This window comes from Megalobrama amblycephala, linkage group LG2 (assembly GCF_018812025.1).
Source record: "Megalobrama amblycephala isolate DHTTF-2021 linkage group LG2, ASM1881202v1, whole genome shotgun sequence".
Classification (NCBI taxonomy): Eukaryota; Metazoa; Chordata; class Actinopteri; order Cypriniformes; family Xenocyprididae; genus Megalobrama; species Megalobrama amblycephala.
The window spans coordinates 58,720,206-59,008,563 of record NC_063045.1 but is presented as its reverse complement, the minus strand read 5'-3'; the positions used below and the strand labels follow the sequence as shown (position 1 = coordinate 59,008,563).

Genomic DNA, 288,358 nt, shown 5'->3' with positions numbered 1-288,358 from the left:
AGCAAGAGGTTTTTTAGGCTTCTGTCACTTTAAGACAGAATGCACGGATCCAATATACTAATACACATCCGGTTTACACCCAAATGCTCTCTTTTTATTGTCTCATTCATGCATTTCATCACTTTAAAGTGTCAATAGTGCTGTGCTACACTATTTATTTACATACCGCAATATACAAGATATAACGATTTTACCATTTTACAGTCACCACGATATATCGTCATACCGCCCATCCCTAATTGCAGCCTGAAAATAACGAAAATAAAGCCTATTTTTAGACTTTCATGATATTATTTTAATGACAATTAAGCACATTTCTCCCCCTTCTAAAAATAGGCTTCATTTGCATTTAAAAAATACACATTTCTTATGATTTCAAATGTGACCCAAGCATGTTCTTGACAGATTTCGTGAGATTCGCTCTAATAGAAATTGAGATCAGTATTTTTAAACTGTATTTGATGGAAGTTCTGCAGCGATTGCGCAAACTTTCTTTATATAAGCCTTAAAGTCACATATCCTGTGGCGTTCGACAAGGTTTTAATAGATTAGAGATGCATCCGGTTGCAAGTGCATGAACAGTATTTGTGGCGATGTTAACCAAACCCAAGACACTAGAGCACCAGCGGTTTGGTGTAGTTACTGATGCTAACATAGTTCTTTAGGCCAATTAGGTGTATCATACGGACACGGCTTGATTGTGAATTTCATGAATTGTGTGTGTGTGTGTGTGTGTGTGTGTGTGTGTGTGTGAGTAAAGGTTCTATGCAGTAGTGTACCGACATGATCAAAAATGGCATTGAATTTATAAGTAAAAAAATTTCATGTTGAGTAACGTGGGCGTTTAAAATCACAATATTGCAGTATTGCTTAAAATTTTACATTGGTATAAGTGAAATTTTACCTTCATTTTTACTTTCAAGAAAAGCATTGGCATTGCGCATTTGTTGAGCTATTGTACTCAACGATATTTATATATTTCCTTTTACTAAAATGAAAGGATAATTCGTATTTATTAAAAATCAGCCAACATCTACGTACCAGCTACCTCATTTTTGGAGGTTTTGATGATTTTGTGGAACGAGGTGAGATTCGATCTGAATATATTTTTTATCTGTATTTTTTTTGTATAGCCATATTCCATATTCGATATGGGATTTTGGATTTTTTCCAAGATCATTCCATCAGAATGATAGAAGAATCTCATTAATTTGTTCATGAATTCCATATTTTCTTATACAGTGGAGATGCTTTACATTTCCCAGAGGCCTCTTGTCTGTTTCGTGTGAAGAACACTGTGGAGCATCTCAGTTTGAGGTCATCATTAGACTGACCTGTTCCACATGCGCATCATTTCCTTCACTTCCAGCATTCCGTACAAATACAACCCCTTGGGTGACCTGTGAATCAGACAAACCATGAACAGAATCTGAATCTTTGCTTTCCTAGAATTTATTCTCCACCCTTGACCCTTTTCCATGTGTTTTGCATCATTTCAGCCATATTTATCATGCAGTGAAACGACGTGAAACTTTCTTTGTAGAGCTTGAAATTGCGCTGATGTGTTTTTATAAAAAAGGTAATTGCGACTTTTTATATCACAATTCGGACTATTTTTTCCTCGCAATTCCGTGATAGGCCTATCTCACAATTCTGACTTTTTTGAGTCTATATCTCACAATTCTTAGAAAAAAGTCAAAATAAAGTCAGTTGCAATATATAAACTCAATTCAGAGGAAAAAGTCAGAATTGTGAGTTTAAAAAAAGTTGCAATTACATTTTTTATTCTGTGGGAAACGAGCTTCCACAAGTTCCCGCGCTTTTGGGTTTCGTATGTACAATGAGTTTGTGCACAGCTTGTAACGGCAGTTTTAAAATGTAATATAACGACGGTCATATTCATTATTTTAGGATTGTAAAGTATTGTATATGTACTGAATAGTATTACAGATAAACTTTGACATGTTGCCAGACCCGCAATATTTTTTGGAACAACGTGCAGCTCCAAATAACGCCAACCATTTTTTTGGCTCGTCAGGAGCGAAGCACGTGTTCACACACGTTTTGCTTTCCCTTTTTGAACATGTCAAGTATTTGTGTGTCTTTCAACAGGATACACAAGGTGCCTGGAGTAACATGTTTGTTTGTAGATTGAGTCTTACTGTAAATACAGAGTACATTGAGCAGCTGATCAAGATGAAATGTACAGGGATCCTTATGTATTTATTGTCATGTATTGTGGGAATATTTAAATAGGTGCAATTTAAATGAATAAAGAACACCAAGAGTAATTTAGTGATTCCAGTTTCTTTCTGCATTGTTTCTCTTCGGCCATTAGATGGCGCTGTTGCGCTACTTGCGTTTTGGGATTTCTGAACACCCTAAACATAAAAATGACTGGCATTACCTTGTTTTTAACTTGTACCTTGGTAATATGATGATGTGGATATGGTAATCTGTACCATGAAATATCTAAAAGGACCAAGGTATAGCCTAATTTTGATTTTATTATCACAATTAGCGCCATATAAAGAACTAGTTTGCAGTCTTTAACATTAAAACTTTCAACATATATGTGCAAATGTTACTGCTACTGTGTGTGGCATCGTGCATGGAAATACTTTCATACCTAATATTCTAAATGCTCGATTATTCACTGTAAATCAGATTGGACGTTCATCTCAAGTCCCTTTGGATAAAAGTGTCATAAATGCATAAATGTATATTTCACATTTTCAACCAATTAATATGCAATACATCCCTGCCCAATAAAAAAATATCAATGTAATCTAACAGATGCAAAGCCATCAAATAGTGTTTTAATGCATATGAATTACTCTCAGTCTCAGATGTGTCCCGTTGTCTCCTCTGGATGGCAGTGTTGATGTATCTCATGATGTCTGGCTGATGCTGAACCCTTGAGATCTCATCATCATAACCTCAGCTCAGTATCTAAACGCCCCAACTAAGTGTTTCAGATGCAGTTCAGTTCAGTGATGCCACAAAACTTTCCTTCTGTGTAAACGCTGCTGTCTACAATGGAATAAAAGAAAAGGTGAAAACCAACATACAACATTTCTTTTCACTTCACTGGAAAATACCAGTAAGACTATATGATTTCATTTTCACATTGGTACATGATTAGCACTACCATTAACAGTGCACACACAAATGCAACATGCACATGCAACTTTCCAAATCCATTGTTTCTTCATGGACCACCTGAGATGTTTAGCAGCATATGCAAAAAAAATAAATAAATAAATAAATAAAAAATAGTAATTATCCCCATTCAATGACAGCGAACAGGAACTGTTAAGTTTCAAAAATGTAAATAAAACTTCATAAAAATATATTATAACGGCTGTCCATATGTATATTGCATATACTGGTAATTTTCTGTTACGGTTAAAGACATTTCCTATAAGCCAAAACACCACAAATTTGAGTAAATAAATAAATATATGTGGAAATCAATATAGAAAAGTCATATTAACACAGTACATTGGGTCCAATCTTAAAGGGATAGTTCACCCAAAAATGAAAATTATCCCATGATTTACTCACCCTCGAACCATCGTAGGTGTACAGTTGTGGTCAGAATTATTGGCACCCTTCATAAATATGATCAAAGTTGACTATAAAAATAAATCTGCATTGTTTATCATTTTGATCTTTAATTCATAAAATTAGCAAAAATCTAACATTTCACTGAAGGAAAAGAATTGAAAGTGGGGGGAAAAAAAAAAAAAAAAAAAAAAAATCACATTATGAAATAAATGTTTTTCTCCAAAACACGTTGGCTACAATTATTGGCACCCCTAGAATTTTTTAATAGTAATATAGACTGCTTTCTGAAGCAATAGGTTTAATTCAGAAAGCCTTAATAAATGTAACGCGGTCCTACTAGCGTGTAGCACTCTTCTAACAAACTCTAGGTCACTGCATAAAACACTTGTGGAACCACGCTAACCACTGGGGATTCCTTTGGACCAGAATCAGAAGATAAGGATCGTCTCACAGGAGCAAAGGTAAGTAATAAGTAGTGATGGGCAGATCGAGGCTTCGTGAAACACTGAAACAGTTGAAGCAAATGTGCCGTAATGATTCGAGGCTTCGAAACAATCTGACACCCGTCTCCACAGTGACCCCTAGTGGTCAGAACAGTGGAAATGCAACAAAACTCAGGCCAAACATGCATTAAAAATAGGCCTACCCTTTAACAAATGTATTGCAAAAGTTTTATTGAAAGTAAAATCAATCAAATGGAATTAACTTATCATCTAATAAGATTAAATATAGAGTGTCTGTATAATATGTGTTCTTTTATAAATTTTAAAGGCTTGTTTCTTTGTTCCATGGCTCAAGCTAAACAGGCCAATAAGAGATTAATAACTACCATTATTAATTTTAATTATTCTAATGTATAATTAAAACATCTACAAATGTATAAAACTGATCGGAGATCAGACAAAACCATAGGGTAAAGCCCTAGACACTTGTTCAATAGTTCTCAGTGAATCTGCATGATTCATGGGCTCACTTTATCATCGCCCTCTACCGGTGAACCATTGAAATTTCGAACTGTTTCGAAACAGTGATGACGTAATGAAGCCTCGTTTACTAAAATCACGTGACTTTAGCAGTTTGATACACGCTCCGAATCACTGATTCGAAACAAAAGATTCATGAAGCTTCGGAGCTTCATGAAGCAGTGTTTCGAAATCGGCCATCACTAGTAATAAGTATAATAGTATAATCTAGTAATAGTCTCTAAGCAATTAATTACACAGAATAAAGTAGAATAAAGAATAAAGTCAATCTTTAAAAAAAGGGAAAAGAATGTAGTACTTTGTTTTGATTGATTATTTTTAGTCTTCAATCCTTCTCTTTTAAATTGGCAATGAAATAACAAGTGAATTGAATAATAAAACCCAAAATAAAAGGGTATAAAAATTCAAAACCCAAATCAAGGTTCAGATTCAGAATAAAAATAAACAAAACAGTAAAATAATAATACATTTCACACACAATTTCAAAATCAGTGTCTCAGTTTTGAAATCAGTTCCTCAAAGACATTCAGATTTTAAATTCTTTTAAAATCTGTTTCACAATGAGCTTCAGTTTTTGCGTTCAACTCAGTCTTAATGTCCAGTTGAGTTTAAGTTCAGTGTCTCAATTTCAAGTTCAAGAGTATAAAGCAATGTTCATCAAAAAGTGGAAGAAAAAATTAAATCCAGGAGAGAGAAAAAACAATGTTTTATCCACTTAAGATCCAGGTAGAAAAAACTCGGAAAAAATCAAAAAAATCAAAGCATAAAAATAGTTTGATCCTACCAGTTCGGCAGACTTACACGCTCTTTTCTCTGTTTCCAGGTACGAGAGGATGGAATGGCTCGCCAGTCCCGACCGGAATACGAATATTCAGCAAGGACAGGATTCAGGAACACAATTCTCACAAAGAAAAAAAAACCCAGTCTTGTAACAACAAAGCCACAATGAAACATTAATGTCATTGTCCAAATAAATCATTTCAAATTAAATCAAACTCTCTGTATAAATCATTTGCACATACATGAGAACATACATGCTAATTCACCATGTGCTCAATCCAACACTAGGGCCTATGCACAGTGTTAGCAAACTAGCACCGCATGGCGCGCATTTCACATTAAAGGTGCCCAAGAATGCTTTTTCACAAGATGTAATATAAGTCTAAGGTGTCTCCTGAATGTGTCTGTGAAGTTTCAGCTCAAAATACCCCATAGATTTTTTTTAATTAATTTTTTTAACTGCCTATTTTGGGGCATCATTAACTATACACTAATTTTGGCAGGGCCGCCCCTTTAAATCGCGTGCTCCCTGCCACACGAGCTCTCGACTATATTACAGTGCATTTACAAAGTTCACACAGCTAATATAACCCTCAAATGGATCTTTACAAGATGTTCGTCATGCATGCTGTATGCATGATTCGGAATTCATGTGAATATAGTATTTATTTTGATGTTTACGTTTGATTCTGTATGAGTTTGAGGCCATATGCTCTGTGGCTAACGGCTAATGCTACACTGTTGGAGAGATTTATAAATAATGAAGTTGTGTTTATGCATTATACAGACATTATGCATTATCCGCTTACATATATTTATATATAATCTATTTTTAATCTCTATAATAAAAATGTATAATTCAGATTTTGATCTCCATATCCATTTACATATATTATATATATCTTCCAAGGGGTTTTTTCCCTCCTAGGACTTTTTTCCCAGTGTTAGCACGCTGGGTTTTTCTCCTAGGGGGTTTTTTCCACCCCTGGGAGTCAGCCGACATTGGCTTAATGTAGCACCATCTTGTATATGTTACATATTACCACGCTTGCTTGTACAGCTTATTTTTAACCACTTCTCTTTTTTCTGTGCTTCTAATATGTAAAGCTGCTTTGAAACAATTACCAATTGTAAAAAGCGCTATATAAATAAATTTGACTTGACTTGACTTGACTTGACAGACTGCACGTTTAAAAATGAAAATAGCGACGGCTCTTGTCTCCGTGAATACAGTAAGAAACGATGGTAACTTTAACCTCATTTAACAGTACATTAGTAACATGCTAACGAAACATTTAGAAAGACAATTTACAAATATCACTAAAAATATCATGCTATCATGGATCATGTCAGTTATTAATGCTCCATCTGCCATTTTTCGCTGTTGTTCTTGCTGGCTTACCTTGTCTGTGCACAGATCCAGCCATTAATCCTGCCTTTCCTTGTCTAATGCCTTGAACATGGGCTGGCATATATGCAAATATTGGGGTCATACATATTAATGATCCCGACTGTTACGTAACAGTCGGTGTTATGTTGAGATCCGTGTGTTTTCCGGAAGTCTTTTAAACAAATGAGATTTATATAAGGAGGAAGCAATGGGCTTTGAAACTCAATGTATGTCTTTTCCATGTACTGAACTCTTGTTATTTAACTATGCCAATATAAATTCAATATTTAATTCTAGGGCACCTTTAAGAAATTCCTTCCGTCTAACACGTAAAACATCTTATAAACCTTTAAACACGACTATATACAATCATATATCATATTGATACACTTTTAAAGCATTTTTGAAAACTTTTACATCACTTATTACCCGTTAAAAATCCTTTTAAAAATCACATTACAATTCACAGTATTCACAAGTCAAAATAAATAAATACACTTTTTTATAACGAAGTTTGTACTCACCAAGGAGAAGTATAAATCAGAAAACAAAAATAAAGTTGTTTCTCCCCGGAAAAGATGTATATTATATCTTATTGCGTCAGTCTCGTCATGTCCGGTTCAAACGTCGCCACACAATACTATTCTCAAACAGTCGAGTTTCTAAAAGTTATATAATCACAGATATAAATTCAATTTGTTAATAATCTATCGCTGGATTATTAAACAAAGGATTCTAATCACAATTTGTGCAACTGCGTCTTCTCACGTTCTGCCTGCTTGTCCGCTAACTTTCGGACAAGGGGCGGAACTAACTTTTCACCTCACCAATGAGCAATCGGCTCAAGAGCATTTCTAAATTTAATTTATAAAGCAATTTTACTGCATTTTTCTTCTTTCTTTTTTATATATTTATATATTTTATAACAATAATAGTTATATAAAATTGCAAATAAATGCTAGTGACCTAGGTTAATGACCTGGGTTACATAAAGGCTTTCTGAAGCAATGGTTTTTTTGAAAGAAAAATATCCATAATTAAAACTTTATTAACTATAACAACTAGCTTCTGGTAGACAGCGTATGCATCAATTTGCAGCAGAAGGCCTTTATTAAACCCTGGAGCCGTATGGATTATTTTTTATGATGGATGGATACATTTTTTTGGCCTTCAAAATCATGCTCCCCCATTCACTGCCATTATCATGCTTGGAAGAGCCAGGATATTTTTAAATATATCTGTGTTTTCGTCTGAAAGAATATATTCACATACACCTCGGATGGCTTGAGGGTGAGTATGGGATAATTTTAATTTTTGGGTGAACTATCCCTTTAATAGACTCTTTTGGAGTGGGAAGTCATGTTTTGATATTAAGTCATATATAAAGTCATTTATTTGAGGAACAGACTCAAATTTAAGTCATCATTTCTCTGGAAATCTTCCCGTCGGCCTTTGCACTTCCACATATACAAACTTGCTGCTCTTCCAATGTCTCTAGACCAATTATAGCATGGATAATTTGGTTTCAAAATGGTCAGTAAGGCTAAAGCGGTGCCAAAATACACAATATAGTGTAATGTGACACACCAGATACTTTTGATACCAATAAGGCACATTTTATTGTTAATGTGGTCAATATAATCAACATGGCAAGTACACATGAACACACAATACTTCACAGATTTATCAGTTAATACACTTCAATACCCTTCAATTAATTTAACATCTTTTGACACTGTCACACATCAGTGTAGTTCATACATATTAATGGTTGTAGTTTTGACACGCTCTCATGGGGGCAGTGAATGGATTTAATCATTCTGAATGAAGAGGGTTTTATGCATCAGCTGCATGTCTCCAATGCAAAGTGATTCTTGAGCCGGTTTATCAGTTCTGATGATGCAATTACACCTTCACAGCACCTTTATGATCCATCCAAAGCCTGAATCACCTCCTGTCCGAGTGTGGTTCTGGTTCCAGTGGTTTATCAGGGTCTTTTATGATGAGTCACACAATATATGAGCAGTTAAAAAGTTAGTACAGCCAAAAATGATCATTCTGACATCATTTACTTTCACTCGTGTCGTTCCAACCTGACATGACTTACTTTCTTCTGTGAAACACATAAAGAGAAGTTTAGCAGAATGTTCCTACTCTTTTGAATACATTGAAAATGAAAGAGGCTGACATTACCAATGTGAAAAAGCACCATAAAAGCACAGTAGCTGTACTATCAACACCTAAATGAATCTGCAACGGTCAGGTCATAAATTCCCAGCTTATTTTTGGGTGAACTATCCCTTTAATTGACTGTTTTGGAGTGGGAAGTCATGTTTTGATATTAAGTCATATATAAAGTCATTTATTTGAGGAACAGACTCAAATTTAAGTCATCATTTCTCTGGAAATCTTCCCATCCGCCGTCCCGTCGGTATAATTACGAGCTCTAAGAGGACGTGAATGCCTTTTACAAGTTGAAATCTCGTAATTATGGTAATTACAACATGGCGTGAAAACGAAAAAAAAAAATTTCTCAGAATTAAAAAAGAAGAAAAGAGTTTTTTCCCCTCACAATTGCACATTATAACCCACAATTGCGAGTTTATATCACGCAATTGCACATTATAACACGCAATTGAGTTTATATCACGCAATTCTGACTTTATATCACGCAATTCTGACTTTATCACACAATTCTGACTTTATATCTCGCAATTCTGACTTTATATCTCGCAATTCTGACTTTATATCTCGCAATTCTGACTTTATATCACACAATTCTGACTTTATATCACGCAATTCTGACTTTATATCACACAATTCTGACTTTATATCACGCAATTCTGACTTTATATCTCGCAATTCTGACTTTATATCTCGCAATTCTGACTTTATATCACACAATTCTGACTTTATATCACACAATTCTGACTTTATATCACGCAATTCTGACTTTATATCACACAATTCTGGCTTTATATCACGCAATTCTGACTTTATATCACACAATTCTGACTTTATATCACACAATTCTGACTTTATATCACGCAATTCTGACTTTATATCTCGCAATTCTGACTTTATATCACACAATTTTGACTTTATATCACGCAATTCTGACTTTATATCTCACAATTCTGACTTTATATCACACAATTTTGACTTTATATCACACAATTCTGACTCTATATCTCGCAATTCTGACTTTATATCACGCAATTCTGACTTTATATCTCGCAATTCTGACTTTATATCTCGCAATTCTGACTTTATATCTCGCAATTCTGACTTTATATCACACAATTCTGACTTTATATCACGCAATTCTGACTTTATATCTCACAATTCTGACTTTATATCACGCAATTCTGACTTTATATCACGCAATTCTGACTTTATATCTCGCAATTCTGACTTTATATCACACAATTCTGACTTTATATCTCGCAATTCTGACTTTATATCACGCAATTCTGACTTTATATCACGCAATTCTGACTTTATATCTCGCAATTCTGACTTTATATCACGCAATTTTGACTTTATATCACGCAATTCTGACTTTATATCTCGCAATTCTGGCTTTATATCACGCAATTCTGAGATTATATCTCGCAATTCTGACTTTATATCTCGCAATTCTGACTTTATATCACACAATTCTGACTTTATATCACACAATTTTGACTTTATATCACACAATTTTGACTTTATATCTTGCAATTCTGACTTTATATCACACAATTCTGACTTTATATCACACAATTCTGACTTATATCACACAATTCTGACTTTATATCACACAATTTTGACTTTATATCTCGCAATTCTGACTTTATATCACACAATTCTGACTTTATATCACGCAATTCTGACTTTATATCACACAATTCTGACTTTATATCACACAATTCTGGCTTTATATTACGCAATTCTGACTTTATATCACGCAATTCTCACTTTATAACTCACAATTCTGACTTTATATCTTGCAATTCTGACTTTATATCACACAATTCTGACTTATATCACACAACTCTTAGTTTATATCACACAATTCTGAGTTTATATCACACAATTCTGACTTTATATCACACAATTCTGACTTTATATCACAATTCTGAGAAAAAAAGTCAGAATTTTAAGATAAAACGTAATTACCTTTTTTATTTTTTATTTCATGGCGGAAACAAGCTTCAATACTTTATAGAAGCGGAAAGAGCAGTGAGAACACAATTAAGTCATGCACAATTGGAATGACAACAAACAGTAAAAGATGACAGAATGTTCATATCTGAACTTTCTTTAAGGACTGTGAAGGACAGTGAGAATCTGTACTATATTTGATAGTGTGTGCACTATCAGGACTGCTGCTCCTGAAGGCGTTTTGTTGGCGTTGTCTTAAAGCTGAGCAGATGAAGCCCTCTCACTGTTTCTTGAAAGCCTGTGCTCTTATCTGCTGTGTCAGATGATTTCAGCTGTGGAAACGGCAGCAGTCGGTTGCGTCTGTTGGCTCCAGGAATATACTGTACAGGCGCAGGACTGGCTTTAAAGCACAACCCTACAGAGGACATGCTGTGATGGCATGACAGAATATATACAGTATGTATTTAACGCAAAAATGTGTCAGTTTTGGAGCACCATTCATTTATTCCAATATAGTGAATATTAACTGTACCAGTGTTATTTCCAATTAAACAGCAGGAAATATTATCTACAGAAAAATTTCACATGGAATTTACACAGCACACTGCAAAACTCTAAAATGTACTGATTAAATTAAGAAAAAAAGCCAATATACAAAATGACTGAAAATATCAATGAATTCTTTAATCTAGTCAGATATTGTTACAGAGCCTCATGTTTCTGTCTGCCCCTGTGACCTAGTTTCCCCGTTCTGTTGATTAGTTCATTTGATCCACCTGTGTTTTGTTAATCATCCCATCACCTTGTTTAGTTCCTTTGTTAGTCCCTTGTATATATACCCTGTGTTTCTAGTCTTGTGTTGTCTGGTATTGTTTGTGCTATGGTGGTGTATGTTCCTTTGTATTCCAGTTTCTCTACAAGTAAAGACTTATATTCACTCTATCTCCTCGTCGTGTGCTTTGTATACCAGCCACCGTAACAGATATTGCTTGATTGCTATTTACTTAATTGTAAATATTTCTTTCAAGATTTAGTATTATTAATATTATCCTTGCTAGATATTTATGATGGTTTCAAGAATTTTTGAATTATTTTTTGTTTACCTCATTGGAAGTCTTTTTTGCTATTTTTATTTTGTTTAATTTGTCTATTATATATAATTATAATATAATTTCATGTTTAATATATTAAAATACATCATATAATATTCTATATATAGTTTCAAGAATTATTTTTTACCTCACTGGCAGAATTTTATTCGTTTAAAATATTTTGAATCAATACAAATTTTTGAATCATTTTTTTTGTTTACCTCATTGGAAGTCTTTTTTGCTATTTTTATTTTATATTTAATTTGTCAATTAATATAATTAATATTATAATTTAATTTAATATTTAATATATTAAAATATATCATATAATATATATACACACGCACACATTCACACACACACACACACACACACACATACATATATATATATATGATTATTAATATTATCCTTTCTAGATATTTATGGTAGTTTCAAGAATATTTTTTTACCTCACTGGCAGGATTTTATTCAATTAAAATATATAAAATATAATATTCAATATAGCATAAACTAAATGTTATATATAGTATAAAATATAATATTATATTTATTTTATATGATATTGAATCATTTCTGTCAAGATTGAGGATTATTAATATTAATATTATCCTTACTAGATATTTATGGTAGTTTCAAGATTATTATTATATTTTTTTTTTTACCTCATTGGCAGGATTTTATTTATTTAAAATATATCATGTATAATATTCATTAGCATATATTATATGTTATAGATAGTATAAAATATTTACTATGATGTGGAATCTTTTATGTCAAGCTTGAGGATTATTAATATTACAGTTTTTCTCCATTGGTTTGGCTCATTTTTTGAAACAGAAATGACATTCTCAAAACTCTAAGATCATTTGGCAAAACAGTCTTACAGTTCAGTACAACACTATAGCTCACTTGCAAAAGCTCATATCTCTCCAAAAACTGTTCACTCATGTTTAAATATTAAATTCCTTTACCAAATAAATAGTCAGTGCCACAGAAATGGCAAAGATCCCTCTCAATTGCTTGAAACAGACCGGACATTCTCAACACACTTGGTGCTTTTGTCAAAATAATGTGGATGGTTCGGCACAACACCATGGTTCACCTGCAAAAGCTCACACCTCTCCCAAAACAGTTCACTCATGTGTCAAAACTAAATTTCCTTCTCATTTAAGCAGTCAGTGCCTCCAAAATGCTTCGTCCCTTTGGCACTGTGTAAGCACTGCAAGTCAAAATGTTTAGATGTTTTGTCACTATGGCAGAGGACCATTGAAATATCCCTCATGTTCTCCTTTCAGTCTTAGCCCAGTCCTTCATTGACAATGGTTACTGTACTGTTTTTTGTCTAGCTAACATAATACATTAAAACTGTAATGGGTCATTGTATGGGACAATGTGAATTTCCACCGTGGCCCGCTCATCAGGGACTGGTTCACTACTCATTCAAGGATGGTTATGGTGTTCCTACCACCTTACTCTCCTTTCCTCAATCCTATTGAGAAGTTTTTCTCTGCTTGGAGATGGAGAGTGTATGAGCATCGGGCTCAAGATCAGAGTTCCCTGCTCCATGCAATGGACGCTGTGTGTGAGGATATTACAGAAGATCATTGTAGGGGATGGTTGTGACATGCACTGTGTATAAAGCTGAAAAAAAGAAATAGGATTTTAGGGTAAGACTATCCAAGGTTTGACATCACACATTGCACTCATACTGCCAAGGAAATTGTAACCATTATCATTCACACACATAAAGTAACTTCCATACATCAGAGTAAAAAGAAAATGTATACAGCATAATATACTGTAATATAAACTAACAAACAAAAAACAATGAAAATTATATGCAGCCTACAGTGCTGTCGCTGTCCTCACCCTCCCTCTCCTGGACATCGTCCTCACCCTCCTGGCCATCCACACACTGCTGTCTGTCTGGCCACAGATTCTCATCCACATCACAGCGTATATTCTCCCTTGCGATGCAACAAGGAAAGAAACGGCGTACATGTCGCAACCATCCCCTACAATGATCTCCTGTAATATCCTCACACGCAGCGTCCATTGCTTGGAGCAGGGACCTCTGTTCTTGAGCCTGATGCTCATACCCTCTCCACATCCAAGCGGAGAAAAACTCCTCAATAGGATTGAGAGTAAGGTGGTAGGAACACCATAACCATCCTTGGATGAGTAGTGAACCAGGTGAGCGGGCCACGGTGGAAATTCACATTGTCCCATAAAATGACATATTGTGGTACGTGAGGCCCTACGAGACCGCTCTCATTTTCAGGGTTCAAATCAAAATGAAGGCGGTCCAAGAAGATGAGAAGCTTCTGTGTATTGTATGGGCCAAGTCTGGGGATGTGAGTGACCACACCATTCTCAGATATGGCAGCACACATAGTTATATTGCCCCCTCGCCTCCTTCGTTAGTCGAGTTCTAGTTTCACCTTGTGACACTGTCACACAAAATGCATGTTTTACCGCTCTATTTATTACAATGATTTTATGTATAATGGAGTTTTAATTGGTTTACATGTTTTAGTCCATTTTATTCCTCTTAACATTTTAAGTGTGTATGTCTTTAAGAGATGAATGGTTGGCCTGTCATGTGACCAGTCACATGACAGGAAGCATGAAAAATATCTGTATAAAGAGAGCAGCATGGCAACAAACAGGGACTCACTAACAGTCATCTTAACTGGATTGTGGAGTTACCATTTGCGGACTTACCTCTCCAGACACAACTTTTGGACTATCACTACTTGGACATTTGTATATACACTGGTGGACACTCACATTGGGACTTTTATCAGCACACTAGGATTCTTGGACTGTTTTAGGGTATGGTACTTGGGACTGTATTGCTTGTAACAGACTGAGTTTTCCTGGTTTTATTGTGTTGTTTTAAAGTTCCTGTGAATATTGTAAATACACAATTCTTATTTAACTTTATCACCGTTTTATGTCTAATTCTTTTAACCACTAACAAACTCACACAGTAAAATCTTACCCCATTTTAAATCATGTGACTCAACCAATTTGGCTGATCGTTACAACCTGACTGTCAATTGCTGTAATAAATTTATCAAATGTTCCAAGGATTCATATATGGTATTCATGGTATTATGTTCTTGACTAATTTTGACAATTGAACAGACTATTGTGCACGTGATGACTTATACAATGAAATGACGCTGACACGTTTTGGAGCGAACGACCATTAGACTGAGAATCAACAATCAGTTTAGATCAACAAGATTAGGACTGGGCGATATATCGCATGCGATTCTCACGCGCATTTCGTCAGTAAAGCCGGTTCCCTGATTACCGCTAAATCGCCATCACCTGCTTTCAAATGAAGCGGCATTTAATAGACAGAGCCGTAGGTCACTGAAAAGCCACGCAATATCGCGTTCATATCGCAGATGAATCGCCTGCGATAATGAACGCGATATTGCGTGGCTTGTCCGTGAACTACGGCTCCGTCTATTAAAAGGCGCTCCGTTTAAAAACAGGTGATGGCGATTTAGCGGTAATCAGGGAACCGGCTTTACTGACGAAATGCGCGTGAGAATAGCATGCGATTAATCGTGCAGCCCTAAACAAGATCTATTCACTTGGAAATTGTGCTAAATGTAGGCTACCTGTACTTAATCATTTGCAAAGATGTACTGAGACATTGAGACATGTACTTAGACATTTACAATTTGATGAAATGAATGAGAAATTCAATTCTGTTGTGAACAATTGCCAAGGGGTTTGGAGATTTGTCCATGTTGTTTTGAGAATGTAATTTCTGTTTCAAGAAATGAGCCAAACCAATGGAGAAAAACTGTAATATTGTTCTTACTAGATAGTTTTGTGGACTTTTTTTTTTTATCATTTTTGTTCCTCCATTGCTAGATTTTTATCATTCATATTTAAAAGACACCATATATCATATTCAAAATCATATAAAATATTTTAGATTTAAAATGATATTCAATTTTATATAAGATCTGTTTTAATATACTAAACATAATATAAAATGTTATTTTTTAAATTTAATATACAATATAAATATTTGTATTTAATGTATAATATAAATTCTAATAAAGCCAGTCGTAACTCTAAAGGTCTTGATATTGAAACATCTAATATATCTAATAATAATTCAGCGAAGAGCTTTATGAAGAAAGTTATGAAACTCACTTTTTTTCATCCTGTGTGTGTCTTAGACGCCCATCATAGACCTTCACTGCTGGACCTTCAGTTTCAGAGACTCTAAATGAAGTAAGAATGACCAGAGATGTTAAAATATTCCATCTGGATCCTTTAAATTGCAATTTTAATGAGTGTAAGAATTGTACAACTTCGCACAACTTGAAATGAAGTGCTAGCGTGGCTTTACTTTTAACGGTACTAGCTTCCTGCTAAGCTGTGGAGTCAGTGTTTTATGAGGCTAATGTAGCCTGCATTCATTAGCGCTGTTCGTTTGTGAGGAACTAAATTAATTGCCGTGGGTCGAGTGAAGAGATCAGGGAGTTTCACCTTCATTCTCAGGATTTTACACCAGCTGTGCCGGAGCAAACACCATTTCTGCTCGTGATTTTATATCTATAAACTCCGTTTCGCTTGCAACAGCAAAAGTTCAGACTCTCGGGTACCATTGTATAGTTTTAGCCTTCACTTAGTTAATATAAATGTCTTTGTGGCTAGCATGTGCAAAAGTCAACATGAACGACTTGGATCAGAGCATTGCTAGAAAAGCAGACTGATGGGGTGCTAATCAAACGATAATCCTGAAGGACTTCAGACCCGAGAGACCCATTAACACCCACTTTCTTGATCCATCAAATGGTTTAATAAGATGTGAAGTGTCTCTATGCGCCTCTCGTGTGATCATGACCTTTCTGACAGTGTTTGACAGCGGATGCTCATATAATTGATTCTGTGACACATATGGTTCAAAGACCTTTTGGTATTTTTCTACACGGCTGACGTGTGTTTGTTAGCAGTGAATGAAATGACACTCTGGTGTATATTGAATTACGCAAAATGCAGTTTTAATATATTTGTTTGGGGAATGAATTAATTGAACATGCAAGAATGACATATAATGCCCCTGAGATTGCAAGTAAACAACTGGATTTTCATATTTTATGAAAATGTGAGTAAAGTTTCACTAATTAGAACAAACAAATGCTACAAATGTTACAGCGGTGGCTGTTTATTTAAGAAAGATTGTGTTTATTCTCATGCTTTCATTCTTAATAATTGCTCAGATATCTACAGATGCTGACCGCACACATTGGGTCAAGCTGTCTGTACTTGTGAACAGGATCAATAAATTGACCATCAAGCGATCAGTAAGTGGATAATCATTTGTTCAGACGAGAGCAGCTCTTGAAACATCTTCCTCTTTGAGTTGAGTGCAGGTTAAAGGCTGACTTTAATCCACCTACAGAAAACACATGGTGCCCAGGGTTATGAAGTGACACTTTCACAGCCTCATCAACGGAGTGAACGTTTTGTTCTTTCCGGATTTCACTGCTTCAACCTTAAATTGCACCTTAAGAGATGTTAACTTCATTTCATCGTCTAACAGGTGATTAGCTTTTCATGTTGCAGTTGCAATTTGAATTTGAATGCAAGGAAATAGAATGAATTGTAATTCAATGTCATTTTTAACTAGAAAAACTTATTTATTAAGAAAAACTTGTTTATTAAAAAGCTTCTTAAATGGTTACTTCAGGATTTAGCATTAAGCTTTGTATTAGTAGAATACCACTAGTATTTTCGAATTACTGTGCTTTCCCCCTTCATATCAGCCCGAGATGAGAGATTTATGCATTTTTATTCTGTAAAAAAGCCTCCGATGACGCAAAAATCGTCATTTTGCGTCATCGGAGGCTTTTTTGGCCAGAGGCTTAAAACTACAGCCAGTAATAGCAGGTAGTTCCGCATTTTTTCACCACGCCCATACATATGCGTGTTTGAGGTTACTCATGGACATAGATCAAAGATTTTATCAAAAGTTGGTTTCAATTATATTTTTAAGCTTACAGTAATTAACATTATTTTGTTATAGTCTGCACTACATCAGTGGTTCATCTCGCAAATTTATCAGTCTCTGCAGTCATCTCAACCAATACAGCAACAGGCTTTTGTGGTAACATTAGCATAAATAGATAAATAGACTAACTCAGTTTTACAGAACAGTGGCTTTACTTTGATAACAGTCAACTTATATGCAACTTATATGTAATTGTCTATCAGGCCTCTAGGCGAATATGCTTAGTACCAGATGCCCAGGCTGTTCGTCCTCTGGTAAAGTGAATATTGATGGTATCGCGGTGTCCTTCAGAATGGTTCTCTTCATCGCAAGGATATTTGGTTCGTAGTCCTCGTGCTTGAAATGGAGACTACATATTCTGCGTTTTTTTAGGTTTTCTATAACGGTGTCATCTCCAAACTTCGGGTGTTTGATGGCCCGCAGCCACTGTTTACATCGCTCCAAATCTTTAATCGGAAAATGATGGAAACTTACTTGTCCTTTCCTGGTTTTGGGTGTACATCCAGGTACAAAGCAATTTAGCACCATTTCGCTGTAAATGTATGAACTAACTCACAATTTATAGAATTAATATGTAACAAAGCAAGCCTAGTTGTTTGAATTTTCCTGGTAATGCCGCCTGTAACCGATAGGCGTGGTTTGGGCGTGGCCTTGCAAGGGCAGCAAAACAAGTGCATTCTGGGAGTTGTTGTCTTTCATCCACATTAGTCAAAAATACATTTTCTACCTTTTCTCAGTCTAGAAAGCTCCAAATTCAAAAATAATTTCACATTTCTACTACATAAATGACCAATTTTAAATACACATTCATCTTTCCAGGGGTGAAGTACCCCTTTAATAAAAATTTTGTTTGAATATTTTGAAATAAATGTAAAAGGCATTACATTTTGGTGATGGATGGAACGATGGATGGATGGAACGATACAATGATGGATGGATGGATGGATAAATGGATGGATGGATGGATGGATGGAAAGATAGATTGATGGGTGAATGGATGGAAAGATAAAATGATGGAAGGATGGATGGAACGATAGAATAATGGATGGAAAGATAGAATGACAGATAGAATGATGGAGGATGGAAAGAGAACAATAGATAAAACGATGGATAGAACAATAGATGATGGATGGAAAGATAGAACGATAAAAAAGATGATGATAGATGGAAAGATAGAACGATAGATAGAATGATGGATGGATGGATGGATGGAAAGAAAGAAAGATATAACGATAGATAGAACGATGGATGGATGGATGGATGGATGGATGGATGGAAAGATAGAACGATAAAATGATAGAACAATGGATGGATGGATGGAAAGATAGAACGATAAAACGATACATAGAACGACGGATAGATGGATGGATGGATGGATGGATGGAAAGATAGAACAATAGATAAAATGATAGATGGATGGATGGAACGATAGAACGATAGATAAAATGATAGATGGATGGATGGATGATGGAAAGATATAACGATAAAACGATAGATAGAACGATGGATGGATGGATGATGGATGGAAAGACAGAATGATAAAACAATAGATAGAATGATGGATGGATGGATGGATGGAACAATAGAGTGATGGATGGATGGATGGATGGATGATGGATGGATGGATGGATGGATGGATAGAACAATAGAACAATGGATGGAAAGATAGAATGACAGATAGAACGATAGATGGAAAGATTGAACGATAGATAGAATGAATGATGGATGGATGGATGGAACAATAGAGTGATGGATGGATGGATAGAACAATAGAAAAATGGATGGAAAGATAGAATGACAGATAGAACGATAGATGGAAAGATAGAACGATAGATAGAATGATGGATGGATGGATGGAAAGATATAACGATAAAACGATATATAGAACGATGGATGGATGGATGGATGGAAAGATAGAATGATAAAACAATAGATAGAACGATGGATGGATGGATGGATGATGGATGGAACAATAGAGTGATGGATGGATGGATGGATGGAACAATAGAATGATGGATGGAAAGAGAATGATAGAATGATGGATGGAAAGATAGAACAATAGAAAGATGATGATAGATGGAAAGATAGAACGATAGATAGAATGATGGATGGATGGATGGATGGATGGATGGAAAGATATAACGATAAAACGATAGAACGATGGATGGATGGAAAGATAGAATGATAAAACAATAGATAGAATGATGGATGGATGGATGGATGGATGGAACAATAGAGTGATGGATGGATGGATGGATGGAAAGATATAACGATAAAATGATAGATAGAACGATGGATGGATGGATGGATGGATAGAACAATAGAACAATGGATGGAAAGATAGAATGACAGATAGAACGATAGATGGAAAGATTGAACGATAGATAGAATAATGGATGATAGATAGATCACAATTAGTTATAATTAGATAATAAGTCTTATTTTTCATCTCAAATCAGACCAATCTAAGATATGATCAGTCTTAAGACAAAAATGAGATGACTAACTGACAATTCAGTCTCAGTAGTTTATGTAACAGGTCTACATCAGCAGCTCACTAGGTTTGGGAACATTTCTGCAGCCTTGAACGTACACACACTCAAACAAGCCATTAAATGTGCAGGACTGTAGTGATGTTTAAACTGTTGTGTTTGGGTACATTTACCTCCGCCACACGCAGACCTTTAACATCCCCTGTGTCTCTGACATTTACAGTGCTTGACGGAAGCGTCTGCAGAGGGGATTTGAGGGAAGCGATACAGTGGGCAACATCTCGGCTCTCAGACGGCGTGTGGCAGGAACGTGTTAAACGTACGCCGTTAATTACTCTCTCAGATGATGCGAAACACTTCCGTCTCTAATGAGGCTCCTGGGAACTTGGTTGTACACAAATCGCGTCGCGCCACAACTAAAAGAGACGAGAAAAAGAGGAAACAATGACACAAGGTACTGAACCTGAGGATGAGTAACTGAGGTTAAAGGAGGTAATGAAACACCATGTATTTTAGGAAAGTTGTACACATAAACATGGACCAAAAGTAACATGTGAACTTAGTGTTATTAATTAATGGTGTTTCCTTTAATTGTGTGTGTTGTTATTTTACCAATTGATCAGATGCACCAATTTGACCTGCTGGACCGGAAAACAGCTGAAAAAAGTTATATATATTTTTTTATTTTAATTCAGTTCATGTTTATTTTAGTGCATTATATATATGTTTAGTTAACTAAAATAACCCTGCTACTCACATTTTCTTCAAATAATGTAAAAACTGTTTCAATAGAGACATATATATATATATATATTTAAAAATCATTAATACAACCACTAGAGCAGCTGGTAATAAAAGATGACAAATGGGAGTTATTTTAACCCTCTGTTATTTAAATTCCTGTTTGGAATCTCATTTGCACCTTTCAAAACAAGAAACAACGCTGCCTTCTTTTAATCAAAATCGCAGGTGTTTACAAAGCGAGTCTTGATATAGGCTAACCAGCTGTCCAACTGTGAAATACATTTCCACCATGCCTGTCAAAAACAAATCAGCATTCACAACTGACAGACAAACAACACTGAACTAGCAGATGAAGTACAGGACACCTAAAAGAAAAACAGCACCTACAATAAAAAGAACAACACACCAAAATCAAGGTCACTGTTCACTGTCTGCATATTAAAATGAAAAAGCTTTCAAAATGGCTGTCTTGCATTTGTGTTGCCATGTTCGGGGTTTTCCCACTGAATTGAGCTACTTTAACACTGCTGTTTTTCATGTCCGCAGGTTAAAGCAAGCCCAAATATTTATTTACCACTGGAATGCGAATTTTACTGGGGACCCCCTGAAACAGGATTGGACTAGTGTTTAGCTAGTTTTAAGTGGCAATTAGGCAGGTTTGTTGTGAAAACCTGGCAACCCTTATGCAGCTTCTTTTCATATTAAGGGCCCTATTTTAACGATCTAAACGCAAAGTGTAAAGCGCACGGCGCAGGCGCACTCAGGGTGTGTCCAAATCCACTTTTGCTATTTTAACGACGGAAAAATGGTCCGTGCGCCGGGGCGCATTTTTGAAATGGGTTGTCCCTATTCTCTTAATAAGTAATGGGCGTAACGTTCAATAAACCAATCAGAGTGTCATCTCCCATTCCCTTTAAGAGCGAGATGTGCTCGCGCCATGGCGGATTGCTATTTACATTTGTTGGCGGAAAAGCTGAACGCTTTTCAAGCGAATTGAAAATAGGTAGCCTAATTCTAATACACGCAATGACTATTCATCATTACATTTTTATATTTATGTAGCCTACACAATAATATTCTTTTACACTGTAATCCTTTTGTTTTTAATATTTGGCATGTTTGTGTGATGCGCATCCCTGTGTGTAATAAGCAAAGTCAACGCGCACTGTGAACGCGCCCAGAGGCGCAGTTTCTACCAACGCGCTCTAACAAAAAAATATTGCGCCATTGACTTTAGACTTTAGACCAGGTTTGAGTTGGTCTATGGCGCAGTCTATTTTCAGCTCCTTAAAATAGCAATGCGCCGGCAATGCGCCTGAACACACCTCTTTTTAGACCAGCACGCCCATGGGCGCACTAACTGGCGCAAATGCATTTACTAATTTAAGGACGTGGTGCTGAACGGGAAAACGCGAACGGCGCCGGACGCAAACTAGCAAACACACTTGCGCTGCGCCTTGCGTCGCATTGCGCCGGGTGTATTATAGGGCCCTAAGTGAGGTGTTTGATGTTGGAGATTTTAATTGTAGACTAGTTAACGTCATCGACATACAAGTCAGTGCGTATTATAATAAAAAGAGATTGTAAATAACTAGGACTGAGTGGGTCAAAGGGCTTTATAATGTTTCCTGGGGTGCACTTATAATGTTAGTATGCTTTTTACATAAAAAACTGTCATAATTTAGAAATAAGGCATTTTTCCTACCCTGATTTTAGCCCTCTGATTTGAACGCTCTGTTTTAAGGGCCGTGTCTGCTGAGAGACTTCAGTGTGAACGCCCACTGCTGTGATTGGCTGACATCTTTGCATATGAAATAGCTAATTATCACTCTCTCGAAAACGTTTAGCGCGCTTTTGCTATTACAGTTCTCAAGGTTAATTATGAAAAGTGCTGCATTTCATTTAGATCTATGCCATTATATTTAGATCGTGGCATGAAAGGTTGCAGTGATGAAGATTGTAGCCGATCACAGACATGTTGTTGAGCTCATGAAAGCAGTGATCTCGTCACTGCAACTCAATTTCTGCACACTAATGAATGCTTTCATCATAACTAACAGTGCACATATGATGGAACTAAGAGATTTGTTGAATGAAACAGGAGTTTTGGTGCGAGGCACTGATAAACTCAGGCTGTTTGATTGACAGATCCAGCGTTCTTTGATTGCTTTCTATATATAATTTAATCACCGTTTAAATAACAGATTATTTTCATCCTACTAAGAGAAACAACATGAAGTTGAGCGTTTAGTCACTGGTTTGATTTACTGACACACAGACAAAGAACATCTGACTGTACATTTTATTTATTTTATTAGTTTATTTAACAGGGACAATGCAGTATAATATTGCTACAATTTCAAGCAGCCGATGCTCCACATACAGGCTTCTAGCCAAAGGCTAATTTGCAGCCCCAGTCCCTGGTTAGGCTTTTTTTAGCAACAGTTAAACAATAATCACACAAAAAATAAACAAAAAATAAAAAAATATAACAATAATAAAAAAGCTGAGACTGTGCATGACCATCAGTGTTCACAAACCTGCTGTTGTTTGAACCACTTTTTTTAAATTTCTTTGAAAAAAGTTTAACTCTGTTTGCATTTTCAGTTCAGCTGGCAGGCTGTTCCAAAGCAGTGTACCTTGAACTGTAAATGTGGATTGTGCAAATTTTGTTTTCCTTTTTGGTATTGTGCAATTTTGATTAGTTGCACCTCATGTAGTGATCCCCTTACTACTCTGTTTTGATATTAATTGGCATATCATTTCTGGAGCAAGATTATATACACATTTAAACACCATTTTAATAAGAGACAAAATTACAACATTTTCAAAACTAAGCAAACTATATTTTTGTAAAATATTACAATGATGCCATCTATTTAGTGTTTGTTTATATACATGAATCATTAATATCAGATCAGGCATTAGAATGAACACAGTTACTGACATGTTGTTGCATTACTGTCGAGTCCATATCGGAAAAGTCTGTTTATAAAGCCTGCGCTGAAATGCGATTGATTTACCAAAGAATCCACAGTGAAATGTACCGAATACTAATAAATAAAGCTCAACTGAGACATTCACATTGTTGAAAATAAATAACTATATTCCTAGCATTAGGATTCTTTGAAAGGTAATGTTATTTTAGTCCTGTATCGCTCTTCTCTCCTCTTCATCTCACTAACACAGCAGTGGGCGGGGCTAACACTGCAATGATGAAGTAGGCGTTGATTTCTTCTGTGGAGGCGGAGTTTCACCTATCTATGTCATAAATAGGCATATTCCAGGATCAGTCGTTCGATGGGCCTGGTGTCAATAAAAGCTTTTATTGGACTAACAAGGAAGTATGATTACCTCTATGTCAAAAGCTCAAGGAAAAGTTGATTTCTCAATTCATGACCCCTTTAAAATACTGTTTTCATGATTTTTATCGAATCTCATTTTGATGAACCGATATGGACTCTTTAATCCAATAAATCGATCTTTTAGTCTGTGCTGTTGAAGCGTGCTTCCCATCCAATAAATCGCAGTAAGTTTTGTGATTTGTTAGTTTTAATATGAAACAGAGCTCAGCTTTGAAATTATGTCAAATTTACAGTGAAATTCAAACAATAAATACCATTTTGGCGCTCTTTATTGTGACGTGACGGATCGCAGTAATGCCTCAGATCAAGCGGCACGTGAACCGCTTTACTAGTAGCTTGCTAGTTACACCTCGAAATAAACATGAATGAAAATCAGAAAGAGTTGAAAGATACAGAATAACTTACTGAAACCCACATCACGTCTCATGTAATCGCTTAATTGGCCTTTCAGCTGCGGAAAGACGTCAATGAAACAGCTTATGTCACGTGATGTTATATATTTACCTCAGAAAAGCCATTCAATAAACATAAACTCGATAATTAGCTAAAAAAATGATTCTAGAGAGGAGCATTTTGCTAAATATATGTGTATATATTTCATTCATTGTATTTTTACTCAACCTGTTTTTCAACATTTAATGTATGAATATGTCTGTCATGTTTTTATGACAGCCACTATTTAAATGTTTATATTTAAAAAAACGAATAGAAACATAATTGTCATTAAAAAATGTCTTAAATGTAATTTAAATGTATACAAATCAGTTCATTTTAACCTTTAATATTACAGTAATGTATCAATGGGGTTCTCTGTATCATTACTTGAGATATTTTTTTTTTTTCCTTGAAAACATTTGCCATACTGTACCTGATACATACCCCAATTAATCAATATTGAATTGAATAGAATGAAGTCATCACAAGCTTGTGAATCAAATTCAAATTGAATTGTGAAATGTAATCCCCAGCCCAAGTAATAACCCAGGAGTTTCAACACAACACAGCCTGACAGTCTAACAAACTGTTGAGAGAAACCTGGCAAAGACGATCCATGAGATTGAGTAAAGCATCGAGTCAAGTTAAACATCCTTTGATATCATCTGTGTGCTTTTAAAATTAATCATTCTCAAAGTCAAACCTCCAGAATCTGGAGTCTGTCCAAAGACATTCATTTTAAACCGAGTACAAATCTCAAACAGAAAGTAATTATTTTTCTCCTTTGAAAAGCTAATTATCAATTGAAGTCTTCTGCTGTCAGATCACCAATTATGCATAATTACATTAGCAAACCCGTCCAGGAGAGGAAGTCTGTGACACGCCGTATCTTATGAGCTTTTCATGTTACAGAATTTCAAAAATGTGAAAATTAAATCTGCGAGAAGAGAACCGAAGAGGGTAAAACAACCCTCGGATTCACTTCTATGTTAAGAGACCATCAAATTTGTCAATTGGCACTTTGACTCGGCACACTTATAACCTTTTTCGCTCTGGTATTTTGAGTGTAATTCTCAGATATGTAGAGATCATGAATTATGCATGGCCTCGTATGGCTCCATTAAGCTTTCTATATTCAACTTGAAGCCAGGCGGCATGAAATTGTACAGTTTAATGTGGCTTTAAAAGAGTATTTATCACGTGCAAATCGCAGATACGATTTACCTGGCAGTTATTATTTTTCACAGCAAGATAAGAAGCGAGGAATGCATTTACATGAAATGGATCTACAAAGGTCAACGTATGAGCTAGACCTCAATTGCAATTTTTTGATTTAAACAACCCAACACGAGCCTTATCAGCATTTTGCCATAATTCACATATTGTTAGGGTGTGAATACAGATATGCAGAAGCAAAGCACAAAAACAGACCCTAGAAGTTTCTGTATATATTTTATTTATGTGTTTTGGTTTCTTATGGATGAATATATTTATTTCCCCCCGTTGAACATTCACTGAATATTAGTAATTTAAAAGCATCTAAAAATTCTGCTCTTGAAATTTTTTTCATTTGAAGTGCCCCAATTATGCAATTTTAAAGGTTCCTAATTTTGTTTTGGAGTCTCCTACAATAAGTTTACATGCATCCAAGGTCAAAAAACACTTTAATATACTCCTAATATACATTCCAGCATCAGCTCAGTACCTGAAACAGTTCGTTCGAAGATTCGGTCACTCCAAACCCTGCCTTTCTGAGAGCCTACTCTGATTGGTCAGACGGCCCAGTCTGTTGTGATTGGTCAGCTGTGATTAAATCGGTTCTTATAAACTCCATTTATCTGCACTTTGATCTTCGAAACTTTGCAGATCTTTTACATTCACAAAAAGCTTTATTACACACTAAAAGATAATCACACACTAATATAATATATTACACGCTATGAAAGATAATATCTGAAAAAGCATGATAGGGGCACTTTAAAGCTCGTTTGGAAGCACCAATTAATCAAAAGAAATTGTACGTCAGCAGCCTGCTGTCTGTTTCTAACCAAGCTGATTCACTGTCCATCGAAGTGGAGTGTTTTCGTTGATAACTTAATGCCAGAGGAACAACAGCACATTCAGCTTTAGAGTAATTAATGATGATTACATGCTCATGTAGCTCGTGTTGTTGTGCCTCATGCCATTAATCATAATTGGGCTTCCAAAGAACAAGGCGAACACACAATGACACGTCAGTGGCCTCTGCGTTTCCTGTCAGGTCGAAACAGTCACTGACGAGATTAAAGTCACATCCGAACGTGATGAATGCACCTGCAGCACATCTGAACACCTTGAACACTAAAACAGAGAAACACGTCAGACCAGAGCACTCACTAAAGGTTACGAGTGGGAATATGGTTCAGTTTATGGTCCTATTACTTTATAAACTGATTCAAATTTTTGAATTCATTTCATCATTTATCAAATGAATCACTGAGAAAATCGGCCAAATTAAAATATTTAAAAGGCATTATTGTGGCAGATGAGTCAATCAGAAGCTTTAATTTTTGGGGAATAATTAACAAAATTTTATTGTTAAGAATTTATTAAAAAGGACAATTAAAATTGATTTAAAATGGCCATTATATTACATTTTTAAAAAAAAATTGTTTAACTTTTTTTTTTTTTTTTCAAAACGGATTAAAAATAAATTGATCAAATTAAATGCTGAGAATTTGCTAAAAACAAATCTGGTAAATTTAATTAAAATAAATTATGGTAACAGATGAGTATGTCATTGACTAATGTCTCATTTTTGGGTAAAAATAAAATCAACAAAATTCAATTATTAAGAATTTATTAAAAAAGTCAAGTAAACTGAAAATGACAATTTTTAATCTTTTAATTTTTTTTTTTTTTTTACATTTTTCAAAAAATGTAAAAAATGTTTATCAAATTAATTTCATGATATGATGATATGAAATGCTGAAAATTGCTGACAAAATCTGACAAGAGTCTTATTTTTTGGGTAGTGCAGGTTGAATAAAATAAAATAAAATAAAATAAAATAAAATAAAATAAAATAAAATAAAATAAAATAAACATCACCATTAAACTAAATAATTATTAATAAAAAATATTTTACTAAATTTGTATTTCTAAAAATACAGTGCAGGAACTTCTGGGAACACTATTAGGTGACTAATAAAATGGTTCAGTGATTTATTTATTATTATTTTTTTTTAAGCCAGGTCAAAATAATTAACCCGCAGTAATATGAAAACAAAGCAAAGCAAAGTTACGGTCATGCTGCTGGAAAATGTAGTTAAGTTAGTAGCGTCATTGCTGTCGCTCTCTAATTCAAATAGACAGCAGGGTTTAATTAGTAATCAAAATGATATTGTCGGATTTATGGAGAGAAACAGAAGGGCTAAAACTGCCATGAGATGAGATGAAATGACACCATGTGCACCATTGAACATGAAATGCCAGAGTATATGACGCTTTTAATTCCTGAAACCTCTCCATATTCAAATATAATTCACGTCTAATTGAAACGTGAAGGTGTCAAAAGCTCTCTGAGACTGAACGCTCTTCTCACAAATGCACCAGCGCAGATGTGGAGAAAATCGAAGAGCTGATATCTCATTTAACAACACGCACTTAAACTGCACGATGGACTCGAGCCCTGATGAACAGATGAGGAGATTCTTATCGATCTGCACGGCTGCCGACTAAGTGTCATTAAATCAGCCATGCAAATGAGCGATCCTGCCTGAGCGCTGTCGTCCCAATCCTTCCCCTCCCCGTCAAAACCTGAACCTCCTCGAACCTCTGAACGATTGCATTTGCTGAAAGAACTTTGAGGCTTGATCAGAAATCCTATAACTTGTTTTGTTTAGACTTCACCATCAGAATAAGCCAAGTGAATTAAATGTCACGAGTCACATTATTTAACCAACGTTGTTTTCATCATTGATAATAATCAGAAATGTTTCTTGAGCAGCAAATCAGCATATTAGAATGATTTCTGAAGGATCATGTGACACTGAAGACTGGAGTAATTATGCTGAAAATTCAGATTTGATCACAGGAATAAATTATATTTTACAATATATTACAATAGAAACAGTTATTTTAACTGGTAATAATATTTCACAATATTACAGTTTAATTTTTGATCAAATAAACGCAGCCTTGGTGAGCATCTTTCAAAAATATTTAAAAAAAAAACCCTTTATTATTACAAACTTTTGACCGTTAATCAGTTTTGGGTAAGTAATTATTAATTACTAGCTACTAATGTCATCTTCAACAGTGTAATTAGATTACTGTACTAATTACTCTCTCTAAAAGTATTGCACTACCTATTACTAATTACTTTCTAAATCCCATATCAACCTTGACCTGTTGAACAATACAAGGATAGACAATTTTTCAAATAAATAATATAAAATTGCATAAATTATTCTTGAACTGACCAAAGTATTTAAATGGAGAAGGTTACATTAAAAACACACATTTTTACATAGGCCTACATTAGACAGTAAATTTTGATGTTAATTATATTGTTTTATATAGAATTGTTCTATAGATTATACAGCAGGGCTCTTCAAGTAGTTTCATTCTAGGGCCTGGATTATCAAATCAAAAAGTTAAGGTGGGTGAATAAATTGAAAAGTATTCTCACAGTGAAGACTCAGGTAAAACCATACATGGCTACTCACTCACTACCACTATCAAATTATATTATATTATATGTTATATAGGCCTAAAAAAAACGCCTAAACACAGGTACAAACTACACCTTAACAAAGATATGAATTGTATATTCCCCTACCCACCTAATTAGAAATTGCAATATAAATGGCTATAACATATTCAATATAAATATTCCACATTTTCACAAACCATGGCAATTGTACTACAGTTTTAAATTGGCACAGGGATTTAAAAGTCTTCTATCTTCATTCATGGCACATTTCTTCTGTATTCCTCATCAGTCTTGTTGGGAATGTTGGCTGTTTCATCCGATAAAAACTATCTCATAAAACTAGTTTAATCATCGAGTGATTTGTAGCTACAGTATTTAAAGCAATTACATCATAAATAACTGTAATTAAATTGCAGAAAATTTAATTCCTTTACTTTTTCAAGGGAAAAGTAATTAAATTACTTAGTAATGAGTTATGCCAGTTTTCACAAGATGTAATATAAGTCTCTGGTGTCTCCAGAATGTGTCTGTGAAGTTTCAGCTCAAAATACCCCATAGATCATTTATTATAGCTTGTCAAATTTGTTTTTGTGTGTGTCCCTTTAAATGCAAATGAGCTGCTGCTCCCGGCCCACATTCCAGAAGAGGGCGGAGCTTTAAACAGCTCAACAACAACAAAGCTGGAGAATCTCACGCAGCCAAAATGAGGATTGTCAGTAAACGGTGTTCAAGCCTTACATTGTTCAAACCGGAGTCGACACTGATGGAGAGACTCAGGAAGAAGTTACAACTTTTAGGATGCAACTGGAAGTTATCCAAGTGGATAAATTTATGTAGTTGCTTTAAAGTTGATTCAACTCATCGACTAGCATGTGCCGTCATGTTAATCTTTTGTGCAAATATCATATGGACGCCCACTATTCATAAGCGTACCTGTTTGACAAACAGAGCCACACATACCAGGAAAACGTTTATGATTGCTATCAAATGCTGTGAATGGTCTAAAATTTTTCCCAAAGTATCACACAGACAGAAACGTTCCTTTTTTTAGCAATCGAGCTTGACAGGGTCAACTTGCAGGCTATCCAAGCTAATGAGACTCTAAATAGTGTTCAGTGCTTGTCTGTACAGCCAACGACAGAACAGTTAACATGCTTTGCTCAAACTTTTGCCATGGTGTTAGAACTGGTACACTGTTGTCACTTGCGAAAACAAAAGTGGGTGCTGTGGGTGGAAACGTGCAGATTAAGGGGTGGTAATATTATAAGTTCCCCTTCCTACATCCCTAGGGGCACGTCCTGATATTGCCGAGTTAGATGTGTTCCTGGGTCAACATATTTTGTTGATCCTGGAACAACATTCTAGTCTGAAAATTTAGTCTTAACCCTGTTCCTACCCCTAAACCTAACCCTACCCATAAATTATCCCAAAAATCAGAGAGAAATGACAAATAACTCTGATGTAGAAGCACCAATTCATGATTTTAAGCCTAAACTTGACATAATCTGTAAACTTGTTCCTCAAATCCTGATTGGTTTATTTGAATGTTGTTCCAGGATCAACAAAAATTTTGACCCAGGAACATGTTGAACTCAGCAAAATCAGGTTATGCATCACTAGGGGAGCGAAATCTGAGCAGCTCGTTTTTTCACATGCTTGCAGAGAAAGGCTTGCCAAAACAAAGTTACTAGCTTGTCCTGGGTTGATGGATGCAATGGGGACTCGATTATAGCACTTAAACACGGAAAAGCCAGATTTCCATGATATGTCCCTTTTAATGTATTTAAATGGTATTTTCCAGATAAAATAAAAAATTGCATAATGTATCGCTTTTTATATTCCAAAAAATGTCATTGGGTTTGGCACGAAACCTGCATGTGGTTGGGTCACATATCTCACCTCATCTCTTGAAGGCGGAGCCCACAGTATCCATCACCCCCATATCATTGCCACGGACGCTCCATGATGTCATTATTGGTGACATGACTCCTCCTTTATTGGCAATAGACAAAATATAGAGTCCCGGGCCAAGCGCAGATCCGTATGAATCTCAGGGCCGTTTCGGCAGCACCATTATTCAGATGCAGGGAGATTGTGTATCAGCAGCGCGGGCGTGTTTGTGTCTCCTGGATGGGAGCCGCATGCACACGGCAGATTTCATTTTCAGGATTTATGACTTATTGTGTGCTGGCGCGGGATCTTTTAAGGTTATAAACAGCAGGTTTGGTAACTGTTATTCTGCCTCTGAGAAATGTGGGAATTGCAAACGCATACACTTGTTTGTTGAAAGCATCCGAGACTGGTATCGGTCCTCTTATATACTGCAGTGGAATTGGCATTTAATGCATCATTCTGTACTGCGTGCAAATGCTCATGGGAGATCTGTGCACATCCACATATTCGAGAAGAAAAGCTTGGGTTTAGTTTACAGAGTTAGGAATATGTTATTGGAGTTATATCATTACAACACTGAAGCATCCTTCATTTCTTATTCCTATCTACAATGCACATCCTGGTATTAGGCCTATAAATATATATATACACTGATCAGGCATAACATTATGACCACCCCTAATATTGTGTTGGTCCCCTTTTTGCTGCCAAAACAGCCCTAGGCATGGACTCCACTAGACCCCTGAAGGTGTGCTGTGGTATCTGACACCAAGATGTTAGCAGCAGATCCTTTAAGTCCAAGGAGTCTGTAAGTTGTGAGGTGGAGCCTCCATTGATCGGACTTGTTTGTTCAGCACATCCCACAGATGCTTGATTGGATTGAGATCTGGGGAATTTGGAGGCCAAATCAACACCTCAAAATTGTTGTTGTGCTCCTCAAACCATTCCTGAACCATTTTCACTTTGTGACAGGACCCATTATCCTGCTGAAAGAGATCACAGCCACCAGGGAATACCATTTCCATGAAAGGGTGCACGTGGTCTGCAACAATGCTTAGGTAGGGTAGGTGGTACGTGTCAAAGTAACATCCACATGGATGGCAGGACCCAAGGTTTTCCAGCAGAACATTGCCCAAAGCATCACACTGCCTTCCGCCGGCTTGCCTTCTTCCCATAGTGCATCCTGGTGCCATGTGTTCCCCAGGTAAGCGACGCACACGCACCCGGCCATCCACGTGATGTAAAAGAAAACATGATTCATCAGACCAGGCCACCTTCTTCCATTGTTCTGTGGTCCAGTTCTGATGCTCACGTGTCCACTGTTGTCTCTTTCGGCGGTGGACAGGGGTCAGCATGAGCACCCTGACTGATCTGCAGCTATACAGCCCCATACGCAACAAACTGATGCACTGTGTATTCTGACACCTTTCTACCAGAACCAGCATTAACTTCTTGAGCAATTTGAGCTACAGTAGCTCGTCTGTTGGATCGGACCACACGGACCAGCCTTCAGTGAGTCTTGGCTGCCCATGACCCTGTTGCCGGTTCACCACTGTTCCTTACTTGGACCACTTTTGATAGATACTGACCACTGCAGACCGGGAACACCCCACAAGAGCTGCAGTTTTGGAGATGCTCTGATCCAGTCATCTAGCCATCACAATTTGGCCCTTGTCAAACTCACTCAAATCCTTATGCTTGCCCATTTTTCCTGCTTCTAACACATTAACTTTGAAGACAAAATGTTCACATGTTGCCTAATATATCCCACCCACATATATATATATATATATATATATATATATATATATATATATATATATATAGCATACATATACACATATTGCATTCACATTGTGTATGAATTCTACAATGCATCCCAGTGCATTTCCAATTCCAGTGTGACCAATGCATCTCTTCAACTGACCAAGGTGACCTTCCACAAACTTCATATTCAACTAGATTCTCACATTTTCTGAAAAAATAATGAGAGTTGTGCTTACCTGTGACTTTTGTGGATGGTTGCCAGGGTGCTATGTTGTTGCCAGGGTGGTCAAAAGAGTTTCTACTCTGTAGATATAGCTCAGGTCCCTCATTCAGTGTGCATCTGTGGTTTTTTTTTATCATCTAGCAGGTGAAAATGGTACATCTGGTCACAGTATAAAGTAACAGCACACTCTCCTCAACAATTGAAATCACTAAAACTAATAACTAATGGACCTCTAGCTATATAATAATTTAATAAATCTGATTCACTTTACAGCTCAATCTCATCCCTATTTTTGCTTTGCATATTTGGATTCATCTTTTGTTTTCTGCATGTTTTATCAATATGCATATTACTTCCATGTGACACTCAATAAATAAAGGCAGATGCTAAAGCCAGAGATGAATATTGTGCCTTCTGCTAGAAAGATACTGAGATCACCTGATGCATGGAGCATATTTGACTTTTCATTCTCAGAGATGTTCCGTCAGGATTGATTTGATATGAATCTGGCACAAACATCACAGATCACATCAGCACGGTAACAAAAGGGCGTTGTGAAGAATCACACAAATCGTGAATAACAAAAGGAAACAAACAAACAGACCGCCAGCCAGCGCCAATGTTGAGAATATATCAAAGGAAAAAGCTCTGGTCTTAATGAAGTCGAGGCTGAGAAACATGCATGGCACGAACAGAATCTTAATGGCATTGTTATCGATCGCATCTTAAAGTCCAGATCCAGCAAGCGCCTGATCTGAAAACAATGAGGTTATCTGAAATCAAAGCCATCTCCCCTGCTGAAGCACATCAGAGGGAACGTTTAACACCTCCCAAATGCCTCCGGAGAGGCCATCGCATCCAAGCCAGGAGGAAAAAACACTCTTCTTCTCGCTACAAACAAGCAGATCATGCAATCAGGGCCTTGGAGGTTTCCTGCTCTCACGTTTCCTATCGGTGCAAAACAGCTTGACAGATGAAGAACTCTACAAACACAAGTTCGGTATGTTTGTTTTACAAGAGAATAAGGATTTTTTTTTTTTTTTGATGCAGTGGTACTGAAGCGTTTAAATTATTTTTCACTGCTTTAATTTGGAAGATCAATAAATGAACAACCTCAGTGGGCCCACCAAAACAGAGAGCATTTCTTCATACCGACGTTACGCACCATTCAATTCATTGAATTTAGAATGACTTTACAATTCCAATTCAATTTCAGAATTGGAATTTTATTTGAATTAAGGTAGTACTCAAGATGCAGAATTGCAATTCTAATTTAAATGCAAGGAAGTGACATGTATTCATCTGACATCTGATACTTAAAAAGCTTTGATGTTTGAAGGTTTATAAGCAGAGAGAATGAAAGATTAGACAGATAGATAGATAGATAGATAGATAGATAGATAGATAGATAGATAGATAGATAGATAGATAGATAGATAGATAGATAGATAGATAGATAGATCTTTTGTTGCTCTTTCCTGCTCTACACAAAGTTCTTTCTGAAAGTTCAGGGGTAAACTATATAAGACATGGTGCTTTAATAAAAAGCCACTCATTTGCACTTCTTGCATGTCAAAGAGAGTTCTCTGAGTTGAGCTTGATTCTGAGGACTGGCTAGCACAAATTCATTTCATTTAAGGCCAGATTGTGAGTCGGCGCCCGTCTTATCATGTGCTTACATGAAACTTTTGATTGGCAGCCTCAGAGAGAGGTTAGACCCTGGCAGGAGCGCCCGAGGGTTGTTGGCATTATTGCCCGTTTTTGTCTGTCACCCGCACACGAGGCTGTCTGCCACTCACCTCTCACGGTAATCATCATTTATCATGCACAGCTCGCTTTGTCTTTTTGCCTCAATTCACATTGGTAAGAAAAATGGCATTTTGGCCGTCATAAAGTGAGATGGATTGAGCATGAGAAGACGTCCCACTGTTCGGACAATGAATCAACGGCAGGATAGATGGCCGAATAAGGAGCCGTGTGTAAAATCTGCTGGTCACAGATCAGACTGAAGCACATGCTCGTTTAATGAGTCATTTTTTTAAATCATTCATGACTTTGAGTTATTGATAGCAGACTGACGGGGTTGAGCCTGTAATAAATAAACGCTCAATCACAGGGAGAAGAAAGATCTGTTCCAAAACCTACTGAGCCATCTACATAGATAACATCATGTGTGCCGTTCAGAACTGAACTGGGAATAACTGAGGATGACAATTCAATTCCTGAATTTGAACTGAGGTAGAAAACATTGTGCTGAAAATTGAATTTAGGAATTTAATTCCACTGTAACTCTAATTAAATTCTAAGAAATTCTTAACTGTTATTTTAATTTCAATGAAAATACTTATTATTTACACAAATGTGAGCATACACTTAACATATGGAACATTATTATAAATATATAATTAATAATGATAATTAAATATATTACATTCAATAAATTAATTTTCATGTATAGACCATGATGTAAGAACACTTGCTGAAGTTTCACACAATGACTTCAAATGACAGTCAAATGACAAATAGTCAAAATTAATGATGTATTTGTGTTTTGTTGCAAAACATGGATTAATGAAATTCCTCTGGTGTATTACTGTGCAGAATTTCCTTGAATTGCAATTCGATAAATCCCTTTTCCAGTCATTCCAGTTCCAACTGCCTGTGTTTTGGCCAGGTGAATTCATACTAAAAGGGAGATAATTTTTTGATGATCATGATTTCCCCCCCCCCCCAACTTTTTCCAGACACCTTGTTTTGGCCAAATTTCAAAGCAGCACTGCATGTATCCTTCAGTGAAGGCAATCCCAGAATTGCTAAATTAAAACCTTTTACAATTATTAAAAAATAAAAATATATTTAATATTAATAATATATATTAGTTTATTTATTACTATTTATTTATTAAAATATTTATTTACATATTTTTAAATAATTAACTTTAAAATAACTTATTTAATTCCATTCTAAAATGTATTGATAAAAATCTAATTAGAAAAATGGTCAGAAAGTAGAAATTATTTTACAAACCCAATTCCAAAAAAGTTGGGACACTACTAATTGTGAATAAAAACAGAATGCAATGATATGGAAGTTTCAAATTTCAATATTTTATTCAGAATACAACATAGATGACATATCAAATGTTTAAACTGAGAAAATTGATCATTTTAAGGGAAAAATAAGTTGATTTTAAATTTCATGGCATCAACACATCTCAAAAAAGTTGGGACAAGGCCATGTTTACCACTGTGTGGCATCCCCTCTTCTTTTTATAACAGTCTGCAAACATCTGGGGACTGAGGAGACAAGTTGCTCAAGTTTAGGAATAGGAATGTTGTCCAATTCTTGTCTAATACAGGCTTCTAGTTGCTCAACTGTCTTAGATCTTCTTTGTCGCATCTTCCTCTTTATGATGCGGCAAATGTTTTCTATGGGTGAAAGATCTGGACTGCAGGCTGGCCATTTCAGTGCCTGGATCCTTCTTCTACGCAGCCATGATGTTGTCATTGATGCAGTATGTGGTCTGACATTGTCATGTTGGAAAATGCAAGGTCTTCCCTGAAAGAGACGACGTCTGGATGGGAGCATATGTTGTTCTAGAACTTGGATATACCTTTCAGCATTGATGGTGCCTTTCCAGATGTGTAAGCTGCCCATGCCACACACACTCATGCAACCCCATACCATCAGAGATGCAGGCTTCTGAACTGAGCGCTGATAACAACTTGGGTTGTCCTTGTCCTCTTTAGTCCGGATGACATGGCGTCCCAGTTTTCCAAAAGAACTTCAAATTTTGATTCGTCTGACCACAGAACAGTTTTCCACTTTGCCACAGTCCATTTTAAATGAGCCTTGGCCCAGAGAAAACACCTGCGCTTCTGGATCATGTTTAGATATGGCTTCTTTTTTGACCTATAGAGTTTTAGCCAGAAACGGTGAATGGCACGGTGGATTGTGTTCACCGACAATGTTTTCTGGAAGTATTCCTGAGCCCATGTTCCAGATTCTCTGAATTTTTGTATGATATTATGAACTGTAGATGATAATAACTTCAAACTCTTTGCAATTTTTCTCTGAGAAACTCCTTTCTAATATTGGTGAATTGGTGATCCTCTGCCCATCTTGACTTCTGAGAGATACTGCCACTCTGAGAGGCTCTTTTTAAACCCAATCATGTTGCCAATTGACCTAATAAGTTGCAAATTGGTCCTCCAGCTGTTCCTTATATGTACATTTAACTTTTCCGGCCTCTTATTGCTACCTGTCCCAACTTTTTTGGAATGTGTAGCTCTCATGAAATCCAGAATGAGCCAATATTTGGCATGACATTTCAAAATGTCTCACTTTGATATGTTATCTATATTCTATTGTGAATAAAATATAAGTTTACGAGATTTGTAAATTATTGCATTCCTTTTTTTATTCACAATTTGTACAATGTCCCAACTTTTTTGGAATCAGGTTTGTACATTTAATCACATTTTCATAATAATTATCTTTAAAATAACTTGATTCCATTCTAAAATGTATTGATAAAATGGTTTTACTCCATATATTTGTGTGTTGATGTATTTTTATACCACATTAAAGTATTGCTTAGCAACATGCTTAGGTCAAACTCCATTGGAATGGATGTGAGTCTCCACTCGCTTCATGTGGAGGAGCTGCTATGATCAGAGAGCAGCACAACAGGCTCTGAAACAGAGAGAAAGTCTATTTGTTATCACATGCTGTCCTTAAAAAACATCATTTATATTATAAATAAAAAGCATGATTTATATATAAATGAATATTAGTGCATGTAAACATGCTATCATAACATTATAAATTTGCAAGCTACATCATAGACAATGCAAAATATTAATTTGTTTGTTTTTGATACTGCATTGAATTGTTTCTGATCTTTTCCTCTGCAGTTTAAATGACACCAAATGAGAGTATTATGGGATATCCAAGCGGGATGCACCTCTTATTGGAGCTGTATTTTGTCTCATCGTTTGTCTTTACGTTTATTGGGAAGCTGTAAGAAGCTTCGTTTTTTACAACTAAAATTACTGCGTTAGTCATGTGATCTAATTTCCTGAACGCCGGAGGGAGTAATTCAGAGCAGATGTTTATGCATTCAGATCCTCGGTCTGGTGCTGTCTGTCCTGTAATCAGTGAAAAGGTGAGTCAACAAATGTATTTAAGCAGACCTGTGGTTATTCCATCACATACAGAGTTTGTGGATTAAGCATTGCCTGCAGATACAGATAGTGCAAACATTATCTATTTCAAACATGCATGGATTCGTCAAACAGAGCACACACATGTAGGAATTTCACCACATGTCATTTTGAATTCTTGAAGATATCAAGGCCAATAATGCTGCATATGCATATATATATATATATATATATATATATATATATATATATATATATATATATATATATATATATATATATATATATATATATATATATATATATTTATATGCATATAAAATTTCAATTGTTTTAGTTATGATTACATTATAAATCAATGTCATCTGAAGTTTTGAAAAACAAAGAAAAAATTCAAACAGGTAAAACATTTCAAAGAATTAAAGGATTTGTCTCCTGTTTCAAAGAATCTGTACACAAATCAGTTAAAAGAGTTGTGTAGATTGCAAATCAAAAACATTTAGAGATATGAAAACCAAGAAAAATGCCAAATAAAAATATAATCATAAGCAGTTTGATCAGTAACAGGGGTTATGAGAAGAACTCTTTCAACGTTACAGTTAAAGGTGCCCTAGAATTAAAAATTGAATTTACCTCGGCATAGTTAAATAACAAGAGTTCGGTACATGGAAATGACATACAGTGAGTCATACATATTGTTTCCTCCTTCTTATATAAATTTCATTTGTTTAAAGGACCTCCGAAAAAAAGGCGAATCTCAACATAACACTGACTGTTACGTAACAGTCGGGATCATTAATATGTACGCCCCCAATATTTGCATATGCCAGCCCATGTTCAAGGCATTAGACAAGGGCAGCCAGTATTAACGTCTGGAGCTGTGCACAGCTGAATCATCAGACTAGGTAAGCAAGCAAGAACAATAGTGAAAAATGGCAGATTGAGCAATAATAACTGACATGATCCATGATTACATGATATTTTTAGTGACATTTGTAAATTGTCTTTCTAAATGTTTCGTTAGCATGTTGCTAATGTACTGTTAAATGTGGTTAAAGTTACCATCATTTCTTACTGTATTCACGGAGACAAGAGCTGCCACTATTTTCATTTTTAAACACTTGCAGTCTGTATAATTCATAAACACAACTTCATTCTTTATAAATCTCTCCAACAGTTTGTAATGTTAGCCCGTTAGCCACGAAGCACAGCCTCAAAATCAAATGTAAACATCTAAATAAATACTATACTCACATGATGCATGCAACATCTTATAAAGATCCATTTGAGGGTTATATTAGCTCGGGGGGCAGGGAGCGCGTGATTTAAAGGGGCCGCAGCCTGAATCGGTGCATAGTTAATGATGCCCCAAAATAGGCAGTTAAAAAAATTTATTAAAAAAATATTTATGGGGTATTTTGAGCTGAAACTTCACAGACACATTCAGGGGACACCTTAGACTTATATTACATCTTGTAAAAACTGGTTCTAGGGCACCTTTAATAACAACTTGATAATGAAAGATCGAAATTGAAAGTTGCTGTTTTTAAAGACTTTCATACTCTTTTGGGATCTTGCGTGTCAAAATCCAGCTGTCAGTCACTGATTCCAAAAAGTGCACTATACTAAAGGGTATGTCAGTGCAGTGAGGGGCATGAAATATTGTAGACAATAGTGATAGCATGCACTTTCAACAATTGCTGAAAGAGAATGAATTTAACCAAAGTCAATGGCCCAAACAAAGTGCCCAAGTAAAGGGAACACTAATCACCATAATGGCAATTTCAAACACACTTCAACAACTTTTGTACATGTACCATATGATATGGTTCGTAATAAGTGTATATGGTAATGTTGTTTTTGAAGCATCCTTTGGTGAGATATCATTGATTTTATTTTCAGTTGATTCCATCTAGTGCTGTCTGCTCATCTAATCTCTTTTATCTGTTCTTGTTGTTCCTCTTATCTTCAGTGATTCTGCTTGTTAACAATAGGTGTCATCACGAATGCTCAACCATCACTTTTTATAATGTAACAGCATAATTCAAGATAAATGAGTCTAATTTGAAAAGGAATATCAGAATGCCAAATCCTGACGAAAGGAGGAGCTGGGGATGGAGGAGGGCAATTAGCTCCTCAACAACACGATAAAGCTGCTGATAATACTGAATGAACCTTACATTGGGATGCTGTGATAGACGCCATATTCCTATAAGTAGACGTGGATCAGCTGATGCGAGCTTGACTGAGGTGACCTGCCAGAATTTAAACTGAATTAACATATTATCCTAACCCTAAAACACAACGGTTGGTAACCCTCTTGAATATTTAACCTAATTTGTTTCAATATATGATGAGGCCCTATATATTTTTTATTTATTTTATTTTTTTTGATGGAAAGAAAGACCTTATTTTTCAACACAGACGCAAGATATTTTCTGTGTATGAACAACATGAGAACGCTGGTGTGTGGCCGACTTAAAGTGCAGCAAACGGATATAACATTTCACAACATCAATCACCATATTATTGCACAGATAAAAGCCTTGAGCATTCAAATTTAAAATGGCTGCGCCCGCTCTTTTACATTAAAAATAAGCTGGAAAGAGAATAAAAATGTAATCTTTTCCATGGTCTAGTCTTTGCATTTGTTTTCGTGTTTAATTCAGGTCTCCTCTGTTGGAGTAGAACTGGCTAGATGGCGCTGTCGCAAAAAAACGAGGGTTGCTAGAAATGCGATCCTGAAACTGCAGCCTCCGGTATTGCAGGAATATAGTATTTCGTCATTGGCAGGGAAAGAGTTAAGTTAGCAGCATATATAATAAAATCCACATCACCTCAAATTGACCCGCATCACCCGAACATCATCACAGTTGTGATTTTTCAGATCTTTCACCTGCATTTCCTGCTGGAAGCCACTCTGTGCTTTTCTTCCAATTTCCCTATTCTGAGGAACGCTTTCACACACCAGGGTAATGAATGAGAATCAGTGAACCGCTGAAGCTTGAAGGACCGAACCCAGATGCAGTCGACTGGCATCTGTCCAGCTCTGCAAGCTCGTCACTGACAGCAGGAAATCCAATTAGAGAAGCAAAAGTCATCTCCGACCTGTGCCAGTTCTCCAGCCAGTCCTGCTTCCCCTGCTATGCATCAACACAAGGATAAAAAGAAGCCGAAGTCAGTCATTCTTGGAAACAGAATGCTAATTGGTAGGGAAAGAACAAACAATTTAATGTCGAGTGTCGTCCAGTGGAGGCCTGATCCTGTTTGGACAGCTTCCTCCTCCCATTCTGCCATATGTAAACTAATTATTAAATCAGATTTACAGTATTTGAAGAGCGGGAATGAAATCTGGAGAGCAGTGAGAGAAATTTAATAGACAAACTGGGCATCTCTGAAGCTCTGAGGATTGTTTCCCTCTGCAGTAACACTAATTCTCTGCAGTGATCTTCCATCAGTCGCATGGCTTCTGTCGTCTTTTGTTAGCGATGCAAATTTGACCGCGGTAATTAGTTGCCTGGCGTCTCTATAACCGAGAATAAATGATTTCTGCATCAATAATTCATTCAGCACTGTCTGTAAGTGTTTGAATCCCATTAATTAGCTTCACCACACATTCCAGGGTACGCAGGTTTTCTGGGTTTTTCCTGTTCCGCAGAACCTTCTGAACTCTGTAACTTCAATGAATCTATTTGCGTTCTCATTTAAGTAAGTTTTTCTATGAGAAGATTTAGCAGTATTCAGAAATCTGTTCTGAAAAGACCAGACTGCTCTATTAATTAAAACAATTACTTACACAATGTCATTGAACAGGAAGGAAATAAAGAGCTCAAGTGAGTCATCATCTTGAAGTAAATTCAGTTTTTTTTAGAATACGTAGTCTACTCTGTGTACAAAAAATGCTGAGAATTCATTTAATCAAAGCCAATGGCCAAGTGCCCAACTCAAGGAACACTGATCACCATAATGGTGACTAAAAACAGACTTTAACATCTTTTGTACATGTACCATATGAAAGAAATAAAGCCAAACTGGTTTGTCATAAATGTAGATGGTAATGCTGTTTTTGGAGATGTTTAATCATCCTCTGGAGCTCGGCGTAGCACTCTAAAAAATGTCATTAAAAAATGTAACCCAATGGTTGGGTTTGTCCATATTTGACCCAAATTTGGGTTGAAACAACCCAGCATTTTTTAGTATATATGGACTGGTGGTACAGACCTCACATTTTACAAGATAATGATGCTCAGGATCTGTTGTGCACCAAATCGTCCGCCATCGTCCAGTCAGTCATGTGATGTGATAAGTGAAATCTGACTCCTGCTGCACTGTGATGCATGCAACTCTGCAGCTCGTGCTGTATATGGAGCAGAACATATGCTTTCAGTTTATTATTGTAGCGACCGTTGTCCAACCGAACTAAATGGTTTTTATTTCTATAAAAAAGCAAAACGCCAGTGGGGGTGATGCCGTGGTGGCCAGTAATATAATCGTGTATGGCCAAACCAAGTGTGGAAAAGTTTGATTGCCCCCTGGTGGCTGGCTGCAGTATAGGCCATAAACCCCACCCTCTCCATGTAGTTATTAGTTATTTGATGCTATAAAAACGGGGTGTAACATCATAATTGATAGTAAATGAGTCTGCAGGAGCCGGAATGTGATACCGCGACTCCACCTCAGGATCACTACTACGCAGACTCAGGCTCTGAATAACGTCATCAGAAATGACAATTACTGGGATATTTTGGCTTCATTTTTATACAGTGGAAGGAAGTGGAGACACGTCATCCATCTTTTTTTACAGTCTATGGGCCGAATACAGTGTAACACACTGGTAACACCAACTACTGACCGTTTCCTCCAGACATAACGCTTGGAACTGAGGTTCATCAGACCAGAGAATCTTGTTTCTCACAGTCTGAGAGTCCTTTAGGTGCCTTTAGGTGTTTTCATGTGTTTTCACTGAGGAGAGGATTGAGTCTGGCCATAAAGAGTATACATTTTTAATTACGTTCTCATAGATGTACTTCTCATGTGACTTTTGCCCCTTCAGTATTCATAAGGACACTTGTAATTGTAGAACATTTTGCTCATCATTATTAACAGTTCCTTGCTATAAAAAGGTAAGTAAAGAAAACATATTTAATAGTTTTGATCTATAAAGTTCTTGTAGTCCTTATTTCACTCAATTTTTCTGAAGTGAGAAGATGTGTTTTGTCCTGTTTGACATGACAGACACTCTGAGCAGGTTTATGGCGTGAAAAAGAAGACACGTTTGGCCAGTCCAGCTTGTTGCTGTAAAGATAAGACTGGAGTAGGTGATTCAAAAAACTTCAAAATGAGAAATGATATCTGGATGGTCTACCGCCAGATAAGCGCTTCATCGTTAGGGCATTTCATGCCTTTTCCACCCGTCTGCCATGATAGACAGGTGTGTCGCACCACCTGAAGGGATTATCCCATCCCGACCTCAACCACAAACCATCTTTAACATTCAGTTTTTCCATCCTAATCCTGAATTTGAGATGAAATGGCATTTATAGTGGATGATAGATGGTGGGAATTCTGTACCATCAAAGCTCCTGTAAAAGGAATGATTTGCAAGATGACATTCACTACAAAAAAAAAAAAAAAAAGAAAAAAGAAAAAAATTTCCGTAGTGAGTATTTTATCTTAATTTTACAAATATCTTAAAATCAAGCAAAATGACTAAAGATATTAAGTCTTGTTTTCTGAAAAATGTATCAAAATTAAGGGTATTTATGCTTAATTCAAAAGGAAAACAAGTTTGTTTATTACCTTGAAGGCAGATTTTTTTTTTCTTGTTTTAAACATAAACTCACTTAATTTTGATACATTAAATATTTTTTCAAATTGTTCTAGATTTAGAATGACAAAACATTTCTATTTTTACTTTTATTTATCAGAATTTTTAATCATTACTGCTGTATGCTTGTGTGTATATATGTGTGTGTGTGTGTGTATATATATATATATATATATATATATATGTTTCAAATCTTTTTCAAATTTGTTTGTCTTTTTTTTTTTTTTTACAAATCTCATAAACTTATATTTTATTCACAATAGAATATAGATAACATATCAAATGTTGAAAGTGAGACATTTTGAAATGCCAATGCCAAATATTGGCTCATTTTGGATTTCATGAGAGCTACACATTCCAAAAAAGTTGGGACAGGTAGCAATAAGAGGCCAGAAATGTTACAATGTACATATAAGGAACAGCTGGAGGACCAATTTTGACCAACTAATTAGGTCAATTGGCAACATGATTGGGTATAAAAAGAGCCTCTCAGAGTGGCAGTGTCTCTCAGAAGTCAAGATGGGCAGAGGATCACCAATTCCCCCAATGCTGCGGCGAAAAATAGTGGAGCAATATCAGAAAGGAGTTTCTCAGAGAAAAGAAAAATTGCAAAGAGTTTGAAGTTATCATCATCTACAGTGCATAATATCATCCAAGGATTCAGAGAATCTGGAACAATCTCTGTGCGTAAGGGTCAAGGCCAGAAAACCATACTGGATGCCCGTGATCTTCGGGCCCTTAGACGGCACTGCATCACATACAGGAATGCTACTGTAATGGAAATCACAACATGGGCTCAGGAATACGTCCAGAAAACATTGTCGGTGAACACAATCCACCATGCCATTCGCCGTTGCCGGCTAAAACTCTATAGGTCAAAAAAGAAGCCATATCTAAACATGATTCAGAAGCGCAGGCGTTTTCTCTGGGCCAAGGCTCATTTAAAATGGACTGTGGCAAAGTGGACAACTGTTCTGTGGTCAGACGAATCAAAATTTGAAGTTCTTTTTGGAAAACTGGGACGCCATGTCATCCGGACTAAAGAGGACAAGGACAACCCAAGTTGTTATCAGCGCTCAGTTCAGAAGCCTGCATCTCTGATGGTATGGGGTTGCATGAGTGTGTGTGGCATGGGCAGCTTACACATCTGGAAAGGCACCATCAATGCTGAAAGGTATATCCAAGTTCTAGAACAACATATGCTCCCATCCAGACGTCGTCTCTTTCAGGGAAGACCTTGCATTTGTCCAACATGACAATGCCAGACCGCATACTGCATCAATTACAACATCATGGCTGAGTAGAAGAAGGATCCGGGCACTGAAATGGCCAGCCTGCAGTCCAGATCTTTCACCCATAGAAAACATTTGCCGCATCATAAAGAGGAAGATGCGACAAAGAAGATCTAAGACAGTTGAGCAACTAGAAGCCTGTATTAGACAAGAATGGGACAACATTCCTATTCCTAAACTTGAGCAGCTTGTCTCCTCAGTCCCCAGACGTTTGCAGACTGTTATAAAAAGAAGAGGGGATGCCACACAGTGGTAAACATGGCCTTGTCCCAAATCTTTTGAGATGTGTTGATGCCATGAAATTTAAAATCAACTTATTTTTCCCTTAAAATGATACATTTTCTCAGTTTAAACATTTGATATGTCATCTATGTTGTATTCTGAATAAAATTTTGAAATTGGAAACTTCCACATCATTGCATTCTGTTTTTATTCACAATTTGTACAGTGTCCCAACTTTTTTGGAATCGGGTTTGTAAAAACAAAAGAAAAAAAAAAAAAAAAATTCTGTCAAAAATGACAGAAGAGCACCAGAGGGTTAATCATTATTGGTGTATGAATATGTATTACATATATATATGTATACACACACACACACACACACACACACACACACACACACACACACACACACACACACACACACATACATACATATATAAGCATAAACTCACTTAATTTTTATATTTTTCAGCAAACAAGACTTAATATGTTATCTCATTTTGCATCTCAAGTAAATCTATCTTGATTTAAGAATGTTTAGATATTTGTACTGGAAAACAAGACAAAAATCCTAAAAAAGGAAATCATTTTTTTGCGGTGTTGGTTTTGTGATTCTACCTTGGGAAATGTGAACTGGAACGAGATCATAATCGACGGAAAGGCCAGGACGGAAAACAGCTTGGATTTACACAGACACTAAATCAATGGTAAAATCTTACAATAGTTTGGAAAAATCCAATGAAGACAGTGAAGACCACCGGGACTCACACACATACCGGCAGAAAGCCAAGACGTCCCCAAGGAACAAAGAAGAAAGAAAATAAAGCAGCTCTATCATTTCACCTTGAATGCATTTCATCAAGCTGCTCTTATCCACGGTCTTTCTCGCTCCGGGCGGCTCTAGACCCCGTCACTCCAGGGACAATGTTGGCTGTCACGCCGTGAACGCTGCCCACTGAAGCCTGACTGCCGGATTGTCAAAGCCTTTGGAAAACAAGGACCTCCTTTTCCGTACACAAGCCTCAGAGACGTGCATGGTGCGGAGCGTGTATCCGGACTGTTAGAAACATGGAACTAAACGAAGTCCTGACAGTTTGACCAACTGACCGTGAGATTAAAAGATGAGGTGAGAAGTGAGACAATCGAGCAATAGAGCAGGAATGAACTAGTGAAAAGTGTTTAGCCGTAATGAAAATGTGTCACTGCAAAGCCTTTCTGCTGATAAACAGGGGACACTTTGTTTAAAAAAATCATCAATCTGCTCACTTCTTTCTACTGATTGACACGGTTCATGTTCATTTTCTCTCAGTCTTTGATTCTGGAAGTATTTTCCCTTTAATCTTATTTATTTCAAAACAATGAACCTGAGATAAATCAAACTACACTGAAAAAAAAAATGGTTGTAAAAATGATTTTCACTCTGAAATTGCAAGTGAATTTCACAAATAATTACAAAGAAATGCCAAGTAACACTGAATTAAACAAGAGATTTTGAAGTAGAAAGACTGAAATTGTAATTTCTTGTAAAAAAAAAAAATTCTTGTGAAATTTAGCAATTTCTAAGTGAAAAGTGTTACAAAGTAAATCGATTACGACATTTTTTAATGACTAAATAAACTACTTATTCTATGAAATGCAGCAGATGACAATCAAATCAGACAATCTTAACTATACAATAATAAAAATATCATATTTTTGCAAAGTATTTAAATATAAACACAGTAGTTTGAGAATATAAGGAGACCTGATTATGTCATCTGCAATGCTTCATGGGAGCAAGAGCTCTTTTCCTCTGAATTATGGGTAATGTAGTTCTTTACTGGGAGGTTTTTAAAAAGTTATTCCACAGAAACATATTTCACATAACATCCTTAGACCTCATAATAGGTTTTCTAGAAATTTCTGCAAATTTCTGTGTTAATTGTTTTTTTTTTTTTTTTTTTTAGAAAATTAGGTTGTAGTAACTTAATGAAATTGTCTTCAGAAATTCAGCAGTGGATTTCTAGTTCCCAGCATGCTTTGCAGGACTGGATAAGGAGAATAAATGTTAAAATTAAGTGTTATTTTATGTGTTTTAGTGAAGGGAAAGACCTGTTAGTGTTTAATGCTGTTGTGTTTGACATTTAAAAGAGTTTCTGTAATGTTGAAGTTTTTGTGGTAACTGTTGAAGGTAAACACTACATTGACTCTATAGCAATGACTGCACTAATGCCAGTGACAAGTAATATCTTACTTGTTAAAGGTCCCGTTTTTCGTGGTTTTTTGAAGCTTTGATTGTGTTTATAGTGTGCAATATAACATGTGTTCATGTTTCGCGTGTAAAAAAACACAGTATTTTTCACATAATTTACTTATCTGTATACCGCTGTTTCCACTGTCATAAAAACGGGCTGATGACTTCCTTGTTCTATGAAGTCCCTCCTTCAGAAATACGTAACGAGTTCTGATTGTGCCAGCGGTTCCTGTGTTGTGATTCGGCAGCTCTTAGCGCATCTTGCCCGGAAAGGTCACGCCTCTTACCATAACGTGGAGATGCACGCGCTCAGTGTTATTGTAAACATGTCTTTAATTTTACCCTATCAATTTGAGCCGGAATCAGACCCGGTGATTAGACTGCGGGATGAAAATAACAACGTTTCGGCGACATGGCGACAAACACACTCTACAAACGCAACTCTTGTGTATTCCTGTGGGCGGAGGTTAGTCAAAAAACTGTTTTAGTGACGTCATTAAAGAAGGAAGTAGAGGGATGTAGTCCAAACTGGCCGTTCGATGTAGGCGACTTCTGTTAAATAAAATATCTCGCTTGGCATTGAACTTTGAGCTTTAAAATTTTACAGATTTTATTTATACTCTAACAACAACATTACACACTAACTAAAGTTTGAAACATGGGATCACGAAGAACGGGACCTTTAATTAAATAGCATGTGCTATGATAGCTTTTTTTTTTTTTTTGAGTAATCAACTTAAAAAATTGTGTTTATGCTACAAATGATTAAGTTCCTCTAACCCAATGTAGCTTGTCGGTTGAACATAAATTCATGGCGTGGCGTGTCAAAAGATAATAGAACCCATTACAATCTGTGATATTTTCTACACTGGATGCAGCGCTGAAGACAGCTTCCAGAATCTACATGAGTTTAATGCTGGATTTGCACAAAGCTAGGCTTTTACTGAAAGATGGAGTAGTTCCCACTTTAAAAGCAGAAGCTGCTGTTTATTGGCTTCAAACTGTAAGTAGGTTTTATTGTTTGTACATGTCTTTTAAACGTATAGTTCTGTTGCTATTTTTTGGTTGCATCAAGGACATATACAAAGAGCAACTCGTTTTTGCTTCGCTAGCCAGTTAGCTGTATTATAGTGCATACTTCTCCAACACCAACAAACTTCTACAGGTGCTGGTCATATAATTAGAATATCGTGAAAAAGTAAAAAAAAAAATTATTGTAAATTATTTAAAAAAATGAAACTTTCATTTATACTAGAATCCCTACATGTAAAGTAAAACATTTCAAAAGTTTTTTTATTTTTTTTTATTTGTTGATTATAGCGTACAGCTAATGAAAGTCCAAAATCCAGTATCTCAAAATATTAGAATATTTACATCTGAGTTTCATTAAATGACCATCCCTACAGTATAAATTCCGGGTATCTCTTGTTCTTTGAAATCACACTATTGGGGAAGACTGCTGACTTGGCAATGGTCCAGGAGACAATCATTGACATCCTCCACAAAGAGAGTAAGTCACAGAAGGCCATTACTGAATGTGGTGGCTGTTTACAGAGTGATGCATCAAAGCATATTAAATGCAAAGTTGACTAGAAGGAAGAAATTGGGTAGGCAAAGGTGCACAAGCAACAGGGATGACCACAAGCTTGAGAATACTGTCAAGTAAAGCCGATTCAGACACTTGGGAGAGCTTCACAATGAGTCAAGCCGGAAGCCGGAAGCCGGAGTCAGTGCATCAAGAGCCACCACACTCAGACATCTTCAGGAAAAGGACTACCAAGCCACTTCTGAAACAGAAACAACGTCAGAAGCATCTTACCTGGGCTAAGGAGAAAAATAACTGGACAGTGAACAGTGGTCGAAAGTCCTCTTTTCAGATAAAAGTAAATTTTGCATTTCATGTTGAAATCATGGTCCCAGAGTCTGAAGGAAGACTGGAGAGGCACAGAATCCAAGCTGCTTGAAGTCTAGTGGGAAGTTTCTGAAGTTAGTAATGATTTGGGGGGCCGTGACATCTGCTGGTGTTGGTCCATTGTGTTTTATCAAGTGCAAAGTCAGTGCAGCCATCTTCCAGGAGATTTTGGAGCACTTTATGCTTCCATCTGCTGACAGGCTTTATGGAGATGCTGATTTCCTTTTCCAGCAGGATTTTAGCACCTGCCCACAGTGCAAAAACCACTTCCAAGTGGTTTGCTGACCATGATATTACTGTGTTTTATTGGCCAGCCAACATGCCTGACCCCTGAATCTATGGGATATTTTCAAGAGAAAGATGAGAAACAGTCAATCCAACAATATACAGATGATCTGAAGGCTCAATAGTGCCTCAGCAGTGCCACAGGCTGATCACTTCCATGACACACTTCACTGATGCTGTAATTTGTGCTAGGAACAAGTCATTTGCTGTAATATGTGCTGCTGACCAAGTATTGAGTGTACAAATGAACATACTTTAAAGAACTTGAACTTTTCTGTTTTGAAAATCCATTTTTTGATTGATCTTAGGAATATTCTAATATTTTGAGATACTGGATTTTGGACTTTCATGAGCTGTACGCTCTAATCATCAAAATTTAAAAAAAAAAAAAAAAACTTTTGAAATGTTTTACTTTACATGTAGGGAATCTAGAATATATGAAAGTTTCATTCTTAAAAATAATTTACAGTAAAAAAAATGAACTTTTTCACGATATTCTAATTATATGACCAGCACCTGTATGTTCATAGACAAAAAGTTGTTCATGCCGTAAATTAAACGCTACCTTTACAAAAATGCGACTACTCAGTCATGTATTCGGCTAGTAAAGCTTTAATCAGGATAAAACTGTATATTGAAAGCTAACAAACCGCAGTGACAGCATCTATACACTTTGACACAAATACTAAATGAAATACCATTCTTAAATGTCCTTTAAAATCCATGATTGCTGTTCATCTAGGTCTGATTCAGGCTCAATTTGATACAGCAATATAATCAAATTGAGCATACAATATAACCGAAGCCCACGTAACCGGTAACAAATGGTAAGGGGCATGGCGTTTCCGGACACTTCAGCGAATCACAATGTCTCTGGATTACACTGGGCCTGCTAACCAATCTGAGCACATTGCGTATTTCGGAGGGAGTGGCTTCATAGAAGCAGGAAGTCAAACGAGCCGTTCATATGACAGTGGAAACAGAGGTGTAGAATAAAGGTAAAATATATGAAAAATACAGCGTTTTCAAAAAAACAAAGCATTAAGACATGTTAAACTGCGCCCCAAAAACACAATCAAGCCAAGAAAAAAACACTGAACCACCCCTTTAACAAAACTAAAACTATTAAAATCATTTATGGTAATTGAAGCAGAAATTAAATATAAATATTACATGAAAAACAAATATATGAAAATTGTTGCCTTGGCAGCTAATGGAAATAAGCGACAAAATTATTAAAACTGAAATAAGAATAAAGGAAAGCTAAAGAGAAATATATAAAAAAAATCTATTTAAAATGACAAAAGCACATAACAAAATGGCTCAAACTTAAACTAATATACTAAAATATTCATATATATAATAGTATATAAATGATACTACACTCTAAAAAATGCTGGGTTAAAAATAACCCAAGTTAAGTTAAATATGAACAAACCCAGCGGTTGGGTTAAATGTTTGACCAACCTGCTGGGTAGTTTTATTTAACTCAACTATTGTTTAAAAATGACTACATTTCTCACCTAAAATGAACCAAAAAATATTAAATTACTTATTAATAAATGTTCACCTTTTGATTATTATTGTTGCCTCTAGTAATTATGTGTCTGATTTTTAATTTCCAACCTATTTTGGATTCACTTTAATTCAACCATATAGTCATTCTTAAACAATAGTTGGGTTAAATAAAACTGCACAGCACATTTAACCCAACTGCTGGGTCAGAACAACCCAATCGCTGGGTTTGTCCATATTTAACCCAACTTGGGTTGTTTTTAACCCAGCATTTTTTAGAGTGTAACATAACACTGATTTACAGCACCTAAGATACATATTTCATTACACACACATTGAGATTTGAATAGCTAAAGTTTGTCTGTGATGGAAATGAACAGGATTATTAACTCTGTCACTCTATTTTAACTAATAAAATAAACCAATTGACTTTAACTCAGAATGATTCTGTAACAACATTAATATGAGTTCAGTCTGGGGACACACGAATGAAAAAACAGCTTGAAATGACAATCGAAATGACTCATTTCCATCGGATCAACTAGCAGCTGTGCACAAACTCACACGTGAATTATGTTTCTGCAACACATGGAGGCGTAAATGAATCCCTGAAGATGCATCGCAAAACCACAGCTGACAAACAAAACGAGTACGGAGACGCGCGCGGAAGGAATCGGCAAACAAACACCTAAAACTGAGAGATGCAGCGGATGTCGAGACGGATGTCTGGGATTGGAGGCCGAAGCCTGCGAGCGGTGATGGGCGTCCTGGTTTAAAGATCATTATGCAGATTGCTCCGTGCTACAGCATCTCCATTCCCGAAATGTAATTTCACGTTCTTCGGGATGGAACGATCGGAAGTCCATTACATGTTTGAGAAGACTAATGTTGTCAGTGCTGTCAGCTAGTCAATAAATCACTGCGCCGGGCATATTTCAGCCTGCTCATTAAGTCTGTGTCAGTGGATTAAGAGTGTTTTTTAAAGCAGGATTAAAAATTGAATCAAACTGAAGGTGTTTATTAACACAGTCATCAAAACCCGTTCTGTTTGGCCACGCTAACAGCAAATGAAGGCCCTGAGGAGGAGATCTTTGAAAAGCAGTCGGTTAACAGCCACTTTACCTGCTGATTTCTGTATTGATTGTTGTAGGGAGAGAATATCTGCTGAACTAACCACTGTAATTAAAAATCCTGCTGGCAAACCCTGGCTGAGTCCGTCGTCAGTGCCGGGAAAGACGGCAGATTCATCAGGATACCCGAATGAAATGACAAAACGATTGCATCTGCAATGATTTGAAAAGTTTAGCAATTTTCTGTTATTAATTAGAGGTGTTTGATGAGTCAGCCATCACGAGGATTGCTTGCACAACGACATATGAAATTATTCATCTAAAAATCATCATTTATTGATCCTCGTGCTTTCAAGAAAATGTCTGAAGAATGTTTATGTCATAAAAGTTTAGAATGACCACATCTGAAATGTTGCTGTATGGAAAAAATGAATGAATGAAAATAAAATTTGAAATAATTAATAAAAACACTACATAAAAATAAATAAATAATTTAAAAAAGGTTAATCACACTATAAAATAATGAAAATCATACAAAATAATAAATAATTCAAAAGATTAATCTAATTAATAATGAAAATGACACCATAAATAAATAAATAAATAAATAAATAAATAAAATGTTTATTAATAAATAAATAAAAACATAAAAATAATAAATAAATGATTAAAACATATTACAAGTTCAATAAATAAAGAAAAAGACAAAAATATGAAACAAAGCTGAATTAATGAATCAATTAATTAGAAATTAAATGTTCAATAAATAAAAAATTTAAATGTCAAAATAATAAACAAAAATGATTATTAATAATAAAAACACATGATTAAAATATCACAAATTCAATATATAAAGAAAAAGACAAAATAATATATAAATAATAAAAATGATTAAATAAATCAATAAAACACTACATAAAAATAAGTGAATTATTAAATATAATAACTAAAATGACACAAAAAATAAATAAAAGCTGATTAACTAATTAATAAATTTGAAAATTAAATGTTCAATAAATAAATAATGAAAATGTCAAAAGTAATAAATAAACAAAAAGATTAATAATAAATAACAACACTACATAAAAATAATACATACATTATTAAAAATGACAAACCGACTGCATTCGCATTGATTTGGAAAGTTTCGCCATTTTCTGTTATTAATGGTGTTTGATAAGTCAGCCATCACTATATTGTTTACACTTTAAATAAACCCCAAACACTAACCTGATTGTGCTTGATTCTTCAGATCATCTGTGATGTTGAGGAGAGGTGTGCTGTTACTTCATAAAGTGATCCATTTTCACCAGCAAACAGCTGAAAAAATCTCATTGATTGAGGGACGTGACACCGTCTTGATGTTTCAGTCACTTTTGGACAAAATCATCTGTGGAGCAAATAAATGTAAATGATTTCATGTGTTAATATAATTAAAGTGATGCCAGTAAGTGCCAAATATTACACTTTTAAAATGCAAATGATAAACAAACAGCACTTCCTGAAGTCCTCTTGGAAATGCCAGGTGTTTAGGGCACACAAAAGGGTTTGAAATGCTGAATGAACACACCAACTGTGTCACAACAGTTGAACTGCGCTCATGCTTATTCATTAGTACACATTAGCATGTATTAATATAATAATATATTGTGATATTGGCAGAGAAACTAAAGCTCTCATTAATAAAAAAGCCGTGACATGGCAGATAATTCTCACAGCGATGCTGATTCCCAAATCTTTCAAGTTGCTGGTAATGTATGAGCAAATATTAGAGGTGATTATGTGCCCTTTTTAATAAGATTATGCTCGTCTTAAGGTATGACCTCATCTTATCCTTCAAGGTCCAATTAAACTGAAAATCTCTCAGCTCATTCATAATTCATTCATTGCTGCGTTAAAATAATTAGCATGCGCTGCATCTTAACTTGCATCGTTAAAAACAGCATCACTGAAACAACGACATATGAAATCATTCATTACACGGTATTAAAGTTCATCTAAAAAAATCATCATTTATTGACCCTCATGCTGTCCCAGAAAATGTCTGAAGAATGTTTACACCATTCATTTATTTTTAATAAAATAAAATAAAAATAAATAAAAATAAATAAATAAATAAAATAAATAAATAAAAAAAAATAAAAAAATAATAAACTGTTGTTGTCTGGAAAAAAAGTAGTATGAAGCTGAAATAAATAAATATCACAACATAAAAATAACAAGTAAATGATTAAAACAATTATAAATAAATAAACAAATAATAAAAATGGCAACAAAAAAAATACTATAATTAATTTATTAAATAAATAAATAAATGTTAAAAATGATAGGAAAATGATGTAATAAATAAATAAAAACAGATTACAAATAATAAATAAATAATATAGAGCAAAATAAAACAATTGAAAAATGACTTAAAAATGACAAATAAATAAATAAAAAATAGAAAATGCCACAAAAACATTAAATAAATAATAAAAATTATACGTAAAATGATGAATACATGATTAAAAAAGATATATAAAATAACTAAATAAAATCAGATTTGAACTGTTGCTGTAGGCTATGGAAAAAAAGTAGCATGAAGCTGAAATAAATAAATAAATAAATAAATAAATAAATATCACTACATAAAAATAACAAGTAAATTATTTTAAAAAATTATAAATAAATAAACAAATAATAAAAATGACACAAAAATAAATTAAAATAAAAATTACTATAATTAATTTATTAAATAAATGATAGGAAAATTATGAAATAAACAAAAAATATTACAAATAAATAAATAAATAACACAACAAAATATGTAAATGATTTAAAAATGACAAATAAAAAAATAAAAAATAATGAAAATGTCAATAAATAAATAAATAAATAATAAAAATGAAATGAATACATGATTAAAAATTCTATATTAGAAATGAACAAATAAAAAATATTACAAATAAAATTATAAATAATAAAATAAATAATAATAAATAAAATTAAACAGCATACAGTATTGCAATGATATGATGGTGATTAATAAGTAAGAAACTAAATTTTCATTGTTCTGAACTTATTCCTTTAACATTGATGCTTCATATTAGTTACATACAGAGCCTCCCCGTGCCTTCATCAAATTGACATTCACAGGAAGTTGTCAAACTCTCAGTAGACCACAAAAAAATCTCTCATTTTCTACCCTTTATGTTCAAAGCGTTTCGTTCTCTTCTAGTGGTCAAAGCCGTCTTTAATATCACAGTCCCTCCGCTGGCACGATTCAAAGCCTCCTCCTCGCGTGGCTCTTTTAGAGATAAGTTAAATTGACTTTCATGGCCTAATTCAAAACGTACATGTTAAATAATTAGCATTAAGACAGTTATATTCATAGCCAAACTCTCAGAACTCTTAAGCTCGGCCAAAGTGGCTCTTGATAAGTTTGTCTGCTTAACGGAGGAGTAATTACAGCATTAGCATTCTTCACGTGGCTCGACTGGAGGCCTTTAATGAGAATTCAATGAGCAGTGCCGCGGCCGGTCAACTCTGTATAATCACTGTACGATCATGACACTGCTGTTTACACAGAGACACCAGAAAATTAGCCCTCGACCGATGGGATCACGTCATGCCATCTGAGCCGTCAGCGCAATGTCAAAAACAACACAGTGTGTGCTCCTGACCGGCAGATTAAAGAGCTGTTATTCATTATGGACAAAATAAATCATGCATGGTACAGTGATTTCACCATGGTAAGGGTGTTTTTAATCTAGCAAAGTTGCCCTTATTCAAGGTAACGCACAACCTCCACGTGCCTTATTACTTTTATAAAATGGCAGAAACAATATTATTATAAAGACAACCCATTTATTAAATTATTACATTTTTATTAATAATTGTATATAGCTAATTAGACCAACTGAAGGCTGTTTGCAATGTAGATACTGTATATAGTGCATTAATACAGAATGAGCAGCAAAGAAAGAAACAATTAAATTTTACATTAGTTTTAGTATTATTCATATACTATTATTCTCTAAGTGCAAATAGCATATTTTCTTAGCGATAAATGCTCAATAGAAATGAAAACAGCAATATATTCTATTTACACTAAGTGTCAATAGCAGCACTTTCTTAGCGATATGCTGTTTACACTAGGTGAAAATAGCTATTCTATTTACACCATGTAAAAGTATCAGTTCTTTGCAATAAGAGTAAATAGTAATTATCTATACTTTATATTGGCAGTTACTATTTGCACCTCAATATTTTTGTACATTAACAGGATGCAATAATATCATAGAGTGTAAATTATTATACTTATTAAATTTATTAAATGGATGCTGCCTTACTGGGAGAATAAAAAAACCCTTCCTACATCATCCCCTAACCCTATCCAATAAACACTTTTAATATTAGTAAACACTCGTTCGCAGTTTATTTCCACTTTTGGAACATTATTTTCATTATTATTGAAAATAAACACCTTTCTGATGTGATATGTGATGAGAAAATGGAGAAGAGTGAGCTCTGCAAAAGGTGGATTCGAACCCAAGTCGATCACGTTAAAAGCCAGGTCTACTCGCTACTACTGCACCACTGAAGACATTGAATTCAATGTGTGTTTTTTAAAACTTGAGTGGCCCAACCAGACATTGGTGGGCGGAGCTAGTGTAAACTTAGTGTAAATAGACACTCTGATTTTTTAATACTTTGAATTAGTTGTTATTTTTTATGTTTTCATTTTTAATTTTAGTTAAAATTCTAGTCATTTTAATATATATATATATATATATATATATATATTTAATTTTTCTATTTAGCTTTCATTTATTTTTATTTCTGTTTTAGTTTTAGTAATCAAACTCAAACTTATTTTATTTCATTTAATTACCAAGGCAACAGTTTTTTAAGTTTGTCATTTAATTTATATACAATGGCATGAAATAGTATGTGAACCCCTTGCAGAATCTGTGAAAATGAGAATTATTTTAATAAAATAAGAGGGATAATAAAAAATGCATATTATTTTTTGTTTAGTACTGTCCTGAGTAAGATATTTTACATCCTACAGTCACTGCTGGAAAGGGTTCAAATATGCAAAAATGCTTGAAAACTGATGAATCTGCAGGAGCTGGAGGATTTTTCTGAAGAACAGAGCTCAGTTTAACTGCTCAGGACAAACAAGAGACTCATGAACAACCATCACAAAACACAAAAACAGTCGTGGATCATCAGGTGACCACACACAGTATTGAGAATCAATGGCTTCACATACTTATGAATGGGGTTATTTTAATAAATTCAGCTATTGTTTTGTCTTGTGAACTAAACGCAAACATCTTTTATGTAAAATATCTTACTCAGGACAGTACTAAACAAAAAAATGACATGCATTTTTTATCATCCCTCTTATTTTATTAAAATAATTCTCATTTTCACAGATTCTGCAAGGGGTTCACATACTTTTTCATGCCACTGTATTATTCAATCTTCATTTCAATTAAAGGATTAGTTCACTTTCACCTTTCTAACATGATTACATAATGCGTGGTGCATCACAGAGCAGTGCAAGATAAGAATTTGTGGTTAAAAACAGTCAACCGGACCGATCGTTCCACTAGATAAGACTCTTATTCCTCGTCTGGGATCATGTAGAGCTCTTTGAAGCTGCACTGAAACTGACATTTGGACCTTCAACCCGTTGAACCCCAGTGAAGTCCACTATATGGAGAAAAATCCTGGAATGTTTTCCTCAAAAACCTTCATTTCTTTTCGATTGAAGAAAGAAAGACATGAACATCTTGGATGACATGTCATGGGGGTGAATGAATGATCAGGAAATTCTGAAGTGAACTAATCCTTTAACAAAAGGATTTTTTTTTATAGTTTTAGTTTTAGTTAGCAATAACTGAAATGTGCATGCATAACTATGGACCAGCTTGACTGATTTGAAATATGTTAGTGAAATGTAAACTTAAAGAGTTTTAAGAAATGTAAGAGTTTTTGCTCTTTACCCATTCCAGCAGATGTCTATTTAAAAAAAAAATGCATTTACATAATAAATAATAAATAATAAATAAGATGGCCACCAATTGGACTAACTTGCCTTAAAGTTGAAGTGCACAACTAGTGGACTGGGCTGAACATAATAACAATGGCTCAACCAATCCGTTTGAGCCAGATCATCCTCTTTATCTAATCAATAGCAGATGGTGAAGTCATTATTTTTTGATTTTTTTAGAGGAGCAGATATGACACACAATATACCGTGTGGCTGTGGACAGTATGCATACACTTTACAGATGAAGTTTGAGGTCATTACAGAAGACACTCATGCATAACGGCTGTGCTGAATGAAACAGCTCTAGTCCACAAACACTTGCAAGGTTACTGGTTCAAATATGTGGCTGACGGCACCAGGGGTGTTAAATTAACCCTAGGGCTGCTGCTAGGATCTTCTGTGCCCTTGAGCAAGATGCTTAACATTCACATGTATCAGGTGACCTTTAGTGGCCCATTAGCAGTGGCCAATTGACATAAAACAAGTCAATTAAAATCTGGGGAAAAAACATAAATTATGAGAAAATGTTGCTTATATTCAGGAGCGTTTCTGCATGAAAAATGCAAATAATCAAGAAGTGTTTACACTTAGTACAATTATTTGGCTCCCGTTTTATTTTATAAACATGATATCTGTTCCAATAAGAATTTATTTATACTTATATCACGACCTGAAAGCAAACTGTCTGCTTTGTTTCCACCTAAAAGAAACTAACAAACTGTAAAGACTATTTTCACCCTAAAACATGTTTTGCTCAAAACTTCTACATAATTGGAGTACAGAAAATCTGTCAATGCTCATTTACAATGTGTAAATGTGTTCCTTTTCATATGCGACGGGTGTGTTTGTCACTTTTTTAAGCTCAATCTGTTGTCGCACAAGTGAGTTTGCAGAGCACTTTTTAATTGGCTCGGCCTTGAACGGGCGACAATGGCAAACGGTAAAACAAACACAGCCGTAGGCGCTAAACACACAGTGTGCTGCTTCACTTCACAGTTTATTCCAAATGAGACCCTGACAGTCATTATAACATCAAGAGAGAGATGTCACCACTGATTGTACATTTAAAAAATCTGGTCAATACAGTATGCTACTTTTCAAGATTGTATGTCTGATCACTTAGTAAAATAACAGCACATCTCAGGTCACTGTTATTTTAGTATTAGTTATGCTATTATAATAAAAATCACAAATGCTGCAGGATGACGCCCACACACAGCTTCAAGACTTGGTGGTAAAGGTTTAATCACATCACTAAGAGCACTAGTACTAGTTACGATTGACTTGCATGTAAGAATATCTCACCCACTTCTTTTAGACTTAGATGATTGCTCAAGGTATTCGTTGTGGTTCACATCAAGTCATTTTCCCCCCAAAAAGACTTTTTACACTTCAACAGATTTTAAGTTGAATGACTTGACGTCTGTATAATGCTGAATGATATTTGATGGCAATCGCTCGTCTTTTTGTTCGTGAATGGCATGAGCGGTGCGGTTTAAAAGAGCTTATGCGCTTTGATAAAAGACAAGGGAAGCATGTCATAAACCTTGACATTTATTCAGCTGCCAACATTTACTTTCTGAGTGTAGTAAATATGAATGGCCTCTTTTTTGACATAAGATTAAGTGTGAAGAGACCCACCAGGGTGATGCGTTTAAATGTGCTTTAATGCTGTAAGGTCATGCAGAAACGCTCCAGCCAGAGACATTACTCATGTGGCATTAAACAGATTCTGACAGCAAAACAGGCCGTTTCTTCATCTTGGAAACGCAGCATCTGTCTCATGTAGTCCAGAAGCTGGCAAAATACTAATCCATCAACAGTTTCTTTGTCTCGATGTAGAGCCGTGACCTTGAGCTGTAAACAACAGCAGTGATGCATTACAGAGCAGAGGGTGAATAATTATACTGAGATACGGATGCCCTTAAATGCAGCGGACAGCAGATATGAATATGGAAAACAGATGGAAGATATTGTAGAAATAGATAATATAAGTGACATAAAGATGCATTAGCAGATGATTTGAATGTTTCATTTATTGTAATCTAGAACTTTGTTTCTTTCCTGGATTATAGTATCACAGAACAGCAACTGCATAGCAGGGTCATAAAACACTCAAAAAACCTTATTAACCGCAAAGCAATACGCTGGCAACTACGTACAACTCCTTAACATGATGGAGGCATGTACTACAAAAAAAGAAAAAATCTAGCATTATTTATTTTATAAAGTAAATGGCATGTAGCATCTGTTTTAGCATAAAATGGGTATTTCTGTATCCGACAGTCACTTTTCCTCAGTTTCATTTATTAATTGTTTGCAATCGTGGGCGATTCTATGTCACGACAAAATCAAAACAAACCAAAAACATTATTAACAGTTTTGACAATCCACATGATGAAGGTGCTTGAGGTAAAGTTATAAAACTAATTATCATTCTTTGAATAAAACTAATGAGGATGTTTTTGGACAGCAGTCAGCAAATGTAGTTTAATGTACAGCTCAGACAACAAGTTTCAACAGCAGAGGACAAAACAAGGACAATAGCTGCTGCAGTCAAGAAGCAAAGACGGCAGACAGACATTTACATTTATTCATTTAGCAGACGCTTTTATCCAAAACGACTTGTTGAGGAATACAGCAAGAGATTTTTGAAAGTTTCAGTAAAGTATGGTGGGTGAGTGTAACGGAGGCCAGCTAGTAAGAGCTGTGCGAGTAAACCTGACTCAACTGGCCTCAAGAGGCGCACCTCCCATGCCAGAGATGCCGGTTCGAATCCTGCTCGGAGAAGGGACTGGTTACATTTGGTGCCGTGACCCGGATGGGAGTGAGGTTTAGGGGGGTGAGTGTAACGGAGGCCAGCTAGTAAGAGCTGTGTGAGTAAATCTCACTCAACTGGCCTCAAGAGGAGCACCTCCCATGCCAGAGATGCCGATTCGAATCCCGCTCGGAACAGGGACCGGTTACATTTGGTGCCGTGACCCGGAGGCAGTGAGGTTTAGGTGGGTGAGTGTAACAGAGGCCAGCTAGTAAGAGCTGCGCGAGTAAACTTCACTCAACTGGCCTCGAGAGGCGCACCTCTCATGCCAGAGATGCCAGTTTGAATCCCGTGCAGAGCAGGGACTGGTTACATTTGGTGCCGTGACCCGGAGGCAGTGAGGTTTAGGTGGGTGAGTGTAACAGAGGCCAGCTAGTTAGAGCTGTGCGAGTAAACTTCACTCAACTGGCCTCGAGAGGCACACCTCTCATGCCAGAGATGCCAGTTTGAATCCCGTGCAGAGCAGGGACTGGTTACATTTGGTGCCATGACCCGGATGGGAGTGAGGTTTAGGAGGGTGAGTGTAACGGAGGCCAGCTAGTAAGAGTTGTGCGAGTAAATCTCACTCCACCCTGCATCTTGCTGAAAAAAAAAACTTCTATACTTTCACTATTCCTTTGTCTATGTTCTCATTATTCCTTAATCCCTCCCTTTTAACTATCTTGAATGATGACTGAAACTCATCCAGGTTGCAGCACTGAATATATCCGGTCCTACTCAACCTGCTCTGAGCAGAATTCAATAAGCTTCTCCGGCATGGGAGGCGGGCGCTAACAAGGATGCTAAAGACCCAGTCTCTAATGTCAGTCGCCAGTGTGTCTTGAGGCCAGGGGAGTTAGGTTTACTTGCACAGCTCTTACTAGCTGGCCACTGTTACACTCACCCTCCTAAACTTCACTGCCTCCGGGTCACGGCACCAAATGCTCCGAGTGGGATTTGAACCGGTATCTCCGTCATGAGATGTGCGCCTCTTGAGGCCAGTCGAGTGAGGTTTACTCACACAACACTTACTAGCTGGCCTCCGTTACACTCACCCCCTAAACCTCACTCCCATCCGGGTCACGGCACCAAATGTAACCGGTCCTACTCCACTTGCTCCGAGCGGGATTTGAACCGGTATCTCCGGCATGAGATGTGCGCCTCTTGAGGCCAGTCGAGTGAGGTTTACACACACAACACTTACTAGCTGGCCTCCGTTACACTCACCCCCTAAACCTCACTCCCATCCGGGTCACGGCACCAAATGTAACCGGTCCTACTCCACTTGCTCCGAGCGGGATTTGAACCGGTATCTCCGGCATGAGATGTGCGCCTCTTGAGGCCAGTCGAGTGAGGTTTACACACACAACACTTACTAGCTGGCCTCCGTTACACTCACCCCCTAAACCTCACTCCCATCCGGGTCACGGCACCAAATGTAACCGGTTCTACTCCACCTGCTCCGAGCGGGATTTGAACTGGTATCTCCGGCATGAGATGTGTGCCTCTTGAGGCCAGTCGAGTGAGGTTTACTCACACAACACTTACTAGCTGGCCTCCGTTACACTCACCCCATAAACCTCACTCCCATCTGGGTCACAGCACCAAATGTAACCGGTCCTACTCCACCTGCTCCGAGTAGGATTTGAACCGGTATCTCCGGCATGAGATGTGCGGCTCTTGAGGCCAGTCGAGTGAGGTTTACTCACACAACACTTACTAGCTGGCCTCCGTTACACTCACCCCCTAAACCTCACTCCCATCCGGGTCACGGCACCAAATGTAACCCGTACGACTCGACCTGCTCCGAGAGGGATTTGAACCGGTGTCTCCAGCATGGGAGGCAGGCAAGCCAATTCAGAGAGATAAAGAGAGGTGTGACGTGGGCTCTCTTGAGCTCATTGAAGACAAGACGTGCTGGAGTGTTTTGAATAATTTGAAGAGGTTTTATTGCACATGTTGGAAAACCAGCCAGAAGAGCATTGCAATAGTCCAGCCTAGAAATGACAAGGGCCTGGGCATAAAGCTGTGTTGCATGCTCTGTTATGAAAGGCCTGATCTTCCTAATATTGTGCAGTGCAAACCTACATCATGCATCATCTTGTTCTTGCAATATGATCTTTAAAGGTCAGCTGATCATCAAGAATTACTCCAAGATTCCTGGCCGAACTCTATGGGATTTTCATTGATGAACCAAGCTAGATGGTAAACTGGTGCTGTACTGACAGAGAGCTCTGTCTTAGCTAGGTGATGTTCTTTCATCCTGGCTGAGATGTCTGCCAGACAGTCTAAGATCTGTGCAGCTACCATGGGACCATCTGGATCCCATGAAAAAATTAAATGAAAAATATAGCTGTGTGTCTTCAGCATAGCGATGGTAGGAGAAACCATGGACCTGTATAATGGGTCCCAGTGATGTAATGTATATGGAGAAGAGGAGGGGCCCAAGGACTGATCCCTGAGGTACCCCAGTGAGCAGTTGATGTGATTTGGATACCTCCCTGTCATCTATAGAAAAAACATTTCTTCATTATTGCAGCAGAGCGCTTCAGACGGGCTAAACCAAACAGCATGACAGGTGCTGAAACTCTATAATCGATAAAAATGGAAACATGCTGAATTCAGATGGCTTTTCACTGTCTTATCTGTTCTCAGACCATAATTAAAGACTGTTTCTCCTGCCGTAATGGGTTTGGTAGAAAGCTGAAAATGTGATATAATCTGCATCACGATCACAATTATTGCCAGTCTTATTCTTTTAAATGTCAAACACATTTCTGTGTTAAGGTTTTATTAAAAAGAGTTTCAAATTTAGGAATCTTGCATGCTTAGTCAGTCCACATGTAATATGATTGCAATTTCTAAATTATCATTTCAAAACCAAAAAATTGCAACTCGTTCCTCTTCATCTACAAAAAAGAAAAAAAAAAAAAAGAAAGAAAAATGTGATTGACAGCAATGGTCTTCATTTATTGGTTAATTTCATATTTATTCATTTCATACAGAGAAAGACAAAAAGCCAGTTGGATTTCAACAGAAATGTAAAGTCAGTATATAATTCACACAAGTTTATTTCTTCATGCACATAATGACACCTTTATTTTGTACAAAATGGAAGAAACTTGTATGATTTACTTGCACACATAACAGGTATAGAAATTATACTGTTAAATGTATGTATTAAGTAGAATTCACACTAAATTGTTCAGCTCTGGTGTTGTTACAACCACGCCTTCCCGGACTCCAGTTCCCACGATCCTCTTTGTCTGCACACCTGAACTCACTTCCCTCATTCAGTATTCGCCCCATTTCCTCAGATTCCCTGCACCTGTTGTCCTCGTCAGCACTCCCTTTAAGTTGGACTCACTCCCCGCACTCCTTGGTCGGTTCTATTGTTTGATTTGATATGTTGGGCTAATGTTATGCTTCTTAGTGTGAATAAAGCCCTATATTTGTAGATTTCTGTATTCGCCTCGTCTCTACAGCAACACATTGTGACAGGTGTAGGTGCCTGAAATGAGTGCTTCTTGTTCTGTTTCTTCCTCTTCCCTTTTGCATTGTAGGCTGCTTTGTGTTTTATGTCAGGAAATAAAAGATCCAGAGAAACTGCTGCCTGATGCCCCGTGTCTGATTGTCCAACAACTCCAAAGCTACACAACACAGAGACTAAAGTGTTTTATATCTGGTGTAGCTGACCGCACATCACGCTTGGCACTGCAATCCACTGGTTACACACGCAGTAATGACTTTATATTTCTGTTGACAAAACGTCTTTCTGCATAAGAAAATGCATTAAACTGTACTCAGCAATGTCCTGGCAAAATATGCAGAACAGTCCAGCAACCTCGCAACCACCCAGAACACCACAGCAATCTCAGCAATGCCATGACACCTACACAGAACATCCTAGCAACCTCATGGCAACATCCTAGCAATCACACAGAACATTCAAGTAACCTGATAGCAATGCCTGGGCAATCACCCAGAACATTCTGGCTACCTCATAGCAATGCCCTGGCAAATATGAAGAACATTTTAGCAACCTCACAGCAACACCCTGGCAACCGCCGTTAACACTCTAGCAACCTCATAATAAGGCCCTGACAACGACTAACCTAGAACTAACCCTAACAGCCTAGCAACCTCATGGCAACATCCTAGTGACCACACAGAATCACCCAAGTAACCTGATAGCAAATCCCGGGAAACTGCCTTTCAGAACACCCTGGCAACCTCATAGCAATACCCTGGCAAATATGCAGAACATTTTAGCAACCTCACAGCAACACCCTGGACAATCACCGTTAACACACTAGCAACTTCATAGCAAGGCCCTGACAACGACTAACCTAAAACTAATCCTAACAGCCTAGCAACCTCATGGCTACACCCTAGCAACCTCATAGTCATGCCCTGGCAAGCAACCACACAGAACACCTAAGCAACCTCATAGCAATGCCCGGGCAACTACCATTAACACTAATCCTAACAGCCTCGCAACCTCATGGCAACACCCTAGCAACCACACATAACACCCTAGCAATCTCTATAGCAATGCCCCGGTAACCATGCAGAACACCTCACCTTAGCAACCTCATAGCAATGCCCTGACAAATATGCAGAACATTTTAGCAGTCTCATAGCAACACCCTGGCAACCACACAGAACACCCTAGCAATCTCATAGCAATGCCCTGGCACTTACACAGAACATCCTAGCAATACCCTGGCAACCATCGTTAACACTAATCCTAACAGCCTAGCAACCTCATAGCAACATCCCAGCAACCACACAGAGCACCCATAGCAACGCCCTGGCAATCACCTAAAACACCCTGGCAACCTCATAGCAACGCCCTGGCAAATATACAGATCATTATAGCAACCGTATATAACACCCTGGCAACCACTGTTAACACTCTAACAACCTCATAACAAGGCCCTGACAAGGACCACCTAACACTAATCCTAACAGCCTAGCAACTTCATGGCTACACCCTAGCAACCACACAGAACATCCTAGCAACCTCATAGCAACGCCCTGGCAAGCACCCTTAACATTCTAGCATTGTGGCTGCAACTTTTGCATAGGCATAAAATATAATTTTGACATGTTATGCAACTATAAACACAACTATAAACAACAATGTGTAACCAACCAGTGAAAAACAGCTTATCCATTTATGAAGCAGCATCAACAATATTGCTTAAATTTTCCCAGCATGTACTTCACAAACACGGGGACACGTCATAATTCACTTGACACTCTAAAGCAGGCAGTGTAGCTGTGAGTTTTGCTCAAGTGCTGTGGGATTATTGAGCTACGCGCGGCTGGAAAGACTTATCGCCGGGCTGAAGGTAAGGCAGGCGACTATCAATAAAACATGAGCAGCAGGCTTCACATCTAACAGATCGCTCTTATTTATGTAGGCGCCTCAGATCAGTATCTGCTGCTCACAAAACCCTATGATCTATGTCTTTACGTTATCAGATCTCTCAGGGTTTTGGAAGAGGCACTGAACGCGGCTCAATTAATATCTCATGTACTTACAGATGTTACGGCCCACAGCTGCACACTGCTTTCACCGCGGCTGGTTGCAGAGGTGATATTGAAAAGCATTTTCTGGAAATCAATTCATTATGGTGCATCTTGAGAATAAAATGTATTTTATGCACTTCACAGGGGGAATCTTTCAGATGCCACAAAATATCACGTAGGCCTTTGTTTACTTTGCTAATATTGTATTTCACTCTTATTTCATATTGTTTGTCGATACCAAACGCTGCTTCGCATTTATTCCACGATTGAGACTGTAACTCAAGAAAGCGCATGAGATGATTCCATGAATAATATCCGTCGGAACGAGCCTGCTATGTGCATTCACTCAGAGTTCTGTTGCAGTGACCCCGATTGCGACCCCGTCAGAATGTACAGCGTGTTTCCTGCGGCGGGTTGACACGACGGGGCACACTGCACAACCGGAGGACCTCGGCGCACCGCGGGTCTCCTTTGTATCAATAAATGTCACATTAATATTCTCAGCGAACTGCACATGATGATTATGATGGATACAAACTGACAAGAGGAGTGTGTAGTGTCATTTGTAATTGGCCGGTGCGTGGAGATGTTTTTCCGTGTAGCGTTCAGTCCCACAGGATTGCTAATCAGATATAGACTGGCAGTAATTATCTACCGAAGCTTCAGAACGAGAGCCGCAGAGGACGGATGGACTTCAAATGCTCTAATCAATGTTTTATCAGTGCATTTGACACCTCACTGAAGGCATTCAAATTTAATTATTGTAAACACTGCAACTTATGATGACTTTAAATGAAGATTACGAATGAATAAACAGACAGCGGCAGAGTATCATAAGCGTGATCGTGTTTTGATTTCAGTGGGAATAAAGTTAACCTTCTGCTGCAGGATGCTCTATTGCAATGAACACTTTAGCAACCATCTAGCAAACATCTAGCAACTCCCTGGAAATTACCCAGAAAACATAGCAACTGCATAGCAATGTGCTAAGCATTACACAGGGCACCTGTGTAATTTTAAAACTGTAATTTTAACCTTCAACCGTCTGGAGGCCATTGAAGTCCACTATAAGGAAAAAAAAAATCCTGGAATGTTTTCATCAAAAACCTTAATTTCTTTTGACTGACGAAAGAAAGACACGAACATCTTGGATGACATGGGGGTGAGTACATTTTCAGGAAAATTTTATTTAAAAGTGAACTAATCCTTTAATAACCACTTAGAAACCACCTAGCAATACCCAAGCCACCACCCAGAACACCTCAGCAACAAAATAACATTGCCCTGAACATTTAGAACACTTTCGCAACCACCTAGCAACTCCTTGGCAATAACCCACAAAACCATAGCAACTGCATAGCAATGTACTCCACACAGGACACCTTAATAGCCACAAAACAATGCCCTTGAAACCACCTAGCAACACTCTAGCAACCAACCAGAACATCTCAGCAACCATATAACATTGCACTGAACATTTAAAACACTTTAGCAACCACCTAGAAACTCCCTGGCTATGATGCACAAAACCATAGCAACTGCAGAGAAATGTGCTGCGCACCACACAGGGCACTTTAATAACAACAAATAGTGCCCTAGAAACCACCTAGCAACCACATAGTGGTAACAGCAAATTACTATTGTAATATTGTAATTGCAATCAAATTGTAATAAAAACCTAAACCATCTTAGAAACAGTATAGCAACACCCTAGCAACCAACCAGAACACCTCAGCAACCATATAACATTGCAAAGTACTTCCTGGCAACGACCCACAAAACCATTGCAACTGCAGAGCAATGTGATAAGCACCACACAACCACAAAACAATGTCCTAGAAACACTCTAGCAACCAGCTAGAATACTCTAGTAACAGGAAATTAAATCAGTAACAACCTAACAACCTAGAAACTGCATAGCAATGTCCTAGCAACCACCCAGAACACCTCAGCAACCATATAAGATTGCACCGAACATTTAGAATACTTTAGCAACCACCTAGCAACGCCACGGCAATGACCCACAAAACCATAGCAACTGCATAGCAGCATGCTAAGCACCACACAGGGCATCTTAATAACCACAAAACAATGCCCTAGAAACCACCAAAAAACACCCTAGCAACCATCTAGAACACCCAAGCAACAGCAAATTAATGCTAGAACACTTTAACAACACCATAGCAACTGCATAGCAATGTGCTAAGCATCACACAGGGCGCTTTAATTACCTCAAAACAGTACCCTAGAAACCACCTAGCAACACTCTAACAACCACCTAGAACACCCTTGTAACAGCAAATTAATGCAATAAAAACACAGAACACCTTAGAAACTGCATAGCAACGCCCTAGCAACCATCCAGAACACCCCAGCAGCAACCATAAAGTTTTGTTCCAAAAAGACAGACATTGTAGAAACTGTAACCAGATTTTCTTCGGTATGGTCTGTATAATCATTCACGGATTAGATTACACTAATGCTCGAGTCAAACATCGATCTAATACTGGCATATGATGGATTTTACTATTCATTGCATATAACATTCCAGTTTTTACACATCTAAATGAGAGTTTGACCTTCATCTTTACGTTCTAGCACAGGTGATTCAAGCAGCTGAATAACTGCATGACGATTTCAAATCAGCATACAGTACTTAACATAAAGCCACACTGAAATCTCTTTTACTGCCACAGATGAGGGGCTTGACTCCGTCACCCACCCTGTAAATGGCATGATATGAAATAGGAGATCAATAACTCACATGATGAATCTGAGCATGTTTTATAAGAATAATCTGAGCGAGGTCCTGGTCTCAAAGTCCTGCAGAACTGCTGCAGTAAAAAGCACTCATGCAAAAAATGGATATCCACAGAGAACGTGCTATAGATTACGGCCACCGCTGAGAGAGATGGGCTTCCTCGCACACCGCGATCAATACACGCATCAGAATTCACAGCAGACGCTCCTCACACTTTTCCTGCTTTGTTTCGGGTGTAATGAGAGGCCGCGGTGCACTATGGGTAACAAACACACTTCAGACAAATGTTTAGGCTGATGGTGTGAAACGTTTGATCATTTAGAGAATAATCTTACTTCTTCATTAATTCATGGAGTAAATGTAGAAATATATCAATTCTAAATTCACTATAAATAATTCCAACTGAGTTTCATTCGAGCCTTCAGGAGAAAAACTCACTTCAGAAGTGCTAAAAGTGCTTGGTAAACATCTACACACTCTACAGGGGAAACCCTGAATAAAAACACGTCCAGGTCAAATTTCACTTTGAAATGAAAATGCATGAAGAATATTAAGCCGATGACCATTTCACGACAATTCAGCACATCATTTTCTTACTTTTGGGGTGAAATATGACCTGAGTATGTTCTTCACGAGATTTTGACCGCTATGACCCGACGCTGTGCTGCGACTGACAGTGAGTTAGTGTGATAAGCACATGCCATTAATCTTGATCGTCTGTCATGGCAGGTTTAATTATGAGGGAGGGATGAGTCACTAAACAAGAGCATCATCAACTTAACATACAGTTTCCTTTCATTTCACAATGTGCAGAGGAACTCAGGCAGTAACTTACGAGGAGATCTGCAGGTCTTTCAGGAATCAAGCTCTCGGGTTTCTGGGTTCGTGCACACGTCATGTTGAGCGATTGTCTGAGTCATTGATCAGCTCCACGCCTCACTTCAGTCCACTGTTATAGAGACATAAATGAGACAAAAGATACACTCACATCATGCATTACTGTGCCATTAGCAGAATATGAAACACACTGAATAATAAAGGTCTTACATAGAGTTTGACGTACAGTAAGCATGTTTACTGTAATATAGGGATGGGTATTGACAAATTTCGCGATTCGATTAGATTCGATTCCAATTCAATTCGATTTGAAACTGATTATTTTGGATATATATCATCAGGTACAAGACATGGTAAATTTTCTCAACTAATGCTGTAAACTATACATGGGAGTGAGCTGGTACTACATTACTATAATTTTGAAGGTTAAAATGAACTGATTTGTAAACAAACACTTAAATTAAATAATAAAGTTACAATTACATAATTATATTTCTACTCCAAATGGTGTCTGTCATAAAAACTTGACAGATTTATACAAACATGCATTAAATATTGAAAAACATTAAAAATTATAATGAATATGGTGCACATATTTAACAAAATACTCCCCTCTAGATCTCATTTTCTAACTAATGAGTTTATGCTCACTGAATGTTTTTTTCTGAGGTAAAAGAGACGTTATGTGACATTGTTTACAAGCTGAACAATTGATTGACGTCTTTCCGCGGTTGAAACACCGATTGAGCAATTACATGAGCCATGATACCTTCAGATGTTCATTCAAGTTTATTTCACACTTTAACTGGTATTAAAGCAGAGGCGATGATCAGCGCACACGTGCAACAGCGATCTGTCACGTCACATTAAACTGCGGCAAAACGGATGTTTTGAAATCAGAGAATTTGTTTCATATCAAAAGTAACAAAACACAAAGCTTACTGCGATTTAATTGGATAGGAAGCGTGCTAAAATGTTTGGTTCATTCAACTGAAAGGGTAAGCTAATCGATTCGATATCGGTTCGTAAAAATGAGAATCGATTCAAATCGAGAAATCTATATTTTTTTTTTACCAGGCCGTACTGTAATAAGCATAAAAATGCATCACACACAATTACTGGGCACATTTTTAATAAAAGTAAAGTTTTTTAAATCCATACTATTCAGTATTGCACAAAAATATTTATAATCAACATTTCCTTGTTTTGTTTTTCAATGCATTCTGGGATTGTCCTTTCCAAAAAGGATATCTTAGGAGGTTAAAATTAGCGTAATTATGTGGAATAATTACATGTCCAGTGTGCAAAATGTTCCCTACATAGGCAGCTCACTGGAACAGAACATATTTAAAGACACTGTATGACAGGTTAGTTTTGTATTCATAGTTAAATTCTGTACAATATCGCTAATGAAATTCCATCATAATTTGGAACCATTACTAAAATATCTAATGAGATCCAGAAAAACATCCTCTTGAGGATAAATATAAGCATGTATCTCTACAAAGCATGAAATACATCACATAAAATTAATTACCGGATAAAACAGTCCATTTTAATTGCACTCAACCATCCATACTATTCAGTATTGAACAAAATCAGCATTTGATATTTTTTCACTGACCTTGCCTTCTCCACAAATGCATCTGGTTAATATTAAAACGTTCCCTATATAGGCATCTCACTGGAAGATATTTAAAGACACTGTATGACATCAGGTTAGTTTCGTAATCATAGTCAAAATCTGTACAAGATCGCTAATGAAATTCCATCATAATTTGTAACCAATCCTAATGGGATCCAATAAACATCCTCTGAGAATCTGCCAAGAGTCAAATAAGATCCTGCTGGATGAACAGGACTGGTGCCAAATTATGATACACACTCCATTAGAAAATCCTTTGGGATTTTTGGAGCATTAATTCATTAACCAGAGAACATGATGATTAAACTCTGGTATACACAAACTCATCTAGATCAAGTTGTTTGTATTATTATAAACAGAAGCTTTTTATCAGCAGTAGATGTGTGTTGCTTCTGACAGGTGGTGTTACTCTGCTCTCTATAACCAGCCCAGAAAAATCATCCTTTATTCAGTGTGAGAAAGAAAAGATTCAGCAGAAGACAAGTGACCCAATTACCACGTAATGGACTTGAGGTGGTCTTTCAGCTGACATATGGAAGTCATTCCCGCAGACGGAGGGATAACGCTTGAAAGAAATCACCAGACATCCACCTGAATCACAGACATAGAGCTCATAATCACATGTGATATAATGACATTCATTTCACTCATATAAGAAATCATTAATGAATAATGATCTAGATCCATTTGTTCTCACAAAAACAATGTTTACTCTCATGGTGGAGTGAATTTACCACAGTAAATGTCCAAAAACAGGGTATTATTAGAGTACCATGCCCCCCCCCCCAAAAAAAAGAAATGTAATACAATGAGATTTCAATATATACTATAGTACTGCATTATTACAACCATCAATATGGTATTCAACGTAATATCTTGGTATTATCATGGTAAATGTCAAAAAGATGGTAAATTTCATTGTACTGAATGATCACCAAGATACTATAAAAAATAGCATGGTATTACTAGGGTAAATGCCATCATACGTATTGCCGCCATATGATTTAAGATTTGACTTTGAGCTGGGAGGTTGTATGTAATTTCTTTGAGACGTTTTAAACGGTTTAGCCTCACTAAACCCTGAGGACACTTGATGAGTCACTGTCTTCTTACTCAAGTGGTTGGTAATCGCTTATGTTGATTCCAGAGCTCAGCTGAGCTTGATTTATGACGGACCCGCAGCAATAAAGCTCCACGGATCCTTTCGTTTTTCCCGTGTGACATTGAGGACATCAGCGAGAGCATGACTGAGCACTATGATGCTGTCTGTGCTGCTAGAGCTGCGTATGTAGGAAGTATTTTAAGGGAGGAGGTGTCATAGGTGGAGTCTCGACACAAAGGCTGAAAAATTATGAAGATACTTTTTTTTCCACACTGTGCTGGGTTAAATATGGACAAACCCAAGGATTGGTTTGTTTTCACCCAGCCATTTTTTTTTTCAACCAAATTTGGATTTATTTTTTTAGCCAGCAATATATTAATATAGTAAAAGGCATGTTTTTGCTCACCCCCAAATAGGGGCAAATTTATGGGGTATTTTAAGCTGAAACTTGACCAGACCAGAGACTTATATTACATCTTGTGAAAGAGGGCATAATAGGTGCCCTTTAACCCAACCTGCTGGGTTTGTCCATATTTAACCCAACTTGGGTTGTTTTTAACCCAGCATTTTTCAGAGTGCATGTGTATATAAATGTATACATACAATTATTTCATTCAATACTGAAAAGTAGTGAACTAATAGCTTAAAGGTGCCATCGAACGTTTTTTTTACAAGATGTAATATAAGTCTAAGGTGTCCCTTGAATGTGTCTGTGAAGTTTAAGCTCAAAATACCCCATAGATTTTTTTTAATTCATTTTTTTAACTGCCTATTTTGGGGCATCATTAAATATGAGCCGATTTATGCTGTGCGGCCCCTTTAAATCTCGTGCTCTCTGCCCACGGAGCTCGCGCTTGCCTTAAACAGTGTGTAAACAAAGTTCACACAGCTAATATAACCCTCAAATGGATCTTTACAAAGTGTTCGTCATGCATGCGGCATGCATGTGTTGGAATATGTAATTATTGTATACTGTTATATTGTTTACATTTGATTCTGAATGAATTTGAGGCTGCGCTCCGTGGCTAACGGCTAATGCTACACTGTTGGAGAGATTTATAAAGAATGAAGTTGTGTTTATGAATTATACAGACTGCAAGTGTTTAAAAATGAAAATAGTGATGGCTCTTGTCTCCGTGAATACAGTAAGAAACGATGGTAACTTTAACCACATTTAACAGTACATTAGCAACATGCTAACGAAACATTTAGAAAGACAATTTACAAATATCACTAAAAATATCATGATATCATGGATCATGTCAGTTATTATTGCTCCATCTGCCATTTTTCGCTGTTGTTATTGTTTTTGCTTACCTAGTCTGATGATTCAGCTGTGCAGATCCAGACGTTAATGCTGGCTGCCCTTGTCTAATGCTTTTCATAATGTTGGGAACATGGGCTGGCATATGCAAATATTGGGGGCATACTCCCCGACTGTTCCGTAACAGTCGGTGTTATGTTGAGATTCGCCTGTTCTTCGGAAGTCTTTTAAACAAATGAGATTTATATAAGAAGGAGGAAACAATGGAGTTTGAGACTCACTGTATGTCATTTCCATGTACTGAACTCTTGTTATTCAACTATGCCGAGGTAAATTCAATTTTTCATTCGAGGGCACCTTTAATATGAAATAAATATGGAATATTGGAATTTCACCCAATATTTCTGTGTAATCCTGTTTTTATGTTGTTTCACTTAGAAACATGCTACAAATGCTGGGTTAAAAACAACCCAAGTTGGTTGTTTTATCCCAGCGATGGGTTAAATGTTTGCCCAATGTGCTGGGCAGTTTTATTTAACCCAACAATTGTTTATTGTTTTTGACTATATGGCTGGATTAAATGAACCCAAAATAGGTTGGAAATTAAAAATCAGACACATAATTATTAGAGGCAACAACAATAATCAAAAGGTGAACATTTATTAATAAGGAATTTAATAAAAGTTTATTGTTTAATTATTATTCATTAAACTTATTAATAAATGTTAATTTCCAACATACTTTGGGTTCATTTTAAGCAAGTAATACTGTCATTTTTAAACAATAGTTGAGTTAAATAAAACTACCCAGCAGGTTGGACAAACATTTAACCCAATCGCAGGGTTAAAACAACCAAATCACTGGGTTTGTCCATTTTCAACCCAACTTGGGTTGTTTTTAACCCAGCATTTTTTAGAGTGTAAGGTCAAATGATATCAGAAATGTATTATGTATAATTAACATACACAAGTTGTATGTTAATTACATGTGGTGTTTGGATGACCTTTGGATCTTCTGCAGGATCAACTTCCATAACGATTTTGTGTCTGTGTTGCCGTGAAACCGTTTTCATTTGAGCCGAGCATCATTATCGCCATCATCAGGGCAAATTAAGTGTAGAGCAACACATCAGTGGGAAATTTGAATAAAACATGCAGCCTGATTAGATGCCTTAAAACCTGTGACAAGCAGGGTAATGGAGACGCCCGTGCGAGTAATCAGGCCTCGGTCACTGCGATGAAATAAACCTGCGGCTTACGTATCCTTCCGATCTGCGTGTCTTATCATCCGCCATGCCAAGGTCATGATAATGTGTGCATTTAATTGCTGATACACTTGATTATGAGCAAAATATTGAGGAGGTAAATTGGAGCACGCTGCTTTGCATTTTAAAAGGTTCCTCCTGCTGTTCATGAGTCTATTAAAGTTTGTCATATTGATTCGAGCAGGTTCATAGTTTAGTGCAGAAACATTTTCACTCTACCTTGAGAAATGAAAGACTTAAACCATTGCAAACTTAAATTAGCCACTTTCTTTAACTGATCTTTAAAAATTGTACTTTTTAAAGAAATATGGCAGACATGAAAGGCTATTTATATATATTAAATAATAAAATATTCCCTCTGTCCATTTGGTATATTTACTGTATATATATATATATACACCAATCGGGCATAACATTATGAGCACTGAGAGGTGAAGTGAATATCACTGATTATATCTCTTCATCACGACACCTGTTAGTGGGTGGGATATATTAGGCAGCAAGTGAACAGGAGCAGGAAAAATGGCCAAGCGTAAGGATTTGAGTGAGTTTGACAAGGGCCAAATTGTGACTGGATCAGAGCATCTCCAAAACTGCAGCTCTTGTGGGGTGTTCCCGGTCTGCAGTGGTCAGTATCTATCAAAAGTGCTCCAAGGAAGAAACAGTGGTGAACCGGCGACATGACATTGATGCATGTGGGGAGGCAGTGTGATTCTTTGGGCAATGTTCTGCTGGGAAACCTTGGGTCCTTTGACACGTACCACCTACCTAAGCATTGTTGCAGTCCATGTACACCCTTTCATGGAAACGGTATTCCCTGGTGGCTGTGGCCTCTTTCAGCAGGATAATGTGTCCCACCACAAAGTGAAAATGATTCAGGAATGGTTAGAGGAGCACAACAACGAGTTTGAGGTGTTGATTTGGCCTCCAAATTCCCCAGATCTCAATCCAATTGAGCATCTGTGGGATGTGCTGAACAAACAAGTCCGATCCATGGAGGCTCCACCTCGCGACTTACAGGACTTAAAGGATCTGCTGCTAACGTCTTGGTCCAGATACCACAGCACACCTTCAGGGGTCTAGAGGAGTCCATGCCTCGACGGGTCAGGGCTGTTTTGGCAGCAAAAGGGGACCAACACAATATTAGGAAGGTGGTCATAATGATATATATATATATATATATATATAAAAATATATGTAAAAACAAACAAAAGCTTAATTAACAGTAACAAAGTGATTTCAGTGGAAGTGTATAGGGGAAGGTGTTTCATGGGGATAAACATTATAAATAGTGATAGACCAGTATATCAGAAGATTAATCCTTTGTGTATAAGCATTATATGGACTATCAACCACTTCTTTTTATGAAATATCAGTATTGCTATTGATCATTATAAAGCCCATATTGAGCAAAATGTAGTCAAAACAGACTGTTTCAAAAGTATAACAACAAAACATTATGTCTGTTAATATGAGAGTACTGTGATTAAATCACGTATTGACCTGAACTCATGCTCATGTAAACTCATGTAACTTTTGCATGAGAGAAATGGACAGTTTACATGGAAACTAGAAACTCAATCTCAAAACCAAACTTTCATCCACCTAGAAAAGAAGAGCCTTCTCGAAAATGATAATTAAGACACTTTACAGCTCAAACTACACATATTTGTATACAGAAGAATCAATATGAGTGCTTTAACACAAACATAAACCCTCTTAGATTTCCACTGAAAATGCATTAGTGCAAACCATTTTTTCATATTTTTACAGGCTGAGAGATGTGTTATTTTGCATAGCGATCAACAGCATATCACAGATGCAGTGCACAGAGTTCAACTTGTTTTGAATGTGAACTTTCCTTGAAGCCCATTTAAATGTGTTTTTGAGCACCTGTAAAGCAACATTTAAAATCTGTCAACAAATATTATTTTATATTTGCCTGGGCGACTGCACGCTGACACCTGACACCTGACACAGAGTGTGTTTCAGGAGTGAGTGCAAACAGTCCATCACTGAACACACTGAACGAGTGTGGCATAATACAATCCTGACTCTTTTTCCATACGGTGCACCTGTGAAACACACACTCACACAAATATATGGGAATTAACTGAAGTACGAAAGAGCTGTAACTATTGAGACGATAATTACTGATGTGAGTTTGATTGAAAATACGTGATGATGTCGGGACAGGAAATGTCTGAGCAGATTTAATGTATACAGCCTGTCTATTTATATATACAGTTTTCCAGGGACTTTGAGTGTAGATTTAAATTAACTGACCCAGAGCAGAATGAGATAGATAGATATAAGACAGACATTAGCTAATGTGCTCAGAAAAAAAAATCTATATGTTCATAAAGGATAAAAACTTTTCTAGCCAAAGAAAAGAAGATTCTAAATGTCTTGCTCAGCACAAAAAAATTATGAATAATCCATAACCAAACACACTAACACAGTCACAGCTTGTCATGCTGTAGAGACGCACATCTGCTGAGCTGCTTTTGTTTACTTTTATGATACTAAAACTGATCAGATCTTTTATTTTCAGATGTCATATTTCAGCTGTGAGCTGAGGGTCACCTTTCCTGAAAGACTTGTGTGTGTGTGTGTGTGTGTGTGTGTGTGTGTGTGTGGCCTCTGTGTTTCTGCTCTATCTACTTTTCTACTCAGAGCAGATGGCTAAACGCTGTGACTGTAACGTGACGGTGAGACTCAGGGGAAGAACATACGAGGACTTCATGAAGACGAGCCTCACCTGAAGAATAGATGATGAGAAGTGAGCAGAAACAGAGACTCACTAAAGCACACGAGGGTCACTGCAGAACACTGAACTCTATCTATCTATCTATCTATCTATCTATCTATCTATCTATCTATCTATCTATCTATCTATCTATCTATCTATCTATCTATCTATCTAACAAACATGTGATGAAGAATCCAGTCATATCAGTGGTCTAGAAAATCTTACTTTATTTTACATCTAATGGGTCGCTGGCATTATGTCAGGGTCACATGATCAGACAAATACCACTCACTTTAACTTAGTTAACCACCTATTATCATGAAATATCCCTATGGAATAAATGAATCAGACAATATATATCCGTCTATCATTAACAAAGATTAATAAATGCTTTTAAAATATATTGCTCATTGTTAGTTCATGTTAGGTAATGCATTAACTAATGTTATCAAATGAGACCTTATTGTAAAGTGTGATCAGATTTTGTGAGGCCTTGACCACATAGTTGACTTTGAGATTGAAGATTTTTTTTGAATGTGATTTTTTTCTCCAATCATATCACAACAGTAACTTAGTCATAATCTGTGTTTTTCTCTGTCAGTGTCGCTCAGTTTTACAGCCTGCTATTATACATCATTTCTTTCAAATCACATCAAAGGCATTAGCGTTTCAAAATCCAGCTGCGTCGAGTGCAAGTCAGAAAGCGTGCGGGAACCTTTCAGTGTTTTGTGTTTCACATGAGGCTGTCAGCAACGCTTTGTTCACGAATGATCCTGTGGCTCATGTGCTGCTGAAGTATTTGACAACATGATTTAACGTCATTTACTTTTGACCGAAAACATCACAGAAAGCAGAAAACCTTGGAGACTTCGTCTTGGTCTTTTGGAGATGCATGAAATCAAAATGCACTGTTTACATTCTTTATACTTTCCTGTGTTAAAGGTGATCTATTATGCCCTTTTTCAAAGTCTTAATTTTGTTTTTGAGCTCTACTAGAACACGTTTTCATGCTTCATGCAATGTTCATTATTTCCTCCATATTCTCCATTGTTGCAGCTCCTCTCTTCCCAGTCTGTCAGTAACGCTCTGTTTAGTTGAAAGGTGCACTCACGCCATGTAATTACCATAATTACAATATTCCAACTAGTAAAAAGCGTTCACATTCTCGTAGAGCTTATAATTACAACTTGTAAACTCATAATTTTCTGAGAGGCTCCGAATTGTACCACATGACGGCTGTACCACCTGACTGTTGCAGATTAATTTAGGAGTTGACAGGACCAGTGTGTTGTGATTGGTCAACTGCTTCGAGCGTGCTCGGGAAATGCCATGCCCCTTACCTTTACTGTGAGTTTCATCCAAGCAGCAACCTTCCGGTCTCTCTCTTGAATCCAACACGGAAGTGACTTAAACTGCAATTCATCTGGCCGCTAGAGTCAATCCCATAGACCCCCCATGTTAAAATGCCCAACTTTACGGCAGAAAATAATATGTTTACAGCCTGGTACAAAAAGTGGTTTGGTCTATATAGCTAATTTTGTCCTTCATGACAACTGTGAGGGGGTGATTTTTTTTAATAACTTATCCATTTAAATTATATTAAGCCTTAAAGTTCTGCATAATTAAGGGTGTGGCCACTTGAGTGACAGGTGGATTCCCGCTGCTGTCACTACTAGCCGTTTGTCTGCTGTCTGTTAGCCGTCACGTCACCTCAGCTAATTCCAGCCACTGAACTGGGCATTGTTGTTGAATCGTCTTGGCATTGGATAAAAGTTTTGTCTGTCAGATTTACAATGACAATGGCTGGAGAATATGTCTCTCAAGACACCACAAAATCCAACAGCACTGCTTGGATATTATAACTAAAACTGCTGCGCAGTTTTGAAAAATATAATTTGGACGATGGCTCATTTGTTTGTGAGAGTCCAATGTATACGATTGTATACAGTTTCACAACATAAACGGTGCTCAGATGGCATCATTTTTTGAAGAACAATGATGGAGAGCAGATTGTTCAGAAGAAATATGACACAAAAAATGGACAATATGGACAAAAAGTGCTGTTGGATGTTTTTCAATGGACGCTCATGGACATTTTACCCAAGTGCGACGGACTGAATCCATCACGCGATCGCCATTTCATTACAAAGGTATGAAGTCGCGTTTTGATTTTGTGTGTTGTCATTTGCACGCCCGACACAAATTACAATATTACTGTTGCTGGAGTGTCATAAAACAAACAGTAACCCCTTAGAACTTTGAAATGATGTACAGTACAATTTCTTATCATTATTTATATTTTAGATAGTATCTAAGATAGATAGATATATAGCTGCTTAGCCTGAGCTAACTTGATCACATCGAGCTAGGCGGGCATGGTTTCAGCAACCAGGCACCACAGCTCCACCCACGTCCCGCCTCTTTGCCCATTTTTGGTCATCCAGGAGTGACGTGGTGACATGCTGCCAAGATGGCAACGTCTGGCTCCGCCCACTTTTGGGCTTCAAAAATGCTCTTCAGAACCTACATCATGGACACCATGTCCATTGTTTTATACAGTCTATAGTTTCGACACACTACTTACTAACTCAACCAGGCCACGCCCCTTTAATTTGTGTATATTTTGGGCGGGAATTATTTAAATGAGGAATATTGTGACGTGTTTGTTCCCGGAAGAAAACTCAAGACTACAATGGAGGCGTTTCAGGGAGTTCAGAAACAGATATAGAGAATAACTCCTGCTGGAGCGTGTTTGTGCTTTAAAACAGCAACATCACACACTAAAGAAAGATGAATGTGTTAAAAAAGCGTAGTAGGACCCCTTTACATTTTTTTCTTGTGGCATGAAATTCAATAGAAATACATGAATAAATGTGTAGCTTATTAAGAGACAAAAAAAAGACTCAAGGACCAGAGACACACTTTGTCCACAATAAACAACTGTCATAGGATGTATTTTTTGTTCCAAATGGCAAATCATTGAGAAAAAGCACGGGAAAACTGCAAGAGTGATAAATACGGAGTATACAGCCTTGTGCGTTTCCGCAAAATCTCAAGTCTTTTGCACGAACGCATGTATTCACAACAACATCACACTCGCCAACTCACATTTATTTCGATTTAGTTACACAACGATCGCTTCTTTGACTCCGTTAAATGTAATACTGAGCACTGATCCGTTCAAAGGCAGAAGGAGGAGGTGACGTTACAAAGTTTCATTTCAAAAGAATATTTACAACCAATGAATGTCATTATACACACCTTAGAAACCGTACTATTGTGCCAAATCTCTGGACAATAAATGTTTTATGTACAAAAAGGGCATAAACGGAGGGACACGTCGCTCCTTTTCAGCTGCCTTGTCGGCTGACAGTCTCTCGGACGGTTTCCCATAATGCACCGTGAATGTTAATGTCTCTAGACTCGACAAGGCATTTCAGTCCATTGGTTTAACTGGATTAGTCCGATACGAGGTGAAAGAGCGTCATATGAAATATTCTTTTTGGTTGTCACTGATAATGCTCTGTGAGTTTGGATCCGTGTTAAAGGGCGTTTCGGGACTGTCGTCTGTTTTTCCCGCTTTGGGCTCTTGGGTCTGAAACGTTTCTTTCCGCCGGTACAGGAATCGCGCCATCACAGCCAGCGCGGCGAGACTCACAAATATCACGACGGCAATGACACCTGAAAAACAGCACAGTGACACGCAAAACAGTGAGGAACCTCTGGACTTCATGACTCATTATCTTTGGATAGTGAAATAATGCAAAATGTGTGATGTCACACTGTTTTCACATGGTTGACTAACTTTTGAAAATGAAAAATAAAAAAACTTTATTAGGGGGAGTAATATAAATAAAACTACTGTAAATAAAAATACAAATGAATAAAAATAAATGCATATTATTTAATATTCATTATATTAATACTAATAAAATATGCAATACATTTATGTACATTTCATTATTACGAAGAACAATGAAGGAATTCCATATCTATGATGATAATTCAACACTGCAAAAAAGATTGGGAAAATTAATATAAATAATATAAAATACAAATTAATTAATATACAAAATAAATATATTACAAATTAATATACATTTAATTCATATAAATTAATTAAATTAATATATATATATATATATTTAACTAACATGTATTGATTAAATATTTAACACATATAATTAATAAAATATAAATTAACAAATAAAAATTATAATTCATAATGAAAACTGAAAGAATTCCATATCTATGGTTTTTGATGATAAATCAAAATTGGATGTAATTATTGCAAAAAAAGATTTAGGGAAATGTATATAAATAATATAAAAATATGAATTAATTAATATAAATATGTGTATATTATTTAATATTATTTAATATTGCTTATATGAATTAATATTAATATAAATATGTATCGGCAAAAATATTATAAATTAATTTAAATGTAATGAATATAAAACAATATAATTTGTAATGAAAACTGAGGGAATTTCATGTCTTTGTTTTATGGTGATAATTCAACTTTGGATAACTACTGCAAAAAAATTTAATATTGGAAACAATAAAACAATATACCAATATACATGGAAATTAAATTAAATAATATACAAATACAAATGAATTAATATACAATATGAATGTATTATAAATTAACATGCATTTAATTAGTTAAATTAATGAATATACATTTAACTAATATGTATTCATTAAATCGATACATATAATTTATAAATAAAATACATATAAATGAACAAATACAAATTATAATTCATAATGAAAACTGAAAGAAAATCCATATTTGTGATGATAAATCAAAATTGGATGTAATTACTGCAACAACAAAAAAAAGAATTTGGGAAATGTATGTAAATAATATCAAAATATGAATGAATTAATATAAATATGTTTATATTAATATTGATTATATTTATTCATATTAATATAAATATAAAAAGGTAAATACATTATGAATTAATATAAATGTAATGAATATAAAATATATATACACTGTCATTTGTAATGAAAACTGAAGGAATTCCATACATTTGTTTTATAGTAATAATTCTATATCTTCAGATAACTACTGCATATAAAAAAGATACCAAATGTAACTTAATGAGGTTTAATTGACTAATCACCATAAAGCATTCAAAAGTAATCACATAAATTGGTCATTTAGTGGCGGATGGCTTTTAGTGACAAACTGTTTAAACCGCAGCTGAGGACAGTCAGAGGCGCTTCTGAAGGGCAGACCTCACGCCGCTGTCATGTCACAATCAATCGTAATTTAGATGCCATTAGCGATGTTTCTGGAGCTGTTAAATACAGACTATCAATAAGGGTGAGAAAGTTGGCAAAAAACCCTTGCGCCTGGCGCTCTGATGGTCTCGTTACACCACGAGACGTGTGGTGAATGCTTCTTCGTCTCAATTCTACTCGCTGTCAGAGTGAAACGCCTCTAAAATGTTTCTCTCCTTTGTGGCCGGTTAAGCATGGCGCATTTAATTATAAAGGGTAAAAGAAATGTCTAATTGAGGCACCAAAATAAATCTCAACTCAATTTAATGCCACATTACGGTGGCTGTGAAAAGGACAAAGTGCATTCTGGATGGTAGCAGAAGCCCCTTAATCAGCAAATAATTTCTTTAAATGTTTAATTAGTTTTGGGGGCCTTTGTTAATTTCATTCTATTTACCGATAACTTTGGAGAAGTCTTTATATTCAGTCAATGTGAACGCAGCTGTTAATCAGTCATTACTGAGGGCCGCTGCTGGGTTAGAGGTTTTCTGATTAGTTTTATAGAGTCTTTTAAATGCACATCGTGGCTGAGCTTCCCACTTCTCTTTGCATGACAAATAATCCAAAGTCTTTGTCATTCAGTGCAAGTTTTAGCACACAAAATGTAAATTCTGCCATCATTTACTGACTCGGACAGAGATGTAATTCCAAAACTGTACCGGATGACTTTCTTTCTTCCCGTTGAGCGCAAAAGGAGATGTTTTGCACAATGCTGATGCTGCTCTTCTTCATACAGTGACAGCAAACAGTGCAACTTATTAAACTTGGGTCTGTTTCTTACAGAAAGCTTCATATGACTCCAGAAGAAAAAAAAAAAATCATTTTTTACAGTAAAAGACTGTAAAAATGCTATGGTGAAAACCTGCTAATTGGTTAACAGCATGTTTCCTTTCTGTATACAGTGAAAAAATCTAACATGCATTTCATGTAATTTTACATCAAAATACAGTTAAATTCACAGTTTTTGGAAGTCATCTTATATTTTACATTGACATTAAAAGTTTTTTGTTATCACTTATGTACATTACGTTTTTTTTTACATCTTATGTTGATAAATAAATGTTTATATTTATTATTTTAGTGTCATGTATGTTACCATGTTGATGTTTTGTATTTTGCACGTGTGTGCCCATTCTATACATTAATATTTATCTCAACTTGTGGAAAAGCTACTTGTGATGAACTTTGACTCTTTTACAGTGTACAGTAGTGGTCAAAAGTATGTAAGCTTGTTTCCGTCATGAAATGAAAAAAAGGTAATTGCGACTTTTTAACTCGCAATTCTGACTTTATAACTTGCAATTCTGACTTTAAATCTCAAAATTCTGACTTTATAACTCGCAATTCTGACTTTATAACTCGCAATTCTGACTTTATATCTCACAATTCTGACTTTATATCTTGCAATTCTGACTTTATAACTTGCAATTCTGACTTTATAACTTGCAATTCTGACTTTATATCTCACAATTCTGACTTTATAACTCACAATTCTGACTTTATATCTTGCAATTCTGACTTTATAACTCGCAATTCTGACTTTATATCTCACAATTCTGACTTTATATCTTGCAATTCTGACTTTATATCTCACAATTCTGACTTTTTAACTCACAATTCTGAATTTATAACTTGCAATTCTGACTTTATATCACGCAATTCTGACTTTATATCTCGTGATTCTGACTTTATAACTTGCAATTCTGACTTTTTAACTCGCAATTCTGACTTTATATCTCGTGATTCTGACTTTATAACTTGCAATTCTGACTTTTTAACTCACAATTCTGACTTTATATCTCAAAATTCTGACTTTATAACTTGCAATTCTGACTTTATATCACGCAATTCTGACTTTATATCTCGCGATTCTGACTTTATAACTTGCAATTCTGACTTTTTAACTCGCAATTCTGACTTTATATCTCAAAATTCTGAATTTATAACTTGCAATTCTGACTTTATATCACGCAATTCTGACTTTATATCTCGCGATTCTGACTTTATAACTTGCAATTCTGACTTTTTAACTCACAATTCTGACTTTATATCTCGCAATTCTGACTTTATATCTCAAAATTCTGACTTTATAACTGGTAATTCTGACTTTATAACTTGCAATTCTGACTTTATATCACGCGATTCTGACTTTATAACTTGCAATTCTGACTTTTTAACTCACAATTCTGACTTATATCTCGCAATTCTGACTTTATATCTCAAAATTCTGACTTTATAACTTGCAATTCTGACTTTATAACTTGCAATTCTGACTTTATATCTCAAAATTCTGACTTTATAACTCGCATTTCTGACTTTTTAACTCACAATTCTGACTTTATATCTTGCAATTCTGACTTTATAACTCGCAATTCTGACTTTATAACTCGCAATTCTGACTTTTTAACTCACAATTCTGACTTTATATCTCAAAATTCTGACTTTATAACTTGCAATTCTGACTTTATATCTCACAATTCTGAATTTATATCATGCAATTCTGACTTTTTAACTCACAATTCTGACTTTATATCTTGCAATTCTGACATTATATCACAAATTTCTGAATGTATAACTCGCAATTCTGACTAAAAAGTCGCAATTAACAATTGACTTCAAGCACAACTACACAATATGCTTACAAAATCTTTAACTAATTTTAAATAACATTTGAACGAAGGGTATAAATGTCAATTTTCCTATAAGACATCACTTTTGCCCACTACTGTACTTTTATGCTGCACTTTTGTCCTTTTTGGAGCTCAACAGTTTCACTGAACAGAAAATAGCAGGTAAACTTCCCCCTTCGTCTTCCACAAATTAAATAAAGTCAAAGGGGTTTGGGACAAGTAAATGAGGTTTTGGGAGAATTGTTCCTAGAGCAAGACATATGAGCAAAAAGCAGCAAAATAATAAGGAATGAAATGAGAAAAGATGAGGAATGGAGTAATTCTCTAAATCATAACATCCATTTACCTCCGATCAAAGCCGAGTCGCTGTTGATAGCATTGACTATCGGCTCACCCGCACCTACTGTACCCACATGATCTACAGCAGAGGAAGAGAGACAGACAGAAAGACAGACAGATCATCAGCAGGACTGAAGCGCTTATCACTCGCAGGTCGCGGCTCATTGAATACGCTGCTGCTCGATGAAGGAGCGATGCAGCACCAACGCTGAGGCAATCGAGAAATGATTATGCAAATGAAGGTCTTTCTCACGCAGATTAATACAGTGATCAGCCATTACGATCATTATTGCTCTAATTTAATTAGCACTGCGGATGGATTCAGTGAGCCAGCGACCAAAGTTTGCTGAAATTCAACTTTCAGGAGGAATATGGGCAGAAAGACTGAACAAACTAAGGAGAAGTTTGGAAAACAAAGTCTGAGGAAGATATAGATGCCAGAGAGTCTTGTACCTCAAAAGTGTACTCAAGCAGCTCGATGTAAACATGTCAACAGTTTAACTAACCTAGACTCAGACTGTTGCTCTTCTAGTATAAGTACTTGAGCTGAAAGACAAAACTGACAGAAATTTATACTAATGCTAAATTTTGGAGTTTTATTGATTGTTTTATTGACCTTTCAGCATTAGTACAGGTTCCTAAAGACAATTGTAATTAAAAACACAAAATTATTTTGCTATTTTGCTAATATCTCATATTACAAAACTAAATTCTATAATCAAAAATTATTTAGGAGTCTGTGCATACAACGACAATCAAAATGAGGTCGATGTTGATTTAAAAATGGCGAGATATCAGGTGATTAATTGGCTTGACCAATAAAACAATTGAGTGTATTAGTACCCAGTAATTTGTGAGTGATTATGTCATTCGCAGTGCTTCAAGGGATTCTCTACAGAATCATGGGTAATGTAGTTTTTCCATCAGGAATTCAGTTGCTGAACATGATTGTTTAAAAAATATATTGAAATAATTGCTTCAACTAACGCATATACCATTGATTTATAACCTCGTAGCGTACAGTAGGTCTTTAAGGTATAGTTAAAAATCAATTCCCCTACAGTGAAAATGAATGGGATTTTTACTTCTGACTTGTTATGCTCTATAACTAGTGCAAACAGGGCTGTTTTCAAACTAGTGAAGGAAGTGGATGGCTTTACCTGTGAGAGAATGAGTCGTCTCAGCTGCGTAGGGGTTTGATGGTAAGGATGAACCACAGCTGGATTCTGTCAGCGGTCCGGTGACTATGACAGGACTCGTGTCTGGATACAGCAGGGCTGCTTTCAGTGGAGAGATGGAGTTAAATTGGACCACAGACAGACAGCCAGTGAAGCCCAGAGCATTCAGACGGCCAATCTCTGGATCCACTTCACCAGATTCTGCAAAGAAGGAGGCACACATCTGAGCATTCAATCAGATCTCAATAATATATTCTCCAAGACAGTAATGAGGAGACAAATGGAAGCTTTTCTGCTTCTCCTGGGAAAAAGACCCCAATTATCTCACACGTGTCTCCTCTAGAGTTCAGAAGAGATCTAAACATCTCCAAATACCCAAGTTACCAAAGTCTCCAATATAAAGTCACAGATCTCAGAAATATCTCACTTGCTTCTCTCGGATAGCACTTAAATTGAGATCTAATGGAAATGTTTGATTAAGTTGCTGCTTTTCAGATGTTGCTCTTGAGAAAAAGACCCCAATGATCTCGCACGTGTCTTCTTTAGAGTTTCAGAAGAGATCTAAATATCTCAGACTGGACTCAGATTTACCAAAATACTATAATATACAATAAAATATCCCAATTGAACATTCAAAATATAAATTTTTTAAATGTTTCAAAAACATTCTATTCTTGATTATTGCTAAGGAAACATTCCATTTCATCATTCTGCGAACACTTTGAGAATGTTACTTATGAATGTTCTCTGAACATTCCGAAACAAACTGTAACATTTAAACGTCCAACTAAAATGTTTCAGAAAAATGTTCCATGAACAATGTATAAATGTTTTTTTGTGCTAAAGATTTGAGAACATTATTAAAGACCAAATAACTTTGAAGAAACATTTTAATGATGTTACCGGAAGAATGTTTTTTCATAACTTTGAGAACTTTGCCAAAACGTTAGCCAAAGTTCTGAGAACATTCCCTGTTTGCTGGGTAAATGGAGATCTATTGGAAATGTTTGGTTAAGTTCTCTGCTTCTCAGATGTTTCTCTTGAGAAAAAGACCCCGATGATCTAACATATGCCTCCTCTAGAGTTTCAGAAGAGATCAAAATATCTCAGATTGGACTCAGATTTACCAAGATACTATAATATAAAGTAAAAGATCTAAAAAATATCCTAATTGCTTCTCTCAGATAGCAATTACCCAGCTAACAAAAATATGTTCTAAGACTGTTTTGGTAATGTTCCTATCAAGTGTTCTCTGAATGTTCAAAATATAATTTTTTTTAAATGTTTCAAAAATGTTCTATTCTTGATTCATTGTTAAGGAAACCTTTCATTTCATCATTCTGCGAACACTTTGGGAATGTTACTTTTGAATGTTCTCTGAACATTCCGAAACAAGTTGTAACATTTAAACGTCTAACTAAAATGTTTCAGAAAAAAACGTTCCATTAACAATGTATAAATGTTTTGAGAACATTATTAAAGACCAGATAAATTTGAACAAACATTCTAATGAAGTAACTGGATTGAGAGAACTCTGCCAAAGTTCTGAGAAGGTTCCCTGTTTCCTGGGTAAATGGAGATCTAATGGAAATGTTTGGTTATGTTTTCTGGTTCTTAGGTGTTTCTACTGTCAAAAAGACACCAACAATCTCTCATGTGTCTCCTCTAGAGCTTCAGATGAAATCTGCAATCAAAAGTCAGAAATCTCATAATGAACTCATGAGTCATTTTTCCTTAAATTCTTCCAGGACCAAATGATCTGCGCTGCTTCCACGTTCAGTTTATAGACTATATGTCAGCTATCAATTCATGTCTATTTTATTTCTTCTAAGGATATTCAGGAGAAACATCTGAAACAAACTTAATCAATACATAACTTGTGAACTCCATTAAGCTTAGAAAGAGCAACCACTGAGCAACAGTATTCTTCACAGCATGTTTTCTCACACCCTCTGCAACTAGATACGAGTCTCACTTCAAGCGTACACTAGCAACATGAAGAGCAACAACTCAACACAAAACAATGCGATTTAGCTTTTGTGCAGGACATCTCGAGCGAAAACCGCATGTTGCATTCCATTCCGCAGCAACGGCAGAGAACTGAACACATCAAGCCTGATGAAAGTCCTTTTATTCAGATATTGAGCAAAAGGCGACTCAATGGTCCATGGGAAGAAAAAAATACTTGACGTATTTGACCAATAAACATGTCCTTGATCCTTTTTTTTTGTTCAACATCATGATTTTAGGTCTGCTGTTTGCTCGATTTTCTAATTCTATGCAACATTTTTCATTACAAATGATATTATCAGCATCGCAATTTGAGTGAAATGTTAACCCTATAAAGCCTACTGTATCATATTTGATATTTTTTAGCAAGTAAAAGCCTTTTAGTGTAATTGTATAAATGTCCACCTTCAGGTTCATGTGTGTTTTTCCTGTGAAATCTTGACTGATTTTTATAAATTAATAGGAATAACTTTCATATTGTAAGTAATATTTCAAAATAAACACTTACTGGAGTGAAGTAACTTATGTTGACCTGATTATGCATACATATTTTTTTTTTTTTTTTTTTTAAATACAAATCATTTTAAAATATGAGTATCAAATATAATCCATTAGGATTTTGAGGAAGGGTTATTTGTTCATCTCTCAATCATCATTGTATTGCATTGCATTATGTGTTTTGAAACTTTGATCATAAAACTAAGCTTTGAACAATCTTACTAAAACATATTATTGTGAGATATAGAGTGATAAATTATATTTATAAGCATTTTAGTACTCCGTTACAAAGATCTAATTGATTCACATGATCAGAATGTTACTTTTGGCCATATAAATATCAGCAACTGCACCAAATTGCATATTTTTGCTCAGTTTTGGCCTCTCAATAAACAATATTTCCTAATATTTATAATATTATATAATATTTATTATACAATATTATAATAATATAATATTTCCTCCATGTTCTCACTATATCATATTATATGAGTCATAAAAGCCTGATGCATTAAATAAGATACTTAACAAAAAACACTTTTTTATATTTAAAGGTCCAATAAACTTTCACAATACATATTGTTTCAAAGCAGCTTTACAGAAAATGTATGTCTACATTACAATTTAGAGTGATCTTACATTAAAAAAATGATTTTTCTGACTATTATTTCTTATGTAAGACTTTACACTGAAAAATTGAAAAATGAATATTGAGTATGTCTTAGTATTTGGTATGTCTCTCTTTTGACCAGACCAGACAGGAGATCATGTTCTCCAGCACGATTTGAACATCTCAAGAACATCAGCTTGACATCATTTCAGCTCTGAATGGGCCTGTACTGGTCAAATATTAATCTTCAGGAGCTCAATGCAGGTTTCACATTTGATTTAGTATTCATTACAAGTCGATTTCTGGCTGTGATCGATAGTGTTTACTGGAAATGTCACACAGCCCACTGTCAGTGACACACTATCTGAAGGGTTACAGCAAATGCGTTTCATGTCACATGTTCTTATGAAAGGTCGTATAAATGCACAGGCTGCCACATGAGAATGTTTCCCTCCATAAAGCGCCGCCAACCTCGACCTGAACGACTTCACAACGAGATTGAACCAACCTAATTTGGCTCATGAGCATCTCTAGGTAACTAGAAATGACTGTTGGGGGAGATACAGAATAAAACACTCTAAACGCATCCGACCTCACTGATCATAAGAGATCATAAGATCATAAAAAGCTCTTTATTTTCTTTCTATCTGTAAACCCTGCCAGTAAATGTTATCAAAAGATTATTTCCAAAAGTCACCATAAAATAAGGAATTATAATTGTGCTAAAAAAAGAAAAGAAAATTAAGTCTATTTTTAGGATTCATGTCATGCAGTTATAAAACTCATACTGAACAAAATGTTTTATTAAAGTCAGCAAAAAATAAAAGCAGTATAACAAATACTACAATGCAGTTTACATACAACTGTACTTTATGATTTAAATCATGTCTTTTTCATATTACAGTTATTCAAATAAAAATATTAAAATGCTAAATATTTTGCAATGAAATGAGGATTTAGCAGCAATTTGTGCTAACGTGTCCTGAAAATAATGTCACGATGCAAAAAAATCCTCCTAATAAAAAGCTCCTAATAATAGACTTGATTTTTTTTAATGCAAAATGTCTTTATGAGATTCAGCCTGCAAGCTTCTTATATTTAAAACGTCTGCTGTATTATTTATTAACTGAATGTTTTATTCATCTATTTGGGTTTTATGACTAGAAAGTTCTGTGCTTCAGGTCCTATTTATAGACATAAAACAAAATCAAACTGACCTATTTCATGTCCCCCACAGACGACAATAATAACATGTAAAGTCAATATTAGTCTTATCTGAAGTAAATAGGACAAAGCGTACTCTATTCACTTTCAGACTGAAGAGTTCGCCTGACTGAACAAACAAACTCCTGATGCTTCCGCTTCCTCCAGACATTTCAGCATCCGTGATGGCTAGAAAACCTCTAAAAGGAATATAATAATATATAATGGCCACTTAACTGACCATCTGCATGTCGTTGAGGTCAGCACTCGATTATAATCCAGAGACATTTCCTCCTTAATACAGACATTGTGGCGATTTTCAAAATACAATATTACTGCCTACAGAATAGGATATATGTAAGACTTTTGGTTTTTGCTCATTTATTTTGAAGCCGGGTGCACACTGTACGACTTATGATAGTCCTTTACGGCTGTTGCTTGTCAGACTGTACGAACATGATATCCGCTGTAAGTCATGTCACACTGTAGGATCTCAGTTGTCATTAATGTCAGTCAGACTGTACGGCAGTCAAGATTTGTTAAAAACAAACGCGGCCAAGAAGACTCGTCCAGGGTTTTACATCATCAATCTGTGAGACGTTCAGTGACTGTGAGCTGCAGTACATGCGGGATTGGGTGGCTAGCAAACAAAAAACATTTCTAGTGTTAATTTTGATCATGGTTTGTCTTGAAAAGACAAAAAAAGAAATGATGTGTGTGGAGCAAGAGGTGGTTTGTTGTTATTGCACTAATTGTGTCGTCAGGTTCTGTGCTCTTATTGGTTTTTGATTTAATAGTTGTCGTAGGAGAAGCCTATGAAGCCTTGTTTCAGCCACTGTATAAAAAAAAATAATCACAATTCTGCTTTTTTACTCACAACTGTGAGTTTACATCCAGAATTACGTGATATAAACTCGCAATTGCGTGTTATAAAGTCAGAATTGCGGGATATAAACTAGGGATGCACCGGTGCCAAGCTCATGTACTTGTACTCGTACTCGTAAAAATACCCCCGATACCAAAGACCGATACCTCACGTGACGTAACTGAGAGAATTGTCCGTATACAGAGACACCGGCGGCAGCAGCAGAAACAATGTCAGCCTCAGAGGTGTGGAAATACTTCAAAATTAATGATGACAACCCATGCTTTCAATCGCAATTCGTTATCGATTAGTGAAGGCGGGATAGACGGAATGACACAGACCAGAAGCGCGCTCTCTCTCTTTCTTCTGCGCGATCCCAGTTCTCTCAAACAGCGCACGATCAATTCTTCTCGCACCTGAATGGTCAAATGCACACACAGTGGTCAAAATGTCCATCGTGTGGAGTATCTCAACGTAAATACAGTCGGTTATGGCTTAAGTCAACGTAAACATTTGGGTGAAAACAGGATGTGTGTCAGTATCCATGGATTCGGTCTTAAAGGGACCGTAGCCTATTTGTCATTAATGTTAATAAAACAACAAAAGATGTTAAATAAATGTATACATGGCAAATAAACCTACTGTATCTGAAAAACAAGTTTATTTAATTTGTATCTCTATAGTATCTGTTGTATTGTTTGTAAATTTCTTTTAATAGAACAACAATTATATATATATTGGTAATTATGGCCTTTGAAGGTTATTGGACACTGAAATTTTTGTTCTTTAAGTTTGTGACAAGCACATAAAAATTATTACTTTTTTTCGATAGAGTAATAATAAAGAAGCTGTCCTACATTCATTAGTCTCACTGTGTTGTGCTTGGAAAACTGCAACATCACCAAAAAAAAAAAAAAAGAGAGAGAAATGAATAAATGTATAGGTATCGGTATCGGCGAGTACTGGAAAAAAAGTATCGGTACTCGTACTCAGTCCTTAAAAATGGTATCGGTGCATCCCTAATATAAACTCGCAATTTAGTGATATAAAGTCAGAATTGTGGGATATACTCGCAATTTAGTGATATAAAGTCAGAAATGTGGGATATAAACTCGCAATTGCATGTTATAAAGTCAGAATTGTGGGATATAAACTCGCAATTTAGTGATATAAAGTCAGAATTGTGGGATATACTCGCAATTTAGTGATATAAAGTCAGAAATGTGGGATATAAACTCGCAATTGCATGTTATAAAGTCAGAAATGTGGGATATAAACTCGCAATTGCATGTTATAAAGTCAGAATTGTGGGATATAAACTCGCAATTTAGTGATATAAAGTCAGAATTGCAAGATAAAAACTTGCAATTGCGTGATATAAAGTCAGAACTGAGGAATAAAAACTTGCAATTGTGTGTTATAAAGTCAGAATTGCGAGATTTAAACTTGCAAATTCGCAATTATCTTTTAAATAGTTTTATTCTGTGGTGGAAACAAGTTTCTATAGAAGCCACACTGTAGGACTGTGCCTCAAAACTTCAGAATTTCAAATTGGCAAATTGGTTTGATCGAAATGATCATTAATCGGCTTTTAGAGAACATGTCAAACTAGCAATCAAAGACTACAGACTTTGGCCTAGGATGCAAGGAATCTTTTAGGATTCACAAAATTGTCTCAGACAGACAAATCGTGGCCAAAATTGTACAATATGCACAATTTACAATTTTTTGCTTCATTGCCATATGAGCAGGCAATTAAATTCATAATGTTGTTGAGTCAGAATCAATTCCAAACTAGAAGTCCAATGTAGTCAAAATGCAACTATTTAAGCAGATTATAAATCGGAAATTTATATTCACTATAAGCTTTTCCAGTCCTAAAAATCATATTTTTAAAATTCCCTAATATTCCAGGTTTCCCGTGGCCGTGGGAATGACAGTGTCGACAGCGATTTTACTCACCGTGCACTTTTCCGATGACAATAGATTTGATGGCGTTGAACTCGGTGTCTGATGTTAGATTGAAATCTTCTTTTGCATGCTGATCGACCTACAAAAGACACAACAAGCCACAGTTAAAATTGTTTGTGCATTGAGCATCATGTCTGTTCATAGCAAGGGCATGTACATCTGCAATCATTTCAATTAAAACTGCTCTTCAAAGCAACCATAAAAAAACTTTACTGCACGCCGTCAAACAGTGGACGCTCGCTGGTTCAAAACCAGAGGATGTGCTTCAGTCCAGCCGTGTGTTTGCATTCAAAGTGTGATTATTGCAAAGGTTCAGACTAACTGCTGAGGCCATTGACAGAGCAGTGCTCCCACCACGACCTGCACCGCCGCAGCACATTGACCGTTATTGAACAGCGCGTGTCATGAATCAGAGCTGCAGTGCTTTACTGGACACTCGAAATCTAATCCTCCATGTGATCAAATGCTCCATTTCAAATTCATGAATATATGCATTACTTTTTTATATATATATGCCAAGGATGTTCCGTTCAATATATTGATGCATTTTGTAGCCTTTCAGAAAGAGATTCAAGGAATATTCTGGGATATTATCAATTTATTTATAGACATTTCTTTGCTATAGCAGTTTAAAGCACTACATGTGAATAGAGTAAAAATTTCCAATTCTCACTATTAACTAACTATTAACTACAACTTTTGCCTCAATAAACTCTTAATTACTGCTTATTAATAGTTAGTAAGGTTATTAAGTTTAGGTATTGGGTAGGATTAAAGGATGTAGAATATGGTTATGCAGAATAAGGCATTAAAATGTGCTTTATGAGTACTAATAAACAGCCAAAATCCTTGTAATATGTATGCTAATAAGCAACTAGTTAATAGTGATAAAAGTGTAACCAAAATGTTAAATAATAGATATCACCATACTTTCCCAAACAGTACATTAAAGGTGCCCTTGATTCAAAAATTGAATTTATCTTGGCATAGTTGAATAACAAGAGTTCAGTACATGGAAATGACATACAGTGAGTCTCAAACTCCATTGTTTCCTCCTTATATAAATCTCATTTGTTTAAAAGACCTCCGAAGAACAGGCGAATCTCAACATAACACCGACTGTTACGTAACAGTTGGGGTGTACGCCCCCAATATTTGCATATGCCAGCCAGTATTAACATCTGGATCTGTGCACAGCCGAATCAACAGACTAGGTAAGCAAGCAAGAACAACAGCGAAAAATGGCAGATGGAGCAATAATAACTGACATGATTCATGATAACATGATATTTTTAGTGATATTTGTAAATTGTCTTTCTAAATGTTTCGTTAGCATGTTGCTAATGTACTGTTAAATGTGGTTAAAGTTACCATCGTTTATTACTGTATTCACTGAGACAAGAGCCGTCGCTGTTTTCATTTTTAAACACTTGCAGTCTGTATAATTCATAAACAACTTCATTCTCTATAAATCTCTCCAACAGTGTAGCATTAGCCGTTAGCCAGCCTCAAACTCATTCATAACCAAATGTAAACATTCAAATAAACACTGTACTTACGCGATTAGAAGAACACTTTGTAAAGATCCATTTTGAGGGTTATATTAGCTGTGTGAACTTTTTTTATGTTGTTTAAGGCAAGCGCGAGCTCCGTGGGCGGAGATCACGAGCAATTAAAGGGCCAGCAGCCCTGAATCGGCTCATTTATAATGATGCCCCAAAATAGGCAGTTAAAAAAAATGAATTTAAAAAAATCTATGGGGTATTTTGAAACTTCTGAAACTTCACAGACACATTCAGGGGACACCTTAGACTTATATTACATCTTTAAAAAAAAGTTCTAGGGCACCTTTAAGACAATTGTTTTATATTAGTTCTCTGAAATGTTATATGCATACACCAGAATAGAAATGAACACTTAAAGCCAGATTTAAAACTCATACATTTCTAGAAATCAGAATAGCCAATAAATCACCCTCTGAACACTGAATAAAGCCAGATTTAAAACTCTTATTTGAGTTTCAGTTTCAAAGAGTTGACATATTAGAGATCTTAAAGAAAAAGAAAATAAATTTATATACTTTTACTGACTGCTCTGTGGGAACGTTACTTTGTAATTAGAAATCTTTTTATATCACTCTAGAAATCAGAAAATACTGCCAATAATTTACTCATCCGCTCTTGCTTATGAAATTTCCCATGTCATCCAATATGTTTATTTCTTTCTTGATTATTTCTTCAGTCGAAAAGAAATGATTTTAAACACTTCATTAAGGTTTTTGAGGTATCTTAATTTTAATCAAAAACATTCTGGATTTAATAAATAAGAAGCAGGATTTTTCTCCATATAGTGGACTTCACTGAAATATATCTATAGGGTTCGAAAAGAAATAACGATTATGGTTGAAGGTCCAAATGTCAGTTTCAGTGCAGCTTTATTTCAAAGAGCTCTACATGATCCCAGACGAGGAATAAGAGTCATATCTAGCAAAACGATCTGTCATTTTCAAAAAAAAAGAAAAAAGAAATTTATATACTTTTTAACCACAAATGCTCGTCTTGCTCTGAAAACTCCATCTCATTTTCTCCTCCAACTTCAAAATCATCCAACATCTCTGAGATGCGCTTTGTAAACACGCATTACGTAATCAAGCAAGCATAAACATTTTTTTGACCAATGACCGATTGTTCCGCTTTATAATACCCTTATTCTTCGGATGGAATCATGTAGAGCTCTTTAAAGCTGCATTGAAACTGACATTTGGACCTTCAATCTGTTGGTCCCCACTGAAGTCAACTATATGGAAAAAAAATCATCAAATTCTTAAATTCTTTTCAAATGAAGAAAGAAAGCATAAACATCTTGTATGACGTGAGTAAATAATCATGACATTTTAATTCTGAAGTGAACTAATCCTTTAAGTTTTAATGTTTTGGTGATGATTTCTAATGGAAGTCAACATCACGCCACAGATGTTGTTGAAAACAACCAGAATATCCTATTTAACACCATCCCACTTTGTACTTTCATTGTCCTTCAAATCCGTCACAGTACCTGAATACTGAGCGTCTCGGTGAGTCTCTGGATGCTCACTCTGTGGAGCTGCCCGTTGGCCAGATTCCTCGCACTGGCTCTGAAAACCTCCGCGTCTCTGTTGTGCTGCAGTTTGTACTTGATGTCCAAATGTCCTTTAGAACAAAGAGCATTTGATTTCTCAACAGGCTTTTATATGGTAAAAAGTCACCGTTTAACCACAGTACATATCTGAGACAAACAGAAACATTAACATGCAACAGAAGCCAACGCGTTTCTGCAACTACAAAGCTCCATCTTAAGAGGATTAATATTTTATCCTCTGTGAAACAAAACTGATGCCGAAATAAATGAAAAAACTAACATTTCATCAGTTCTGAGAGGAATTAACCATCTGTATACAAACAGAACGTTTTTAAGCTGAAAATATCACCTTTGTGAGTCTTTATTAAGCTAAAACTATCATTTTTTTCAGGTTTTGCAGGTGATGAGGGGGTTTATAGCATGTTGCTCTGGATGGTCATTATTTATGTTAATGGACGAGTTTTGTTTGGTGAACTGTTAATTAATGTGTACATGGACCCTCAGAAATAAATAAAAATTGCATACAACAGGAACAGGAAGCTGTCAGACTGAGCGCCAGGGTTCTGGAGGCTGTTATCTAGACTTCTGGACCTTCTGCATAATTGGACTAGCAGGTATTATTGGCACACGCTGTCTGGCGCTTCCTCTCTGTGGAAACCCAGTGTGCCGTGATGAGCCAGATCCAGAGCTTCCTACTGAATTCTGCTTCTGCGGCGCAGGACACCACAATAATTGGCATCAAACATGGTAAATAAAACAAGACTATTTTGTGTAACTCACTTTGATGTTTGGTTAATTAAAACAGCATTTATTAAAATGAAATCTACACAATGCCATATAAATATACATTCCAAATTCAATTAATTTGTTACACTGTATTCTAACAGTGTACTGTAGTATTATTTATAATAATTATTTATTTACTATTTATTCATATATTTATTAATATTTTGACTTAGCTTTCATTTTTATATTTTATAGCTTTATATATTTTTATAGTTTGCATTTTAATGTTGTCATGTGTTTTTATTTTCTTTGAAATATTTATATTTATCTTTAATTTATTTTTATTTCAGTTTTGGTTAAGTGCCAAGGCAACATTTCTAAGATTTTTTAAAGGGGTGGTTGATGATTTCACTTTTTTAACTTTAGTTAGTGTGTAATGTTGCTGTTTGAGCATAAAGAACATCTGCAAAGTTACGACGCTCAAAGTTCAATGCAAAGGGAGATTTTTAAGGACACTTTTTAAAGGACTACAACAAACGGCGCAACAAAGGGGGTGTGGCCATGTTGGGCTGCTTTAGAGAAGAGGAAGAGTTGTTGTAGTAGAGTGTTGTTGACATGCCGTCATTTTACGCCGGACTGCTTCACAAACGAGGGTCAATTCAACACTGGATTTAAGATGGCGGCACATGCTAGTCGATGAGTTGAATCAACTCCACAGCAACTACATCAATTTATCCACTAACCATTCAGAAACGTCCAGTTTCATTTTAAAGGTTGTAACTTCTTCCTGAGTCTCTACATCAGTGTCGACTCCGGTTTGAACAATGTAAGGCTGAACACCGTTACTGACAATCCTCATTTTGGCTGCGTGAGATTTTCCAGCTTTGTTGTTGTTGAGCAACAGAAGCATGAGCTGTTAAAGCTCCGCCCTCTTCTGGAAAGGGGGCAGGGAGCAGCAGCTCATTTGCATTTAAAGGGACACACACAAAAACTGTGTGTTTTTGCTCACACCCAAATAGGGTCAAATTTGACAAGCTATAATAAATGATCTGTGGGGTATTTTGAGCTGAAGCTTCACAGGCACATTCTGGAGACACCAGAGACTTATATTACATTCTTATAAAAGTGGCATTATAGGTCCCCTTTAAATTTATCCATCTAATAATTATATTTTATTTTATTTCAGCTTCATTTCAATGATTAGAAAACAAAATAAACAAAGAAAATGACTTTTATTCATTTCAGATTTACCTTTTGTCACTTAGTTTTCTTTTTTTTAGTTTAGTTTTAATTTATTTTTATTTCAATTTTAGTTTTCAGTTAAAGGGTTAGTACCTTTTTGGATCTTGAGGGGTTCAGGACATTGCTGTCAATGGAGGCCTCACTGAGCCATCGGAGTTCATCAAAAATATCTTAATTTGTGTTCTGAAGATGAACTAATGTCTTACGGTTGTGGAACGACATGAGGGTCAGTAATTAATGACATTATTTTCATTTTTGGGTGAACTAACCCTTTAAGTCTAAGTTTTTCAACTAATAATTATATTGTATTTCAGCTTTATTTAAACAATTAGAAAAAGAAAGAGACAATAAAGAAAATCATTTTAAATAGCTTCAGATTTAGGTTTAGGTCAAACCAGAACTGATGCAATAAGTTTCTAGCACCAATAATATTTGTCTGTTTGGGACAAAAAATGTACATAAAAAAAAAAAAAAAAGCTTTATTGCATCAAGTTCGGTTAGGACACAGCTTCAGTCTTTTTGCATGATTCATTATAAGAAATAAATCAGACTACACTGCAAAGAAGATGCAATAGAAGAATATCTTGTATGTTTTTGTCATTATTTCGTGGCTGGCAGATTGTTTCTCTCATCATATTCAATTCTGTAAATCTATTGTAAGTCTATTGCATGAATCATTAAACGAAATGGCTCAAAAGAATCTTTTAATCGTATTACACTGGTCACGCTGTATGTTTTGTGAAGAAAGACGCGTTATTTATTTATTATCTGTGCATTACTTCGTGGCTGTGTTTATCTTATCACATTCAATTCTTCAAAATATTTTGGTAGATTCAGGAAACCCTACAAGACCCTACTGTGTCTCTGTGTCCAGGTGGTGTTTTTGGATGAAAGTCTGGGAACCTTTTAAATGACGAAAGCTTTTGAGAAAATTCCCTCTGAGAATCAGACACAGAAAGCCTGCATGTGCTCAAAAACAGCTTTTCTGGCATGCAAGATCACAGACGCATGTTTACACGCAGTCATGAATGCATGGCAGTCTCAGGAGGGAATATATCCCCCGCCGGCACACAACATGCCATTTCTTTTATGGCGGATTTCAGACAATATACAAAGTAATTTACTGCGGCTGACATCCAGGTGTCTTCAGAGATTCCCCAGACTCAAGCTAATCCAAATGAATGTGCTTAGGGTGCATAGAAGCAAACCAGAGAGGAAGATTAGAGAGTTTCAGACCGTTTCTATTGAGCAGGACGGCGAGGTATTCTCTGTAGTACGAGTTGACGTAAAGCAGTAGCGCCGGCGCTTGACTCGTCCTGAAGCTCAGCGAGATATTCTCTCCTCTCAGCGTTAAATCAGAGTAGATGGAGGACGAAAGCGCGCTGATGTTCCTGTTCAGCTCGTACGGCTCTTTAAACGTGTACGTGACTGATGTTCCAGGTTTGAAGAAGGCAGAAACATCTAGAAGAGATTAAATGCACATGGATTAGGATTATACATATGCATAACTATAATACCCTGGTGTAAGATCACCGTGCTATAATTACATTGACTGGGCAACATGGCCAAAAGTATTTTTTTTCCCAAATCATTTGATATTGATATTTATCACAATATTCATTTAATAACATTTTGTTAGACCTTTGTAAAGGTTTGTTTAAACTCCAGAGAATAAGTTTCCTTTTAGTTCCCCAATTGGTCTTATTTTTATAATATTTTTTATAAAATTCAGTGTTTTCCATTTTATTTTTTTCTGGTTTGTGTGTTTTATGATTTAATACAAGATTTCATCACAAATGGTGCCCAATGAAGCATAAATCAATCTTTTAAAATGTAATCAAATGAAAATATAGCAATTCATTTTCCACATTTTTTTTTAATTTAAAGCATTTTGTATACTGTACACAACTTGTATATACTGTATTTGTATTTACAACATGGATGAAAAATATCTTGGTTGTATGATATTACTTAAAATAATAATAATAATTTTTCATAAAATCTTAATAAAATATTATTTTACTATACAATAGTAATATATTTCTGTCATAATTCCTTCAGATTAAACTGAACTTTTATTGTGTATTTTATGATAGTTAACTAAAGCTAAAACTATTAAAAATAATTTTTGGTCATTGAAATTAAGCTGAAATAAAATAAAATATAAGTATTCTATGAAAAAAAAAATATATATAAAATATTTGGAAAATATTTTCATAATGCATGCATTTTACAATAGCTTAAAACTGAAATAAAAAGAAATTAAGTAAATATTTAAAAAATAAAAACTAATAAAATGACAAAGCACAACAAAATTACTAAAACTAAAAATGAAATTACAAAAAAATTACTAAAACTAAAAACTAAAAATGAACTAAAAATATAAAATAAAAGTTAATTAAAATATTAATAAATTCAATAATAGTATATAAATAACACTAAAACAACACTGAAATAGAAATAATATATAAAATATTTGTAAAATATTTGCGTAATGAATGTATTTTACAATAGCTTAAAACTGAAATAAAAATAAATTATACATAAATATTTAAAAGATAAAAAATAATACAATGACAAAGCAACAGAATTACTAAAACTAAAAATTAAAAACAACTGAAAATATAAAAATTAAAAAATATTAATAAATTACAAAATATTAATAAATGCTATAATAGTATTTAAATAACACTAAAATAACACTGAAATAGAAATATATATATATATATATATATATATATATATATATATATATATATATATATATATATATATATATATATATATATATAATATTTGTAAAATATTTGCGTAATTTTATCAAATGAAATGGTGAAATGCTCATGAAGTGCAGCTCTGGATGATGAAGTTCATTATTGATATTGAAGATTTATTTATTTTTTATATCAATCCAACTATTAAGGTTGAAAAACAACAATGAACCACATTTGTTTCCGTACCTTTATGACAGAAGGTTCCGGTGAACGGCGAGAGGCTGCAGTCGCAGGTGAAGCCGTTGTAATTCTCCACACAGGTGCCGTGATTCTGGCACAGGCCGCCGTAGCTGCTGCAGTGTCCGGGACAGCCGGAAGTCACTCCGGGCGTGATCTTCGCCCTCTCCTCCAAATTCAGAGTCTTCCCGTTGAGCTTCAGCGAACGAATGCAGCCTAGAAATCCTTTCTGCCTGGAAGCAGTTCCTCCTGAAAACACAACCGGAAAGAAGCAAGGAATGAATCTGCTGTCGTTCTCCAGCTGTCAGGACTTTGAGAAAAGCACAAAAGCCATTTAGATGACAAGATGATGACAGCAGAGTTACAGGAAAAAGATGGCTTTTATCACGCAGACAGTGTAACCTTCTCGAATGTTGTCAAGGGTTTGAGTCGCGGCAGGCAGATACTGTTCTCTCAACCCGAGCAGCCCGTTCAAAACAAACGATCGCTGACCCTCTTTCCTCACTGATGTGTTGAATCTGCTGTCATTTTGTGCTGTCAGTCTTTCACTGTGGTTTTGTCCTTGATATGGTAATTGCTTTAGGAAGAATATTGTATTTTTTTTACATTCTGTTCCTGCAGACGACAAGCTATAAATACAGAAATAATGTACTCTGCATACATTAGTGCTTGGCGTTTTAGTGCTAATTTGTTTGAGCGAACACCTCGCTGTGCCAGCTGTGCCATATAATAATTTGTGAAATGTTCGATGCAAAGTTGGAAAAGCTGTTAAAACTAAGTTTTGACATGCCAATTCTGAAATACGAGACAAAGGCAAATTTGTTACAAACCCATAGGAAACATGAATCACTATTAGTTCCCTTCAATATCTCAATGTTCCTCCTAGATAGAAATCACAGTAAATGGAGAGCACTTGGAAAGTTTTGCTTAAAGGGATAGTTCACCCAAAAGTAAAGATGTTGTCATCAACAAAAGAACACAAAAGAAGATATTTTAAAGAATGTTGGTACAACTGATGGACCCCATTGACTTCTATAGTAGGAAAAAAACAAAAAAAAAAAACTATGGAAGTCAATGAGGTTCATCATCAGCAGATGGGTTAAATGTTTGCCCAACATGCTGGGCAGTTTTATACAGTTTTAACTCAACTATTGATTAAAAATTACTATATAGCTGGCTTAAAACAAACCCAAAATAGGTTGGAAATTAAAAATTAGACACATAATTTCTAGAGGAAACAATAATAATCAAAAAGTGAGCATTTATTAATAAGCAATTTAATTTGTTTAATTTTGTTTGTTTAATGAAACAAATGTTTATTTATTAAACATATTACTATTATGTTAATATTAATTAACTAATTATGTTAATTTCCAACATACTTTGGGTTCATATTAAAGGGTTACTTCAGGATTTAGCATTAAGCTTTGTATTAGTAGAATACCACTAGTATTTTCGAATTACCGTGCTTTCCCCCTTCATATCAGCCCGAGATGAGAGATTTATGCATTTTTATTCTGTAAAAAAGCCTCCGATGACGCAAAAATCGTCATTTTGCGTCATCGGAGGCTTTTTTGGCCAGAGGCATAAAACTACAGCCAGTAATAGCAGGTAGTTCCGCATTTTTTCACCACGCCCATACATATGCGTGTTTGAGGTTACTCACGGACATAGATCAAAGATTTTATCAAAAGTGGGTGTCAATTATATTTTTAAGCTTAACATATTTTGTTATAGTCTGCACTACATCAGTGGTTCATCTCGCAAATTTATCGGTCTCTGCAGTCATCTCAACCAATACAGCAACAGGCTTTTGTGGTAACGTTAGCATAAATAGATAAATAGACTAACTCAGTTTTACAGAACAGTGGCTTTACTTTGATAACAGTCAACTTATATGCAACTTATATGTAATTGTCTATCTAACGTTACTTTGCTAAGTTTGCAGTTTTACTGCTACTATGTGCTACCTACAACACTACATATAGGCTAACGTTACTGTGTTATCAGTCTAGTATCAGCGAGTCTTACCTCTAGGCGAATACGCTTAGTACCAGATGCCCAGGCTGTTCGTCCTCTGGGAAAGTGAATATCGATCGCGGTGTCCTTCAGAATGGTTCTCTTCATTGCAAGGATATTTGGTTCGTAGTCCTCGTGCTTGAAATGGAGACTACATATTCTGCGTTTTTTTAGGTTTTCTATAACGGTGTCATCTCCAAACTTCGGGTGTTTGATGGCCCGCAGCCACTGTTTACATCGCTCCAAATCTTTAACTTAATCGGAAAATGATGGAAACTTACTTGTCCTTTCCTGGTTTTGGGTGTACATCCACATACAAAGCAATTTAGCACCATTTCGCTGTAAATGTATGAACTAACTCACGATTTATAGAATTAATATGTAACAAAGCAAGCCTAGTTGTTTGAATTTTCCTGGTAATTCCGCCTGTAACCGATAGGCGTGGTTTGGGCGTGGCCTCGCAGGGGCAGCAAAACAAGTGCATTCTGGGAGTTGTTGTCTTTCATCCACATTAGTCAAAAATACATTTTCTGCCTTTTCTCAGTCTAGAAAGCTCCAAATTCAAAAATAATTTCACATTTCTACTACATAAATGACCAATTTTAAATACACATTCATCTTTCCAGGGGTGAAGTACCCCTTTAAGTAAGCAAAATAGTTGAGTTAAATAAAACCAACCAACAGGTTGGGCAAACATTTAACCCAACAGCTGGGTTAAAACAACCCAATCGCAGGGTTAAAACATCCCAATCGCAGGGTTAAAACATCCCAATCGCAGGGTTAAAACATCCCAATCGCTGGTTTAAAACAACCTAATCGCTGGTTTAAAACATCCAAATCGCAGGGTTAAAACATCCCAATCGCTGGGTTAAAACATCCCAATCGCAGGGTTAAAACATCCCAGTCGCAGGGTTAAAACATCCCAACAGCTGGGTTAAAACAACCCAATCGCTGGGTTAAAACATCCAAATCGCAGGGTTAAAACATCCCAATCGCTGGGTTAAAACATCCCAATCGCTGGGTTAAAACATCCCAATCGCAGGGTTAAAACATCCCAATCGCAGGGTTAAAAATCCCAATCGCAACAATCGCTGGGTTAAAACATCCCAATCGCAGGGTTAAAACATAAAACAACCCAATCGCTGGTTTAAAACAACCCAATCGCTGGTTTAAAATAACCCAATCGCTGGCTTAAAACATCTTATTCGCTGGGTTAAAACAACCCATTCGGCTGGTTTAAAACAACCCAGTTGCTGGGTTTGTCCATTAGTGTAACTTTAAAAAACATTTTTATTACAAATATATTTATTCAAATTAGGTTTATTTCATATTACAGCAACAAATATATTGTGGTTAATTTTCATTAAAATAATATCAAAATGCATAATGCAAAAAATATCTTAATGGTCCTATAATATGCAAAAGATATATAAACAATATAAAATAGAACAGTGTTGTTATTGTTAACTAAAACTAAAACTATTAAAAATAATTTTCAATCATTAAAAAAGCTAGAAATCAAACTGTTGAAATCTGAGATGTCAAAATAAACTCACAGATTTCTCTTCAAATGATCTGAGTTGTTATCCACATTATTTTATAGCTCTTTACTCTTACTAACAACTATTGACTCATTTGTGTTTATTTTTATTTCTCCTATATTGGACAAAGGTGATACGTGAGGTGAACCATAACTGAGATCTCCTATTAAGTTTCCTGAGTGCTGAAAGAGCAACTTATGAGACTCATTCGTGTCTGTGGCAGCCTATCAAAGATGGTGTCTTGACAAAAACAGTTCTCTTTCCCATGATATGTCCTGAAAATAATATACACAATACTGAAAATGTCTCCTGGAGACCTGCATTATAAACTGGTTGAAATGGAGTTCTTCATACCTTCATGTGCAGACGGCACATTTGAACAGTCATGGGAACCCCATGAATCCAATTGCAGTTGAGCGCTGCACAATAGAGCTATAAAGATTGAGCTATAATGACACTACTTTCTCAACACTTACTGGAAAACTTCAATTCATTCCCGCTGAATTCCTCCAACAGAGAAACACCTTTCAAATTTTCCAGGAGCTCGGTCAAGGTCAACAAATCTAGCTTCACAGAAACCATTCGCATTGAGAGTTATCATCACAGCCTGTTTCATCCCTGAAGATTCCCATGAGGACATTTTACAGGAGTGAATCTCAAAAAATAGAAAATTAAAAAATAGGAAATTAAATTTTGCATAAAGACAATTAAGTCTGTTTTTTATATGATCTGATATATGATCTGGACTTTGAGATTTGAACAAAAGGGACAAATAATGGCCATCCAAAACATGATAACAGCGATCTGATTTCTGAACAGCACACAGAGTGAAGAGACATCATTTATTTTTCCTACCTACAAATAATTGGCTGTTGAGCTGCAGATGAATGTGGCCATCAGCAGGAGCTTTCTGAACGGCAGCGGGATGGTGGTCCACATGCAGCGAGGCCTCTTTCACGTTGCGCTCGGCTCTCACGTGATGCCAGCGGTTGTCGTTCAGAGCGGCGGGCGTCTTAACCTTCACCTCGAAGGGGCCGTTTCCCACGTCGAACGAGAAGATGACTTGATGCGGCGCTGGAAAGGGAAACAGATTTGATTGATGTTCATCATCATACTGACAGATTGATATTTCACTGATGTTAATAAGACACAACTGTTCGAAAAGAAATGAGACATGAGAACCAGTCCAAAATGAATCATGATGATGGCAGATGTTTGAGGGTTTGAGAATAATGCCAAAACGACACGCTGTTCTCTAAATGTCTAAAACAACTTTCCAATGAATGATGAAACAATTATTCATCTAAATTCCAGGATTTTTCTCCATATAATGGACTTCAACAGTTACCAACGGGTTGAAGGTCCAAATGTCAGTTTCAGTGCAGCTTCAAAGAGCTCTACATGATCCCAGATGAGGAATAAGAGTCTTATCTAGCGAAACGGTCAGTCATTTTCTAAAAAAAAAAAAAAAAAAAATAAATTAAACTTATATACTTTTTAACCACAAATGCTCATCTTGCACTGCTCTGTGATGCACCATGCATTACGTAATTACGTTGGAAAGGTCACGAATGACGAAAGTGAAAGGTAAGGTAGGGTGAAAAACTCAAAATTGTCCAACATCATTGTTTTATCTTTTTTTGTAAAGGCCGTTTGAGTCTTTGCACGTTTGCTTTGTAGATACTGGATCGGTACTTCCACCTACTTTCCAACGTGATTACGTAATGAGTGGAGGATCGCAGAGCAGTGCAAGATGAGCGTTTGTGGTTAAAAAGTATATAAATTTAAATTTTTTTTTAGAAAATGACCAATCGTTTTGCTAGATAAGACCCGTATTCCTCGTCTGGGATCATGTAGAGCTCTTTGAAGTTGCACTAAAACTGCAGTTTGGACCTTCAACCCGTTGAACCCCAGTGAAGTCCACTATATGGAGAAAAATCCTAGAATGTTTTCCTCAAAATCCTTCATTTCTTTTCGACTGAAGAAAGAAAGACATAAACATCTTGGATGCCATGGGGGTGAGTAAATGATCAGGAAATTTTGAATTCTAAAGTGAACAAATCCTTTAAGATCTCAACTGCTTTTCCCAGGAACCAATGAGATTAAATGGAGAGTCTTTTGCAGGAGTCAGGTGAAGTCTAGTCTCACATAGTCAGACCTTTCAGACTGACGGCAGAAGGTCTGGAGTCCATTCGCAGATTTCACTGGCCAAGGACCGGCCGAGAGGACGTCTGACTGACATGTAAAGCATCCAATCACAATTTGTTTTGTTCAGCGTCATGTTTAGAGGCATGAAAATGTAAAGCCGATGTCCCTAAAATAACAGACTGACATGCAATTCATTCAAGAATGCTGTGCAAGATGTCAGTCACCAAACAGTTGATGGACCCCACTGACTCCCTGTATGGTTACCCATCTTCTTTTGTGTTCAGCAGAAGAAAGAAACTCATACAGGTTTGGAACAACTTGACAGTGAGTAAATGATGACAAAATTTTCTTTTTTTTAGTGAACTATCCCTTTAAATCTAGTTCCTACATCTTAATTTCTTACTCAGTCTTCACATATGTTCAAGAATTGGCACAACTTCAGGCTCCCGCCGATCCATCTGCAGGATTTCACGACATCTGAATGAAGACGGTCTTGCGGCTGAGAAAGATCAGCACCTTCTGTCATGAAGTACTTCTCTAACGACAAAAAAACTCCACAAAAACGCTGATGATGTGCTACGACCTCTTTATTATTCACTGCACGCGCATCACAGTTGACGCTCAGGGTGAGCTACAGCAAAAAGCACCGCTGGAAGCGCCTATGTGGGAAATATGACACAAAAGTGAGTTGCTTTTCGGAAATGTAGATGCAAGCGTATTCGAGTCATTATCATCTCAGTCGTTATTAAAGGGATATTTCAGCCAGAAATGAAGATTCTGTCATCATTTGCTCAAACTCACCTCATTCCAAACACTTTATTTCTTCTGTGGAACACAAGTGGAGATGTTTAGCTGAGTGTTCATGCTGCTCTTTTTCATATATGAAAGTGGAAGGGGACGCATTATATTAATTTATGGAATTCTACTTCCTAATATTCAAATTCAGACTGCAATTCTGTTTGGTATTAATTCAAATCCAGGAAGTGAATTGCAATTTAAAAGGCGTTCTGAATAGTGCACAACCTTGATATGGAAAATAACTTTTCGACATGTTTGTGAGTAAATCACAATTTTTGCTTGAATTATTCCAGTGCGCTCCACAGCTCAGATCTCAGATGCCACTGTTTTTTCTCGAACTTCCTGCAAGTTTACGTCCTACATGAGCGGCCTCAACAGGCGCCAAACTCAGAATATAATGAGAGGTTAATTGTGCTCTTCCAGCCAAAGGATTTGTCATTATAAAGGAACAAGCGTCCGGGCGCTGTAAGGTCTTCACATACTCTATTCTCATCCATCACATGAGCCCATTACGTCCAGGAATTTAACAGCTCTTTTATGCAGTTAAAGAGTCGCGTAATAGACAGGGACCATGTGGTGGAGGGTATAATAAAAATCTAGACACACACCCAGAGGACATGGATTTCATAGGGTTCGGATGAACACCAGACAGATAGTGCTCATCTAGCAGCAGTCAAACTAGATTTTACATTTTCAGAGGGAACTGAAAGTGGTGTTTGTGCATGTTTGTATTTTTAGCATTTTTTTATTCGGTTTGATCATCTGTGTGATTTTTTAAAAGCTGCTTTATGGTCCAGTGGGCAAAAAGAATATTATACTAAAACTCCCAATTCTCATTACTGAAATGCATCCATGTATATTACATTTACAACTCAAATTAAACAGTAAAACTATTTCTATAATATTATATATATAATCAAACCCATGACCTAGGCATTATTAGCATTATGCACTACTGTTAGAGCTACAGGAAAACAGATGATTTGGGGAGACATTCATGTCTGGAGCACAAAAACAAACACTGAGCTTTCATACTTCGGTTTAGGCCTCCAGATCACTATGAGTAACAGTAATCGAGATGCTTGACTTAGCAAACACTGCTAATAAAATGGCCAAAGGTCTTAAATTGATCACGTAGAGGGGGTTTCACTCTGAGCGCATTGCAAACCATTGGAGCACGTCTCTACATATTGGTTCAACAGCTATTCTGCAGTAATTTCCCTGGAGAAAAGTGTTTTGTGATGTCTATATTTTCAGCCGACAGCTTCTCTGGATTATTTCTCCCTTTGGTGGATAAACAATCAGCAATGTCGACACCTAAGACATGTATGTAACCCCATGCAAACATGAGCAAACACACACACACACACACACACACACACACACACACACACACAGTTCATCATTTCATCTGTTTGACTTAATTACTACATAATCCCATATTGATTATTTTGAGTGTTTTTTTCCTACAGGGGTGAATCTCATGAAACATGTCAAGAACACATATGCAGTGTTTCCCATACATTGACTAGACTGTGGCGGCCCGCCACATTCTAATTTGTCCCGCCACAGTCTCAAAATGAAACGGAAATTAGGCTTGTCGCGATATTTAAATAACCGTCTGATAATTGCGCTCTTTTATAGCAAAAGTGGGAGTCATAGAGCAAAATAAGTATGCGCACCAAGACTAGCACCAATTAAGTTTTCGTGCACTATATTCAAAATTATCTGAAGCCATTCCATAGCTTCATGTGAGTGAGTATGCATCGTTAAGTTCATGGTCAGAAACTCGTCTTCCCTCAGCTACCTACAGCTGTCAATCAGCACTCAAAGAGCGTGTCGTCAGCACGGTAAAACTCTCCAATATGATGTTATTCCCATTATAATACTTGCTATGTAGATAAAGGGCTGTGGAATTGCATAAAATGATCTTGCAACTGCGAGTTGTAACTTCATATTGCTTCAAGCACATCATTCTGCACCCGGGATGCACATTAGCGTTTTTTTGCTGCTGTTTTGAAGCGTTTCATATCATGGTTTTGCACACTGAAAGATTATTAATAACCTATTTTGTTCTGTCGTATCTATCATATCTTGTTGCCCCATTAAAAAGTTGCACAATACATTTAAAATATCGTCTTTTAATCTTACATTAATATAAATACATATAATTCTTTACATATAAATCTAATATAAATTGTTTTTTTTTTTTTCATTTCATAAGAATACAAATAGTAATTTTAAAATTTTTATTAACATTTGGATTTATAAAATTACTGAGCAAAGTTTTTTTTTTTTTTTTCAAGAATTAGGCTAGCATACTTCTTGCTGCTGAATTATATAGGCTACTTCACCTAGTTTACTATTTATTTATTGGTCAGCTTATGATTATTTATTTCTATTGTTATTTTTTCTCCATAATGAAGTGGTGTTTAGTGCATTCTGGATTGTTTAACAAATCAAAGAGTGACCATTAGTTCCACAAATACAGATGTATAGATGCAGGCTCCCACTAATAACTTAATTCAACAAAAGTAACCTCTTTTGCTACATATTTTTAATGGTTTAAATGTATAATCTACATGTTTGACCACTTATGAACGATCATTTAGCCTACTATATGTTGTGTACGTGACTAATGTGCCCTACCATCACCAATAAATAAATTACTTTTAGAGCACAAAATTGTTTACAAGAGAACAAATTTCTTCATTGATCTAGTCACTTAATTTTGCTCTCAGAATGTACCAGATTTATCCATTTAAATTTAAAATGTACAAAATTTTCCTACGGGGGGGCATGCCCCCTGGACCCCCCTAGAGGAACGGATGTCCACCCACCACAGTCTCACAAAATCCTGTGGGAAACACTGATATGAATCATTTCACCACAAAATCAAAAGAAAAAAATAAATACAAATTTTATGGCCATTAAGATTTTTTTATGACATTTCAGCACATTAAAACATCCAATTCTCATTACTGTAATGCAGTGTTTCCCAAACATTTTAGAGTGGCGTACCCCGAGGCATTTAACATCCTTCTGCGTAACTTCTGCACATCTAATATACAGACACGCATCTTTCTCTCAATTGTTTACTTTCACACATAATCGACTGTTTATGTTAACCTTGTGTGTATTTGACAGTATTAGTGCAATAAGAGGCAAAAGATAACTTAGTTCCAGTACTCACATGCTGTTTGACAGACTTTTAGTGTGTGTGTGCGTGCTCAGAAAAGCACATGTCAGAACAGCACACGAACAAAATGTTTAACCAGCAAGGCTTTAAAACGCATGAAATTAATGAACATTCGTGATTGCGAATAACTAGTGTCCCGTGAACTCTAGCTGCTGTGTTAACATATGATGTGAATGTATGTCGCACTGTACAGTATATTGGGACAGAGGCACTAGAATTGCAAATGATAGAATGTGTACTGTAGCACGATATTATAATATTTCTTCAAAAGCAGACTGTGGAGACATTTTAATCGTACACAATCAAAAATCGTGATATCACACACCCCACAGATTTGAAAGAAGGTGTCACGTGGTGTTACCAAGTTCCTCATACTGCAGCCTCACTTCACCACTCACCCTGTTAAAGTGTGAAATCTGACACCAGCATTGCAAGTGTGGCTATTTTGAAGAAAGTAGTATGTGCACATCCCAAAGCAACTTAGAGCAGGTGCTCGATCATCAGAAACACTTGAATGTCAAAAAACAAAAATCAGCACACTGCCACTGCTGCTCTCAAAATTTATTAAAAAGACAACGTTTCCACCAAAAAGGTCTTCGTCAGGTCAGACAAAAGTTTTGTCTGACCTGACGAATACCTTTTTGGTCGAAATGTTGTCGTTTGATAATATATAAAGATTTTACCCAATACCAAAATATCTTAATGGTCCTTAAAAAATAGAAGGAAAAAACAGTCTCTTTTATTTAAGGGGGAGATATGTCTTGGCAGGTTTCTGTGAGATTCAGGAATAAGCCGGAAGGTCGAACACACTCACAGCTCAGTTCGATCCGAATGAAGTCTTTGATCCCCAGGTTTTCCAGGAACACTCCTGATGAAGAGCTGGTTTTAAACAGGAAGGAGATATCGGCACTCAGCTCCCCGTGGAACGTGGGAAAGTGCAGGTACGACGTCTCCTTGTTGAAGTAGGCAGCGTTCCAGAAGTTACCTGGAGAAAGCATTTACAGTAGCACATTTATATAGTTCGCCGGGAATAACGTCATGGTTTTCATTAAGCACAACTGCACATGGGTGCCAATCTACCCAGAGCCGGTCTGACAGGATGACAGGGTAAGTGCTTACAGTGTGATTAGAGCGGCTGATATTAAATCCGTGCTGTACTTACTGTCTCCGTAACACTGCAGGGGACCAACTCTGTAGGCCGCTTCTGAACCCGATCTGCTGATGTCACCCACAGCCAGCGCTGCGACCGGCAAATGCTCTTTATGGGACAGCAGCCCGGAGTCATTAGACCTGTCAAACGTCACAAAACAGCAGGTTTAAACATTTGAGAACAATCACATCTTCATTTCATGTAAACTGTGAAGAACATAACTGTCAAGAACATGTCCAGGTCATATTTCACCCATGTGTGTGTGTGCACTGTAACGTTATTGCACTGCAAGCACATTTCCCAATCCCCATAATGTGGAAAAAAGCTCAAGTCAACAATAGAGGCAAAATTGTACAACTTCATTTGTTTATTGCATCACAGTGCAACTTTTTATCTTGCAATTCTGATTTTATTTCTCAAAATTGAGAGATATTACGGAAGAGGATTAGGGCCAAGCAATAATAAAAAAATAAAACCATCTTGAGATTAAAGCGGTTAAATTTCAAGAAAAAGTCGAGATAAAATGTTGAGAATAAACTCATTAAATGACGAGAAAAAAACTCGTTAAATTTCGAGAAAAAAATCATTAAATTACGAGAACAAATTCGTTAAATTACGAGAAAAATGTCGTTAAATTTCGAGAAAAATGTTGAGAATAAAGTCATTAAATTATGAGAAAAAAAGCCGTTAAATTACGAGAACAAATTCGTTAAATTATGAGAAAAATGTCGTTAAATTTCGAGAAAAATGTTGAGAAGTCATTAAATTACGAGAAAAAAGTTGTTAAATTATGAGAACAAATTCGTTAAATTACGAATTTGTTCTCATAATTTAATGACTTTTTTCTCATAATTTAATGACTTTATTCTCAACATTTTATCTCGACTTTTTTCTCGAAATTTAACGCATTTTTTCTCGTAATTTAACGAGTTTATTCTCAACATTTTATTTCGACTTTTTTCTCGAAATTTAACGAGTTTTTTCTCGAAATTTAACAACTTTAATCTTGAGATGGTTTTATTTTTTTTATTATTGCTTGGCCCTAATCCTCTTCCGTAAGACATAAACTTGCAACTGTGAGTTACAAAGTCAGAATTGTGAGATATAAAACCAATTGTGGGGGAAAAGGTCAGAATTTTTGGATAAAACGTCATTACGTAATTAATAACGTCATTACGTAATTACCTTTTCCGTGTCTGAAACTTAGCTTCCATAGTTTTGTAATATATACTGATTTTAAAAATTAAAAGAAAATCCAAGTGTCTAGATGGTAGTTCTGCATCACAATATTTACTACATAAACATATCTCAATATTTTTTGGTCCTTTTATGATATTTAGTATTGTCAAATGTTCATGTATTTGTATTAAATGAACCAAACCAAAAACAGGATGTGATGTCACAAGCTGCAGCCCTGAAAAGAACAGAATGCACAAATATAGCTGATTCCTCTAATCTTAGGAGCTATGTTGCCGATTACAGTTCAGGTGTCTGAACCACGTCTCCTCACTGCATATCATCGTTTGTGTGTAATGGAGGAATTTCTACCACTGTTTTGACTCCTTTACACATTTTATAAGTTCTTCATGAGTTCTCAGCTAGCAAAAATACCATCATATGTACTCACATAGAGTCAGCGCATTTAGCCCAGCACACAGCATTGCCTTGGATGTTTGGTAAGTACTGTCGCAAAATAAAAGCCAGGGTTTTTTTTTTTTGTATCTTTAGGTTTGGTGTAAATGCTAAGCAAACCAGGACTAAATGTATCGTTTTATTTTTGGGTACTGAACATGAGAAGCAAAAGAACGAACACAGTGTCATACCACTCTTTGCTGTCGGCATCACAGTTACAGAAGTGTTCAGGATGCACACAGTTATCTTGCAGCCCACAGGCACACTGCTGACTGCCTGGCACCGCTCCTCCCCAGTACATGTGTGCTTCACCCGCCCTGCCCAGCCACCAGGTGAAGGGGGTGCCATCTGCAACAACACAAACACAGAGCGTCCATAATGAGACTGATGCAACCGCTCTACAAAATGATGCTTAGACATTTGGAATAAAGCATATCCAGAAGAAATGTTATTGCTCAGAGGTTTCTCTTTTATAGCTCATGAGGTTCTCAGTAATGTCTCAGATGTTTCTATTAAAACTCCTAAAAGATAGTTCATATCATTTGACCCTGATTTGGATGAGATTTCTGAGTTTTGGTTGCAGACTTGTTTGGGATCTTGCCAAATCTGAGCACCATTTGAGTTGAGGTATTCATGAAGAAAATCTGAGAAGCAGGAAATTTCTACTAAACTTCTTCAAAAGAAATAAAAGTAGACACAAATGGGTCAATAGTTTGGATAATTTGATCCTGCAATTTATGAGAAATGAGTTATGAGTTCATATTGAGTTTTGGTCACAGACTTTGGGGCACAATGTGACATATTTTGACATGAAATGTGAGATTACTGGGGTCTTTTTCGCATGAGAAACATATGAGTAGCAGGAAATGAGATGTTTCTTATGGAAGCCACTGAATAAAACATAAAAGATGTAATTGTGACTTTTTCTCTCACAATTCTGACATTTTATCCCTCAGATTTGCAAGTTTATATCATGCATTTCTGAGAAAAGAAGACAGAATTGCAAGATATAAACTCGCAATTGTAAGAAAAAGTCAGAATTGTGAGATATAAACTCAATTGTGAGAAAAAATAGTCCAAACTGTGAGATAAAAACTAGCAATTGTGGGGAAAAAAAAGTCAGAACTGCAATATATAAACTCACAATTACAAGAAAAAAAGTAATTATCTTTTAAATAGTTTTATTCCATCGCAGAAACAAGCTTCCATAGTTTCTACTAAAGTTCTTCAAAAGAAATAAACAAATGGGTCAATAGTTCAGATCATTTCACCCTGAATTTGATAAGAAATGTTCGAGTTCATATCGAGATGACTGACTTTGGCATCTTGGCAAATCCGAGCACAATTTGAGACATTTTGAGATGATGTGTGTGATTACTGTGGTCTATTTCTCAAGAGCAACATCTGAGAAGCAGGCTCTATCTGCTCTATATTTAATCTCATTTCTGTCTAATCGAAAGAATTGAGACGTTAAAGAGATCTTATGTGTGATTTTTCACTTCTAGACGATCACACTCCCGCACCCGTCGTCCTCTAAATGCATCTGTCCAGGTTTAATCGAGATGAGCGTGTTATTTTCATTACCACTCACCTGACATTTCCAACATTTCTTATTTACGCCTGACACCGTGCTCTCCTCGTCTCATCAAGAACTCCGATAATGAGACAACTAATGGACGCAATTACTGTGGGTGCGGAGAGCGCCGATGTTTCGTGTTTATTTGAGAGACTACGAGAACCGTTATCACTCGACCTGTGATAGATAGACACTGTACCAAACCGCCCATGACAAACCCACACAAACAAACAAACAAACAAACATGATAAAAGCACTTCAAAGGTACAAATGCACATGAAAAATGTACTCTAAAGGTGCCTTTCAATTAATTTAAAGCTGAAAAAAGCGGGGGAAAAATATAACTCGATATAAACTGTCCGTAACTGAGTATAACAATCAATTTGTGCCGTTTGCTTAAGCGTCATGCAAAAGTCTGCAGATGGAGCGAGGTTTTAATAAGCCTGACCTTTCATATGGAGGGGGCGATCGATATTCCTAATAAAAAGGGCTTACCTGGTGTGTTCAAGAGCCGTGACTTTTTGCAGTGGTAGGAGAGTTCCTGCTCGCAGTACTCCGCCTGGGTAATTATCGCCTGGATCTGCTCCGCGTCGGCGGAATAGTTAAAGTGGGCTAAATGCTGATTTATCCCGGAGGACGTTTTTAATTTGGTGAGCTCCGTGTTATTGTGTTGTATCACCATCCATGCTTTATCTGCAGGGACAAGAGGGATGCAAACGATGAAAAGGCCAAAATGACACACTCTGCAGGACTGTTTTAGCTCAGGGCTTTGTTGATTTTCACCTGTGCAACAGTCACATGACCTTCAAAAGGTCACAGGAAGTTCATAAAAAAACCTAAAGCATGTGATATCTTACTAAACAATCATAAAAATAAAGGTTCTTGTGTTCAAAGAATCTTTAATAAGCCTCGTGGATTCTTTATTATTATTTATTATTAGAGATTATTAATGTTTGCATTTTAGGTTCTTCATAATGATTCTACTGTAGGCAAAATTTGTTATAATCAACATGAAATTACATTTTCAACCAATTTTACTTTTGTAATGTGACATAAACACAGTGTTGTTATGAATTTATATGAATTTATTACAAAACATTATCATTAATTGAAATAAAACAAATAAAATGACAATAATAAATAATAACAACAATAATAAAATAAAATAAAAATAGAAATATTAGATGAAAAAATTAACTCTATGAATGTGAGGATTTTTTTCAGCAGCTAACTGAAATAAAATATGTTGAAGTACTAAAGTTATTAAAACTTAAACTGAAATAAAAACTAAATAGAATTATTAAACCCCAAAAACGAATTTAAAAAAATGACAAAAACACTCAAAAATATTACTAAAACTTATGTTATATTTAAAATGTTTTATATAAAAACTGTAATGAATAACATTAATAAAAAACAAATCATTTAGTAGATTAACAAAAAATGAAAATATATATATAAGAACCAATTTGAAATATTAATAAATATTATAATAGTATATTAATAATACTAAAATAATACTAATGTGAAATAAGATATTGAATGAGGGAAAATATTAAACCACTGGGAATTGATTGGCTAAGAAATAGGAAAGTAACTCAACTGTAAACATGAATAAGTTGGCAAAACTCAAAATAATTGAGGCAATCTGTTAAAGCAAAATGTTTAAGTTAAGAAATGGCAGATTGTTATTTTGTACTCATAAATTTTAATTGTTCTTAAATTGAAATATTTGAGTAAACTAATTTATACATTTTATTATCACGCAATCTCAACATAAACATTTTTATTAATGAAAATGTAGCTAGCTATAACAAGCTAATTCAGAAAATGCTAACTTGCTAACATGTTAGCCATATGGTATAACACTTGCTGAATGAGTACAGCACTATGAAGCATTACTTGCTCTCAAACCAAGCCGCATGTACCACTTGTCACCATGATGGTAACTCTCCAAAAACCCACATTAACAGAAACTTAACATTAATCTCGCTCAAAAAAAAACAATATATAGCACTTAACTTTAGCATTTACTTTCCCCTTTCCATAGGCAAAGCATGCTGGGAAATAGAAATCCCAGCCAAGTTTCAGTTAAACTTAAGTTTGTCTAAATTAAAAGAAATTAGTTCATAAAACTCAAAACAATGAAAAATATGTCAGTTCTGTGAACCCAAAAGAAAAAGACTCCTAAATACTCATAAAAGTTCATATAACTGAACTAATTAGTTTAATTTAAGTTTGTCCTACTCAAACTAATTCATTATTTTGAGCGCTAGGGTTTACAACTTATGAAGTAAAGACATTTTTTCTTTAGAATAACATGCATTGATGAATCACGCACAATAAGATGAGCAATGTATACTAATAAGAAAGTAAAAAGAGTCAGTATGGATTTCATATCGAGTTTAGCAGGAAAAGTGAAGATCTAAAGGTAATGGGATGGTTTTCAAAGAAACCATAGCACTTCAAAAGCTTGTTCTATTCCATCAGGCTGTAAAGCCCTTTTAAAAACTTTATTTGTAAGAGCACACGTCGCACAGACATGCTCAAAGGTTGATCTGTCGGGTTCTTCTAAAGAGTTTTTTTCCGCGAGTGTCACAGCCGACTTCCTCCGCGGGGTGTGTCACGGTGCGTGAAGGATCAAAAGCTGTGGATTAAAGTCCCAATTACGGAGTATTTAAAGGGATTTAATCACTTTGGATACGCTGCGTGAGATTCACCTGACATGTTGCAGTAGATTAGTTGAGGTTTGATGGGGCCGCTTCCATCCACGTCTATGTAGTAAAAGCCAGACGTGTTTCCTTTGTGTTTGTACGCCTCACACGACGCTTCATAAACGGCTGTAAACACAGAAGTATTAGCTTAGTCAAACACAGAAGAAGTTTTCAAAATGCATGTGTGGAGAGATAATGAGGTGAGGCTGTTCTCGTTCAGAACTGTGAATAATAACAGTAACATACATAAACGAGTGCGCATTCACACTGTCTGTCTACAGATGAAGTTGTGAGCAGTTCATGTAACATGTGCGAAAATGCACCTCACATAAAAACATCATTTTTTCACACCCTGTAAATGTTATTATAACAGGATGGTAAGATTCCAGTCAAGCTGCCCTTTAGAAAATATAGTTAGCTACCATTAAAATGAGGCCAAGATTTTTTTAGATTTGATCACATAAATCAGTATTTATCTGGCACAAAACAAGTAGGGTGGCAGCATTAAAACTAATATATAAATACACAAACTTACAGTAAACACTAATAACAAAACCCTAATTTATATAACTAAATCAGTAGTGGGCAGAAGTGATGTCCGGCCTAGGAAAATTGACATCTTCACCCTTTCAAATATTATTAAAAATGAGTTAAGTAAGTAAATAAGCATATTGCGTTTGTGCTTGGAGTCGATTGTTTCATTTGTGATAATAATGCAATGAAACATGACAAATTGTGCAACATAATTTTTGGCCAGGCTGTCATACAACACATGCAAAAACAAGAGAGAAGTAACAAAATATTAATAACTAATTATGTTGTAGTCAATGTATGATTTTTCCTGTGAGCTTTTTGCTTTTCTATGCATTTTTTTCATAGTAAAATGAAACCTAAAGGTTTCTTTTGTATGGAAGCTTGTTTCCGCCATGAAATAAAAAATAAAAAAGGTAATCGTGACTTTTTATCTCACAATTCTGACTTTTTTTCTTCAATTGCAAGTTTATATCTCACAATTCTGACTCCATAAGACGCAATTGCGGGTTTATATCATGTAATTCTGTCTTATTAACTCGCAATTCTGACTTTATATCACATAATTTTGACTTTGTATCTTGCAATTCTGACTTTATAGCTCGCAATTCTGACTTTATAACTTGCAATCAGTGCTTGACATTAACACCTGCCAACCCACCAAATGCGGTTAGATTTCAGCTGTGGTGGGTAAGACAGCCACTCCCATTAGCCACTTTGGCGGGTTGAATATAATTTCAGCTTACAGCCTAATCAAAGGTAGCCAAGCTCGTTGTAGCACAAAATTACAATCCAATCACAATTCGTTATCGATTAACTTGCAGTTAGTGAAGGCGGGATAGGCGGAATCGCGCTGAATGACACACAACAGAAGCGCTCTCTCTCTGTCGCGCACGCGATCAGATCTCCTTGCGCCTGAATAGTCAACACAAAATGTCCATCGTGTGGAGTATCTCACGTGAATACAGTCGGTTATGGCTTAAGTGGACATAAAACGGTTGGTAAAAACTGGATGTGTGTCAGTATATTACATCCATGCATTCAGCAGCCCAATGAAATATATGTCTGTCATTAATGTTAATCAAACAACAAAAGATGTTAAATAAATGTATACATGTTCAATAAACCTACTGTATCTGAAAAAATAGTTTAGGCTATTTAATTTACTACTGTATTTGTGATTTACTAATTTTCTTCTTTGTTCTTTTTATAAAGCCTAAAAAAAGTTGTTTATAAAATTGATCATATTATGGTCATATTACCCACCCCTTGCCCACCCGCACATACCAGCTGATATACCATGTAGGCCTAGTCTTGGTTTGGGTGGTCAATCTGCATTTGAAAGTTTGAAAGGGTTTTAAATCTAGCTAATCAAGTAAAATGACTCAAAATCAAGTAATTTTAGCATGCCAAAGTCAACTTTAATCATATAAAATGTAATTTCCCAACAGCAAAATTGGGGCCAGTGAGCAAAAAAGTAAATGTGAAGCCCTGCTCGCAATTGTGAGTTTAAATCTCACAATTCTGAAAAAAAAAAGAAGTCAGAATTGCGAGATAAAATTTTTTTTTTATTTTTTTTATTTAGTGGCGGAAACAAGCTTCCATACATTTGCCAAAAAAAATTGTCAGATAAACACCGTAACCAAGTTTAGTGTTTTGTTCTTCCCTAGTATTTAAAATATTTAAAAAATATAAAATATTTTCCTCATATTTTGATGGTTTAATCGAACATATAGGATCATTAAAAACAAATATCCCCTACAGACATCACTTTTGACCACTAGGAGTGGATGTGTTTAGCATTAATTGCATCAATAGTTTGCATAAGTCATTTTGCAGCCTACAGCAGTTTTAATAATCTTTTTGTACTGGATAAGACATTTTGTGTTCTGAAACACATATTTTCATCGCATATTGAGCACTTTTATCACAGAAAAGCAAGGAAAATTGAATTCCTCATGATATGAGGCCCATAAAGAAACAATATAAAATATGACACAAGGTCAGCCGCTCATTAGCTGCAGAGGTTGAGTTTTACACCCTTATGGATTTACACCAAGTCTTAAATGAAGTGAAAAGGCCTGTTTTGGTCCCATAAAAGAGTGTGGAGTAGATTTCATCTGAAATTAAGCACATGTCACTCAAATATTTAATGGCGGCAGCATTTAAGACGCTTACACTTGAGCTGTTTTAAAGGGTGAGCGTTATTGAGAGGGACTTTATAGTGCGACCTCATAATTAGATCTCATATAAAGCTGCTGTCAGTCAGAGGAGCGTTTGGAGGTTAATAAATGGAAGAACATTTCTGCAGTACAGTAGCTGAATATATCTGCACACTCACTGATCTATAATAGCAAACAACACAACAACAAGTTTTTATGTGTTTTAGTAATATGTTTAGTAATCATTTAGTAAGATGTTTAGGGGGAAGTAGATTACTATAATAGGTTTTGCTTTCAAGGAAAATAACCAGAATAGTAAATAAAATAAAAAAGAAATATATGTTATATTTTGTAATATACTGTTTACAATATAATATATGCAATATGTGGAAAAGCATATATGTATGTAAGTGTATAGAATTTAATTATTGTTTAAATTGCTTTTTTGGGCTTGCGATCAGGTTGTTATGACACTTTATTAGTCTCACAAATCTGTCCATAAAAATAATCCTCCTCTATATCTTGCATATGAAATAAGCAGACTGAAATAAACAGATTGAAACAAACAGATTGCATATAGACTGTAATTATCTTCCTTGAAAGTGAAACCTACAGTAATTCATTTCCCCTCTAACCACCTTAATTGATAGTTATCTTCCCCCATTTGCATTACATCATGAAATCAGAGCTAAACAGATGCAGAAGGTCATAATTAAAGCTGCTCTGTTTGCATGCAATATTTATGGCACCACACTTCAGATAAATCACTGCCTTCGCTTTATAACACAAATACACTAGGTGGGAAATTTTATTCAACGAATATGTCACACAAAATTAAGTGGACAATATATGATTCTGATTATTTGCTCTGAGTGCAATATTTGCATAATAGTACAAAATATATTGTGTTGAGAATTTGTCACAGTGAACGTGAGCCGAAGAGAAAGTTTGTAGTGAGTTCAAACTCAAATATAACACAATTACAACATACAGAGTGATCTGTGTTATAATGAAGTGAGTTACACAACCATGTCCGCATCCAGCCTTCACAGTCGTTTCACACTAATTCAATTTTCATTAAAAGTTCAAAACAAGGCAGATAAGAAAGTGCATCTACATACTCATTTAAACACTTTTACTGGATCATGTCTGCTGAGGAATATTAGCAGATGAACTGAAGATCCAGCGCTAATTGACAGGGATCGTTCTGGACGTATTTTATCAACGAAGAGTTAAGCAGTATTGGGGAATAACAAATTCAAAGTAGATACTAACTGCATGAAAGAAACTCTTTTAGCTATGTCCGAAGGTGATGTCCTCCGGAGATGTTTGTTTTTAATGACCCTACAAGTTCAATTAAACCATCAAAATATGAGGAAATTATTTTATATTTTTTAAATATTTAAATATGAAGGAAGAACAAAACACTAAAGAAATTATTTGGCAAAAAAAAGGCAAATAAAAAAGGCATTGAAAAACAAAAAGATTCACACTGAATATACACTGCTCAAAAAAAATTAAAGGAACACTTTTTAATCAGAGAATAGCATCAAGTCAATAAAACTCCTGGGATACTGATCTGGTCAGTTCAGTAGAAGACGGGGTTGTTAATCAGTTTCAGCTGCTTTGGTGTTAATGAAATCAACAACAGGTGCACTAGATGGGCAACAATGAGACGACCCCCAAAACAGGAATGGTTTTACAGGTGGAGGCCACTGACATTTTTTTCCCTACTCATCTTTTCTGACTGTTTTTCACTAGTTTTGCATTTGGCAAGGGTCAGTGTTACTACTGGTAACATGGGGTGATACCTGGACCCTACAGAGGTTGCATAGGCAGTCCAACTCCTCCAGGATGGCACAACAATACGTGCCATTGCCAGAAGGTTTGCTGTGCCTCCCAACACAGTCTCAAGAGCATGGAGGAGATTCCAGGAGACAGGCAGTTACTCTAGGAGAGCTGGACAGGGCCGTAGAAGGTCCTTAACCTATCAGCAGGACCGGTATCTGCTCCTTTGTGCCAGGAGGAACAGGATGAGCACTGCTGGTGCCCTGCAAAATGACCTCCAAGCAGGCTACTGGTGTGAATGTCTCTCACCAAACAATCAGAAACAGATTTCATGAGGCTGGCCTGAGGGCCTGGCATCCTCTAGTGGGCCCTGTGCTCACTGCCCGGCACCGTGGAGCTCAATTGGCAATTGTCATTGAACACCAGAATTGGCAGGTCCGCCACTGGCACCCTGTGCTTTTCATAGATGACAGCAGGTTCACCCTGAGCACATGACAGATGTGAAAGTGTCTGGAGAAACCATGGAGAATGTTATCCTGCCTGTAACATCGTTCATCATGACCGGTTTGGTGGTGGGTCAGTGATGGTCTGGGGAGGCATATCCATGGAGGGACGACGCACAGACCTCTAGAGACTAAACAATGGCACCCTGACTGCCATTAGGTATCAGGATGAAATCCTTGGACCCATTGTCAGACCCTATGCCGGTGCAATGGGTCCTGGGTTCCTCCTGGTGCACGACAATGCCCGGCCTCATGTGGCGAGAGTATGCAGGCAGTTCCTGGAGGATGAAGGAATTGATACCATTGAATGGCCAATAGATAAATCCAATAGATCACCTCTGGGACATTATGTTTCGGTCCATCCAACGTCACCAGGTTGCACCTCAGACAGTGATGCCCTGGTCCAGATCTGGAAGGAAATACCCCAGGACTTCATCCGTCGTCTCACTAGGAGATGTTGTCAGGCATGCATACAAGCATGTGGGGGCCATACAAAACTACTGAGTACTATTTTGATTTCCTGCAATGAAATTTCAGCAAAATGGACCAGCCTGCTGCATCATTTTTCACTTTGATTTTCAGGGTGTCTTTGAATTCAGTCCTCTGTAGGATGATAATTTTCATTTCCATCAAATAATGTGGCATCCCTTTTTTCCCAACACATTACCCAGTCCATATCAGATTAGATATCCAGCAAGATATTTTTCCCCTTTGAGGTCTGATGTTTTCAAAGTGTTCCTTTAATTTTTTTTGAGCAGTGTATATGTATGTTTGGGGAAAAATCTTGCAGATGGAGTAAACTATTCTCTCTGCATTTGACTCCTGATGTGTCCTTGACTTTAAATGTGGATTAAACGCACAGGTAATGTTTGTAGTGTCTGTATTTCAGAAGCGTTCTTACAGCTGTGGCAGGTCGCTCCGCTGTAGCCTGTGGCAGAACAGTTGCAGTGAAACGTGCTCCATGACTGTGAGCATTTCCCGCCATGTTCACAATGACTCGGGGAGCATCTGGTGTAAAAAAAATAAATAAAAAGAGGACATGAAAAATCACATTTGATGTTTGATCTCAAGGACAATAAGATACAGAGAAACACAGTCATTCAGCATTACACATGCAGCCTTTGTAGAGTTATGCACAAAGTGAAAACCTTGCTGTTGGCTTTATCTGATCCTAGAGATGGAAAAACACATGGTGATGTTGTCATATGCACTTTTACAAGAAGCATATACAAGATATTTAGACAGTACACTCTTAGAAGGTTCTATATAGAACTTTAAAGGGTTCTGTCAGGCACTTCATATATAGAACCTTTTAATAGTTCCCATCATAGGGTCATATTATGGATTTAGTTTTAATAACTAATTTTGTTGTAATTAATTCTTAATTTTAATTAAAGTTTATGAATTAAACATACTTTTGTGAGAGTTCTCCTTATTTAAAGATTTTTGGCACCAAGGGTTCCTTAAAAATGAGTCTAGAACCCTATGGTCTATATAGAACCCCATTAAACTGTTTTGTTAAAAGTGTATGGCAGTCACATGTAAATCTTAAGCTATTGAATCAAAGGATATGCAACAGGACACATTAGACTAACAGGACATTATCTGATGTAAGAAATGACTATTATAGCTACATTTATATGCACCCAAAACACTGAAAAGCCCTCGTGTAAACACCTAAATCAATCGGAAATAATCTGATCAACAGGAAAAAAATTAAACACTAAACTATTTTCTCAATTGGATTCAAACATATTTTGTACACTTGCAAAGTGCAGTAATCATACGTTTGCAACATTTAGGGTTCATAAAAACAGAACTTTCAGAATCTAAAATCAGATTGGATTAAAAAAAGTTGAGCTAACTTGAAAAAGTAAGGCACAGTATCGCTTTGAACTTGTTAACTCAACTAATTCACTCCGATTAAAGTCAACTTAAATACATTTGTACATCTCATGAGTAACAGGTAGTGTTTTGAACCTAAAAATTCAGTAACACTTTATTTTAGGGTCTTTTAACTAGTTGTTTATTAGCATGCATATTACTAGACTATTGGTTATTTATTAGTACTTACTGAGCACATGTTAATGCCTTATTCTGCATGACCATATTCTACATTTTTAATCCAACCCAATACTTAAACTTTACTACTACTAACTATTAATAAGCAGTAAATTAGGAGTTTATTGAGGGGAAAGTTGTAGTTAATAGTTTGTGTTCCCTATACTAAAGTGTTACCAAAAATTCTTGTCAAGGCATGGATTTTCAAAGCAAACTACATGATACGAACATTAATTGCCTCTTAAATTTAGAGGCAAACATTTTACTCTGGCAAATATATTGCACACAAAAGTTGCAAAGAGATGCATTGCACATATACCTCAACACAAATCTCAAACACGGTGATGATCAACAATTGTAATTCAGTAAATATATGAACTCTGAACCATAAGACAACTAAATAACAGTGACAGCAGCAGCAGTATAAATCAAGCCAGCAAAATCAATGCAATGATCATTTTTAATAATAGTTACCAGATAATTTTTTCAAGCTGCAATGCATGTTGGAACTGGCACAACATTGTTCAAACCTGGTTCGAGGAATCATTCATGTCTGGAGCTCAAATGCATATTCATGTGCACTTTTAGTGACATAAATGAGAAATGCAGTAAGACAGTTGCATGTAAATCGCAGGGAAATACACGCCATTGCTCTAGGAGCAGAATCAAAGAATGGTAAAAAGTAAAAAATGAACATCATTGTGTTTTGAAGGTAACACTTTATATAGATGGTCCATTTAGACATTCTACTAACTATAAGTAACTTTGCAACATGTTAACTAACTCTTATTAGAGTATTAGTAGACTGTCCGCTAACATTTTATTTTGATGTTCTCCAACAGACATTTTACTAACCCCAACCCTAACTAAACAGTCTATTAAAGGGTTAGATCACCCAAAAATTAAAATTATCTCATGATTTACTCACCCTCAAGCCATCCAAGGTGTATATGCCTATCTTCTTTCATAACCATTGGAGGACTAAGGATATTTTTTAAAAATAGTGTATAGATAGTCATATACACCTAGGATGGCTTGAGGGTGAGTAAATCATGGAATAATTTTCATTTTTGGGTGAACTATCCCTTTAACAGTCTGCTTCAGTCTACTAAAACTCCAATGAAAGTTAGTTGATATGTAGTTGCAAAGTCAAAGTGGACTATCAAAATAAACTGTTAATAGTTATGAGTGCAAATCAATAGTAAATATTAATCATTAAGCAAGCAAATAAATTACTTAATTTTGGGTCTGTTTCTCACATTTATATTTCCTTCACATGACTTCAGAAGACTTGGATAACAAGAACATTTACATAACTAATGAAACACTCTGATGTGAGCCAATCAAAATCATGAGTATACTTCATTATTATAATTATAAATCTGCATGTATCTGTTTGACTTCATTTACATAAAGAAGTCCTAAATATAGAAGCACAAACAGCCTGTTTAATTCAGAAAGAGCATGAAAAATGGGCATGGACAACTAAATTACAGTTCAGAATGTACCTTGTAGAATCAGCAAATTGTTAATTATTTAAACAAAGAGGGGCTATAAAAATTGCATGGTGTTTTTTATTCAGTACTGAAATCTGAATCCCTGAAAATGTTCTGCCGGGTGTACATAGACTTATGACCACAACTGTATGTTTTTGGTGCAAGAAACCTCAACTAACTCATCTGATCACTTAGTAAAGTAACAACACATCTGATCTGAGGAATCATTCATGTCTGGAGCTCAAACGCCGCAGGACGACGCACACGCTGAACTTTAATACTTTGTGTTAGAGGTTTCCTCACACCATTAACCTCAAGATTGACTTCACAAACACCACTAATAAACATTTATGCCACGATGCCTTGATTTAGAAGCTATAAACTTTCGCTAAGAGCAAAGCAAGGTGAACCAAGTGACTCAAAGCAGTCTCTTCGACCACAAACACCTTCCAGTTTCTCTTTGTTAAGCGAATCCTTTCTAGTCAGAATAAATGTCCTTGCCTGAGCCGAAAAACAATTCCCTGCCTCTCCCATCTCTCCCGGGAATGCCAGCAGATTATATGCATGCTCGCATTACCAGCGCTCACTTTACCGACGACATCTTTCACCAGATTTCCATTTGCGGCCACAATGATGGTCTTAGAGGATCCGTTCAAACACTCTTTGTTCTGCTTTAGGTGGCCGGGACAGATACACTCTCCGCTCCGGTTTCATGCTTTGTAGCTTTATAATCGGAACAGGATCGAGTGTGTCTTTCATTCCGTTTAAAACGGACACTTCAAACCAAGGAAAAAAAATGAAACCACACTTTTTGGCTCACATGCGCTGATGGCATACTGAGAGCCACGTCTCTTTGTTGGCTCGGATCCCATCAGAGCTTTTCAAGCCCGTCGCAGGGACACAACTGAACCACAGCGGTCGGCTTCACACAGGGCCGCGGCGCAGTCGGACTCCTCTGTTCTCCTGTAATCTGTCTTCACAAGTAATGATCAGACTTCACTGACTGTCACACACAGAGACGGACCGAGAAACATGCAGAAAGGATAAATGTGAGCACGACTTGCCAAACAGTTGCGTTTTCTGTGATGAGATAATCCTCAGAGACAGACAAAACATGAATCACAAACAAAACACATGTAAATATGTAAGCGTCTATAAATAAATACTAAAAAGAAGGTGCAGAATTTTGACCTTTGTTGCATTTCTTTTTACTTGGAAGTCCACTACCGTTTAGAAGTTTGGGTTTCTGAAAAAGTCTCTTCTGCTGCATTTATTTGATTAAAAATACAGTAAAAACAGCAATATTGTGTAATATTATTACAATTACTCTTTTCTATTTGAATATTTTATGTAAAATGTCATTTATTTCTGTGATCAAAGCTGAATTTTCAAGCATCATTACTTCAGTGTCACATGATCCTTCAGAAATCATTCTAATATGCTGATTTGCTGCTCAAGAAACATTTCTGATTATTACCAATGTTGAAAACAGTTGTGCTGCTTCATATATTTGTGGAAACCATGATACATTTTTCCCAGGATTCTTTGAATAGAAAGTTCAAAAGAACAGCATTTTTTTTTTTTTTAAATAGAAATCTTTTGTAACATTATAAATGTCTTTACTGTCACTTTTGAGCAATTTAATGTGTCCCTGCTGAATAAAAGTATTAATTTCTAAAAAATTCTTACTGACCTCAAATGTTAGTCAAGGTCTGTTTTCGCACAGCGTAAGATGTTTTACATGACCAATGTACATCTTCTCTGTGATGTTTGATGTTGAGAAACAAGTACACAAGCCCAGTTTGTTAGAGGAAGAGCAATATATTAAATTTTCATGAAAGATTATGTAGACAAACATTGTATTCATATGCACATGCATTGATGAATCATTCACAGTAACACCAGGAACACGTATAAATCCAGCAAATAGGGTCAAGTTTCAATTGTGTGGTGACTTTAAATAATCTTGGACAAATGATTTTTGAAGAAATGAGGTCTCATCTTCATGACATCTGGGAATATGATTTTCCACTAGCATCTGTGCCTGAAGGACATACAGTATATACATGGAAATACGAGAAACAAGATAGTTTGTAGATTTCACAGGAAAAACAAACACTTCCTTCTTTCAGTCACATGCTGCCGTCTGCAAATGATAATAATACAAAACTAGTAGTTTAAGTTATAAACTTAAAGTTAAACAGTTCAACTCAAGATGGCTGTGTTCTGCTCCACTGCCTTGCGGTGTTCTCGCTAGCTGTTTGTGAATGAAAGAACATGCTCTGTCTTCCACAAAGAGAGGAAACCAATCACAATTCAGTATGCAAATACATGCAAGAAGAAGCCCAAACAGAATTCAAATACAACTGCTACAGTGACATCATTGATCCCAGGTTACATTTTGAATCACAAACATTCTATAATTGTAAGTCAATGGGAGATTTTCAAAAAACGGAACTGAAAAGTAACATATTTCCTGAACGTATTTCTTTTCTGAATACTTCCATTGGTCAGACAAATCAGTCAATAAATGTATCCTTTAAAACTCATCTTTGATCATCAATATGTCATATTTAAACATTTTTTCTGCCTAAAAAATAGCTTGAATGTAACTCTACACCCTTGCTGCTTTTTATGAATTTGCAAATTAGCCCCGCCTCCACTCAATCACACCAGCTCAGACTACCTGCTCCACTTGGTCAACTGTACTAAACACTACACAATGGCAAGTGGAAATATTGTTTTAATCCAGCCATATATGTTTGAACCAGAAACTGATTCAGAAGAGCAAAAGCGAAATATACAGGCTCATCTACAAGTCAGCCTGTAATGTGAATGAGTTATCAGAATGGTAATGTGTTTTATGTATCGCTCTCTCCACAATGTCGGACACATAACGGTAATTGATATGATTATCCTTTGGCTCGACTACGGTATCAAACAGCTAACAATGCATTGCTAATGTTACAAAACCATGTTCCCGTTCTTCATCTCAGAGTCAGACAGCTGCCTTCTAAAAATCAGCATCCTTAGAAACACTTTGAACATCATGGAAAGTGAGTGGAGAAAAGCCCTGCATTGTTACATGTTTGTGACAGTAGGAAATGGATGGTTTTGAACCACGTTTTTGAGACTGTTGTTGGTGCACTGCAGTTTTAAGGAGAAAATACTCAGCAATGGTGTTGACTGATGAATTTGCTCATGGTTTGTCTTAAAGCATATTAGACATATAAACTTAAAGACTTAAAGAATGTAATTGTTTAGACCTCACATATCTGGTTTATATGTAAACATAGCGCCTTTTTTAAAAAATATGATGCTTTAGAAATGAGAAAGTTTAGAAATTAGAGAATTAGAAAGTTTAGATGCTTCGTTCAGCACTCACGTACCCGCAGAGAACAGCTTCATCTCAACCAGTCCTTAGGGAATTTTCCGCTGGCTTTAATGTAGATAGTGGTTAAACATGAGGTATAATTTATTTTGAGTATATCAAACGAGCAATCTTTGGTCTTATTAATCTATTACTTGTTCCAGAGCTAATAGATTTGGCTTAAGGGCTATATTAAGTTTCATAACTTTATATTTACATTGAAATGAAATCCTGTACTAACTAGAGCGCTGTTGTTAATTTAAATATTATTGTTCAATAAATGCCATATTTTTTGATATTGAGAAAGAGTCAGTCAGTGATTTTGACTTCAGTGAAAGTTACATTAATACGCCATTAGATGGCAGCGGTGACTGTCTTTATGATAAGTCAGTCGCAAAGACTTTTATATTGAAATGGACTGAAACAAGGAAACAAGGACATTGTTTTACTTTAAACAACATCTTATGAGACGCATTTGACAAATGCATTGACTAATCTTATTAAATGTTAAAAGGACAAAAATATAGTTTTTTCTCAGCGGACATTCAAACTGATTTTGTGATTATGAATATAAGATTGACCTGAAGAATATCAGCTAGATGCAGGTCATGCATATCGCACGAGTAGCCGTGCGACATGGCTCTATATCAGCACGGCTGTGATATAGAGCCAGATTGCACAGCTACGAATATATATATATATATATATATATATATATATATATATATATATATATATTACACAAAAATATACAAAATTATGAACTGAAATTATCTACGAAACAGCTTGAAAGGAATCTGCATGTTTTGTGGTGAAGGATATAAGAGGAATTTCAATGCGCCACTCGCCTCCCAAGCAATAAACCTAGATCAAACACAAAAAGTCCCTCAGACAGAAAACTGCCTCTGCTGTGGGACAGAATAGAAAATAAATCTATTCAAGCAGAATGTGTGTGAGGGCAGCGAGCTCTGCACATCTGAACAGAGAACAAAATGACAACAGCTCTGAGCAGCAGCTTGACGGCATCGAAACACACATGCCCCACGCTGCCCTTCCCATTCCTCCATGAATACTCAACCCTCCTCAACGGCAGCCAAAGGTCACTCGTCGTGACCCTAATCACAAAGAGGTGACTACCAACGACGGCCCGCAGAGCTGAAGTCACCTCCTGAAAGACAAGTGCAGCAGGTGTTCAGGGGAAAGGCACGCATCTCCACGACGCTTTTTTGATGCCTTTCTTTGGGCCGCAAGGGGAACCTGACAAGAGCTGGAAGGAGACAGACCCGCACTTTCAGCCTGAGGGTCAGAGGTCAACCGGAGGAAATTAGGACGGACAGAAACCAGGCCGACGACGCAACCTTAAGTCGACCTTATCAGCAGCAAACAGTGAAGGGAGAGATGAGATGCAGAAATGCAAACATGCAACGTTTCAACAACTCAACATGAACTGAAAACAGGTTCATTTAAAGCTGAAGTGGGTAATATTATTAATTTAAATGGTCAACAACCAAATGTAGGTAACTTTTTAAACGGCTGATAGTTATTGTGTTCTTATTATTGTATTGTGTTTCGGTCAATGATTTTTTCAGTCCAACAAATCCACGGTTTCGACCGAGAAATTGGTTTTCGGTAGCAGAAATTTCAGCGCATTGCTAATAATACTAATAATACTAACACTAATACATGTTATTTGTAATGCGTCTTTCATAACATGTGATAGATAAAAATAATTATTAAACATTAAAAAGCTTTACGAAAAAGATGTGTTTTGAGCAGTTGATGTGTTCCACTGTGACTGTACAGCATCACTCCTCCACTGTGATTCAGACACCAAAATCGGCTATTTCAGATGCAGAAAGCATGATGAACTATGCGTCATGTCTTGATATATGACCTGCTATAAAGCTTTCAACATCGTTTGGTCATCATTTAATGTATTTTACTGCTGCCATGATCAATAGAAAGAGCAGAAAACATCAAATGAAATTGTGATTCCTGTTTTCGGCGGTCACTAATGGCACAATGTTAATTGCACCCGGCAAATAGAGCTGACTTCTGCGAATATGGCACAAGACTCATTTGCATACAAAGGAGACGTGTTGGTGCTGAAAAGAATGACAAAGACTTAATTTACTGTAAAGACTCATGACTCAGCACTGCTCCAGCGCATTCAGCACCTGCTTAAGCTGAAACAAAACTGTTGAGTGAACTCACGCTTGTGGCTCTTTCAGATCATTACTGTGTGTTTGAGCCTCCCGACCAGCAGTGACAACCCAGACTCAACCAATGACTTTCTAAACAGCCCTGACAAGGCATTACAGTTTCTAAATGTCTTTAGGCTGCAATGTGTTTCATGCTTTTACTAGGGTTGTGACGAGACAGTTAGCTCACGAGATGAGACGAGATACGAGACAGTAAAAATCTGCAAGGGCATTTGAAATGTTTTAATTAATCATCTTGTAATGAATGTCATTTCAGTTCTACTTTCTGAGCATGAATTATCATGAATTATAGGCAGTAAAAGACAACAATGTAAAAGGTTTTGCCACAAACTCAACTGACTGGCTTCTCTCCTGATTGATTTCACACGAGTCTCTTCAGACCTTATAGCTTTATGTGATTTATGAGCTTCTACAACTTTAGACCTCGTAACTGAACTCTTTTCCACAAACTGATCATAGAAATAAAAACAGAATAAATAAAAACGAATCAAACTGTTTTCTCCTAGTCTTATTAAGTGCAAATATAAGTGCAAGTATAATCAAAGTACTCTTTCAATATTCAAAATGCAAATAGAGACCAATTTTTTTAATCATGATACAGAGCTGAGAGATGGTTACAACTACACAACAAAGCCGAAGATAGCTTATTTGCATGCATCAGGGAGCTGCTTTCAAAAATGTGGTGTACTGAAATTGTGTTTGAATGTGTGCTCAGCTTTTACTTTCGATTTTGTGATTGTGTGTACTCTGTGAATAGGGAACGGCGGTGCTGAGCATGAATTCTACAAGATAAGACATTTGTCAGATGCTTTTAGGCTCTGTTGTGCAACAAATCATCCGCCATGGTCTCGTCAGTCATCTCGTCACTCAACTCTGATTCCTGCGGCACTACGTACGACAGCTCATGTTGGATGAGCTGAATGGGATTGAAGAGACCTTTATCCAATTGAGTTAAATGTTTTTTTTTATTTCCATAAAAAGCAAAACAACAGCGGAGGCATAATGTAAATGTAGCGGTGGCATATTGTACCCTAATTTGTCCCTCACACTCCATCATGGCAATATCGTGAGACAGATTTTCACCTCAAGAAATCTCATCACATTTTAATCTCGCGAGATCTCGTGGTATGGGATCTCATCACAGCCCTAGCTTTTACTGCTACTAACGTCAAGTAAATATTCAGAATCCTAAATTATGATGATTTAAATAAGAGGGTCATGACCCAAAAATGAGTTGCAAAATCAAAATGCTATAAAAAATAAAAGGATAAATGCAATAATAATATGCATCTAACTATATACTCCTGCATAGTTAGGATAGTAAAATACATAAATAAATAATTTATTTAAATGGACATATCCCAAAATATTGCTTATCTTTGTTTGTTTATGAGGTACTTAAAAGCAGAAAATTCAGTGTTGGATTCAAAGGCTTCAGATGCTTCAATGATCAATAACATAAAATGCAATTATCTTAATTATCTGCAATTATGTAATCAACTTTGCATGTGAGCCATATACCATTCAAACGTTTGGGGTCAGTAAGATTGTTTATGTTTTTGAAAGAAGTCTCTTATGCTCACCAAGTCTACATTTGTGACCAGTCACGGAAAGTAGGGACACAAGTCGGTTTTGGGGCATTTTGAGTTATTCACAGATTCTGAAAGTGCAGTCTCCAAGCTTTCCAACGATGTGTGACACATGGAAATCTGATAATATTTGGAGAAGTTGTGGCCATTTGAAGGTAGGCAATCAAGAAAGCTCTATAGGGAGAAAAACGCCTCTAAAGTTGCAGTTCTCACCTGTTCTCACCTGCTGGGAGTGACAATAGGGCTCATTTACATCTCATTTAGATAAGCCATACCCCCTGTAAAGCTGCATGGACCACATACTATTAATAATAAAGGTTAATGTGCATTGTAAATGTCAGTAATTTATCTTTTTTGACTTTTATAAAAATGATTTAGAGGCTGAAATATGTGACTTTTTTGTCAAAACTCTATTTGAACTTGTGCATTGTAGATAACATGTTGCAAGACACTCCTTTAAAATCTGCCCATCATTTTTAATGTTATTATTTTAATGTTTATGTAAAGAAAAAGTACATATTGATGCTAATTTTATTTTTTATTTGCTGGTTTTCCACATAAAACTTGGTGAATTGACTTTTTGAACAGGATTCTGTGATAACCGTGATCATTTTGGTCACTATAATCATGAAATGAAATGTTCTCACCTGAGAAGCCTGTTAAAGAAGAATAGGCAATCCAGGAAATAACTGGACTAACAGAGGCCAGAGATCGCTAACTATGGCTATTCAAAACACTTTTCAAGACAATAAATAGCTACACGATTGAGACGATGAATGCATGTATTGCCTCTGAATTTGCGTCTGAATAGCGCTGGCTCCGTGGGCGTGGCCGCATTAGCGGATAATGAGCTGAATCACGGACTTCTGACATGGCTCTCTTTTCATAAAGATTACATAAACACAGAAGGTTTGTTTTCGATTTGACTTACACGTTTTAAAACTTGACATTTCAATGTTTTTTCAGACATAAGTATAATTTTTTTATGATTAGTATTCACTAAGTTACAGTTCATTTTCTGAGAACTATCAGATTGGACTTCGTTCAGAGGGAGACGAGAGATCACGCATCATGTTAGTTTTCTTTATTTTACAAAAAGCACAACATTGTGTTTTTACTCTGAGTGTACACAAATAAAAGAAGACATTCTATAGTTTCAATTGATATATTACTTATGTCTCTATGACAAAAAATGACGGAGTATTTTAAGTCTGTTTTGCTGCAATGTGAAAAAAATCCTGCAAAATGCGCCGGCGCGTTACCCGACTCCAGAGAGGTAATGTCTTATTATGCCGCTTTCATCGTCGCTCAGATCGTTTTCAGAATCAGTGAGCGCTTGTTCATAAGCATCCGGCTTGTCGAAGAAGTACTTCAAAACATTTTCGGTGTAATGGCCACGGTTCTTCATTGAATTTTGATATCAGCTAGAGCCGGCCAGAGCGCTGCATAGTAAGTAGCCACGCTTCCCAGTATGGAAATACACACAGACAATGACACGCCCCTACTGCGTGCTAGAATCTCCGAAAAACAAGCCAATTTCGACCTCAAAATGTACGCTTTTAAATATACCAATACTGCTATCTCAAACACGGAAAGGCTTCTTCATGATCTCAACTAACAGATTCTGCAAAAACACGAAAATCACCAATTTTGAAAAAAAAAATGCTTCTTTCTCATTTTGCTCAAGAGTTGTGCTGCCGACTTGTGTCCCTGGTTTCCGTGACGGGTCACATTTATTTGATCAAAAATACAAAAAAAGAGTAATATTGTGAAATATTTTTACAATTTAAAAGAACTGTTTTCTATTTTAATAAATTGTAAAATGTAATTTATTCCTGTGATCAAAGCTGAATTTTCAGCATCATTACTCCAGTCTTCAGTGTCACATGATCCTTCAGAAATCATTCTAATATGCTGATTTGCTGCTCAAGAAACATTTCTGATTATTATCAATGTTGAACACAGTTGTGCCGCTACATATTTTTGTGGAATCTGTGATACATTTTCTCAGGATTCTTTGATAAATAGAATTTTTAAAAGAACAGCCTTTATTTGAAATAGAAATCTTTTGTAACATTATAAATGTCACTTTTGACCAATTTAATGCTTCCTTGCTGAATAAAAGTATTAATTAAATTACAGTAATGTACATACTTTAAGAACATTTTGTGGTGACACTGAAACAATGGAAGGGAACAAAAGTGCACTAGGAAAATGCAAAATGAGAATTAGTATGACATGGAGATGATAAGTGGGGCAGTAGAACAGGAAACGCTACAGAACGGGACACTGTTGTGTGACTCAAACCAATGCAGTATTATTGAAATAATGAGGCAGTTCTGCATAAACACAAAACACAGGATCTGTGGGCATGTGGCTCTTTTACTGCGGTGAGAGGGTGTATGAATGGATGCGACTCCACAGTGTGCATGATAAATAGCTCAACTTTACACCTATTGTGTCTTTCCTGTTTTGTTTCTTTTTGTGGCGATGCACTTTCACAGCTTAATTCTGAGCTTTAAAGTAACAGAATGAGAACAGGCTTTATTCACTTCAGTACTAATGCTGATTATCATCAAAAATCACTATTACTGCTGCTCCCAATTAGTGTTAGTGATTAGTAAAGTATTAAACCTTGGTAAGCAACTCATCTCCCACCCAAAACACACTAGCAACAAGTCAAAACACTGTGGCAACAACCCTCAAATCAATACAGTGATTAGCTCTTTAAAAAGGTAGGCGGGACTTCATGTCAAGCATCGGTAATGATACTCTACACTTGATATGCTCTTCTTATCAAAAGCACAATAAAAGCTGTATTTCTGTAACCTTGAGTGTGAGTTCACATGTCTGAGATTCAGTGAAAGTGTTGACAATGCAAAAACTCCCTCTTTATTCTGTCCATTATTCACCTTTACAAAAACACTTACTCAGCACTTTAGTCAAAGTGAGCACTACATCACACACTGTTCCTCCCGCGTCACCGTATAATCACCCTACACATGAAAACATCTTCCTCAGGTGAACCTTCAGCTTGCCACGTTATTTAAAGACAGAAAAACTGAAACAATGAACAGCAGCTCAATATGGAAAACTGTGCAGTGTATAGGCTACTGCAGTAATAAAATGCTGCATGCAAATATACATGTTAGAACATGTTTAGTTCAATGACAACACAATTTTCTGAACATTTCGTTTTCATTTCAAGTCTGAAGGGCAATGGACAGAAGGATAATATCAATGCAAAATGTAAATAATAATCTGCAACTAACTACATAATCATGTTTAGGACAGTAAAATAAATAAATATATATATTATTAAAAATAAAATAAAAAAAATTTCACAAAACAAAATAAAACTAAATAAATATTTTATTAAAAAATAAATAAATGAATATTTTACTAAAAATAAAATAAAAATATTTTTCTAAATAAACAATAAATAAATAAATATTGTACTAAACATAAATAATAATATTTTATTAAAAATAAATATTTTACTAAATATATAAATAAAAATAAATATTTCACTAAAAATAAAATAAAAATATATATTTTATTAAAAATAAAAAATAAAAACACATACATATTTTACTAAAAATAATTAATAAATAAATAAATTACTAACAATGAAAATAAATAAATATTTTACTAAAATAAAATAAATAAAAATAAATAAACATAAATAAATATATATTTTACCTAACATAATAAATAAATAAATAAATAAATATCCTATACTATCTTATTAATATTCAGTTATTTTAATTATGAATTAATTTATTTTATTAATAAATGAATTTGCTGTATTAGGAATGGAAGGTCAAGTCTAATATATAACACAATAGCATACAGTATCCATACATACAAATATGTAAAATAATATGTAAAAAAAAAATGAGTATGCAAATATAACTGTTTTAACATGCTTGCACATTTAATTCAGTGAGTGGCATCCAGTTATCTTCTCAGAAAAAAATACAGTGATTTTGCATTTTAAATCCAATTTTGTGCACAATTTTCTGAACGCAAAAAATAAATGCAACTAACTGTATAATTGTGCAAAGTTACGATAGTAAAATAAATATATAAAAATCAATGCATACAAAAAAAATGCATATTGTGCACTAGTACAAGGTCATCCAAACTAAACCAAACGACAGCAGCGCCATCAGCCTTCAGTGTAAGCACACGTCAGCTCTCTGCTTCCCTCATATTATCTTTGATCTGGGGTTAATATACCGCTCTGCTTCGGTCTAGTCAACACTTAGACTCATTTCACACAGGGCCTGTGGGTTCACATGAGGCACATGTAAAGCCAATGAGAGCTGCTGCCATCCCATATTTCTTAGTTATGGGCAGCAATGTTATTTGAGAACAACCTACAGCCCTTTTCCAGAGGTAATAACCCTCACAGTGGAGCCGCTGTTTCTGCATGGAGTGAGAGGACATCACCCACGGTCTGCCCTCGTCTCATGCCTGCAGACTCAATAATACTGTGTGTGTTAATGAGAGCGGAGAGCTACCGAACTCGATTCAACCCCACCGTTCGTGCTTTCAGAGCACAACCAAGGGTGTGATACAGATACTACCGCTTGATGTGCTAAACTGTATTTCCAAAAGTGTCTGTGTGATTTACATCAGAATTATAATGTTAAAGGCTATATGTAGAGTTCCTGAAACTCTTGTTATTAGCGACACCGGTGGCCGTAAAGTGGACTGCAGCCAGGAACTTACTTGTGCTTGCATATGTACAAGAGTCTGACTGCGTAGCGCTGAACCATATGGACTAGTTGCACGTGGCTGCCATGTTGGATTTTCGATGAGCGAGTGTACGCATATACACTTCCGGTTTCACTTTATGACGGTGCAGAGTGCTGGAGAAAGCCGAAAATGATCTCTTATAGTTGTTTATAGAATCTGTTATATCACTTAAAATACAACTAAGATCACAATCACATGAGCTAATGGCATTTAAGTGTATGCATGTATGGGTTGGATTACCGAAATCATGGTGCATACGCATATACAATGACAATAATGCCTGTAAATATACAACTACGATCAGAGTTGTCTGCATAAAATGCCTTGTGAACATTCACACGTTTGTTCTGTGATGAACTTATTTCCAGAAATACTATTTTCTCAATTCTGCGCATATATTTTCACTTACCTACATCAATTGCTCCATCAATATGATCACTACATATTTTATGATTTCTTTGCATCAATTATCTTTTTAGATAAAAACAAGGGCTGTGAAAAGATTGCAATTAATTTACATTTTTAACTGTAGCACAAACAGTTTCATATAGGTACGTTTTTTTTTTTTTTTTACCCGTAGTAAAATACGTTTTTTGCTGCTTAGATGAGACGGATAATGATTTATGCAACGGATGCTCTTTACTCGTCTCACCAACTAAAATGTAGTAATTAATAGAAACACGCATAATACTAAATAATACTAAATGATACAGTTTGTCCATATCATATTCCCATGTTTATTTATATTTCTGATGAGGATTGATGCTTCGGTTGACAATAGCAAACATTAGATCTTCATGAAGATCGAGTGTTGTTCAAAGCAGAAAGAGAATGCCGTTTTTGAGCCATTTAGTCCCCCTGCTTTTTGTTTTGTATGGATAAAGAGATCCTTGTGGATCACCGCTGAGCCTGAACTGCATAATCAACAGGAGAAAGATTGAAAGTCAAAGATCGCGTATCTCTGTGTATCTTGTTGTTATTACCACACAGAGGTAACGTTACACATTAATATAACAAGGATGTTTCCTTTCGTCTCTGATAGACCACCATCTTCTCTTTAATAAAAAAAACCCCTATTATATCTAGCCAAGTTTCATATTTAAGTTTCTTCTTGCACCAAATGCAAGCATCGCTAAGACCAGAAGGGCATGAGCGGAAGTAACCATGTGCACGGTCGCATCGCCGCAGCTCACTGGTGCCATCTTGTGCACCTAGTTCATTGTAATTGATAAAATTCCCAGGGATCGGCATTCTCCCCTAAAAGTGATCGGCAGACCAAACTGTAAGTCGTAGAGACTTGAAACTTTGAGAGCTGGTAGTACTCACACCGTCTACGTAATCAGCAAGGCTCACCCCGATTGGCCTGACGGGGGCGCTACAGTGGTCAAAAGTACGACATGGCTCATAACTCCTGAAGGATTCAAAATTTTCGGGTATTTTGGATTTTTTGCAAACTAATTCTAGGTTTTTGGCACGAACCAAACCAGTGCAGCAAGATTCTCTGGAGTCTGACTGTCAATAATTATCAAACATTTCGATTCACGGCGTGGGAAGATATTTTCACTAAACTCGCACACCTATGTAAGAGCTCATTCTGCGGTTCCGTGAAAAAGGATGCGGCAACTGTTCACTTGGTGATGCTATAACAGGAAAAAAAACATGAAAATGGCTACAACTACATCACCGATAGTCCGACTGACTTGAAAATTGGCATGCATAGTTTTGTCCGAGGTTCATTGATTGTCTATGAGGACATTAACGTATTTCAAAAAACATGTCCGCCATCGGCCAATGAAGTTTGAGCAGATATCAGACAAGGTTAACGGAGGCTGATCGAAACAAAACTCACTGGGGCTCTTTGACTTGTGGCCCCAGAGAACTGTGAGAAATTTGAAAGAACTCAGCCACAAGGGGGGTGCCTTCGCATTTTTCACGTGCTTAAAGGATTGTGCATCGTGTGATTTTAAGCACATGTCCATGACATTTGTACCACATTTGTACAACTCCTCACTCAACTTTGCCTCTAGGACCACCGATGTCTATCGAATCGTTCATTAAATATTGGAGATTATTTCAAAAACCAACTTTGGCGAATTAGTCCTAGGTTTTTGACTCAACCTTGATAACTATTAAAAAGCTTTATAACGTTTGCCATTGTCTTTGTCATCTATGATCGAGATGGTTACAGGCTTGCTAATTAAAACATACCTTTTTTTGTGCATGTGCTTAAATGTTTTAAAGCACTTGAACCCCGATAATCGCTGCTTGCAGCTATATTTAAAATTACACTGCTATGATAGTTTAACTAAAAAGTGTATTTGAGGCTATATACTACATAGATCTGGCTATGTGAGACTATAGTTTTAATTAATACCTTTCCTTGACATGACACATAGACACTGCAGTACAGATGGCTCTTTCGGCATTATCCTAAACATTGTGTAAGCATTCATTTCATGTGTCTTTGAACGGAAGAGATGCTCTCGGGAACGTGCATAAACGTCACAGCCTTTTGATTTTCCCGGCAAAAACGTCCTTCAAATAAAAATCAGTCTACAGGCTTTTATAGACAACCTAGGAAGTCGGGGAAGGTCTCGTTTTTTAAGTTTCGCTACTGTTCACACATCGGCAATAAATTATTATTAAATGTATTACAATTCTTATGTATAGCCCCTTTAAAGATTTTATCATCTGGATGACCAAGTGTTCAGGAAAACCGTATGGAAAACAGTTACTATTTTTGCAATTTTGTTTAGTGACACTAGGGATGCATTGATATAAAAATTCTGGCAGATACAGATATGCTGATAACAATTTTCATGTTGTATTAAAATTATTTTGTCTGAATAATAAAAAAAAAAAAAAAAAATTATAATTATTTAGGCATCAAAAATGCATGAAAAATGGATATTCATTCTGAGATGTTAAATATTACATTTAACAGTGTTTTTACAGTATTAATGTTTTAAAGATTAACTTTAAGTAAGCATTACATAATGACAAATATCATCTAATCTGAAAAAGAGCATGCACAATTAAATATCCAGTACTGTAAACTGGATATTTATTTGTGCATGCTCATTTACCTTATTTTTACATTTAGATTACTTTTTCCTAATACTAATTATAAATAATATTAAAAAATCTAATATGATACCAATATATCATGCAACCCCAAGCGATGTTTGTGCCGTAGAAATGACACACTTCAGCTTTAAACTGTAACTTGCTCTTTTTTTATTAATAATATTATTTTGATATTTTAAAAAATAATATTTCATATTTTTTAAATAATAAGAAGCCACGATCATTGATGTCACAAATGGTGCAGGATGAGTATGTTCAAATCACTCTATCACTCTATACTGCAACAGCTTTGCAAACATCATTAAAAACACAATAAACCCAAAAAAAAAAACAACAAAAAAAAAACGTTTAAACAAACAAACAAACAGAATTCCCAGAAGTCTTCAGAGCGCTGAACAAGTGTGACAGACGAAAGCAAGACCTTTCAGAATGTAAACGAGTACCCAGAGGCAGCGCAACTTTCAGAGACAACAAAATCTACATCTGCATCACCAGTGTCACCAGTGGTACTTTCAAAAAAACAACAACATTCACTTGAGATATAAGTGTGTGTGCCACAGGTTCCCCATCACTTTAAATTGCTCGGTCACAACAGTGCATTTAGCGTCTATCAAAAACACAGAAGAAAGAAAAAGAGCCTTGTCTTCAGGAGATTTACTTCAGTCTGAAAGCAAAATAAACCGATTTCTGCATCAAGCCAAATGAACCAAACATTCACTGACATGAAACTAACAGCAGAGAACACAAAAATATTGCAGTATATACAAAAAATAGCCTACTATTTATTCAGACAGTATGTGAAACAGTGTGCAAAAGATAAATGTGTCACTATTACTGTCAATCAAGCCCAATGCACTGCAATGAATACAGTCATTTTAACATCCAGATATAACCCTAACTAGAAAGTGTATAAATACTGCATACTAGTAATAGACGGATAAATCATCATGGCCAATATTTGGCCATTTTGAGATTATTGGCACTGGCTGATAACCATGTCTACTTGGCAAAACAGAAGCATTACATCCTCTTTTAGTGTACAGACAGCCTTGTCAATGGAAAATATGTAAAAAAACAATTATATGGTATAAAATAAGAATTGATTTTAGCAATTTCATCTCACCTACCATTCAAAAGGCATATTGCTCAACTACGACTGCAAAAAAAGTACAAGTTGTGTCGTTTTGAACTAAATTGTGAACAAAAGTTGAATTTATAACAAAACACTAGGCTTAGTATTCCATTTTAATTGATCAGATGGATAAATATTCAAATGAGGGCACTTTCTCCCTGAGGCTCATCATCTGCATCTTTTAGCAAATCAGTATTCAGCTGCATTTCTCCGGCTAATTAATCGGTATATTTACATAATCAAGCCTAACGCATCTATTTGGCGAGGAAGAAAATGGAAAGCGGAACGTTTTGCGTGTTCACATAAAAGCGTAATTGACAGGAAGAGTGCTTACCTGTCAACTATCCCACACATGTCCATCTGTAGATCGCTAAAATTCCCAAACAACATCTGCTGCACTTTGATAAGATCCACTAAACCACTGTCCGTTCGGATGAGGCGCATGCATCCTTGGAAAACATTTAACGGGTTTCTGCACACAGAGCCGTCTTCCGTGTTCGGGCATCCTGCGGACAAAAACACTCACATTTTCACCCGATGCCAAATACACACAAAATAACTTTGTTGTTAACATTGCAGTGTTGTTTTAGTATCATTAAAGGCACAATATGTAAGATTTTTGGATATCCAAAAACCACTAGAACAATGTTATATATTTTGTTGACTTGTGTACTTACATTATCCCAAATGTTTCCAAGAATGTTTAAATCCAGAGAATTTTAACCAGGACACGGACCGTGTCCGTGCGTTGCCTATCAATGACATCACACCCACGTTACCCTTGATTTCCGGTTTTATTTTGTAAAAACCAAAGACGCTTTAATATATTACATATTTTATTAGACAGGTGAGCAACTGTTTGGATACATTTACAGACAGAAAACTAATCGTTATATAGCTCAACACGTTTAGTCTTATTGTTTGAATCTCATTTTCTTGATTATATTAAAATGATATTCTAATATCGATCTTGTTTACTGCAGTGTGCAACAAGTGTCTCATAGCAGCCGCCGAGCGAACACACAGAGTAATGTTATAACATCATTTTAAACACACTCAAATGTATATAATATGATAAACAGTGCTGCGTTACCCCACATACACTTGACCATCATCAAGCTACACCTTTTGAATAGGCGACCTCTAGTGGTGAAAAGTTACACATTGTGCCTTTAATATAATATAACAGTATATTAATGTGCGAGTGTGTGTCTGTACTGTATGTGTGTGGGTTTGAGTGGAAAAGAGAGTGGGAGAAAGAGAGCATGTGCTGTCTGTACATACAAACCCGATTCCAAAAAAGTTGGGACACTGTACAAATTGTGAATAAAAACAGAATGCAATGATGTGGAAGTTTCAAATTTCAATATTTTATTCAGAATACAACATAGATGACATATCAAATGTTTAAACTGAGAAAATTTTAATTTTAAGGGAAAAATAAGTTGATTTTAAATGTCATGGCATCAACACATCTCAAAAAAGTTGGGACAAGGCCATGTTTACCACTGTGTGGCATCCCTTCTTCTTTTTATGACAGTCTGCAAACGTCTGGGGACTGAGGAGACAAGTTGCTCAAGTTTAGGAATAGGAATGTTGTCCCATTCTTGTCTAATACAGGCTTCTAGTTGCTCAATTGTCTTAGGTCTTCTCTGTCGCATCTTTCTCTTTATGATGAGCCAAATGTTTTCTATGGGTGAAAGATCTGGAATGCAGGCTGGCCATTTCAGTACCCGTATCCTTCTTCTACGCAGCCATGATGTTGTAATTGATGCACTATGTGGTCTGGCATTGTCATGTTGGAAAATGCAAGGTCTTCCCTGAAAGAGACGACATCTGGATGGGAGCATATGTTGTTCTAGAACTTGGATATACCTTTCAGCATTGATGGTGCCTTTCCAGATGTGTGATCTGCCCATGCCACACGCACTCATGCAACCCCATACCATCAGAGATGCAGGCTTCTGAACTGAGTGCTGATAACAACTTGGGTTGTCCTTGTCCTCTTTAGTCCAGATGACATGGCGTCCCAGTTTTCCAAAAAGAACTTCAAATTTTGATTCGTCTGACCACAGAACCGTTTTCCACTTTGCCACAGTCCATTTTAAATGAGCCTTGGCCCAGAGAAAACGCCTGTGCTTCTGGATCATGTTTAGATATGGCTTCTTTTTTGACCTATAGAGTTTTAGCCGGCAACAGCGAATGGCACGGTGGATTGTGTTCACCGACAATGTTTTCTGGAAGTATTCCTGAGCCCATGTTGTGATTTCCATTACAGTAGGATTCCTGTATGTGATGCAGTGCCGTCTAAGGGCCCAAAGATCACAGGCATCCAGTATGGTTTTCCGGCCTTGACCCTTACGCACAGAGATTGTTCCAGAGTCTGAATCTCTGGATGATATTATGCACTGTAGATGATGATAACTTCAAACTCTTTGCAATTTTTCTCTGAGAAACTCCTTTCTGATATTGCTCCACTATTTTTTGCCGCAGCATTGGGGGAATTGGTGATCCTCTGCCCATCTTGACTTCTGAGAGACACTGCCACTCTGAGAGGCTCTTTTAATACCCAATCATGTTGCCAATTGACCTAATAAGTTGCAAATTGGTCCTCCAGCTGTTCCTTATATGTACATTTAACTTTTCCGGACTCTTATTGCTACCTGTCCCAACTTTTTTGGAATGTGTAGCTCTCATGAAATCCAAAATGACATTTCAAAATGTCTCACTTTCAACATTTGATATGTTATCTATATTCTATTGTGAATAAAATATAAGTTTATGAGATTTGTAAATTATTGCATTCCTTTTTTATTCACATTTGTACAGTGTCCCAACTTTTTTGGAATCGGGTTTGTAATAAAATGTAACTTTGTCGCAAAAAACATGGAAATAATTTGACATTTTTATCCCACAACACAATTTACCCAGGACTGTATACATAATATGTGTTGACTGCCAAATGATACGTGCTCTACTGCGGCCCAAGGGAAAAACATTGCAGACTGCCATGCATGCAGAGATGGCGTTGACACTCTCTCCTGAGTCTGAGCTAAAGGCAATTAAGCCACCAGCCTCCAGGAGCTGAGAGAGATTCAGCCCCAAACCGCTTGAAAGGTAAACGAATGTGCTTTTCTCAGCGGAAGGTGTGTGTTGAGTGACAAGACGGATTGATTAACGTGAAGGATTCGGCTTGTGTAGAGGGAAATTACTCCGAGCTAGCGTGTAGCTTTGTGTTAGCAGAAGGCGATGGATGGCTAAAGGTTGTTCTTACCGCCTAAGAATAGCTGGCTGTCAGGCGCGACAGGGAAGGAAGTGGACGCTGTAGAGCTGTCGGTTTTGTCCAGGGTGACTGCGAGACGCCCTCGACGGACAACTAGCTCCACCGAGTGCCACTGACCATCATTTAAATTGGCACCTGTGGAAAAGGATCAGGCAAAAATCACAGATACTCAGCACTGCATTAGGGAGATTATTTTCAGCTTTCAGCATTAGGCTTAAAGTATATAAGGAATGGGATAGCTTGGGCTATTTCAGCAGTGTGCAAAACTGTGTGTACATTGTGTACTGTATGTATATTTTGTGTATGCATGAAATACCCGTTTGACATCTGCCAAAATGTGCAGTACACAACTAGAGCACACTTAAAAATACTGTATCCAACAATGCAAAGCTCAACTTTATTTTATTTCCAGTGTGTCAAATTAACCTGAAAGCAACTCCTTCTTGATTCAATATTTGATTGGCCAAAAGTTGAGACATTTTTACACAAAATATGCATTTTTAAAACATTTTGCAGTATGCAAAGGTACATTACCTTATACAACAAGAGTTAGGGGTCGCTTACACAACACCATTTTCTACTAAAAACTGAAAACCTTTCTATGTGTTTTGACTGTTCATTTACACGCAACCACATTTTGAGGGCTTGAAAAAGGGTTTCAACACTGGTGTCAAAAGTATTCACATTCAATACTCAAGTAGAAGTATAGATACTAGGGTTTAAAAATACTTCTGTAGAAGTTGAAGTATCAACTCAAGCTTTTTACTCAAGTAAAAGTGTAAAAGTACTGGTTTCAAAACTACTTAAAGTATAAAAGTAAAAGTAATGTAAGGAAAAAAATGCCATTAAGGACAAAAGCTTAGGCCGCGCTACAGGGGTCTATTGTGCACTCCACCTCCTCAAAATGTCATCAATAACATTTATTGGAATGTAAATGTACATCCAAGCTTAACTGCAGGAATCTGTGAGGGCAACGGAAAGAAAAATGCGGGTAGTTTTGGTGTACCCAGGGCAGGCTTAGTAACAATCAGGGCTTGACATTAACGGGTAGTTTTCAGCTGTTTCAGTTCACATCGCACCAAAAAATGCCAACAAACTCGTCTGTTGGAGTTTGTTGGATAGGTGTGATAACCCTGTTGGCGTTGGTTGGAGTCTGTTTTTACCAGACTGAACATGTTTAATCTGCATTTGTTTGGTCGTCTGAGCATCCAACAAACGGTAACAATCATGGCCGCCATATTAAAGGGTCGTTCCAAACCGAAGTGTTCAAAACTGGCCACTTTAAAGGGCCCTTCGGAATGAAGGATTTCGAAGGGTACAACTGATGGACACTTCGGGCCCCCATGATCCTTTGCACAGGGAAGTTGTTTGTCATCACAGAATGGGTACAGGAGGCTCGGAGTTCGATTTTACCTATAAATGAATGTATAGTATTTTTCTATAGGCTACTACTGTAATATTTATACGAGTTAGATTTAGTACATTATTATGGTCAAAACGACACTGTACTTCAAAAAAATACTTTACAGCTTTATCAGTCCATTCAAATGTTTCAAATACATAGACACAATATACATTATGGTGCGATAAACCAAAAATAAATAAATATATAGGCCTAAACTAACGTTAAACAAAGGGCGCAGCTTGCGCTATCTATCCCCCTTGACTGTCTCGTTAAGATGACGCAGAAGTGCGTTCTAAAAAAGGAGTATTTTTGACCCCTACACCCTTCATCCCTTCGAAGCTCTCCCTCCGGAGGGTATACCCTTTGAAGGGATTAGGGCATAGGGATGAGCCCTTCCGAATGGAACGCAGGGCCTGACGTAATCTAACCTGGCCACGAACCGTTGCCATGACGATGAGACAAGTCCCTGGCAAAGACAGCTGTTTGATCGTGCCCGCGCCTCACGCACACACAACAAAGCACTGGAAACATGACATCGCAGCTTGTTCGTTATAAAAAATAAAATACAGTTTTAAAAAAAACAAACATATAAAATGTACAATAGTTCGTAGTGCAATCCGTGCCATTCAGCAAGAGCACTGCTCCACTTCACCGAAAGAGAGAGGTATAACACCATGAGAGCAACGCAGGTTTACCTTCAGTTTCGTTTTAAATTAATTCGTTTAGGCATGTTTAGCTACATGGTTGTATATGACTATGGGTCATATAAATAAAAAGGGTCATGCTAAAAAAAAAAAAAAAAGATTAAAAACCGATGTATAGGCTACGCTAATTAATTCAAACGTCTCTCTACCGAACTACCTAGCATAATTTGCAGAGGACGAAAAGAAAACAGCCGTTTGATAGCCTAAATGAGCCAGTAGTAGAGAAATAATAACTTTTAATAAATAATCTTTTTTGAGTAACGACCCCCAACACTGTCGTCCTTGCTGGAGTGTGACGTGATTTGTGTCATGTGCAGGTGTGATGGATCGCGTACAAACCAATAGGGTGTCAGAATTTTATAGCCTATGTTTATTCTCATCCAACCACAATCAAATTCACTCTATCCGGATGGTGCGATTTATCTGGATAGTTGTTTTTTTCAAGCCGGAATGAAAACAAGCTGAAATGAAATAAGAGTAACGAGGCTATTTTTAAAATGTAAGGAGTAGAAAGTACAGATAATTGCGTGAAAATGTAAGGAGTAGAAGTAAAAAGTCGTCTGAAAAATAATTACTCCAGTAAAGTATAGATACCCGAAATTTCTACTTAAGTAAGGTAACGAAGTATTTGTACTTCGTTACTTGACACCTCTGGGTTTCAAAGTGCAAGTTTTTGAAAATGATACTATTATTGTCTCCGTGTAAACTACAAAAACATGAATTTGTAAAAAACAGTGACGTCATGCGCATGTGTATTACATGTTCAGTCTATAGGCACATAGCGTTTCTTTACAAAGTGACATTGCCAACTACTGGCCTGGCATGAATAATACAGCGTTTTTAATCGTTTTTGTGGATCCGTGTGAATGGAGATCATTTTGACAATGTTGTCATCTGTACCCAAATCTTTTCAAAAATGCCAAGAAAAACGTTTCTATTTTATCATACCCTTGGATGCATTCCACAATGCAATATGCTCAACTTTACTATCTATAACCAGGGTTATTATTGTTAACTAAAACTAAAACCATAAAAAAAAAACATTTTCATTAGAAATAAACAAAAATAAACTTTAAAGGTGCCCTAGATTGTTTTTTTACAAGATGTAATATAAGTCCTAGGTGTCCCCTGAATGTGTCTGTGAAGTTTCAGCTCAAAATACCCCATAGATTTTTTTAAATAAATGTTTTTAACTGCCTATTTTGGGGCATCATTAACTATGCACTGATTTTTTCAGCGCGCCGCCCCTTTAAGAGATGCGCTCCCTCTGCCCCACGGGCTCTCGACTATATATACATCGCATAATCAAAGTTCACACAGCTAATATAACCCTCAAATGGATCTTTACAAGATGTTCGTCATGCATGCTGTATGCATGATTCGAATTATGTGAGTAAAGTATTTATTTAGATGGTTACGTTTGATTCTGTGTGAGTTTGAGGCTATGCTCTGTGGCTAACGGCTAATGCTACACACTGTTGGAGAGATTTATAAAGAATGAAGTTGTGTTTATGCATTATACAGACTGCAAGTGTTTAAAAATGAAAATAGCGACGGCTCTCTCGTCTCCGTGAATACAGTAAGAAACGATGGTAACTTTATCCACATTTAACAGTACATTAGCAACATGCTAATGAAACATTTAGAAAGACAATTTACAAATATCACTAAAAATATCATGATATCATGGATCATGTCAGTTATTATTGCTCCATCTGCCATTTTTCGCTGTTGTTCTTGCTTGTTTACCTTGTCTGTGCACAGATCCAGCCGTTAATACTGCCTTTCCTTGTCTAATGCGTCGAATGGGCTGGCATTATGCAAATATTGGGGTCATACATATTAATGATCCCGACTGTTACGTAACAGTCTGTGTTATGTTGAGATCCGAGTGCTTTCCGGAAGTCTTTTAAACAAATGAGATTTACATAAGAAGGAGGAAACAATGGGGTTTGAAACTCAATGTATGTCTTTTCCATGTACTGAACTCTTGTTATTTAACTATGCCGAGGTAAATTCAAATTCTGATTCTAGGGCACCTTTAACTAAAATAAAATAGCAAAAAAAAAAAAAAAAAAAAAGCGTATTTCAACATCTAACATTTTCATTTAAAGTACTAAAATAAACTAAAAAAACTAAAATGTAATAAAAGTTATATGGACAATTAAAAAGAATGAACAATGATTTTAGTCAATGATACTAAAATAACACTATGTAACTCCTGTGTGTCAAATTTAAATTTTACTTCATATTTTATCAGACTGCCACAAGTTTTTTGACATGTATCAAAAATGTATCAAAATAAATATATTTCTCAATTAATTGAGTTTCTCAAACAATTAATTGAATCCAAAATAAAAGTTTGTGTTTACATAATATATGTGTGTACTGTGTATATTATGTATATATAAATGCACACACAAACACACATGTATTTATTTAAGAAATATTTACATGTATACATGTATATTTATATTGATATATAATGTATATTATATGTAAATAAATATAATATATTTTTGTTAAAAATATACATGCATGTGTGTGTATTTATATATACATAATATACACAGTACACACACACTTATATTATGTAAACACAAACTTTTATTTTGGATAGTTAATCATTAGACAGCACTAATTTACTTCCAAGATGATGCCTGGCTACCCAATGAGGTCACGTGACAACAATATATCATGCTACTGAAATGTTTGTGTTTGCATACTGCATACTATTTTGACTAAATAGCAGGTAGTGTGTCATATATAAAGTACTTCCGTATTCATTTGGTTTATCAGTAAAAGTAGTTTTAGCCAGAAAGTTAAAAACATTTCCTAACTAAGTTAAGATTTTTTACACATTTTGCATTTGTTTGATGTTTATAATGCCACATGCTGCCATTCTCAGAGCAACAGGTGGCATTGATGTTGACTTTGAGAAACAAGAGAGATGTGTTTCGCTTTTACCATCAAATAAATTGAAACTATATACGTTCTTATATCTGAGTTCAACCTGCTGTGATGTCCGTCATGATCCGTCCGGTCTTATGGATCTGTAGTCGTGCTCTCGCCTCGCTCAGATAAAGCCACATCGTTCCTGCGTTGTGCTGCAGGTCAAAGGTCATCAGCAGGCCCGCTTTGTTCCACGTTCTGAACTGCAGACTGACCGACATGCTTTCTCCACTGGAGACCCACGGCAAACCGAGGAAACTTCCAGGACTGGCAAACGTCACTGGCACATCAATGGATTCGGCGCATGTAAAGGTGACATTCCCCTATGAACGCACAAGATACTGTAGTATAACCAAGACCAAGCCATTTTTTTATGCAAACTACATTTGTGAGAGTAAAGTACCGCAGCCATGACGTCTGCCTCGTAAATTATGCATTTGCCTTCCTGGCTGTTCCTGATACCACTGTCACGGTCATTACGACAATGAATTAAAGGGTTGGTAATTGGTTTAACCCCCAAATTCCCAAGACAGTGGTTGTGAAAAAAGAAAAAAACCCTTGTATAATTGAGGAGAACATGGTAAGGGTCACAGAAATACAAAGCTCTCATTATGGAAAAATTAAGCAGCCAACAACTGACAATTACTAACAAGCCAAATAAAGCAGCCCGAAGACATAACTGTATTAACACATGGTTCCTGCTTACTGCAATGACCACTTGCTTCTCTTTGGCTCGATCAATCACGCTGATATCGTTGTAAAGCACATTTTCCAAGCAGCCATGGAAGTTTCTTCTAGAATGGGCTTTCTGGAGTCCAGCCAATGATGTACCACCAAAACTGATCTTGTAAAAGAACGACAGATTCATGTCAGAAATCACACAGATTGATGGAGTGTTACAAATTTAATATAAGCTAAACTCTCTCGACAGACTGTTGATACTGTATCCAACAACGCAAAGCTCATCTTTATTTTATTTCCAGTGTGTCAAATGAACCTGAAAGAAACTTTTTCTTGATGCAATATTTGATTGGCCAAAAGTTGAGACATTTTTACACAAAATTGGATTAAATATGCATTTTTAAAACATTTTTAAAATTATTTCAACTCCATAAGTTGAAAAAACATGCAAAAATTGCATTTACAGTAATGAAATGCAGTAATAAATAAAAATCTTGTAAATATCAAAAATAGTTTAAAAAAATATAATTGTTAACAAGACTAGTGTGAGAAAATCACTTAGTAATGTTGTCAGCGTAAAGTTATATCCAAATAAAAAATATTATTTTAATATCTGTATGAAAATATATATTATGTGAATAATAATTATTATTATTATTTGTATTAATAATTCTTAAAATAATACTTATTGTTATTAATATTTCTTCATTTTATTGTTTATTTCTTACGTACCTTTCATGTCTACTACTAATTTATTTGAATAATTTCAATATATATTTTTTTTATGTTTTATTGTTTTTTTTTTAATTTATTGTGCCTTTTTATGGCCGCTTTATTTAACTCATTTTTATGTAAAGTACTATTGTGTATGAAATGTGCTCTATAAATAAACTTGCCTTGCCTTGAACATGATGATAGTTTACTGTAATATAAGATATACTGTAAATTGTTGAAATGAACATACATTAGCAGTGTATCATAACAGAGTGAATTACTCAAATAAAGTGAAATCTCTTACTAAACTAATTACACATGGACCTTCTAATTCTTGTTAATTGATGTTGTGTGTATAATTCATGTGTGCGTATGTTTTGTGTGAGCAATTTAAAACGCTATGAGCTGCTCTGTAAATTATACTGAACTAATTGTGTGAGAGGTTGTTAAATGCTCACCTCGTCAATCTCAGAGTGACTCAAATACTCAGGGAGCTGTAACTGCTGGGTGTTTTTGTCCACGGTGAAGTTAACTAGTCCTCGAACCCGCTCGATGCTGACATGGTGCCAGTGCTGGTCGTCCAAAAGACTGCCAAGAGATACGAGAGGGTGAAAATCCCCCGACGAACCCCTGCCTGAATCAAACACAGGATCATTTGTTGGTTAGGGTGACTTGTTGATTTTACAAATGTGTGGTTAAACCTTAAACGTCTTTCAGCAGAAACCGACAACAGAAAAGACCATTTCCATTTCTAAGATGGGTAAAGTTATTTTACCTAAAAATGAAAATTCTGTCATTAATTACTCACCCTCATGGTGTTCCAAACCCGTAAGACCTTTGTTCTACTTCAGAACACAAATTAAGATACTTTTTATGAAATCCAAGAGCTTTCTGACCCCTCCATAGACAGCAATTTAATTACCACTTTTAACAGTGATGCACGGGTCGGCCTGTTTTCCAACCCGCGGGTCCCGCTTTTATGAAATTATTGGCCCGCCCCGCACCACTGTATCTATTTTTACAACCCGCCCCGCCCCTGCGACCATTTAATAGACATACTAGGCATTGTAATGTAAATTAAAACAGCCTTTATTTCAGCCTGAAAGTGCTTGGAAACATCACCCTGTAAACTGGCAACAACATACGATTATGAATATGAACCATAAATCAGTAATAACAAGATAATGATAAACATTTTCAACATTTACAAAGCAGCGTTTGTATTCATCTAATAGGCTAAACAATTTTTTTTATTTCAGTTGGGACATTTTAAAACGCTTAACATGAAAAACGTGGCTTAATGTGCTAAGTGATATAAACAGACCAAATTTCATACTATTAAACATCATACAGTGGCATGAAAAAGTATGTGAACCCCTCGCAGAAACTGTGAAAATGAGAATTATTGTAATAAAATAAGAGGGATAATAAAAAATGCATGTTATTTTTTGTTTAGTACTGTCCTGAGTAAGATATTTTACATAAAGATGTTTGCATTTAGTTCACAAGACAAAACAATAGATGAATTTATTAAAATAACCCCATTCATAAGTATGTGAAGCATTGATTCTCAATACTGTGTGTGGTCACCTGATGATCCACGACTGTTTTTATGTTTTGTGATGGTTGTTCATGAGTCTCTTGTTTGTCCTGAGCAGTTAAACTGAGCTCTGTTCTTCAGAAAAATCCTCCAGCTCCTGCAGATTCATCAGTTTTCAAGCATTTTTGCATATTTGAACCCTTTCCAGCAGTGACTGAATGATTTTGAGATCTGTGTTTTCATACTGAGGACAACTGAGGGACTCAAACTCAACTATTAAAAAAGGTTCAAACATTCACTGATGCTCCAGAAGGAAACACGATGCATTAAGAGTCGGGGGGTGAAAACTTTTGAATTCAAATATCAAGGTAAAATGTACTTAATTTTTCTGCCGGGAAACATGAAAGTATCTTCTGTTGGTTCCGAAGGGCTGTACTAAATGAAAAACAATGATATTTAAACAAAATAAGAAAAATTGTGACATCTTCATCCTGTTCAAAAGTTTTCACCCCCCCGACTCTTAATGCATCGTGTTTCCTTCTGGAGCATCAGTGAATGTTTGAACCTTTTTTAATAGTTGAGTTTGAGTCCCTCAGTTGCCCTCAGTATGAAAACACAGATCTCAAAATCATACAGCCACTGCTGGAAAGGGTTCAAACATGCAGAAATGCTTGAAAACTGATGAATCTGCAGGAGCTGGAGGATTTTTCTGAAGAACAGAGCTCAGTTTAACTGCTCAGGACAAACAAGAGACTCATGAACAACCATCACAAAACATAAAAACAGTCGTGGATCATCAGGTGACCACACACAGTATTGAGAATCAATGCTTCACATACTTATGAATGGGGTTATTTTAATAAATTCAGCTATTGTTTTGTCTTGTGAACTAAATGCAAACATCTTTTATGTAAAATATCTTACTCAGGACAGTACTAAACAAAAAATAACATGCATTTTTTTATTATCCCTCTTATTTTATTAAAATAATTCTCATTTTCACAGATTCTGCAAGGGGTTCACATACTTTTTCATGCCACTGTACTAATAAAGTATACTACAGAAAAGCAGTTGAGCCCAGAATATGAACACAATTCGTTTAATTTCACATTGTGTTTTCCTCCCATATAAAACCGCTATAAAGGAAAAGCTTAACGTCGTTTAATGTAGCCTACTAAGTCAGAGATCAAAGATCAAATTCTGCGCAAAACAGTTATTCTATATAGTATGCTTTATTTGTATGGTATTTACTAAGTTTGGTTTGTTAATAACACTGCCTTTAGTAAATTAAGCCACGTTAAGCTCTTTCACATTAAGCGTTTTATATATCCCTTTCAGATTTGTAGGACAACAGTTCACAGCCTACACTACATAACCACTGAACTTTTGTTTTATTTAACACACGGAAATGTTCATTTAGCGTTTTTACGTTCGTCGTGCAAAAAAAAAAAGAATGGCATCCACTGTACTGGGGTTTAATCTATTTTGCCTAGACTCCACCCACGCTCGCTTGATGCGCTTGTGGCGGGGATACAGAGAATCATTTTTGACACCTTTGCAAGCACAGGAAAGGCGATTGAGTGCGGCTGCAAGAAGCTTAGAATGTCCTCTCTGTCCCAGAAGAACCGGCCCTCAATGTAGCGTTTTATTTTGTTTTATTTCTCCATTTTTGTTGTCTTGGCTGGCAGTGGGAGCTGCTTGGCGTGCCACTTTTGTGACGCCAAAGGTTTGGGGACATCAAGCAGGTTACATTGCTATGGCCCTCGTATTGTAACCTTATCAAAGAACCTAATAAACTATGAAAATAGATATTCCCAAATATTTAATATAGGCTATAGCAAATTGCTCGCAACATACATGGATTTTTTTTTTTTAATGACCCGCCCCAACCCGCCCCGCAAATAAAGTGACAATTTCTTAACCCGCCTCAACCCGACCCACAGGTTATGAGACGACCCGCGCATCACTAACTTTTAAGGTCCAGAAAGGTAGTAAAGACATCATTAAAATAGTCCAGGTGACTACAGTGGTTCAACCTTAATGTTATGAAGTGGCGAGAATATTTTTTGTGCACAAAAACAAACAAAAATAACAACTTTATTCAACAATATCTTCTCTCTCAAAGATGAACAAAGGTCTTATGGGTGTGGGACGACATGAGGGTGAGTAATTAATGACAGAAATTTCATTTTTGGGTGAACAAACCCTTTAACTGGATTAACATGTGACAACAATGTAGCCTAACCGTTTGAAACATCTGTTGCATATATAGTTTTACATACTATTTTTAAACATAATAAGTAGTATATATAGCATTTATGGCATTGTCCAGTATGCAGTAAGCAGCTTGCAATTGTTAATTTCTGAACACAAGTTATTAGAGAGATAAATATAAGAAGTTGTCAAGGCAACAACTTTAAGTTGAAGTACTAAAATAACCTAAAATAACTAAATCTAAAACCTTATAAACTTATACTAAAACCTAAAAACTATACAAACATAAAAAACTAATTAAAAAACCCTTTAAAACTAAAATAAAAACAGAAAATATACATAAAAAACCTAATTCAAAATATTAACAAAAAGTATATCAGTGATACTGAAATAACACTGACTCACAGACACTGAAATATAGATCTGCAGGAAACTTTCATTACGAACGTGCCACAGAATGACAGCGCAGCATAATTACAAAGAAATATTACACTGAAATAGCATTTTCTTGTAAAAGGTACTCCAATAATCTTTAAGTTTACAAGAAGAAAAACATTTTTAAAAGTGTTGTTGCCTTGTCTGGTTGCCAAGGAAAGTGAGTTAAGATGAGGCAAATGGTACTTTAATAATCCAAACAAAAGACTAAGACACTCAGGAATACAGATGAGCAAAAAACCCTAAGACACTGAAATTTAGACCTACGAACATGCCACAGAATGACAGTGCAGCAACTACACGCATGTTCTCCCTCGTATGTTTTACGTTACGCAACACATCTATCAATTATTCATCAGAGTTACAGTGACGTGCGGCTGGTCATGCCGCTGGTCAGTTACCATCAGAATACAAACAAGCTCTGCTTTGTTTTTATGCACATGCGAGGACGGCTGTACGCTCTGATGTCATTTAACATTTAGTGTTTTGCTGTTCAATATTTCATGATCTTTGTTCCTTTCAGAAAGCAAGCAGAACAGCAGAATCGCTGCTCTCAGCCTTGACCTCTCATGTTCGCTCATACAACAATGATACTCATATTTGTGTTTGAAGAGCGCTCTGATTAACACCACGGGCACATGGAAAAATAATATATGACAACACTTTTTTTAAACTGTCATCATCTGACAATGAGAAACGCCTGTCCGCTTCTGTTATCTCGGTAAAAGTGACCCTGAATTTGACAGTTTTTGCTCAAGGCTTTTACATTAGACATCAAGTGACAACCCAACAAAATACCAAAATTGTAAATGATTTTCCTTAAAGGGGGCCTAATATACCCTTTTTCAGAGTCTTCATTTTGTTTTTGGGCTCCACTAGATAAGTTTTAATGATTGATGTTCCAAAAAACTCATTGTTTCCCCCATATTTGACACTGTTGTCTGTCAGTAATGCTCTATTTAGTTTCTGTCTCTATGAAGCCCCTCCTTCTGAAAAGCGCAATGTGCTCTGATTGGTCGGCTGGACCAGTGTGTTGTGATTGGTCAAGCGCTTCGAGTGTGTTTGGGAAATGCCACGCCCCTTGCGAAAACCTTGAGGTTCAACTAAGCGGCAACCTCCCCCCGTTTCTCTTGAAGCCACTACGGAAGTGACTTAAACTGCAATTCATCGACTGGCCACTAGGAACAGACTCCAAAAGAAAGCAGAATCTCATTGAGCCCCATGTTAAAATGCCCAACTTTACAGCAGAAAAAAAAACATGCTTACAGCCTGGTACAAATTGTGGTTTTGGTCTGTATATAGCTTATTTTGCCCTTCATGTGTGATTTTTTATTTTATAACTCATCCATTTAAATTATATTAAGCCTTAAAGTTCTGTATAATTAAGGGCGCCTCTTTGCCCATTTTCTGTTATCCGGGAGTGACGCGCGGTGACGCGCTGCCAAGATGGCAACGGCCGGCTTTAGGTTTGGTAAAATAATAAGGACACTACGTCCATATTATTTTACAGTCTATGGGTTCAACACACTACTGACTAACTCAACCAGGCCCCGCCCCTTTATTTTGCATATGCCTTGGGCGAGAATTATTTAAATAAGGAGAATAACTCCCTTTGGAGTAACTTTGCAGACCTTTTTCATGCCCAAACAGCAAAATTACACATTAAATAAAGTGGAACATGTAAAAATCATAATGGGACCCCTTTAAATGTATTCATTTATTCCCTGAACCACCATCCTAAAGATATTTCCACTGTAATTTCCCTATTACCACTGTAAACAAACTCTTCTGAAATGTTTACCACTCTAAAGTCGTCCTGTTTATGCAATAGAAACATATTTTCTCCCAAAAATATGTTAGTTCTTAATATAACCATAAAAACACACAGTAGAAGTGCTGCCAGAGCGTCAAAGCAGCAGGTGAAATAAAACTGCTCTAAACATCTCAGCATCTCCGTCAGAACTGACACACACCACAGTTTATTTCACAGATCTGGAGTTGAGAGTGCCGTCTACTTTAGGGAGGTTAAAAGTAAGGGTTTGAGGCTTTAAAAAGTTACAGTTTTACACCAGCCAGTCACAAGTTGTGCAATATGCATGCAGGGTTTTAGCAGGTTGTCAAGTTGATGTTAATTGAGCTTATGTTGTATTGATGTCATTGATGTCTGATATTCACATATATTTTAGTATTATTTATAAAGTTATTTTAGTATTAATTATAAAGCCTAACATGGTAACATCTAAATTAATCATCTAAATTAATCAAATCGCCAAACAATACACCTATATAGGTCGTTTGTCACTTCCCTGAAATACGACCCATAGGAGCGTTCGCTAAAGTTGCACACCTATCGACAACAAGACACTTTCATTTTAATGCATTGTTCCCTTTTATCATTGCAATATATAACAACTTGCAATCATGTGATCATGCGATCGTGGGTTCGATCCCAGGGAACGCATGTGCTCATAAAGTGTGTATTAGGGCTGTAACGATATGCGATATGAAACCGAAATCGCGATACGCAGGTCCACGAACCTGTATCGCGATGTGAGAAGGCAGAATCGCGACACACCCCTTCCAACTCCCAGAGTTATCCTTCCTGTCCAGATCCAATGCTACCACATTTTTAAATTACTATAAGTAATAGGGGTGTAACGATTTATCGTAGATGGTGTGTCTCAATCAGCTCTCTAGTTCAGTAAGTGTTTCGGGCACACATTGAATCTTGCAAGCAGGTTTAAACGTTTCTCATGTCAGTCTCTTGCATGGTCGCGTGAGAAAAGTCGTGGCTTTCTTTCACCGCAGTGCACAGCAATAGCTGTGCTCACAGAAAAGCAAAAGACGCTTGTGATGCTTTGCTTTAAGTTAGGGGCCGTTCACATATTGCGTCTTTTCCACGTGCAAGTCAGTTATTATTTTCAAATGTAGCCGGGCGGCAGGCGTGCTCATAATGGGATCAACGCGGTCGCGACGCGCATGCAATTCTCAACTTCTCAGAATGCCGCAAGGGCACCGCAGGTCGTGTGACAAGAATCAACCGATCAGCTATGGCCTTTCCTTAACAAAACATCAAAAGCTCAGCCGAACAGCTGATCATAGCTGATCATACCTGTTCATGGTGGTTTTTATATCTTATCTCCATCAATATATCTCGTAGTAAAACTAATGCAAGGGCTAGAAATCATTTATCCTTTGCAGAAACATCCTGATCCTCTTGGAGAGCTCAGTTCATGGTTGCATAGCAACGGCCGACGCCACAGGAGCGCAAGCGCTTTGGAAAGAAGGAGAAGCGGTGCGGCCGCGCCTTCCACGCCTTTTTAGACGCGATATGTGAACGGCCCCTATTCATAATTCTAAGTTCATGTTAAATTTAACATTTTTTTTCAGTGACAGACAGCCCTATTCAACTGTTAATTTGAATACAGAAGGTTTTTATTAAAATGTTATATTTATTTATTTTATTGAAATGTGATCTTGTATGTACAACAAGGAAAATTATTGAAATTTGTTCATGTTTTTTTAATAAATCTTGTTTGAATTTCAGTTTCATTTTGTTCAAAATATCGTTATACGTATCGTATCGTGAACTCTGTATCGAGATACGTACCGTATCGTGACCTGAGCGTATCGTTACACCCCTAGTGTGTATGCACTATAAATCACTAAGGGTAGGTTTAGGGATGGGGTGGGTGTAGTCGTTAATAAAAAATGAGTTTTGCTAAATGGAAATTAGAGAAATGGTGTAAAAATTGAACACGCATTTTGATTGGTAACGATACTCATACGTCATTTCATGACGACAGACGTAACACAACACTGTCATTATTTTTATGCCAGCTAGAGGGCGCATGACTTTAAAACATAAATATAGGTCGTAATAAGGTGCTTTCTTTTTTGAGGGCAGTCTGCAAAAATGTTATTTAACAATTGTTTAGTTTTAATTTATTTTTATTTCAGTTTAAATGTTAGTACTTTAAATCTTATTTCAGTTAGTTACCATAGCAAAAATTCAAATTCATATTCATTGTGAATGTATATGTATGCATAATTAATGCATTATTTTTACAAACACATGCTGTAAACAGACCATGAAAGGAACATGAAATCAAAATGGACTCAATTTACTTTCTTTATTCATGCTTTTGGTCTTATTTTGAATTATCAGAAAATCGATGTCCATAGCAACCCGCAACACAAACTTAATATGTATATTTACAGTAAATATCACAATACCGATACTTAAACGATACTATGGCAAAAACCTAAAACAGCAGGAAAAGTAAATAAATAACACATATGACAGAACTCTTTCTTGACCAGTGTGCAGCTGATAATTCTGGATTTGAGCTTCATTGCCCTGAAGTTAGAGTTAGATTTAATATAATTTTTTAATGTTTATTATTTTCATGCTCAATAAAATTGTAAATTAGTCCAATTTGCTGTTATGCTTTTTTGCTGTTTTTTTTTAAGATTACTGTAAAAATTATATTACTGTAAATAATTAGAGCAATGTTATTAAAGCATAAATTGGTTTAAAATAACTGTATATACCCTTCACATATTTATGAATTTTTAAATTAATTTTATTTTTGCAACCAGATATCACTTATTAAACTTAGACTCAATAATACACCTCAGGTCTGCTTGCACGAGTAAAATAAATAAAAAACACTCGTTGGCAAGATGCTTTTGACTCCCTTCGCTTGCGTTATTTTGTAACATCTTTTGCAGACGGGCTTTGTGGTGTCCGTGGGCTTGCCCTGACTGGCGGCAATGTAAGCAAAATAATGCCATATTTCGCTTCGTGCATCTGCTTTCTCAACAATTTGTGGAAGGTCTGCAAGAGCACATGTATATGCAACCATACCTCTCGTTTCGTCACCATAAAAGCCGCTGCGCAGTTGAGAGGAATAAACACGCACTCAATGTGCTTTAGAAGAAGCGCGCTGCACGCACATCGTGCAACACTAGGTCAATGCGGTCAAAACATTGTATATATACAAATCCTAACAAAGTTTGGGGTAAAATATGAAGAACTGGAGCACAATATAAACAGACATTTTGATGAATGCAAACTACCAGCAAAATAAAATAGTTTGGGATATGGGGCATAAATCTTCATGTCACAGCTTGTTTGCAGATGTATTATTCGGCACAGACAGCAGCGAGAGTTTGCCAGCGACTAACATCTGTTTCTGCATCAAAACAACAACAACGTCAGACAAAAACCCTGTTCAGCGCATCTGACTCTTTCTGATTATCGGACCTGTGGCACAGTTTGCCTTCCAATATGCTAGATTTAAGTCCATTGGTGCTGGATATTTATTTAGGCTTTAGATGGGGATGTTGGAATATTTCAAGGACAATGAAGACAGAATGAATCCAATACGCTTCTCAAACAAACCTCTGAAAATCTTATGATGCTGGAAACGTTAGCTAATCCAGTCAACAGACCTTATATAAAATTCAAGCATGTCCTACCAGCTGAGATATGATCGCTGCTTCATCCAGTGCTGTAATCTTCACATGTACAAATGCCAAAGTCAAACGTAAATGGCAAATCAAGCAAGTATGTTTAATTGTCAAACTCATATACAGACATGAAGCATGTGAGATTTACAATAATAGACTGAGACAAGAGGAGAAAACACAGTAAAGAACAATCAGATCTGTTTCACCTATTCAATGAGATTACATGACGTTTTATGCTTCTCCAGAGTAAGGAACATATGAAACAAAGAAAAATTGAACTAAGGTCAAAATTAGAGATGCAGCGATCGATCGGCCAGGGATCAGAATCGGCCGGTTTCCCTCATGATCGGCCCAGATTGGTGATCTGCCGAACAGCCTCATTTCTTACCGATTCCGAGCCGATCCGTTTTGTTACCAGCGGCACAGGCAATAACGTCAGCTGCGCGTTCTCGCTCTCTTCTCTGTCACGGTGAAGTGACACACACCCGCGCGGGCACCTCCTTTCTCTCACTCGTCTCATTCGCTGCGGTTAAATAGTGCTTGTATTGCGCATTAATTTTAGTCATTCCCGCAGGTTTCGTGCTCACACCGAAAGCGTGCACACCACTGATCTATATAAGTGAAGCGAACAGTCACAAGTACCAAAACGAGTAGCACAATGCACTTAAACTGTCAAATTACATACAAAAGTATGTCAAAACCAGCGGCACAGGCAATCTTGGCAAGTATACAGATAAACACTGTCCAGTTTTGAATCGTTAAATAGCTAAGAAAGTGAACCCATGTCGTGTGTAACAGTATTGGGTCCGTTGAACACCGTTTCATAAACTCTTAAAGGGACAGCAGTCCAATATTCCTGCTGCTGTCTGTCATGTTAATCAAAGAACAAGACAAATAAAATCACTTTCTGCTCTTGATCTGTATTAATATTTACAATAAAGACTACAGAAATTAAGGTAACCAATGTAAAATAACACCGAATGTGTCATTTTACATTTGATTACTTTAATTTCTGTAGTATTTCTTATCTGAATAGAAACCCAGTTAACCCAAAAAACTTAGTTTCATACCTCTCTTTATTCTATTGCATTTATTTAAGCTGTTTATATTTTATTTCTGACTTTTACTTTTTTTTTTTTAATGAAAATAAAACTTTGCATTGAAGAAAAGTAGATTTTTGTTTGTATACGTTGTCAATTATAGTTCTTAGAAAGAAAATCGGCATCGGCCAAGAAAATTGTAATTGGTGCATCGCTAGTCAAAATATTTCATCTAAAGGTGCTGGCAGTAACAACATATGAAAGCTTGTTTCTGCCAAAGAAAAAAAAGAAAGAAAAAAAGATAATTGTGACTTTTTATTCTCAATTCTTACTTTTTTCAAGAAAAAATTAAGAATTGCAAGAACAAAAGTCAGAATAGCGAGATATAAACTCACAACTGTGAGTAATAAAGTCAAAATTGTGATATAAACTCACAATTGTGAGTAAAAAAAGTCACAATTATCTATTATTTTTCTATTCTGTGGTGGAAGCAAGCTTCCATAATAACATCCACTAAAAAGGCCTATAAGAATCAAACAAAATAAAAATGACCACTTATAACACAGACAACAAAATGTCTCCAATACAAACATTGGGATTTATGCGCAACGTGATAAAACATGTATTTACTTTCAAAAGTTGACTAACTACCTGAAAAAAAATGTTCTTGAAAAAAGCTAGGAAAAACACGTAGTCGGATTTCGCAAACAATTACAAAGAAACTGCAAGTAGCATTGAATTAAATGTGACATTTTGAAAGACTGAAATTTTCTGCATTTCCTGGTAAAAAGTTCTCCAATAATTTTGTTTTATTTTATACAGTGTAGTCTGGTCTTTCTGGAGAAGCTGTTGAGGAAGACTGTCTTGCTGGTTAAGCGGAAACACCAGCGTAATTAACCAACACTGAGCAGGACAGCCCAAATATTGAATTATACTTATAAATTTGCACATTCTGTTCATCTATTCTTCATTATTTAGTTTCTAGCCCCCAAACACAACATATGCTGGTATTTCTAGCCTAAAAAGTTTTAAAGCTGCCTGAAGTAATTTATATTCAACACTCGCTCCTAAACACCAACGATTTAATGTCTTATAAAACAATCCAGACCGAATGTCCTTACAGCACAGTAAATCTCATCTAAAAACGAGAAAGGCATCATGGCATCATCGACTAGGAAAAGACAACAGCCGAGTGTACTTCTGACAAACAGAGTCGAGCCTTTATCCTAGAGAGGCCGAGAAACCACTTTAGCACTTTCAGAAACACCTCTAATAAATGACGGCAGGCATCTTCGATTTGCTTGAAATTATGGTGAAAGCAGAGAGAGCAAAGTTTGCGGAGAGAGTGGCAGTTAGACTTCAGTTACTTTACGATGGAAAAGCTCGACAGCAGCCGGACGTGTCAAGATTTACAGAATCGAGGCATTCAAACTCCTCCGGTCCGACCCAACTGAACTCTAAGAGACTTTATAAAATACAACTTGTACACTGTAAAGCTGAGATATGATGAAAACTGTACATGCTCGCCGCTTCCTCCAGTGCTGTAATCTTCACATTTCCAAATGCCAAACATAAATAGAAAATTGAACACAGATGTGTAATTGTCAACGTTTACAGACAGACAACATATGTGATTTACAACTGACTAAGAGGAGAAAATACAGTAAAGAACATTTGCTAAAGAAATCTTTAATATCTCAAATGTTTCTCCTCCTAGACAGCATTGAGATGAAATGGAGACACTAGCTGGAACTCCATGTTTCTCCTGCATAAAGGATCCTATAATCTCACATAATGTCAAACTATGCTAAGGTCTGCAATCAAAAGTCACAGATCTCAATATGAGCTCAAATATTTCTCATCAAATGCTGTTATCCACATTATTGTATAGCTCTAAACTCTTACTAGAAGACAAGTAACACTTTACAATAATATTCAATTAGTTAATATTAGTTAAAGGGGACCATAATGCCCCTTTTCACAAGATGTAATATAAGTCTCTGGTGTGCCCAGAATGTGTCTGTGAAGTTTCAGCTCAAAATACCCCACATATCATTTATTATAGCTTGTCAAATTTGCTCCTATTTGGGTGTGAGCAAAAACACACAGTTTTTTTGTGTGTCCCTTTAAATGCAAATGAGCTGCTGCTCCCGCCCCCTTTCCAGAAGAAGGGCGGAGCTTTAACAGCTCACGCTTCGGTTGCTCAACAACAAGTGGATAAATTTATGTAGTTGCTGTGGAGTTGATTCAACCTATCGACTAGCATGTGTCATCATGTTTTGTGCAAATCCAGTGTTGAATTGACCCCCGTTTGTGAAGCAGTCCGGCGTAAAATGACGGCATGACAACAACACTCTACTACAACAACTCTTCCTCTTCTCTAAAGCAGACCAACATGGCCACACCCCCTTTGTTGTGTTCTCGGGGGCGGGGTTTATGTAAATTTTAGGGTTAGTGATGTCACCAACCCCGGAAGAAGCTGGTTGTAGTCCCTACCAGCCGTTTGTTGTTGATTTCTGTAAAAGAAAATATCTCTCTTTGCATTGAACTTTGAGTGTCGTAACTTTGCAGATGTTGTTTATGCTCAAACTGCAACATTACACACTAAAAGTTAAAATAGAGAAATCATAATCAATGACCCCTTTAAGTAATGTAGTTAACCAATGTTAAAAAATGGAACCTTATTGTAAAATGTTACCATTTTTATTTATCAAAAGGAATATTAGGAGAATAGTTCACAGCGCATTAATTAATGTTAACAGGTACTTCTTTGATCTTAAAAATATATTGTTGAGATTAACATCAACTAAGATTAATAAATGCTGTAGAAGCATTGCTCATCGTTCGTTCATGCTAACGAATGTAGTTAACTAATGTTAACCAACAGAACCTTATCGTAAAATGTGTTACAAATGTTTCTAAATCTCTAGGAGACCTCCGGTCTTTCCGTTTGTCATGTTGTTGTGTGAATGACAGCCATGTAAACCAGCAGGTCTGTGTCGGGCTCTAAATGACATCTCATAGCATGTCCAAAATAAGCTGCCACTCAACTGAACTGATGTGAGCACACAGAAAACAGGTCGGAAAATAAGATTATTCCCTGAGCCGATTAGATGTGTTCAGAAAGCATGTTGTGCCATTACAGTTATAAGTTCAGCAGTATTTGAGAGAGACTGTGGTGCTGGCTGTGACACCCGAACACTGCGATCACAGATGGCACATGGGAATCTGTGCCATACTGGCTGCTCACGACAGACCGACACCTGAGGCTTTTTTTTACAGTCTTAAACCTTATGAACAAGCCTTCTGAATTTACCAGAATCCCTGAATCATAAGATCATCTGTTAATCTGCCGGAGAATTTAAAGGTGCCCTAGAATCAAAAATTGAATTTATCTTGGCATAGTTAAATAACAAGAGTTCAGTACATGGAAAAGACATACAGTGAGTCTCAAACCCCATTGTTTCCTCCTTCTTATATAAATCTCATTTGTTTAAACGACCTCCGAAGAACAGGCGAATCTCAACATAACACCGACTGTTACGTAACAGTCCCAATATTTGCATAATGCCAGCCCATGTTCCCAACATTATGAAAGGCATTACACAAGGGCAGCCAGTTAACGTCTAGAGCTGCACACAGCCGAATCATCAGACTAGGTAAGCAAGAACAACAGCGAAAAATGGCAGATGGAGCAATAATAACTGACATAATCCATGATAGCATGATATTTTTACTGATATTTGTAAATTGTCTTTCTAAATGTTTCGTTAGCATGTTGCTAATGTACTGTTAAATGAGGTTAAAGTTACCATCGTTTCTTACTGTATTCACGGAGACAAGAGCCGTCGCTATTTTCATTTTTTAAACACTTGCAGTCTGTATAATGCATAAACACAACTTTAGCCGTTAGCCACAGAGGACAGCCTCAAATTCACTCAGAATAAAACTTTAACATCCAAATAAATATTTTACTCACATAATTCGAAGCATGCATACAGCATGCATGACGAACATCTTGTAAAGATCCATTTGAGGGTTATATTAGCTGTGTGAACTTTGTAAATGCGCTGTAATATAGTCGACAGCTCATGTGGCAGGGAGCACGCGATTTAAGGGGGCGGCGCCGAGTGTAAATCAGTGCATTGTTAATGATGCCCCAAAATAGGCAGTTAAAAAAATTTATTTAAAAAAATCTATGGGGTATTTTGGGCTGACACATTCAGGAGACACCTTAGACTTATATTACATCTTGTGAAAAAGAATTCTTGGGCACCTTTAACTAACAATAAACGTAAACTACAGAATTGTACTATGGTAAAGTCATATGTTGTGGATGTACCATGGTAATTTCATGTTTTTCTTTAAAGTGTCTTGGAATAACATGTCCAGGTTTATATATATATATATATATATTAGGGGTGTGACGAGATCTCGTGTCACAAGATCTCGCGAGATTAAAATGTGACGAGATTTCTCGTTGAGGCGAAAAGTGATATTGCCATGACAGAGTGTTAGGATGATTAGGAAAGAATATGCTACGTTTACATTACGCCTCCACTGTCGTTTTGCTTTGTATTTAAATAAAAAACATTTAATTCAGTTGGATAACGGTCGCCGCCGCTCCATATTTACAGAGTTACGCGCAATCGTGAAAGTGAAAGTAAACGCGAGCGCGCATTCAAACGCGATTTCAATACCCCCGCATTTTGAAAGCTATTTTAGGCTGGGCAGTGTAGTTGTAACCATCTCTTAGCTCTGTATCAAAGAAAAATATGGTCTTATTTGCACTTTGAATATTGAGAGAGTGCGATTATGGTTGCACTTATTGTAAAGTGTTACCATAAAAATGAATAACAGTTTTCTCTTAATCTTATTAAGCACAAACAATAAGGTTTCATTTGTTAACATTAGTTAATGCACTGTGAACTATCATGAACTAACAATGATTGACTATTTTTATTAACTAACATAAACAAAGATTAATAAATACTGTAGCAAATATATTGCTCATTGTTAGTTGATGTTGGTTAATACATTAATGTTAATAAATGAGACCTTATTGTAAAGTGTTACCATTTTTATTTATACTGTTTTTATTTCTATGATCAGTTTGTGGAAAGGAGTTCAGTTAGGAGGTCAAAAGTTGTAGAATTTCATAAATCATGTAATCATATAAGACAACTGAGCAATTAATTGTCTGTCATTATTACAGTGCAGGCCTTTTTAAAAAAATTAGATTCTCATTAAAAGATTCTCAGAGTAAACAATGATTTCTTACACAGTACAACAAATATCTATCATAAATAATGTATTTTGTGAGTCATTAAAGGGGTCATGTTATGCTTTCCTTCCATTAGTGTGTAATGTTGCTGTTTGAACATGAAAAAGTCCCTCCAGCGGGAGTTATTCTCTATATCAGTGTCACTGTTTCTGAACTCCCTGAAACGCCTCAGTTGTAGTCTTGAGTTTTCTTCCAGGAACGAACACATCACAATATTCCTCATTTAAATAATTCCCACCCAAGGCATATGCAGAATAAAGGGGTGGAGTCTGGTTGAGTTAGTTAGTAGTGTGTTGAAACTGGCGGTTATGGTAAGGGGCGGGACATTTCCCAAACACACTCAAAGCACTTGACCAATCATGACACACTGGTCCAGCCGACCAATCGGAGCACATTGTGCTTTTCAGAAGGAGTCGCTTCATAGAGACAGGAACTAAACAGAGTGTTACTGACAGATTGGGAAGAGAGGAGCTGCAACAATGAAGAATATGAGAAAAATAATGAACATTCAAGCATTCTAGCAGAGCCCAAAAACAACATCAAGACTTTGTAGAAGTGCATGTGCATAATAGGTCCCTTTTAATAAAAAAGATGGGATATTAACATGGTACATGCATATTAGTACCTTTTCTAAACTGAAGTAAGAGTTTCCCTTTGAATAATTCCAAAGTGAGTGTGTGTCCGCTGTGGTCTTCCATATGAACCAGCATCCCAGAGTTCTGCAGGGTTTTGAAGTTCATGGATAACACGTCTTTGTCTGCTGGATTGGCGCTGGGATCCGGCCTGTAGAGCAAGTGACCGCTGCCATCAAAACCGGCCACATCAGACCCTGAAAACACAAGAAGCACATCAACAGTGTTGACAGAAAATAACTCAAAGATCAGAGTGAAGAAGTCATGCTGAACTGGTCAATCAAAATGACTGATTTATGACACCTAATTTCAAGTTAACAAGGCTTGAACTTCATTCAGTAAATTCGTTTTTAATGAACTAAAATAAATTAACAAGCAAGCCAACAAATAATATGTTAAAATATATAATAATCAACTAAATAAATAATGAACTTTGATAATAAATAAAAAATGAACAATAATACATAAGTAAATAATAATGAATAAATAAATATTCTGTATGTGATGTTCAGATGTTTAGTTAGATTCTGCTGTGCCAGTTTAATGTTCAAAGTCAGTCATTAGTAGTTTGACTTCCTGGAGAGTGAAACACTGGGACACTTTTAAAACATTGATCTGTTTGTTTGAGTCAACAAACCCCTGACATTAAGTATTAAACTTTGTGTGTTATAATTAGAGCCGTATACAGCGTCTTTGAGCAGGTCTGTTGCACTAATGTATTCAGGTACAGCTCAGCACCTTCTCTGCTGTAAGTGGAGCAGAGAGTTTAAACCTGAGGTCAACACAAATGATGCAACTGGCTGACACTGGGCAGTCCCTGCAGGATCTGTTCAATAAATTATACATCTGTATGAATGGATAGAGAAAAAAAAAACACTCAATCCCTAATGGTCTGCTATATTTATGAATATGGAAACAATCGAAACGGTGTGTTAATGCACTTGAGGCAAATAAACATTGTATATATGTTGACGGGCTCTTATGCCCACAAGCCTTTGCTGACAGCTCTCAATGGCAGAATGGCTAAAGCCCTGCAGTTCTGCCCCGTGTGATTTCAGGGACAATACATCTCATTCGAAAAGAGCCACAGGACAAAAGCTGCCACACAGGACCTCTGTGAGACCAATCATATATCAGTGCGGTGGGTTGGCGTCTGAATGAGAGAGGGCCGGACACGATCGTCTGCTCTTTGGAGATAACATATGACAACATATGAGTTAGTAACAAGTATCGCTTAAGATTGACAACGAGAAAAATAAAAGAAACTGCACCAAACTGACATCAAAAATCAATGAGTTTTCCCTAAACAGATTTCCTGAACACTCTCCCAATCTTTCATTGGTTGCATAAACAGATAGCCCCGCCCCCAAACTCACTCTATTGGTTGAGTCAGAAGCTGAAATAACACCAGAGTTCAATGTTTTGAAAGTGTAACAGTATTTCACTCTTCAAGAATAAAACTACTAATAGTTTGCTTGATTAAGAACTCTTACATATTATTAAAATATTAAATAAATAAATAAATAAATACCTTTCACAACACGAAAAGTTAAAAAACTGAAATTACATTTAAATGATAGATAAATAAATAAATAAATAAATAGATGTTTTGACATTTCATATCATGAAAGATTTTAAAGATATTTAAATATTAAATAATGTAAGATTTAAATAAATATAAACCAATATCAAAGATTATAAACCATATTTAAATGATAAATAAATTCAATAATTAATCAATTATATTATAACATTTTATAACATGAAAGACAATTGGGCATTTTATAACATGAAAGATTTTTAAATAATATTTCAATGTTAAATAAATACATTTCATAACACGAACCATTTTAAATCATATTAAAATATGAAATAATGTAAGATTTTAAATTATATTTAAATAAAAATAAAACATAATATCAAAGATTATAAACCATAGTTAAATAAATACAAAAATGAATAATTCATTAAATAAACAACATTATAACATTTTATGAAAAATTAAATAATGAAATCATGTTTAAATGATAAATAAATAAACAAAGTTTAAGCTTTATTAAAAACAGTAAACTAAGACAATTTGGCATTTTATAACATGAAAGAATTTTAAATAATATTTCAATGTTAAATACATTTCATAACGAAACATTTTAAATCATATTTAAATCTTAAATAAAATGTAAGATTTTACATCATATTTAAACAAATAAAACATAATATCAAAGATTATAAAGCATATTTAAATGATAAATAAAAAATATTCATAATTCAATAAACAAATACCTTTTATGACATGAAAAATTAAATAATGAAATATTTAAATGATGAATAAACTAAGTTTAAGATTGATTAAAAAGCTTGATTTTTAATTTTTGAAATAATTTCATAACATGTAAGATTTTAAATCATATTAAATGAATGAATGAACAAATAATAAATAAAAAATGTATGTCATTTCATAAAATGAAAGATGTTCAATGATATTTAAATGTTCAAAACATACTGTATTGGCATCCGTACGCTTCCAGCCTCAATCCCACCCTCCCGTTGGTGTTCCAGTCCAGCGGCAGTATTCTGAGATACTGAGCGATCACTGGATGCTGTAGTTTGTACATCACCACACTGTCGGCATTGGAGTTCCCAGAAAAGGCCTCAAATACAAAAAAACAACATCACGTTACGTGACCTTTCATGATATTTGTGCTTTGACATGATGCACTAATGCAGTTTTGCATCTTTTGTGGTTTCTCATTGGATCATAAAGATGCAGAATGTTGATCCTGAACTCAGGTGGCAGGCGGGTTCACATATGACAAGATGACACCAGCCTATAACTTAAGTTCTACTTAATACGAGTCGAGACCCTGTGGAGACCGGAGCGATTCAACATCACCATGGGTCAATGAGCAGAAACATCCAGCACTCAGGCACTGTATTAAAGGAAATCAATACAGGCACTTTTTGTCCAGTAACATCCAGATACTAACCTGCTGAACAAAACTGCTGATCTCACAACTAAGACAGGCTGATTAGGCTGGTCTATAACTAGTCGACTCATTAGTCAGACCAGCTTAAACCAGCTAACACCCACACAGCACCTCAGGCGGTTTTTTAAATCAGGGTATTTTCCAGCTAAGGTCCCGCTAGCCATTTTAAGAGGCAAACGGAGGCAACAAGTAGAGTTATTGTGGATTATTTTGCAGGGAGGAACGTTCATTTTGTCCTTATATCTGTCAGAGATGTGTGCAATTTGGACTTTCTTAGCTCAGAGTAATTCCGAGCTGAGTAGCGTTCTCAGTGCCTTTGAAGGGATCAGCCGTCTGGTGGAGTGGAGCGTTAAGCCGAACAAATTGCTCTGTTTCCTGCTGAGGAGGCGCATCTCATTTGCTCTAAAGTGGCCTGTGAAATATATCAAGAGTCAAGGTGCAAATCCTCCACTGGTAGGAGCGACAAGTTCTCGCACTCAGACAAGGTAAAAAAGACGCTTATGTCCTAAACTCTAAGTGCTTCTGACGACAGACGGAATCGTGACTAACGGTTCTAATCGTATACTGCTGCTGTTCTCAACAGGCTTTATGCCGAACCTCACATGAAGAAACAGAAAAACAGGTCTCATCGCATTCGCTTGTTGGGAAAGTGTTAAAGCAGAACTTTTTTACCTTCATAAATAGTTTTCTAAGTCCTTACGATGGTTAATTGACTTGTAGTGGTGTGTTTGAGGCGTGCACTAACCGCCTCTGGCACGTCTACGCCTGAAAACAGCACTTGCAAGTTGAGCTGCGCCGACCCGACACAATCTCGCCTCATGTTCACGTTCACGCGAGAGTGACAAAATGCTTTACGGTAATTCAAAAACAATATATATATTATGACTTTGTAAGACAATTTCGAAAATTACCCACCTCCATCGAGATTTCTTGCACTTTATTTGCAAAACTACTGCGCTGGTGAGCGTTGTAGTCGTTGTAGTCCAGAGCTGCGCTTGGAGTATTTAAGACAGTGTGATTCACTGAAGGAACCTGTAGAGGGAGCTTCGCAAATCTTACTGAGTTCCGCTTTAAGGGCAGTGCGAACTGACGCCGATATCTATAGACTATGGTAATCAGCCTACCTAGCTAGTTCTACTTATTCTTGGCATTTTATTCATTTTTTAATTATCTAAATGTTAGTGAGAAGAAAAAAAACTTTTAGATGTCAATCTGAATATGCAATGGACATATTCAGATTATGCTCATCTATGCTCACTCCTTTGAAGGTATCTTGAGTAAAACGACTCTATATTTAATGAAGCACATACAAAAGACCTGAACCAGAAGCGATGCAACCTGTTTTAAAGAATACATAAGTTTGTTGCGCATAACCCCGACTGACGGGTCGAGATGCAAAAATGGGTCTCAGGCCTGTTCGATGGGTCACAGAAAAACAATACTAGATGTAAATAATAATATGCAACTAATCATATTCATGTACGCACTACTGTTCAAAAGTTTGGGAAATAAATTTAAGAAATTAATACTTTTAATTAGCAAGGATGCATTACATTAATTATAAGTAAATACATTTATAATGTTTCATAAGAAATGTTTCAAATAAATGCTGTTCTTTTGAACTTTCTATTCATTAAAGAATCTTGAAAAAGAAAATGTTTCTTGAGCAGCAGTTCAGAATATTAGAATGATTTTTGAAGGATCATGTGACAATGAAGATGTTGAAAATTCAGCTATGATCACAGGATTAAATTATATTTGAAAATATATTAAAAGAGAAAATGACTTTTTTTTTTAATTGTAATAATATTTCACAATATTACTGTTTTTACTGTATTTTTTATCAAATAAATTCAGCTTTGGGGAGCAGAAGATACACAAAAGAAAAAAAAAGTCTTATCTTTTCAACTGTAGAGTACTTAGGATGCTGAAATAAATAAAAAATAAATGCTAATCCTTTGACATTTTTGTACATGATCTATTGTTGATAAATTATGATGACAATGTTTACTTTATGGTGTTTGTACTTGTAATAAACATATTACAGTACAAATCAGTTGGTTGTACAAAATAGTACAGTACAGTACAAAACAAATGGTTGTGAGAGTGCATAATTTATCAGCTGGAAGTAGAGAAGACATTTCAAAATAGTGTATTTCATGCTTGTTAACTGTATCTGACATTTTGATTCAATGTTTAGAATATACTGTACATAATTCCATAATTATCAAATAAATACAGTCTGACGCATATATATTTAAAATTCTATAGTGTACTTTTGTATTCAAATAAATTAAATGATGTCTCCTTGTATCCCTTTATTGATGAAAAAATTTTCATTGCACCCCTAAAGTTCTTTAAAGGGGACCTATAATGCTCCTTTTCACAAGATGTAATATAAGTTTCTGGTGTCTCCAGAATGTGTCTGTGAAGTTTCAGCTCAAAATCCCCACAGATCATTTATTATAGCTTGTCAAATTTGCCCCTATTTGGGCGTGAGCAAAAACACACAGTTTTTCTGTGTGTCCCTTTAAATGCAAATGAGCTGCTGCTCCCGCCCCCTTTCCAGAAGAGGGCGGAGCTTTAACAGCTCAACAACAACAAAGCTGGAGAATCTCACGCAGCCAAAATGAGGATTGTCAGTAACGGTGTTCAGCCTTACATTGTTCAAACCGGAGTCGACACTGATGGAGAGACTCAGGAAGAAGTTACAACTTTTAGAATGCAACTTTAAATTTATGTAGTTGCTGTGGAGTTGATTCAACTCATCAACTAGCATGTGCCGTTGTGTTAATCTTTTGTGCAAATCCAGCGTTGAACTGACCCCCATTTGTATTTTGATTTCCTATCACTTTGCAGATGTTGTTTATGCTCTAACAGCAACATTACACACTAACTAAAGTTAAAAAGTAAAAAAAAAAAAACCTTTAGGTGCTCCTAAATCCAAATTTGAAGAAAAAAAAAAAACTCAAGCCTCAAACTTACTAAAATCTATCGCTGCGTTACGTTTTATCTTGTCAAAACATGTTTTTCCTCCATCTCAGGTGAAGCTGCACAGCGCCGAGGAATTAAGCCCTTACCCCGATACTATCTTCCTGTCGGTATGGTCTCCAATTATGGCCTGTGTCACTGAACATGAGGAGGTAGCGTGTGACCCAATCAGAGCTCCCGTATCGGCCCTGGGTGGCGATGGCTGTAATCTCCGTCCGCTGCTCCAGCTTGATTTCCAGCCACTGATACTTATTAGAGTCCAGCGGAGACCAGCCTCCGGCACCTGCAGGACACAAGAGACAAATGAAGCGCTGGCCTGAGCTGAAGGTCTCACATGTCACATACTGCATTATGGTCCGAGCTGCATAGATTGCATCACACGCTGTTCATAAATGATGCAGGGATTTATTGGGAGAAAACAACAGCTGCCTTCTTAGGAAGTATGCAAACTGAAATAGAACCCTTATAAGTGACCGATTTGAGACGCTCTATATAGACACTTATGTGAAGTACACAGACTCAACAAACTATTCAAGTAATTTCAATACATATATATATATACACACACACACACATATTTTATATACATAAATAAATATACAATACAGTATAAAACCTTTTTCCCCATTTCTCCTTCATTATGTTCACTTATCAACACATCTTAATGAGGATAAAGCCGTTCCACTGAACAAATCCTGTTAAAAACCTGCTTGTAGTCTAACAACCAGTTTATTAGATTACTTTATAATTTTGATCTTTTCATTTGTGAAATTCTCCTTAAGCCTTTGCATTATGGTTTTAAAACAATAGTTTGCACAAAAATGAAAATGTTGTTATCATTTACTTGTTTCCTTCTCATTTGTCTTCCATGGAAGACAAATGAGAATTGACACATAAAATGAAAATGCATTGGAACGGAGGCAGTCAATCTCCAAAAATGACAAAAAGGCATGACAAGTAGCATAAAAGTCTCTGTATATATAGTACAGAAAAGTCAACATGCACATATCTCCTTTTGTGCTCAGAGAAGAAGTTGTACAGGTTTGAAACGACAAGTAAATGACGACAGAATTTTTATTTACTTATCCTTTTACACTGAAAAAAATTTGGTGTATTTCCTTTGAAGCTAGTAAATTTCATAAATAATTTACAAAGAAATGGCAAGTAGCATTGAATCAAACATGAAATTTTGAAGTATAATAATAATAATTTACTGTTTTATTTACAATAAACATGCACAATAATAATAATGGTAACACTTTAGTTTAGGGTCCAATTCTCAATATTAACTAGTTGCTTATAAGCATGCTGTTTATTAGTACTTATAAAGCACATATTAATGTCTTATTCTGCATGATATTCTAAATCCCATAATCCTACCCAATACCTAACCTTAACAACTACTATACTAACTATTAATAAGCAGTAATTATGAGTTTATTGAGGCAAAAGTCGTAGTTAATTGTTAGTTAATAGTGAGAACCGAACCCTAAACTAAAGTGTGACCAAAATAATTTTCTTTTATTTACAAGATCGAAAAATCTTTTTTTTTTACAGTGTAGGGTTTGCATTTAAAAACCTTTGTGCCAGCAAACTGTCTAACAGGCGGTTACTGCGAACACCATTAATATTCTGAGCCCATCAGAACCGAGTCCATTTACCTACAGCAGACTGATAAATACTGACACAAATAAGCCTGAAAACCTCAGTCAAATCCCTCTTAAGTAGCTGCATTCATGAGGCCACCCATAGTGTCTCTATGCCTCACGCTGCAGATGTGGAACCTTCTACCTCAGCGGCGCAGGGTAAATCAGATAAGACGGCATCATAAATGGTACCTGTCTGTCGTAAATCATGATAAAATTACCTAACGGTGGGGCACTAAGGTGGGCTGCGCTGTGAGAAGCAGGCGAGAACGACACCTGTTCAGGACAAGAGCCGTGGCACATTGGCAGCAGAGGAAGTGAAAATGCTGAATGCGGCCAAAGACGGATGCCAGATGGATAGAGTGATCAGACAGGTGGAGCTCATAATCAGGACAGCCAAACCGAAGATGGGGATATTCTAGACAGCCATGGAACCTACTTACACTACAGAAAAGCCAATGTTTATACCCAGAGAACCATTTTAATGCTCACAGTTTGCTCAGAAGGGTTAATGGAGTTATGCTTCACTGCAGTATCAACACTGTCTCAGTTGTTACTCCTCTAATTCCTCTGAAGAAAGAAATATAGACACATTTAACCTGTGATACTCTAAAAAGCATAAAAATACACACCAGATACTTTATTAAAAATAATTGATTATATGTATGTATATATCAGAGGTTGCGTTAGACTGTAACTTTGTCCGTCATTTTGACAGACAGGGTCATAAAAAATCTGTCATAATCTATTATTACCCGTCATTTTAATTTTCATCGTTTAATTATAATAACACATTTAATTGCTTTTATTTTTGCTCACATTTGAACAAAAATAAAAGCAATTAAATGTTTTATTATAATTAAAATATGAAATTAAAATGACGGGTAATTCACACGTGAAATTTCTCTGTACGTGTTGGTAGCTATTAAAGAAAAGGTGGTTTCATATTTATGTTTACATAGTCCTATGTTATGTTTTAAATTCATCTATTTGATTATGAAAAGTGAAGAGCATGAGTAAGATGCATCATAAGATGCGCATGTCGTGTGTCAGACATGATTTTGACAACTTCATAAAGTTTTATTTTGTAGAAAGCCTTTCTTTAAAGTGAATTTCGTTTTGTAAAAATTGTATCTTAATTTTAATCAATGTTTCATCAACCAATTGCCTGGATGTAATAAATAAGAAGCAAATATAGTAGAAAATATAATAATGACACGGAGGCGCGGGCGCGATCACTGGCGCGTGAACTGGAACGCGTCTTACGTGAATGAACCGAAACTCAGCGTATAGGCTGCTTGCCTCAGAGACATGAGAAATATCTCTATAGAAAGCATGAAATATCTACTTTAACGAAAACGGAATAATTCAAAACGAAAACAAATCGGCAACTCTGTTTATGTAGAATTAGCCGAATGAACTGTGCATTCTCTCTCTAAGCGCGTCCATGAGGAGATGAGGAGAGTCAATGTTAACATCTTGGCAGCCGACACTGATTTAGAAAACATTACTTTATTAATAAACAATTCAAATGTCTCCTTGCTGTTTTGGTCACACTCATAAGACCAATATCGATTCGTAAATCCCAGGCTATATGCCTTTTTCAGTTGACGAATAAACAGTGCATAGTGCGCCTCCTACCCAATAAATCGCAATAGGCTGAAAGCTTGTGTTGCTTTTGATATGGAACAAAGTCTCAGATTTAAAATTCTGTCCATTTCATTAAGAAATTCAAGCAATAAATACCGTTTTGGCGCTCTTTAATGTGGCGTCATATATCGTTGTAGCTTCTGGGTACTCGCCTGTGCGTTTCATTTTTGTTCTGGATCCAGTGCTCTGCTGCTACATTGGAGCGCACTCGCCACCAACTGGACAGGGGTGGGAATTACAGTACAATTTACAATAGATCACCCTCAGTGTAATCTGTCAACGTGACGGACGGCCTTCAGATTTTTCCGTCAATGTTAAAAAAATTCCGTCAATGACGATAATTTTCGGTTAACAACCTCTGGTATATATATACATATGCGGTTAATTTTTTTCAGTTTAATGTATTAAAAATATTAAACAATTAATGCAGCATCCGTTTTTTCCGTCATAATTTGGCTAGCATTTCATTATATTATTGCACTCTTATTATTGTCTTTAAGTTGTTTCTACATTAATTTTGAGAGTAACTGTGAAATTATTGCAATATAAAATTATTAAAAATTCCAATGTTTTTTTAATCACGATTAATTACAGAAAAAAAATTTAATCAATTGACAGCACTAATATATATATATAATTAATTATTTTGTATACAGTATGCATATATATATATATATATATATATATACACATATATATAAGAGTTTGGTTCCAAAACGCGATAAACAGCATTTTCCAAAAAATTGAGTTTCCGCCAAAATCAGTATTGCATCTGTTCGGTATTGAAAAGTCATTTATTAATTTTTCTGTCATGTTTTCTCCCTTTCTTTCCAAAACGTGACAATGTCTCCTTTTTCTGCAGAACGCGATATATCCGCTCAACCAATCACAGCGCTCCATTCCACCCACTGTAAACATTAAAGGCTTTTTTTAAAAAGCCGTTTTTAATACCAATGTACTCGGCAAATGTGTTTATATATATACGAAATGGTGTTAATCACCAGTTGGCTGGTAACATTTTTATGAATTCTAACAATGCAATGTTGTGAGAAGATGAATGTAAACAATATGAACGGTGCTCGGGACAGCTGTCAGGCCAGTGCTGAATCATCACGATAGTTTTAAGCAATGCCAATTTAAATATTCAAGCGCAAGAAGGTGCAAAATGGAATTCAATTCATTACTTGCGCACTTTTTGGAATGGTTTGTGTGCAATATTGAATTGAGCTCTCTTTCACGTCTTCTTGCATTTGAAAGTACAAATTCACAAAACATTTTGTCACATATCACATTTCTTATATGTCTCAGCATATTTATACTCAGCTTACTTGTCTTTTAATGTTTTAAATGTATATTAGTTAGCATTGCCGTTATGAGTACAAACTAATTAGCAGATCAAAGTTTGGTTAGACTTGTAGTGCAGTCCTGCTGAATCATATTGTCATGCTCACCGTGTTCACTAAAACAAAACAAAACAAAACCTGAGTAGCATAACTAGCCTATTTTAGTGCTTAGGGCAGTGGCAAGCAAAAAGCAGAGCTAAATACGTGCATCAGAAGACATTGACATGGCCACTGAAATGTGCAGATGCTTGACCTCGGCTCATTACTGAGAGCCAAACGGAGGGGCGGACAGCCGGAAGAATGTTTATACTGACACAAAGCCTGCAGACCAGAGTGTGCTTAGAATTCAAACAAGCATCCAGAAAGTAGCTTTGTCCTTAATATCATGGAAAAGGGACAGCAGTATGTATGATCGATTGCAGAGTGTTTCTCTAAAAGGTTTCTAAAGCCCTGAGCTCCTGTTGTCTCAGTGCTGGCGGAGCAGAGCATTCAGGAATCAGGCTTAGCTGGATGCTTGCACATCTCAGAAAAATACAAAGAAAAGGTTCAACCTGAAATGACACTCACATTCTATTTCACTTTAGTGAAGCAGACATATTTCCAGAAAGAAAATGGGAAGGTGGGAATTAACTGGAATGTCTAAAAAGATTTACTTGCATTCAGATTAATAAACAATAGTCTAATATAAATATAAAGTAACGCTATAATGCTAATAGATGCACAGACACTCTGCTGTGAGCATGTAAGATATGCTGCTGCTGCTGCTGCTACTGCATAAATAGACATACATAAATCCCATAGCAGATCTAGGCAGGTGGAGCTGGAGGAGGTGGAGGGTTTCAGCGGACCAGCTTACAACAAACACTGAACCAGGCAATATAAATGTTGAGCAAGCATCTCATTGGCTACAGGATCAGCGGAGGCCAATCAGCTTGCCATGCAGTAATGATGTAATTGCCTGCAGATTGTATGTAAAGGACATATCAGCCTGTGCCCTCTAGAGTTTCATGACTGAACTAGATATTTATTGATTTACTTATTTGAATATAATATTAATATATAGTATGTATTAATATATTTTTTATTTCATAATTTAACATATGTAAGCATATATACCAGGAATAAATAAAACAAACATTAACTGAAATTTTATTTCAGCTAGTTGTCTTGGCAAAATTTCTCATTTTTGGTAACACTTTATGTTACTACATGTACTTACTATATTAATAACAGTAAATTATGCATAATTACAAGTAACTAACCTTAAACCAAACCCTAACTGTAACTCTATAGTAAGTACATGTAGTTAATTAATATTACTAACTTAACTACGTCACCTTAAAATAAAGTGTAACTTCATTTTCTTCTAATTAAAGTTGAAGTACTACAATAACTACATAAACTAAAAACTAAAAATTAATTTTAAAAATAGACATTTAAAGCTATATTAATAATGATAAAAAAATATATAAAACTAAAAATATAAAACTAAAATGTAATTTAAAATATTAACAAGTGTATTAATGATACTAAAACAACACTGATACATAAAAAGGTATATTTCAAAATTAAACATCAAGTACAGTATATGCAATCAGTGAAACATTACAAACTTTTTTCTGGTATTGCCACTGTGGTCAATTCCATTTCTTAGGGTTTTTCCATTGTGTTTCCATTAAAACTGAATTACCCATCCTAACGACCTCTTACACTGCCCTCATTAAAGAATAATAGCTTAATTCTGAATAAGCTCCATCTCTGCTCAGCTGTCACACTGAATGAAGCAAAAGTCGGACGTTCATTGCACTTTTTCTGACCGAAGCGGACAAAACCATTCCTCCAAATGAACAAAGTGATTAAGGTTAATCAGGGGTCGATGATGAGGGCAGCTGACCGGTGGTCTGACACTCGTTTAAATGACCGTTTCATCATATTATAACACCTGGACCAACACCAGAAACCGTCAGCAACATTTAATCTGTAAGAAACAGACAAAATAGTGACTTGAATGGCTTATTATACGCTAATCAGCGACCTACATCAAACCTTTTGGATTGGGACTGATCATTTGGAAAAATCTCATTTTAGATTTCCACAAAAAATATTAAGCAGCACAACTGTTTTCTACGGAGCCCCACACATGACATGCAAGACAAAAAAGTCAATCGCACACACGATTTACTATTTCATTCCCTCAATTTATAAAATGTGCGCACGATTTACTATTTCGAAATAGTTTTTAACATTGATAATAATAAATGTTTCTTCTGCAGCAAATAAGCATCTTAGAACGATTTCTGAAGGATCATGAGAAGCCTGGATTTTGAAATATACATATATTCAGAATAAAATGTAATATTCTGTTTTTGCTGTATTTGTGATCAAATAAATGGAGCCTTGTTGAGCAAAAGAAACTTCAAAAACATCAACAAAACGCCAAACGTTTGATCATATTGTATGTAGGTTTTTTCTTTTCACATGAGAACATATTGCATTACAGTAATGACATTCACTCAAGTGTTTATTTCCTGTGGTGCAGTAAACGTTAACGAATAAATATATTACCGGCTAACAGGATTTAAGAAAGTTGAAACAAGTTCAGCAAAGCAAACAGTGCTCTGACGAAGAGCAGACGTCTGTCTAATGAACTGGCCAGAATCTCATCTATTATTTACCACGTTTCCACCTGCAAGTGCCAAGGGACAAAAGCTAGTTTGGAGCGGGACGGGATCAGCAGAAATGTCTGATGAAAGTATAAGCGACTTTTATAACGTTGAGCAGGCATGATTGTAGAGCTTTTGATGAAGCTAATGCAACACAAATAGATCTGGAAAGCTGCCACCTGCATGATTTTTCCTTGACTCGAGTGAAAAAGACCAAGGTAACAATAGGATATGAAGTTAAATAACTTCTTTCTGGTTAATTGCATCTGCTGAGTTTATCTCAAAGGATTATAATTAGAATTTCATATGGATCTAATTTGCTCTTTTTCACATTGATTGCAGATCTAAATGCCAGACTGTTTAATCCGCATGTTGAAAGCGAAACATGTGAAAGAGTAAATTATAGTTATTATCATTTGGCCACGCACTAAAAATTCACACGAATAGCTGTTTTCACACAATGCAAAATGAAATACATTCAAGTTTCCTTATGAACACATGACGTTAAAGAGAAAACGTCTGGCTTTCAAATTACTGACTGCGTTATATAGTTCTTTTGCTTCAATATATAATGGCCTCGTAAGTATGGTTGTTATATCCTGGGGACAAAATCTAAAAGTAGTAGCGGCTATCATGAGAAACACAATCACATTTGCATTCTAATTAAACCCTCCGTGCAGTATTCATATCTGCAACGTGGCGAGGAACAATTACACCTGCTGATAGGCTAACAGCTGACGATTTAAACGACAGCTAATGGCGCCCGTAATGATACAAACACAGTGGAACGTTTCTGAGAAATCCAGCGCTCTTCACAGCAAGAGCCTGGGGCGGTCAGGGAATTAGCACAAGCTGCCGTATAAATGAGAACGCTTTGCTTATTTATCCCATGATTCAAAGAGCTTTGCTCCGATATCCCGGCAGGTTTGTGCAATGAAATACAGCATGTAATCCGGCTTGCATTCGGAAGCATTCTAACGGGAAAAATACCACAAATGGACGTCTCACAAATTCATTATTGGTCTAATAATGTTGTTTGAACTAGAATGCAGTTGCTGAGGGCTTAAAATGTTTGGAAGCTATCAAGAGATTCATTAAATGGAAAGCCAAAAAAAATTCTCTATGTATATAATTCCCATATTGTGATCTTTGTGATCTTCTGAACCTCCTATAATGTGCATCTGTGGGATTTTTTCAGCTGTCTTCTGGTCCAGTGGGTGAAAATGGTGCATCTGATCACTTCTGAGCACACTTCTCCTCAGCAACGCACATGATTTGAGGAATCATTCATGTCTGAACACAAGCACTGCGACTAATTCTGCCACCGTACAGAATAGAACAAAGCACTAAAATACTCATAAACGTCCTACTGAAACTACGGCGACTCTTATTAGCCGTTTATTTGAACTGAATTAAAAACACATGTGAATCATTTGAAACCTATACTGAATTAATCTGACTCACTTACTGAACCACTTACTGAATGTCCAATTCAAAATATTATTCATTGAGACTTAAATCAGTGCAGATACTCATAGGTTGTTCATATCAATTACATAAAATACACACACACACACCAACATGTTCTCCAAGCAATACGACCATATAGGTCGTTTGTCACTTCCCTGAAATACGACCCATAGGAGCATTTGCTAAAATTGTGACCCTTTCGACAACAGGACGCTTTCATTTTAATGCATTGTTCCTTTTTATCTTTATCTGTCATGTTTCGGGTTTCACATAGCCCAATTGGTAGAGCATTGCAATAACAATATGCAATCATGTGATCATGCGATCGTGGGTTCGATCCCAGGGAAAACATGTGCTCATAAAGTGTATATGCACTATAAATCACTAAGGTTAGGTTTAGGGTTGGGGTGGGTGTAGTCATTAATAAAAATTAGTTTTGCTAAATGGAAATAGGAGAAATGGTGTAAAAAGTCCACACAATGCATTTAAATGAACACGCATTTTGATTGGTAATGACAGTCATACGTCATTTCATGACGACAGACGAAACACGACACTGTCATTATTTTTACGCCCACTAGAGGGTGCATGACTTCAAAACGTAAATATAGGTCGTAATAAGGTGCTTGAAAAACGACCTATTAAGGTCATTTTTTTGGAGGACAGTCTCCACACACAGAGATTAAAATGTGACAAGATTTCTTGTTGAGTTGAAAAGCTGTCTCATGATATTGCCATGACGGAGTGTGAGAGTGAAATTAGGATAGAATATGCCACTACGTTTACATTACGCTTCCACTGTCGTTTTGCTTTTTATAGAAATAAAAACTATTTAATTCAGTTGGATAATGGTCACTTCAATACCACCCAGCTCATCCAACACGAGCTGCAGAGTCGTACGTAGTGCAGCAGGAATCAGAGTTCACTGATCACGTGATGAGAGTAAGTGACGAGATGACTGATGAGACCATGGCGGAGGATTCATTGCACAACAGAGGCTAAGCATCTGACAAATGTCTTATCTTAACACAGAATACGTGCAAACGCGAAAGAAAAAGTAAAACGTGAGCGCACATTTAAACGCAGTTTCAATAACTGAAAGCGGCTCCCTGATACATGCAAATATCTTCCAATATGAAAGCTATCTTAGACTGGATTGTGTAGTTGTAACCATCTCTTAGATCTGTATCATACTTGAAGAAAAAATTGGTCTCTATTTGCACTTTGAATATTGAGAGAGTACTTTGATTATGGTTGCACTTATTGTTTGCACTTAATAAGACTAAGAGAAAACTGTTATTCATTTTTATTTATTCTGTTTTTATTTCTATGATCAGTTTGTGGAAAGGGGTTCAGTTAGGAGTTCAAAAGCTGTAGAAGCTCATAAATCATGTACAGCTATAAGGTCTGAAGAAACTCGTATGAAATCATACAGGAGAGAAGCCAGTCAGTTGAGTTTTTTTCTTTTGCTTATTGTTGTCTTTTACTGTATATGATAATTCATACTCGGAAAGTAGAACTGAAATTACATTTATTACAGGATGATTAAAGTTAAAACATCTCAAATGCACATGCAGTATGTATTTCATAATTGAGGATTTCTTAAAAATACTGTGTAAAAATCTCATCTCGTTCTTGTGAACTCAATCTCGTGTCTCGTCTTGTCTCGTCACACCCCTAACATATATACATACACACACAGAAATTCACACACACACAATATAAATGAAATAAAGATAAACTGCATTTCTGTCACCTAAATATTCTAAAGTCTGTGTAAACTTATCTTGAAATCATGTTAACAAGTTACCATGGTTAACACATGTGATACTAAGTAAGAATTAGTTTACAGGTTTGTGGCATCAAAAATGTGAAAGATACTCTAAAGATACTCTAAATTTGAGGCATTTAGTAGCAACTAAACTAGACATCCAGAACTATATATTCCATGAAATCATTCAATTCCTATCTGATTTGTTCCATCTGTTCTGTGAAACCTGAAATTATCTCATCATCTGAAGTGTGAATGCAATCATAAACGTGTTTCTTATTTATTCGCCAAAAATGTTAAAGAATTGTTTAGGAATGAAATTCGATGCGAGGAATCAGTCCCAGAATTGCTAAATTCCTTACGTTTCCCATCTCTAGTCCCCAGACATCCCTTTAGCCGTCACTCCACGCACGGCCTGTCGACTTCATTGTCTAGACACTAGATGTTTGTCTTCTTCTGTAAGTACTTCAGGCTAAATTAAATGCCAAGATATTTGTGGCTCTATCAGAAGCTAGAGAGATTTCAGAAAATCAATACAAAACTTAAACCAGCACCATATAGGACTCGGACTAAAGGTCAAACCGGGTGGCACATAAAAATTTGGAAGCATGTGGAAAATAACAAGTAGTATGAGATTCCTCAGGGCTGATGTCTGGATCAGGTCAACAAACACTTATTGTGAAGTCGAAAGTGTTTGGAATCTCAAACCACATGCACAGAAGGTGCCAGAAAAATGTGAGCCAAACAAGTCACAAATGTTTTAAAGGGATTTTTCATCATTTACTCACCCTCATGTCCTTCCAAACCTGGTTGACTTTCTTTTTTGTATGGAACACAAAAGATGATACGTTGAGAAACATGTCAGTGTTTTTTGTAAAATTAAAGTCAGTTGGGTCTGACAATATTCTCCAAAATTTCTTCTTTGATGGTAAATGATCACACAACTTTTGACTACACAATCCACTTAAAGCAAATTGGTGAAATGATTGGCTTGTGTAAAGTGTGCTTGATGTGTGGTTTTCAGTAAAATCTGATTTGAAATTACACAGACTGCAAAAAGCACTATACAAAGGAAATTAAGTTTGTTAGGTTTAAAATGACAGAAAACAATGATAAACAGTAGAGCATGCTGTTAGCTATGCCAAGGTCATGAGCATATGCAAATGTAAATGTAGACAGAAATTTGTCATTCAAACATCTCAGCTTCATAGTGTAAAAGATTTTTAGTACACCAGTCTACTATTGTGGCATCATCGATTTCCAATAAATCTGCCTCTAAATGACAGATAGAAACAATCTGAACTGTGGTTGGTCTCTTTACATTTCAGTCAGATGGTCTCTTCTAGTCTAAGGGCGTTTTCACACCTGGCTCATTTGGACTTGTTTCAGAACCTGGTGCGTTTCTCTCCCTTAATTCAGTTCGTTTAGGCATATATGAACATGGCAATTGCCCTTGGATCCACACCAAAACAATTTCTCCAAGATCCCCTGAATGAGGTGGTCACGGCCGGATTGAAAACGAACTCTGGAGCGGTACGGTTGAGGTGAGAAAGCAATCCGAGCCAACAGACCAACAAACCATGTGGTATCATAATTCATAATGGGAAAATTACCTTTCATATAGTGTGTAATAAAGGTGTTTGTGAATGTAAAAGGTTTAAAGATTATTAAAGTTAATAAAGTTATTGTCTCCTAAATGAAAGAATTGATTCTGAGCTGCCGAAACGAGTCTTCAGTAATTCCAGTCTCACTTCCTAAGTGATGCGCGAGCACAAATGGCTCTGTTCTCGATCATATTATGGATCAGATACATGCGCGCACTCAAACTCAAACTCTCCTTGCATCAGATATCAGCGAGAGCACGACTCGCGACAACACTCGTGAAAAGAATGTGTTTTGGGGTCGAAATTGTCATCGGATATAATGCAAAAGAAACATCCAGTTGACGTTAATTTGAGTTAAATAAGCTAACTAGTGCTAAAACGTGTTGTTTTTGAAATCATGCAGACGAATGTTGTGGAAGTTAGTCTATAATCTATCGCTTGACTCTTCTTTCCAGGGAAATCACTAACAAAAAGCACACAAACATGTCCCTGCTCTTGATATACAAACATTAATGAACTTCTTTGAACTTTGTGAGGAAAAAAACTATATGAGGGCAGATTCAAACCACTGATAATTAGAGCACGGCTGGACCTCTGACTCTATTAACAAAAATTTTGCCACGAGACTATCATGGAATACGAAATTCGAACACGGATTTGTCTATAGTATAATATGGATGTAATTGGGGGGAGGGGAGGGGGGTGATGTGGGGCACTGGGCACCCACCGGCAGAAACATAAATCGGCGCCTATGGCTCAAACCTATGTAAGTTTGTAACATTTGCATAATTCCAATTTATGGCCTTCATTGGCTGCCCACGAACAACATCTACTTTGTCCCAAACTCAAACACTGTAGTTGTAGCTGAGACTGGAAGAGTTTGGTTTGTGTTGTCGAGAAGATGCCGTTGTCTGCATGCACTTTAAAAGGAGGAGGATATGGTAAAATAATTGATATGGTAAAACCAACACATCATTACTGTTCGTATCACATCAACTACTGAAGAAGCTTCCAGAGTTGAAATTCAGATGTGGTAATGGGTGTTTTGTTTCCAACACACCCTGTAAGCAGTTGGAACATCTGACCAATCAGAGCAGAGTAAGTTATTGGAAAGGTGGGGTTTAGAGATCTGTTGTGAGAAAAAAAGGTGAAGCTGCAATGTATATTATGAGAGAATTAAAGTGTTTTTTGATCTTGGATGCATGTAAACCTATTTGTTTACCATGCATCCAATCTTTAAAATAGCATAATAGGGGCACTTCAAATGAAAAACCAATAAATGTGAAATGTCACAGGAAATGTCGATTTAGAAACAATAAAGAAACATGCATGAATGTGAAAATAAAGAGCAGAATGTGTTTAATGTTAAAACGGGTTCACTTTTCTTGACGGAATAACTTTTGTATCTTTAATAAGAATCAATTTATATTTAATTCATACAGTAAGGGCTATGCAGTTGTAACGTGGCCTCAAGAAATCAAACAACAATCTGGATCTATAGGCAGATAAAAGATGTTTAATAGCTCCAAACATGAGAGGTATCCATCACTTGACCATGATACTGCACATGAAAGCTCTAGACATCCATAAGCACATGAAAGGCACACGTACGAATCAACAATAATCCACACAAAGCAAGACCTAGAACATGATTAAATAGGCCTACCTGACATAAGAAACACCTGGAACTAATTAACAAAAACTACAATGACCAAGACAAGAACTACAACAGAACAAATGACAAGTTAGAAATTAAAAGACATGACAAAACAGAATCCTGACAGCAGTGTTTTATTTTTTATACTTATTTCTTACTATGTACCTTTATTTGTATCTTCATTTGTATCTTTCCTTTTGTTTTTCTTCTTTGTTCTTATTTTTAATAACAAAAAATAAAATAAAATAAAATAAAATAAAATAAAATAAAATAAAACTAGCATTCAAAAGTCAGGGGTCGATAAGATTTTTTTTAATGTTTTAATGTCTCTTCTTCTCACCAAGGCTGCAATTATTTGACCAAACATACAGTAAAAACAGCAATATTGTGAAATATTATTACAATTTAAAAGAACTGTTTTCTATCTGAATATATTTTCAAATGTAATTTATTCCTGTGATCAAAGCTGAATTTTCAGCATCATTACTCCAGTCTTCAGTGTCACATGATCCTTCAGAAATCATTCTAATATGCTGATTTGCTGCTCAAGAAACATTTACGATTATTATCAATGTTGAACACATTTGTGCTGCTACATATTTTTTCAGGATTCTTTGATGAAGAGAAAGTTTTTATTTGAAATACAAATCTTTTAGAACATTGTAAATGTCTTTACCATCACTTTTGATCAATTTAATGCATCCTTGTGAATAAAAGTATTAGAAAACAAAAACATACATCCAAACTTTTGAACAGTAGTGTATAAATCATGATATATATATCGTTATAGTGTAATACAATTTCTCTCATTGTAAAATAAGATTATATATCGCCCAGCCCTAGAATGAAACATAAGAAAAAACACCAAAACTGACTGAAAATCTTTAGTCGGGCTTCATTCCGAGTGTTGTTGAGGTTGATGTCAGTCTCTGGCGGGCAGGTGAGCGGATGAGGTGACTGCAGCCTCTGCTTTTTTCTCTGCGGCCTTAAAAACATCAGACCGGGTGCTGCAGGCTTTGAAGCGTGCTGCTCTCAGAGCCTCCTACACTGTGTGTGTTGGTTTGTTTGTTCGCAAATGTGTGTGCATAAAATCAAAGCGTGCACCTTTGAAGGCTATTTTCCATGAGGAACAACAATTACACTTCCTCCTACTCCAGTCATTAATGTTGTCATTTTCTGGGGGAAGCATGTTTGCACTTAACACAGTGCTGCAGCGGCATGTAATGGGATAAAATGATACTTTAAGTCTGTCTATTACTTCTTGAAATGCCAGACGGGCCATTCTTTGAATTCATCTGTAATGTGGTCACCTGTCGGAGCATTCACACACACACCGAATGCCACAACGCAAGCGCAACTAATGTGATAAACCGCTGAATCTTACTGAACCTGATGAGGTGCCACAAATGACACCAGATGCTCACGGTTATCAAATGTTGTATGACCCACGAGGCTTTGCGTGCTTAAATGGGCAGTTTTTGGCCAAAATAACCTCCAAGTTGCATTTGATTTTGAAAGTTGAGTTTATCAACAAATCACATATTTCCTGGTCTTTTATTTGACTGACATGTAAAGCGACCGATCACAGTTAGTTTTGTTTAGGTGCAGGTAAATCATCAATACTGCAATAATAGACTAGTGTAGAAAATAAAAGTCAATGAAAATAAAGTTCAAATAACTGCACAGAACTGTTGATCTGTGATCTCGTTAGATAAAACACAGCAGAAACTGTTTTGTGTTGAGAATTTCTGTCTAAAAGTAATTATTTTACAGAAAAAAGCAAGGCAGAATATACAGTTCTGCTCGTGCACTGTATATCTAGTTCATATGCTACTACTAAGTGCCTCAAACAGAACTGAGCATCTTTTGATGCCACTAAACCAGTAAAGCAAATAATTAGTTTTTTCCTCAGATGTGATCATTGGATCAGCCTGGTACATTGTAAAACATGATAATATAAATATGAATATAAAGCGTCAGTGAAATGCACTACTCTACACTACAAGTGTAGTAAACATAAGTGAATATAAATGTGCACATTTTTCAATACCTTTAACAACACCTTAAAACAGGTTAACAAACACTCAGGATACCCTGGCAACCACATAGCAGCAAGTTAAAAACCAATCAAAACTCGTTAAAAGCCACATATCAACACCCTGGCAACCATCAACAACTGCCTTGCACTAAGGTAGTGGGATTCACAAAACCTAGTTTAATCTTAAAATATCACACAAAAGTGCAAATGATGAAGTAGAACCGTCTCTTTAGCTGTGAATAATGATTGAAGGTGTTTAATTACCATCTCTGCGGTTGAGTTTGGCGAAGCCCGGCCCGTGACTGCTCGACAGCTCCGATGAACTCGTGAAGGCCGACTGAGGCAAACCGGACACCAGTGGAGAATCACAGCTCTCTACAGAGACACATTAACATACAGAGTTTGGGGTCAGTAAGATTGTTTTTGAAAGAAATTAATACTTCTATTCAGCATGGATGCATTAAATTGATCAAAAGTGACAGTAAAGACATTTATAATGTTACAAAAGATTTCTGTTTGAGTTCAGTGCTGTTCTTTTGAACGTTATATTCATATAAAAATCCTGAAAAAAATGCATCACGGTTTCCACAAAAATATGAAGCAGCACAAATGTTTTCAACATTGATAATAATCAGAAATGTTTCTTAAGCAGCAAAACAGCATATTAGAATGATTTCTGAAGGATCACGTGACACTGAAGACTGGAATAATGATGCTGAAAATTCAGCTTTGATCACAGGAATAAATTACACTTTAAAATATATTAAAATAGAAAACAGTTCTTTTAAATTGTAATATTTCATAACACTACTATTTTACTGCATTTTTGATCAAACAAATGCCTTGTTGAGCAGAATAGACTTCTTTCAGAAACATTAAAACGTTTTTTACAAAAATCTATTCCTGAATGTCTTCTTTGACATTAAAGCACTTTGTAAACATTGTTATATTTTCTTTATAACCTCAACATTGCATATACAGTACAGTACAAATGTACTTTTCAGCACATTAGTTTTTCATATTCCAGCTGCATCGACAAGCCACTTTTATCCAAAGCTGCTTTTCCACCAAAATTACCAGGAACAATTTGTCCCAGGAACTTTTTTCACCCCAGACCTGTTTCTGTCTGCATTTCCATCACATTCAAAAATTTCGGTGGAAATACGGCTTCTGACTGCACGCACTGCAACAGACTTTGAAAAATGGTGGTTGAAATAAAATGATGCATGGAGTCAACCAATCAAAATGCTGCATGAACTCAACCAATCAGCATGTTCAGCGCCCAAGTCCCACCCCTGAAATTTCCTGAACTTTCCTGAAAAAGTACTACATCGTGAGCAGGGACTTTCTGAGGGGGAAATTTTTACCCGGAACTTAATTTAGACGCTGGTCCCTGCAGTTGAATCACACCGAGTACCAGCCCAGAGTCCCTAGTTCCTGGGGAATGTTCCTTTGGTGGAAAAGTGGCTCAAGTACATTTGATGCAAAAACCAGGGAAAGAAAAAGAAAAAAAAAATGTATACTTTATCTGTATTTAGTAATACTTGATCCTTAAAACCATGTTTAAAAAGTAAACATGAAGCAACCCATTTACTTCCATAATGTGACATATTTCTGAGAAAATTTTTACAAGAAAAAAACAGAAGACAGTACTTGATTGAGAATTGACTGGATGGTGAGAACAGTCTCAATATGACAGACACGTAAAATGGGACTGATAACATCAGCTGAAAAAGAGTTTTTGATGAAATTTTGATTATTATTATTATTTTTTTTAAATAACATGCACTGATATATCAGACAAAACAAGACCTGGAACATGCATTAAGAAAATAAATAGTCAATTTAGATTTTTTATGTTGACTTTAATGACTGCGAGACTGTTTGTAAATATCAGGACGCTCGAATTGGCTGACGTTTCCCAGCAACACTGCAAATTTACCTCCTCACATTAGCGCTCTGAAATTGGGGCACTTGAAGATGTTTTTCAAAGAACATCCAGCTTTACAGTTATTATTCAAGTTCATAAGTAATTGAAGACTGTTTAAAATGCTTTTACCTACAGAAAAAAGCCCTTTCCACAAAGCTGACCCATTTTTCTCCATATGAAACACTCGGTCAGGCATCCTGATTTATATAAACCAAAGCTTTTTTTATAGCGCATTATTATTTATATATGTGTGAGAGTGTGAGCATGTTAAAGCCATATTTCTTTACTTATTTAAAGAGAAAGCAGTGTGTGTGTGTATGTGTTTGAATATTTTGTACATTATTCCTCTAGTTTTATATTACAAACCGCATGTAACCGTAGTCTTGTTTGCATTCCCACAGGAATACAATCACACTCCCTATTACTTTTATGGTAATAGTTATTCCCAGAGTGTGTATTGAATAATATACGTCGGAACATAATTGTCCCTGTCCTGGTTTGTATAGTCAACTTCTGAAGCTCTATATAGTGTGTTAGCCTAGTGTATAAAACACAGGAAGAGTCAATAGGCTTGAGCTGATGGCTGAGCTGGATGGCTGCAATCATTTTCTCTCTAATACATCATTCCGAGTCTCAGTCATACTGTTGAAAAACAGCATCTTGTTTCCATATCTGAGCAGGCTGTATGGTTTCTCAAACAGTGAAAGCTCTGGGCCCTGTGATGGTTGTTGCAGTTGTGATATTGTCATTTTTCCTGGCCCACAAACGGTTATTCTTTTATTTTCCGTGTATTCAGTGAGGAAAACAGAATTGGAGGCAGTTTCAGTCGCTGATCAATACAGTCGCCCCTGCCGCCCATCCTGCCGCCACTGATTGCGGAGAAGATTCTGTCGCAGTATGGAGGCTTTCGGTTCAGTCCTGCTCAAATCTAAATGCGAGGGGAGTTGGTAATGGTCGACTAGCTGACTTCAAACAAACCTGGTCTGCAGAAAGGAGCCCACCTACAGATTGCAACATTAGCGCAACCTTATTCACCTCCATGGAAATGCCTTAAAGGATTAGTTCAGAATTTTAATTTCCTGATAATTTACTCACCCCCATGTCATCCAAGATGTTTATGTCTTTCTTTCTTCAGTCGAAAAGAAATTAAGATTTTTGAGGGAAATTTCCAGGATTTTTCTTCATATAGTGGACTTCACTGCGGTTCAACGGGTTGAAGGTCAGCATATTACAATGATTTCTGAAAGATCATGTGACACTGAAGACTGGAGTAAATTCAGCTTTGCATCACAGGAATAAATTATAATTTTAAATATATTCAAATAGAAAACAGTTATTTAAAATTGTAATAATATTTCACAGTATTACTGTTTTTACTGTATTTTAATCAGCCTTGGTGATCAAAAGAGACTTCTTTCAAAAACACTGTAAAATCTTACTGACTTTTGGATAATGTATTACATTTTTAGTTATATAAAATACATTATACTACTGTATAAATTAAGTTATCCAAGTATGTTTGATGCAAAAACCAGGGAAAAGAAGATAAAAAAGGGGGAAATAAAAGAATATAAATGAATGGTATTAGTGAAGTGTAAACACTGTTTAAAAGAAGGGTTGGGTGTCGAGAACCGGTTCCAAAATTCCAAAAACCAAAGTTCGATAAGATGTGTCTCTTATTGATTCCTTTGTGTGTGTCTTAATATGACTTTAAACCAGTGGTCGCCAACCCGTCGATCGCAATCGACTGGTCGATCTTTATCACTTTTCCAGTAGCTCGCGAAAATAACAGAAATATGAGTACAAAAATACATTACATTTCTCCAGTCTTTGTACTGTATTTTTGTATTTATTTTATTTTCGGGAGCTACTAGGACAGACAGATAAAGGTAAATAGCCCAGATCATGTCTGAGTAGAGGCCAGAAACGCTGAAGATGGACGCAAGAAGAGAAAAGTCTGTAGCAGGCAGATCAGCTCGCTGTTCACGATGCTCGAAATATAGGAAGAAAATATAAATATTGAATTGGGGGTGAGGGCTTATATGAATGCATCTCTAAAAGGAGATCAGTCTTCAGAAAGATTTCGATGGCAATGGCATTTTATTTTCCTCTTACCTCAGAATAAAGTAGCTAATTATTAGTGCATTTCAGTATTGTTTACAGCGGTAACCAAGGAAACAATGTATCACTGCTGCTTCATAAGCGCCACCTGCTGTTGAATTTGCGTCCCATTCAGCCTGCTGTTTTTGTTTCATGCTTTTTTGTGTGTGTAGCATTTATAATTTCACAAAGATAAAGTCAGATCTAATTAAATCTAATTAAAACAAAAAACAACTGCTTATGCAACGTGCGTAGCATCTTTGTTTGGATTGTGATTAAAAAGCAGTGGTTCCCAATTTGAAATGGCTATGTATTTTTGTTTATTATAATAATATTAATAATGAATATCTGCAAACAGTATCAGAATTGGCTAATTTGCTTGTAAAAATAAATAAATAAATCAGAATCTACATTGGCCATGAAAAAAAATACTAAATACAATCTGGGATGTCTTTTTCTATCAAGTAGATCTTGTCTTTCAAAAAGGTCGAGGTCAGGGATCTTGGGCTTAAAAAGGTTGGTGACCACTGCTTTAAACCATTCAAGCTGACCCACGCTGCACACACATCCAAAACGTGTGCACAGAAAGCTGCCTCTCATATTGTATAGTGTGCGTTACTGAAATGTATTTTTGCATTTGAACGGACAAATACACACAAAAATATGTCAAAATATCCTCGTAAGCACAGTCAGTTATGTCTTAAGTGAATGTAAACAGTTGACAAAGAAAACGCATGTGTAACAGTATATTGGATCTGTGCAGCTCTTAAAGTGACAGCAGCCTAATATTTCTGCTGCCGTCTGTACAACATTAATCAACCAACAAAAAACAGAGAAAATTCACTCGCTGTTCTTGACTAAATAACTTTTGTAACTATATTTGTAATGTATATTTTATTTATAAATTGCAGTGTTGTTTTACCATTTGATTACAGTTTCTGCACCTGAACACCTGAAAATCTTATAACACTGTTTATTTCAGTCGTATCTTTGCGATTGGTATCTGTTAAAGCTCCGCCCTCTTCTGGAAAGGGGGCCGGGAGCAGCAGCTTATTTGCATTTAAAGGGACACACACAAAAAAGTTGTGTTTTTGCTCACACCCAAATAGGGGCAAATTTTACAAGCTATAATAAATGATCTGTGGGGGATTTTGAGCTGAAACTTCACAGAAACATTCTGGAGACACCAGAGACTTATATTACATCTTGTAAATGGGGCATTAGAGGTCCCCTTCATGAACTTTAGGAGAAACATCTGACATATCAACTATGAAACAAACAAATCTGCGCTATGAAAGAGCAACACCTGAGCAATGAAATGTTCCTTCAAAGTACACAAAATAAATGTTTTTTTTCTTGAGAACCTCTTCAAGTTTATTATGGAGAAGGAAATGAATGCTGGATGCCAGCAAGCTGTTTTTGATTGATAGGAACCCGTAACGTCCTGACAGATATGAAGGCCACTCTCATCTCCGCTCTGGTTTTACAATTTGCTTTCCAGTTCCAGAAACACCTAGAAATCTAAATGATGCCAGGAGAGCGGCGCTAATGATGATAATTCATCATACATGCGGCCCACGTTGTGATAAAACCTCCTCATAACATTTAATATCAGTTTTCATATTCAGACTTATCTGAGGACGCAGTAACGCAGTGACAACTGAATATTCCTCTCATTTCCCTCACAACAGCTGCTGAGGGACTATTAAACCATTTCACACAGTCAAAGAAGAGCTGAACACAAGAGATGAAAACAACAAAGAAACGATCAATTCATGAACACTGAGGTTAACATGAAATCAAAACAGACTCAGCAGTGCAAGTTAGACATTCTTCTCATTCTGACCGATAAAAACTTTTACTTAGTTTTTTTTTTTTTTTTCAGAAATGCATCTGATTATGCAATTAAAATGGGTTCCAAGCTGTTTCATGCTGACATGTTTTATGTTGTCATTAAAAATGTGAGCCAGGGGTTGTGAATGTGCATTTATAAAACAAGCAGATTGTGCATGTGTGAGCGCTTCTGCTTTCACGTTGGCACTTTTTCACTGCATGCGAGCCAATACATTCATTGTTCTACACAAGGATTAGCAATGCTTCTGTATACAGCTCGTGGTTGTACATTGACTGGACGGACTGGAGATGGCTTCAGCCGATAGTATGTGTTCAGAAAGGTTTCTGTGTCCAATAATTGGTAAAACAGAGCGAGTGATGAGCTCTTCAGAGACTTCCCTCAATGACTGCATCTCCATCTTTACATATTGATTCTGACAAGCCACTTGATGCAATCAGCAGCACTCTAAATGCAAATAAAGCGAGATTCTTACTTTCTCAACATTCATGTCATGCACATGAGGTGAACACAGTATTGAAGGAGTTTACATGTATGCTGAACACCTGTTGGCAGTTTTTCCTCCACTACAACACATCCATTAATAATAATAATAATAATTCATAAAATATTCATATTTTTAAAAACAAAATAAAAATGAATAAAAATAAATTAAAAGATAAAATAATAATGCACAAAATACATAGAATGTGAAAAAAATACAATAATGAAAATAAACAAACCAACAAATAAATGTAAACAAATAATTTAAATAAAAACAACATGAATTAAATAAAATAATAATGAATACAATTAGGGCTGTGCCGATAAACGATATCATATTGAATCGTGATAAAATATATGTCGATAACGATGATAAGCTCTAGGCATTTTTACTCAATATGGATTAATATAAGAGCCAATCATACAGCAGAAATATGCGACAACAGCCAATAAGCGTGCAGCACGGCACTTTGCAAAGCAAACTCAACACAAGGACGACAAAAATGAGTGGAAGCAGCGACGAAAGTGAAACTAACCTCGAGTTATTGTATAAAAATGATGAAATTGTCGTAAAAAAGGTAGCACAAATTCAGTTATATGAAAGTGGTTTGGTTATTTGAAAAGCGACCAGGCGCAGATTAAAACGATCTGTAAAATATGTTGTTGGACGGTGAAAAACAAGACTGGTAAAACAACCAACCTATTCCATCACAGTGCTTCACCCTGCATCTCAATCAGCTTCTTTGGTCATGAATCAGTATATCATGTAAATGAATGTGACCGACTCCCTGATCAGTGCCCTGACTACTGAACTGGGGAGCTGATTGAGAAACACCCATAGACTTTACTTGGGCGGGCTGCCCAGGTATGTTTTCGGCTGCCCAAGTATATTTGGAGACACATTTATGCTTTTATTATTTTTATCCTCTCATACTTTTGTATCTGCCCAAGATAATGAAACCATCCGTGATCGATTAACTAGTGGAAAATCTCCCTTCACCCTACGCATTTCATACCTGCTCGTTATGTGTGCTTCAGAACTGTTTACTCCCGCTGACATTCCCATGTGCGCTGCAGAGATGCTGTGGATATTTCACAAAAAGCGCTGCTTGTTGCAAAGTCACAATGCGGCGCTGTTGCGCATTCTACAGGCTCACGCAACAGCACTTCAGGCTGCTAAAGTGATTCTCAATCAATGAAAAGAGCAGATTTATGCCAAGCGATTGCTAATGAACTCAAGTTGATGAATTATTACAATGTCTACTTTATGGCCTTTATATAAAATGTTTTAGATGATTGTTAGAATCTGAAGGATCAGCCTGCAATTGTGTAGACATTTCATAATAAGAGCCCAGGTGTATGTCGGGCTTATTTATAATTAAAAGTCACACGCTAAGTTAGTAAGTTGTCTTAATTTTTTTAAGGCCAAATATGTAATCTGTTTTTGTTAATAAACTATACTTTAAAATGTAATTAATGAACCCTCAAATTTTTGTGGCTTAAGTCATAGTTGGGATACTCTTTTAAAGCTGGCAGCATTAACACATTATATATATCGAAATATATATCGTTATCGATCAATATGGGAAAAAATTATTGAGATTACATTTTTGCCATATCGCCCAGCCCTAAATACAATGCAAATAAAGCAAAGCAAAAAACATTTAAAAAAAAATAAAAAATGATGATGATGATGATGATGATGATGATGATGATGATAATAATAATACATAAAATAAATATTAACATTTAAAAAATGTAAGAAACAAAAATATAAAAAATAAGCAGACAAATAAATGTAAGCAAATAAAATAATAAAAACATAGATATATTAATATAATAATAACAAAAATGCATAAAATTTTAATATTTAAAACACATGAAATAAAAAGAAATAAAAATAATAAAATAATAATACATAAAATAAAAAGAATATGAATAAATATAGAATAATGAAAATAAACAAAACAACAAATAAATGTAAGCAAATAATTTAAATAAAAACAACAGATTCATAAATAAAATACTACTAATAATAATATATGCAAATATTACTATTTAAAAAATAAAACAAAATAAAAATAAACAAAGATAATATGTAAATGTAAAATAAAAAATGTAAAAACAATATAATAATACTTTTTAATAACAACAACAACATCAATAATACATAAAATAAATATTAATATTCGAAATAGGGTTGTCAAATCAATTAATCACATTTAATGTTTGTGTTTATATAATATATGTGTGTGTGTATTTATAATATTAAATATAGATATATATGTAAATATTAACAACATATATATACATATTATATATATATACATATTTACACGTGTATGTGTACAAACACCCACACACACACACACACATATTATATAAACAAACTTTTATGTTAAATGTGATCAATCACGATCAATTAATTTCACAGCACTAATTTAAAACAAATAAAGAAAATCATATGTAGGCAAAATTCATAAATGTGTATACAACTAATTTCAAACATTTAGGTAGAATCCTTCAGATCTAAAGGTTTTATCAAGATCACGTAAGACAAATTCAGTCAAGTGTGTCCCAATTTAGAGCACACCATGGTACTGAACGATTACCATACTATACTATATTTACATGACACACCAAGGTACTTCACAAATACCATGTTATTACCACCAAAAAGTAATAACACGTGCTGGTTTCCTGAGATACAATGCATTATGGAGATCTCACATAAAATCCTAGGGTGTTGGACAGTAAGAGCAGACGCAGCATTAACGGCATGTCACCGCAGCTGTCTTATGCTTCTGTGAAGACTGAACTTGTTAAATGCGACGATGCGTCCAAACCCCTGCGCGTCTGAAAGGTGCCACAGCTCTGTGACTCAATGACTAATGCTGTGCTATCTGATGAGTGGTTACATCCAATCTGCCCCTATTATTTATTCAAACTTACAAAGAAACTACTGAACAAACTCCCCGAGCAACATACTGTCAGCACGTCAGTCCCTGCGCATCTCCCTTTGATCCGAGCCTTTATCTCGGGTAAACACACCTGACAGCCGGGCCACAATGCAGCCTTCAGCTGCGTAGAATTATTCTGTTTAACAATGCAAAACAATTAAGAAAAAATGTCATGATGACAGACTATCTTTTAAGAGACAGTGAAGCACAATGCACATAGAGACACATCAGAAACACATCAGCAGCCATCAGATTAACTCAAAGCTACGTTATCTATCAAGGTGGGCATGCGAGTCAAGAAAAATCCCTGCGACGGCTGAGCATGCATAATATATAAATAGCGAGACAAACGCATCATGCATTTTATGTAGAGCTTTGCTTGGAACAAAACTTTTACTGTTGTTAGTTTCACCAACCATCCTTGCTTACATTACTTAAAGACTCATGTAACTACATGAACTTAATTTAACTGAGTTGTTTCTACTAAGAATGAGTATTATCAGCTTTACTTAAGTGTTTGTTCAGTCAACGTAACACTGCTGAGTGAAACGCACAAATTAATGTTGACATAACTAACTAGGCAGTGGATCTGTAGGTCCCAGCATGCTTTGCAAGAGACTGAATTAGGAGTAAATTTAGAGATTAATTTTATTTTAGGTGTTTTTCAGTGAAGGGAAAGATGTTGTTAGTTTGTTAATGTTTAATGTTCAGTTATGTTGGACATTTAGAGAAGTTTCTGTAATGTTTATAAATTTTGTGGTTACCATTATGCATACAGTATATGAGCGCCTGTGAATTCCTGCTCTCAATTAAATTGAGTTTGCTCAGTGAGTTATTTTTTTTCGAGCGCATTTTGTAGAGCAAATAGTTAATATATGAGCAATATCACACGAGTAGCCATGCAATATCGCTCTATATCAGCACAGCTGTAGGTAATCACAGCGTGCTGATATACAGCCACATCACATGGTTACAAGTGTGATATTGCATTTATACAACAGTTTGACGGCATGAGTGTGTGCAGAACTACTTCCTTCCGACAGACTTAAATCTCAGTTTGATTCTAAAATGTCACTTTAGAATTAGTAACGAAGGAAGTTTTACTCATTGTAAACTCATTGTATTTTGTATAGTATTATTGAGACAGAGAGACAGAGAGATCGCCTGAGCGAGCATTACCTGTGTCTGATATAACATTCATTCTTCAGATCGATGTCTATGATATTATATCCATTATAAAAATCCGTTTGAATGTCTGCTGAGGAAAGCGATCCTTATATTTGTCCTTTTTACAGTTAAGGGAATTTCCCATAACAAACAGTGCTAAAACAACAAAAGTCCCTTTCAATTTAAAAGTCATTCACTCATTCACTCGTAAAATTTGCTGCCATCTAATGGCTTATTAATGTAACTTTCACTCAATCCATATTACACACTAATGGACCCTAACAGCTGGGGGCTCGTCCGGGATATTCCCAAGAAACACGGGACTGAGAAGTGATCCTCCATCACAGGTAAGTTGTTTTTAATGATATCCTGTGGTGATAGGACACAAACTGGTGTGTTGGTTTCTCTGAGGGCAATAGCAAATACAACATATTATTTATATAAAATAATATTTATTGAACAACAATATTTAAATTAACAACAATAGCCATTATAAATGACAATAGGAAATAAACACAATTTAGTCAAACATACAAAAGCAGTGCTCTACAGGATGTTAAATATAGCCTTAATATTAAATACATTTAACATAGCCCAATTCAATTTGATCAGGAACAAGTAATAGATTAATAAGACCAAAGATTGCCTGTTTTACCCAAAATGAATTATATCTCATGTTTAATCACTTTAAGAGCCAGCGGCAAATCCCCATAGCACTGGCCGAGATGAAGCTGTTCTCGGCGAGTACACGAGCACTGAACGGCCGCTGACGGCCTGGAGCTCGCATCTCCGAAAATGTCTAAACAAACTGTAAAATAGGCACTACGATTAAATATGAGTCACATATTTCAGGTCTAAACAACTACATTCTCACCTAAAAAACTCTGAAAACTACAGTTTGTGGTACAACAAGTGTATTTGTTGTACAAGTATTTATGAAAAATACGGTGGATTTGCTCAGCCACCATGAGAGTCGCTTTAAGCGGAGTAATACAAACAGTGAAATGGTGAGTGCTGTTGTCACTAGAATATTGCACGGCTCTCAGCTAATCAAACTGAACTGTTGTATGAATATACATATTAAAATAATACATGTGTTCACCTTACATATTAAGTAAACTGCACATATAAATATTATGTAGCAGTGACAAATTCAAATGATTTGTATTTACTCAAAGAAATTTTGTCAGCTTTACTTGAATTTCAACTAAATAGTTATTTGTACAAATTACTCAATATAGTTGCGTGGAACCACTTGACACTGCTTCTTTAAGTAATCCAACAATTCATTTTTTTTGTGTGTGCATAAAGTGCATAAAGAAATGCATAAAGAAAACATTCCATGTTTTATTACTCTATCCATATGAATGCATTGTTTTTCTGCTCCTGTGACATATTTTTCCAAGCATCAAAGCAGCTTTGACATCATTACGGGGAGAAACTTAAGATTCACCGAGACATTTTCCAGATGTTCTTTCACTTAATTCCCTCTGCTATGCAGCACATATGAAGTATGCAACGGATAAATATTAATTGCCGCTGCCGGTAGAAGTTAAATTGGTTTGTAGAATTGGTTTGTAACTCAATAAATCTAGGTGTGCATTCATCTCGCACAGTCCTCAACGGAAGTTTAACCTGTTTTATCGTCCAGCAGGTGGAAATTTTCCTGCACTGCTGCATAAGACTCAGTCTCTGACTTAAAAGACAGTGTGATATGGCCTGAAACTCTACACGCAAATTCCTTTTTTTCTGCAGCATTCATAATTCAGCACTAGTTGAGATTATCATAAGCTCTCGAGTCAGGCCTGATCTGTGGGTGGTAGTTTGTGTTCTGGGCTTATAAGGACGCCTGAGACTACATGACTTCTGAAAGCGTTCTTGATCAAACGTGTGGCATTAAGTCATATTCTTCTGGATCTACCGCTCACTTGCGTCACGCTATTTTTAAACCAAACTGCTGCACAAAGGATCACTGGAGATACACCCTTAAAAGTCATTCAGTGGATCTGTGCTGCACTTCAGATTCAGAAAAGATGACGAACCCTTTTCTTCGTGCTGTATAAGGGGACACCGGGGCTAGTTGTCACGGCTAGTCTTTAGCTAGCAGGTTTTGAGTCAAAAGTGTAATCACACAAATGATTGCTTTTCCATCAGCAGTAACTGTATGATGAAGGTGATTCTGAACTGAAAGGTTCAGAAACTCTGTTATCAGGATGTCAGGTTGGGGCAAGTTGTCACATTTGCATTACAGCAAGTAGCTTCCTGTGTTACAATCAGTGCTGGGTTGTAACTGAATACATGTAACCTGATGTAAACTGATTACATGAACCCTGATGTAATGTAATGTAATTAATCTATTTTCTGTTTTTATACTAATATGCTACAAAATAAAATCAAATCTATGTGATAAACAGGGACACAAGTAATCAATGATGCATTTCATATTTTTAAAAGTTTTCAGTCAAAAATCCCACAGATCATTTATTATAGCTTTTCAAATTTGCCCCTGTTTGGGTGTGAGCAAAAACGTTTTTGCCGTTTTTGTGTGTGTCCCTTTAAATGCAAATACTTTCCAGAAGAGGGCGGACCTTTAACAACTTGCGCTTCGGTTGCTCAACAACAACAAAGCTGGAGAATCTCACGCAGCCAAAATGAGGATTCAGTAACGGTGTTCAGCCTTCATTGTTCAAACCGGATGACACTGATAAACTCAGGAAGAAGTTACAACTTTTAGAATGAAACTGGACGTTTCTGAATGGTTAGTGGATAAATTTATAAGTTGCTGTGGAGTTGATTCAACTCATCGACTAGCATGTGCCGTCATGTTAATCTTTTGTGCAAATCCAGCGTTGAATTCAGGGGCGTAGTTTGTGGGGGGGATGGGGGGGAGGTCACCCTCCCAATATTCAAATGCTTCAGTTACAACCCCCCCAATATTTCAACATGAAAATCAAAGTAGATCAAATGAAAAATATGTAGAATTCATTTATTTTGTAACAATAATTTTGTTTCTATTCAAATATGAGTTTGTCATAATAAACTAGACAAAAATATTCTCCCCCTCCATTGAACCGATTGGTAACGCCCAACCAATGCGCGTCGCTCTTTCACCAGAACAACGCGAGTAGTGCTGTACTGTTTGAATGAGAGAGCGCGGGTAGCTCCAAAAATGAAGAGAACCGCTGCCCAGCCAACTATATTAAACCGCTGGTCCATTAAAAAAGAATAAAGCATGTACTGAGAAGGAGGTATGAGAATGTTGTGTAATACACTCATATTTTAGCTAGCTAATCCATTGCAATGTAGCCATAACTATCAGTGTAACTGTAACCAGTTACCAAAACAGCCGTGTGTTTTGTTAGTTCATTTTTCAATACTGTCTGTAATGATCAATGACAAAAGTATTCACATCGGTGTTTCTTTTCTTCCTAAATTAATCTGACTTTTGAACGAATTGGCTGAATGAACGATTTAAGTGATTCACTTAATAAAACATCGAATTGTTGCCGCCGACTGGCGGTTTCAATATTTAACATAATTTCTTTCTTTTTAGAATCACTCAGTTATGTTAGAATTTGATGAATGATTATACATAAATTTCATAAAGTTATGAAGGATAGATAGATAGACAGATAGATAGATAGATAGATAGATAGATAGATAGATAGATAGATAGATAGATAGATAGATAGATAGATAATCCAATAACGCTACACATAAAACAGATTATTTTTTAATAATAAAAAAAAAAACAGGCAGCATAAATTCAACCACCCCCATGTTGAAACCAAATCTACGCCCTTGGTTGAATTGATCCCCGTTTGTGAAGCAGTCCGGCGTAAAATGATGGCATGACAACAACACTCTACTACAACAACTCTTCCTCTTCTCTAAAGCAGTCCAACATGGCCTCACCCCCTTTGTTGTGTTCTCGGGGGCAGGGTTTAGGTAAATTTGGGGGTTTGTGATGTCACTAAGTCAAGTCAAGTAAAGTCATGTCAACATTCCAAATTTTAGGTTGAAATAATTCAAAAATGAGCTTACAGTAAGATTTTGTTTGGGCACAGTATCAAACTTTTTCACTAGATGACACTAGGGATGGTCCGATACCACAATTTTGGCTTTGGTATAGTACCACAATCTAATACTGGTATATCGGTATTAAATCAATACCATACAATGTCTAAATTTTGGCTTGAGTATTGCACATAATTTTACTCATTCTCGCAGGTTTCACATTTACAAAGCGGGAAATTACCACAAATGTTTATTAGTAAATTAATCAACACAGATTATCACATCAAATCAGTAATTGGTAACCACTTATAGTACACTTGAACCCATAGTGTACTACAAGTGTTAACTAAATACATTTTTTAAATACAGAGATAATATATTTAAAGCACATTTTAGTTCATATTTCATGGTGTTTCAAAATAGCACAGTTGAGTACACTTACATGTTCTTAAGATTATCTTAAGAAGTACTAAAGAATCTTTTTTAACGAAAAGTATCTTTAGTATATTAAGTACAAAATTAGTGCGCGAAAATAGAGCATTTTAAGTACATATGCGCACTGCGATACAACACTCTCGTGCGCGTTTTGGACAACTGATGGAAATCACTTGCCCATGTCTTTTTCAAACTTGCCAATTTGAACATCCAAGCGATTTTATCATTCAGTAGTAACGTACTTGGGAGCTCTTTAAGAGATGGTTTCTTTGTGCTTATACAACAAACAACGCACACACAAAAGCCGCCTGTATAGATTTTGCGCATTCCAAATTGAGTTGTTTTACCTTAAACAGTCAAATACACACAAAATTGTCAATTGTCTTAGTGAGTATTCACATAAACACAGTCGGTTTTGTCTGTGAATTTAAAAAAGTTTAATAGTAGGTATCATCGCATGTGTAGCAGCCTCGAATCTGTGAAGCCAAAAATACATGCTCCTGTCTGTCTAAATAACGTTTGTAACTTTAAATTAATCGTATGGATTTACCTATTTAATGTATTAACAGTGACTCTTCAGTGTTATTTTACATCTGATTACTTTATTTAATTTCTTTTAACTAGCATCTCTGTACCTGAATACTACAGGTGCTGGTCATATAATTAGAATATCATCAAAAAGTTGATTTATTTCATTAATTCCATTCAAAAAGTGAAACTTGTGTATTATATTCATTCATTACACACAGACTGATATATTTCAAATGTTTATTTCTTTTAATTTTGATGATTATAACTGACAACTAAGGAAAATCCCAAATTCAGTATCTCAGAAAATTAGAATATTACTTAAGACCAATAGAAAGAAAGGATTTTTAGAAATCTTGGCCAACTGAAAAGTATGAACATGAAACGTATGAGCATGTACAGCACTCAATACTTAGTTGGGGCTCCTGTTGCCTGAATTACTGCAGCAATGCGGCGTGGCATGGAGTCGATCAGTCTGTGGCACTGCTCAGGTGTTATGAGAGCCCAGGTTGCTCTGATAGTGGCCTTCAGCTCTTCTGCATTGTTGGGTCTGGCATATTGCATCTTCCTCTTCACAATACCCCATAGATTTTCTATGGGGTTAAGGTCAGGCGAGTTTGCTGGCCAATTAAGAACAGGGATACCATGGTCCTTAAACCAGGTACTGGTAGCTTTGGCACTGTGTGCAGGTGCCAAGTCCTGTTGGAAAATGAAATCTGCATCTCCATAAAGCTGGTCAGCAGCAGGAAGCATGAAGTGCTCTAAAACTTCCTGGTATACGGCTGCGTTGACCTTGGACCTCAGAAAACACAGTGGACCAACACCAGCAGATGACATGGCACCCCAAACCATTACTGACTGTGGAAACTTTACCTCTGGACCTCAACTGGACCTCAAGCAACATGGATTGTGTGCCTCTCCTCTCTTCCTCCAGACTCTGGGATCCTGATTTCCAAAGGAAATGCAAAATTTACTTTCATCAGAGAACATAACTTTGGACCACTCAGCAGCAGTTCAGTCCTTTTTGTCTTTATGGTGGGAAATTTGCATTAATGCACCTTCATTCTACATGTTATGTGGTTTATTTTGATAGGTGAATTGTCTTTGTAGTGTTAAGAGAGGGAAAGCTATAGGTAATTTTTTTTTTACCTCCGCTGGTACAGCAACATTAGAGAACAGCCTTGAGACTATAAATAGCAATTTTTCTGCACTTAACAGGCGAATTTTGCCAAGATATTTTCAGAGATGATAGACAAGATGTTATAGAATGATAATTTAATGAAAACCCAATTTTGACAAAAAAAATGACATTCTGCCTATTTTTTGAATTTACTGAAAACCTTCCATCACGACATCTGACGGGTTTTCCCAGATCGCATCACATATAGAAACTGACAATATTCACTGGATTAAAAAGTGTGACAACTAGCTCCAGCGTCCCAGTTAGTGGTTAAAACATTCTTGATGTTTTGATTATTACAACTTCTTCAGATCAATGTTTTGGTTTCTGGGATGTTTAAAGCACTAGAAAATGTATTTATTTTTTTTTTGTTGTTGTTCTTTTTTCAAACACCTAGTGAATGAAAAGTTCTTTGTGGAACATCAAAGATTCTCACTGACATCAGGCTGGTTCTAAATAGAACACTTATTTTAAAATGTATCATTTCTAAAATCTGCAGAGCAAGTGGAATATCCCCAAGCCAATTTCCTTCACTTCTACACATTCATGTTCTGGCTCTCCAGAGACGTCTGTTTCATCTTACGCAGTTTTATCTGCTTACTAAGGAGCCACGACTCCTCAAATCAAGCTGTTTGATTCTTGCAGGGGTTTGTAAGATGATGAATGCTCAATTTCTTAATGGACGGACAACCTCAGAGGGTAAATCACATTAAACATAAATTTTCTTGACATGCATGTTGTAATTGCTTGTTTTAACTACTAATGAGCTGCTGCCGTGAAAGCCAGTGATATATGGCTTATCTGAGCGGGTGACATCAGCACCATAGTAAACATGAGTAAGACGCTCCGCAGCAGGATCAGGACATGCGCTGGGGGCGGAACTCGCAACAAAATTCAGCAAACTTTGGTGGCTTTAAGCAAATAAACAAACAATACACAAATGCAAATGGGACAATGGCTGTGTTCGGAATGGAATACTAGCCTACAGATTACTGCATAATGCCTTCTATTCTTATTTAAAAGAACCGAAACAGTATGCATAACAATGTTGTCACTACAATAGTGCCAGGCATCATCCTGGAAATAAAAATAAAAATTATAATTTTTAAGCCAAATAGATGTAAATATAAATAAATAAATATTATTTACTTATATATGTTAAAATAATATAAATAAAAATATATTCAAATAAAATATGTAAATAATATTATTATTTAATATTTTATTATTTAATTAATATATATATATATATATATATATATATATGTATGTAAAAAAAAATAGTACAATATATTTATGCAAAAATAATATAATATAAAATATAAATATATTTAAATAAATAAAATAAAAATAAAAGTTTGTTTACATATGTGTATGTTCTATGTATATTTATGTATATTATATAAATGCACACGCATGCATGTGTATATTTAATAAAAATATTTTATATTTATATATAAAATATTTATATTTATATATAGTATAAATTTTATATCAATATAAATATACATGTAAATATTTCTTAAATAAATACATGTATGTGTGTGTATTTACAGTATATATACATAATAAATATACACAGTACATTAGGGGTGGGACGGTTCGCTGTAAAAAAAATCAAACCGTTCGGTTCTCCACCCACAGTTCAGCACACGCTTGCGCCGTGGTTCGTCCCAAATCTGACGACGCATCTATAATATGGTTTGTTGAAAACAACTTGCAAAACAGACAGATGGATTATGATAATGTATGTTTCAGTCTAGTTTCCAAATACGTTACAACAGCGATGATCAGATAAACATGGACAAAACAGTCACTCGTTGTAAACAAATGTTCAATGACGTGCCGAAAGCTCTATGACCAGTCATTTACCCCGTCATCACCGGGTGTTGATAGCGCGCAACGCGACGCGACGCAGGTGAGACCTCAACGTCTGACATTGCTATCAGTGTTTAAACTAAACTTAAACTTTGCCAATTTAAACATTCATTTTGCTGCCGTACCATGGGTGCAGCAGGCGTAATGATATTACGCACCGCCTGTGACCCCCTGCATGCACAGGGAGCGTGCCTTGCAACCACGGAGACATTTGTGAGAGACGCTGCGTAATATCACTGTGCCTGCTGCACCCTTGATATGGCAGCAAAGTTCCTTGATAATTACGCCGGAATGAGAGTATTCCTAGCCATATCGGCCTAGAAAATCGCTACTTTTCATTTTCCGTTGGTCTTAGTACATGATGTAACTACAGAAGAGTCAAGTTTTAAATAGGAAAAATATCAAAACTCTTTGGTCATTTTTTTGAGCGAGATGCTAACGGTCTAATCAGATTCAATGAACTATGCTAAGCTATGCTAAAAGTGGTACCGCCAGACCCACAGATCAGCTGAATGGATTCGAAAATGGTAAAACTCAACTGTTTAACTCTAGGGGAGGTGGAAAATGGGCCTATTTTCAAAAAAAGTGTTCCTTTAAGGCATTTAAGTAGCTTTTATAAATGTACACTAGAAAAAAAACATTACTGGTGTACATCTTGAGACAAAACAATGACACTGATGTATTTTAAGAACTGTCAGTACAAGTTGCTTTCAGTTCAAATTCAAACAGGTATTTTAGTCAAGGACTACCTTAAGCCTGGTCTGTGAAACCGGGGGAAGATGTAATTGGATGGATCATAGTCAAGTCAAGTGCATTGTGGGATACCGTATTGCACGCAGTGTGGACTTACTGTATGCTTCGCATTTTGGCAAATGTAGCTGGTCATTCGGGTTATCTCTGCATACAGAAAATCTGCATACTAGGACAGTACACATATTATACACTGCAGGACTAATACACATAGTATGCTAATATGCAATTCTGAACACAACATTTCCAAAGTGTGTGTTTAACAGAGATAGAGCGAAAGCCACAAAACTCTTGATATCATGGGGTCTTTCAACCACAGACAGATAAACAATTTACAAAGTGCTTATTTGCGGGACGGTTCAGTCTGTGTGTAAATACCAGGCAGGGTCGAGCTGTGTCACTAAAACCTTTCCTGTCCATTACCAACAACTAATCAGCTTTTCCTCCACTCACAGGGAAAAGCCACATCCAGATGCCTGACATGAAACTACTCGAGAGCTCCGACGCCTCAAGGGTGAGAAATATCTGATTAGTTTCTTTCTTCATGGGTGAAAAGCGTGCACACTTCGCCTTTGACCTAGTTTGCTAGCAGGTCACTCTGCGTTCCTAACCTGCCACAGGGGAAGCACTGAAGAGTGAAATGAAATACGCGTGTAGAATGTGACACAGCTCGGGAAGGAGCCGCTATACTCCTGCAGCATCCCACCGTCTATTCTGTTGAGTTTTATCCGTTCTCCTTCAAGGGCACATCTGTGACAGTCTATTAGTGAGAGTTTGAGGCTGTTGATATAAAACATGGAAAACATTTAAAGGAATAGCTCTGGAAAACTCTGACATCATTTACTCGTTCCCAACCCACATGCTGTTATCTTTTTCTGTAGGACACCACAGGAGGGGTTTTTAAAAGAAATGTATGCTGCTCTTTTTTAGACAACAATTCATAATGACAATGACTGTCAAGGTCCAAAACACACCATAAAGATTTGTATACTCGCACAAAACTATCTTATGACATCAGAAGAGATGCATACAGTAAATTCAAAATATATATGTGACCCGTGCTGGCAACATGAGTCAGAATGCAAAGCTGAGTTTTTCACAGAAATGAGCTCATTAAGCCTTTATCTAGCTATCCCAATGCTCCAAATAGCAATTAAACATTTAAAAGTATCTTTATTTGTATGTTTTCTGAAAGAAGTTGACCATGAAAAATGCGGTTTTCTCTGCTCTTTTCTGGACGACTGGCGCTTCCCTCAGCATAGGTTTGGTAACATTGTAAAGCGCAGCATTCCAACTTTGTGAATATTCATTGCGAATTCTTTATGGCATGAGTCTGAACCAATGAAATGTGATTTTCAAACTCATGCTGATGTAAACATCTGACAGATCTGAAGTGTGCGCACAAAGACGTCTCAGCACGCAATCCCGATAAACACATATACACAGAAATACAGTATTTCAAAAAATCTGTCTTGGCGAGTATTCACGCAAACATTATCTGTTATGTCTTAAGTGAACGTTTGGTTAACTGTTGGGGGAAAACATCTGATGATGTGTAACATTATATTAGATCCGTTTGGTACAGTAGGTCTTCTTAATATATAGTCTGTCTGTTTCAATAATGTTAATCAAACAATTGTGGAATCATGGAAAAAAGTTGAATATATATATTTTCCTATAGATATGGGTTTTGACCTGGTTTGTGCCACATTTGGTGGTGTTACCAGGGATTTTAGGGTCTGGTTGCTGGTGATTTTGTTTGGGAACCTTCAGAAAACTTTGGGAACTCGATTTTTCTAAAAATATAAAAAATAATAATAAAGTCTCTTCTGCTCACCAAGGCTGCATTTATTTGATCAAAAATACAGTAAAACAGTAATATTGAGAAATATTATTACAATTTCAAATAACTTTTAATTCCTGTGATCAAAGCTGAATTTTCAGCATCATTACTCCAGTCTTCAGTGTCAAATGATTCTTCAGAAATCATTCTAATATGACGATTTGCTGCTCAAGAAACATTTCTGATTATTATCAATGTTGAAAACAGTTGTGCTGCTTAATATTTTTGTGAAAACCGTAATTTTTTTCAGGATTCTTTGATGAATAGAAAGTGCAAATGAGAAGCATTTATTTGAGATATGAATCTTTTGTAATATTAATGATGTCTTTATTGTCACTTTTGATCAATTTTATACATACTTGCTGAATAAAACTATATCTTTCGAAAAAGTTATCTTAATACCTTTTTTGTTTGCTTGTTATGCAGCTGTAAGAGATTCTTCAAAAAATGTCAATAACACAAGGTTAAGTAAAAATAAGAGAGAGAATTTACATTTTTGAGTGAACTATCTCTAAGTGTTTTGGTTTCGAATCTAATGTGCACAGAAAAGAAATGACATTTCCTCCCAAATGTACTCCACAGCGACAGCTAAAGAAATATTTGACCAAGTGCAGTATATTCTCTAGACAAAATATCACTCAGGATGATGAATTCTCTGGGCTGTATCACCTATCAGCCGTGGCAGGTGTGTGAGATGAATGTGCTTTGGTTTAGGTGCTAAAGCCTTGAGAGATTTTCGGCCTTGAGTCTCCTGATGGCTGCGGAGTAATTTCCTGCCAATTTTGGGCTTAAATACTGCAGTCCGTATTAATAAATGCAAATGCATGAGAGTCTGCCAAGAGTTCAACGAGAAAAAACACAACTGCCACTACTGTGCAACCTTGACTCCATGATAATCCCATTCACCGTTTGACTTTCTATTCACACATTTTCATAACTGACAGTAAAGAAGACGTATGAGGGTGATTTGTTCTCGGCTTCGCCCCGTGCCGACGTCCAGGCTCTTTGAGACACCGCGCTGTCATGAATCATAATGGACAATGTGCTTTGCGGGGAAATACAGAGCATATTCACAGCAAATTGATCTTATGCTGAGGGTTTATGTTTCTTTCCATACAAACAACTAGTAGAATTGATAAACGATAAATCCTGATGGGGCATAGACCTCACTGTGGGAGATACAAACCATATTTCAGCCTATAGTTACTATTGATGGCCAATCAACACAAACTAGAACCTAAGTAGCAAACAAAACAGCTATCAAACCTCAGTTTAACAACATGTTTATCTGTGCCACTACAATAAATGAAAACTGCAAAAATAAAGATTTTTTTCCAAACAGGTTTCCTGAACCATCCATCTTCATTAGCCAATCAAACAGATAGTCCCGCCCCGCAACTTGTTACATAGAGTCCAACAGTCGGGTCCCAGAAGAAAAATAAATTATTAATAATAACTTATAAATCTTTAAAGGCAGACCTACTGTGAGCTATGAAGTTGTTAATCAATGGTATATGCTTTTTGTTGAAGGCATCTGTTCACATTAATTCAGCATACTTCTAAAATATCCATGTTAACACTCTGAGGTCTAAAAACGCGCCGGCGCGTTTTGCAGGGTTTTTTTCACATTGCAGCAAAACAGACTTAAAATACTCTGTCATTTTTTGTCATAGAGACATAAGTAATACATCAATTGAAACTATAGAATATCTCCTTTTATTTGTATACACTCAGAGTAAAAACAAAATGTTGTGCTTTTTGTAAAATAAAGAAAACTAACATGATGCGTGATCTCTCATCTCCCTCTGAACGAAGTCCAATCTGATAGTTCTCAGAAAATGAAGTGTAACTTAGTGAATACTAATCACAAAAAATTCATACTTATGTCTAACAAAACGTTGAAATGTCAGGTTTTAAATCGTGCAAGTCAAATCGAAAACAAACATTCTGTGTTTATGTAATCTGTATGAAAAGAGAGCCATGTCAGAAGTCCGTGATTCAGCTCATTACCCACTAATGCGGCCACGCCCACGGAGCCAGCGCTATTCACAGGCAAATTCAGAGACAACACATGCATTCATCATCTCAATCGTGTATTTATTGCCTTGAAAATTGTTTATCTGGATGAAAAAGCCATGGTTAGCGATCTCTGGAAGACATGCAGTAAATTCCTGTTTGTTTTCTTCTATTGATAAGTTTTAAGTGAGTTTTTGTTTCTTTAGCGCCCTCTGGCTGTAGTATGAATTGGTAAACACCATTCATGGAATATCGTCTTCTTCTTAGGTGAATTTGTGGACTAAAATGCACAGAGCGCCCTCCGGCTGCAGTATGAATTGCAAACACCAGCGCTCATAGAGATAACAACTCCTCTGTATAGAAAATTGACATAAACATATGAGAATCCTATATTTCTCCAAATGTGCATGCTTTTAAACTAAAAGCCTATATTCAGACTCTTTGCATCACAGAAATACATTATATTTTAAAGTATAATATAAAACCATTATTTTATATTGTAATAAAATTTTCTGTATGTTTCATATACCATGATGAGCTTGAGACATCACAGAAGTTTTTTTTCACAGCCTACCTGACTGAAATGCCTCATTAATATGCAAGTCTTTTCAGGTCATTACTATTCAATTCTTTTGTCTCACAGGTGAGAATGAGCCATTATTCATGGAGATTCACGCCTCCACGCATACCGTGTTTCTTGGCAAAAAGTGTCTTACAAAAACTAAATCAGTATATTGTTATAAATGAAAGAGTAGTCAGCATAATTTTACATAATTTTTGAAGCAAAACTCTAGTCTACAACCTTCAATACCCAAAAGTCTTGTGAACACAGATTTAATATACTTTTATTGGCCTTATATCAGTGACTTAAGTTTTTGTTTTTTCAGTAACCACGCATAAACGTTATTCCTTCAAAAACACAAACATGTACACACATGTTCCTCACATATTATGGTAGCCTAGTTTGTGCTGAATACAGTGTAATGACACTTGTGTCATTAATATGTTTATGAACAACTGAAAAAAGCACAAATGTTAGGGCATGTCAAAACGTCTCCAGGCCCCAAATCAGCCTCAGACTCCAGAGGGTTAAACAGCAGAATTTGTGGTGAAAAAACTACATTACCCATTAGGCTGTGCAGAAAATTCCACCAATCAGAGAGCTGCAGCGAGCAAAAGAGCTCTTTAGGGAACACCCACTCCCATAAAGCACTGCGAACGACAATTGAGCTGGCCTTGCTAACTCACAAAATGCTTAAATATTAGTATATATATGCACATTTTGCAATAAACTTAAAATTAAATTATATTATAAGGTTTCCATAGATATAATCCACAACTTTAAATGATTAGTTTTATATTTCTCCATTGATTTTATTTTATGTCATTCACAACGCTTCATGGGTTTGTAGTTCTTTCCCTCACTAAAGCCATTAAAGGGTTAGTTCACCTAAAAATGAGCTGGCCTTGCTAACTCTTACAAAATGCTTACATACAAAAACAACATAAAAGAAGGTGAACCATTTAAATGCTGTAATTTTGCATAATTTACAATGCATAATAATGCATAATATTAGTATGTAATTAAATGTAATATGCTATGTAATTAAAATTAATTTCAATAAATAAAAATACTGTTAAAAATCACACATTATTTGTTTGTCACATGTAGTAGACGATTTTTGTGCCGTGGGTAATAGGAGGATTTTTCGCCCGGCTACCACCGCAAGTATATTTCAAACCTGTGGGAAGCACTGATATATTTTAATGAGATTTCTGTCCCTCCATTGACAGTCTACGCAACTACCAGTAGCCAGTGTCACTTCAAAAAGTTCATTAAGATATCGTAAAACTAATCCATATGAATTGAGTGGTTTTGTCCAAATTTTCTGAGAGAATCGATCGTTTTATATAAAGAACAGATTGAATTTAGGCTTTTATTCACATAGAAATCTTGATTAGCAAACTTAAACCAAAACTCAGCTGTACTTGCTTGACGCGCGAGAACAAACTCATTGGTTGTGTACGTTGATGACTGTTTATATGTGAATAAAAGCTTAAATTAAATTGGTTCATCGTAGGGGTGTGACGAGACAGGTATCTCACGAGACGAGACTCGAGATTGAGTTCACGAGACGAGACAAGACAAGATTGGCGAAATACATGACTAGAAAAAATATTCTGCAGGTGTATTTGAAATGTTTTAACTACTCATCGTGTAATTAATGTCATTTCAGTTCTACTTTCTTACTATCAATTATCATATGCAGTAAAAGACAATAGGCTACTCAAGTACTATAAAAGGCTTTGCCACAAACTCAGCTGACTGACTTCTCTTCTGTATGATTTCAGTCTCTTCGGACCTTACTGTACATGATTTATGAGCTTCTACAACTTTTGACCTCCTAACTGAACTCCTTTCCACAAACTGATCATAGAAATAAAAACAGTATAAATAAAAATGGTAACACTTTACAATAAGGTCTCATTTATTAACATTAATGTATTAACCAACATCAACTAACAATGAGCAATATATTTGCTACAGTATTTATTAATCTTTGTTTATGTTAGTTAATAAAAATAGTCATTCATTGTTAGTTCATGATAGTTCACAGTGCAGTAACTAATGTTAACAAATGAAACCTTACTGTTTGTGCTTAATAAGATAAAACTGTTATTTATTTTTTTTATGGTAACACTTTACAATAAGTGCAACCATAAACACACTCTCTCAATATTCAAAGTGCAAATAAGACCACATTTTTCTTTGATACAGAGCTAAGAGATGGTTACAACTACACTGCCCAGCCTAAAATAGCTTTCATATTGAGAGATATTTGCATGCATCAGGGAACCATTTTCAAAATGCGGGGTTTTGAAATCGCGTTTGAATGCGCGCTCGCGTTTACTTTCACTTTCAGCGATCGTGCGTAACTCTGTAAATATGGAGCGGCGGCGACCGTTATCAAGCTGGATTAAATGTTTTACATTTAAATACAAAGCAAAACGACAGTGGAGGCGTAATGTAAACGAAGCGGTGCCATATTCTTTCCTAATCATCCTAACCACTCTGTCATGGCAACATCACGAGACTTACTTTTCGCCTCGACGAGAGATCTCGTCACACCCCTAGTTCATCGTATAATGTGTATCTTAATTGTATCTTGTATAATTGTATCTCTTCAGAAAATTAGATAAACCACTCAATTTATATGAATTGATTTTACGATCTATTTATGAACTCTTTACGGTTTGGTTCATGACTTATAACGCTTTAATGAAGGCTTTTTAAAAATCCCTATGGGAAAAATGAATGAAAAAAATACTTCCAGAACCAATGCTGCTGAAAAAGTGGGCGGGCACTAATGCACTCTATTGATTGAGACAGAAGTTGACATGCCAGATCAATGTTCTAAAAGTGTCACAATGTTTCACCCTTCAGAATTTTGAACTATTTAACCATTAACTTCAGATGTAACAAAGAGGTTCTTCCCTCGTGCTTCCATTCATCATCATGACCCGCTTCCCAACATCTAGAGAATCTGAAATTCAGCCAAACTCCATCCCACACTTGGCATCTCCTTTCTTCCTGCTCTTTAATTGATTCCGTTGCCCGTTTTTAGCAATAAATGATGACATACTTCACAATTATGACTAAGCATCCACGACATTCTGGTGGCAACTAAGTTTTATCATAAAGCGCACCACACCATCAAGCATAAGCAGCCACACAGTCATGATTAAATTGAACACTTCAATGCCTCCAGACCAGCTTTCGGCAATGATAAACGACCTGGAAGCAAAGATAACATAGTAGGGGATGTCAGTCTTTCTGACCTGAGATCAGATAGGAAACCCCTCCTGATATGCTTAGTGCAGACACTGAGTGTTTAGACGTGATTGGCAGGCGGATTTTGAGCCAACAAACCAGCCCTGGATCTCACCAGTGTGACTCGGTGCTGAATATAATTGCTTGGCAGAATGAACAGCTCAGGCCTAATGTGAAAAAACTGCTGCTGCACTACTCTGTTAATTCACTGACCGCTCTATTTGTCATCTGTACTAGTAACAGTCACATTTCTGTGCCTATTACTATTACAAATAGGTAAACAAAGCCAGAGTGTCAAAAAAGAAATACTATTACCCCATACAAGAGTTTATACACTGTTAAATAAATGATCTAAACAGGTTTCACGGCCTGATGCAACACAAGAAGTCTTAAGTGAGCTTTTTATTCTCTAGTTCTTTAGAAAAACATTTGCTATAAAAGAACCAAGAAACCAGAACATGGATCTGAAGAACCTATAAAACCTCAAGAACATTTTAATCTTCAAAGAACCAAAGAGCATCTCAAGAATCTTAAACAGCCAAAAATAATTACATTGCTTAAATATATTTATATAATAACACTATTTATATGCTGAGAACAGAATAAGCACAATAAAAATACAATTTTATATAAATTAAAAAAAGCACACTATATTGTGACTCTGGCAATGAATAGAATGTAAAAAGAATGCATTAAGAACAGTACTGAATTGGAAGACCAAATAAAAAAAAATATGTATTTAAGTAAAAGATTATATAAATAAAATATGTAAAAATGTATATAATAAACAAATAACAAAATAGTCTTTTTTTATTTTTAATAAGTAAATAAATAAATATATAAAAGATCATATAAATAAAAAAAATCTGAAATATAATAAATAAATATATAAATATTATTATTATAATTATTATTAAATGTTTCTTTAGAAAAATATCTAGTTCTAGTGCTTTAAGTAGCCTAGAAACCAAAACACTGATCTGAAAAACATTGAATGAAACTGATTTTTATCTCCAAAGAAACAAACAACTAAAGAGCCCCAAACAGCCCACAATGCTTTGCTACAAAGAACCTTCATACTTAAGTGTGTATTCCAGTATGAAACTACACAACCGAGCCCTTGAGTCTATTCTCAAAATCCAGATATAATAATATCCTGCTAAATTTACCTTGGAGGTTAAAAGAAGAATGGAAGTGATTTCAGAAATGAAGCTTCTGTTGATGGCTCTTTAGGGCACAAGGACTTAAAAATGAAGAGTGAAAGTGGGTCATTGGATGTAAACAGCCCTGTGTGGACTCACACTGCACATGTAAGTTTTGCTCAGTGGTTTATGTTCGGCCCATTTCCTCCAGAGAAACCAGCTGGGTCCAGGGCTGGCTTTGATTGTGCCCTGGTTCTGTGTTCAGACTCAGTCTCATATGGACTTGAGCAGGATATTTCAGGCTTGTGCTTTATAGAGCTAACAGTGGTTTCCATACAGAAAAGATTAAACAAAAAATGACCTTGTGTGCTGTTACTTGAAGATTCATGTGCTGATCAGATTTATAATTTTCACCTACTGGATGATAAAAACAAATGCAAAAATCCTACAGACGGACATTGAACGAGGAAGACAAATTCCCGAAGATCAGAAAAGGAGGGAGAACCACCAAGAAACATTTAGCAACACCCTAGCATCACAGTTTCTTCAAAAAAAAAGTTTAAAAAAAAATCTATCATTAGTCTATATCAAATTATACAGTATCATAAGACACAAAGTATAAATATATAGATAAAAATCCTAAAGACATAAAAAAAAATGCAGTTCAATATTCAGTTATCCGCATGTTGTTTGAATTCCAACTGAAAAGGTATCTACATAACAACATTGTCTACATGCCATCTTAGAATAATCACATGCAATGAATGGAATGTAAATATGTAATGAGAACAGCATTGTATGGAAGCTTGTTTCAGCCTATGAATAAAAAATAAAAAGGTAATTGCAACTTTTTATCTCACAATTCTGACTTTTTTCCTGCAACTGCAAGTTTACATCTCACAATTCTCACATTTTTTGTCAGAAATGAGCTATAAAGTCAGAATTGCGAGTTATAAAGTCAGAATTGCAAGTTATAAAGTCACAATTTGCAAGGTTATTTAATCTTACATTTATGGTCCCGATTCGTGCCTCATTCTCAGTTTGTCTTTTTCACTCATTGAATGCATAGGCCTATGGGAAAGAGTCATGAACATGAAGCCAATCCGTTCACAAAACCTCCTCCCAGACTTATTTCAGTACAGGGCTTTTAAACATGTTCAGGGGGTGGTGTAACAATTGTCCAATGAGCCTTTGTAGGCGGAACGTTTAAATCCACTGTCCTTTAAGCTGCTAAAGGGGACGTTCACATATCGTGTCTTTTGCGTGAGCAAATTCGTTATTTCCAATGTGGGCAGCTGGTGCGCGGCAAGCGACGCAAGCCACCTCAGCTCATGTAACAAGAACCAACCGATCAGCTTCGCCCTTTCCGTAACAACACTGAAAGCTCAGCCGAACAGATGATCATAGCTGTACAGGGCGGGTTTTTATTTCTTCTCTCCAGTAATGTATCTAGTAGTAAAGCTAATGCAAGGGCTAGAAATCAATTTATCCCACGCATTTTTAGATGAGACATGTAAACGGCCCCAATACTTTTTGAAGTAAGAGAATTTGGGTCGCGAGGACTGGAATTGAGAACCACTGTAAAGCCCCGGGTATACTTCAGCCGTCCATATTCGTGCACCGTCCGCATGACTTAATTTTCGTCATGCACACCCCGTCTGCACGCAGCCCAAATTTCGAGACCGCGCGGATGGTGCGCGTGCAACAACGCATGCGCAAGCAGAAAAGAAGATTCCACTAGTTGGCAATACACACAGTACTAAGCACAATGTGCAGTCATTGAAGAAGAGTGTGTAAAGAACGATTCAAAAATCTTCTTCCATTTGTTCTTTTGGTGTATCTTCTGAACTATGTTGCAATGGTGGCTGCACTATTTTTCTTCTCCGATCCTGCATAGCGAATGTCCGATTTTCTGGTAATAGTATAGAAAAAATTGCACTGCGCATGTGTTGAACTCTGTCATCCGCGCGCATCCTTGGTTTAGTATACTTTGAAAGACGCGCGGACGCGACTGCGCGCGTGATGCGTCAGGGCGCGGAAAGTGAAGTATACTCGGGGCTTAAAGGTTAGATTGTTAATGTCCAGGCTTGATGTAATTAATTAATTTACTTCTGCATGTATTAAAGGTCCCGTTCTTCATGATCCCATGTTTCAAACTTTAGTTAGTGTGTAATGTTGTTGTTAGAGTATAAATAAAATCTGTAAAATTTTAAAGCTCAAAGTTCAATGCCAAGCGAGATATTTTATTTAACAGAAGTCGCCTACATCGAACGGCCAGTTTGGACTACATCCCTCTACTTCCTTCTTTAATGACGTCACTAAAACAGTTTTTTGACTAACCTCCGCCCACAGGAATACACAAGAGTTGCGTTTGTAGAGTGTGTTTGTCGCCATGTCGTCGAAACGCTGTTATTTTCATCCCGCAGTCCAATCACCGGGTCTGATTCCGGCTCAAATTGATAGGGTAAAATTAAAGACATGTTTACAATAACACTGAGCGCGTGCATCTCCACGTTATGGTAAGAGGCGTGACCTTTCCGGGCAAGGTTCGCTAAGCTGCTGTCGAATCACAACACAGGAACCGCTGGCACAATCAGAACTCGTTACGTATTTCTGAAGGAGGGACTTCATAGAACAAGGAAGTCATCAGCCCGTTTTTATGATGTAATAATAAAATGTCGGTTTGTAAACGGAGATGAAAGGACGAAGTAAAACAACAATAACATTATAATATAACATTTTAACATCCTTAAAAACCATTAGAAAATTTAAAGTGAGAGTTAATTTCAAAACGTGGGATAGTCTTTGGCTACAGTCTATGCATCAAAAATTAAAAGAAAGACCTTTACACAAAGTCTTACTGCATGCTATTGTCATTAAACAGTCATTACTAGGCATATATAGCCTATATATATATATATATATATATATATATATATATATATATATATATATATATATATATATATTAGGAGCACACACACACGTATTAAAAATGTAATATTTTCATTCTGGTTTGCTCTTAGCAAAAAAAAAAAAAGTTCCATATGCGGAGCGAAATGAGAACGGTCCAGCATTAAGACCGCATTAAGAGCAATAATTCTTATTAACTGCTATTGATTTTTTTATTGTTGTTATTGTTAGGCTATATATGCTATGTAACGTTTAGTGATTTTGATATTGCAGACTAAAATACCGGCAGGAATAAATATTTTGGCTAATTTACTCATTAAAACCAAAGGTGTTTATCAGTGATTGTACATCAAGAGCAAGGACACGTTGTGTGCATTTTGTTTTGTGCTTTTACCAGAACGAAACGCTTGTCTGTGTGAAAACTGCGCGTGTGCACAAGCGCCAAGAGAACTAATAACAGCAGGAACGAGCACTGGCCATGATTTCAGAAACAACACGTTCCAGCGGATAGATCTCCTCTTATTTAACACAGACCTATATCTTATCGAATTGAGATATTTCTTTCTTTTTAGGTACAATTATTCGCTGAGTTTAAGTTCACTTTTGGGACGTTTCAGATTCTCGCAGAGAGCCAGCTGAAAGCGCACCCTGTTTTTTTATTTCTTTATTTTTCAAAAGTATAGCCTACAAGGTTTTGTTGTTATTGTGAGCGTACACAAATAAAAGTAGACAATTTGTAGTCTTGCACTAATCTGTAGGCTATCGCCAAAAATGACGGAAGGCATGTTTTAAGTTGTTTCAGCTGTCACGAGGAGAAAATCCATCAGAACGCGCCGGCGCTTTCGTCGGCCAGAGGGATAAAAATGTAACCAATTTAGTTTCATATTTATATTTAAATATTGGGCTATAGCCTAATATAATTTTTTTAAGATGTCACCAATGTTGATTATGAAAAGTGAATAGCATGACGGATGCGCAATGTTGGGAGACATGCAGCGGGTCAGACATAAGTTTGACCACTTCATTAAGTTTTGTTTTATAGTAAGTCTTTCTTTAAAGTGAATTTTGTTTTGTAGAAATTGTATCTTAATTTCAATCAATGTTTCATCAACCAATTGGCTATATTTAATAATTAGGAAGAAAACCAAGAACGTCGGGTGTGGAATGGATTGCGTAACAAACGAAACCATGTTTCCTCGGCCTTTAAATAAGGCTCAATCAATATACGTCTTTCTGTTTTAATTAAATTTATTTATTACTTTATTACATGTCTTTATTACTTAAATAATTAATAAGATGTATTTGGTCGAACAATATATTTTAGCTGGACTAGTCAGACACAAATTTGCGTAGTGGCTTATTGTGCAAACTTTTTTTTTCCTACCACACGCCAAACTCATAACATTTCTTGCAGATTTAAAAAAAAAAAAAAAAAAAAAAAAAAAAACACGACGCTCCGACTTTTAAAAAATCCCTCCTCGCTCCAGTCAAAACTTCGCACATACTCTGCTCGACAGCAGCAGACGCTGGCAACGCGCGGGGGGAGGGTTGATCCCATTCGAACTTCTGCAAATCCTCATAACACAAACAAATAAAGAAACTTACTGCAAATGCTCATAACAAGAGTCTAACAATTGTGTATTTCGTCAGCTTATTTCATATGATCAGATCAGGATGTTAAAATTAACAAAAAGCACCAAGATTGCAAAAAGGTCTGTCACGCGCATAGCTTAGGCTAATATTTTGAGTCTCCCGCCCTCTTTGGTGACAAACATTTTAAACAAAGCGCCCTTCCCCCATCTCAAACTTGTCAAGTGTTGCAGAGCAAGCACTGTTAGATTGGGTGAGTGCTTTTTATACACACAAGATAATGTAAATATTATACATTGATATATAAATGGAACATAATCGGTTTGTTGTTTTTGTTTGTTTTTCTTTAACATTTTTATTTTATTTCTTTGTCTTTAAGGAACATTGGATGGCAGTAAAGATTCTGTACAGTTATTGTTCTAATAATACGGAGCCATAATGTTACATATCTTGGTCAATTCTTTCGAGCTGCTTTACAGCTTAACCACAGTTTGCAGCATCAACAGTTATTGAAATGAACTGAATCAACACAGATCTGCTGATATAAATAAATAGGCCTAAATAAATAGCAAAAAAAAAGATTGGGTTTGTACGGTTCATTTGAACTATAATTTAATAATTTATGTTATGATGTTATAGAGGTACAATGTACAGATGCCTATATGTTTTGCATAAAGTAAGAATATTTAATAAAGAATCTTAAACTTCCAATATTAAACATGTTCTCGTCATTTTGCTCTTAACTGCAGTCAAAATACAAATAGGCCTATAAAATATTGTGTAGCCCATTGTGGAGAGTCAGATTAGGCGCAAACTATCTATAGCAGAAACTTTTTATCTTAATAGCCTAGCACTTGTTGAATAACAAAATGTTGATTATTCGGATATCAATTTTTTTTTGTTCGTAATTGTGTAGCTTATGGCATGACATTTCTTTTTGTAATGTTTATGAGCGTGTTAATGGATACAAACTGCACAATTGCAGTTTATCAGATTGTTACATAGCTATAATTGCACGATATGGTTGAAACATTAACACATTAAAATCGTCTGATAATCATACAGTAGTTAACAAGAACCCTTTGTAAGCGATGTATTACCATTACATCATGGGCATACGGGACACCCCCGCAGCCCCCACCCTATGATGGGCCCCGTCGCAGATTATTTACTAGCCTTTGCTTTTTTTAGAACTAAACTCAATTGACTAAAGATAAAAATAAAGCATCCAACTGATTTTTATCTTTAGTCAATTGAGTTTAATCGAAAATGCAAGCAGAATACCATAGAAAATAGTGCTAAATTACCACAAAAGGGGGAAAATTCACTCTTGTTTCCATCGCCTTTTGTAAGGTAGCCAAGACAACAGCAAGCTTTGATGCGCTGTTACTGTGTTACTGTTAGCGGTCGTGTGCCGAGACAAATAAATATGTTCGGTCTTTGCTGAGATATTATTATTATTATTATTATTATTATATTGCCCAAACGTAAATATCCTAGCCAATAAGTCTAGAGTTAGGCTATTTCTTTATTCTTTTACTGTAAATACATGAATTTAGTTTAGGCCTATATATCATTTGATGCACCGATCGAAATTACTGAAAATTTGCGGCCGAAACAGCAATTTACGCACTTGTCTAGAAGGGAACCTTATATAGCCTAGCCTATTACGCAAATTTGTGTCTAACTTAGAATTTAGACCAGCAAAAATATATTGTTAGACCAAAACATCTTATCAATTAATTAAGTAATAAAGACATATATTTAAGAAATTTAATAAAAACAGAAAGACATCTATTGATTGAGCCTTATTCAAAGGCCGCGGAAACATGGTTTCGTTTGTTACGCAATCCATTCCACTCCCGACGTTCATGGTTTTCTTCCTAATTATTAAATATAGGCAATTGGTTGATGAAACATTGCTTGAAATTAAGATACAATTTCTACAAAACAAAATTCACTTTAAAGAAAAACTTAATGAAGCGGTCAAACTTATGTCTGACCCGCTGCATGTCTCCCAACATTGCGCATCCGTCATGCTATTCACATTTCATAATCAACATTGGTGACATCTTAAAAAAATTATATTAGGCTATAGCCCAATATTTAAATATAAATATGAAACTAAATTGGTTACATTTTTATCCCTCTGGCCGACGAAAGCGCCGGCGCGTTCTGATGGATTTTCTCCTCATGACAGCTGAAACAACTTAAAACAGGCCTTCCGTCATTTTTTGGCGGTAGCCTACAGATTGATGCAAGACTACAAATGGTCTACTTTTATTTGTGTACGCTCACAATAACAACAAAACCTTGTACTTGTGACAAAATAAAATAAAATAAATAAAAAACAGGGTGAGCTTTTAGCTGGCTCTCTGCGAGAATCTGAAACATCCCAAAAATGAACTTAAACTCAGCGAATAATTGTACCTAAAAAGAAAGAAATATCTCAATTCGATAATAAATTCGTAGGTCTGTGTTAAATAAGAGGCGATCTATGCGCTGGAATGTGTTGTTTCTGAATTTGTATTTGATATTTTAAGGAATATAACACACTCCTGCATTTAAATGCGGCTGCAGGAGTTGCAGTTTTTTATGACGTTTTATTAAGCCGTCCATTCTTTTTAGTTTCAATGATTTAGCTAAATCGTGCCTTAATAATGGGAGCGAAATTATTCAGTGACTCACGTTTTAAAATAAAGGATATAATTCATGAAACATGCAACAATTTCTTAATCAGTGTCCAAACAGATAGGCTATATTTTTCCTAAGTAGTTAGCTGTCAAATAAAGGACAGGTAACGAATAACAAAGTATGTGCGTGTCAAAAATCCATACTGTTTTATTAAAGGAGTTTAAAATATAAATAAAAACTGTATTTGTGATAAATATCGGCATAATATGTGAGAAAATTGACGTTTTGCATAAAGATAAATGTGATTAGATGCATTTGTTGGATAACGTGGTTAAAGCTCCACTCAGCGGTCAAAAGCTGCAAATGCACTTTGAGACGCGGCGGCGGCGGCACGCGCGGTGGTAGAAACACCGTTTTGGATGGTCACCTACTGTATATTGCACACTATAAACACAATCAAAGCTTCAAAAAACCACGAAAAACGGGACCTTTAAGGACATTTCATTGCTTGGCAATATAGTAACATAATGGTATAAATTACATAATGAATAGCATTTAAAAATACGTACACAGGTAATAAATACTATTCATATACAATATGAAAAGAGTTTGCCAAGTTGTGTGACTGAATTCCTGCAAAAGAAGGACTGCTCACCACAATTGGCTGCAGCTCTTACTGACAGTGTCCTGAATATGATTATCAAATTTATACTTTATGGTACATTACTGAATGCCAAAGTTGCAAATTAAATAAAATGTTCTTTTCCAATAAAATGGTTGTTTATTGTTGAAAATTAGTCGTTTAGAATAATCGATTATTCGATAAATTAGTCGATAGATTAATCAATATAAAAATAGTCGTTAGTGGCAGCCCTACTCGCAATTGAGAGTTTATATGTCATAATTACGAGAATAAAAGTCAGAATTATGAGGAAAAAAAGACAGAACTGTGAGAAACTTGCAATTGCGAGAAAAAAAGACAGAATTGTGACATAAAAACAAATTTTCCTCAGAATTGAACTTTATAACTCTCAACTGAGTTTATAACAATTCTGAGAAAATAAGTCAGACTTCCGAGATATAAACTCACAATTGTGAATTTTTTCTCTAAATTTCTGCGAGTTTATATCTCGCAAGTCTGACTTTTCTTGCAATTCTGAGTTTATGTCTCAATTGTCTCAGAATTGCGACATAAACTTGCAATTGCGAGAAAAAAAGTCACAAATATCTTTTAAATTGTTTTATTCCGTGGCGGAAAAAAAATTACATAGCACTGAACTGGAAGGCAAGTACAAGATTTTTATGTATATATTTATGCTGATTCTGTGTTCACACTCACAGACACACATTGAACAAGGAAGACACACATTCTAGAAGATCAAAGAAACTTGAAGAGGGTCTTGCCTTAGCAACCACAGTAACATACTAAAAAGCAATTTTAGCAACACCTTAGCAATGACCTTAGTATCACAGTTTCATTAAAAATGGAAACATCTATGTCACCAGCAAAAATGCAGCAAGAAAATAGCATGCTTTTTGGGTACCATGATATTCTCTGAAGTATCTCTGAGTGGAGATATCACTGTACCATTATACTGCTACAGCACTTCAACGTAAGGTATGTCTGGCCACCAGCATGCTCTCGTTTCTAATGCAGACAGAAGAGGAGAATCCAGCATCCATCACTTCAGATATTGTATCCTGGAGTGCTGTGTGCTGTGGAGAGCCAGGGGCTTACAAAGTTCATAACCATCTGTTTCAATTACAACACATATGCATCTCATTACGAACACCCTCGCACACATACACACCCACAGCCTGATGTCACCGTCTTCTTTTGGAGCGACACACAGTGTGAGCAAACGTTTATGGTGGCGGGCATCACTCTGTATTAGACTGCATCAGTGTAATTCCCCGTGATCCACTCTAGTAAGCCCATTCTGATGTATTCCTCCATTCCAGATTCAACATCCGTGACCAAATACAGCTGAAAGCCTCAAAATAAATGCTAACACCCTGTCTGCACTGGAAGTGCTGAAGTCAGTCACCCCTGTCACTAACCGTCTGATGCAAAACTGAATGCAAATATGCAACCGAACATAACTGGTTGATTTCATGCAAAACATAGGTAGGGCTGCGCGATTAATCGAAATAAAATCGAAATCGTGATATGGTTTAGAGCTGCGATTTAATTACACAAATGAGAAGTGCTTGTTAACAAAAGAGAAGCTTAAGGTACCAGTTTCATGCAATGAGCAGTTTTGAGAAAGAACTAGTCACTAGTGGATTTGCCAAAAACTGCCAGGTTAACTAGTTATCCACGAGAAGACTGCATATATGCCTTTCCTATGGAAGTTTTCACAGTCTGCTCACTAGGGTTATCAAAAGTACTGTTACTTCGGTACCAAGTCGATACTTACATTTTAAAAACATAACAGTACCAGTCTTTCTGCAGTACCAGTAGTACCAAGCATCAGGTCAATTCAGCACACGCTGATAGGCATTGCTTTCAAACGCTCCCATCTGTATTTGCGATCTGTGAAGGGCATCAAAGGTTTCTATTTACAACGTGTTTTTGCAGCATTGAGCATTTGTAGTCAATCGCACAGCAAATTTGTTGAGCGAGTGAACGTAATGGCCAATCAGAGGTGTTTAAATTAGGCAGAATCTGTTTAATATGCCAGATTTTGTTCAGTGTGAGCTCTGCACGCTCGCAAATCATTTTGTTATAATCATGAAAATTATGTAAATGAGATATTCACTGTGCAGTATAGGCAGATTTTTAGATTATAATGGGAGTTTTCACTTGAGCTGTGGCTGAACTGAAGTGATATCAGCTTCACTGATTATAAAGGCAGCGCTCTTTGATTGCTTTCTGATATAATCAATTCATAATTTGAATAAAAGTGTTATTTTTCATGCTGCTAAGTAAGTTTGAGAGTGACAACCATATTAAAATGAGGGACTGAATTTGAAATTGTGATGTTTGACAACAGATGGGACAAAACAAATCTGATATGTCAAAATAGATCTGTGCATTAAGTATAAAGTATAGTGCAATGGACCTGCCACTTGTTCTGTTACCAGTAATGTGTTTCTTTGATTTTCATTTGATTACTGTCATTTAGATTTTTTAATGCAGTGTTTACTAATAATTTGAAGTCTACATGCTAATGTTTTAATGTATTATTTAATTATAATAATTAGCATTATTTAATATTTAAAATGTTCAAGTTATATTTTAAAAAATTAAAACAAAATAGTTACAAATGGGAATGCAAAAACTATATTGTAGTTTCCATTCACCACTAATGAAGTTCAACCATTTATGACAATTTCCGCTTCAGAGAATGGTCAACTGTGGTTTATATAAATCCACCCCTAAATGATGCTAAAAACAAATTGGTTGCTTCACTTGTCAGTCAGAAAGACTCCTGAATAACATCAGATAGGAGTGCAATGTGATAAAGCGACACATAATAAAAGCACTTGGCTGGAGAAACCCACACAACTACTGTATTAAAAACAAAATAAATTCTGATGTTTCAATCAGCCGTAAGATCAAGACTAGACTTCAGCAATAAAATCTACTAGTAAATGTCTTGATATAGAATAGCATAACAACTTACACATGTTACAACCTTCAACATTTCTAAATATCTAGGCTACACCTAAGCTGGTTTGCAGGTTAAAGAGGATTGGTTAGCAGTCTCACATCCTGATCACCTAAAAACTACCCAAAACCCCAATATAACCAGCAAACCAGACCAAACTGACCAGGAAACCATCCTAGGCTGTTTAAGACCATCTATTTCCGACAATGCAGTATCTACACAGCTACTCCAGGGCAACTTACGTCTACTATGCGTTAACAGCTCTGCGCGATCGACTTTTGTGACGTCACGACGAGCATGCGCATTAATAATAAATTAGGCTATTGTTAATAAAGTTTTTATATTTATTGCTAATATTTAATAGGATATTAAAGCGTTAATATTAAAATATTCTAAATAACATAATATTATGAAATAATTTGCAATGATTATGAATAAGTTAACAGTCATAAATCCACCATCTGACATGAGCGCATAAACCACAATGAATGCGGCGCCTCCGATACACGCTCATTTACATACATGACAGAGACTTAAAAAGACAAAACTGCTCATTTTTGATACTATATGAAATACAGTCACACAACAGATATTCCAGATTATATGAACTCGATCAAACTCATTCGATGCGTAAAACACCGTCATAATCTGTTGAATTAATGAATCAATTACCCTCTCAGACTGGTACATTCTATATAATACATCATCCAAACGATGTAATAAACTAATATCATGAATCAACATCAGATGAATTAGTAGTTTAATATCAGGTTGGCGCAAAGCAAAGTTCCTCCTCAACTTACAGCCGTTATTCCAGTCAGCGCAAACGAGCCTCTCGCGCGCACACAAATCCGACAGAAAAGTCATTTTTAACCTCAGATTACCTGTAAATAATATGAATAATGAGATACTCACCTTTACTAATGGAGCCTGTGATGAAGTAAAAGATCAGATACAGCGGTAAAACCATTCCAATAGTGTGTGAGCCCCGCAGATCCATGATGCGCGACTGATGCTGGAATGAGACTGACTGACTCTCCTCAGCGCGAGTCTCTGTGAGCGAGCGAGCGCGCGCTATAGAGAGTGTGTGTGTGCGTGTGTGAGAGCGCGCTTTCTCTGCTCTCAGTGGCTCTTTCACGCCATCCTGCTGCCGAAAACATCTGAATACAGTTTGCATGAAACACACACACACGCAGACACAAACATACAGCGCACCGCTCGCTGTTTGAAGCTGTTGCCCCTTTAAATTAATGTCATCAGGTTATAAGAACAATCAGCAATGCTGTCAGACATCACTTTATATTCAAAATAATTGCACCATTCAGAACTCACAATGACTTTGAAATTCAAATTCTCATTTACATTAAATTGAGTTATAGCAAACAGGATGCAGAATTGCATTGCATCATTATATATATTATTATATCATTATATCATTATATTTATATATATATATATATATATATAAAATGTAGTCAAACCAAAATTTATTCAGACACCTTGAACATTTCATTCATTATTACAGTTTAGTCACTATAGTTAAAAAAATGGTAATAAAATATGACAAGATCTTAAAAGTTAAACTGTGACTGCAAAAAAGAAAAAATAATAATAATCTTAATTATGTCAGATAACACTTAAGCAAAACATGGTCAGGTCAAAGTGTCTGAATAATATTTTGGTCCCAAATTTTTATCAGTTTTACTGGTTGTCCACTGTATGAAGAATATTTGGGCATAATATGTTTTATTTTGCTATCAAATGAACTATAGTGTTCTGCACCCACTAGTAAAAATATATCAAAATATAAAAAATATCTGAATAATTTTTGGTTTGACTGATATATATACACACACACACACATATATATATATATATATTCTGTATGTGTGTGTGTTTGTGGATTTAAATGCAAAGAAAACCAACTGCTAAAAGTGTAGTTTTAATAATATGACTATTATTATATATATTAAATATATAATAAATTAACTTTATTTCCAGTACTTCGTAGGAGATATAGTCTAATAGTCTTGTGTCACATCAATTAAACTCACTTTCATTATCAATATCAAGCCTCATTAATTATGACAAAACCATCAGTTATTCTTTACCAGCATGCAAGTATGCAAACGTTAAATCAGTGGTGTGAACCATGCCAAGTTAACTCAGATGACCGCACTGTACCCGCTTGAATAGTCTGATGCAGATGATCATTCATATGAGGCATGAATTTGTTCTATTTGTGATAACAGAGAACAGTTGTGGAGTTAATCAACATCAGATCTCAGCTTCTGCTGCTGCTGTGAATGAGGTGAAGCGTCTCATCAGCCGCAGTACATCTGTGTGTGAGAGAGAAACACTTCCAGACACACACACACACACACACACACACACATACACATAGAGCGTACAATGTATTACTATTTTAGGGAATAAAACACACAAAAAAGTTTCCTGAGCAACACAAAAGAGAAGTCTTGAATTATGCAGCTCCTTTCCATACAACAACAGTTCAGTGACCACATCTGTCAAGCTCTGAAAAAAGGAGGAAAAAAACACCATGAAAGTATATAACAGTAGCCTGTATGACTCATGCAGTATATTACAAGTCTTCTGAAGTCTTTGTGTGGTGCCAAAAAGAAATGTAAATGTTACTCGCTGAAAATATTCCCCTCCTCCAAAGCTCTGAAAACGTCATTGTTCATACATGTTCATGTTTCATATCCAAACAACAGCCACAGTTGTTGTATGTGTTCATAAATTAAACCAATAACTGTGCATGTCAAAGTAAATATTCTAAAGTGCAGGTAAAACGTGTTTGATGTCAAAGCAAATTAATTCAGATCTAAATCTATATCATGGTGAACTGTGAGTGCATTTATGTTCTGCTAAGAACTAATAATGAACTACATACAGAACTTGTGAACTAGAGACTGTTGCATGCACTCAAAACCATTTTATTCACCTGAATTATTCAGATCTTCACAAAGGTTTAGACAAACAGAACTCTGTTGCTGGAATAAAAGCTTTTAGCCAGACGGTTAAAGGGAAAACATTGTTAGAGAGGTCATGAGCCACATATTAATGTCTGGGTAGATTAGATGGTAAGAAAACAATCAGTTCTCATAATCCAGCGCTGCATCCAAAAATTCTGCCTTCAGAGGACACACTCCAAGGTAGGAAGGCATCAAGGCATGTTCAAATCCAATGTTAGCTTCACTTCCTGTCTTCATCTGATCGATTTTTGAAGGTAGCATAGATGTATCTTTCGTTGCTTTTGATATCCCACAATCCTATGAGTTCCATTTGGTGACAGCTGAGCTAGAAAAAGAAAGATGGCGTCTGAAAGTTGCGGTTTCTGGTCAGTTTGTGTAAATGCACATTTTGACCGTTTTCCACTTCTGATGTAATTTATAGTGAGAAATTACTACTGTCATAATTAAATATTTGTTTAGTTCTCACCAGACCTTGCCCTATTTTCCTGTAGATCATTAAACCAACATGTTCTCCAACCAGTATGCCTATATAGGTCGTTTGTCACTTCCCTGAAATACGACCCATAGGAGTGTTTGCTAAAGTTGCACCCCTATGGACAACAGGACACATTCATTTTAATGCATTGTTCCCTTTTATCTGCATCTTATTTTGGATTTCGCATAGCTCAATTGGCAGAGCATTGCAATAACAATATGCAATCATCATGTGATCATGTGATCGTATGTTCGATCCCAGGGAAAAAAAAGTCCACACATTGCATTTAAATAAATATGCATTTTGATTGGTAACGACAGTTATACGGTATTTCATGACGACAGATGTAACACGATACTGTCATTATTTTTACGCCAGCTAGGGGGCGCATGACTTTAAAACGTAACTATAGGTCGTAATAAGGTGCTTGAAAAACGACCTATAGGGTCGTTTTTTTGTTTTGTTTTTTTTTTGTTTTTTTGAGGACAGTCTCCATTAAACCGTTACGCTGCCTCAGAAGTCAGTGTCCGAAATCAGTTTCATGAGGTACCTTCATGCACAAACACTGCCTGCAGAGTCACTGCCTACAAGGCAGCGAGGTAACAAGTCAGCTGCCTAATTTTTCAGGCGCAGCTTTGTAGGCAATGGGCAGGAATAAAGATCTGAGCAACTTTGAAAAGGGCAAATTGTTATGGCAAGGTGACTGGGTCAGAGTATCTCTGAAACGGCAAGGCTTGTGTGTTGCTCCCAGTCAGCAGTGGTGAGGATTTACCAGCAGTGGTCTGAGGAGGGACAAACCACAAACCGGTGACAGGGTTTTGGGCACCCAAGGTTCATCGATGCATGAGGACAACGAAGGCTATTCTGTCTTGTCCGAGCATACAGTCGAAGGTCTACTGTGGCACAAAGGTCACAAAATTTTAATGATGGTTATGGGAGGAATGTGTCACACAGTGCATCGCACTCTGCTGCAAAAGGGGCTGCATAGCTGCAGACCAATCAGAGTGCTAATGATGATCCCTGTCCACCATTGAAAGTGCCTACAATGGGCACTCGAGTGACAGAACTGGACCTTGGAGTAGTGGAAGAAGGTCGCCTGCTATGATGAGTCCCATTTTTGATTACAAAATGGAAAAAAAAAAAAATAAAGTCAAACATTTAGATATCAAACAGAATTTAATTCTATGTATTTGCAAAACATTCTGTTGCAGCTGAATGTCATGAACAAAAATCAGCAGTCTAAAGAACAACTAGTGAACTAGACTAATATAAATTTTAAACATTATTAAAGACAAATATAACAGTCAGTAATACAAAGAACTGCACAAATAAAGTTCAGAAATTGAAATCAAATGTAAAATAACACTGCATTTTTTAAAAATTGATTTACTTATTAAAGTTACGAAAGTTATTCAGTCAAGATCAGTGAGTGATTTGTTTTTCTTTTGTTCTTTAACAGCAATGACACAGACGGCAGCAGGTTTATTAGGCTGCTGTCACTTTAAGACCTAATGCACGGATCCAATATATTGTTACACATCTGTTTTTTCTCTCTACTGTTACGTTCACTTAAGCGCGAGACATCACTTCCGTTGTCAGAGCGCGATCAGACCTCACTAACCGAGTGCTGAACGCAGTTAGACATAGTGGTATTTTAGAGGTAAAAAATGATATAAATACTGTTCGATTTCTCGCACAAACCAATCGTTTCGTGTCTTAGGACATCAATGTGTCGTCACGAGCCGCAGGGTTTAATTTGGATTTGTCTATGCAAGTTTTTTCGACTCTTATCGATTGTGTTCCCATTCACTCGCATTATAAGACTGACAGACGGCAACGGTTGCAGTTAAAAATCATCATTTGTGTTCTACTGAAGAAACAAAGTCACCTACATCTTGGATGCGCTGGGGGTAAGCAGATAAACATCAAATTTTCATTTTTGGGTGAACTATCCATTTAAAACATAACCGAGTGTGTTTACAAGGATATTTTGACATCATTTTGTGTGTATTTGTCCATTCAAATGCAAAAAGATGCAACAGAAAACACAGTTCAGTATTCTGGATGTTCCCAGCACAGAAAACAGTCTGAGTGCCGAACTGAGTTCTCTTTCACATCTTCTTGTGTTTGAAAACCACATTAAAATGAGCACACGGGAATCAAAATGTTAATTTTATAACAAGTATCTGATTCCTGACCTTAAGTATCCGATTCCAGAACTGGAATCAATTTTCGATTCCCACCCCTACACCTACATAAACATTGCTGCAGACCAGGTACACGCGTTCATGACAGTGGTGTTCCCGGGTGGAAGTGGCCTCTTTCTAACGCACCCTGCAACACTGCACACAATAATCAGGAATTGTTTGAGGAACATGATTGAAGAGTTCAAGGTGTTGCACTGGCCTCCAAATTCCCCAGATCTCAATCCAATTGAGCCTCTGTGGGATGTGCTGGACAAACAAGTTCAATCCACGGTGGCTCAACTTCATAACCTACAGGACTACAGGATCTGCTGCTAATGTCTTGGTGCCAGATACCACAGCACACCTTCAGGGCTCTTATTGAGTCCGTGTCTCTGCAGGTCGCCATTGTTTTGGCAGCACGTGGAGGATCAACAGCATATTAGGAAGGTGGTCATAATGTTTTGGCTCATCGGTACATATAATAATATAATAGCTTTTTTTGCATAGAGCAGTATGGATAATTTCATTGCTAATAAAGATTTTACTCACATTACAATAATGAGAACTTGAAGGTAAATAAAATTCTCTCAAGTTTTGAGGTGAAATATGACCCAAATGGGTCTGTACAGTATGTCTTCAGGTTCCAACAACGAAAACATAATCAAAGAATCGGAGGCTAATTGTTGAACAGCAGCTGGGAAACATAAACCCTGTTTTACTGGCTCCATTCAGGTGTCTGATGTCATGCTCTCATGAGCATCACAGTCGAGCGCACCGCTGACAGACTTCTCTCACTGCAACCACTGGACTATTAAACAGACATATCACATGTCCTCACAGGTATAAAGGCTAATAAACAATACTGAGGAGGTCGAGAGGCAGAGAGCGGGAACATGAGTGTCAAAGGCCAGCGCTCTTTTCTTCTAAGGAGAACTGTCTGTCAGGTTAACTATCATGGACGAACAGCCTTGGGTTACATGAGTGCTGTAGCTCCCCTCTTTATTACAACATGGATTTGTGCAAAACTAAGTCCAAATACTGTATCAAATAACATCAGTAAACAGTTATAATATACATGTATGTGTATGAATACTATATATGATACTATATATATAACCCACACATCCAGATAAACCTCCTCCTCCTCCTCCACCACCACTTCTCTCTGATTGACATGCGGCAGACGCCACCAGACCAGCGATGAGAAAGTAAATCACTTATTGTCTCTCAGGAGGAACGTACCAGCCAAGACCTCTCAGCAAAACCTCAGAGGAATCTCCACACCGGAGTGTGTGTGTGTGTGTGCTGTTACTCTGAAGAAACACAAACAGAATCTAATGACAGAGTTATTTGAACAAAAGACCCTCAAATACCTGTGTGCTTGTGAATCCAGAAGAGGATGATGAGAAAATAGATGTTTTGTTTTGAATACTGTGACTATTTTGGACACCACACACTGTGTGTGTCTGTGTGTTCCATGGATCTTTTGAATGCAACTGTTTCCTAATACACAACATCCTCAAGAACGCACACTTGTGCTCTGTTTTAAGAGGGCCCTTTAAATCTCAAAATAAAAATATATATATTTTAGTGTTGTTATTAAATTAACACTAGCAGCAGTCACTGTTTCTGTGGTACAAAAGTAGCTGTTAATCTCTGGGTAGCACATTTAGCTCTAATTAGAAACAAAAAAGTTTTTGCACCCTAACATACTGTACAACAACTGTCAAGACAAAAAAAGCCCCATAAAAATTGTCCAAATGACTCATGCAAGCACTGTAATCCAAGTCCTCTAAAGTCATACAACAGGTTTATTGGAAGGAACAGGACCCAAATTTAAGTCATTCTTCACTGACAAACAGTGCATGTTTCAACTCTGAAGTTGTACAAGCAAATTAGATTTGAGCTATTATAGGGAAGATTACCAGCGAATAACTTAAATTTGGATCTATTCCTCAAACAAAGCATCATATGATATTGTAATATAGCACACGCATCGTATTGACTCTTTTTATAGTGCATTTCTGTCATTTATATACTTTTTTTAATTATAATACAAGATTAGATTTAACAGCATGTTGGAAATTCTCCTTTTGTGTTAAATGCAAGAAAGTATTTAAAATGTACAATACAGTCCAAAAGTTTGGAACCACTAAGATTTTTAATGTTTTTAAAATAAGTTTCGTTTTTAATTCGTATTTCGTATTTAAATTAAAAATACTGTAAAAAACAGTAATATTGTAAAGCTATTATTACAATTTAAAATAACTGTGTACTATTTAAATATATTTGACAAAATAATTTATTCCTACATGCAAAGCTGACATTTTGGACAGCATCCCGTCTACTCCAGTCTTTCAGTGTCACATGATCACTTCAGAAATCATTCTAATATGACTAACCTCCTGCCTCACAGGAATACATTTATGATTATTTTCAATGTTGAAAACAGTTGTGTACTTTTTTTTCAGGATTCCTTGATGAATAGAAAGTTCAAAAGAACAGCATTTATCTGAAATACAAAGCTTCTGTAGGGTTCAAAAGTTTGGGGTCAGTAAGAATTTTTATTTTTATTTTTTTGAAAACAAATTAAATAAATGAATACTTTTATTCAGCAAGGATGCATTAAATCAATCAAACACTGGCAGTAAAGACATTTATAATGTTACAAAAGATTAGATTTCAGATAAACACTGTTCTTTTGAACCTTTCTATTCGGGCAAATAATCGCTGAAAAAAAATGCTGTACACAAATATTTTGTACAATTGTACACAGGAACCGTTTCTTGAGCAGCAGATCAGAACTCGTTACGAATGATTTCTGAAGGAGGGACTTCATGTGAACAAGGAAGTCATCAGCCCGTTTTTGATGACAGTGGAAAATTCAGCGGTGATCACAGATAAGTAAATTACTTTGTGAAATATATTCAAATAGAAAACAGTTATTTTAACACGCGTAATACATGATTTCACAATGTTACTGTTTTTTGCACTGTATTTTGAATTAAACACAATGTAGCCTTGGTGAGCAGACGAAAATTCTTTTACGAAAAACGGGACCTTAAAAATGCTTAGTGGTTCCAAAGTATTTGGACTGTACTGTACATAATGGATCAGGGTTATTATCATTAACTATAACTAAAACGACTAAAACATTCTGTTAATAAAGCTGAAATAAACTAAAATATAAATAGTTGAAAATCGAACTTAAAAATGAGAAATGTTGCCTTGAAAATAAATGGAAGTTGCAGCACTAGAATTATTAACTGGAAATAAATAAAACTAAAGCTATAAATGAAATTAAATACAAATAAATTAAATCTAAATAGCAATGTTTAAAAACTAGTGCTGTCAAATCTATTAATCGCATCTAACACAAACGTTTGTGTGTGTGTATATTATACATACATACATACATACAATACCATACATTATATATTAACTTTCATGTTAGATGTGATTAATCACGATTAAAAACAAAGCACAAAACAAAAGCACATAACAAAATTTATAAAAATTAAACTCAAATTAAAATGAAAACTAAAAATATGTCAATAAAAACCAATTCAAAATATTAATAAAACTAAAAATAACTATGCAACTAAAATAACTATATATAATTAATTAAAAACTAAAATAACACTATGATAAATACTAACATTTAAAACCATCTATGCTCTGTGCGTTAAAACAATGATATGAAGAACCCAGAATGAGATATCACAACAAGTGTTTTTCTCTAAACCTAAAGAACTTTAGGATTTTTAAGATTGTAAACATATAATCTTCTTCTTTACTTAACAAGCAGCATTTCTGCATCTCACGTGTGCATGAATGAACATGTAGATTCAGAGTTTCACAGGAGTGAGTTTTGTTCTTCTGACTCCCCGTTGAGCTCAGCGGCTCGGATCACAGTTGTGCTTTTTTTTTTCTGATGGCTATTTCGGCTATTTCCCATGGTAACGCCCTATCCTACAACAACAGCGATGCTGAAAGGGGCTCTTAAAAGAGTAACGTGATACGAATGTAGATCAATGCGGCCCCAGAAGACAAGCTTCAGTCCAGAGCTGAACTTCCTCCAGAAAAGCCCAGCGCTCCTTTGAAAACCAAAATTAGACTGTTACTGATGCTGCCACACTCTAAATCAGCCACAACCGCCTGCATACCGACAGCAACACTGGAGAACCGCACAAAACAAACCCACCAACACTTTCAATGGCCTCTGAGAGCACACGTCCCCAAAAATACATATTTATGTTTCCAAATATCCTGTGATCTCTGTTTTGTATATGCTTTACAGTAATCTAACTCATTTGCATTTCACACACTCTTGTGAGCACAAGATCCCACCGTCGCATGTAAATAGCTGAATAATTTATGCAAACATTAATACAGGATTATCAGATAATGCTCCAGTGTGTTTTGATTTTCACAGGAACAAGTGAATGCGACATCAATCTGCAACAATGATGCGGCACGGCTCGATTGTTAATCCTTCCTGTGTTCATGCATATTCAAAGCACATACGTGCAAGAACAATTATTTATATATTAGCAAAGGAATAAGCAAAATTCAGAAATGAGTGTGTGCGATTGAAGGCTCAAGGATGATTTAAAAACAGAACATGATCGTGTGTGAACTGAACGATAAGTGTTGAAGGTAATGGGTGTTAATTAGATTAATTTTTTGGAAGTCATGATGCTACTTTTCGAATTTACACCATGATGCCTGAATAACTTTTTCCAGATCTCATATTAACAAATTTAACTGTATTCAACAACAATTTGTGTAAAATTTACTGACAAATTCATCTGAAAATCTCCCACAGTGCATGACTAAACCAAATGAAGAGAATGACATGTATAAAGTCTACAACACTTTTTTAAATGCAAAACTAACATAAAGAGACATTTTAGCAGTTATTTTTGTCATGTACTTTGTATCTTAATTAATGCTTAAATTAATCAATAAATCAAAATTGACTTCATTTACTTTCTTAATTTATGTTCCTGGTCTAATTAATCACAAAATGCTTGAATTCCAGAAGTAAAAACTTTTCACTTTTAATGATAACTTATAAACCTTTAAACGCAGCCCTACTGTGAGCTATAAGGTTGTTAATTGATGATATTTGCTGTTGAACATGTCAACCTACATTATTTCAACTTAGTTTTAAAATAATCATGTTTAACAGCACAATTTGTGGTGAAAAACTACATTACCCATGATGCTGCACAGCAAATTCCACCAATTAGGGTGGAAACAAGCAAATGCTTCAAAAGATCTCTTTAGCTCCACCCACTCCCATGAAGCACCCAATGATGTAATCAAGTCGGTCTCCCTACACTCTAAAAAATACTAGGTTAAAAACAACCCAAGTTGGGTTGAAAATGTACAAACCCAGTGGTTGGGTTAAATGTTTGCCCAACGTGATGGACAGTTTGATACCACCTCAATTTTTTTCTTACCAGTTCTTACCAGCGCAGTATCAATTTTTGGACAAACAAATAAGAGTTATACATCATTCAAAACTGTTTTTTTATTTGTGTGCACTCACAGTAAAAACAAAATGTTGTGCTTTTTGCAAAATAAAGAAAACTAACATGATGCGTGATATGCAGTCTCTTTCTCAATAAAGTCCCAAAAATGAAAATTATGTCATTAATGCAGTTAGGCCACAAATTTAGCGCTCCGTGCGTTTAGCGGCGTTAATGACACCCTCATGTCGTTCCAAACCCGTAAGACCTCCGTTCATCTTCGGAACACAGTTTAAGATATTTTAGATTTAGTCCGAGAGCTTTCTGTCCCTCCATTGAAAATGTATGTACGGTATACTGTCCATGTCCAAAAAGGTAATAAAAACATCATCAAAGTAGTCCATGTGACATCAGTGGGTTAGTTAGAAGTTTTTGAAGCATCAAAAATAAATTTTGGTCCAAAAATAACAAAAAACTCTGATTTTATTCAGCATTTTCTTTTCTTCTGGAATCCTTTCCATTGAATTGATTCCACTGAATCCTTTCATCTGTCGCCGTGGTTGTTTTTGGCGATTAGTACATCCGCGACATGCACACTTATGCACCATTTTAAAAAATATAGCAATACCAAAATACAAACAATGTAGAATAGCTTGAATACAGCGTGCGTCTGCCTCAGACTGTAAACGAAGCTTGGGCGCACCGGATAACACGTCAGCAGCGTCTTACATCAGCAGCGTCACTGCGGAGTCGTGAACCAGAAGGGGGCAGAAGGGGGCGGTAATGCACCAATAAGCTGGATGCCAACCGCCGTAAAACAGGAAAGAAGAAGAAGAAGCGGAGTCGTGAACGCGGATTGACAACAGACCCGGAAGAGAATACAATGCTGAGTAAAGTCGTAGTTTTTGTTATTTTTGGACCAAAATGTATTTTTGATGCTTCAAAATGTTGCGGATGTCCTAATCGCCAAAAACAACCACGGCGACGTAAAAGTGCATTACCAACGCCAACAGATGAAAGGATTCAGTGGAATCAATTCAATGGAAAGGATTCCGGAAGAAAAGACAATGCTGAATAAAGTTGTAGTTTTTGTTATTTTTGGACCAAAATGTATTTTCGATGTTTCAACAAACTCTAACTAACCCACTGATGTCACATGGACTACTTTGATGATGTTTTTATTACCTTTCTGGACATGGACAGTATACCGTACATACATTTTCAATGGAGGGACAGAAAGCTCTCGGACTAAATCTAAAATATCTTAAACTGTGTTCCGAAGATGAACGGAGGTCTTACGGGTTTGGAACGACATGAGGGTGACTCATTAATGACATAATTTTCATTTTTGGGTGAACTAACCCTTTAAGTGAATACTTATCACACAAACATGAGACATATGCCTAAAGAAACGTTGAAATGTCACATTTTAAATAATGTAAGTCAAATCAAAAACAAAAATTCTCTGTTTATGTAATCTGTTTCAAAAGAGAGAGATGTTAGTCGTTCGCAAGTCACCTCGTTATCCGCTAATGCGGCCACGTCCATGGAGAGCGTGCACTATTCAAAGACAAATTCTGAGGCGATCCATGCAATAGTCAACGAAAAAATGAAAATCTCGCAAAAAATGCATCAAGCTTAGTCAGATTCACGTACAGTGTTTTGAGACGCGTTGAGAAATAATTCTGGAAGACTTTACCTCAAGGAAGAGGGCGACATTATGTTTCATTTCAAGGTCTATAGTTTAAAATGACTATATGGCTGGCTTAAAATGAACCCAAAATTAAAAATCAGACACATAATTACTAGAGACAACAATAATAATCAAAAGGAGAACATTTATCAATAAGCAATTTAATAAATGTTTATCATTTAATTATTATTCATTAAACTTATTTATAAATGTTCATTTATTAAACATATTAATAAATGTTCATTTCCAACATACTTTGGGTTCATTTTAAGCAAGCAATACAGTCATTTTTAAACAATAATTGAGTTAAATAAAACTACCCAGCACGTTGGGCAAACATTTAACACAACCGCTGGGTTTGTCCATTTTCAGCCCAACTTGGGTTGTGTTTAACCCAGCACTTTTTAGTGTACGCTCTCAAAATACTTAAACATTCTCCATGTTTTTTAATTCAATTATGCTGTTCTCAATGCTTCATGGGATTCTATCACTAAGGCTGTCCGATTGTCAAATACTTTTTTTGCTTCAAATCAACGTTTGTAATGTTATATGGTTCACATTGTAGCTGGTTGGCTTGGTTCATGGCCTATAACATTTTTTTTTTTTAATTCCTATGGGGAAAACTGAATAAAAATTTTTTTTTAAAACTACACAGCTGAAAACGTAGGCAGATAACTTACTCTGCCTCTAAAACGACTGACATCATCAATCTCACTTATTATCATTCGCCTGACAAACAGAGAGAGTTTTTACCATCCAATTATTCCTGATGGATAAAATCAATTCATACATGATGAATATCCTGTTTTGACTCAGAAATATGTCACATTATGGAAGAACAACAGGACACGGATGCCATTTCATGCTGATTTTAAAAGCAACGTTTTTAAAGAAATAGTTTAAAAATGAATGTGTTTCTAGTCAAGCAGTGCGACAAAGGGCAGCTCAGCCTGAAATGTCGTTCTCCGACTTTCTCAGTGTTTTATGCCTTAGTTTAGATGAACAGGTTTTAATTTAAAGCCCTTCATCACCTTCAGTCATTTATACCTGTCGGCATCACTGCCCTGCTGTCATACATCACAATCACATTTAGCAGAAAAATACTTTGCTTACATTACCCTTTACTCAGGAATAAATTACATCCTAATCAATGGTTTGCCGTGGGCTTTTCCAAGAGACCTGCCACGCACACAAGCCCATGACTGGATCAATCTGGCTCTGCTTGCTTTCAGATCCTAATGGAAGAAGGTCTGTGTTATTCACCTCTGTTGTTGTCAAAATGCGTGTTGTCATGTTTTTCAGCAATTAGTTTTTGTGTTTTTATGTCCCGTGCGGCACGCAGGGCAGCTGCTGTTTGCTCTTTGGAAAACTTACAGTTCTGTGAGGAAAGGGCCAAAGATCAAGGTATTTCTTTTTTTTTTTTCAATACAGAAAGTAATTCATCCTTTGGGAATGGGGGTCATTTCATAGGCCACACTGTAAATTAGACAGCGTCTGAATGGAGGTCATTCTGTGGACACGACACTCGAGTCTGGAAAGCCGCTAAACGCACGGAGCGCTAAATTTGTGGCCTAACTGCATGTTGCTTTTAAAGACCAAATAAATTCATGGTCCACATTTCACCAAGCACAGCAGAAGAACATAAAACCAGGAAGGCTTCGGTGTACTAATTTATGACAGTCCTTTACCATTCAAGGAGCGATCTGGAGATATTATTTACCTGGGCCGTTCAGAACACAAAAGAGATGACATTTAGTGTAGATTCAAAATGCAGAAATTTATAACAGAAAAAAACCCAAACAGCGTGATTTAAATAATAATTACCTAAGTACTGAATTTTGAAGAGATCTGTCTTTTCAAACCTTCTATTTTCAAAATTCCTATGGAACACTCCAAGGTCACATTCCAACTGGATTAGCAAAGAATCGAATGGAATATAAACCGCCTGAAAGACACAAATCTAAAACATGAATGAAAACAAAATGAGAGGCTCTGCATATTACACCAATTAATCTGACAGACGTGGCACGAAAAGAAAATCACAAACAAATCACACGGCAACTGCATTCACAACACGCTTCCCTCCAGACAGACCTGTCAACGTTGAAACCATGAACTATTTCCTCCAGGTATCAGACAGTACCAGAACAGATCAGGGCGTTGAGCTCTTCGCTGGTTCAAAAGGTTCTTAAAGACCAAAGAACACGATCAAGCATCCAACCACTGTGACACATTTCACACTATAAATTTTGGAAGCCCATTTCAGCCACATAAGAAAAACAACATGCTTTGTTAAATCATAATTGTGACATAAAATTTCAAAGATGGCATAATTCATAATTATGAGATAGTATGTCATAATTATGACTTACGTCAATCTCGATCATTTGGAGTTTTTATCTTATTTGACTTTTTAATCCCATTTTTACTCATATTTATGATGTAGTGTCATAATTTCAACTTTTTATCTCATGTCTTTAATATATCTCATACATATGATGTAGTATGTCCTTCAAATGAGACGTTAAACCGAGGTCCTGACGCACTGTGGTCGTTACAAATCCACCAGGTGGATGCTGAACATTGGTTGCTACCTTCCATGTTAAGAGCTTTGAGTGGCGAGAAAAGCTCTATATAAATGTCACAAATTATTATTAATAATTAATAATTTTGAATAAGTCATAACTATGATATAAAAAGTCAAAATTGTCATACTAATTCATAATTATGCAACAAAAAGTCAACTTGTGCCATACTAAGTCATAATTATGAGATAAAAAATCATTATTATAACATTTTGGCCCGGTTTCACAGACAGGGTTTAGATTAAGGCTTTAGTTCAATTAGGGCATTTAAGTAGCTTTTATAAATGTGCCTTAGAAAAAACATTACTGGTGTGCATCTTTATCACTTTTGAACTCATTTTGACTAATTAAATTATTTGAAAAAAAATTGAAATGATGATTTAGTGTCATAATTTCAATCTTTTATCTCATTAATAGTCTTTAATGTTAATTTAAACCTTTTATCTCAGAATTATGACATAGTATGTCAATTTTAAAAAATCGACATAGTCATAATTATGAGATAAAAAGTAAAAAATTAGATAAAAAGGTCATAATTGAGATAAAAATCTAAATTATGACAAAAATATATATGCCATACTTTTGACTTAGTATGTCATAATAGATTTTTTTCTATCTCATAATTATGACCTTTCAAGTCATATTTGACCTTTTATCTCATTTTTGACTATTTATCTCATAATTATGACTTAGTATGTCGACTTTTTAATCTCATAGTTCTGACATTCAAAGTTATGACATACTAAGTCATAATTATGAGATAAAAGGTTTAAATTAACGCTGAGATAAAATGACATGGTATGTCATAACTATGAGATTAAAAAGTCAAAATACTAATTCAGAATTATGAGACAAAAAGTCATGTCATAGTCATAATTATGAGATAAAATCTTAATTATGACATTAAAAATATTTGCCATAATTTAGATTTGTTTGATAATTATGACTATCAAGTCAAGTTATAGTTGACTTTTTATCTCATTATTATGAATTAGTTTGTCAAATTTTTAATCTCATAGTTATGACATTCAAAGTTATGACATACTACTCATAATTAGGAAATAAAAGGTTTAAATTAACACTAAAAAATAATGAGTTGAAGTAAAAAGTTGAAATTACAACACCACCTCATGTGTCAAAGTAGGTTTAAAAAGTCATAATTATGGCAATTTTATTTTTTTTATTTTTATTTTTTTTTATGCAGTAATTTAGATTTTTATCTCAAAAAATTATAGGCCCCACAAGTATTCAGATATTTTTAATTGTGACTTAAGAGTTCAGATACGTTTTGAGGAAGTTTAAGGTGTCGATAAGAAGATCTTTGACCCGGTTTCTGTCTGTATGTACAGTCAATACAGTCTGTAGAAACGATATGTATGTTCCGTCTCTCTGTAATTAAGATGCAGCTGGATTTGTTCTGTGCATTGAGAGCAGAAGTTGCTCAGCTGCTCTGTGAGGAAATGGTAAAGGACACAGGTGTCTGAAACTAATGTGAGTGGCATTTAAACTTCAGCGTGAAGAGGGATCTGCCTCGGCGTGCTGTATAAATGTCAGCCAAGTACGCGCTTTATGAGAAAATGCAACGTGTCTACGCGCTGTAATTTTCCCAGCACAAATAATCCTGCAATACCTCCACAAAAGCCATTAGAAAGAAGCATTGGGAATTATTTCAAACCCTCAGCTCTTTTAGCTTTAGACCCTGTCTGACAACTCAAGACATGAGGTGGGGTCAGTGCGTCCGCTGCAGTGGGAGGACGCAGCTAACATAGCATTTTACATGAATTATATGGGGAAAAAAACTAAATCAGGTGAAGCATTTGCCCTTTAAACAAATGTAACTGATATGAATGAAAAAAAGATATATACAGGAGAAGTGCATAATAAATATTATTATAAAATGTATATTTCCTGGTCCTGGACAGGGGCGCCGCAGGAGTTTCTGGACCCCCTGGGTAACTTCTCTGCCGAGTTTCTCCCTCAGTGGGGGAATTCAGAGAACTGAAACTCTCCATCATATATGGGGGGTCAAATTTTGCCATGGACCCCCTGCCCTTAGAATCGTCATAACCACATAATTAACATAGTGTCAATAAAATGACATTATGTAAATGTGCATGCTTCATATTTTTTAAAACTGGAGGTGGTGCTGTATTGTACATATAGATAGTGTCTGATGAAACCCTTTAGCTGTGACTATATTCACAATGAACTGCAGTCTCTCACACCTTATTGCTTAATTAAACCATATTACCACAAAAAATCTCCTGAAATCATGATTCACTGCTGAAAGGAGGTGGGATGTTATCAGTAGAAGAATGGCTTTATCTGTCTAATCATAATTACCTGAGAATTAGTTTGTTTTGCTGACATCTTCACTTCAGATTTAGAGATAAATGCCTGTGGAGATTTTATCTAATGATGGCAATGAGGGCAGCGGAATTACAGGGTACATTCGTCAAGATACAAAGAACATTTCAGGAGGTTATGATCATCTGATTATGTTTAGAATAAAAAATACTTGTACTATTTCTCCAGGATGTATATTGTGAATTTTATAAATGCATGGCAAGCTAAATTTGGTAAAATGTTAAAGGGTTATTTCACCCAAAACTGAAAATTCTGTCATTAATTACTCACCCTCATGTCGTTCCACACCCGTAAGACCTTCATTCATCTTCGGAACACAAATTAAGATATTTTTGATAAAATCCGATTGCTCAGTGAGATCATTGACAGTAAGATAATTAACACTTTCAGTTCCCAGAAACCTACTAAAGACGTATTTAAAACAGTTCATGTGACTACAGTGGTTCAACCTTAATATTATAAAGCGACGAGAATACTTTTTGTGTGCCAAGAAAACAAAATAACGACGTTATTCAACAATATCTAGTGATGGGCTTTACGAATCTTTTGTTTCGAATCAGTGGATCGGAGCATTAATTAAACGGTCAGATGATTTCAGTAAACGAGGCTTCTTCACATCATAAGTGTTTCAAAACGTTTTGAAATTTAAATGGTTCACGTGACTTTGGCAGTTTGATACATGCTCTGAACCACTGATTCAAAACAAAAGTTTCATAAAGCTAAACACTTTACAATAAGGTCCATTAGGTAACATTAGCTAATGCATTAACTAACAGTGAGCAATTTGTTACAGTATTTATGAATCTTTTTTAACATTAGTTTATAAAAATACAACATTGTTAGGCCATGTCAGCTCTGGGCCATTCAAAAATATGAACAGATACAGAAGTATTTTTCATTGTTAGTTCATGTTAACAAATGAAACCTTATTGTAAAGTATTACCCATATTTTTATACTGTAAATAGTATGCAAGATATCTCATTCTCATCTCATTTGATCTAAACACAGTATTTACAAGTCAAATGTCATTGAAAGCTTTTAGTTTTCGGGGGTTTTTTTGGGGTTTTTTTTGCATAAATTAAGAAATCAATGGACATCTATTGAAAAGAATATCAGAGGATTTCCGAGGCGCTTTTGGACCCAAAACACACACATAATCTGAGAAAGTAACAGACATCACAGCAGGAGAATGATGGACTCAAAAACAGCTTTGGACTGAACTCAATAACTGCAGCTTGACAGAGCTTAACGCAAGAGAAAAATGGTATTGGATCATTGCACTGGTCATTTATCAACGTCAGCAGACCGGTCAGATGAGGGCCAGACCTGTAGCTACTGTCAGCCATCCCGTACACAGATAGTGCATGCTGGGAAAAGGTGTTACCTTTATGTACTCTGCAGAGAACAAGCTGTGGATTGTTTTCCTTCAGATGGTTTTATGCACTTAAAACAATGAAGCTCAATCTTCTGAGGCCTTGGAGTGGATTTTGATGTAAGGTTTGGAGTTTTTTGGCTATTGCATTGTTAACAAAGTGATAAACGCACTTGACGCTGAAATATTGTAGCTATTTGTGTGCTGATTCAAATGATGCTATGACATTCACACAAACATTTTCATTCTCAAGGTCAGATATTAAACTCAACATGAACGCAATGAAACCTTCAAAGAAGCCGATTTTACCTTGAAACACCTCGAAAATCTCAAGTGTGTGCTTGAAGTGACTGTTTCTGCATTGTCATTCAGGCACTTCTGCAGTCAGGACAGAGGTCATTACAGGCTTGTTATGTGTCAGATTTATTAGCGCTAGAGAAATATCTCAAATGCCATCTAAACTTCATATTATGAATAATTAGGTTTATGTAAAACTCAGAATTGGCTCCCTTTCAGTTTAATTTAGAAATTTGAATTGAATTGGCCACAACACAGAGAAAGTAGAATTGCAATTTCAATTGGAAATATAGCTGCGAGCAGCAGTTATTGGGGTTCAAGCGCTTTAAGGCCTTTGAACATGTGTAAAAAGGTATTATGTTTTTGTCACGGATGGCACAGAGACAAGAGGGTAAGATCCAAGTGCAGTTTTAATAGGGTAATCCGAACACGTAATCCATCCAAGCATGAGTCAAAATCCACAGTATAGTCCACACAAAACAAGAAAAACACACAGTGAAGCCAGTGACAGAAATTAAACCTCGATAACAAATGCAGACACAAACTCAGAATAAATAGACAGACGCTAATAACATAATATAAGACAGCAATGAAGAGATAATGAGTCCTGGAAGTGGGTTATGGGAAATGAAGTCCAAGGGTGGTGAGGAAATGGTCCGGGTTAGAGTGCCCTCTGGTGGCCAACTAGGGCATTTCCATCTGGTGACGTTGACAGTTTTATTAGCAAGCCTGTAACCATCTCAATCATAGATGGAAAAGACATTTACAGCCAATACAGGCAATTTACCATAGGAAATGTATGGGTTATAAAGCTTTTTAACAGTTATCAAGGTTGAGCCGAAACCTAGGACTAGATTCGATGGACAGCAGCGGTCCTTGAGGCAAAGTTGTTCAGTATGAGAAGTTCTACCATGTGGTACGAATGTCGTGGGCGTGTGCGAAAAATTAAATCTTGCAGCTATCAAACCTTGATATGGTTGGACATGGCGGACATGTTTTTTGGGATATGTAAATGTCCTCATAGACAATAATGGCACCTTGGACCAAGACACTGCATGCCAATTTTCATGTTTTTTTCCTGTTATAGCGCCACCTAATGGCCAGTCGCAGCATTCTTTTTCACACGACCACAGAATGAGCTCTTACATAGGTGTGCCAAGTTTGGTGAAAATATCTCATTCCGTACACGAGTTATAGCCATTTTAGTAAAAGTGGCTCCGCCCACTTCAAACGTTTTGGCAACCCTTAGGGAACCCTTAAGCACTGGTTTGGTTCTGACTGGGCCAAAAAGCTAGGACTAGTTTGCAAAATCTATCTAACATAATTTCTTCCAAATTTGAATTGCAGTTCTGCATCATGTTTTTGATGACCTCATTTCAAACCCAGGAATTGAATTGTTGACAGAATATTATATCTATGAGGCATTCTCATAGAGAAATGTACTGTAAGAAACCACCTAGCAACCAGCCAACCACCTTAACTACTGCATAGCAACAAGGTAAGAACCAGAACAATGTCTACCCAGTGTCTCTCATACCAGTTGTGAATATGTCAAAGTCTAATTGCATTTTGTTTCTGACAGAGATGAAACATTCACATTCATCGTCGGCCCCACAACCGAGACAAATTTCAATAATGACTTTCCCAAAATATCCAGCTCAACTGAATTGAATCTCAGTTCAATCACAGTGGCGTTCACAAACGGTCACCTTCTTAAACAAGGAAATTTCATTCTTTCCAAATATTCACAATCGTTCGTGTTAAAAACGTGTTTTGTGACTTTTAATACGTGTTGAAGCACCTCTGGGTCTTTTTCCTTGATTTGATTTAATTTCCTCTCTCAAAGCCAATTTCCTCTTCCCTCTTGTCCCTGGCAGAATCGCTCTCAAATGCAGCTCTTCGCACGACAAATGGCTATTTCCACAGCGCCGCTCTACTTGTCTGTTCTGACACCTGTTTCCGTGCACTAATCTGCCGGTGACAAGAGCCAGGCTGCTTTGAGCAAACTATTTATCCCCCCATGTAAATACCCATTACCCTGAAAAGTGTCTCTTGCCACCCCGTCCTGCTGCTGCACAGCCGTCTTCGGAGGAAACGTGTCTTATGGCATTTTGAGCTGCAGCACAGAGCAAAGTGCTGGCGTAGCAGCCGTCATAATGTGACATGTGGGGAGAACAGAAAGCACATGGACTGCATTGCAATAGCAGGCACAGTGACAAACGTGACAGTGAAGACGGCCACATGTGGCACAAATGAATATTTATGAGTGTCACTTCGGTTCTCAGTGCGGGTTTGGCTTGAGCTGTTTACTATGGGTGACCAAATATTAGTCTGCACTGATATTCACTGATTGGATTGTACAGCCAGCTACCGATACACTGACCGACCAAAAAAAGTCACTGTTTGGATTTAAATAGTCTATGAGTGCTGGACTCTTGCATTGTCAATACAAGATCTTCTATTCTTCTTCAAAAATTGATGCACCTCTTGATGGAAATAACATCACAACATTTATTTTTTTTACAAAGGGGTGCATCGATGTTTGGCCAAGAACTTGTATTGACAATGCAAGAGGTGAGCACTCCTCCAGCCCAAAGACTTTCAATGAAGGTCTGGACTCAGACGTGCCAATTCATGTGTGAAAATGGTATAAAAGCCTAAGTGCGTCCAGACTTTGAACTTTGAACACGGCTGGGGCATCTTTTTTACTTGCACTGCTGTCCGCCATCCTGTTAAAAACCTATTTTTCTTAGGCTAGCTAACTTATGTTCATGTTTACCTCATTCATGTGTTGATTATGGTTATGGGCGCTTTCGAAACTGCTTCGTGAAGCTTCGAAACATTTATGAATCTTGTTTCAAATCAGTGGTTCGGAGCGTGTTTTAAATGGTCAAAATCATGTGATTTCAGTTAACGAGGCTCCGTTACGTCATAACTGTTTCGAAATGTTTCGAAATTTCAATGGTTCACCACTGGGGGGCGATCTCTGTGAACAAATTTGTAGACGTTTTAATGAGGTATTTGTATAATTAAAAGGAATAATAGTAGTTAATATTCTCTGTTTAGCTGGCCCATCCATAGAACAAAAAACAAACCCTGAAAATTGAAAAAGAATACATATTATAAAGACACTTAATATTTAATGGTATTAGATGATTAATTGCATCTGATAAATTATATATTCAATAAAACATTTGCAATGGGTTTGTAAAAGCTGTTTTTATGCATGTCTGGCCTGAGTTTTTGTTGCATTTACACTGTTCTGACCAGCAGGAGTCACCAGCGTGTGGCGTTTTGAATGCTTCGAAACAGTGAATTATTTTGCAAAGCAATTGGTTCAATTGATTCGAAGCTTTGAAACGCTTCATTTCTCCCATCACTACCTTGAAGTAGCGACGTTGGGAGCAGGGAAATCTATTTAGAGCGCCTTTTTTATTAATTAAATTATCGATATTTGGCGCCGGCGTATCGATTCTCGTATCGCACAGAGAAGGAAGACGATATATCGCCTTTGTCCCACCCCTAGTACACACACATATGAGGGACACACATGTCAGCCATCTTGTAAAATGATCTTGAACTACTGTCATCATGCTGAAAAAAGTAAAGTTAGTACCGCTATTTATACTCACCAACACTAGCAAGATCAAAACAACTAAATGGCAACTGCTGGATTGTACTCATAGTTCCACATGCATCTGAAGTCCTCACATTTACATGGCGAAGTGTGTTTGCTGTGATGCATTCTGATAAAGACAAAGGCCACACATCAAAAGTGCCCATAAAACATTCAACCATCAGGCAAATAAATAAATATTCCTCTGAACGCTCTCAGATCCAAAAGCGCACTCAATCAAAACCGTTTAGAGGCCCATTTCGCAAAAGCGACGGCTCTGGATGAGTTCTGCAACATAAAAGAAAGATGACTGCAGAATAAAGATGGAGCGCGGCAGATTGGCAGTCTTGAAGCGTGCGAGTGACACGAGTGGGGTTGACAGTTTAAGACCCATCTGTGATTCCCCACAGGAGCTTCAAGGATGAGAGATTACGTAACCGGCGCCACACGGTCCTCCCAGTGCTCACCACAACTACAATTATTAGATAACTAATTTGTTCAAAGATATGCTAATTTATACGCCTCCCAAGACTAATTGCAGATTTAATTTTCCATTTCATTTTGATGTATAAACACTGCCTGACTTTCTCAAACTCAAACGCAGTTCAATGTCTTTTTTCTTTTTTGTCCTGCAGTTATGAATATCTCTCCAAATGAGAGCTGACAGCTTCCTGTTTACACATGTTTGTTCGGATCTGTGATTCAGATGTTCTGAACTTTCTACGGTGTGGTAATTAAAGTCTAATCTAAAGCTCCCAGAATGTTTTATCTGAAGAAAAAAGGTCAAAGCAACGATTCATTCAATGGAAATACTTTCATGCTTCTGAACTTGAACACACACTATCGGTCAAATTTGGAGTCAGTTTATTTTTTATTTTAATTTTTTTTAAAGAAATTAATACTTTAATTTGGCAAAGATGCCTTAAACCGATAAAAAAATTACAAACCCGATTCCACAAAAGTTGGGACACTGTACAAATTGTGAATAAAAACAGAATGCAATGACGTGGAAGTTTCAAATTTCAATATTTTATTCAGAATACAACATAGATGACATATCAAATGTTTAAACTGAGAAAATTTATAATTTTAAGGGAAAAATAAGTTGATTTTAAATTTCATGGCATCAACACATCTTAAGAAAGTTGGGACAAGGCCATGTTTACCACTGTGTGGCATCCCCTCTTCTTTATATAGGAGACAAGTTGCTCAAGTTTAGGAATAGGAATGTTGTCCCATTCTTGTCTAATACAGGCTTCTAGTTGCTCAAATGTCTTAGGTCTTCTTTGTCACATCTTCCTCTTTATGATGTGCCAAATGTTTTCTATGGGTGAAAGATCTGGACTGCAGGCTGGCCATTTCAGCACCCGGATCCTTCTTCTACGCAGCCATGATGTTGTAATTGATGCAGTATGTGGTCTGGCATTGTCATGTTGGAAAATGCAAGGTCTTCACTGAAAGAGACGACATCTGGATGGGAGCATATGTTGTTCTAGAACTTGGATATACCTTTCAGCATTGATGGTGCCTTTCCAGATGTGTAAGCTGCCCATGCCACAACGCACTCATGCAACCCCATACCATCAGAGATGCAGGCTTCTGAACTGACCGTTGATAACAACTTGGGTTGTCCTTGTCCTCTTTAGTCCGGATGACATGGCGTCCCAAATTTTGATTCGTCTGACCACAGAACAGTTTTCCACTTTACCACAGTCCATTTTAAATGAGCCTTGGCCCAGAGAAAACGCCTGCGCTTCTGGATCATGTTTAGATATGGCTTCTTTTTTGACCTATAGAGTTTTAGCCTGCAACGGCGAATGGCATGGTGGATTGTGTTCACCGACAATGTTTTCTGGAAGTATTCCTGAGCCCATGTTGTGATTTCCATTACAGTAACATTCCTGTATGTGATGCAGTGCCGTCTAATGGCCCGAAGATCACGGGGATCCAGTATGGTTTTCCGGCCTTGACCCTTACGCACAGAGATTGTTCCAGATTCTCTGATTCTTTGGATGATATTATGCACTGTAGATGATGATAACTTCAAACTCTTTGCATTTTTTCACTGAGAAACTCCTTTCTGATATTGCTCCACTATTTTTGGCCGCAGCATTGGGGGAATTGGTGATCCTCTGCCCATCTTGACTTCTGAGAGACACTGCCACTCTGAGAGGCTCTTTTTAAACCAAATCATGTTGCCAATTGACCTAATAAGTTGCAAATTGGTCCTCTAGGTGTTCCTTATATGTATATTTAACTTTTCCGGCCTCTTTTTGCTACCTGTCCCAACTTTTTTGGAATGTGTAACTCTCATTGAAAACCAAAATGAGCCAATATTTGGCATGGTATTTTTAAAAAATGTCTCACTTTCAACATTTGATATATCTATATTCTATTGTGAATAAAATATACGTTTATGAGATTTGTAAATTATTGCATTCCTTTTTTATTCACAATTTGTACAGTGTCCCAACTTTTTTGGAATCGGGTTTGTACATAAAATACATTTATAGTGTCACAAAATATTTCTATTTCAAATAAATGCTGTTCTTTTGAACTTTCCAGCAAAGTTCAAATCCAGCACAGCCATTTTCAACATTGATAATAATAGAAAATGTTTCTTGAGCAGCAAATCAGCATATTTGAATGATTTCTGATGGATCATGTGACACTGAAGACTGGAGTAATGATGCTGAAAATTCAGCTTTGATCACAGAAATAAAAATTACGAAACATTAGCCGTAAACTAGAAACATGGATGCCAACAGTTCAACCTGCTTGGCTTAAGATATTTTTGTCCAAATAACAATGCCAGTTTAATACACAGACATAATACTACACACTCACAAGTGGAGTGGCAACTGTATTTGGCTGCAGTGTGAATGTGAAATCTGATATAACCTCTTTCATTGGACCAATCCAGTTTATCCCGATCACTAGTATAATATAAATTTACCACACCGGTCAGAGTCTCCACTCCATCCTGAACGAAACGCACAAAACAAAACAAAAAGATCACGGCAATCGCAATTACAAACGCCTCAGTTCTCATTCATGCAATGGCCAATTACTTCCTCATGTTTACAGGTCATTTATTCTCTCTGGGCCATTTACCACCTGAGAGAAATCAACACAACACGCGTCACTGATCACACATGCATATAAAACACTCTTAATCTAATCAACAGCGTGATGAACACGAGTCATGACTAATTAAATGACTGCTTGTGTCTTCTACTCTTTCAGCCAATGCGACACTTCTGCTTTTTTTAACTTTACAGTTGTTGCTTAATACTCACATGCAGTGTCACTGGTAAACAGTGATTAATAAAAACTAAAAATGTTTTCTTTAACTGAAATTGAGCAAGACACTTATTAAGGTATTCATTCATGTTTGTTAAAGGATTAATTCACTTTCAAATGAAAATTACCCCAAGCTTTACTCACTCTCAGGTCATCCTAGGTGTATATGACTAGGTATCCACACTGCTCCAGGGGGTTAATAAAGGCCTTCTGAAGAGAAACGATGCATTTGTGTAAAAAATTATATCCATATTTAACAAGTTATGAAGTAAAATATCTAGCTTCCACAAGACTGCCTTCCGTATTTAACTTATAAGTCATAAGAAATAAGTCAACGAAGAAAGAGTAATGCCTCTCGCAGTTCACAAAGCTTAAGCTACGTCCTAAGCCTTCCATATTCAACTTAGGGAAAAAGCTTAACTGACGCCATGCCAGTTCCGTTTTTTTTTTTTTTTTTTCTGTAAGTTGAATACAGAAGGCGGTCTGGCAGAAGCATTTTATTTCATAACTTAAATATGGATATTTTTTGACACAAACGTATCGCTTCGCTTCAGAAGGCCTTTATTAACCCCCCGGTGCCTGTGTGGAGCACATGTTTATGATGGATGGATGTGGATGGAAGCACTTTCTTGAGCATCAAACTAATTGTTTCATTATAAAGTGTGGATTTGCAGGATATTTATTAATATACAATTAACACAATCTCTGATTGTGTTCATCATAGAGAAGAAAGGCATATACACCTAGGATGGCTTGAGCGTGAGTAAAGCTTAGGCTAATTTTCATTTGAAAGTGAACTAATCCTTTAACATTAGTTAATAAAAATACAACTGTTGAATAATATTAAAAGATAAAAATTTTTTATTTTAATAATGTATTAGTAAATGTTGGAATTAACACTAATTAAGATTAATAAATGCTTTATGCAAGTATTTTTCATTGTAAAATCAAGTTAACTAATGGAACCTTATTGTAAAATGTTACCAAAAAATTGAGTTAAGGGAAAGTTAAGGGGATATATATATAAATATTTGTTGCAATTAGCTATGACAGCTTTAAATTTAGTGTTACCCAGATTTAACTTGTTGAGATAACATAAGTTGTTTACAGACCCATTTTTTTTCCGTTAGTAAACATTGTGATGTTTTTTGTGGGCGGAGCTTAGGTGGAGGCAGAAAGATTACCCTGACCGCTTCACTAACACTAGCTAGCACGTTTTGTTTGCTTGTTTTTTAACAATGACTGGAGAAAATTTGGACTGATTTTAATGGACTTTAATGGAAAAAATTGACTGATTTTATCTGAATATGTAATGCCACTCACTGTCCGGGATTGTTATTTGAAAATGTAAACTTTAACGGAAGGAACCAGATTGGCAGAATCGTACACGCTCACTCAATGGATAGATGATCTGACAGGACTGGCCTCTACACCTACCTGACAGAGAAACTGAGCGTGTATAGGAAATGTATTAACACTGGCAAACGTTAGCAAATGCAACACACACCTGACACATAACATGGGCCTTCACTGTTCCCTCTCTCTGCATATGCACTTATGGCAATTGTAGAAAGAGAGATGAAGCAAACGGTTTTCTTTATGTTTAGTTTCTGGTCGTTGTCTGGTCTAACTGCTAGTTGTACAACTAAAAAAAAAGTTAGCGTTGAGTGAAAAATCACTTAACTTGTTAACCAACTTCTGATCAGGTGGGCATGCATGAGAAATCTTTAGACACGTAACCAAATCATAATCCATACTATATGATATATATAGTAAGGTTGAATAAACTATATATAGATTATAGTTTATTCAACCTTAACTGATATGAAGTGTGCACTGCAAATGTGAGTTTCATGATCGTTTCTGTCCAGTCCACTCATTTTGTTGTGTTTAACCACAGCTGTCGTTGTTTTTTTTGTCTGGCAATAGCAGCAGGTACATGATAAAATTTCAAATTGGAGCCTGTACTCCATCGATTCTAACACTTCAACAACACAAGATGACATTTTAAGCTTCTTATGTAGCCGCGACTCCTTGCTGGTTTGTATTGGCCACCTCCAGTTTTCCCTGTGTTTTGCCTCCAGCTAATGCCGTGACTTAACTGTAATGTCGGCACAAAGAGGGTCTATACAACTTCACATTTCAAGTTGACTAAACTTAAAATTTGAAGGCAGCATGAACACTTCCCCCCTTTTTTTTTTTACAGTAAAAACTAAAACTGAAATAAAAAAAACAGAAGCTAAATAGAAAAATAATTGAAAATCTCACGGGAATCTGTCGATTCTGAACACACAAACTAACAAACCTTAGATGAAACACAATTCTATGTAAAAATATTTATGTCATCATTTACTCACCCTCACATCATTCTCAACCCAAATTAATTTCCATCCGTGAGTTTTCATTACAATGATGATGTTGGGAAAAGTTACTTTTAAAAGTAATGCATTACAGTATTGCGTTACTCCCGAAAAAGACAACTAATTGTGTTAGTTACTTTTTATGGAAAGTAATGCATTATGATACTTTTGTGTTACTTTTTCTCACCTGGGCTGGGCTTGCTTGTTTTTAATAGCAATAAATAAGTTATATTTTTGGCAAATGTGAAGGCCCTTTTACACCAAAAGTGAAATGAATAAGCCTCAGGCTGAAGGGAATTCATGCATGTACAGTAGAGGGCGCAGCTCAAACAAACCTTTCAGCTGTGCTGCAGAAAAATAGGATACGGGAGAAGAAAGTTCAACACTCTGACTTTAGCAATAAAAACAACAAAAGCAGCAAAGACATTGGTTAATAAAGTGAGATTAAATACATAAAGTACTTTTGTGTTAAGATATTTAATTATTGCAGGTTTGTGTAATATTCTGAGTTTGCATTTCACTGTTTTTATTCATTTTGAGGTGAGTTAACATTTAGTCTAGAACTACAATACCCATCATGTTCACACAGCACACACAACACCTCTGACCTTTATTGGAGTCACGGGGACAGGAGAGATGTCAGTCAATAAATGGGAATAACAACTAACTTGCGTTACTTATTTAAAAAAGTAACTCAGATATTTTGTTGTACATTTAAAAGTAATGCATTACTTCACTAGTTCATTGAAAAAGTAATCCGATTATGTAACTTGAGTTACTTAATTGTAATGCGCAACACTGGTGATGGCGACGGGCCACTGAGCTCCAAAAATGACAGAAAAGCTTGATAAAAGTAGCATACCAGGATACAATCATACTCCAACTTTTCTGAAATCATAAGCTCACTCTGAAGAATGAGCACGACCTCTTGCATCCAGCCGCAAATGTGGACGTCAGACTGGACAGACTGTTGACTTAAAGCGTCCAGTCACACTGTCAATCATATGATGATATATACAGTAATAAGTAAACATACAGTCAGTTGATGTTTGCCTCGGCTTCTACACAAGATCTCTCTGGGGTCACGTCATGCAATCTGACAAGGTAAACCAATCGTGAAGCACAGAAATAACCTGTAATATGGGTCGAACTCTATATCAATAGTAAAGTCTAGATGCACAAGACGAATGAAATGATCATGATGCCAGAAGAGAGATGCTGCAATATGAATGTAAGAAGTGTAAGCTAGCTTCTCAACAGGAGACGCTGTCTAAATGACTATTATCAACAACAATTGCTTCATGTCAAAACGGAAAATTAAATATCAGTGAAGAAGATGCTGATGGAAGATCAATTACGTGTGTTGATAGTCTGCTTTGTTCATGATCACAGTGTATGCAGATAACTAAAGATTTAGGTCTGAAAAATATTCAAAGTACATTACCATGTAAAAGTTTTGGGGTCAGAAGGATTTTATATTTTTGAAAGATTTTGCTTACCAAAACTGCAGTTATTTAATCAAAAATAAAAACAGTAATATTGTGAAATATTAAAATTTAAAAGTGAAATATTATTACAATTTAAAATAGCTGTTTTTTATTTGAATATATTTTAAAACATAATTTATTCTTGTGATGCAAAGCTGAATTTTCAGCATCATGGTGATGATCATACAGCATCACCAGTCTTCCAGTGTCACATGATCCTCCAGAAATCATTCTAATATGCTGATTTTCTGCTCAAGAAACACATCTAATTATAATTAAAGTTGAAATCAGTTGTGCTGCTTCATATTTTTCAGTGGAAACTATAATTCATTTTTTTCAGAAATTTCAAAAGAACAGCACATATTTGAAATAAAAATCTTTTGCAACATTATACATACAACATTATTGTCTTTACTGTCAATTTGGATCAATTTAATTTGTCCTTTCTGAACAAAAGTGTGCATGTGAACAAATAAATCATTGTGCTACAAAATGGTTCAAATTGCAATTCAAAATGTACATTGCATTGCAGCATTTTACGTAATATGTACAATGTTTTGGCCCAGCTTGCACGTCTGCATTAGTGTATGCACTTGCATACAGTACGTTTCAGGCCTAAAGAGGGACTGGAGTCACATTGATGCTCCTCTCAACACGCCTGTGTTTCAGAGGTGACAAATGAGACTTCAAGCTAGATAAATAAACAGTCCCACTAGACACGGAAGGGAAATTGGGTCGGAAAAAATGAATCATTGAGAGTTATGACAGCGAGAGTGAAGCCCTCCCTGGCTGCAAAATGATGACAAAATATTTAATCAACGGCTGTTAAATCATCAGTCCATCTGAAAGCGCCAGAGCAGCTCAGATAGAGCAAAGATCCGTGTAGATCCATAGGTTACCTGAGTGCTTCGGCAAACGTTTACAGCTCGCAAAGAGCCACAGCTGCGCCCGACACAATTTCAATTGGCATTAATAAGAGGACATTTGGGCTGAGAGGATTTTCATATCACAAAAACGAGTCCTTCAGTTCTTTGGAGGCAGCGTCAGATTAATGCTTTTCTCATTAGATAATAATCTTTCCATCTCAGGAAGATTTTTAATCGTGTTCACCTCTGGCGCACGATTAGGTCATTCATCAGCGCAAACTCTCACACACTTAAGGAGCTCGGTGCAGTCGCCTGAATGATGCACTTTCCTGCTAATATATAAAACATCCTGCGGGCCTCCAGACCAAATGAAAAGGAAAAGGGGTTGCACTTCTCAGAGGGAGGTCAATAAACTGTGACTACACACTTGTGGCGCAAGAATGGAAAACCTTCAGGGAATTTATAGCCATGTGATCCGGAGTGACTTCTCATTTGTACCTCATGATAAGTCAAAGGCCAATATGAAGATCCCTATTGTGCGTCAACCGAAAGGGTTTGATAGCAACGGCTACGTGAACAGAGGTGCTCGGTACGCCAGTGACAGTAACTGTGACAAGGAAAAGACTGAATTATAATAGAAGCAAGCAGGTGGTATGCAAAGATTTAATACACTCAGATGAAAATGTGACAAAAGAATATGCAGGTGATCTGGGTAACAGCGAGATGTGTCAATAAATGAACAAAGTTGGAGTATTGATCTAGATTCTGATGAGCCAATTTCAAATTTAGTTTTGACTTTTGAAGAAAATGGAATTAAAATGATTTGAAATTCAAAGAAATTCATAACTGAAATCTTTAAACAAATTTTGAAGATTTGTAGCATTGCAGAGAAGCAACAGAACTTGCGAAAGATAGAACAAAGGAATGTGAAAAACAACAGAAGGATTGAAAGCGGGAATGATATAACAAGAGAACGATAAAGTGATAGAACATAGGAACATCAGAACTTGATAACAGAATGATTGAAAGAACAAACAATAGATAGAATGAAGACAGATAGACATAATTAGATCGATAGACAGGCAGAATGCTCGCTAGATAGATAGAATGATAAAATGATGGATGGATGGTAGAACGCTCCCTAGAGAGAATGATAAAATGATAGATAGAATGATAGAATGATAGAATGATTGATGGATGGATGGATGAATGGATGGATGGATGGATGGATGGATGGATGGATGGATGGATGGATGGAATGGTAGAATGCTCACTAGAGAGATAGAACAATAGATACAATGAAAGAATGATGGATGGATGGAATGGTAGAATACTCACTAGAGAGATAGAACAATAGATAGAATGATGGATGGATGGTAGAACGCTTGCTAGAGAGATAGAACGATAGATGGATGGATGGATTGGTAGAATGCTCGCTAGAAAGATAGAACGATAGATAGAATGATAGAATGATGGATGGATGGTAGAACGCTCCCTAGAGAGAATGATAAGATTATAGATAGAATGATAGAATGATTAGTGGATGGATGGATGCTGGATGGAATGGATGGATAGAATGATAAAACAATAAATGGATGGATGGAATGGATGTATGGATGGAATGATGGATGGATGGATGGATGGATGGATGGATGGATGGATGGATGATAGAACGATGGATGGATGGATGGATGGAATGATAGATGGATGGATGGATGGAATAGATGGATGTATGGATGGAATGATGGATGGATGATGGATGGAATGATGGATGATGGATGGAATGATAGAACGATGGATGGATGGATGGATGGATGGATGGATGGATGGATGGATGGATGGAATGGATGGATAGAATGATAGATGGATGGATGGATGGATGGATGGATGGATGGATGGATGGATGGATGGATGGATGGATGGATGGAATGATGGAATGATGGATGGATGATGATAGAATGATGGATGGATGGATGGATGGATGATGGATGGAATGATAGAATGATGGATGGATGGATGGATGGATGGATCGATGGATAGAATGATAGAACAATGGATGGATGGATGGATGGATGGAATGATGGATGGATGGATGGATGGATGGAAGGAAGGAATGGATAGAATGATAGAACAATGGATGGATGGATGGATGGATGGATGGATGGAACGATGGATGGATGGATGGATGGATGGATGGATGGATGGATGGAATGGAATGGATGGATAGAATGATAGAACATGGATGGATGGATGGATGGATGGATGGATGAATGATAGAACGATGGATGGATGGATGATGGATGGAATGATAGAATAATGGATGGATGGATTGATGGATGGATAGAATGATAGAACAATGGATGGATGGATGGATGGATGGAACGATGGATGGATGGATGGATGGATGGATGGATGGATGGATGGAATGGATGGATGGATAGAATGATAGAATAATGGATGGATGGATGGATGGATGGATGGATGGAATGATAGAATGATGGATGGATGGATGGATGGATGGATGGATGGATGGATGGATCGATGGATAGAATGATAGAACAATGGATGGATGGATGGATGGATGGATGGATGGATGGATGGATGGATGGATGGATGGATGGATGGATGGATGGATGGAAGGAATGAATGGATAGAATGATAGAACAATGGATGGATGGATGGATGGATGGATGGATGGATGGATGGATGGATGGAACGATGGATGGATGGATGGATGGATGGATGGAATGGAATGGATGGATAGAATGATAGAACAATGGATGGATGGATGGATGGATGGATGGATGAATGATAGAACGATGGATGGATGGATGATGGATGGAATGATAGAATAATGGATGGATGGATGGATTGATGGATGGATAGAATGATAGAACAATGGATAGATGGATGGATGGAACGATGGATGGATGGATGGATGGATGGATGATAGAATGATAGATGGATGGATGGATGGATGGATGGATGGATGGATGGATGGATGGATGGATGGAATGGTAGAATGCTCGTTAGATGATAGAATTAACAAACGTTGGATAGAGCGCTCACTATTTTGGATGGATGGATGGATGGATGGATGGATGGATTCACTAAAACAAAGCACAATATTTGAAGAGAAAAGATCCACACAACAATCAATCTACTGGACTTGATTCACTCTTTGAACTCGTTCTTTCCTCAGGACACTGAATACACAATAGAAACAGAACACAATGAGCCACACATAATCAGAGAAGAGTGGAACAAAACAACACAGACACACTCCAGTCTTTCAAGACCACTTCTCTACAGCAGTAAATGGCCGCACGGCCTCGTTCGTTCAATGTCAGCTCGCGTACAGGACCGAAAGACTGGAGCGCTCACGAAAGCCTTCCGTTTAACACTCGTTTAATGTATTCTATCGGTTAGTCTTTTTTCTTGTGTACTGCATTGCAATGTGTCCCTACTGCACCGGCTGATAAGACATGAAGAAAGTGAGGTTTGGATCACGTCCCAGTCGTTGTGAAATTATGTTCCTTTCTTCCTGGCTTTCGTTGGTTCATTCACCCCTCCTCCTGCCTTTCTTTTATGCGTCTGAGCGTCGCTCCATGCAGGAAGCATTTCACGCTATATTTTATTTGTGAGGGAGTGCGTCACACACAACACAGGGATATTTGTGTTTTTTACCCTCTTCAATCAGAAGCGCCAGACATCTTTGATTGCTGCAGAGCTGAAATTGCTGTTTACCGGGCATCAGGACCAGGCTTCCCTCTTCCTTTCATTTCTCTGAGGAACTGTGTGATTTTAGATGATAACCTCCCTCTCAGGCTATGAACAGCTCATCAACCTCTGACTGTCTGTTCTAGACCAACTATTATCTATTCCTTTGAAAAGGAACATTGGTTTCCGGATATAATGCAGGGCTTTTACGGATAAACATTTCCTAATATGTTATTCGCTCTGATGTCTGCTTGATAAGTATCCGGGTTGGTTATGTCTGAGTCTGACACATTTGCAGATTATACTATCAGTCCAGATCCTCTTATATAAAGCTGACAGGTTTTGACATTTGAAAATATCTGGTGCATCAACATTGTCTAGACTTGCAAAGCGTTTGCGTCTACAGCATGTTGCTTAATCAGCAAGTCTTTCTTGGTTGACCAAGTTCATTTGGTAACCAGAACCAAAGCACAAATAACCAGCCTAAAGAGCCTTTATAGCACAGAAGTTGATGCAGGTCTAAACTGGTAATGGTATTTTAATCTAATTTTCATTCTATTCAATTCAACATGATTTTCTGCTGCTCAAAGCCCCATTAAATCAAAATGGGAGTTTAATGGCTTTTCAATCATGACCTGTTAGCTTTGAGGGCACTAATATTCTAGTACCTTGGTAGTATTTTGCTACCTTGGAACCAAAAATAAAATATAATAATTAAAAAATAAAATGGTGTCAGTGTTCAAGGTTCAGCTGGTTAGCATTGGCCAACAAGGTCTAATCATAAATGAAAATCATAAAATCATAAATTAAATCATAAATGAGCGATAAAATAAAATTAAATAACATTAAAAAAGAAAAACAAATAAATAAAATAAAAATAAAAACAAAAATATTAAATATAATAATTATAGAGAGCTAAGCTATATATACAAATATTTAAAATAAATAAACAAATAAAATAAAATTACATGAATAAATAAAATAGCAAAAAATAAACACACACACACACACACACACACACACACACACATATATATATAATTCTTAATTTTGTTAATGTATGTATATATATATATATATATATATATATATACACACATATACATTAACAAAATTAAGAATTATTAAATTAAATTAAATTAAATTAAGTTGCTAATGTTCAAAGTTTAACTGGATAGCATGGGCCAAAAATGTCTACAATACTTACAGAGTGTTATCCATATGATAAGTGATAAAATAAAAAAATAACAAATAAATAAATGAATAAAGATAACAAAATAACAAAAAAGTTAAATAATACAAACTGAAGTAAAAATAAAATATAAAAAAGTAAATAAATAAAATAATGGTGCCCATATTCAAGGTTTCGCAGGTTAGCACAAGCCTATAATACTTATAAAAAGGTCTATAATACAATGAGCTATTCATATAAATCAGCTGTAAAATAAATAAATATGAATCAATCAATCAATCAATCAAAAAAGTACACAAGATAAAATAAAGGTGCCAATCTATCAGTATAAATGAGTGCTAAAATAAACTAAAATAATAGGTTTCAAGGTTCAGCATGGGCCAAAGAGGTCTGGAGTACAGAGTTATCAGTTTACATTTCCATTCAGCTCGTCTACTTCATGATGCGCAGGAACACTTCTGTGGTTCTCATGAGCAAAGATAGCGGATTTCAAATCACGTACTTCTGACACCAGCTGAACAACTGCCTTCGAGATGAATGGGAATACTAACGAATGGCTTTCTCCAGGTATTACAGACGTCCTTGATGTACAGTAGACAGTAGACATCAAGGCACAAATATGTAAATCATAATCTGAGGAAACCACATACTCAAACAACAATAAATCCCTGTGTAACCTTACTTTCTTTCACCATTGCTGTTTGTTGGTTCAGAATCGAAGCCAAGTTTCAGCTCTCTCAGGGAAAACACGACTTGGTGAAGGACAATCAAGTCCGTTTCTTTGAGATCATCACGATCGCATCAGTGGAATCAGCATGAGAATTATCGGTTAGCACCATGTGGATTTCGGTCATTAGTGATCAACGTTATGAATGAACAGTGCTTGAAATGTTCCCAGAGCCCCGGTGCAGGAAGAATCTTCTTTCAAGCATAAAACTGTTCAAAGCCACTTGAACATCCTGCATCCAGCCAATTATAAAGAACGAGCTATTTGAACACAGTCACACAGGATGTGGTAAATAGGCATGGTAAATTCAAACACTGCAGTGGTCCATGAGTAATTAGCGTTCTGATACTCATTTAGCAGTTAATAGGAAGAGGTGGGAAAGATCGCATTCAAATCAGCACGTCCAAAAGCAGCTTTCATCCGGAGACGGTGTTTGTTTCACACACAACGGCTCAAAGAGATTCTCCCGACAAGCTTCTGAGTGGTTAGTGCTGTTAGTACACCCACAGGAAAGAGAACAACTCCAATTAGATCAATTAACATCTAACTCGAACAATTCTTGGAAGCCATGGAAAGAACAGATCTTTTAGGGGAATATGGTTTTTCCATAATAAAGAAAACTTGGTAACACATTTATAATAAGGTGCTATTTGTTAACATTAGTTAAATGAACAATGAGTTGGGAAGTAAAGTATTAGTAAAGGCCCTGATATAATTCAAGCGAAATCAAAGGACGAACTGGTGTGATGTCATTTCGAACAAAATCAGACAAAAACGAGTTCGTTTTGTGTTCGTTTTGGGAGTTCGAAAAAGCTTTCTGGAAAAGTTTGCTGTGGCTGTTAAACACCTCCAAACTTCCATTGGTCTGTGGCACTGCCTTCTTTGACATGGAAATCTTTTCCGGTTCATTTCTTCTGTTCAGTCCCTCGAGGTGGGATGTCCGTGAGTAGAAACGTGAACAAAGCTGCTTTATAGTAGAAAATGAAGTAAGTTTTCTAATTGAAAAAGATACTGACACTGTTTTTTCATGTTTAATACTGTAAAGCTGCTTGCTTTTAAAGGGGACCTATAATGCCCCTTTCACAAGATGTAATATAAGTCTCTGGTGTCCCCAGAATGTGTCTGTGAAGTTTCAGCTCAAAATCCCCCACAGATCATTTATTATAGCTTGTCAAATTTGCCCCTATTTGGGTGTGAGCAAAAACACGCTGTTTTTGTGTGTGTCCCTTTAAATGCAAATGAGCTGCTGCTCCCGGCCCCCTTTCCAGAAGAGGGCGGAGCTTTAACAGCTCAGGCTTCGGTTGCTCAACAACAACAAAAGCTGGAGAATCTCACGCAGCCAAAATGAGGATTGTCAGTAACGGTGTTCAGCCTTACATTGTTCAAACCGGAGTCGACACTGATGGAGAGACTCAGGAAGAAGTTACAACTTTTAGAATGAAACTGGATGTTTCTGAATGGTTAGTGGATACATTTATGTAGTTGCTGTGGAGCTGATTCAACTCATCGACTAGCATGTGTCGTCATGTTAATCTTTTGTGTAAATCCAGCGTTGAACTGAAGCAGTCCGGTGTAAAATGACGGCATGTTTAATTATTTCAGCTGCTGTGAGAACAGACTATAAATGATCCACTACAACCAGCATCTTCACGTGATAAAACCAACTTGCCTGGACTCCTTCCTTTCTGTTTACGGACGTGACGTAATGACGCACAGACGAACTGCTGCATGCTTGAATTTCCCGCAGAAATCCACCATGTCGCTCTTATTATAAAACATTATTACAAGCTTACCTTTGTGAATCGAGCTAAGATAATGAGATAGTTTTGAACACTGGCTGGTTATGAAAATTGATTTTGGATCATTTTTAACCAAAAAAAGTTACGGACTGCAGCTTTAATATCTCAATTATTTTTCCTAGAACTCCAAAAAGCAAATGGCATGTTGCTAAAGACTCCTGCTATCCACATTCATTTATACTACTGACTCATTTACGTTTAACTTTTAGGAGTACAGGGATATTCACACCAAGGACGATAACTATAACAATAATGATAAAAATATAGCTCTAAAATAGCTCTAAATGTAAAAGAATAACTACACCACAATGATAATAATAACAGAACAGAGAATCAATATCATTGGAATCACTTTCAGAACAATTTTCTCCAGGTGATGAATGATAAAAACATTGACAGCCAATCAGAATCCATCCTGCTTTAAAGAACTCAAGTATTTAAAGTGACAGGCGACAAAACTGCAGCGTGTGCAGAACAATATTGTGCATTAGTGTGGACGCTAATATAGTTATCTTTATAGTTGACGTTCTTGGTGTGAACGAGACTTGGCATCTGAGATAACAGTGATGTCCAAATGAAATGTAACCCAAAAATGCATACTACCGAGCAATACAATTTTACTTGGCATGTCATGTAATGATCAGTTTTGTTTTGGGGACAAATAAGATTGTGGTGAGTACTACCAGAAAGCCTGCATTATAAGACAGCATTATTTCTATATCCACTAATGAGGTTTACAGTATGTGAACAGCTCACTTTGTTGAAGATTTGTTGAAGCCGTGGCCCATCTGACAACTCCATCTTGATTTATCAACCTGCAAGTTCAAAAACTCTCAGGGTTGAAACTTTTAAAGAAATTGTCTTGAGCTGTTTCCACATGAGCAAATAGAGTTAAGATGCTTCGTTTAGGTGGCTGTGGTCACTTTCACTTCAGGCTGAATGCTGATTTCATTCTGCACGTCCTGTGGGGAATCGTGCTCTTCTCTCTGAAGCGGCAGCGGCTCACAGAGGTGTGCTGCTGGATACAATTTGTTACACACGAGTAGCCCGGGCTGCTTTGCCATCTCCTCTAGGGGTTTTCTCTGGGATAAATAGATCAATTCTTCTCTCCAGCTCTTAAAGTGACTGTTTGCCAGTCAATGCGCGACTGATGCGCCAGTGTCAAGACTTGCATGCTGGGATCAACTGCCACAATACCTTTATTCCCAAGAGGCCTCTGTGAGAGTGAGCCAAGAATGACTCATGTAATTCTCTTTGGGGAATTACGTACTGCATTATAGTAGCAGGTCTAAAGGTTCATGAACTCCAGTTCTGTTGATGTTCTGTAAATTTCAGTTGTATGTATTATATATGTGTGTGTATATATATATATAATGCACACACATTTATTTTTTCAAGATATATATATATATATATATATATATATATATATATATATATATATATATATACACACACACACAGTGGGTACAGAAAGTATTCAGACCCCCTTAAATTTTTCACTCTTTGTTATATTGCAGCCATTTGCTAAAATCATTTAAGTTCATTTTTTCCCTCATTAATGTACACACAGCACCCATATTGACAGAAAAACACAATTGTTGACATTTTTGCAGATTTATTAAAAAAGAAAAACTGAAATATCACATGGTCCTAAGTATTCAGACCCTTTGCTGTGACACTCATATATTTAACTCAGGTGCTGTCCATTTCTTCTGATCATCCTTGAGATGGTTCTACACCTTCATTTGAGTCCAGCTGTGTTTGATTATACTGATTGGACTTGATTAGGAAAGCCACACACCTGTCTATATAAGACCTTACAGCTCACAGTGCATGTCAGAGCAAATGAGAATCATGAGGTCAAAGGAACTGCCTGAAGAGCTCAGAGACAGAATTGTGGCATGGCACAGATCTGGCCAAGGTTACAAAAAAAATTCTGCTGCACTTAAGGTTCCTAAGAGCACAGTGGCCTCCATAATCCTTAAATGGAAGACGTTTGGGACGACCAGAACCCTTCCTAGAGCTGGCCATCCGGCCAAACTGAGCTATCGGGGGAGAAGAGCCTTGGTGAGAGAGGTAAAGAAGAACCCAAAGATCACTGTGGCTGAGCTCCAGAGATGCAGTCGGAGATGGGAGAAAGTTGTAGAAAGTCAACCATCACTGCAGCCATCCACCATTTGGGGCTTTATGGCAGAGTGGCCCGACGGAAGCCTCTCCTCAGTGCAAGACACATGAAATCCCGCATGGAGTTTGCCAAGATGGTGAGAAATAAGATTCTCTGGTCTGATGAGACCAAGATAGAACTTTTTTGGCCTTAATTCTAAGCGGTATGTGTGGAGAAAACCAGGCACTGCTCATCACCTGTCCAATACAGTCCCAACAGTGAAGCATGGTGGTGGCAGCATCATGCTGTGGGGGTGTTTTTCAGCTGCAGGGACAGGACGACTGGTTGCAATCGAGGGAAAGATGAATGCGGCCAAGTACAGGGATATCCTGGATGAAAACCTTCTCCAGTGTGCTCAGGACCTCAGACTGGGCCGAAGGTTTACCTTCCAACAAGACAATGACCCTAAGCACACAGCTAAAATAACAAAGGAGTGGCTTCACAACAACTCCGTGACTGTTCTTGAATGGCCCAGCCAGAGCCCTGACTTAAACCCAATTGAGCATCTCTGGAGAGACCTAAAAATGGCTAAAAATGGTCCACCAACGTTTACCATCCAACCTGACAGAACTGGAGAGGATCTGCAAGGAGGAATGGCAGAGGATCCCCAAATCCAGGTGTGAAAAACTTGTTGCATCTTTCCCAAAAAGACTCATGGCTGTATTAGATCAAAAGGGTGCTTCTACTAAATACTGAGCAAAGGGTCTGAATACTTAGGACCATGTGATATTTCAGTTTTTCTTTTTTAATAAATCTGCAAAAATGTCAACAATTGTGTTTTTCTGTCAATATGGGTGCTGTGTGTACATTAATGAGGGAAAAAAATGAACTTAAATGATTTTAGCAAATGGCTGCAATATAACAAAGAGTGAAAAATTTAAGGGGGTCTGAATACTTTCCGTACCCACTGTATATATGTATATAATCTTGAACACACACACACACACACACACACACACACACACACACACACAGCATCAGTTTTTCAATCATAATCTGACTAGCGTTATATTATATGATCACGGTCTCATTCACACAAATGCTTTTAAACCATTCAAGCTCAACAAGCGACAAAGGAGAATGTGCTGTCTGTGAATGTCGTGTTTGTGACATACACATATGGAAGGTCAAAAGGTTCAGAAATTTTAGCAGGTTAACAATACATAAAAAATTCACGCATTGTTTATGCACGAAAAATCAGCACGTTAACATGTAAACAACACGTGAAATATGCATTAAATACGTGTTCTTAACGTGTTGAAATTCATGTGTTTTTGAACCTTTTGGCCTTTCATACACACACTACTCATGTGCTCAGAAAGACGCATAGGGCCTACCAGTATCGAGTTCATGCTCTTTCACGCTTGAATAAACAATAACACACAGAATTATGGCAAAATTCCCGTTTTGTCGAGTATCCTCTTAAGAGCAGTCTTAAATGAGTTAAATAATGTCTTAAGTGAACTTAAAGAGTTGTGAGAAAATGAGATGCACGTCAGATCCGCGTCATGTTCAGCAGCGGCAGCTCTTAAAGTGACAGTAGCCTAATAAACCAGTTGCATTGATGATATCTGTCATTATGTTAATCAAAGAACAAAGGTAACAGAGAAAATGGTAGCTTTAACAAGGATTAATATATATTTAGTTTATAATTTATGCTGTGAAGACTGTGAAGTGTTTGATAACTTATTCAGTTTCTGTATATTTCCTGTTAGACAGGCCACAGGTAAATATGACATTTATTATAATGGGTTTATGCGAAGATTGTTTTAAGTTCACTATTTAAAGCCTAATAATTGTTGAAATTGATAGCTTTCATTTATACTGTAATGATGAATGTCAATAATTCATGTTTAAAAAAGAATTTTCATAGAGACATCCGTACCAGTATTAGTATCAGTGATACTGACCTTCATTCATAAAAAGATGCCATTAAACAAATATTTAACATAAACCGTCTTTAAGTTGTTTCTACATTAATTTGGAGAGTAACTGTGAAATTATTACAATATAAAAATGTTCAAAACTCCAATGTTTTTAATCGTGATTTAATCGATTGACAGCACTAATATATATCTATATAGCACTTCAGTTCTGCTAGAGAATGTGCTTAAAATCAACTGATGGTGAAGAAAAAATAATGCAAAGTAACTAACGCCTCACTTTCCATAAAAAATAACAATGCATTGTGTAATGAGCTGTTAAAAGTAATGTTCCCAAAGAATGAGTTTCAGTAATTGCACCTCAATAAACAGATGAAGTTTTATTAAGGATGGACCACTTGTGCATTTCATCGTGTTGATTGGCGCAGCGGCTCTCATAGTGATGAGCCGCCTCAGGGTTTCTGGTAAATCTGGGAGAAGCAGCATGAGTTTGAAGCTGGTTACACACCCTCGGTGATGCCTGCGAGCGAGGCATATGGCCGACTGCATGCACGTGACGAAACGCACAGGCTTATCCGAGACCTCCTGGACTGCTGCGTGAATTGTAGGTTTAGAAACTTAGAATCAGTAAGTAGAAATGTGTTCATTTGAGAAGCAGCATGAGCTTAGCTGAATATTTATCATCTTAAAGAAACAATAACACTTATTTTAACACTAATTATGGCTAAACAGAAACTCATGGGATCAGTGGAAATCTCACACAGGAGACTCAACTCACAATTACTAACAACTCTAACAAGCACAAACAAATATTAGGTTTTGTTATTGAATTTGTGGCTGGATCTAAAATCTTTTTTTACTTGTTGCAACGCATTCTGTGATCTTCTCTGCAAATGATGCATGTGACGCTGCTTTAGAATTTGTCCAAAAGAAGGTGGCATAATCATGCACAGGAATGATGCCTTAAAATGCAACTGAACCAGATAAACACCAGCATGACAAAGACTAAGTCAAACGCCCTTTACAAAAGAAAGGTAAAACAGCAATGTCGGATTTTGAAGGTTTTTTTTAAGTGGGAGGAGAAAATGAGATTTTTCACCCTACTGCGGTAATTCCGCCCATGTCAAGTGTTACGTAATGCGGGGCGCATCACAGAGCAGTGCAAGACGAGCATTTGTGGTTAAAAAGTATATAACATTTTTTTAGAAAATGACCAATCATTTGCTAGATAAGATCCTTAAATGCCTTAAATCTCCTAAGACAACTTTCAGCGTTACATATCATCCAGGTGGAGAAAAGAAGCACTACATGCCATTAGTGCTGTTTCCCATGTTCATGAAGTAAATCTGTTCGCACAGCTTTAAAAATGCCGGGTGCCGGTGTTTGACATGCGTTTGACCAATCAATGTACACTTGTGTCACTGGTAGTTCCTATAGTTTGCTGGTTTAGACCCTACACTGAAGTAGGAGCTAATTTAGTTCCCCCAAAAGGAGTTCCTAGAACTAAAATTCGTTCCTAATTCCTGCGGTGCAAACAACGCAAAATCCGGGTACTTAAGCCAATAGTTCTAGGAACTATGAAAAGGTTCCTCCGGTGCGAAAGCCCATATGGATTCTGTCACTACCCAACCCTGCTTGCAACCATAGTTGGACAAACAATGTTTTCGGGAAATGCATCCCAGAGCATTACCAACAGACTGGTGAAGAAAGGCGTTATGTAAAATATGTGTTTGTTGAGTATGAAAACCTATCCTAGTAGAGCCCAAAAACAAAATCAAGACCTTAAAAAAAGGGCATAATATGGCCTCTTTAAAAGTGCCATCGAATTGAAAATTGAATTTACCTCGGTATAGTTGAATAACAAGAGTTCAGTACATGGAAATGACATACAGTGAGTCTCAAACTCCATTGTTTCCTCCTTCTTATATAAATCTCATTTGTTTAAAAGACCTCCGAAGAACAGGCGAATCTCAACATAACACCGACTGTTACGTAACAGTGATATTTGTAAATTGTCTTTCTAAATGTTTCGTTAGCATGTTGCTAATGTACTGTTAAATGTGGTTAAAGTTACCATCGTTTATTACTGTATTCGCGGAGACAAGAGCCGTCGCTATTTTCATTTTTAAACACTTGCAGTCTGTATAATTCATAAACACAACTTCATTCTTTATAAATCTCTCCAACAGTTTGTAATGTTAGCTTTAGCCACGGAGCACTAGCCTCAAACTCATTCAGAATCGAATGTAAACACCCAAATAAATACCATACTTACGCGATTAGACATGTTGCATTATGAACACTTTGTAAAGATCCATTTTGAGGGTTATATTAGCTGTGTAAACTTTGTTTATGCAATGATAGAGTCGAGAGCTCGGGAGGGGGCGGAGAGCGCGAGCAATTAAAGGGGCCGCAGCCTGAATCGGCGCATTTTTAATGATGCCCCAAAATAGGCAGTTAAAAAAATTATTTAAAAAAAATCTATGGGGTATTTTGAGCTGAAACTTCACAGACACATTCAGGGGACACCTTAGACTTATATTACATCTTGTAAAAAAAAAAAAAAAAAAAGTTCGATGGCACCTTTAAAAAAAATAAATAAATAAATAAATAATAGTAATAAAAATATAAAAATAAAAACTAATTCAAAATATTCATAAAAACCATAATAGTCTCTCAATGACATTAAAACAACACTGGCATTGACACAAAACGCCTCTTCAACATCAATTTTGCACAAGATTGGCCTCTGGTGTAAGTCATTAACATCACATAATTAAAACCTCATATAATGATAATCCAGCACGTCAGTTAAGAGCACATAATGAAGGAGCATTACATGCTGATATTAACATTTAAACACACACAGGTGCAGAGGACTGGCTGAGAGCAAAGATAAGATCAGTGAAGCTGGATGATGGATTACACGTTAAACTTTAGAACTTTAAGCAAATCACAGGCACACAAACACACGGATCCTTGCGGTCCATTTGCAGGACTGATTAACTCTACGTGGGCTTTTCTGCCGAGAGGGTGATGGATTCAGCCGTGTCAGGAATCAATCGTCTCTCTGCTTAAGACAACTGTGGTGCACTGAGAGAGGTGTTACACCTCACAACAAGGTTTTTTCTCGGTTACTCCGTGATGAATGAGAGAACGACGTACAGCCCCAACATTTCTGAAATTACAAGCTCAAAAGATTACATTTTGTGTTATTGAAGCTGGGTCGAGCGTTTGTGGCACTGATATTAACGGTGTGTTCTGCTCTCAAAGTGTTGGATGACCGTGCGTTCAGCTCGACTGCAATACGGGCTCATAAACAATTGATCACAGACCATGAAAGGAGCACAACAGCACAATATTTACAGTGTTTGCAGAGCAGCAAAATATTCTTATGCTACATCATATTCTGCAAATTATTCAGCGAAAAATATACAAACTCCATTCACTTGTTCAGCTCCATTTGTTAACATAATTGTTTAGTACTGTACAATAAGCTAGCTAACATTTACCAACAGTGAAAAATGCTTCAGAAGCATTTCTTTATCTCAGTTAATGTTCATTTCTACATTTCCTAAAGCATTAATAAAATCAAAAGATGTTATTTAAAGGTCCCGTTCTTCATGATCCCATGTTTCAAACTTTAGTTAGTGTGTAATGTTGTTGTTAGAGTATAAATAAAATCTGTAAAATTTTAAAGCTCAAAGTTCAATGCTAAGCGAGATATTTTATTTAACAGAAGTCGTCTACATCGAACGGCCAGTTTGGACTACATCCCTCTACTTCCTTCTTTAATGACATCACTAAAACCCACAGGAATACACAGGAGTTGCGTTTGTAGAGTGTGTTTGTCGCCATGTCGTCGAAACACTGTTATTTTCATCCCGCAGTCCAATCACCGGGTCTGATTCCGGCTCAAATTGATAGGGTAAAATTAAAGACATGTTTACAATAACACTGAGCGCATGCATCTCCACGTTATGGTAAGAGGCGTGACCTTTCCGGACAAGGTTCGCTAAGCTGCTGTCGAATCACAACACAGGAACCGCTGGCACAATCAGAACTCGTTACGTATTTCTGAAGGAGGGACTTCATAGAACAAGGAAGTCATCAGCCCGTTTTTATGACAGTGGAAACAGCGGTATACAGATAAGTAAATTATGTGAAAAATACTGTGTTTTTTTACACGCGAAACATGAACACATGTTATATTGCACACTATAAACACAATCAAAGCTTCAAAAAAAAAAACCAAAAAAGGGACCTTTAAAGGATGTGAGCTAAAATGAACTAACAATAAATAGTTTACAAATGAACAAAGATTAATAAATACTGTAAGAAATGTATTGCTTGTTGTAAGTTTGTTAATGTTAACTATATAAGACCTTATTGTAAAGTGTTACCATTTATTGCTTATTTAAGACATTAAAGGTTCAAGTTTGAAACATTTCCATTAACTTGCACTGTTAGAATGTTCATCATTCAAAATATAACCAACAACGATGATGTTACAATATTATAATGATGTCATTATAATATTAAAGGTGCTAAAGAGGATGTTTTGTTTTATACATTTTTGCAATATTACTTGAAACTGTCTTTACTAACTGATAAAAGACTATTTATTAGGTGCACTGAAAGTAATAATATTTATATACATCATCTGTGCACGAGGTAGGGCCTTAAAAACATCAGCCAATCGTTTACGCGATCATCGCGTAAACGATTGGCCCTCTGGCTTGTCAATCACTGCCGTGACGTTCCTTGTGAGAGACGAGCGCGGCTGCGCTCTCCAGTAACTTTCCACACTCTACAGGCGCCGCATGCAATGTTTTTGTCAGGAGACAGGAGTAACAACTGCAGATTATGAGTTTTCCTGTGGTGAGTCCGACATAATGATTCCAAAAAACACGACACAGCGAATGCCGGTGGTAAACACTCGTGTTCCAATACGAGTGTTTATGAGTTTTGGGAGGCGTTCCTTTGAAATGTGTTGTGAAGGAGGGGGGTTGTTCTTACGCATGCGCTCATTTCAAAAACTCAGTAACAGTCTTTGGATTCTCAGTCGACGAAAAAATCCTCTCTATCACCTTTAATGTTATGAGGCGACAAGAATACTTTTTGTGCACCAAAAAAAAAAAAGAAGACTTTTCAACAATATCCAATGATGGGCGATTTCAAAACACTGCTTCAAATCTTTTGATTCGAATCAGTGGTTCGGAAAACACATGACTTTTGCACTCCAAACCACTGGTTTAAAACAAAAGATTTGAAGCAGTGTTTTGAAATTGCCCATCACTAGATATTGTTGAATAAAACTCATTCGCCTTATGCGAATGAGTCCCAGGACTTTAAAACATGCAGACAAAAATGGTTCAAACTTTTCTAGGAATGACAACAACAGCACTACAGTACCCTACATGCCCTCCTCCATCATTATGACTTTGCATAGCAGATCTATTTCAAAAATGTCAAAAAAAAAAAGGCTTTTCAGCACAGTCCAAGTTTGAATTCAACCGATTCGACTCTGGCTGCAATGAGTTCGAAGATTATTTCAGTTATGAATTAAAGGTGCCATCCAACGTTTTTTTCAAGATGTAATATAAGTCTAAGGTGTCCCCTGAATGTTCTGTGAAGTTTCAGCTTAAAATACCCCATGATTTTTTTTAATTAATTTTTTTTAACTGCCTATTTTGGGCATCATTAAATATGAGCGATTCATGCTGCGGCCCCTTTAAACTGGCACTCCCCGCCCACGGAGCTCGCGCTTGCCTATAACAGATAAACAAAGTTCACACAGCTAATATAACCCTCAAAATGGATCTTTACAATGTGTTCGTCACGCATACTGCATGCATACATCGGATTATGTGAGTATTGTATTTATTTGGACGTTTACATTTGGATTCTGAATGAGTTTGAGGCTAGTGCTCCGTGGCTAACGGCTAATGCTACACTGTTGGAGAGATTTATAAAGAATGAAGTTGTGTTTATGAATTATACAGACTGCAAGTGTTTAATAATGAAAATAGCGACGGCTCTCTTGTCTCCGTGAATACAGTAAGAAACGATGGTAACTTTAACCACATTTAACAGTACATTAGCAACATGCTAACGAAACATTTAGAAAGACAATTTACAAATATCACTAAAAATATCATGATATCATGGATCATGTCAGTTATTATTCGCTCCATCTGCCATTTTTCGCTGTTGTCCTTGCTTGCTTACCTAGTCTGATGATTCAGCTGTGCACAGATCCAGACGTTAATACTGGCTGCCCTTGTCGAATGCTTTGAACATGGGCTGGCATATGCAAATATTGGGGGCGTACATATTAATGATCCTGACTGTTACGTAACAGTCAGTGTTATGTTGAGATTCGCCTGTTCTTCGGAGGTCTTTTAAACAAATGAGATTTATATAAGAAGGAGGAAACAATGGAGTTTGAAGACTCAACTGTATGTCTTTTCCATGTACTGAACTCTTGTTATTCAACTATGCCAAGGATAAATTCAATTTTTAATTCTAGGGCACCTTTAATTATTCTGTCACAGACTTTATTTGCACGTTTTATTCCTAATAACATTTACAAGAAGTTTCTTCTCTAAATATGTTTCCATCATGTTTTATGTGCATTTTATTTAGTTGAATAAAAAGTATCCCAGCTAGTGTACAAGTTAAATGTATTCACATCTTGTGCAGTATCTTAAAATGTGCAGACGTAGCCATTTTTTCAGAAAACCAATATGACTCATTTAAAACTCTGTACTACTTACATTACTGCATGCTTTAGAAACCCACTTTAAAAATGACAGAAAAGCAAATACCGGTCAAATACAATAGATCATCGCTAAGACATGGCATGGACCATTTTCATGGTCCATTTATTCAGCTTCTTAATGAGGACCTACATTTAAAATAGGCTATAGCAAGTTGACAACATTATTTCTATCATACTTCATTTTTCTGAACATATGTGCATGGGTTCTGTCTCGCGCACAGATGTGCGTGTGAGCCTTTGAAAGTATTTGGCCGCAAGAAAGACGCGCTCGGCATGTGCACTGCTCACAATCTAGTGCACTTTTGTTTTCAAGCACTCAATTCACCCTCGCATGGGCTGTTAGAACAGTACACACACTGTCCGTGCCATCACAAACATTGGGCTGCAGGCGGACAGAGATGTCTGTGAACCCTCCTGCTGACGAAAATTACGCGATGTGGACGGTGCACGGACGCCCGAAGTACACTTTGGGGTTAAGCCCATAATAGTGGGCCCCTCAATCCGCCCGGGCCCATATGCACGCGCATACCCTGCATCCCCAGACACTGCACCACTGTTACCCACGTAGGAGCAGAAACAATGCAATCTCAGCATCCATTTTGAGGCCTTCCACTTTAGTTCTCTGCAGCACTGGAAAGCTTTTCTAAAATAAAAACACAGGTCACAAACCTCTTGCCTGATTATAAGCCTTCTTTTTTCCCCAGTGATAATCCTCTGAGCTTTTCTCAGTCTATCAGCCATCTCTCTTTCTACTCTTGCTCACTCTCTCTCCGCCCCCATCATGAATGGACATGCCCACTACTGCTGATTGGCTCGCTTTCTCTCCTCCCCCATCATGTATGGACACGCCCCCTGCTGCTGATTGGCTACAAGTGTGTTGTGCTGCTCGGTCCAATCCACTTTCAACAGCGTTTCTCAGAACATCCCTTACTGCCCTCTTTAAGGCAAACCAGGCTGGCAGCCGTCTTTTTTTCAGTCATGCAAAAATAGTTCTGATTTATTTTAATGAAGAAAGAACAAAACAGTTTTACATTTCTGTAACTTATTTTAAGTCATTAATACAATTTGACGGTAATGGGTATCATAAATGCATGCCTCTTAAGCTTAAATCATGCTATTTTCCAGGCTGGTCTTGCTCATACAAATACTAGAGTAATTGAACAGGCGATCGGTCCTTCTACCTGTACATTCACCTTATTGAACGTTATAAGCAGAGCGTCTCTGTTATACACTGCCATTTCCCTCAGGTAATGCAAATCTAGTTTTATCATTCATGAATTCTGTTAACATGGCTGAATATATTAGTGTTCAATGTGTATTTCTTTACAAACTGCCTTACAAAGCATTTCACAAACAAAAAGAAAAGATCCTTTGATAGCAGTCATTCTGAACAATTTCTTCCCATTGCGGCCCTCATTTTGTAAGGCTGCAGTTATATTGTTCATGGCAGCGTCTTGCTGGGCGACGCTTTTCTCAATTATCACCACATTCATGAGCGGACCTCTGCATCAACAAGTGTTATTCAGTTATTCAGGCCTCTTGCGGACAGCTCGATTGTTTTATGTTAAGCTCCAGTTTATTTTTGTGTCTGTTTTCCTCAGTGCTCTGAGAGCACTTTACGAGACACAACAGAACAATGCGTTCACACTGAACTCTCACCTGAGGGATGCATCATTATCACATCATGTTTCTCACTGAAACTACATTCATTGTGAAAGCTACAGTTCTTTAGTTAGTCCTGGTTACAGGAGCAGGACATCATTATTACTGCACAATGAGGGTAAAAATATGAAACAAAAACAATGAAAATCCCAGAACACTGAAAAAAAGAAAAAGAAAAAAAATTAGGAGCTTTAAGATAAAAATGAATTTATTTTTATAGATATATGTAAAGTTATTTTCAAAAAGTCACAATGGTAATTTTCATGATTTTTGAAGAAAGATTCAGCGTTGTTTTCACTGCACAGAGCCATTAACAACAATAAAGATGAATCGAATCTAAAAAAGATTTTTTTTTTTTTTTTTAAATAATAAATTTCATGGCATTTCAAAAATCGTGGAAATTGATTTGCTGTAAAATATCATATACCGTAGTGGCCAAAAGTGATGTCTGGAGGGGATATTTGTTTAAACCATCAAAATATGAGGAAAATATTTTATATATTTTTTAATATTTAAAAATGCATAAAAAAACAAAAGCTCACAGGAAAAAGCAAACATTAACTACAACATAATCAGTTATTGATATTTCATTGGTTCTTTCTTGTTTTTGCATTTGTGTTCATAATTTCTTTGTATCACAGCCTGGACAAAAATTATGTTGCACAATTTGGCATGTTTCATTGCATTATTATCACAAATAAAACAATTGACTTCAAGCACAACTATGCAATATATAACTAATTTTTAATAATATTTGAATAAAGGGTGAAAATGTAAATTTTCCTAGTCCTGCCATCACTTTTGGCCATTAATGTAGATCAGCAAAAGTACAGATTCAAACTAACAGATTCTAAATAATTGACTCAAATGAACTGAATTCAAAGAATTGATTCCAGGGGACTTTGTTCGCTTGAGTCAACTCATTCAAATTGACTCATTTGAATCAGTTCTTTTGAATGATTGTTCAAACCAGTTCACGAATCAAAACTATTTAAGTCATTTTTTTTATAGATCGGACAGTAATCAGACAAAGAGAAAAGTCATGGAAATGGAAATCCTTGGTCATATCCAAAAAAAAAAATTAAAAGCATAGTAGTTATGGTAGGTTTTGGATGATGATGGATTGCGCTCACACACATGCACACACAGGCTTGCCAAACACACAGTGAACAAGTGTCATTCTCCGACTGGTGTGAAAATTCGCAACTCATAAGAATCAGCCAAGAATATTTATCCCACCTAATTACCATCTTCGTTTCTCGTCCGTTCTCTGGCAGTGTTGAGGACCATCTGTTTGGACTGGGAGGTCAACGTCTAACTGATTATACCCTCACTTTTAGGGAACGAGTGCTTGCAGCTCTCACTCTACCCTCAGACGCCAAACAGGCTGTCGAAATTACCATAATTCCCATCATTCAAATGCTATGCAAATGACTAGTGAATGCTGGCCGCACGTCACCATTTGGACCTACTGAGGAATGTTACAGGCATCAGTTAATCGATTGAGCGATGTGAGCAAACCAGCATGTCTGCAGAACGTCGCTGCAATGATGGCTGTTCTAATCATGAAAACCGTAAGACTTTCATTCATTTTGGGAACACAAATTAAGATATTTTTGATGAAATCTGAGAGATATCTCAACCACACTTAGGCAGCAATGTCATTGCACATTTCAAGGCCAAGAAAGGAAGCAAAGACATCAGAAAAATATTTTTTGTAAATAAACAAAAATACCAACTGAACCCGGAAGTCATACAATATAGAGTAAAAAATATATGATCAATAAATCATGACAACATATGTTTTACCAGTAGTTTAACTAATAAAAATAATTTAACCAATTTTAACTTTTAAAAAAAAAAAAAAAAAAGTTACAGGAGATTCAACAGGACAAAAACATCGTTAAAATGACATTTTAATGTCTAATTTGAAATGTTTTTAAGTTAAGGTAGGTGGAAATGTTTTACTGTATTATAATAAGGTTCATTAGTTAACGTTAGTTAATAAAAATCGTTCAGTAGTTCGTGTTAGCTCATGTCCATTAAATAATATTGACAGACACTATTTTAGATTTTAATAATGTATCACTAAATGTTACAGTTAACATTAACTAAGACTATATTTTTATGGTTAAGTTCTTGTTGTTAACTAATGTGGTTATGTAATTTTATCAAATTAAACCTTATAAAGTGTTACCATATACAGTATCTAAAATGCTATAAAATGAATGTTGAGAGCAGCTCAGATCATCTGATCCTGAAAAACAGATCTGAGACAAGCTTCCAATTGCTCTTCATTCAACCTGAGATAGTAAAGAGATCTCATTGGAGATTTTCTTTCCTACATGATGGTACTGGTATGCTAAAATGTTATTGCCTTCATGCTGGTGTAAAAAGCTTTTTTTTTTGGGGGGGGGGGGGGAAACTCGACTCTTTGCTCTTAACTCCGTCAGACCTCATAACACAGAAACTCATTCAGTGGATGCTGCATCACGATATCAGAGTCACAGCAATGCTTCACCCGTACCCATGAGACTGAAAACTGATCATTTCAGCGGCACTTCCACATCTAATATGAACAAACTTCCTTAAATCTCGAATCTCGGCTCTGCTTCCTCATATTGTTCCGGCTGGGATTATGTTCCTGAAAAGCTCTGCTTCAGTCCCCTTGTGCTGCTGTGCTGGATAACAGATGATAACAGGGTGAGGAAGTGGAAATAACATTGAAGATTGTTTGTTATTGACATAATGCAATACATCATATAGGCCTATCAACATAGTGCAAAATGGTATTGAAATTATGTGAAGAAGTCGTCGCTTTGTTATGAGAAGGAATGAAAAAAAAAAAAAAAAATTTTATGATGTCATTCGGAGTAACCAATAGGTGTGTTCGACATCGGCTGCGGCTGGATGTAAGCGATCGGCGAGATTAGCCGCGTCCAGGCGGGGAGGAGCTGAAAACGGAGACGTGAAGTCGGACACTTTCTGCTTCCCGTAGTGACGCTCGCGCTGCGTTTGCATCGGTTTGCATACTTTATCACAGCTGAAGTGAAATAAATGCAATATTTGACTAATACACTGATGTTTCAGAGACCATTTTCATTCAAAACTTTACACTTTTTTGAAGTGCGTTCCACTTCGTGAAGTGGACGAGGGAAGTTTATATGGACAGACCCTCGCTCCCTCGATTTTGACCGAGGGAGCGAGTCTACTTCATATGTACACTTCAGGCAGCTCCCACAATGCAACACGATTGTGACGTCACCGCATATCGCGTTTAATTTACCCCATCACAAACAACTCTATGATATATTAATTATTTTTTAAACATTTAAAATACACATATATACATATAGAATGCTGTATTAAACAATTTTGTAAGGGGAAAAAATAAATAATAAATCAGCTCCATTGCGGTATTCCAAGTGATCAAGGGCTTAGGACGTTCCAGTTCAGCCCATACAAAGGTTCCGCCAGAAGTGGGCACTCGTGCAACGTAAGCAATGACGTGCATCCGAGTCAACGAGACCGAGTGAAGTTAGCGAGGGAAGGGCATTTAAAAACCGAACTGGAACGCAGCCTTGATCAAAGACTATAGAATAACACAAGACGTGTCACTCCTATTGTTTTGAATGGGAGAAACTAAGTGTAACGCGCAATATGGCGGAATAAGTCCCGCCTTCTAAATAAGAGCCAATCGCTGACTGATAAAGTCATCGCATCACTGCAGCAGCCGTTAGAAGCACCGGTTTCTATAGAAACATTCAGACGCGCGCCTCTGAAACATGGCAGAAGAGACGCGCATTTAGGTCTGCGCATGCGCATTAGCTTGATCCAGCCTAAAAAATACAGTTTTTTGTCATGATTCGAGCGTTTGGATAAAACATTTATAAGACAACTGTTGTCAGATTTCATTGGTGATTTCAAATATGAAATGTAATCGTAAGGTTGGCGAACAGTTTTGGAGAATTTGATGTTTCCCCATTCAAAGAGATAGGGCATGATGCCCGAGAGGCGTTTCAAAGATGGCCGCCGAGTGAAATGACTTGTCTTAAAGGGACTTTGACTTGATGCAGCGCCGCAAAGACCGATCGGCGGCTGACTTGAAGCAGTGCATGCCGGTAAGAAATGTTGTCCGACTTGAGACAGCGCTGACGTCATGTGACTGTGACGTATGGCTTTAAAGTACCGCGAGAGCGATTCTTGATCAGCCGCCTGAGTTAGCCAGCGCAGTTTCTCAAGAGGAGCTGCACGAGCGCTGATGACGACACAGCTGTTTCATGATTGGCCGGATTCACCGTATGACAACGATCACGTGTGTTTCGTGTTTATTGTAACGCCTTCAGCTCCACTAATGCTCAAAAATCTGTTTTTATAACAGTTAAAGCTCTTTTCATGTAGTCGCGATGTTATATTGTGTCATGTTTATCAAAATAAAACGGATAAAAAACGTAGATCCCACTACATTGGTATTTAAATAACATATGCTTATGTTGAACTTTATTCTTGTAAAAACAGACGCTGTAAGCAGTACATAAAGTTTTGAATGAAAATGTCTCTGAAACATCAGTGTATTAGTCAAATATTGCATTTATTTCACTTCAGCTGTGATAAAGTATGCAAACCGATGCAAGCGCAGCGCGAGCGTCACTACGGGAAGCAGAAAGTGTACGACTTCACGTCTCCGTTTTCAGCTCCTCCCCGCCTGCACGCGGCTAATCTCGCCGATCGGTTGCATCCAGCCGCAGCCGATGTCGAACACACCTAGCTCCTCTTGAGAAACTGCGCTGGCTAACTCAGGCGGCTGATCTCGAATCGCTCTCGCGGTACTTTAAAGCCATACGTCACAGTCACATGACGTCAGCGATGTCTCAAGTCGGACAACATTTCTTACCGGCATGCACTGCTTCAAGTCAGCCGCCAATCGGTCTTTGCGGCGCCTGCATCAAGTCGAACAAGCCTATTATAAAGGGATCTCTTTGGATCAAGTCATGTGGTCAATATCATGTGACAGGATGTGACA

At 36.3% G+C, this 288,358-nt stretch overlaps 1 protein-coding gene and 3 long non-coding RNA genes across 6 annotated transcripts; all 4 read right to left on the bottom strand.

The window, feature by feature from the left end:
• Window positions 1-113: 113 nt before the first annotated feature.
• LOC125262468 lies at window positions 114-9,297 on the bottom strand. Its single transcript, XR_007183575.1, has 2 exons — window positions 7,248-9,297; window positions 114-3,033 (listed from the first exon to the last, which is right to left on the bottom strand). It is a non-coding gene; the product is annotated as an uncharacterized LOC125262468 (long non-coding RNA).
• A 6,796-nt stretch (window positions 9,298-16,093) lies between these two features.
• Window positions 16,094-34,933, bottom strand: LOC125262465. The gene is made up of 3 exons (XR_007183574.1): window positions 33,641-34,933; window positions 20,678-20,920; window positions 16,094-16,220 (listed from the first exon to the last, which is right to left on the bottom strand). It is a non-coding gene; the product is annotated as an uncharacterized LOC125262465 (long non-coding RNA).
• Window positions 34,934-38,049: 3,116 nt separating this feature from the next.
• On the bottom strand, window positions 38,050-73,469 carry LOC125262464. Its single transcript, XR_007183573.1, has 5 exons — window positions 73,269-73,469; window positions 71,126-71,239; window positions 54,379-54,538; window positions 41,689-41,935; window positions 38,050-38,777 (listed from the first exon to the last, which is right to left on the bottom strand). It is a non-coding gene; the product is annotated as an uncharacterized LOC125262464 (long non-coding RNA).
• Window positions 73,470-82,082: 8,613 nt separating this feature from the next.
• Window positions 82,083-233,387, bottom strand: cntnap3 (contactin associated protein family member 3). 3 transcript variants are annotated; one of them, XM_048181244.1, is made up of 24 exons: window positions 233,236-233,387; window positions 193,721-193,831; window positions 177,704-177,897; window positions 174,140-174,287; window positions 171,630-171,833; window positions 155,475-155,650; window positions 154,328-154,465; window positions 153,683-153,944; window positions 148,552-148,695; window positions 145,612-145,783; window positions 126,458-126,564; window positions 120,579-120,698; window positions 118,354-118,551; window positions 116,474-116,630; window positions 114,663-114,790; window positions 114,315-114,485; window positions 108,211-108,429; window positions 103,805-104,044; window positions 102,081-102,305; window positions 98,814-98,947; window positions 95,751-95,838; window positions 88,585-88,803; window positions 87,432-87,503; window positions 82,083-82,835 (listed from the first exon to the last, which is right to left on the bottom strand). In XM_048181244.1, the coding sequence occupies exons 1-24, from the start codon at window positions 233,318-233,320 to the stop codon at window positions 82,639-82,641; spliced, it is 3,909 nt and encodes a 1,302-aa protein (XP_048037201.1). In that variant the 5' UTR covers window positions 233,321-233,387; the 3' UTR covers window positions 82,083-82,638. The 3 variants fall into 3 exon arrangements, with proteins under 3 accessions (XP_048037201.1, XP_048037202.1, XP_048037203.1); XM_048181245.1 differs by lacking the exon at window positions 87,432-87,503; XM_048181246.1 differs by lacking the exons at window positions 155,475-155,650; window positions 171,630-171,833; window positions 174,140-174,287; ... (1 more) ...; window positions 193,721-193,831; window positions 233,236-233,387 and having other exon boundaries at window positions 154,302-154,439.
• Between the last annotated feature and the right edge of the window lie 54,971 nt (window positions 233,388-288,358).

Bases quoted from the DNA above. Each gene is read 5' to 3' on its own strand.
- cntnap3 (XM_048181244.1), bottom strand. From the start codon at position 233,320: ATGGATCTGCGGGGCTCACACACTATTGGAATGGTTTTACCGCTGTAT. The intron at 120,699-126,457 runs GTAAGAACGCTT...CTGTGTTTACAG, and splicing joins CGGAGCGACCTGCCACAGCT to CCGTTTATGAAGCGTCGTGT. The intron at 114,486-114,662 runs GTAAGTACAGCA...TGCTTTCTCCAG, and splicing joins CCTGCAGTGTTACGGAGACA to GTAACTTCTGGAACGCTGCC.